Source organism: Rhinatrema bivittatum, chromosome 2 (assembly GCF_901001135.1).
Source record: "Rhinatrema bivittatum chromosome 2, aRhiBiv1.1, whole genome shotgun sequence".
Lineage (NCBI taxonomy): Eukaryota > Metazoa > Chordata > Amphibia > Gymnophiona > Rhinatrematidae > Rhinatrema > Rhinatrema bivittatum.
In genome coordinates, this window is record NC_042616.1 from 768,823,948 (window position 1) to 769,112,305 (window position 288,358).

The 288,358-nt window shown below is 46.8% G+C and overlaps 1 protein-coding gene and 1 long non-coding RNA gene across 3 annotated transcripts; both read left to right on the top strand.

Annotated features, from left to right (window-relative positions):
- The first annotated feature begins 17,768 nt into the window (after positions 1-17,768).
- Positions 17,769-22,576, top strand: MYC (MYC proto-oncogene, bHLH transcription factor). Of its 2 annotated transcripts, none has more exons than XM_029592021.1 (3): positions 17,769-17,988; positions 19,290-20,040; positions 20,958-22,576. In XM_029592021.1, the coding sequence occupies exons 1-3, from the start codon at positions 17,917-17,919 to the stop codon at positions 21,536-21,538; spliced, it is 1,404 nt and encodes a 467-aa protein (XP_029447881.1). In that variant the 5' UTR covers positions 17,769-17,916; the 3' UTR covers positions 21,539-22,576. The 2 variants fall into 2 exon arrangements, with proteins under 2 accessions (XP_029447881.1, XP_029447882.1); XM_029592022.1 differs by having other exon boundaries at positions 17,781-18,016.
- Positions 22,577-80,125: 57,549 nt separating this feature from the next.
- LOC115085708 lies at positions 80,126-231,761 on the top strand. The gene is made up of 3 exons (XR_003854933.1): positions 80,126-80,241; positions 182,087-182,421; positions 231,332-231,761. It is a non-coding gene; the product is annotated as an uncharacterized LOC115085708 (long non-coding RNA).
- Positions 231,762-288,358: the final 56,597 nt, after the last annotated feature.

The following is a 288,358-nucleotide window of genomic DNA, read 5'->3' on the forward strand; positions in this document are numbered from 1 at the left end:
AACTTGTCGGTTATCTGGTTAAATTCTGACTTTTCAATATTTTGAACATTTATTTGGCTACATTTTAGCCAGATAACTCATTAGATGTATTCTGGGGCAGAGTTAGCCAGATAAATTATTCTTCAGACTTGGCTGTATAACTTATTCAGTTAACTCTAGTTGTGCCATAGAACAGTTCTAAAGTTAGCCAGATAAGGTATTTGGCTAACTGCATTATTCAGAGTTAGTTGTATAACGTATCTAGCTAACTCTAGTTGTACCATAGAGCAGTCCTAAAGTTAGCTGGATAAATGTATCTAGCTATCTTTAAGATAGTTGGGTATATTCAGCAGTACCGCCGCACCACTGAATATCCCAACAAACGGGCCGATACAGTAAAAGTCGCGGGAGAGCAGGCGAGCGCACAGGCCACTCGCCTGTGCGCGCGATTCAGGGGGGAAGAATATGCTAATGAGGGCCCGCGGTAAAAAGAGGCGCTAGGGACCCTAGCGCCTCTTTTTTGACCAGAGCGGCAGCTGTCAGCGAGTTTGATAGCCAACGCTCAATTTTGCCGGCGTCAGTTCTCAAACCCGCTGAAAGCCACGGGTTCGGAAAACAGACGCCTGCATAATTGAACGTCCGTCTTTCGACCCGCAGGCTGATTTTAAATTTTTTTTTTTTTTTTTTTGGGGCCTCCGACTTACTATCACTATGATAGTAAGTTGGAGGGTGTACAGAAAAGCAGTTTTTTCTGCTTTTCTGTACACTTTCCCAGCACCGGCAGAAATTAACGCCAGCCTTTGGGTAGGCGTTAATTTTTGAAAAGTAAAATGTGCGACTTTGCTGCACATTTTGCTTTCTGGATCGCATGGGAATAACTAATAGGGCCATCAACATGCATTTGCATGTTGCGGGCGCTATTAGTTTTGGGAGGGGGTTGGACGTGCGTTTTCAACGTGCCATTACCCCTTACTGTATAAGGGGTAAAGCCACCGTGTCGAAAACGCGCGTCCAAACACGGGCTAACGGTGCGCTCCACCGGGGGGGTTTTTCCCCACAAATTTCGGTTCATGGATTGTTTGATTCGTTTCATTCGTGAGAAAAAAACAAATCAAACAATAAAAAATAAACCCAAATACTGCCAACAAATGAAAATAAGGGCATCCCGGGGCCTCCCACCCACCCACTTGAAAAAATACCAGTGCCAGGATCCCTTACCCGGTCCGATGGGATCTCCGGCAAAGCCTTGGCCTTGCTTGGGCTGAGCCATATGTTGCCGCAACTTTGGCTTATGCAAGGCCAACACAGTGGACTTAGCCAGAGACTGGACCGAGGCCTGATGCCGCAACCTAACCCAGAGGCCAAGTCCCAACACCTGGGCCTTAGTCTAGGCCGAAGCCTGTACCCAGGCCCGCTGCTGTGACCCAGCCCGGAAACTGGGTCCTGACACCAGAACTTCAGCCTGAACCCAGGTCCGACACTGCGACCCAACCTGGAGGCTGGAACCCAACACTTACGCCTTGGCTAGATTGGAGCCTGGACACAGGCCAGATGCCGCAACCTGCCTGGAAGCCGGGTTCTGACACAGGGACCCTCAGCTCAGACCGAGGCCAGATGTTGCAACCCGGCCCAAAGGCTGGGTCCCAACGCCAGGTCCTCAGCCTAGGCCCAGACCCGGACTCGGAGCCCAGGCCTCACAGTTGCTCCCTCGTCGTCCACTTCTTGTCTGACGCCATCCGCTGGGGTTGCACTGGAGTTGATTTACTCTGACGTATTCACCCAAGCAGATGGCGCCATTTTGACATAAGCAAATCCTATAAGGGCACCAGGGAGAGATGAGGCTGCCTACCGCAACTGCAAGGGCTTCTACTCCCTCAATATCCTAGCCCTTTATCACATTCTGTGATCTTCTTTAGTGAACTGAAGTATTTGTTCAATATTTCCGCCATTTCTTCATCTCTCTCCACACATTGATCCTAGTCACCTTTCAATTTCACTATACCACTTCGGACCTTTCTCTGATATATCTGAACAATGTTTTGTCACCTTGCTTTATCTCTTTGGCAATCCTTTCTTCTGCAGACTTTTTGCTTTCTTGATTACTTTCTTCGTCTCCCTAAGTTTTGCTAGATATTCTCCCCTGTATTCCTCATTTTAGGATCCTTTATAATTCTTGAATGCTGCTTTTATTTGCTTTTATGTCAGCCACCTCCTTTGAGGACCAGATCGGTTTCTTATTTCTCTTACTTTTGTTTAGTTTTCTAACATATAGATTTGTTCCACCTCTCCCATTTTCTTCCAGTCTTCTAGTTCTACTTCCAGGTATGTCCCCATTTCGACAAAGTAGGTTTTTTTGACTTCTCCAAATCCTGCTTGTGATGTCAAACCATACTGTTTGATGATCACTGGTGCTGAGGTGGGCACCTACCCGGACATTAGAGACATTAGCTCCATTAGTGAGCGCTAGGTCGAGTATAACTCCCTCCCTCGTGGATTCCCTTACCATTTGTTTGAAGAGAGCCCCTTGCAGGGCATCCACAATCTCTACTTCTGGTCGATTCCACGGAAGGGATTTTTCAGTCTGCATCCGGCAGATTAAAGTCTCCAACAATCAGCACTTCTCCCTTCTTTCCCACCCTTTGGATGTCTTCAACCAGATCTCTGTCTAGTTCTTCCGTTTGATTCGGCGGCCTCTAAACCACTCCAATAAAAATGGATGCATCACCATCTTTTTTTAGGATGGCCCATAATGCTTCTTCTCTACCCCACATTCAGTAGCTTGGATACTGTTTTCAACATAAAGATGCGTAAGCAGCACATGCACAAAAGCCCTTGAAATTTTATGCGCGTGCCTATACACAAAGGATACGCGCATATCCTTCCATTCATCTATGTGCGCATTTTTTAAAGTATGCGCATAATTTGTCGCGCTCTATAAAATTCCTGCCTTTGGCTATGTTTGCCCACATAAGCACACATGTATGTGCAAGCACGCTTGTTTTAAGATTCACATTTAATCTTGGGAGTTTCACTTCTGTTCAGCAACATGGTTCTGGATATTTATATCTTTGTCAATAGTGCAGTCCCATATAGGTTTTATTCATAACCCTGCTGAAGATTCATTTAAGTTTGAAAACCGATAAGTATGTTCTGTTTGTGTTTTACCGCTCTTTAGTGAGGTGATGAATCTTTTCATTTTATATTGCTGCTCAGGTACCCCTGAGCATTTCAGTGTTTTTGTGCTAGCTAGTTTGCTCAGGTGGACTATATTGATTTGGACTACATTTTATTTCTGAACTGAAATTTTGATTTTACACCACCAGTGATGCTTTTTTTTTTTAAGCAGGTTTTATGAAATTAAAAATGAGTTTGTTTTTGGCTTGTCCATCAAGCTATCCGTTTGAACGAGATATTGATGCAACAGCAGCACAGACACTCAAACCTCAAACTTAAATGATGGGAGGTCAAGATCATCACCGCAGTGGCTCTGGAAAGCCTATCGCACCGGGCCACTAGAGAGTGATGCAGAAGTGGCCCAAAAAAACTGCTGCAGAGAAGCCAAAATCGAAGAGGGAGATGAGGCTGAGGGAAGAGAGAGGGAGAAAGACAGGAGAATGAGAGGAAGAGGTACTGGGGGGAAGGAATAGATAGGATTGTCTCACACACACACCCCTGCCGCATGACCTTTGTCACACACGTCCCCCCCTCTATATCCCCCCTCTACACACAAACACTTTCTGCACCCCCTTCCTCAGCATACACACCATGGAATCGCAAAACTCACACTTCCAAGCTGCCATGCTAAATTAAATACTTTTAAACATGAAAAAGAAGGGGTTTTTTCTCTTCATCCACATGAATGGGATTTGTACAATACACATTCTGAGGTACGCTAAGGCAATAAAGATGACTAATAGTGCCAGCAACATGCAAATGCATATTGCGGGCACTATTAGTCATTCCCGTGCAATACAGTAAGTAAAATGTGCAGGCAAGCCGCACATTTTACTTTAAGAAATTAGTGCCTACATAAAAGGTATGCATTAATTTCTGCCTGCGCTAGGGAAGTGCACAGAAAAGCAGTAAAAACTCCGACTTAATATCATGGTGATAATAAGTTGGAGGTCCCAAAGTTAAAAAAAGTTTAAAAAAAAAAAAAAAATTTAAAATGGGCCCGCGGCTCGCAGGTTGAAAACCGGACGCTCAATTTTGCCAGCGTCCGGTTTCCGAACCCGTGGCTGTCAGCGGGTCCGAGAACCGACGCCAGCAAAATTGAGCGTCAGCTGTCAAACTCGCTGACAGCCGCTGCTCCTGTCCAAAAAGAGGCGCTAGGGCGCGCTAGTGTCCCTAGCGCTTTTTACCGCGGGCCCTAATTTAAATAAATTAACTTATTGAATCACGTGCACAGGAGAGTGGCCTGTGCGCTCGCCAGGACAGTGGACGCTCGCCCGCGATTTTTACTGTATCGGCCTGTATATTAGCTGCACAGATTTAGTTTCTTTACATCTCCATTCTATTTCTCTGGCATACCTCCTGGATAAAGAAGCAAGAAAGACACACACAGGAGGAAGATCTTGGCCAGTGGTGTGAGCAAAAATCCTAGTCATAGCAATGGTTTAAGAGGTCAGTAATCACTGAGTGATGTCACAAGCTCAGTGATCAAATAGTAAGGGGTTGGACGGGGGGGGGGGGAGCAGAGACAAACAAACAATTATTGTTCACATCTCACCTTGAGCATTTTAACAGGAAAAGCAGGTGAGAACTAAAACTGATGGCTTGAGTGACAATTGTCCCTGTAAAACTTACCTTTTGCACGGTGAATTGGCTGTCCAGTCACAAAAGGCGGAATAGGAAATCAAAAATGTAATTAAATCTCTGGGCAGTGACTGAGCAAACACACACACACAGGCCGATTCAGTAAAGTCCGCAGGAGAGCGGACGAACGCACACTCTCCCAGCGCACACCAGCCACTCGCAGGTGCGCGCAATTCAGTATTTAAATTAGGTGGTGCGGTAGAAACAGACAAAAGAAGGCGCTAGGGACACTAGCGCGTTCATAGCGCCTCCTTTTAGACCGGAGCAGTGACTGTCAGCGGGTTTGACAGCCAAGGCTCAATTTTGCCGGCGTCGGTTCTCGAGCCCACTGACAGCCATGGGCTCGGAAACCGGACGCCGGAAAAAATGAGCATACGGTTTTTGGCCTGACAGCCGCCGGCCCATTTTAAATTTTTTTTTTTTTTACCCTTCGGGACCTCCGACTTAATATCTCCATGATATTAAGTCGGAGGGTGCACAGAAAAGCAGTAAAAACTTTCCCGGTGCCGGCAGAAACTAGCACCTACCTTTGGGTAGGCGCTAATTTCTTAAAGTAAAATGTGCAGCTTGGCTGCACATTTTACTTTCTGTATCGCGCAGGAATACCTAATAGGGCCTTCAACATGCATTTGCATGTTGAGGGCGCTATTAGGTGCTGCGGGTTGGACGCGCGTTTTCCGCCCCTTACTGAATAAGGGGTAAGGGAAAACGCGTGTCCAAGAGCAGGTTAACTGTATCGGCCTGACACAAAGAAAAGCAAAGCTGACAACTAACCCTGTCTTTGGAATGAAACTTCTCATGGTTCCTGGGCTTTTTAACTTATTATTTATGTAAAATAATGCACTATCGGGCCGATTCAATAAAATGCGTGGGAGAGCCGGCTCTCTGAGGCGAGCGCCCGCTCTCCCAACATGCACCCAGGCCACTCTCCTGTGCGCGCGATTCAGTATGCAAATGAAGTCCCTAGCGCCTCCTTATTGGCAGAAGCAGCGGCTGTCAGCGGGTTTGACAGCCGACGCTTAATTTTACTGGTGTCGGTGGTCGAACCCGCTGACAGCCATGGGTTTGGAAAATGGACGCTGGCAAAATTGAGCATCCGTTTTCCAACCCATGGACAGATTTTTTTTATTTTTTATTTTTGGGGTCTCCGACTTAATATCGCTTTGATATTAAGTTGGAAGGTGTACAGAAAAGCATTTTTTTCTGCTTTCCTGTACACTTTCCCGGTGCTGGCTGAAATTAACGCCTGCCTTTGGGCAGGCGTTAATTTCTGAGAGTAAAACGGGTGGCTTGGCTGCACGTTTTCTTTCTGTATCGAGCGGAACTAACTAATAGGCTCATCAACATGCATTTGCATGTTGATGAGCCTATTAGTTTCGGGGGGGGGGGTTGGACGCGCATTTTCCACGCGCTATTACCCCTTACTGCATAAGGGGTAATAATAGCGCGTGCAAAACGCACGTCCAAATGGAGGCTAGTACAGTGCGCTCAGCCTGAGCGCACTGTACTGAATCGGCCTGTGTGGGATTTGTTCTCTTGCTTTTCACGCTTCGTATCAGCACTACAAGTACCAAGATGCATCAAGGTGTGGGTTGTTAAAAAAGGCCAAGCTTGGCCTAAGCTCTCTCTCCAGAAATAGGGTCGCTTTCCAACCGTGAAACTACCCCATCCCGGACGTTACTGTTGGAAACTTTTGGAGACGCCAAGTAACCTACTCCGAGGGGAGACTGTAGCCCAGTTCTGGATTTTTGTCCCCCCATCCTGATGTAATCCAGTACTTGCAGCACTGAAACCACAATGCACTGGACAGGCTCAAGGTCTCCCTCCTTGCACTAATTCGCTTGGCAGCTCTGAACTTGTGCAAACAGCATGGTGAGGGTTTGTATTTTTTACCTCTTCTCTACATTTAGCCAAGGGAATGGGGGGGGGGGGGGAGGAAGGGGGAAGTCCTACAGTGCTTTTTAGCAGAAGGGGGGGGGTTGAATAGTTTATTCTATGGAATATCCCCCCTCCTCCCCAGGACAAAAGATACGCAATTCAGAAATTGCTCAACACGGAGCCAGATTCAAGAATAAGGCCCTGTGTCTAATTCTTGAACCTGGCGCCTTAGTGCTGTTTAAAAAGCATTTGTTTCAGCCACCACAGAATCCAGGATTTCTTCCGAGTTCCATTTAATACCTTGGAATTTGCCCTGACTTCTTAATGTGGAGAGGCCAGTAAAAGTTACTATGAGTCTTATTATCAAATGGCAAGTGACCACAGTTTGCACCTTGAAAGAAAAGAAGGGTGAAGCTTTAAAAAAAAAAAAAAAAGGAGTGACTAGATTAAGGTGAGGCGATAATGACAGTGTAGCAGTTTAAGTTTCATTTGCAGGAATTTCTTAAAATGCATGAACCCGTATGCCCCGCAGCAGCTGCACTCACAGCCCCGGAGAAGGGAGGGAGGGAGGGCTGGAGCTCGCTGAGATGGAGGCAGCTAATGACGCACCCCATGAGGCAACAAGTAGGCTGCCCAGAAATAAAGCCTTGTAAATGTAAGGTGACGGGCACGGGGCCCCAGACTCCTGCACCAGTCAGGGGGGAAATTCTGCAGCAAAATTTCTGAAATTCAAAAACAAGGGGGAAGTTAAATAACAGAAGACTGGATGTGCAAGTCAAGTTTTTAATTTCGCTGGATTTACTGTGCAGATTCAGCTGTAGCACAGCTGTTAAGAACCATGAAGTTACACTTTAATAAAAAAATAACCCTAATTTAAAAAAAAAAAAAAGCCCTTTTCTGACATTTATCGTGCGTCCAGATAATTTATTTTGAACTTTTTTGAGGGGAAAGATCTTTGTGATTGCAATTGGGGAAAGGAGGAGGAGACAGTGAATAGAGGAGGGGTGCAGATAGGAAATGGGGGATGGAGGAGCGGAGGGAGAGTGGGATCTAGGAGGAAGGAGGTGGCAAAGGGATCTTAGGGATAGGGGCAGAGGAATAGGAGATTGAGGATTAGGGGGAGGGAGGGAGCAGATGGGGAGGGGGATAGAGGAGGATGGAAAAGATGAGAGATCCTGGACCACGGATGAGCATCCAAGATTAGGAAGGAGGACAGCTCCACTGTCTCATACCCGCCCCTCCCAATTTTTCTTCCTCACACCTCTTCAGCCTCCCCCTTTCTCTACACATATCCCACTCCCCTCACCCATCCCCACCCCCCATCCTCTCCATCACACACATACATTGAGCCTCTTACCCTCCCCTCTCCCCACCATCCAGCCTTAATCAGAGGTCAGCAGTAGCTGATGCAGGGCCTCGGTCTGCTCCTTCTTCTTGTGCTGCCCGGGGCCAGAGGCATCAAGCTTTCCACCGCACGGCACACCCGGGCAAGCACAGGAAAAGGGAGTGGCCCGAGATGCCACGTGGCCACTGCTGTACACCCCATCGAACCCGGATCAGTGCAGGGTGGGGTGGGGGAGAGGAGTGCGGGTGGCTGCTTCCATTTCCACTCCCCCCCCACCCCAGCGAAAGGGGAATTCCACAGAAAGAGCCAGATTTTGTGGTCCTTTCCGTGGCCACAGAACTGTGGAAGACCAGGGGCACCGATTATGGGGAAGTAACCCAGCAGACAAGGAGATGAGCCTTTAGGAAGCAAACTGTTGCAGTGATTATTATAGATGGCTTTTGCATGGGATGATGCATCTAACAGATGTGATGATTTAGGAAACAAAGCACGGATGCTACAGAAACAAAAGACTAAGACTGAAGATAAGGCCCATCCAGTCTGCCCAATTTCCTGGCTTCTGCAAGCGAAAGTGATCAGAGAGTGATAAAATGCAAAGGGCGAGAATATGGGGGGGGGGGGGGGGGAAGCAAAACTAAAAGCACAGCAAAGATTTAAGAAAGCAGATTTTAGGGAACTGCTTACAAAAATCCCCTAGGCAGCGAACCCACCACAGGAGATAGGAGTGCCTGCTTTTCCCGAAAGGAAGAACATGAGGAGCTTCCATCCCCTGAATAAGAAAAACAGGAAGTTTAAGACAAGACCAAGCAGGCTAAATCAAAGCCCTGAAACTCAAAACAGAAATCTTGAAAAAAAGAAAAAGAAAGAAAAAAGTGGAAAAACAAGCCAGATTACTGAAGTTGAGACCATCTGTTATAGGAAGGGAGGTCCCTGGAAACAGCCTGACGTTTTTGTGGAGGTGGCCCTTGAAGCCAAAACCTAATAAAGTACCTGCAAATGGGCTTGAGGCTTGCAGAGGATGGCAGATGAAGCGTTAATGTTGTTAGATTTCACCCTCTCTGCCAGCCATTGTGTGCCTTCCTTTATCTTCCACCCTGATGCACTTCACACCTCCTCCTCCTACTGTTCTGCCTGCCTGCCCTGCCTGCCTACAGCTGCCCATGGATCTCAAATCTCCTCAATGGTTTGTTTACCTTCAGACAATGCAGGCTATCAAAGAAATGCCCTAAGCAAGGGAAAAAAAGATGCACCAAGGAAAGCTTAGTAAGCAAGTTAAGAATATAAAATTCTGAAAAGGGTGGAGTAGCCTAGTGCGTAGAACAATGGCTTGAGAACGAGGGAGCATAGGGTTCAAATCCCTGCCTCGGGTACCCCCTTGGGGGAAGGGACTTACAGCATTGTGCCTGACAACTAATAATGCTGTAAACTGCCTGGAGCATCATTTGGAAAGGCAGACTACAAATGTAAACAAACACTGCAAATGCATTTTGTTTTACCATGTTTAGTGTGATGGCACAGGTGGACAACAATACAGGAGTGCTGTTATTAGGCTGCCAGCATTACAGATGTGATCTATTGCAGAATGAGCAATCCAGATGTGATGTTATCAGTAAAAGACATGTTTAAAAAAAACCACTGTGAACTAAATAAGGAACCCACAGATGTGGTGTTCTAGGTAACAGGTCGGATGTTTATGAGACAGATTGTGATAAAGTGGCACTAGAAGCAGAAACTTAGTGCCCCTGGCTATCCCTCTCTATTGCTAATCTTGTTTCAGAGTAGTCTGGGTTGAGAACCTGGGAAGCTCAGGGTTCAGATCCCACATCTGCCTTTGATGCTCCTTGTGACTTTGACCCAAGTCCCTGTGAGGCCTATTTACTAAAGGATCTTTCCATTGTGACTGTATGGGAAAAATGTTTAGTACTTATTTAGATTTAGCTCACGCCTTTTCATTGGTAACAAGTTACATTCAAATACAGTAGGTGCTTCCCTGTCCCCAGAGGGATCATAATCTAAGGGTCTGATTTACCAAGCATTTTACCCATAGACACAGAATGGGAGAAGAGCCCTAATAAATCAGGCCCTAAACCTGAACCAAAGGAGAGTGAAGTGACTTGCCCAAGGTTGCAAAGAGCGTCAGTGAGATTTGAGCCCTGTCTTCCCTGGTTCTCAGCCTGCTGCTCTAACCACTAGGCTACTCCTCCACTCTTAAGGGCCCTTGGTTTTTTTGTTGGGTTTGTTTTTTTTTTTTACATCTCCCATTGTCTTAGGGCCTGATTCATCAAGGTATTTTCCCATAGACACAGATTGGGAGAAAATCCTTAGTGAATCAGGCAGTGAGCTTGTAAGCTCTTTGGCCCAGGGACTTTTTTGCCTTGAATCTGGATAAGCATTATTTGGAAAGTCGAGTTAAAAAGTATTTTTCTGCATACATTGCATCCCTCTCTTTGATCAGTTGTAAGAAAGTAATCATTCTGCTGAAGAAAAGTCCGGTGTAGTCACCAAAACTCATCTAAGGGATTATATTTTTCCTGTTTGTCCAATAAAAAGGTTATTACCCCCTAAAAGGAGTCCGGTCTTCCTTGCGTTGCTCGGCCTTCACATCCCGATCAGTCAGCGCTTGTGACACCAATCCCAGCAGCAACTGCATACATTTCCGGGAGCACAGGCACAACGTGCAAAAGTCTGTCCGCCCAGAACAGGAAAAAAATTCAAGCACGTCGATTTACAGCAGGGGCTATCGGAAAACAGAGGCAAAAACAAAAGCTGGAGAAAAATCAGGAAGAAAAAAAAAAAGACATAGGGAACTCCAAAAAGTAATGGAGAACAATTCAGTAAAGTTACTGTGGAGAAGCCAGAGCCTCTTCAGGTTTGGCTCTTTAGAACTGAAATGATAGCTCTTCAAGATGTAAGTACTATTTTTTCAATTGCATGTTTCCTTTTGGAACACTGAATCAATTTTTCTTTTCTCTTTATAAAGACATGGACTGAGCAGGAAAACTACAGGAGAAAAGGCACAGATACAGACCCACACACACAGGGGCTGCGGATCCCCCTCCTTTATCTCTCTCCCTCTGTTCCCCTGTCCCCACCTACTCTCCTTCTTAATTTCTTCCCCCCCCCCCCTATCTCATATCCTGCCTGCTCACATGCCGCTCAGTGGCAGTGGGGGGAGGAGGAGGAGACATGGTGCATCAGGCCACGTCCTTCTGCTCTGCCACCTGATCCAGCTGCAGCTTTGAACTGTGCAGCTTTGCGCAGTCCCGTTAGGTCCAAAGCAACAGTCAGGCCCAGAACTGCAGAGAGGGGAAGACCCAGACCATGCACCCCTGCCTGACCCGGCCCCGCATCTCCTGCGGCAAATTAAGCGAGGGAAGGGCCAGATTTTGGTCAGGCTCTGGGCCCTGTGGTTAGAGCAGCAGGCTTTGAACCAGGAGACCAGCGTTCAAATCCCACTATCACTCCTCGTGACCTTGGGCAAGTCACTAACTCCAGTACCTCAGGTACAAATTTAAGATTATAAACTCTTTGAGGATAGGGAAATACCTACAGTACCTGAATGTAATCTGCTTTGAAGTGCTGCCAAAAGTGGAATGTAAAAAATCTAAATAAATAAAGTGCAATCTGTTGTGAGGTGTGTGCACACACTCACCCCCCTTAGGATTACCAGGTCAATGAAGGTGTTGATTTAGTCCTGCTTTTGCCCCGTTGAATGCATAGAGATACAGCAGGATTTGTCTTAAGAAAATCAGAATTCCAAATTGCATTATATGGAGCAGAACCAGGACTGGATAAGTAACATGGATGAAGTAAAAAACCCTACTCACATCTACCCTTCCTATTTTGGGTGAATGTGGAGGGAGGACCCCTCCCCTCCTTCACTGCATGCTCTCCACCTCTCCGTAAGCAACACCAGCAAACACCACCTAATTTGCCTGTGCTCAGGAGCAGGTTGCTCTCCTTGGCAGGAACGCCTGTTTAGGACAGAGAAGCAAAGGGGAACTATCCTGCCATGCTCCCCTTTTACCACAGGAGTATATTATAGATTATCTGTTCATTTTATTCGATATGTTCCATGTAAACCGCCTCCCCGGCGACAGTTATCTCTGTTATTTGTGAACCGGAGTGATATGTATTGTATACAGGAACTTCCGGTATATAAAAACCAAAAATAAATAAAATAAATAAATATAAATGAATGCAGCAGTGGCTTACTCTGGTCTGGAATCAACTCCTTTTTTATTTGGTTTTATTTTTTTAATATTAAAAACACCATTTTCCATTAATATTTCAACAACAACAACAAAAAAAACAGGTGAAAGAACTAAAACTAATTGAATGTCAAATATTAAGCTAAGTCCAGCTTTCACAGAGAGAGACTCCAGGGCACATTATCACATTGGGCAGGCAGACCCACCCCCATCACCTTAATGAGCTGCAAAAAATCCTTCTGTCTTCTGTGAAAGAGCTAGGCGATTAACAACATTAGTCTGCTTTTAAATGCTGCAAGGGATTGCAGATAAAAAGCAAATAGGATTTGGAATTAAGTGTGTTCAGCAGGAGTACTAAACCTCTAACAAAGAATGAACTTTCCAGATAAGTGCTGGGAAATAAGACATCCTAAGGAGGTATGCAAGCCCTGGAACACTTCAGCCAGGCTGAACATCTGCTGTTGTTGGGGATTTGCATTTAAATAGTATGTTAAGCAAAATAATAGAAAAATCGTCAAACCAGGGATTGGATGCAGGAGTGCAAATTAAGTGTGATTGTTTTTACCTATAAATAATTAAGTAGCAGTGATAACACAGTTTTTCAATAACTAATTAGTGGCAGCTCCTGCCCTTCCCAGTATTATAGTCAACTTTCCCAATTTAAAGGATAGTTACATTTGCAGCCATAATCTTATTCCAGAAGTGCAGATGAGTACAAAAGTTATGCACACAAAATTCTCTAGGCCTTGCTGCAGAATTCATAGACAAGCCACTGCAAAAACCTAATGGCTTAACTTCTGAATAGAGGGAACCATGGAGTGTCCCTCCAGTGACAAGTCAATGCATACAAATGAGGCATAGGGATTACCTAGGACTGCGCCGTGCTTTCCAGTTCAGACCTGCTTTCTTTTACATGGTCACCTGGGAGTAACCTGCATGGTTAAGAGCCAAAACTACAATGAGTATGGAAAGGACAGATTTATTTGTATCACAGCCTCACTAATATTGATGCTTGGGGGGAATTATTACAAAGCTTAGTAATAGGACATGGAAGCAAACCTGAGTGTTGGCTTACATATTGGGTCTGGTAAGGATGAAAGCTGAAGACAACAAAAGCAATTAAAGAAAATAAAGAAAAGCCTGAAATAGCCTGCCAGTGAATGGGATGGACCAAAGGACATTTAACAGAATTTTGGGCATGATTGGGACAGGTACAGAGGACAGCGGTAGGAGACGGGTTGAGAGGTCGGGTAAAAGACAAGATACGTGTGTGTGATGGATGTCAGGCTGCATATGGAAATGCATCTGCCCTAAAAGTAGATGAATCTGAACCGAGTAGAGTGGACTGGCCAATTTGGTCTATACCTGCCGTCATCCAACCATGTCGCTACATCACAGCCTTATGTTCACACACTTGCACTTATTACATGGTGGACCCGGAATGGATCGTTCAGCAGCGTGTGTCCTTCTGTGAGGAGCACCTTTACTATCCGACATCAGCATAGGAAGGATCACAACCTGACATTTGTTTCCCACAAACTGAGGAAGAAAATAACAAAGCAAACACTGTGATCAGCCTCACTTTTACCTGCAGACTTTTCTTCCCAGAGGGACACTTTTAAAGTACCAGTCCTGCGCAATACTGTGCATCCACAGCAAAGGCCTGGTCAGTAAGCAAAACTCAAAGTCAGTTGCTGGAGCTGACTCTTTGATGAATGATGAATCTTATATTTGAGAGAGGGGCACCCACCCTGGCTCTCTCTGAATCGTGGGCTCATTCCTATTTCCAGATATTAAGACCTGTGCTGGGGAATCATAAATAAAAGATAGCAGAAGCAGCAGCAAGAGGAAAAAACAAGCAGAAGTAGTAACATTCTGTCTGGCCTCGCTTTTAATCCCAGGCCAATTTTGTCCCCTCTCCCTTGACAGGAGGCCCATTTAATTCCAGGGCCGGCTAGGGATGGTGCAGTGGCAGCATTCACTAGATCCAGGTTTTCATGACAGGTTGATCCAGTCCTAGTTTTACCCCATTACATGCTGGGACTAATTCTGATTTCCCTATTGCAATCCCTAAGAAAAGCAAGAATATAAGTACCTGCATGTAGGTAAGTAAAACCAGGTCTGGATCTACCTGTCCTGAAAATCTGGAGTCAGTTGGCAACCCTATTCACAGCCCCCAGTGAGGAATCCCAGCTACGGCATAACCACAACATCTCCCATCTCGCCAAGGGACCGCTGCTGCTGCACTGGCTACAGGAGAGAGCTTAAACGTGAGAAAAACAAAAGCCTGGGTGTGCCCTCAAGGAAGCCCTATAAGGCTGGGCCAAAACAAAGAAAACAGCAAAAAAAAGAGATACAAAGCCACTTGCCAGAGTCAGCACTAAAAGATTTCTATTGTCATTTGAACACACAGTCCTATGGTGGTTAGGATGCCAACCGGTTCCAGATTTTCTGAACAGATTGATCCAATCCTGGTTTTACCCCCCTACATGCAAGTATTTATAGTCTTGCTTTTATTAGGCAATGCAATAAGGAAATTGGAATAAGTCCCAGCATGCAATGGGGTAAAACCAGGACTGAATCAACCTGTCCTGAAAATCTGGAGCCAGTTGGCAACCCTTGGCTGGTCCAGCAAGGAGGTAGGTAGTCTCTCCAATTATGTGCTGGTTATTACCAAGCCAAAAAACAAAATGCATAATCGCATGCCTCAGCTGGCTCATGTCCAGCAGCAGGCACAGTGCATGCCACAACCTGTTCTCAATTCTACTAACCAGGTGGACAGGTACAGCGGTCAGCCTAAGGCCTGGGCTCTTCATACCAATAAAAGAGATTCATCATTCATCATTTTATCAGGGAAACTGTCACCGGGATCCGTGCCAGGATAAGAACAGTCCTGCAATTCTCCATTGGCCATCAGTCAGAAGGGGGAGCCAGAACACAACTAAAGCATGGATGAACACAGAGGGGGGCACTTCAGGGTATCTGCTCAGACCTCAGTTTTATTCCCCCTCCTCAATGATAATAAGAAAATCGAGTCAGCAAGAAGCCCTTGAACCAACGTTTACTCTAATGATAAAGGAGTTTTTAGCTGTTTCTTGGGTTTACGTTTTTTAAAGTCTATTCACGCCGAGTTGGCTCAAGCCCTCTCCCTAATCTTTCTCACTTCCAGGCCCCCTAGAAAAGAACATGTTCTCGCACTCTTTCAGGGCAGATGCTGTTCAATAATAAAAGCTTTTCTATTCCACATCTGTGCAATCCGTCCCAGCCCAGAAATTCCTTCGCATGTATATAATGAAAACATTTATTTTCCCCAAATTCGAGCACGTTTTCCAGCAAATTTCGCCCCGCCTTGAATAGCTTCAGGGGAGCCATCCAGAGCTCTGGAAGCAGAGGAGGGAGGGCAGGCGCTGGGTGCGAATTAGGTTCCGAGAGAGCGCGGCCGCCGGGTCGTGTCCGTGCTGCCCCCCCCCCTCCCAGACCAGGGCCGTCCCCACGCAGCCTGCAGGGGGCGCCCAGGCCTCGCGCTAGTCGCAGCTCTCTGCAGCGGCGGGAAGCGGCGCGCGCACCCAGAACGAGGCGTGGCTGCAAAGTACAGGGGAAGGGGAGCAGGGCAGGTAGCAGCCGGCTGCTGGTGCCTGTAACCGACGCCTGTGCTCGTTGCCAGTATTTACAATCTATTGAGTCGAAAGCAAAGGACAAGGTTCTGTTTTTATTGTGTTACTATTTGACCGTTTATGTTTCTGCACACATGGTTTCCCCCTCAAAGAAACTGGAACCCTGCTTGCCCCACAAAAGGAGCTTCTGCGGCAGCTGCCGCTGTTCATCCCAGGTTGGGCGCGGGAGGGGGTCCCTAGCGAGGGTTCTTCGGCTTTCCACAAAGGCTTCCCCCTCCCCCGCTGTTAACAAGGGGGAGGGGGAATGTAACGGCAGCAGAAAGAACATCCGATGCCCACCGCTTTCCTCGTGCTTTCTATTGCTCTCCCACCCCCATACCAAATTAATTTGGGGGTAGGGGAGGAGAAATGGCAGAAAAGTCCATTCGGGGCAAAGCCCGAGGGCTATAATGAATGCAGTAGGGGAAAGGTTACGGAGCCTTGCTGAGCGGTAGGTCCCGGTCTGTGAAGTAAGCACTGAAGTGTAAAGGGGGCGGGGTAGAACTGATACTATTCCGGTGGAACCTTGGGACGAACAAACGAAAAGCGAGCGTGCAAAAAAAAAAAAAAAAAGCAATATCCATACGGTCTGCTCGCGCCCTCCATGCTGCAGCTTAATAAGATCGCCATCCTCTTCCAGCAGCGGGCGGGGGACAGGAACGCCGGCTCCTTCCTTCTCGGCGCCGTTCTCATACGCAGCGCACTACAAAGGAGCAGCGTTGCTATCACTCGAACCCCTGTGCTCTGAGCGTTCGAGTGGTTTTATATTAATAAATAGTTTACTATCTATGAATCCGATATTGCAGGCTCAGTTACATTTTGGTTTTGAAATATTTCTTTGATGGCTAAATTTAAGTATTGATTTTTTTTTATTTTTTTTTTGCAAGGAAGAAAGACTATGACCCTCAGTACTAGACAATTTAAATTAAAATAAGATACAATTTGATTTTTTTAAAACCAGTCAGTTGTATAAGTAGATGGTAAATAGTAAATGTTAACCACTGTATACTACTTGCCAATTTTCTGCAAACAATAAGGAACTAATGGATTTTTTCCCTTTCTAAAGTATATAGAGGTATAAATTTGGTCCTATAAAACGTATTAGCTGCAATTTGTTTGCTGATCTTTATTTCTCTATCTTTAAGTACATAAAACATTAATAGGAAAAAAAAGTGTTTAAGTCAAATGCTTCCAGTCCCTTCTTTTTTTTTTTAAGACATTTAAAAGGATTAAAAAAAAGTTTGTATAATTAGAGATCATCTGATGCTACCCCTTATTCATGACAAATAAAAAAAAAAATGAAAAACGAAAATAAATGGTGCGTCCACTCGCTTCTTGAATAATCTGTATGAAAAGGCTAGACACAGCCACTGCTGGCTTTCGGCCAGTCATTACATCTGCAGTGTTTTGCCGCAGAAGCCTCCGCACAGATGAGCACTATTACGGCAATGACTCCCGTGCAGGAGCGTGGAAACTGCTACTACCGCTGCAGAACCAGCAGTCGGAGGAGCGCGAAAATGCCTAACCCGCTCAGCTCAATAGTATTTTACTATGTTTACTTCCGTGCAGTGAAGGCATGAATGAGTTAAAATGCCCGCCCTTTTCCTCTTACTACATCCCCGCGCAAGCATACTAAAGTAATCCTCGACTTTTACACCTATTCCCCTGATTAAATAAAAGAACAGAAGGGGCGTGGAGATGTGAAGGGACACAAAGTAGGCGGTGGCTAGTTGCCCCTTTCCTTCTCCCCCTTTTCAAACTCGCCTACCTTATCTTCCCCGGCCGCTGCCCTCTCTGAACCAGCCCACCGAGGTGGACGGGGTAGAGGCGAGACGTCATTTCGCGCCAAAAAGGGCGGAAGGATTCGCTAAAGAAGCTATAAAAGGGGCTGCCGGGCCACCCTTCCCCCTTAAACCTTGAGACTATCTGCGGGTGGGAGCTGAGCACCGGGTTGGAGTACATGAACCTCAGTGATTGCGTCTGCGCGCGCCCGGAACCGAGCGCTGGATTTTACAATTAATCCGGGGCAGATTGAATGAAAGCTGTGAAAAGTAACAGCAGGCGCCGGGATTTACCGCTGTTCCTGCACAGAAGTGACGGAGCCCTGGTAAGCGACTGGAGAGCGACGTGACGCCGTGAGTTTCTGCTTATCGCCAGGGTTGAGGGTCGCTGGCAGCAGAGACTTCCACCCCCCGGGTGGGAGTTTGGTGCAGCCGGCTTCGTTGCAATGTGTGCTGTATATGGATGCTGCGCGTGTGGCGGCTGCGGCAGCTCCCGGAGTTCTTATGCTTTGGTTGTGTTGGAGCCGTGTCTAGAAGCGATTGTACCGAGTTTTTAAGGATTTTCTTAAGACCTTCTGGGAGGCTTTTTTTTTTTTTTCCCCTGCTCTTTTTGCTAACAGATGGGGAGGTGGCTATCCCCTCGCTCTTGCTGTCTCCGGTGGAGTTGATTTCTTTCTATTGCCCGCTGTCCCATTCGATGTATGAAAGTGGCAAGAAAGAAAATATGTTCGAGACAGAGAAGGATGGGGCTTTGGTTAAACCCGCAACTTTTCCTTGTCAGTGTTGTATTGAAGACTTTTTTTTCCCCCTACAAATAGATCTTGTGCTGTCAGTGTCTTGCCGGCTTTTCATTTAAATCTCCGGCATGGTAGCAGTGTAGCCTCACTGCAGTGTTTAAAGGTGGACCTGACACTCCCACTGCCACAATAAGTATTATACTCCCTCCGCCCCCGGGGGGAATACCCCTCCTTTGTAAAAAAAAAAAAAAAAACAATAAAAAATGTTTAACACTATTTCTCTATTTTATGGCTGCGAAACCCCTTTTAAGCTGATTCTGCTCTTCTGATGGCTTTGCTTGTTAACTTTTGTAGTGCTTTTTATTTTAAGCTTTAGGGAGAGTCATTTTGATGTGCTAATTGAAAGAAGGGGACTCTGAGATATGTAATTAGGTCTTGATTTGAGAGGCAGATTACAGACCAGAACTGGAGGGAGAGAGAGACCCTTGATTGGCAAGCGGGCGGAAAAGACAAATTACAGAAACGCCTGAGAATAGTTGAGAATCATAAGTGGCATACACAGGAGTTGGGGGCGATTGATACTGGTATATTGATCTGGGATTTCCTAGGGAGGGGAGAAATCCGCCTCCCCCGTATTTTCTCAGGGGGGGAGGTTGTTTAATACTGGTGTTTATGCTTATATTGCATAGATCATTTTCGTTGCGTTTCCATATGTGTATATTTTCGCTGTTGGGTTGGGATCTTGTTAAACTTCGTGCGTGCGGTTGGTGGGGTGTCTTTTTTTGGGGGGTTTATTTTTATTTTTTTTTTTTTTTTTTGCATCTTTACTGCTGTTCTTACACGCCGGTATCTTCTTTTTTTCTCTTCCCTTCTGGTTTTCCTTCTCGCAGGCAGCCGGCCCCGGTCCCGCCACCGTCATGCCGCAGAGCTGCAGCTATTTCCCGAGCAGGAACTACGATTACGACTATGACACGGTGCAGCCTTACTTCTACTTCGAGGAGGAGGAGAACTTCTACAGCGGGCAGCAGCAGAGCCACTTGCTGCAGCCGTCGGCGCCCAGCGAGGACATCTGGAAGAAGTTCGAGCTGCTGCCCACGCCGCCCCTCTCGCCCAGCCGCCGGGCCCAGGGAGGCGGGGGGAGCCCGCCCTCCATCGCCGACCAGCTGGAGATGGTCAGCGAGTTCCTGGGCGGCGACGCCGTGAACCAGAGCTTCATCTGCGAGCCGGGCGACGACGCGGCCGCCTTCGCCAAGTCCATCCTGCTGCAGGACTGCATGTGGAGCTGCTTCTCGGCCACCGCCAAGCTGGGCAAGCTGGCGTCCTTCCAGGCGGCGCGGCGAGAGAGCGGCGCCCAGCTGCAGCAGCACTGCCCCGGGGCAGGGGGCGGCGGTGGTGGAGGAGGCGGCGGCGGCAGCAGCAGCAGCCTGGGGATCCTCCCCGGCTCCAGCATGGCCAGCTACCTGCATGATCTCTGCAGCAACGGCAGCGGCGCGGCGGCCGCCGAGTGCATCGACCCGTCCGTAGTCTTCCCCTACCCGCTAAGCGAAGCTCTTCCCAGGACGGCCGCCCCCGCTTCCCCGGCCCATGGCGGGGACACGCCGCCCTCCAGCAGCAGTAGCAGCAGCAGTAGTAGTGACTCGGGTAAGAGCTGATGACTTCTCGCCGGAAATAATGGGCTGCTGGGGGGGGGGGGGGGGGTGTCGAGGAGGAAGATCAGGGGAATTTGGTATGTTTGCATTTTCATTTTTTTTTCTCAAAGTCCAGGTCTTAAGAGGCTTTGCTATCTTTTAACGCTCCCCAGTATAACCGAGCGCGCTCGTTGCAGGGTGCATTAAGAGCAGTCCCTTCCCTGTCTGGGGTGGGAGACTGACAGGTGTAGTAGAGGGCTGAGCTCGTTCTTGGCTCTGCCTTCTGGGCGGAGAAAGAGGCGTGTAGTGGTTTCGTATCTAGTACTGCCATCCCATCTTCTGTAGTCCCGGCCAAGGCGGAGAGAGCTACAGACCGAGGCCACTTCTAAAACCCCGGGCAATCTGAATCTGCTCGCCAGCTATGAGTATTTACTGGATGGCTCAATGTCAGGACAGTACATTACTCTGATGCTGTCTTAGCTTTAAGTCCATGACAGGCTCCCGCAGCACCAGAGCAATGTATTGAACTGAAATTGAGAGATCTGGCAAAACAGCCATGGTTTACCAGGATTGCCCAACTTAGGGACCAGAATGTTAGAAACTTGTGGAATGGGGGGAGGGATTTAAGTGTTAGGCTGAGTATTTTTGTCTTGTGCCCTTCTCTTCTAAATGGCAGCTGTGGGTGTTAAAGTTTTCCTAGCTGTGCCACTCCATATTTCAAGCACTCTTGTCTAGATGGTTTGAAAGCTATCTGGTGCAAATCAGCTGAGTCCATTTTAGTATGCCTTGAATAGCATTTGCCCAGGATTACAGATGCAAAGTGTTCTAACACCTCAAACAGCATCTTCCCTGGGTTAGGGGGTTTTTTGTAACTTTAACAGTTTTGCTGTTTCACAAACACTTCTTTCAATGTTTCTAAATTTGTTACAGAGGATGAGGAAGAGGAGGAGGAAGATCAAGAGGAGGAAGAGGAAGAAATTGATGTTGTCACAGTAGAAAAAAGACAACCTGGAGGGAAGAAACCTGAATCCAGCACCCACTCGAAGGCGTACAGGAAACCACACCACAGCCCGCTGGTTCTAAAAAGGTGTCATGTCCCCATCCATCAACACAATTATGCTGCTCCACCTTTGACCAAAACAGACTACCCACCTGCAAAAAGAGCAAAAGTGGACAGTGGCAGGGTCCTCAAACAGATTAATAACAACCGAAAATGCACAAGTCCCAGAACATCAGACAATGAGGAAAACGACAAGAGACGGACACACAATGTCTTGGAGCGCCAGAGGAGAAATGAACTCAAGTTGAGCTTCTTTGCCTTGCGCGACGAGATACCAGAGGTAGCCAGCAATGAGAGAGCCCCCAAAGTCGTCATTCTTAAAAAGGCCACAGAATACATTCTGTCTATTCAGGCAGATGAGCACAGACTGATTGCAGAGAGAGAACTCTTGATGAGGAAAAAAGAACAATTTAAACACAAACTTGAACAGCTACGGAACTCTTGTGTATAAACCAGAAAAAAGACAAACTTTTGTCTAGTCTGTTCAAAGTTCCTCCTGATTTTTTTTTCAACTCTGTAGAATGTGGACAGTGTTGCATGCTTTGCAAACAATTTAACTACACAACCTTGGCTGGATCTTGGACAGATTTGCCATAACCTCAAAACTGCCTCAAGACTTTGGGCATAAGGGATGATGGGACTTATTTTTCCATGCTTGCAGGGGGGGGATGGGAATTTGCAAATTCTTTGTTTTACAGATGTTTGTATTTAAAACATTTTATTTTTCTTAAAAACCCACAAATTTCTGATGAGAACCCCCCGCAAGAATGGTTGCAGATATCTTATTGCTGACTATGTATAATATCTTTAATAAAGTCTTTATAGAAAAATCTGTTAATATTCACTTCTAACAGTTCTGGCAAAAACAAGCAGGATATCCACTTGTTCTTAGCTTGTAGTTTTGTGCCATACTATTCAAACATTTTTGTGGTTTATTTAAATACATTTCTCAAATTCTTTGGTTAATATTTTTGTATTTTGGATATTGTCATCTTGAAAGACTGAATATACCTGAATAAATTTTTGGCTAAGATGTAATAAGTTAATGTGTATTGTACACATTTCTTGCACTGCTCTGTGGTCACTAGCTAGGTTGCTTTTTGTAGTGATTTATAAGGTTAGACCCATTGATACTTTGGCACACACCAAAGGGGGGGGGGGGGTATTGGAGCATTTATATATGATTTCATTTAATTTTGAAAATTGCCCACAATTGGGGAAAATGTACATGTAAGATTAGTAGGCTATGAAGGAGGCCAGTGATTTTTTAGATAAAGCAAGAGATTCAAAGCAGGGGTAAAATACTGCTTTAAAATTTGAACCCGATCACTTGAGAGAGTGATAGGGGACAGATCAGGCAATGTGATCTCAAAAGACCATAATTTGTTCTATTGCATAGATTCTGGGTGTGGGGAGAGATGGCACAGCCTAAGCAATCCTTTTTGAACACAAAGGGATCCTTCCCAAAAAAAAAAAATACAGGAGCTGGCCTGTAAAGGTTGCTCTGGCCTGGCTGTCTAAAACCCAGCTGAAAAAACTGTTATCTGATTTATTTTTTTTTCTCATCAGCAAATTAATAATTAGCAGTTGTGAGCTTCACAGATGGCAGGGCAAAGTGTGTGCCTGCTAAATTACTTAGTTTGCCTTTGAAAGAGGCATCACTGAGAGTAGGAATTGACCAGCTTGGGTCCTTGACACACAAGCTATCTGTTTTTTCATGATAGTATGCAAAATGTGCTGCTTGCATTTTTTTTTACTTGATATCTTAAGCCACTATAGTTTGTATGTCTTTTTAATAAAACCAAAAAAACACCTTTTGTAGCTCAGTTGGTCCATCCATGCTTTTAGTGTGTTCTCCCTTTGCAGTATACTTCATGTTTTGGATTTTTAGCTAGCCTTTCCAAATTTGTGGGGGGGAGGAGGAGGGATTTCAAGATCACTTGAATTCAGGTTCAATAAGTTCCTGCCTCAAAACAGCTCCTCTAAGTGGGTTAACTGAAACAATGGGAGAGTGACTTGCTGAGGATCTGGAGAAAATGAGATTTGAACTCTGTTTTCCCGGTACATTGTCCATCATTATAAACACTCTGCCACACCTTCATATTTGAGTTTAGCTCCGTTTAACTTTCAAAACTGATTCTTGGCTTAGGTCTTGCCAGACTGGCTGTTTAGACCAGAGCATTGTTTTTAAGGCTAAGCAAAGCTTGAGACAATACCTCTAGATAATTCTTTATAGTTAGGGCTTCTTCATGGAAACACAGCTTATCACACTAGATTCAGACTTCTCGCAAACTAAACCCAGATACTGTCAAAATCTTGCATCTCATATTGTAGCTTCTGTCCTGCAGAATGCATTGGCATGGATAGCAGCACTTCAGGGCCAGATTAACTCAAAGAAATATCCTGGTCACAGCCTTATCAAAGTAAGCCAATGTAATATCTAGTGTATGATAAAAGCTCTAACTAGAATGAAGGTGAGATGTTTTTATCAAAAACAGCAACATGGGAGATTACTAGAATGGATCGATCATATACTACACCACATATATAAAAATAATTAAAGTAGGGCATTGTTTTGTGTAGCACAGGGGAGAAGTAGGTAATAGTAAAGGTGGGTAATAAAGGTAATGCAGTAAAACAAGGTGACAAAACTGTTAGTGACGGGAGTAGGTGTATAAGTAGAATAAGACAGGAAAAAAAACCCTAAAATCCTTTTTTAGTGCAACTCAATGGGCCATATAAGGGTTATTAATGGGAGAGGTATAGATGCTACCCCATTTACAGAACAATATATGTGTGGGTAACAAACTACAAGCGGACATAGCTATGGAGCTAGATAAGATACAGTATTAAGGAAGCTCAGGTCATCTGCTGGTTCTTTGCAGTTAGAAGTGGATTTTTTTTTTTTAGACTAGAGAAGGGTAGATGTGATCCCTTTTTGTAACAGTGGTAGAAGGGAGGAGGCTATAAACTGCAAGCCAATTAAACTTATAAAATTCATGGCCACTCTTGCTAAAGGAAAGGATAGTAAAGAATCTTGAATTAAGCAAGATGAAGGATCCAAGGCATCACGGTTTTTCCAAAGGGAGATTTCTTTAGGTGGCCAGAGAATTAGGTCTGGAATTTGTTGGATGTGGATTTTAGCAAGCCTTTGATACTGCCTCACAAAGGGGGCTCAAAGCGAGCATCCCTGGGGGTGAGCTGGATTAGAAACTGGCTAAGTGACAGGATGGTAGTGAATGGAATGCGCTCAGCACAGAGTGATTAGTGGAGTGCCTCAGGGATCTGGTTCTGCGCAATGTCTTGGTGAGTAATATTGCAGAGGGGTTAGAAAGAAAAGCTGGCATATGATACTGTGATCTGCAACACAGTGGATACTCTAAGCTACTGGAATGAAAAGTGATCTAAGAAAGCTCAGAATAGTTGAGTAAAGATTCAAAGCAATATCAGTGCAGAATCATGCATGTTTGGTGCAGAAATAAAATAAGTAGTAGACGGTGGGGACCAACCAGACCCTCGGGGTGGTTATGTCTGATGTCAAGGCAGCAAACAGTGATGTAGCCAGAGGGCTGTTAGGGTGCCTAGGGAATGGTAGTCCCCGTAGGATAAAAATGTAGTGAGACTGCACCTAGAATATTATGTCCATTTCTGGAGACTGTATCTGTGAAAAGGCTGGAGGTGGTCCAGAGAGAGGCTACCAATATGGGCTACGATCTGTGCCAAAAGCCATATGAGGTACAACCTGAAGTCCTAAATATGTATGAAGAGGAAAGACATTGGATATGATAGACATTCAAATACCACAAAGATGTAAATCAAGCTCCGGAAGCAAACCTTTTTTTTTTTTTGTTAGGGGAAAGTGAGCTAGAGCAATAGGTCACAATGACATTTCAGGGGTGTAGTCCCCCAAGGAGCAACATCCTCAAATATTTCATCATAGAAGGGGTGGTGAATGAGATCAACATTGTAATGGAATTAAAGGAAGCCTAACACATTTGCAGAGAATCTATAGCTGTGAAGAAGGGACAGCCAGAGATCAAGTGAGGGCTATGGCATTACACCAGGAATGAGATTGGACAGAGTAGATGGCCATAGACTTTATCTGCCATCACATTCTGTTTCCACTGAAACATGCTTCCTGACCGTTTTTTTCTACCTGAGGTATTTGAATGTTTCTCGCATATCCCCCCATGTCTCTCCTCTTAAGATGCAGACTCCACACCTTCTCTGGGCTTCCTCTGCAACTTTCAGAACTGGACGTAATATTCCAGAAGATATCTCACTAATTTTTTTTCTCTTGGTTATACCTTTCTTTAAACATTTTAACTTTCCTTTGGCCCTCACTATTGCCTTATCACATTGCTGGTAACCTTTAGATTCCCACATACTGTATGATTACTCCCTGATCCCGCTCCTGTTTGTCCCTTTCCATGTTCATATTTTGTAAACAAAATACAGTGCCTTGTAAAGATCTTCAAACCCTTGTACATTTTTCACATTGCCTAGAAAAGGCAAATCAAAATGCAACATCGGAGTTTGTTTCGCTGACATACACAACATATTGTACATATGCAATGTGAAATTATCATATTGAAATATTCCAAAATCAAGAACATTAAAAAAAAAAAGTCTGCATTACATTAGCCTTCACACCCCTTAACTCTATACTTGGTGGAGACCCGATTTGCAGAATGAATCATTTAGGATAAGTGACTATGAACTTTGCACAGTGATGGTGCAGTTTTTGCCCATTCTTACTGACAGAAGAGCTCAATCTCTTTTAAGCTGTCTGGGATCATCTGTGGACTGCAGTCTTTAAATCTTTCCACAGATTCTCTATTGCATTCTGGTCTGGGTCACTTGAGATTCATTTTCTTCTTACCGAGATACTCCATTGTTGCTTTTGCTTTGTGTTTAGCATCATTCTCTCGCTGAAAGTGGAAAGCACAGAGTTGGGAATTTGTGGTGGAGAAGAACACAAATAAGAGTGATTTGATTTTGTCCTGGAAATTTATGGATTGTCTGTCATACTGATTGCAGCTCCGGGGTCTGCGCACCACCGCCTGCCGCACCAGAATTGCAGGGCTGACAGTGGCCTCTGGGAGCACGCACTCATGCTGTCTTTCCCCTTGACCAGAAGGAAGTGCAGGACTAACTGCAGACTCTACGGCAGAGGTGGGCAAACTACAGCCCATGGGTCAGATCAGGCCCGTAATTGATTTTTATCTGCCCCAACAAACTTTTTAAAATTAGCATTTGGTGCAGACCACAATGTTTGCTGAGTACCAGCGGTGGATGCACTAAGCGGCCATCTAGAGCAGCATGGGTCTGGGGGCCGCAACTGCACAGCCTTTTCTTTTTCTCACCTGGACGGCCCGGAAGAGGAAATGGTGGGTCCACATGGATGGGAAGAAGGAAAGTCCATGCAGTCGTGGCCCAAAGCAAGATGATCAGCGAGTGTCCTGGGCATCGCAGGAACAGGTAGCATCAGTGTTTGAGTGCATTTGGAGCAGCTACAATGCTGCCAGCCTCCCTCTCCCCATCACAGGTGCAGGAAGCCCCCGCTGCCTCAAGAAAAGTGAAGCTTCCTCCATCTGTCGCGGGGGCTAAAGGAGGAAGCTGCTGCTGTGCTTCTCTTGGGGAGTGGGGTAGAAAGTGAAAGTGTGTATCTATGTGCGTGTGAAAGCATGTCTGTGTGTGTGTATCTGACTGGGATAGTCTGTGTGTTAGAGCATGTCTGTGTGTCTGTTACAGCATGCCTGTGTCTTAGAACATGTCTGTCTTTGTGTGAGAGCATATCTATGTGTGTGTGTGTGTGTTTATCTATGAGAGCATTTCTGTGTAACTGAGAGCATGTCAGGGTAAGTATCCACTCCGGGTGCCAAATACTTTAGGTACCCACTGGCTGGACATGGGCCCAAGGGTAAGGGCTGTTTTATAGGAACCCTAAATATTGGAAGAAAAAAATCGGGGATATTGCCATATCTTCCCAGGTTCCAGCAATCTTGGGGTCCAATTCACCAAACCCCGGTAACTAGTGAGGTTTCCCAGGGGGAGAGTTCAGTCCCTCTCCCAATCGCCGGAAGAAGCAGCGGCTGCGCTCCTCCTGCTAGTCAGCAGCACCGTGGCTGGGGATCTGCTTTATCGCACATTCCTCAGGAGATTCGTTTCTCGGAAACGCTGAACTTCACTTGACCGCTGCCTCAGCTGCTTCCTTCACTCGATTGCTGGCCGGTGCTTTTTGGCTCTTCTGGGCTGGCAGAGCGCCCTGAGAGCTGTTTTACTTCACACGCCCTGCCGGGCAGCGGTAATTTTGCTTGTTTCCTGCGCGCGCGCGGGAGCAGCTTTTCCCGCCGAAAGGCTGTAGCGACCCATGACGTCACAGAGTCTCCGCTGCTCACTTTCTGGAGCTCCTCGCGTGCAGCGGGCAGCCAGCGTTCAGGATTTTCCCGGGCCACCTTCTTTCCGCGCGCGTGCATAGGTGGGTTAGAGGGAGGGCAGGATCGCGTGGGTTTCCCGTGCCACTTCAGTTCTCGGCCCACCCCTATCACGCTCCTTGCGTTGTAGGTATTCTCCCTTCCCCCTTTATTTACGCTTCTAGTCACTTTCTCTCCCACAGAAGTGTAAAATAATTGGAAGTCACCTAAGTTGGCAGTAAAAGTTTTGTGAAAAAGTTGTGAACTGGGCTTCTTTGACTGACTGACTGCATCTGGAAAAACCGTGGCCCGTCTGTGTGGCCAAGAGGGTTTTCCCCATTTTGGGAATTATTTTGTACTGGAAAAGAGGCAAATGACCACAAATTGAGTAATAGCAAAGGAAATGGTATGCATACAAAGAGGAAAATAAAAGGAAAACAGTGTACTAAATATAATAAGTAAATAAATACAGGCACATAAAATATGATCTAAAAAGTGTAATATTATAAGAAAATGGACATTTATATATACAAAAGGACCACTTTAGTTATTAAACCATGAGCTATTGATCCATTATACCATATGCTGATGCTTTTAAGACTGGCTTCTACCATTTTGCCCAGCACTGATGTCATGCTCATCAGGGCCAGTGCTAGCTTTTTTGCTGCCCTGTGCAAACAATTACTGTGCTTCCCCCCACCATACCCTGTCCCGGGCCTGTTAAATAAAGCCCATCTACCTCCTGCAATCCATATTTAAAAAAACTGACACGTCTACACTCACCCCAGATCCATGGATAGGGAAAGGTATTAGGTACCCTAGGCAAACCTTACAGCCTTGCACATACTCCACCCACCCATACACAGTCATACTCCCACACCCTTTACAGGGTGTGGGAGTATGACTGTGTATGGGAGCATGACTTCTTTGTCATGTAACAAATTTTACATGACAAAGAACATTCAAAAGTACAGTCTTCTGAGGCAAATATATCACTTGCAAGATTCATATTATATTTACATGCACTCCTGTGGTGCCGACCAGATAACTGGAAAAAAAAACACTTGGAACTCATGGACTTAGACTTTTTGTAATGTGTTGGGTGTGAGCTTGGCCCTCAGAAAGCAAAGAATAAACAGAATTACCATTACAATATAACATTACAAACAACCCTAAAAACAGCCTTATATATGAAAAGGCAACACTGCATATATTACACCAGGCCCTAGAACACTAATAAAACTCTTATTAGGAAATCAGGCTGCTATAGATCCAGACACAGAAATTATATGCCAGCAAAATACCTCACCTTGGTCACATATACAGAACACAGAGGGACCCTGACCAAATACAGAATAAAGAGATCAGAAAATATAAACAGAACATGCTGAAAAGAACTGAACTGGAACCCACAACAAGCCAGCCTCTATATGTAGAACAATGGAAAAGTAGAAACCTTACCGTTTGTCTTAAAACATTAAATAAAATGAATAAATATACATCATCATAATATTAAAATCATATTCATAAAAAGAATATTTCAAACCTGTTAATGAATAAAATATAAAAAATTTCCCAAATACCAATGCAATATTTCAAGACATCTGATGAATACAAATTCCAATAATTAAAAAATGTTCTATTCCTCTAAAAAAAATTAAATATTTCAAAACAGTAGAAACATCAAATTATACCCAATACTTAAAACTAATAAGGATTTAAAAAATCTCCTGCTCTCCATACTTGGCATCTTTTGATTTCTAGTCACCCTGAGATCGTTGTGGTTCGGGGGAGGTAGGGCCACAAACATTTTATCGTCTCTTTCACCCACACGCACAGTAACACATTCATTCTCTCACACACTCCCTCTCATATACACCGGCTCTCTCTCCCTCACACATTATGTGTGTGATTGTGCATGCCTGTGAGAGCCTATATGAGACACATACTCTCTCACAGGCACACAAACATAAACATGCACACAGGCACACAATACATACTCTCATAGACACACACACAGGCTCTCACAGACACAGGCTGTCACGCGCTCACACATGGCCTCCTGTTGTCTTCACCACGGCCCACTAGCTTTCCTGCTAGCAGGGGGTGGAGGAGTGGTAGCTGTGTGCGCCACAGGTAATTTTGTGCGCGGGGTGCGTGCATGCAAGGGAACACCAGCCTCTCATTTTAAGCCATTGAGCTGCCGGTAAGTTGACTTCCGTTCCGCCAGCGGTCTCTCCTTCGGCAGCTGGCGGGTTATGCTCCACCGGCGGCCCTGTGGTCTCCTGTTGTCGCTGGCCTGCCACCTCCCCCCTGGGTGTGCCACCCTGTGCAAATGCACAGTATGCATATCCGGTCACGCCAGGCCTGATGCTGACTGGTCTATAGTTTCTCCAGGGGTGATTTAAACGGGAGTTATGGCTGTGGGACTCAGCTCGGTTATGGCTGGGGCATTGTGTTTCATCTTTGTGTTTGTGAATTTGATTTATGAAGGAGGGATAGAGGAATGTGGGAGCAGGGCCTAGTGGTGGGCAGACCCAGGTTCCCCCCTTCCAAACCCAGGAGCCTGGCTCTGGGAAGAGGAACCTGTACTTATCCTGTTCTGCTGGCAAAGTTTTTTTTGGGAAACTGTGGGAGTGATACTGGACAGGGGGAGAGGAATTCAAGCAAGGGGTATCTGTTCCTTTTCTGCTGCTGGCTGGGGGAGGGGACAGGACTTGCTGATAAGGATGGGGAAGGGGTTCTTTTGGACAGGGGGACAGGTGAGACCTTGGGGACCTGTTGCAGGCCAGGATGGAAATCTAGGGTCGAGGGTAGACAGGCGTGAGACCTGCTGCTGGGCAGGGGAGAGGGAAAGAGGGAGTGGTAGGTAGGGGATTGTATTTTATTTATAGTAATTTCTCAGCATCCAGTCAGATGAATCCAGAGCAAGTGGGTTATGCACCTCTACCAGCAGATGGAGACAGAGTAAACTGATGTCACAGTTTATATACCCCTGCAGTGACATCAGCCTGCTAGTATTCTCCTTCTCCAGCAGATGGTAGTCATACATCTCCCTTCTAGGGATTGCTTCATTTTGAAAAAGGAGAATTGAGGTTATTTCATTCGCCCCACTCTCCTGTGATGATACCAAAAGGTCCCTCCCCCAGTTGAGAATTCCTGAGGTGATTTCCGTGGTCCCTCAGATGAGTGCCTTAGTCCGGTAGCTGGTTTTTCAGCCGGCATAGACTTAGCTGCTTAAGCGGCTGAAAGGCAGCGGGTGCAGGAAGTCGAGTGCAGCAGTGACAGCATATGCCCTCTCCCCTCAGCTGGAGACCGTCTCTGTGCTCAACCAGGTAAGGCTGAGCTCAGGTAAGTGTTTAAAAAAAAAATTTAAAAAAAAAAAATATATATATATTTACAGACATGTAAAAGGAGGCTTTTCTAGCGTAGGACATTCTCCTTCCGGTCTCCGTGCTCAGCTCACCGTTCCCACTCCGTGGGAGGTTGAGGGACGTGAGCAGCCTGGCAAGTTGACCAGCCTCTAGGCTAGGCCCGCTTTGAGGCTTTTTCGCTGCGTGCTGTGTGGTAGACCGCAATGGCGTTTTGCGCACTTTCTAAGGCTCTCCTCTACAGGCTTGTCAGTTCGGCATGTGCGTCTAGCTGTGCATCCAGGTTGTGCATCCAGTTTTTGGAAGCTTAGTTGGGCCTTGTATTCGATGTGTCTAAGTAAGGTGGCGCCTTAAGTGGCCGCAAGCTTATCTGTGCGCACAAGTTTTATTGTGCATTTAACTTATTACAGCGCTTATTTTGGGACTTAAGTTTTGGACATTTAGGTGTTGGACACCTGATTCTTGGGCGCCTAATTCTTGGATGTCTAATTTTTTGGACGTTAATTTCAAAGGGGGTCAGGTTTTGGAAGAACTGTACCCTCTGGATCCAGTGGCAAGAGAGCGTTCACATTTTCCAAAGGTAGCTGCACTTGTGTGTGCAGTCTCCAAGAGGACCACTTTTCCCGTGGAAGGAGGAGTGGCCTTGAAGGTGCATATGATAGAAGTATTGAGGCTATCCTTATGCAAGCATTTGATGCAGTGGCAATCACCTTGCGTGTAAATCAGCTGTGGGGCGAGAAAACGGACACTTGTATTGAGCACCTGTTTTCCTGATGTGCGCACATCCACAACTCCTGGGTACCCAATGCTTTTGAGTCCTAGGGACACACAAGTTCTACCTAGTGCGTGTTTTTTAATGTGGCTGCTCATTTAAATATGGCATCAGGAGCCCAGGAGAGATGGATGTGCGCACGTTAGGAAACCGGGTGCTTAATACAAGCGCCCATTTTACCGCGCATGATATTGCATTGGCCTGTGTGAGTGCATTCAAGCAAAGGTCAGGCGACAGAGCCAATGAGAGGAGAGGATGGTCTGGTGGGTGGGCTCTGGATATCACAGTATTTCAGAAGGACCAGAGGAATTTGAGAAATTAAGAACACGCTAATGAGCAACTATGCACACATTTTTGTGAACAGAACTTTTAACAAGGAGTTATGTGCACAAAATATGTACGTACAGCCATACGCTGGTCTTGTTTCATATTAAGAGGATTTCAGCCAGAACTGCCAGTCTGATTGCTGGGTGCCCCATGCTAATATCCCTAGCTTCAGGTGAACCTGATTGAATGTGACTTGTTTTGATTAACAGATTCCATGATTTCATATTGCAGAGTATTAAATGAAGCTGTTTTTAAGACATCCCAACAGGTCAATACTCCACCACCGAAACCTCAAATTGATGTTGCACATGGAATACAGCCAGATGACACCATCCTACTCCAAAAAACTCTCTCCAAGCGTACACTTGGGAACCACAGTGGGAGCCATTCTACCAAGTCTTGCTCACCATACTGTCAAGAGTGAAAGGAAAATAAGCCTGTGCTGCACCCAAAATCCTGCAATCTTGGCAAGGTCGAGAGGCAAACGACAACGGACCCGGAAGAGAGGTAGATGAGAACAACCAACCCGGGAGAGAAGCAGATGATGGCATAGACTAGGCCGAGAAGTGGATGAATAATTGAGTGAAGGAGTGACACCGGGAGTAGGCCCCCGAGTTTGAGTCAGGGCATAGTAATTCCCCCCTACTCCGCCGGTTGCCTTATACGGTGGTTTAGAGCCCCACCATGGCATTCCTCCATATTGGTTTTCTGATTCATGGATAGCATTCCCATACCTTAAAAATTCCCAAGGACCCAACTCCACCCCAAGAATGCTTTTTATCTCGTTATGTTAAAGTACATGTGTACTGGCACTACAGATGTATTTGTACATGTAGAGAAGGCTGGCAGTTTTCAGAGATCCCATTTCTGTACTTAAAACACTATTTAACCTGAGGAAATGCTTTTGAAAATTGTAGTCTTGAATAGCAGGCCTAAATTTAAGACCCTGAGTTACAGCTCTTTAATTTAGGTAGAATCTTCAGCTGAAAATGTAGACTCCTAAATTTGGCAGAATTTAAGGTCTTAACTTAGATATCTAAATTTAGGAAGTCAGCTTTATTTTTTTGTTTTGCTTTGAATATTGATCTCAAAGGACCCCGAGGAGCTCTTTTGCTTTAAAGAAGCAAGAGGTAGCATGTCCAGACTCCCGGTCCATGAGGTCCTGTTAGTTTGGGTCTGCTGCTGTGTGTATTGATCCATAGAATGGTTCAGTTGAAAGTAGGCCCAGGTCGTTTTTTTCTAGAGCCTGATGCAGTCCAGTGGTCCTGCTCCTGAGGAACCTAATCCTCAGGACTTCTAAAAGGGTGCTAGGATGCCAGAAAGTACTCCCAGCAATTTGAAGGCTCAGAGACTAACTTTGCTGACCTAGTAAGACTCCCCCTTTACCTAGACCTTGGTCTAAATTAAGCCTTGCTCCAAAAAATGTTTATAACTGCAACCCGAGTCATATATTCTGTATGCCTACAGTGTGTAAACCAGTTCATGATTATGTTTCAGCTTATATATAATTAAACCTAAGGGAGGAGCCTCTCATGGTGGTGCAGAAATGGAAACTTTACTGTATGTGTGACAGATGATGTCTATTAGCCAGCTCCCCTAGCCTGGCTGTTCTGTGTTGGTAGTGTGAGATCAAAAGTACCAACACCGAGAAATTGTGTGAAAGAGAAAGGTTACATAAGAAATGTTGGCCAATAAGGACATTTTGGACCACCCAATCTGCCTGTTTGCCCCCCCTATCTAAATTGCTTTAGCTAAAAATATTTACAGTGCTCTAGCTTTTGTTATCACTCTTCTTTGCCCTTAGTGCTTATGGTGCTAAGAGTATCTCCTAGCTGCTAGCCACACACGTTTGTTTCCTTGCAGGAGATCATGCTTTCATAGAAACACTGACGATTATATGCACACATATTTGACATATGGTAATTCAGCATCTTTTTGCGTCTCATAGAAACACAGAATATGATGGCAGATAAGTACCATAAGGCTCATCTAGTCTGTTCATGTTCGTGTCTGGAGCATTGCTATAAATCCCACTTGATCTCTGGCTTTTCCCTTGTTTCTTTGCAGCTAAGGATTTGCTATGCTTATCTCATGCTTTCTTGAATTACATTATCCATTTAGTCTCTTTAGGCTATTGCGTACATTCATCGCCCTTTTCAATATTACTCCTGAGCCTGCTTCCTTGGGGATCTCACACTGTATCCTCTAGTTCTACAGCAATTCTTTCCTTTTGTTCTTAGCTTGAATCTGTTGTCTGGTCAACTTACCTTCCATGGTAGGAAACTTGTCTCCTGTGAATTATATCTGAGAATGTACCAAACTTCTGCTGCTACTACTTGTTGATTGACTTAAATTGTCTTCTTGAAAGCTAGATGCAGCAGTATTACCGTTATGTATAAATTGGCTTTATCACCTCTCCTTTTTGGCCCTTAAGTCTTACAAGAAAAACGTTTAACAAGAGAGGAGTGGTTAGAGCAGTGGGCTGCGAACCAGGGAAGCCAGGATTCAAATCCTTCTGCCACTCTTTGTGACCTTGGGCAAGTCACATAGAAACACAGAAGTGATGGCAGAAAAGGACCTAATGGCCCATCCAGTCTGCCCAGCAAGCTCCCATAGTTATCAGTTTCTTCTCAGATCGCCAAGATCAGGGCCCTTGTTGGTTACAGTTTGAGTTTGAGTTCAATTTCCTTCCCCCCCCCCTGCAGTTGAAGCAGAGAGCAATATTGAAGTTGCACCAGAAGTGTAGTATCAGGTTTTTTTGTTTAGGGTAGTAACCGCCGCATCACGCAAGTTACCCCCATGCTTATTTGTTTTCCCCAACTGTACAGTTCAATGTCCATGTTGGTTGTTGTCTGAATCCAATTCCTCTTTTCCTCTTAGAAATATAGAAACATAGAAATGACGGCAGAAGAAGACCAAACTGTCCATCCAGTCTGCCCAGTAAGCTTTCACACTTATTTTTTTTCATACGTATCTGTTACTCTTGTCCCTTATAAATAACTTTTTGATTCTATTTCCCTTTCACCCCCGCCATCAATGTAGATAGCAGTGCTAGAGCTGCATCTAAGTGAAGTATCTAGCTAATTGGTTAGGGGTAGTAACCACCGTAATAAGCAAGCTACTCCCACTCTGGTTTACCCAGCCTGTGCAATTCAGGCCTTGTTGGTAGTAGTCTGAATATAATTGGTAATTGCTTCTTTTAGTTTGGTCCACTGTTGTTCCACATCTCTCTTGTTCTCCCAGCCTTTTAGTTCTTCCTCCAGGCCAAAGGATTCACCATTTCTACTAAGTGTTTATTCCTTACACTACTAGAGCGGTATCATACCGACTGCCACTCTGTGGGAGCCATCCCACATCAGATCGCTAACTCCGCCTACGGAGTATTACATATCGCTAGCTCCTCTCTTCTCGAGGAGTGATCTACAACAGATTGCTAACGCCTCCCCTTTGAAGGAGCTAAGCCATATGTATTGCTAACTTCGCCCTCATGGCGGGGTTATCCATAACAGATGCTAGCTCCTCCTTCTACAGGAGTATCCAGCAGCCAGATCAATACTAGATTGCTAGCTCCTCCCCGCTGGGGGAGCAGATCAATAACACTATCTTAATAGCCAGAAGCTCCTTATCTCCTATTCAGTAATTTTTCTCTGCAGGAGAGAAGCGGCAAGAGAAGAATGAGCAGGGTTGTGGAATCACCAGCCTGGCTTAATACGTCCCCTACGCCAACGTCTGAGGCATCGACCTCCATGATGAAGACTTGGAGGGATCTGGGTGTCAAAGACACGGCTTGCTTGAAAAGGCATCTTTTAGTTTCTGGAATGGGCTATGGCCTCTGGAGACCAATTAGCAACATTGGCACCTTTCTTCATCATAGCTGTAAGTGGCACTGTGAGTGAAGAGTAATTCTTGATAAAGATCCTGTAATAGTTGGTGAAACCTAAGAAGCGTCTGAGAGCTTTTAACCCAGTGGGTTGTGCCCATTTCTGGATACTCTCCAGCTTCTGTGGATCCATTTGAAAGCCTTGATTGGAGACGATGTAGCCTAAGAAAGGTACTTTGTGAAATTCACATTTGGATAACTTGGCGTAGAGATGGTTCTCACAGAGCCTCTGTAGTACTCTCTTAACATCCTCCAGATGAGTGGTCATGTCTTGAGAGAAAATCAAGATGTCATCCAAGTAAATAACAACACACTTATAGAGAAGATCCCGGAAAATGTCATTCATTAAATTTTGAAAGACAGCCGGGGCATTGCACAGGCCGAAGGGCATCACTAGATATTCAAAGTGGCTGCCCCGAGTGTTGAAGGCCGTCTTCCACTCATCGCCAGCTTGAATGCGAAGTAAATTGTAGGCTCCTTTCAGATCCAGTTTGGAAAAGATTTGAGCTCCTTGTAGTCTGTCAAATAGCTCTGATATCAGAGGCAGAGGGTAGCTATTGTTATTTCGTTGAGGCCTCTGTAATCTATACATGGACGAGGTGTACCATCCTTTTTGCCCACAAAGAAAAAGCCTGCGCCAGCAGGGGACTTATGAAGCCCTTTTGGAGGTTTTCCTGAATATATTCGGACATGGCTTTATTTTCTGCCACGGACAGGGGGTACACTCTACCCTTGGGTGGCTCCATATTAGGCTTCAGATTAATAGCACATTCATAAGGTTTGTGAGGCAGGAGTACATCTGCAGCTTCTTTTGAAAAGACATCTTGGAAAGATGTATATTGAGGTGGCAACCCCAGCATTACTGGGGTGGTAGGCATAAAGGGTAATGGAGCTACCTCCATTAGGCATTTATCATGGCAGTCTAGACTCCATCTTGAAAGTTCCAGTGTAGCCCAATTGCATTGAGGCATATGCTGCTGCAGCCAAGGTAATCCCAGAACTATAGGGTGCATGGCCTTCTCTAAAATAAAGAAGGAGATGGTCTCAGAATGGAGGGCACTGGTCCATAGACACACTGGTTCAGTGTAGCGTTACTTCACCCGGTAAGGGCTCTCCATGGATGGATGAAAGAAGTAGTGGAGGCTTCATAGTGGAAGTGGGGATCCGTAGGTGCTCCACTAATCGTTGTAGAATAAAATTGCCTCCTGCCCCGGAGTCCACTAGGACAAGAGTCTGGTACTCTAAAGGTCCGCAGATCAAAGATACAGGAAGAGAGAGTGGAGGAAAAGGAATGGTGAGACCTAAGAAGAGTCCTCCCGCAGGACTTAGGTCTGCTAGTTTCCCTGGACATATAGGGCAAGTTTGGACAGCATGACCAGCTTGTCCACAGTACATACACAGCCCTAATTTCTTCCGCGTTCTTTCTTTTGATGTCAGGTGGCTGCGGCCTAACTGCATAGATTGTTCTCCAATGGCTGCTGGGACCGAAGGAACAGGCCTGGGTGTGGACATGACTCGAACTTCACCCAGAAAGAGTCTCCTGGAAGTCTTGGTCTCTTGAACCTTATCACGAAGTCGGCGATCGATCTTTGTTGCCAATTTCACAAGTTCAGCCAAGGACTCAGGCATCTCACGAGCGGCGAGTTCGTCTTTCAGACGGGAGTTCAGTCCTTCAAAGAAGAGGGTCTTCAGGCATCTCAGGTCCCAGGACAATTCAGACGCCAGTGTCTTGAATTCTATAGCAAAGTCAGGTAGTGGTTTGTTCCCTTGTTTCAGGTGAACCAAAGAAGATCCTGCAATGGTATACTGGGCAGGATCATCGAAAACTGACTTTAAGAGTTTGAGAAATCCTTCAAGGTCATGAAGAATCAGATCCTCGTGCTCCCACAGCGAAGAGGCCCAAGACAATGCTCGTCCATCTAGGTATGACAGGATATAGGTGGTCTTGGCATAGGCTGTGAGAAAGTGGCCAGGTTGTAATGCAAAGTGCATGCAGCACTTGTTAATGAAGTCTCTGCATCTCCAGACTTCTCCCGAGAAGCAGGTGGGAGCTGCAAGAGGCACAGTAGTCTTGACCATCACCTCAGATGGTTTAGCTTTTTTACCTGAGGTGGAAGGCTTCATCTGTGTGTGCAGTAGATTAAATGCAGCGGTCAGTCCTTCCAGCGCAGTCTGCTGTTCGGAGATCCGCTGTGCCAGGCCTGGAATGGCCTGCAATGCAGTGAGCTCAGCCGGATCCATGGAGTTAGCAATCTGTTGTTATTATGTATGTTTGTGGATCCTTGGGTGCTGTGGAGATGACCATGCCCACAGGGAGGAGCCCCGTGAGGAGCCACAGCATTGGGCTAGACTCGAACTAAAAACACGAGTTCTTTTATTAAACAGCTTGAATAAGCCACCAGAGGTGGCAGAAGTGAGGCAGTCTTGTAGTTGCAGTCTCAGGGACCTCAGCAGAGGGAGCCCTTCTCTCCTAGATGACGTCAGGAGGTTCCGCAGCAGGTCTCCCAGCAAGGAGATACTGTGGATGAGATAGAGTATTCACTAAGGTGTTTGCTGTTGATATGCGATTCCACCAGGTCGTTGTAGAAGGTACAGGCACCGAGGCAGGGAGAGCAGGCCCTCGAGGAGTGAGTACCTGTTCCCTGAAAGGCACCTGAAATAAAGCAGAGAGCCCCCGAGGAGCAGGTACCCAGGTTAGCATATACCCCGAAGGGCAGAGAGAGAGAGAGCTTCCTGCAGCAGCACGGAAGTGGCAGAGTAGTGTAGACAAGAACAGATTTGAGTCCTTGCTAACTTGGGGAACTAGCAAATGAGTGAAGGTAATATACCCGGATGGCATGACGTCAGCATGAGGGAACGCCCTCGAGATTTGCTCCAAGGGTGGTACAAAGACGTGGCTTGCGCGCTCGTGGGCGCACCCTAGTAGGTCCCTGGGAGGAGCAATGGCGGGAGGCAGCACCATATCCGTTCCAGGGACACCAGAGAATTCGGCTTGTAGATGCGGCGGTAGCCATCTTGCCCAGGTAAGCAGGAGGAGCCATGAATAAGGTGAGGCAAACGGGGCGAAGCCGTCGAGGACCGACGGACGCAACACCCTATGAGGAAAGACTAAAGTGGTTAGGACTTTTCAGCTTGGAGAGGAGAGGCTGAGGGAGGATATGATAGAGGGTTTTATATCATGAGAGGTCTAGTACGGGTAGATGTGAATCGGTTATTTACTCTTTCAGATAATAGAAAGACTAGGGGGCACTCCATGAAGTTAGCATGTGGCACATTTAAAACTAATCGGAGAAAGTTCTTTTTCACCGCACAATTAAACTCTGGAATTTGTTGCCAGAGGATGTGGTTAGTGCAGTTAATATAGCTGTGTTTAGAAAAGGATTGCATAAATTCTTGGAGGAGAAGTCCATTACCTGCTATTAATTAAGTTGACTTAGAAAATTGCCACTGCTATTACTAGCTCCAAGGGTGGTACAAAGACATGGGTTGCGCGTGCGCGGGCGCACCCTAGTAGGTACCTGGGAGGAGCAATGGCGGGAGGCAGCACCATATCTGTTCCGGGGACGCCAGAGAAGTCGGCTTGTAAATCCGGCAGTAGCCATCTTGCCCAGGTAAGCGGGAGGAGCCGTGAATAAGGTGAGGCAAACGGCGCGAAGCCGTCGAGGATCGACGGACGCAACACCCTATGAGGAAAGACTAAAAGGTTAGGACTTTTCAGCTTGGAGAGGAGAGGCTGAGGGGAGATATGATAGAGGGTTTTATATCATGAGAGGTCTAGAACAGGTAGATGTGAATCGGTTATTTACTCTTTCAGATAATAGAAAGACTAGGGGGCACTCCATGAAGTTAGCATGTGGCACATTTAAAACTAATCGGAGAAAGTTCTTTTTCACCGCACAATTAAACTCTGGAATTTGTTGCCAGAGGATGTGGTTAGTGCAGTTAATATAGCTGTGTTTAGAAAAGGATTGGATAAGTTCTTGGAGGAGAAGTCCATTACCTGCTATTAATTAAGTTGACTTAGAAAATAGCCACTGCTATTACTAGCAACAGTAACATGGAATAGACTTAGTTTTTGGGTACCTGCCAGGTTCTTATGGCCTGGATTGGCCACTGTTGGAAACAGGATGCTGGGCTTGATGGACCCTTGGTCTGACCCAGTATGGCATGTTCTTATGTTCTAAAAGTAGAAAAAGGCCACCAGGGGTCTTAGTAGAACCTGGGGCCGCCATTTGAGGCAACCCCACAAAAAAAAGGTTAAGAATAGAAACATGTCCCTTCGTGGCGATGACCTGTCCTTTACCCCCAAATCTCCCCATGATGTAACCCCCCCCCCTCTCATTCCAAAACACTCCCACTCCAAATATCTGCTCTCCCCCTTTCCGATAATAAATACTCCTGGTAAGGACCCCCACCCCCAAACAGGCCTTATGGCCTACTGGTTCCTTCCTCCTCTAAGAAAAGATCTCGCTGATCTGTGTATTAAATATTACATTGTACAGAAGCCTCTGAAATGTTCTTAAGATACACTTTTGCATTAAGGTTTCCTGCTATTCCTCATGTCCTTCCCGATGGTGCCATGTCGGGGGACACACTGAATACACTTTGGGATTCCTTATTTTAATTAAGTAAAAGCTTTTTGGAATTGATGTAACTGATTCTGAGAGATTTTTAAAATAATTTTATCAGTGTCACAGACCTCACTTTGACGAGCTGCACACTGATGTTCTTTCATATTACTTTGGAATGTGCCACCTCTAATGCTCCGTGATTTTACCTGGCACTAAATGCATCTTCACCTATTTGTTTTACATTTTGCACATTTTCAGTCGTGGCTGTTCCTGAAGGTTATTGACTCTGTAAGCTTCCCGTTGAAGACTGGTTACAAACTATTTGCATATTTAATTGTTTCTTCATGTTTATTGTTTACTTTTTTCTAGAAACAGAACTTAATAGCAGATAGAGACCTCTGAGCTCAACCTGTCAGCCCATTTCCCTTATTTCACTTTTTCCCACTGTTGCTCAGACTCGACTTGACCTGTGCTGATACAGGGTTTTCTTGAATTCTGATGCTACTTTTTCACCTACCTTCTCCACTGGGAGTTGGTTCCATGCATCCCATCACTCTTTCTGTAGCAAAATGCCTCCTATTATATAACAAACATGTTTTCAGAGAGATATATATATCTATATATAGATATATATATAGATAGATAGATAGATAGATAGGTATTTTGTTTCGTTTTTATAGTTTTAAAATTTATGGTAGGATTTGTTTGGTGCCAATCTGTTTGTAAATCCCCACTAATTATGAGAACTGAGAGAGGAATTTTACAAGAAAGGCTCTTGTTAAATAAGGGCAATTGTCATTTCATTTGCATACTTTTCACGACCATGATGTTTTTCCAGGCTGCTAAACACACAGTTTTCCATTTTATGTCTATCTGCCTTGTAAAAGTATACATAGTGTAGTTATAACAGATCCTAGAACATAAAAGCAACCAGATGCAGAAGGAAGGCAGAAGATTCAATATACTTATGAAGGATGAACCCAAAGGTGCTTTCAACTTTTTTTTTATGTTGCTAATTGAAGCAGTGTCTAACAAATTAGGGTTTCCCAAATTGTGGGTTGGGACCCCAAAAGGGGGTCACAAAAATTTCAGCTGGGGTCTCAAGTGCCTCAAACAACAGCACTCTTCAGGTGCCAGCAGCAGCAGCAGCATTAGTAGTGAAGTCAGTGTGGGCCTTTTGAGCCAGCTCACATGTACTGCAGTCGCACTGCCATTGCATGAGTTTCTGTAGTAACAGGCAGCTGTACATGAGGAAGGATTGGGGCTGCTGCAGGATCTGTGAGCTTGCCCTGGCTTACAGGCCCTGTGCTGACATTCATTACTAATGCTACTGCTCCTTGCAGATCACCGTAGGGCTAGGGACCAGCCATGAAGGGAGGTCTGAGAGTGCAAGGGCTGGTGGGCATTGACGCTGCTCCTATATCCTCACCCACCACTGAACCTATCCAAGAGAAAAATCTTGCCCACGTCATTAGCCAGCCCCTGCTTCCCTCCAGTTATCCACCTTTGGCTCCCAATCAATGGAAAATGTTTACGCTATCCCTGGGCAGGAAGATTTTGGAGGAGGAGCTGTTTGAAAGATCAGAAGTAGGAAGGGTTTGAGGGTTTGGATAAGGTAGAGAGTGTTGCGCCAGAGGTGGACCCTTGGGCCGAAGTGGGGTTGACGCAACCCATAGGTAGGGACCTACGGGTCCCCACCGTCGGCAGGCGGAGTGGGCTGATGAACAGAGGCCAGCTGGAGCTTCACCAGTACCAGCCCTTGTTCCCCGCGGGTTGAGCCTTTGGGTGCTGGGGCTGGCTGGACTTAGGTGGGTCTCTGTATGTCATCGATGAGGAGATGGTAGTCAGCCCAGAGACAGCAGAAGGGAGATGCTACAGTCTTACATTGTATGAGGTAGTGTCCCGGAGACCCGGGCACCAAAGGAACGGAGGCAGACAGGGGGCGCCCGAGCAAGAGCAGACCGAAGCCTGAATAGACCAAGTCCAGGTAATAGGCTGAAGAGGCGTCAGAGCAGGCTTGAGTCAGGGCTGGCGGCAATCTGGAAGCAGTGGCAAGCAAGGCTGAGGTCTGAACACGGAGATAGTCTAGCGTAGTCAAACGATGCTGAGGTCTGGGTCTGGAGAGAGGCAATGCAGAGGTCTGGGTCTGGAGAGAAGCAACAATGTAGTCAGGCAATGCAAGGGTCTGGGTCTGGAGAGCGGCAACAACGTAGTCAGGCAATGCAAGGGTCTGGGTCTGGAGAGAGGCAATGGCGTGGTCAGGTGAAGTAAAGGTCCGGGCTTGGAGAGGGTCAACGGCGAGGTCAGTCGAAGTCTGTGTAGGCAATCCAAGGAAAGGTGAAGAGCAGGAACGTAGAGGCAAGGAGTCAGGAACCAGGAACAGCGAGGAACAGGAACACGGGAATGAGACAAAACTCTCAGGAGGCAACAAGTACTGAACCAGCGAGGAGTCCTGTTGGAAAGTAAAATTAGGGAGCGGAGCTCGGGCTTAAGTACCGGTGCTCCACTGACGTCATCATCCGGGGCCGCGGCTCAGTTCCCGCCGTGGGCCCTACTTAAGCATTGGTGGTGCACATGTGCGCACCTAGGGAGAGGCGTGGTGCCGTGTGGCAGCGTCTTTCTGCAGGCCACGCAGAGAGGCCCGATGTGAAGCAATGGAAGTGGTGACTGGACCGGGAATGCCAGGTACTGTAGCTGAGCCAGAGGCACCAGGGGAGGCCCGAGGACGGAGCTGGCAGCCTGCTGCCGCCAGAGACGAGGAACCAGGAGCTGGAGTTATTGCAGAGAGGTGAGAGGGCCATGCAGCGGGTCTGCAGCGGACGGCACACGTAACAGAGGAATTGGCTGTGGATGATGAGAGAAGGTGATAGTGGGGAATGAAAGAGTTGCTGGGAGTGAGACATTAGCTTAGGGGTATGTGAAAGAAGGATTGGAGGTGAGGCTGGGAGATGTGAGGGGATAGGGAAGAGTTTCTGCAAACCCCTCTGTCCTGTAAAAGGAGTGACATTCAATCCACTACTGTATGCACTTCTGCCACTGTTGTATCTAGACATTTTAACCTCCAGGGAAGGCAAGCATATTTGCACCCTCTCCAGCTCCTACCATGATCCCTGCTTCTTTCTCCCTCTATTTTGATTCCTAGTTCTCTTTCCAACAACCTCAGTGGTAGGACGAGAGCAGCACCCTTCCTGGCATTTCATTTGCTGCCAGCCCACACTCTTGCATTTCAATAATTTTTCTGTCTGCCCCTCCTCTGAGGGTAGGGCTGGATTTGAGATTGTGGCATCCACAGGCCAAGGAACAAGGTGGAGAAGGGGGTCCCCCTGGAGCGTGATGAGAAGGCCTCTTGAAGTTCAGAGAGCACTGGTGAGGGAGAAGGGTGCCTTCAGAATTGGCATCCTAGGCATGTGCCTACTGTATTGGCTATGCCTAAATACGTCCATGGCCAAGGGGCTTTCCACCCTGGGCAGCTGCTCCTTCTGCCCACCCCTACTTATGACCTCATCCGCCAAAGTGATAGAAAACCAGATAGAATGTCTTAATCTGGGCAGACTGGATAGACCAATTGCTCTTTATCTGCCTTCCTTTGCTTATGTCCTTCTATGCAGGAGCTGTACCCACGCTCTGGAACTCCTTGCCGCTGGACATCAGGCTTACCCCTGACTTTCAGGAAAAAACTGAGCACTTGTTTTTTTTGTAGAAGCTTTATGCCTATAACCAAGGCCCCTTTGTTTGCCTCCCTCAGCTTAGGCCACTGGTCTCTCAACACTAGAGCTTGGCAACCTTAATCTACCTCATTTTTTCGGATTGGCTTTGTGCATGCCTTGTATGCATCCCCTCCCAGATCACCTAACTGTGAACTTCAGCCTTGGATATTCTTTGCTGCTGTTCATTATGCCTATTCTAATAGACCAGTTTTTATGTTACTCCTGCTCTCCCTCCACATTGCAATCCCTCTCGTTTGTTTTGTTTGATAGTCTCTTGTACACCCCTCTACTACGTAGCATGCTCTGAGCGTGCCTGCTCGACGAGCATGACATGGTGAACATTGAGCAAAGGTATATGCTTGGTGTTTCTGATTTATCCTTGTTCCCCCTCTCAGGTTTACAGTCCTGCCTCTGCACACCCTCTTTTCAATCGACTTCTGAAAAAGAAAAGTCTTATCACTTTGCTTTACCGCCTTAGCTATCTTTTCTTCCGCTCTTACCTTTGCTATCTTGACTGCCTTTCCTGCTTCCCTCAGCTTTTACCAGATAGTCTTCCCTGTCCTCCTTTCTTCTGAGACCCCCTTGTAGCTTTTAAATGCTATTCTTTTTCCCCTGATTTTGTCAGCCACCTGTTTTGAAAACCACACCAGTCTTCCCTCTTGCTTTTATTTACTTTTGTAACATAAAGATTTGTTTTTCCTTTTAGATTAATCCACTGTACTTTTCCACCTTTATTCTTTCTTTCCTTTATTATTTTATCTACCACAAATGCCCCAGGAGGGCAAGATGACAGTAAAAAGAAGGCGGTCCATATTCAGTCATTCTCTAGATAGCAAAGGTAGCAGGATAAACTTAGCAGCTAATTTTAGAGGTATATTCAATATTGCAGCCACACTATTGAATATAGCTGGCTAGCTTAAAATTAGCTGGCTAAATTTATCAAGCTAACTTTAGGGCATCTCTTTGGCCCGAAATAACTTAGGAAGCTCTGAATATTGGAGTTAGCCAGATAACTTAGCCGGCTAATTCAGCTCCTCCCTATTACATCCCTAGAACGTCCCTAACTTAGCTGGCTAAATTGTAGCTTCCTAACTTATTAGCCATCTATAATTTAGACAGATAAGTGCCGAAATCTTCATTTAGACAAATCATTTTTAATTATTTGCTTTGGAATATGGACCTTAAGATATTTGGAATATGGACCTCAAGATGTTTTGTTGATCCTTCTTTGTGAGCTATCAGTTAACACAGACACAACATCTTTTGAATGGGAGATGTAAGGATCATTTAACTACAGACAAACATAATGACTATACATGTAATTTTACTTTGTGTCTGTTATTAAAATTTAAAACAAACATACCATTTAGACCACACATGAATACACACACCAATGTATTCAGAATTTTGGCATCCATACTAAATTTCCATGGGATGCCATGTGCATATTTCTTACAAACGTAAGTTGTTATCGTACCTCAAATTATTTCAGTTTTAATTTAAAGTTTTGATTAAAACAAAAATTACAGGGAGTTTATAAAATCAGTTTGCCCAAGAAAGTTGATCTATTTAAAACTACAAAATGCAACTTTATACAAATTTTATGTGCTGTGAATTTATGTGCAAACTAGTTTACAGAGCTAAATGCACTAATTAACCACAATTTTAGTTCCAGGTATTGATTTAACATAAAATCCAACCTTTTTAATTTAGTGCAAAGCAAAGGCAATTTATGATCATTCGTGTATTGAATTTCAGCTGCTAATTCCACCTAAAAATGTGATTGACAAACAGAGATCAAGGCAACTGTCAAAAATGTTACTGTATTTGTGGACAGACCTCCTCTGAACCTTTGACTCATGTCCCCAGCAAATACTACTCCCTAAACCCTTCCCTCCCATCCCCACCCACATCTATTCTGAGCTCTTCCCTCGCATCCCACCACCTCCTCTGAACCCTTTCACCTGACTTCCCCATACTTTCCCTTGTGTCCTTCACCCAACCACCCCATCTCCAAACTCTTCAGTCGCATTCCCTCTAAACCCTTCCTTCCTTAGCGTCTAGTCAGATGAATCCAGAACCAGTAGGTTATGCACCTCTACCAGCAGAGGGAAATGGAGCAAAGCTGACATCACAATGACATCTGCCTGCCAGGATTCACCATCTGCAACAGATGATGGACGTGCATCTCTCTACTGGGGATTGCGTCCACTCAGATGAATCCAGAACAAGTGGGTTATGCACCTTTTCCAGCAGATGGAGGCGGAGCAAACTGATGTCACAGTTCATATACCCCTGCAGTGACAACAGCCTGCCAGTATTCTCCATCTCCAGCAAATGGTGAATGTGCATCTGCCCACTGGGGATTGCTTCATTTAAAAAAAAAAAAAAAAAAAAGGAGAATTGAGGAAATAAATTTGCCCCGCTCGCCTGCGGATTTACCAAATGGTCCCTGCTACAGGTGAGAATTCCTGAGGTGATTTCCGTGGTCCCTCAGAGGAGTGCCTTGGTCCAGTAGCTTGTTTTTCAGCTGGTGTGGACTTAGTTGCTTAATCAGCTGAAAGGTAGCGGGTGCAGGTAGTCGAGCGCAGTGGTGACGGCAGCCGGGGACTGTCTCTGTACTCAGTTGAATAAGGTTGAGCTCCGGTAAGTAAAAAAAAAAAAGATAGATTGTACAGAGACTTAGAAGGAGGTTTTTTAATGTGTAGGGCTTCCTCCCCCCCCCCCCCCCAGTCTCTCTACTCGGCGCGCTGTTCCAATGTTCATCCCGCTCTGTGGGAGGTTGAGGGATATGGGCAGCTTGGCAGATTGAGCAGCCTCTTTAGGCTAGGACGCGCTCTGAGGCTTTTCATTGCATGCCATGTGGTAGGCCGCAATGGCATTTCTTGAACTATCTAAGGCTGCCTTCTACAGGATATTTGGTCTGGCGTGTGCGTCTAGTTGTGCAGCCAGGTTGTGCGCCTAGTTTTTGGATGCACAGTCTGGCCTTGTAATGTGTGTGTCCATGTTAAGTGCCACCATAGTTGCCACGTGTAACCTCTGCGTACAGTTTGTACTATGTGCTTAAGTTTTTTGTGACGCTTATTTTTTGAGCGTCTAGGTAGGCACCTAGATGTGTGACGCATAATTTTGTGCACCTAGGTTGAGTGCGCATATATAAAAAAAAAGAGCTAGATGCATGCCTCCGCCTGCTGCTCAGTGCTCTGTCGGCCATAATAGCGCCTGTGCCTCGGAAGACTTAGCATCCTTGCATTGCTTGTCATATTCAGGCATCTCAGCCAGGAGTGCCCGCTAATTTGTGCCAGCGCTGTTTAGAGGCTCAGGGAGATTGTCTTCCTCTGATTTCACTAAGCCTGGTTCTTCCCAGCTGGATGTGGGTCTGGGTAAAGGTGACTCAGATGGGGCACCTGATTTTGGAACTCCCCTAACTGGTTTCTCAGCAGGGGAAAGAAGCTCAGTGAGTACTCCTTAGGTACCTCCTGGTCTGGATACCTACTTTTTTATGGGTGGAAATTTTTCCAGGGGTTGCAATCCTTTGTTCAGGTGCAGTCCACAGCCCTGTCCAATGCTCCCACAGCAGAGGTGCAGGTAGGAACCTTGCCTGGACCTTCTGTTAAGCACTGGAGTACTCCTAGAATGGCAGCAAGACCTCCAGATCGAGATCTGAATGGCATGGATGATGACTCCAATCCTGGCTCTCTTCAGGATGGTGAAATTCCCCCTGGATCAGAAACGTACAGAACTATGTTACGGTTCTTTCATAGAGATGTACAGCCAGCTCTGATTTCCAAGACCTTGCAAATGCTTGGCATTCCTGGGGCAGATTTAGTGTCTGAGCCAAAGAGAAATCCATTCAAGAATCGATTAACCTTGAGTGGGGCGTCTCAGAGGTTAATTTCAAAGAGGGTCGGTCTTTGGAAGGCCTGTACCCTCTGGATCTAGTGGTAAGAGAGCGCTTATGTTTTCTGAAGGTAGATGCACTTGTGTGTGCAATCTCCAAGCGGACCACTATTCCTGTGGAAGGCTGAGCAGCCTTGAAGGATGCTCATAATAAAAAGATTGAGACTATCCTTCAGCAAGCATTTGAAGCAGTGGCAATGCCTTGCATATCACTTCATATGGTTCCTTGGTGGCTCGCTCATGTTTGCTTCTCTCCCAGGAGGCTGATTTCGGGGTAAATTCCAGGGAAGTTATGGAACCAGCTGCTGCCTTCTTGGCTGATGCGGGCTATTGATCTGGTCTGCACTTTAGCCAGTGGGGTGGCTTTGATGGTAGCAACCAGGTATCAGTTATAGTTGAGATATTAGTTGGCCAATACGACCTCCAAGGCTAGCCTTACCAAGTTGCCCTTTAACGGCTCACTTTTGTTTGGAGTGAGCTGGAAAAACTGGCCAGTGAGTGAGGTGAATCTCCGAATCTCTGGTTCCTGGTTTGTTGGGGGATAAGAAACAGGCACGACGCTCCTTTAACATGAGAGGTCATGCTAGTAGATCCAAACGTTTTCGACTCTATAGAAGAGCGATCTTTCAGAGGACTCGACCCTTTGGTAAGTCTCAGTCCTTTCATCCCCGGAAACCCAGAAGAGGTGCAGGCTCGGGTAGTGGAACCCCCCTGAGCCTCCCAATGAAGGTTTGCTGACCCACCCCCGGGAACAAAGGTGGGTTGAAATCACATTAGATCAATGGATCCTGGAGGAGATACGAGAAGGATATGTGATAGAGTTCTGTGTGTTCCTCAGGACATGTTTATGGAGTCTCCCTGCCATTCCCCACAGAAGACGCAGGCAGTGGAGGGTACATTGGCAAGGCTCCTCAGTCTGAGGGCTGTGGTCCCAGTGCCCAAGTCTCAAGGAAATTTGAGGTGATATTCCATTTATTTCATTGTGCCAAAGGAGGAGGGCTCTTTTTGTCCCATCCTGGACCTAAAGGCATCAACCGTTCTCTGTGAGTGAAGCATTTTCACATGGAAATTTTGTGCTTGGTGATAATGGCCGTGTGATGGCCATAGATCTTTGGATCTATCTCAGGCATATCTCCACAATCCCATCTGGCTAGAACACCGATGCTTCCTGTGCTTCACAGTTCTGGGATGCCACTCTCAGTTTTGGGCATTGCCCTTTGGTCTGGACACCGCTCCCTGAACCTTTTCCAAGGTAATGATAGTTGTTGCGGCAGAGTTAAGAAAAGAAGAAATCCTAGTATACCCGTATTTGGAAGTCTGGCTGATTCACGCCAAGTTACTAGAAGAGAGCTGCCTAGTGACTTGTGGGCTGCAATTTGGAATGCACATCAACCAGAGGGGTGGTTTCAGTGAGAGCAGTCAGGCGCCATAACTGACGCCTGACATGCCTTTTGGCATGAGAGGTTGTGCTAGGTGATCAAAGCGTTTTTGACCCTACAGAGCAGTGACCTTTCAGAGGGCTCCACCTTTTGGTAGGTCTCAGTCCTTTCGTCCCAGACAGCCCAGGCGGGGTGCAGGCTCAGGTAGCAGAACCTCCCGAACCTCCCAATGAAGGTTTGTCAACCCACCTCCGAGAACAGGAGATTGGGGGGGGGGGGGTGCCTCTCTTTTATTGGAGGTGGGTTGAAGTCACATCAGAGCAGTGGGTATTGGAGGTGATATGAGAGGGATGTGCGCTGGAGTTTCGCATTATTCCTTGGGACGTGTTCATAGTGTCTCCCTGCCACTCCCCACAGAAGAAGCAGGCAGTGGAGAGTATATTGTCAAGGCTTCTCAGTCTGAGGACTGAGTTTGCAGTGTCCACGTCTCAAGAAAATACATGTTGATATTCCATTTATTTCGTTGTGTCCAAGAAGAAGGGCTCCTTTCGTCCATCCTGGACCTCAAAGGGGTCAACCATCATTTGCGGGTGGCTCATATTCACATGGAAACATTATACTCAGTCAAATGGCTGTGCAGTCAGGGCAATTTCTGACCTTCTTGCATCTGTCCGAAGCATACTTGCACATTCCCATCCAACTAAAGCACCAACATTTTTTGCGCTTTTGGGATGCCATTATCAGTTTCGGGCGCTGCCTTTTGGTCTGGCCACCACACCCAGAACTTTTTCCAAGGTTATGGTGGTGGTGGCATCAGAGTTGAAAAAGGATGGGATCCTGGTACACCCATACTTGAATGACTGGCTGATACGGGCCAAGTCTCTGGAAGAGAGCCACCTGGTGACCTGCAAGGTGATCTCCCTCTTACAGGAGCTCAGTTAAGTGGTGAACCTGGCCAAGAGCAATCTTCAGCCACCTCAGTCGCTAGAGTATCTTGGTGTTCGGTTCGACCTGAAGCAGAGCAGGGTTTTCCTACTGGAAGCTTTTATTCATAAGTTGATGGTGCGGGTGCGTCTGTTGATATATGCCCAAAAGTGTGGTCCTAGCTGCAGATGGTTACATGGAATAGACTTAGTTTTTGGGTACTTGCCAGGTTCTTATGGCCTGGATTGGACACTGTTGGAAACAGGATGCTGGGCTTGATGGACCCTTGATCTGACCCAGTATGGCATTTTCTTATGTTCTTATACTCGACTTGATGGTGGCAACCCTGGAAGTAGCGCCATGGGCAAGGGCAAATATGCATTCTCTTCAGCGCTGCCTGCTGTCTCCTTGGAGCCCACAGTCTCAGGACTATTCAGTTAGGCTCCACCTGCCAATGGAGGTCTGCTCTCAAATACAGTGGGGGTTACAAGCGGATCATCTAAGAAAGGGAGTTTCCCTAAAATCACCAGACTAGTTAATACTCGTGATGGATGCGAGCCTCCAGGGTTGGGGAGCTCACTGTCAGGAACTGACAGCACAAGGGTGCTAGGGCATAAAAGAATCTCCTTGGAATATCAATCGGTTGGAGGCCTGGGCAATTCGGTTGGCATGCTTGAGTTCAGCGGAATGGGAAGTGGAATTGGAATGGGCAGAAGTGCATCTTCAGGAAATCTCAGCCTTGCACACTGCAGGAAAAGACAATGTGAGAGCAGACTTTCTTAACAGAGAGAGTCTGGACCCAGAATGAGTATTATCAGACGAGTTGAAAGTGGATTGCTGGGGCCTTCCGTTTCTAGATCTGCTGGCAACTACTCACAATGTGAAGGTTCCTCGATTCTTCAGTCGCAGGAGCAATCCGAAGTCCTTGGGTATCGATGCTCTCATGCAGGAATGGCCAGAGGACAAGCTGCTGTATACCTTTCCTCTGTGGCCCATTTTGGGCAGAATAATTTGGAGGGTCAAGGGTCACAGAGGGATGTAGCTTCTGGTGACCCAGGAGATCATGATATGCGGATCTGTATAGGCATCTTGTGGATTCCACCCTCCGGCACACAAGAATCTGTTGCAGTAGGGACATGATCTTCACAAAGATCCGACTCAGTTTTGTCTTACGGTATTGGCCCTTGCTGAAGTGAGGATATTCTACTGCAGTGATTGCCACCTTACTACAAGCGAGAAAGTTCTCCACTTCCTTAGCCTATGTGCAGGCTTGACAAGTGTTTGAGGTTTGGTGTGAAGATCAAGGTGTTCCCGCTCATTTGGGATTTTTTGCAGGATGGATTGAGTAAAGGGTTGGCCCTTAATTCCTTAAAAGTGCAAGTAGTGGCTCTTGCCTGTTTCAGGGGTCAGGTGAATGGAGGTCCCTTGTCAGCTCATCTGGATGTTGCGTGTTTCTTGAGAGGAATGAAACATCTTCGTCCTCCTTTGTAGTCACTGGTGCCCTTGTGGAGTCTTAATTTGGTTATGGATGTCATAGCGGGTCATACATTTACACCGATGCATAACCTTTCCTTGCAGTTACTAACCTTGAAAACGGTGTTTCTCATGGCAATTTGTTCTGCGCATAGAATTTCCGAGCTGCAGGCCTTGTCTTGCCAGGAGCCATTCCGCCGATTGACTCCAGAGTTGATACAGCTGCATACTGTTCCTTCCTTTTTGTCAAAAATGGTCTCAGATTTTCACTTGAATCAGTCCATTTCCCTGCCATTTCTGGATAGGGAAAGACATGTGAAGGAACATCACCTGTTGCAACCCTTGGATGTTTCTAAGCCTTTCCGGAAGACACATCGCCTATTTGTCCTCCACAGTGGTAGTAACAGGGTGAGCTGGTTTTACGGGCTACAATAGCTCACTGGATTAAGGAGGTGGTCATGGCTGTATATGTGGATGCTGAACAGCCATTGACTAGTCAGGCAAAAGTTAGATTGTCTCCTGTCGACATTTGCCTAGCTGCAACATGGTCCTCCTTATACACCGTCTGGATGTGCAGGCCTGAGAGGACATAACAATTGCACATGTGGTTTTGACTGGACCATGGGCAGCCTCCTGCCCTATTTGGGAGTAGCTTGGGTACATCCCACTGGTTCTGGATTCATCTGACTAGATGCTAAGAAATGAGAAATTTACTACTTAACTGATAATTTCCAGCTTCCCGCCCTTAGCTGCCTAATGATTGTGATATGGTCCTTCTGCATGGCTACGTGTCCCAGGGTTACTGGTAAGTCTTAGTCCAGTTCCTAGACTAGTGTTGAGGCATTCTATGAGCTCAGTGTTTCCTGTTGGCTGAGTACTGCAATGGTTATCTATTATTAATCAAGTTTTTTGCTAGTCTGTCCACAGTTGGCTTGAAGAGAATACTGGCAGGCTGATGTCACTGAGGAATATATATACTGTGATGTCAGCTTTACTCTCTCTCCATCTGCTGGTAGAGGTGCATAACCCACTGGTTCTAAATTCATCCGACTGTACCAGGGCTTCCCAAACCTGTACATTTGCATACTATTTGCAATTCGGATGAATTCAGAACCAGTGGGTTATGCATTGGTCCATCTGCAAATCCAGAGGATTGAGGTGATTACCCGGGTACCAGTCCCACATACAAAAGTGAAAGTGAGAACATTCCTAGGCCTTACTGAGTACTATGAAGGTTTAGTCCCAATTACTCAGAGAAGGCGGAGTCTCTCACAAGGATATTGTTGGAAAAAGCACCAGACAGACCACCAAACCCTTCATGGTGCAGACCAATGCCTCAAAAGTAGGCTTGGGATCAGTCTTAGTCCAGGGGAAGAATGACCAAGAATATCCTATGGCTTACATTAGCTGGAAGCTGATGTCACAGGAGAATCTTTACTCTACAGTTGAGAAGGAAGCCTTGGCAGACAAGTGGGTCTTAGAGGTCTTGCACTATTATCTGTTGGGACGGCAGTTCACACTTGAAATAGACCATCAACTGCTCCTATGAATGAATAGAAATAAGGAGTGATAAGATGTACCTGGCCCTGCAGCCCTTCAACTATAAAATAGGGTAGGCAGGGAAAACATCAGTGCAGATTGCCTGATTAGTACAGGCAGGCCCTCATCTCAACAAGGCTAAGCTGAAGGGGAGGGTATGTGAGGGAGTCTATAGGAAACTCCTTCAGACTATCTTAAGGGACTGAGCACATCTGTCTCACCCAGTCCTCCAAACTCGCAGGGAATTTTGAGTGAAGGGAGGACCCCTTCATCAGAGTAAAAGAACTCGGGGCCTAGAAGGGTTAAGGAGGCCCCTGGGAGAAGGAAGAGGCCCACAGTATGCAAAGATCTGTTACATTTAAGGACTGCTTGTTACCTGAAGTTAAGGTGAACTGCACTAATTGTTTTGATTTTGGTTTTTCCACCATAAATAAACTGCACCTAAGAAACAGCCAGAATCTGCCTCCTTGTTTCTCTGGTTGTTTCCAAGTCACTATCGCCCATGTTACCACAGTGGATTATATTTTTATTATATAAATTTTAAATCATCCCCTAATGATAAGCATTGGCTGTAGTACTGTACTTGTATATAGAAACATAAAGGCTCATATTTAGTAAGCCGGAGAGCAGACAAGTTATCTAAAGTTAGCTGCTTAACTTGTCCAAGATATTTAGAACCTTGCTGATTAAGTGCTTTGGTGAATATACCTGGGTAAAGTCCTCCTCCGCCAGATAAAAATATCCAGAAGTCCTTTTTTCTGGGTAGTGTTTTCTAATAAGGAACCTAGCCATTGTGTACCTGTAGTTGGGATTATTTTTCCCTATGTGCATTTCTTTGCACTTGTCTGCATTGACTTTCAGCTTCTATTTAAATGCTCAGCCTCCTAGTTTCTCAAGGTCCCTCTGCAGTTCCTCACAATCTGCTGCTGTTTTAAACAACTTTGAATAATTTTGTGTCATCTGCAAATCTGATCACCTCACTTGTTGCTCCCGTTTCCAGATCGTTAATGAATATGTTAAACAGCATAGGTTCCAGTCGAGGCCACTGGAGCCCTTCACTATTGACCTTTTTCTCCATTTGAAAACCTGACCATTTTGTCTTTCTCTGTTTCCTGTCTTTTAACCAGTTACCAGTCCAGCAGATATCCACAGTCTAAATCAAGTACATAGAAAAACACTCCCAAGGCTAATGCAGAGGGCAAAGATCAGAGCCAAATCTTTATTTGTATTTGTTTATGAAAGACAATGGTTTTACTGAAAAATAAATGGTGTATCACCAGCAGTTTCATCTAATCTTCATGGAGGAGGTGTTAATAATGCATCTCTTGAAAGCACTAGAGAAAGGGTAAATGGGATTTGTATTTACTTTAGTTTGAGCCACAGACCTCCAGTACTGGGAGAAGACCTGAATGAAGATTTAGTCATTCATCAGATTACTGTGAAAGGGGGAGGTGTTCCTGATGGGAGATTTCAGTCTGCCAGATGTTGATTAGAACAGCGTTTCTTAAACTGGTCCTGGAATTACACCACCCCCCCCCCCCAGCCAGTCTGGTTTTCAGGATATCCACAACAAATATGCATGAGATGGACTTGCATGCATTGCCTTCACGGCATGCAAATCCAGGGGGTGGGGGGTGGGAGGGGCCTTCCTCCGAAAGACTGAAAAACCGGGGAGAGTATTGTACCACCTGGTATGGCCCTGATATCTCTGCAAGGCTAAGCCACTGCAGTTTCTGGCCGCTGGAGCTATCAAGGGCAGAGCCTTCCCACTGATTCATTCTGTCCCTCCCCCACCCTCAAGAATGGCCCCAATTGAAGCATTTCTGCAACAGAAAAGGACTCCTCTAGTCACTAACAGCTCAATACAGTAAAGTGCGGCCGCGGTTACCCTGCTCCTAACTGGCTTTCTACTCACTTTTCGGTCGCGTTAGTCCAACCCGCGATACACTATCCCCTTTAATCCATCCTTACTGCCTCTTTAAATCCCCGGGTAACCCCTTCCGCACGCGGCATGTATATTAGATGTAAACCATCGAATTAGCTATCCCCTCCCATACAGTAACGCGCGCCCCGACTATCGCTATTTTACCCTGCCGTTTTGCCGCGCGTTTAACCTGCTCATTTACCGCCTACCCTTACCCCTGCGTTATTTATTTATTTATTTATTTTTTATTTTTATATACCGATGTTCCTGTAAAGAATACATATCGCACCGGTTTACAAGGAACTGAACAGACGCCTCCAGGGCGGAAATACATTAAAACAGTCGCCTCAAGGCAGAATACATTAACACAAGTATACAGGAAAACTATTAAAAGAGAACTTTCATAAACTCAATTAAATGTAACTGTGAACCATAAATCAGGAACATATGTACATATGCGTTAGAGGCAGGGGTAAGGGTAGACAGCAAACTTTCCCCCAAAAAGAAACCTAAAAACATAAAATCCCCTCCTCCCGAAGCAACTCGACATGTTATCAACTTACTTTTTGTTGCTTTCAGCCCCTTCAACCTTCTCTGCCGTGCTCCGGAGGGGGCAGCCAGCGGCGAAAGCGGCTTGCAGCTGTTATGAATGTGGGCCCTTATATCGCGGTAAGACTACCGTCGACGGGCAAGGCCTTGCTCACCTAGGACTCTTGCTAGAAGACTTCACCCTGGAAGCACGCGACCCCCCCAGGAGAGGCCCGTAGGGGTCCGGCCGCTGGGACTTAGGCGATTCCTCTGAGGACTGTAGAAGGTCTGGATGCAGGCGCCTCCTGCAGGTCGTGGGTTCCAGACGGCTGGCGCCTCCAGCAGGTCGTGACAGTCTTGAGGATGGAATTCAAGAGAAGACCAAGTCCGGTCCAAAGTTCAAAATACCAGCGAGATCCAAATCCAGTCCAAGTGAAAAGCAGGAGAAAGGTCCGCAGCCGTACCAGGGTCGAGGCAGGAGAAGGGTCCAAAGCCGTACCAGGGTCGAGACAGGAGAAGGGTCCAAAGCCGTACCAGGGTCGAGACAGGAGAAGGGTCCAAAGCCGTACCAAGGTCGAGCCAAGAATCAGTCCACGGAGCAGGAGAGGAGACGGGATGACGAACAGGAACCAGGAGCCAGGAACACACTCTAGGCAGGAACCTCAATACTAAGGCAAGGACTGGATGCACAGCCCTTGCCTTAAGTACAGGAAGCGGAAGGAGGAGCTGTGGAGGGAGCCATGACACTTCCTGTCATGGCCCCTATAAGAATAGCAATGCAGTCGCGCGCGCTGCCCTAAGGAGAGCAGGGGGAGGAGTCAGCTGGCCGCGGAGCCATGCTGCCGGCTCGGCACTGGCGGCGGTGAAGACGCGAACAGGCAGGGCAGGCTGTCCAGCAGATCCCCGGCGTCCACCTAAGTAATCCGGGTGAGTCCCCTGCTACTCCGGGTCCGTTCTTCGTCGCGGCCGACCGCGGCCGGCGGCCATGACACCCGGTCCCGGTCGTGGTCTTCCGCGGCCGATAGCGCTAACAGTACCCCCTCCCTTAGGCCGCCCCCGAGAAGGCCGGGGTTTACCGGGGTGTGCGGAATGAAAGTCAGCGAGCAAGGATTTATCCAAGATATTCTTCGCAGGTTCCCAGGAGTTCTCCTCCGGACCAAAACCCTCCCAGGCCAGGAGATACTCCCAAACGGAGCCCCGTTTCCGGACATCCAACACTTCCTGAACACGATAAACCGTTTCATCCAGTGCCTGAAGGGGTGCAGGCTCCGGCGGCTTCCGATGAGGCCATCTGAGGATCAATGGTTTAAGAAGAGACACATGGAAAGAATTGTGAATGCGCAAGGAAGCCGGCAACCGGAGCTGATAGGTCACAGGACCCAGTTGTCGCAACACCGGAAAGGGACCAATATAACGAGGAGCCAGTCTCATAGAAGGGACCCTCAGGCGGATATGCCGGGTGCTGAGCCATACTTTCTCCCCGGACTGGAACTGCGGAGCTGGACGTCGATGTGGATCCGTAAATCTCTTCGCGGAACAGGCCGCCTTCCGCAAGAGCAGTTGCGTATGGGACCAAAGACGTTTTAGTTGGGAAGCAGTCAACTGAGCAGCCGGAGAAGGCACAGGCAATGGTACAGGTAAAGGTGGGCGAGGTTGGCGACCGAAGACAATCTGGAAAGGAGATGCTCCCGTAGAGGTGCCCGCATGTGAATTATGGGAAAATTCCGCCCAGGAGAGAAGGGATGCCCAGTCATCTTGACGAGAGTTAACGTACAGCCGGAGGAACTGTTTGAGCGAACGGTTAGTACGTTCAGCCTGACCATTCGCCTGCGGATGAAACGCCGTGGTGAAATCCAAGGAAATCCGGAACTTTTTGCAGAGATGAAGCCAATAGCGAGCCGTGAACTGCGGTCCCCGATCCGAAGTGATATGAAGAGGCAGGCCATGGAGACGGAAGATGTGGAGCATGAACAATTGAGCCAGTCGTGGGGCAGACGGGAGGGAGGGAAGCGGAATAAAATGGGCCATTTTAGAAAAGCGATCCACCACCACCCATATCACAGTATTGCCCTCGGAAGCGGGAAGTTCAACTATAAAATCTGTGGAGATATGCGTCCAAGGGCTGGTGGGAACGGGCAAGGGTTGTAATAAGCCCCAAGGTTTCCCGGTGAGAACTTTATGTTGAGCGCAGACTGGACAAGAGTCCACATAAGCCCGTATATCCTTATGCATCTCGGGCCACCAATAATACTGTTGTAACAGCGCCTGCGTTCGCCGTCGTCCCGGGTGTCCCGCCAGTCTGGAGTCATGACCCCAAGCTAAAACTTTATTGCGTAGTCGTTGGGGCACCACCGTTTTCCCGGGTGGCACAGTGAAGGTAGCGGACAGGATGATACGGGCTGGATCAATGATATGTTGTTCTGAGTCCACAATATCTTCAGGGGAGAATGAACGGGATAAGGCGTCGGCTTTAACGTTCTTATCGGCAGGGCGATAACGTATTTCCATATTGAATCGAGTAAAAAAGAGAGCCCAACGGGCTTGACGTGGGTTTAATCGTTGAGCTTGTTGCAAATACGTTAAATTTTTGTGATCCGTAAAGATGGTGATGCGATGTTGGGCTCCTTCTAGCCACTGTCTCCACTCGTCCAGCGCCATCTTAATAGCCAGCAGCTCCCTGTCGCCAATGGAATAGTTACGTTCCGCTGCAGAAAATTTTTTAGAGAAATACGAACAAGGATGCGTAGCTCCGGATGTAGTAGTCTGACTCAGGATGGCCCCAACTCCTTCAGCGGAAGCATCGACTTCTATAAAAAATGGACGCTTGGGGTCGGGGTGCCGAAGACAGGGCTGCCGAAGGAAAGAGTCTTTAAGGGTTTGAAAAGCTTCCTCGGCCTCCACAGGCCAGATCTTGTTGTTAGCTCCTTTACGAGTCATGGCAGTCAAGGGTGCAGTAATTTTGGAGAAATTCTGAATAAAACTGCGGTAGTAATTAGCAAACCCTAAAAAACGTTGAAGTGCACGCAGTCCATTAGGCTGAGGCCATTCTTTGATACATTTTAGCTTAGCAGGGTCCATTTGAAATCCTCTGTTAGATATAATGTAGCCCAGGAAAGGTAGGGACTTTTTTTCAAAAATACACTTTTCAATCTTAGCGTACAATTTATTTTCTCTTAACCGCTGTAATACTTGAATGACGTGTAGTCTGTGAGCTTGTAAATTAGCCGAGAAGATCAAAATGTCATCCAAGTAGACCACAACACAGATATAAAGCAGATCTCGGAATATTTCATTAACGAAGTTTTGAAATACAGCAGGGGCATTAGTCAGTCCAAACGGCATCACCAGGTATTCATAATGTCCGTCTCTCGTGTTGAATGCCGTTTTCCATTCATCACCCTCGCGAATTCTGATAAGATTGTAGGCCCCTCTGAGATCCAATTTGGAAAATATTTGAGCCCCTTGTCAACGGTCAAAGAGTTCGGCAATCAAAGGTAATGGGTAGCGATCTTTAATGGTGATAGCATTGAGTCCACGGAAATCAATGCAGGGTCTCAGAGTTCCATCTTTTTTTCCCACGAAGAAAAACCCAGCTCCGGCCGGGGAGGTAGAACGTCGAATGAACCCTTTTTGTAAATTCTCCTGAATATAACTGGTCATAGCCTGAGTCTCTGAAGCGGATAGGGCATAGACCTTCCCTCGGGGAGGAGAGGCCCCAGGAACAAGGTTAATGGTACAGTCAAAATCTCGATGAGGCGGCAGGATCTCCGCAGCCTTTTTGAGAAGACATCCGCGAACTGGCTATAATGGGCAGGTAGCCCTTCGAGTCGTGTAATGCATAGGTAGCTGTCAGTAGGCATGGGTTCCTGAAGACAGGTCTCTTGACAAGCAGTTCCCCATCGCAGGAGTTTCAGGGTTGTCCAGTCAAACTGCGGATTGTGCTGTTGCAACCAAGGAATCCCCAATACTACGGGGTGTATGGCCCTCTGGATAACGTAAAATGACATTTGTTCGCAATGTTTGGGTCCAATGTGACACTCCAGAGGAACAGTCTGATGGGTTATCCTCCCCGGTAGCGGGTCTCCATGAATAGAGGATATAATCAATGGTGTAGGACAAGGCTGCAGAGGAATATGGAGTTTCTCCACGATCTCTTGAAGAATAAAACTCCCTCCGGCGCCCGAGTCTACTAGCGCCATGGTGGAGAAATGTAGGTCCTTAAGAGCCAGTGAAATCCGGAGAGTAAGTGGAGGAGCTGGAGAGGTACTGCCTAGGGTTACTCCTCCGCCAGAGCCTAGGCTTTGAAGTTTCCCGGACGAATCGGGCATCGGGCTATGAGGTGACCCGATCCTCCACAGTACATACATAGGCCTGACCGACGACGTCTCTGTCGCTCCTCAGGGGAAAGAGGACCACGTCCCAGTTGCATAGGTTCTTCAGTACTACCTCCAGAAGATGTGGAAGGTTGTGGGATGGTGGATACTGGACGAGGAGGGTTCCAGGAACTGGTTCGTTTGGAATTAGTTCCTTCACGGGCTCTTTCTTGCAGCCGCCGGTCTATCCGGTTCACTAAGTTGATGATAGCGTCTAAGGACTTCGGTAGTTCTCGAGCCGCCATCTCATCCTTAATTTTTGGCGACAACCCCTCTAAGTATATAGAACGTAAGCAGTTCTCTTCCCAATGCAGTTCTGAGGCCAAAGTTCTGAACTCGATAGTGTAGTCTGCGAGGGCACGATTACCCTGTCGTAATTGTAGTAATTTAGAACCGGCTACCACCTGTTGTCCTGGATCATCGAAAATTGTAACGAAAAGTTCCCAGAATTTTTTAAGGTTCTGCAGGATGGGGTCTGATCGTCGCCAATAAGGAGATGCCCAGGCCAGGGCCTTTCCTTCCAACAGTGACAAAATGTACGTGGTCTTAGTAAGATCGTCTGGAAACGAAGAGGCTTGAAGTTGAAAATGCATATTACATTGATCAATGAATCCCTGACACAAACGGGGATCTCCCGCGTAGCGTGGAGGTATAGGTAACGGAATTGTGGATCTGCCAGGGGTTGGCACCAACACTGGTACGGCAGCAGCGGCGGCCTGAGCAGCTGCCATGGCTTCCATACGTGCGTTCATTCGTTCTAATGATGATGCCATGGATTCCAGAATCCTTTGTTGTTCCATAACCTTCTGAGCCAACCCTGGAATGGCTTGGCGAGCCGAGGCCTCCGCCGGGTCCATGGCCTTAGTATTCTGTTATGAATGTGGGCCCTTATATCGCGGTAAGACTACCGTCGACGGGCAAGGCCTTGCTCACCTAGGACTCTTGCTAGAAGACTTCACCCTGGAAGCACGCGACCCCCCCAGGAGAGGCCCGTAGGGGTCCGGCCGCTGGGACTTAGGCGATTCCTCTGAGGACTGTAGAAGGTCTGGATGCAGGCGCCTCCTGCAGGTCGTGGGTTCCAGACGGCTGGCGCCTCCAGCAGGTCGTGACAGTCTTGAGGATGGAATTCAAGAGAAGACCAAGTCCGGTCCAAAGTTCAAAATACCAGCGAGATCCAAATCCAGTCCAAGTGAAAAGCAGGAGAAAGGTCCGCAGCCGTACCAGGGTCGAGGCAGGAGAAGGGTCCAAAGCCGTACCAGGGTCGAGACAGGAGAAGGGTCCAAAGCCGTACCAGGGTCGAGACAGGAGAAGGGTCCAAAGCCGTACCAAGGTCGAGCCAAGAATCAGTCCACGGAGCAGGAGAGGAGACGGGATGACGAACAGGAACCAGGAGCCAGGAACACACTCTAGGCAGGAACCTCAATACTAAGGCAAGGACTGGATGCACAGCCCTTGCCTTAAGTACAGGAAGCGGAAGGAGGAGCTGTGGAGGGAGCCATGACACTTCCTGTCATGGCCCCTATAAGAATAGCAATGCAGTCGCGCGCGCTGCCCTAAGGAGAGCAGGGGGAGGAGTCAGCTGGCCGCGGAGCCATGCTGCCGGCTCGGCACTGGCGGCGGTGAAGACGCGAACAGGCAGGGCAGGCTGTCCAGCAGATCCCCGGCGTCCACCTAAGTAATCCGGGTGAGTCCCCTGCTACTCCGGGTCCGTTCTTCGTCGCGGCCGACCGCGGCCGGCGGCCATGACACCCGGTCCCGGTCGTGGTCTTCCGCGGCCGATAGCGCTAACAGCAGCGGCACGGCCCCCGCCCAGGTCCCGGTCTCCCTGTGCTTTCATTGGCATGCGCGCCCAAATTGACGGGCGCTCATGCCAATGAAATCACAGGGAGGGGGGGGGGGGCAGCCAGTGGCGAAAGCGGCTTGCAGCGGTGTCCCCCCCGGTCCCGGTTCTCCTGGCTCTCGATGACAGCAGGCTGCCTCCAGCGCTCACGTCACCAGCGGCCAAGAAATTAAAAGAAGAGCGCGGGTGCAGCCAAGGGGGAAAAAAAAAAAAAACGTCATGCCCGCCCGTCCCTGTGCTTTCATTGGCTTGAGCGCCCAAATTGACGACACCGCTGCAAGCCGCTTTCGCCGCCAGCTGCCCCCCCCTCCGGAGGACGGCAGAGAGGTCGGCAGAGAAGGCTGAAAGGGCTGAAAACAACAAAAGGTAAGTTGGCACATGTCGAGCCGCTTCGGGAGGAGGGGATTTTAGGTTTTTAGGTTTTAGGGTTAAAGTTGGGATCCACTTCCTGGTACCTGTCATTTCAAATGTCATTTGAAATGACAGGTACCAGCACACCCAGGATACTGTATAGGCGCTGTATTAAGCGCCTATACAGTAAAATGGGTTGTGCGGGCCTAACGCTTCGCCTAATGCTTCTTGGACGCTGCTTACATTTGCATGAGATTAGAGTACAGGATCGAGCGGTAGGTGAGCCGGACTGTGCGTGCGGCAACCGCGGGTGCGCCCGGCACTAACGCAGCTCTTCCTACCTGCCCTTACTGGATCGACCTGAAACTAAATACACTAACAGATCGATACAGTAAGGCCGCGTTACAAAGAGTGCGGCAGTGCCCGGGGCACCCTTGTTTGTCCCACGCACTGTTCTGATCACATACCGCTCGATACTCTATTTAAATTGCTTGCAAATGCAAGCTGCGTCTGCGAAGCGTTAGGCGAAGCGTTAGGCCCGCGCAACTGTGGCTGGAGCGCCCAAATTGACGGGCGCTCCGGCCAATGAAAGCACATAGACGGGCGCGCATGACGTCACGGCGTGCGTCACACGCGCCCGTCTATGCACTTTCATTGGCCGGAGCGCCCAAATAGACGGGCCATCCGGCCAATGAAAGCGCATAGACGGGCGCGCGTGACGCATGCCGTGACGTCACGCGCGCCCGTCTATGTGCTTTCATTGGCCGGTGCGCCCAAATTGACGGGCGCTCCAGCCAATGAAAGCACGCCCGTCTATGTGCGTTTGGAGGGTATGTGTAGGGGAGGAAATAAACTGCGGGTCAGAAGTATGTTTGGATGATGGAGGTTGAATCGCAGGTGATGGTAGTGTTCGGCGTACTTTGGATAATGGGGACAGTGAGAATTGTTAGATTGGGGTACACTGGGCAGATTTCTAGGTGCTGTGTAGGGGGGGAGGGCTAGTAAGGTGGGTTTCCAGACTCGTGCTTGATAAATTTTATGGACGCTGTAAGGGGAGGGGAGGCAAGTTGGGTGCCATCTTTTGGCAAAGTCTGGGAGCTGTGCAGAGGTTAGGCTGGAGCGCCCAAATCGACGGGCCGATGGAGCCCTAGCTGTTGCCGAGCCAGGAGAACCGGGACCTGCGCGGGGGGGACCACTGCGAGCCGCTTTCGCTGCCGGCTGCCCCCTCCGGAGGGCGGAAGAGAAGGGAAGGGGCTGAAAAGCAACAAAAGGTAAGTTGCCACATGTAGAGCCGCTTCGGGAGGAGGGGATTTTTGGTTTCTTTTGGGGGAAAGTTTGCCGTCTACCATTACCCCTGCCTCTAACGCAGGGGTAAGGGTAGGCGGTAAGTTAGCAGGTTAAACGTGCGGCAAAACGGCAGGGTAAAATAGCGATAGTCGAGGCGCGCGTTACTGTATGGGAGGGAATAGCTAATTTGATCGTTTACATCTGATATACATGCCGCGTGCGGAAGGGGTTACCCGGGGATTTAAAGAGGTGGTAAGAATGGGTTAAAGGGGATAGTGTATCGCGGGTTGGACTAACGCAGCCGAAAAGTGAGTAGAAAGCGGGTTAGGAGCGGGGTAACCGCAGCCCCACTTTACTGTATCGAGCTGAAGGAAGTAATACTGAGCCTGGCATTTACAAATGGGCAAAGTGTTTCTAAAGTCACAGCAGATGGTCAGCAGGGATGCAGTGCTTACCAGACTACGGTGTTTTATAACCACAAAGGCAGAGATGGATCACACACACATTTAAGAGAAACAAAAGGAGGCAAGAAGGCTGAGAGAAGAAAAAATGAACAGTTGATACAAGAAGATAAAACTGACATATAATGCCTTTGCACTACCCCTAACACCCACGTAGGGTTAATCCTGTGGACACTTGGAGGGTCCTGCCAAACACTGCGCACATGTTCCTACACAGGCAGCCTCCCACCCAGCAACTGGGTTCCCACTTGCATCTGGCCAAGTATCCCTCCCACAATCTTTCAGTCTAGGGACTGAAACCCAACACAACTCACAGGTCACACAGTTCCTAGAAATGCACCTACAGACCAGATACAAAAGAAAAAAACACAGATCACTAATCAGTCACAGATTAGACCATGCTAACAAACTAAAGAGTTTATTAACAAATAGAACACTGAATGGAAAAAAAAAATGTAACTTGCAACTAACTAGACACTTTTCACTAAACTAGTGCCTGGGGAAGTCAGGAAAGTGATGTCCACACGAGCTATAACAGTTCTTGGTACACAGATCTGGTCTCTCTGTACTCCCAGCAAAAACTGAAGAGTTCTAACAACGAGGACTAGTTTTCTGTGGGCTGTGTTTGAAGGACCAGTCACACAAAGTAAGAGCACAAAGCATTCTAATAGTTTTTTCTCGCCCATGTCTCTGCAGGATGTTGCAGTTTTACAGCTCCTTAAGGATACTGGGCGATATGCTGTCCATGCCTGACTCTGAGGGGCCGATGCAATAAATTTGTGTAGAAAGTGGGCGCTGAACAGTCAGCACCCACTTTCTTAACACGCCCCAGGTGCCTCCAAGGGAGGCGCCATGCAATATTTAAATTAGGGTGTCGTGTTAGTAAGGAGGCGCTAGGGTTGCTTGCAGTTTTTTCTGCTTTTCTGTACTGGTTTAAGGAGTGCTCGCTCAGCAATTAACGCCTGCTCCAGGCAGGTGTTAATTGCTGAGCGCTAAATGTGCGTCCTAGATGCACATTTTTTTTTGTATCTGGAGTGAATGCTAATAACCTCAATCACATGCATTTGCATGTGATTAGCGCTATTAGACTCACTCAGCGTGGGACGTGCGTTGAATAGGCGCTAATCCCCTTATTGCATTAGGGGATTCATTAGCGCCTATTCAACCCGCTTCCGACTGCCAGTTATACAGTGCGCTCGGCTGAGCGCACTGTATTGCATCGGCCCCTGAACGAGCAAGCATCCCAAGCCTCAGTTTGACCTACAGCGTTGTAAAAATCAAAACACTACTTGCAGGAAAGGGAAAAACACGAGTCTCAGGGCAAAAGAAGGAATCACAGTGCACATAGAACCTTTCAGGCGAATTTTAAAAGTCCTGTGCGCGCCCAAAGCTGGGAGATACGCTGTCAAGTTGGCAGCCATGTACGCCTGTATCTCCTGTTACGTGCGCCAGACAAAAGTTCAGAAAAAGGGGCAGGGGCTTGGTCTGGTATGGGTGTGTCGGGGAAGGCCAAGGGACGCGCGCGTAAATACTTACATGCACAGGCACCTGCCGGGTAACTTTACAGCTGCTATGGATGGAGGGTAAGTACAAAAACAAAAGAAATCTAGGCTAGTGAGTGGGGTTTTAAGGGTTGAGGCTTACAGGGGGAAAGGGAGGCTAATAAATTAGGTGGGTTTGGAAATCCTATCCCTAGACTGGCAGCAAACGGGGAAAACTGGGTATGGCGTCAGCACGCGTCCCTTAAAAAATTCCCCCATTTACGCAATAGATGCAGCATTTGCACGCACATGCGCGCGTCCATTTAAAATTGTGCGCACATTGTACACGCGTTCGGCCTATTTTATAACGTGCGCCTATTTTATAAAACGGCCGCGTCTCTGGCATACGTGCGGTACATGCCAGCAAGATGGCAGCTGACAACTAAATGCATCCAGAGCTCCGCTGAAACTTTTGGTTAACAAAGTATGAGGGTCCTTTCTACATAACTGCGGCGATGGGCAAAAGAAAGCCACAACTAATGACCCACTTAGTGGTTCAGGGTAGGTTTTGGTGCCGGTTTTGTCTGCTGGACGGCAGAAGAGAGTGACAGGAGTGAAGCACTCGATCAGGCCCTCCTGAGCTTGACGCCTCTTTGAATTTTCAAGAAAGATCACCTCCTCCCACCCCCCCCTCCTCTTCAGCCGACTAATTTCAGATTCATAAAGTTGTTTTTTCAACTGGAGGTCACCAGATGGAGTTTCGAACTTGGCGAGGTTGTCGGGGGAAGAAATCATTGCTACTTCGACTGAAGACTGGTAGCCCCTCAGTGTATGTGGCAGCAGCAGAAGACCTGATGAAGCATTAGATAGGTTGGCTCATTGCAAGGGGCAGCTCTGCAGGTAGCATTCCAGGGCTTTAGTTGACCTTGTATGGATAGCTTGACCTTGTATGGATAGCTTCTCAAAGGAGATCTGGGCAATGAGTTATTTAGCCAGGTAGACTAAAGAAAGCTATTGTTATGCCAGGAAATGAGGAACAGGAAATAGGCCTACATTATGGGATCTGCTGAGTACAGGCGACCGGGACTGACCACTGTCGAAGACAGGATGCTGCGTTTCATGGACCTTGATCTAACCCAGCATGGCATTTCTTATGCTCTTATATTCTTACAAATTCCTGTATTGAGGCTACCTGAAAGGGGATGGTAACCAAACTATGTAAATTCTCCTTTGCTAAGTTTAGGCATCAAGATAAAACCTCTAGAGAAATATAGAGTCTGTTTGCAGGACTGTGAGATGAAAACTCTGTCCTTGGCTCCGCCATCATTAAAGACACCCTTATACTACACAAAAAAAACTGGAGGCTTTAGAAAATGTGGCTTGTAGCACAATTTTGTTTTGCGAATTTCCCAAAACCCTCAACTAACGTACCACTGGATATTGTTTAAAAAATATCAGAAATTCTTAATTCCTCCTGAAGCTATGCCACCCACCTGAAGGATTTATTATTTATTCCCTCCATAATGAAGATCTGATGAGGTGGAAGGAGTGCAAGGTAGTTTGATGTCATCAGACAGTTTTGAATATCTTGGAGCTGCTGGACACAATCCAGGAGGAAATAAGAACCTGTGCAATGCTCCTTTCTATGTACAGTACGTCCTGGAACCAGATAGGGTCAGAATATTAAAAGCCTTTTATCGAATTAAAGATCTCCTTTTATTATGGACCAAAAAAAATCAATGTTTTTTTTCAAGTTTTATGTAAAGTGTAACCCTGTCTCAGGGCTGTCCGCAAGAGAGAGAGACTCAGTACCAGGACTAAGTCCAGGACTCGTTCTCACATAACCCTCATGCAGCTCCTTCGTTGGAGGATAGTATAATCCTCCAAGGCCCTAGACATTATGTATATGCTGATCTTCTAAATGCCAGTATAGAAGCTAGACACTGTGATGGTGTTCAAGCATAAAAAAAAATTACTGACATATTTGTCAGGTTTTTCTGGTAATATCCATAAAACAATTGAAAACAGTAAATCTGTGGTCATCTAATCCAGCAGTTCTCAACCGGTGTGTAGCGACACACCAGTGTGTCGCCAAGAACACGCAGGTGTGTCGCCACACTTCCCGGTCCCCCGCTGACCCAGCTCCCCCTACCTAAGTGAAATAGGTCCTCCGCCCAGGCTTAAAATGCTGATACCATGGGCGGAATGCGGCAGGACAGCTAGCGGCACTGGCATTCTCTCTTCTTCCCGTCCCCTCCCCCCCGCGGTCCGGAAGAGGAAGTGGTGAGCAGCGGGTGCGTGAGCGGGAAGACGAGACCATGCTAGTGCGGGGAGCATCGGCCCGAAGAAGAGAGCTGAAAATGAAGGAGGTTGCTGCTGCCTTTAGTGTTAGAAGTGGAGGAGGCTGCTGCTGACGCTAGTTCAGGGGAGGGGGGGAGAGTGAGTGAATGAGTGAAGCATGTGTGTTTGAGATCCTATGTGTGTGTGTGAGTGAGATAGCATGTATGTGAATGATTGAGAGCCTGTACATGTGAAAGAGAGTATGTGTGTGATTGAGAGCTGGTTTAGGTGAGGGAGCATGTGAGTAAGTGATTGACAGCCTGTGTGCAAATGAGAGAGAGAGAGAGCATGTTTGTAAGCATGTGAATGAGATTCTGTGTGTGAGAGAAAAAGACAGCATGTATGTGATATACTAGTTCGAATGTCGGTATATAAAAATAAATAAATAAGTGTATGTGTGTGATTGAAAGCCTGTGTAAGCCTGAAAAGATAGACAGCATGTGTGTAAATGAGTAATTAAGAGCCTATATAAGTGAGAGAGAAAAAGCACATGTATATGTGAGCAATTGAGAGCCAGTGTGAGAGAGAGAGAGAGGAGAAAGTTGCAAGCAAACCATCCAAATCACGCCAAGAACAATGCCATTCAACTTTCAGAAAGAAATTGAAAACCTGGCTTTTCGCAGAAGCCTACCGCTGAAGGATCTCCTCAACCATCACTGACTCTCACTCCCCCACCCCTCCCCTATCCCTTCCCCCCACCCAACCTCACCCTTTCCTTCTCCCTCTGGACATACCAGGCTAATAACTGCCTAGGACAAACCTATGTTTTGTATCTTACAGTTTTTGTTGATTTATATATTTATCTCTCTCTAATTGTTTCTTAGTTTAAACTCTGCACTGTCTTCCATTGCCCAGGTTTTATGCTCCCTGTTTAATGTAACTTTACTTTCTACCTTGATGTTAATTGGTTTCCCCTCAGTTACATTGTAAACCGGTACGATAAGACCTAGTCTTGAGCATCGGTATAGGAAAAGAAATTAAATAAATAAAATAAATAAATAAATCCCTCCTCCTGCTAATTCAAAACAATCAGGGCACCTGAATATCAAAAATTCCCAGGTATGCAGAGCAAAAAAAAATTTGTATCCTTATTATTTTTCATTACTGGGTCTTTGTGTCTGCTATTTTGAAATATTTTATTTGTATCTAGACATTTTTGATATGAGTTTTTAATTATTGGATATTGCATTCATCAGCTGTTTTGAAATAATCTGGTTTTTTTTTTGTTAATATGGTTTTACTGCTATTGATTTTATATTTCTTGATTTGTTTTATAAGGATGGGTGATGTTTCTTTTTTTCCTTTGTTACACTGCATACATAGACTCTGGCTTGTTGTGGTTTCCAATTCAGTTTTGTCTGCATGCTTCTAATTATGCGTTTTGATCTCTTTATTCTTTGTTAGGTGAGGGTCAGCACATGTGATTCAGGTGAGGTTTTCTGCTGGCGTGTACTTTCTATGTCGGGCTCTATAGCAGCCTGACTTGGTCCGTTTTCCTAATAGGAGATGTATTGGTGTCTTAAGGCCTGGTGTAATATTTTCAGTGTTGCCTTTTCTAAGGTAAGGTGGTTACTGTTTAAGTGCTGGAAATTGCTGCTGTTTTGGTATGGGCTGTTTACTGTTTATGCAATTTCTGTTCAGACAGAATACATACCTTTCCTTTGTGTCATTCTTAACAATAAAAATAATACCGGGCCTTTATTTTTTATTTCCGCCGTGAATTGTAATGAGCAGTGTGTCGCACATGTGAGCTGGTCTGTCTGGTGTGTTACGATGGGAAAAAGGTTGAGAACCACTGATATAATCATTCCCTCAGAGTCCCTTCTTCTCCATGGATGAAATATGAAGCCGTCTTAGGGATTCTCTTGAAGTATCTGGATTTCACTGTTTGATCTTGAACGCTTCAGTTTTCTCCTCCCCTCTCTTGCAGGCACTTCTACAGTCTGTTTAGTTTAGGGGGGCATCAGCAAGAGGGCTCCAGCTTTTGGTACTAACTGGGTATCCACTCCTTCCTCCATGATATGCTGAATGAGCAACTGAGTCGATCTGGCTGAGAGACATAGCATTAACAGTAAAGGTTCCTAAAACCTCAGAGTCACTAAAATGAAATTCCTTTCTTCCAAAAATAAAATAAAAAAAACCCTCTGTTCCTAGAGGAACAGAGGCTTTCATCCAAAACTTGGGCAAACTCTCTCCTGGCCAGGAAGGGTAAATGCAACAAAAAAAAAAAATTAAAATTAAAACTCGATTCAGCCAAGGCTTTGAGCCTGTACTATGCAATCTTAAAGGAAATGAAAAAAAAAACAAAAAAAAACACCAAACAAACAAAAAAACCCTCCTACCCTGTCAACTCCAAACCAATAAATCCAGACTCTAGGGCAGTGGTTCCCAACCCTGTCCTGGGGACCCCCCAGCCTATCCACAATGAATATGCATGAGAGAAAATTTGCATGTTATGCAACCCAGGACAAGGTTGGGAACCACTGCTCTAGGGGGCCACTTACTGTTACCGAAGGAATAAACCATTGCAGCAGCCTCCAGTGGAGGTGCTGTGGCAAAGGTGGTACATCCTGCTAATCTACTCTACTCTATATGATCTTGCTACTGAGCCACACTCCTTAATAGGGATCCTAATGGGGCTCTACATATGTTTCTGGTTGTAAATGTACAGGCATTAGGAGCCAATTTTTTTTTCTTTTCTTTAGTTTTCTTCATGGAGCTAGGTTTCTTTTCTTTGATCCTGAACAACAGGGCTTTCTTAGAACACAGCAGGGCTGCTCCATCTGTAGCTTTTCCAGTTGAGAGAAGAAGTAACTCTGTCAACTGTATAATTATTAGATTTGTATGTTTCTTCTAATTTTTTTCCTTTGACTCCTCCCTAATATGTAGACTTGAAATAACGTGTCATGTATTTGATGAGATGATATGTGTAAGTCTCTGATGTTATGGTGGCCGGCCGCGGAACCTCAGTGTCGGCCATACTCACCTCCCAAGCCCTACACGCGGCTCCCCGGGCCACTGCTGTTGCCCTCCTCCAACGGCGGGGAGCTGATCCTGCCACCAGTGCGCCGCTGGCCCTAGCTTCTGCTAGGCGCACACGCGCGGCTCTCCCCCAGACTTATAGGGGCTGTGGCGGGAAAACCTCCTGCGGCCCCGGATGCTATCGTCAGCCCCAGCGCTACTTAAGGCAGCTCCTGCTGCCCAACCTTTGCCTCAGCAACAGGTCCTGCTCGCTAGAGTCGCTGGTTGCTCCGTGTGCTCCAGTTCCTGCCTCCGTATGTTCCCAGTTCCTTGGCCCTTCGGCTTGCTCTTCTGGTTTTGACTCGGCTCGTCCCTGGATTCTGCCTTGCCTGCTGCCTGCCCTGACCTCTGGCCCGTCTTTGGATCCTCCTGCCTGCCGCCGGCCCCGATCTCTGGCACGCTCGATTCTGCTTTCGCCTCCCGTCTTCAGGCTCGTCTTTGTCCGGAGACCTGCTCCTAAGTCCTGCTGGCCCCGGCACCCAAGGGCTCAACCTGCGGGGAACGCGGGCTGGTAAAGGTGAAGGTCCTGTTGGGTCTCCATCACCTGCATCCGCCTCCCGACGACAAGGACCTGTGGGAAGCCCTCCTATGGGAAGTGCCGACCCCGTCTCAGCCCAAGGGTCCACCCACCGCACAACATCTGACTTATTCTGTCTCATTGCCATGTCATGATTTTTGTTTTGGCATTTCTCAGGAGGGGTGGGAGTAATTCTGTAACATCACACATAAGTTATCCAGCAAATATGCTAAAAACGTCCACTAATTTTAAAAGTGAACTGGTGCGCTTAAGTCTGCTTTGAACTTTCATAATTCTCTCACCAAATCTACTTTGCACAGGTTAGAGCTGCTAAAATTCTGCACAAATTTTCTGTGAAACTTTGCACACATGCTTTTTAAAAATCCAAATGTATGCATTTAAGTTAAAGCCGCTTCCCCAACTCTGCCCCTAGGAACATCTTTGCTCATTCTAGGTAAACTTGTGCAGTAACATGACATAGAAACATAGACTATGATGGCAGAAAAGGATCAAAGGGTCCATCCAGTCTGCCCAGCAAGGCTATGGTAGCATCTGCCACGCCATACAGGTCATAGGTCACCTCCACCCTTAGTTTCCCAAACCTTCAAAGTCAGGGCCCTTTTTGGTTGCTCTTTGAGTCCGTTACTTCTTGCCGTTGAAGCTTAGAGCAATGTTGTAGTTGCATCAAAAGTATCTGGCTTATTGGGAAGTAACAGCTGCAGCAGCAAGTTACTTGTTTTCTTAGACTATAAAATTAAATGTCCTTGTGGGTTGCTGTCTGAATCTAATTCCCCTTTTCCTCTTTTGCCCCTGCCGTTAAAACAGAGAGCAATAATGGAGTTGCATCAACAGTATGAAGGCTTATTGGTTAAGGGAAGTAACCGCCACACCAGCAAGTTACCCGCATGCACATAAGAACATGCCATACTGGGTCAGACCAAGGGTCCATCAAGTCCAGCATCCTGTTTCCAACAGTGGCCAATCCAGGCCATAAAAACCTGGCAAGTACCCGAAAACTAAATCTATGCCATGTTACTGTTGCTAGTAATAGCAGTGGCTATTTTCTAAGTCAATTTAATTAATAGCAGGTAATGGACTTCTCCAAGAACTTATCCAATTCTTTTTTAAACACAGCTATACTAACTGCACTAACCACATCACCTGGCAACAAATTCCAGAGTTTAATTGTGCGTTGAGTGAAAAAGAACTTTCTCCGATTAGTTTTAAATGTGCCCCATGCTAACTTCATAGAGTGCCCCCTAGTCTTTCTATTATCCGAAAGAGTAAATAACCGATTTACATTTACCCATTCTAGACCTCTCATGATTTTAAACACCTCTATCATATCCCCCCTCAGCCGTCTCGTCTCCAAGCTGAACTGTCCTAACCTCTTCAGCCTTTCCTCATAGGGGAGCTGTTCCATCCCCTTTATCATTTTGGTTGCCCTTCTCTGTACCTTCACCATCGCAACTATATCTTTTTTGAGATGCGGCGACCAGAATTGTACACAGTATTCAAGGTGCGTCCTCACCATGGAGCGATACAGAGGCATTATGACATTTTCTGTTTTACTCACCATTCCCTTCCTAATAATTCTGTTGCATGCCCCGGCTGTGGCAGGCCCGTGACCGGGCCTACTCTCCTCCAGTCCCCAGACCTGGCCCGTCCTCACTGGCAGCTGCCAGTGGGCAGCCAGTGAGGACGGGCAGCTGCCTGCACTCCCGCACCCCCTCTGCCTCCTCGGGCACTCCCAGTCCCTCTGCGGACCTCTCCGGCTCCCGGTGGGTCTTCCCACATGTGCCACGGGGAGATGCTGCCATTCAGCATCTGGCCTCCTCCTAGGTGCCCGCGTGCACCTCTTCAGCCTTCAAAGGGGCCGCGGCAGGAAACTAACCCGTGGCCTCGGATGATGACATCATCAGGCCCTGCTATTTAAGGCAGGACCTGCTACTCATTCCTTTTCTTGACATCAGGTCTCCATGCTAGTTGTGTGCTTCGTTGCCTGTCCCTGTTCTTGACTTTGTTCCTGGTTCCTGACTCCGTTCCTGGGTCCTACCTAGCCTTAGACTGATTACTGGCTTTGACCCTTGCTTTGTTGGACATGCTCAGGACTGATTACTGGCTTTGACAGTTGCTTCATTGGACCACGCTAAGGACTGATTACTGGCTTTGACCCTTGCTTCATTGGACTATGCTCTGAACTGATTACTGGCCTTGACCCTTGCTCCGCTGTACTTTGCCTAGCTCTGCTGCCTGCCCCAACTCCAGCCTGCTCTCGACCTTGGCCTTGTTAGGCTTCGGCCTTCTACTGCCCAGGCATCACCTATCCTTGGTTCTGGCCCGTCCTTGCCACCCGGGTCTCTGGATCCCTGCCTTGGTCCCTCTGATACCTCTGCTGGTCCCTGGTTACCTGCTACAAATTCCACTGGGAGTCATCTGACGGAGACCCGCCTAAGACCAACTAGCCCCAGCACCCAAAGGCTCAACCTTAGGGAAAGAGGGCTGGTATTGGCGAAGCTCCAGTCGGCCTCTGTCTCCCAGACTGCTACGCCTCCCCTATGGGTTGCGTCAACCCCACCTTGGGCCAAAGGTCCACCACCAGCGCAACAAATTCCTAACAATCTGTTTGCTTTTTTGACTGCCGCAGCACACTGGTGGGGGGTATCCATCAAATGACTTATGAAGAGAGGATGAAGAGGGATGACGACTCAGAATCAACATCAGGAAATATTTCTTCATGGAGAGTGTGGTGGATGCCTGGAATGCCCTTCCAGATGAGGTGAAGACAACAACAGTGAAAGAATTCAAAGGGAATGGGATAAACACTGTGGATCCCTAAAGGCTAGAGAATGGAAAGGAAAAAAAAGTGCATGGGGGTAATTTGCTGGTGCAGCAGTTACTACCCTTAACCAATAAGCCTTCATACTGTTGAGGCAACTCCATCATTGCTCTCCCTTTCAACGGCAGGGAGAAAAGAGAAGGAGAATCGGATTCAGACAGCAACCAATAAGGACCCTGACTTTTACGGTCTGAGGAAACAAATAAGCATGGGGGTAACTTGCTGATGCAGCTGATACTACCCTTAACCAATAAACCTGATGCTTTTGATACAACTCCAACATTGCTCTCTGCATCAGTGGCGAGAGATAATGGGGAATTGGACTCAGACAGCAATAAACAAGGGTCCTGACTTTTACAGTCTGAGGATCTGATAGGTATGAGGGTGATTTGTACAGTGCGACGGGTGCTACCGTGGACTTGCTGGGCAGATTGGATGGAGCGTCTGGTCGTTTTCTGCCGTCATTTCTTTGTTTCTACATTTCTAAAATATTTCAGCTGCAAGAAAGGGAATTCATCCTTATCCGAGAGAAGAAACCTTTCTTGAAGTGTCAGAAAATTGACCAAACCAGCCTGCCCCCATAATTGCCCCCAACTGTGAAAGCCTCAAACCCTCCCAAAAAAAAGCTAAAGAATCAAGACCAGGCTGGAAATCCTTATTAATTCTTATAGGGGATTTATAAAAGAAGCTTCTATCTCCCACCAATATGCTCGTTCACTTATCCCAAGATCTAAAAGCAAGGGAGGTACAAAGGAGAAGGAAGCTAATGCTCTAAGAGGCACTACCCCTGTAATGCCTGCTCAGTTTGAATCCACTGTTTACAATCTTTTTCCTTATTTATATTCTGCTTTTCACACATTTTCAGCAGTGGATTCAAAGTGGATTGCATTTATGTACTTCTCTATCCCCAGAGGGTTTACAATCTAACAGGCCGATACACCGGAGCGCACTGTTAACCGGCATTTGGACGCGCGTTTTCGACGCGCTAGCTTTACCCCTTATTCAGTAAGGGATAATAGCATGTCGAAAACGTGCGTCCAACCCCCCTGAAACAAATAGCGCCCGCAACATGCAAATGCATGTTGATGGCCCTATTAGGTATTCCCGCACGATACAGTAAGTAAAATGTGCAGCCAAGCCGCACATTTTACTTTAAGAAATTAATGCCTACCCAAAGGTAGGCGATATTAAGTTGGAGGTCCCAAAAGTTAAAAAAAGTAAAAAGTAAAATTTAAAAATAAATTTTTAAATCAGCCCGCGGCTCCAAAACCGGATGCTCAATTTTGCCGGCAAAATTGAGCGTCGGCTGTCAAACCCGCTGACAGCTGCCGCTCCTGTCCAAAAAGAGGCGCTAGGGACGGCTAGTGTCCCTAGCATCTCTTTTTACCGCGGGCCCTAATTTAAATATTTTGGTTTACTGAATTGCGCGCACAGGACACTGGCCTGTGCGCTCGCCTGCTCTCCCGCGAACTTTACTGTATCGGCCTGTAAGTTTGTACCTTACACAATGGGGAGTAAAGTCATTTGCCCAAGATCACAAAGAGTGACAGGGGGACTTGAACGCTGGTCTTCCTGTTTGTAGCCTGCTGCTCTAACCACTAGGCTACTCCTCTACTCCCTTATGCCAATCAACCATTGATTTCAACTGAGAAGCTAAATAATAGTATTTAAAATTGGAAACTCCCAGCCTACCTGCCTTCCAGACAGAACTAAAAATCTGTTTTTGAAAGTTCTTCAAGATCTCGTTGAGGGAAAGTAAATCGAAAAGCCTCATTAATATCCAATCCAATGAAAACTCCTAGATATATCAATTTCTTTTTAATCCACTTGACAGAAAACTTGCCATATGGCTCAAGTTCCAATAGCAATACTGGCAGAGAGTCATCAGGTTCACTAAAAGTAAACAGGAGGCCATCAGCAAACAAAGACATTTTATAGTGACAGTTCTCAACCAAAATACCCCCTTGTCTGTATGTTCCCCCTAATCCTACCTGCTACCGGCTCCAGGCTCCATTGCCAGGGGAAAAAGTAACAGGGGAAAAGGGCATCCCTGCCCACCCAGAAATTAGCAGAGTACCCTTCATTTATCTTAATGCAAGCCAATGGACCTGAGTATAACCTGTGAACCCAACAAAGAAAATTATGTCCAATTCCCATTTTCTCCAAGACCTGTGGAATGCCTTCTTGGCATCAACAGTGAAGAGTAAAGCAGATAGACAATCACAATGGACTCTCATAACTTTCTCCAAAAATACTACATCCACTTGTAAATTGTCCCATTAACACTATGTAATTAATCTGAACACTATGTAATTAATTAATTTATTGTAATTGACTAAATTGTTCCAGCTACTCTTCTTCTCCAAGTTCTAATTTTCCCTTGTTTATTGTAACTTTCTTCGCTACATATCAACACCAGTTTTCGTTCAATGTTATCACTCCCGTTTTCTGTAAACCGGCATGATATGATTTTATCATGAATGCCGGTATAACAAAAGCTTTAAATAAATAAATAAATAAATATTGATTTGTGCTTGACCCACCAGATCAAACTGAGGACTCTCCATACACACATGCATGCCCCCCCTCTCTTACTCACAGGCTCTTTACACACATGCATATTCCCTTTCTCTCATATACAAAGGCTCTCACATACCTACATAGTCTCTCCTCTCACACCCATTCCCTCTCTCATACACACATTCTCATGCACATACACACAAGCTCCCTCTCGTGTACACATGCTGACACAAATGCTCCCTCTCTCATATACTCACAAGCTCACACACATATGCTATCACACACATGCACAAGCTCTCTCACATACACAGAAGCTCCCACTCTCTCATGTACATATGCTGACACACACATGCTCTCATATACACAGGCTCTCTCTCTCACACACACACACACAATCTGCCATGAACACATGCTGACACAAACGCTCCCACTCAGGCTCTCACACATATGCACAAGCTTTCACACACACACAAGCTCCCTTTTTCTCATATACTCACATTCCTTCTCACCCACGCCTTTCCATCGCTTTTTAATAAAGTCCAAGGGGGGTTTTTTTTGGGGGGGGGGGGGGTCTTGCGGCCGTCCCCTTGTTCAGTTGCCAGTTGGTTAGGGTGTGCCAGCGGCCACATGGCCTCCTCTTCACTCAGGCCACTGGCAGGTTACAGTGTGCTGGTGGCCCTGTGGCCTCTTCATATTGGCCGCTGGTGGGTTGAGGTGTGCCAGTGACCTGACGGACCTCTTCTTCAGCAGCCGCAAGATAGGGTCCATGGCGGCCTCAATAAGTCTCTCTTTTGCGGCCCAACAGCTGTCAAATGTCCCTGGTCTGCCTCCTTATAGCATACATTTCCCATCTACGGTCCTTCTGCAGAACCCAGATGACGTTTTATCTGGGCCTACTTCTGTAGCACGGCCCGGAGTTTTCAGTTATGCGCTGAAAAGTAAAATTAAAAAAAAAAGGCCTGGGACACCCCCTACAGCCTGGCCCCTGAAGGCCTCCTCCCACCCCCGCGACCCCCTCGGTACATCACTGCAACACTATCTAGCATGCTCCTTAGTTAAAGTGTCACCTAGGTAAGGCAGCTGCCCTCCAACTGTGAAAGCTGACCACTGGTTGCATTCCGTTCCATGAATGTTGCCTGGATGGGCATGGCAACTGCTGCTCCATGTACTGCATCACCTCCTTGCTTACCCTGGGCTGCCCTTGCAGCCTTGTGAGTTCACCCTTCGGTAGCTTGACCTGGGCCTTCTTTAGGCCTCCCAAGAGCACCTGTATAATGGGCTTGGGACCCATCTAGCTCACCTTTTCACAGGGCTGATAACACCTGACAACCGGCATCACCAGAACCAGGCACCCCCTCCAACTGGCACCTGGGCCTCCCCCCATCATTACCTGCCAACTACTGGCGGCACCACCAGACCCAGGTGCCCCTTTTTGGCACCTGGTCCCACCGACACCAGACTTGGGTACCCCCTTTTATTGGCACCTGGGCCCCCCATCATTACATGCCAACCAATAGCACCATCAGACCCAGGTGCCTTTTCTACTGGCACCTGGCATCAATGTTATGAATTTTTCCTCTTTTGCGCCGGTGAGAGCTCCCACTTTAGTTGTGAAAACCAAACCCCTGCTTAAAAACGTAATGGTCGTATTGTGTTGTGGGGTGGCAGGAGGGTTGATTTTTTGTTCTCCGTCTCCTCTCTGTTGGTACTATGCTCCCCTGCCCCTATTTAACTTCCCTTCAGGACTCCTGCTACCTGGTCTCTGGGATTGGAGGTTCATTGCCCTCCACCTCCCCTCCCCCGGGATTATTTTCAAATTTTCCCTTCCTGCTTGTTCCTTCCCTTTACCCGCCCTCTCCCCATGCTTGCTCCAAGATCCTTGCCCAGTTATGCAGCCCACACCCTGACTGGCTAGGCCTCCTTTATCCCAACACTGCCTGTCTCTCTCCCCCACTCTCAATCATTCCATTTCACTCCTCAAGTTCCCCATTGCCTCCAGTCTGACTCCCTCATTTCCAACTATCCCCTCTGATGCTCCCCAGTCATCTCCTTGTATAATCTTTCTTCCCCCTTCACCTCATCTGGCTCTCACACACCTATCTCACGCCCATCACCCATGTGTGTGTGTGTGTGTCTTTCTCTCAAAACTTTCCCCCATATCACCTATTTCTCTCTGTCATCCCTTCCACCGACCCTATCATTACCTCTGACTCTGTGTCACTCTTCTCACCTTTCCCACCTCTAGCTCTGTTACTCTCCAGTTCCCTTCATCATCCATGGCTCTCTCCCACATCTCTTCCATCACTACTTCTGTCCCAACTCAAAACCATCTCTTGGTCTCTTTCATCCCTCCAATCACCACTTCTGGCTTTCTTTCACATATCATCTCCTTTCTATTCTCTCTCTTACCACCTGGATCTATCATAGTCTTCTACCTTTTTTCCACCATCTCTCTTATACCCCATCAGCCCCTGCACTTCTCTAGCCACACGTTTCCCCCTTCCCACCAGGTTCTCATACAATGCCTACTCTGATGTGTTCTTATCCCCTCCACCCTCCTTCGGTCCTCTCACACCTGCTGCAGAACACCTGGCAGCGTAGACTTTGGATAGGAAAATGTCGCCAAGCAGCCCAGGTTTGAATCACTGACCTCCTCGTGCTCTCCCCAAAATTCAGCCCCTCCTCACCTCTCACCAGCATTCAACATGGTCCTCAGCTTCACATTAACACCCTTTTATACCAATTCCCAGGCATTTACCCCTCTTGTAACCCTCTCCCCCAAGCCATCCTTCTTACTCCCCTTTCAGCAGACATCTTCTTTCCGTACAAATCACTCATAGGAATCACTGATGAACTGGGGCTGTTTTTGCTTCTGCCCTTCCTCTCCTGTTCCCCTACCAACAAGCAGCCCTTACCTTGGTGGGGAAGGGGTGGTGGGCTAGGGCTAGACTTAGTAGGGCAAATAACCTTCCCCCTCCCCCTGCCGCTGAAGTACAGGGATTCCTCTTTGCAGTGTTTGCTCCGATCTCACCCCTCTCCCTCTGCCCCTAAGCGACAGGAAGGGAGGAGTTGGAGCTGGAGCAGCAGCAGCAACTCAGGCTGTTCTCTGCTGCCTCAGATGAGAGGAGCAGGGCCCAGTTCCCGCTCGCAGTGGGACTGCTGACAGAGCCCCAGTGTCAGCCTCCTCAGCACGGTAGCAGCTCCGTACGCGCAGGGGAGCGAGCGCGCGCGGGGGCCTGCTGACGTCACAGCAGAACGTTGGCTCAGCGGAGCGCGTGCTGCGAGCACATGGAAGCTGGGACAGCGACTCGCCATAGAGCAGGGCTCGGTGCTCTGCCGGACTTTTCCCTTTTTTTGCAGCGGAGGTGGATTTTCTGCTTCGGGAAACGCCGGAACAGGGCTGGCATCGCACCGTAAGTAAGGATCGGTGGGGATTGCGGTGCGTTGCTTTTACAATCGTGGGCTCGGGCATTTCGGGTAGTGATGATGGGGCGCCGAGGAGTTGAAGCAGAGAGACTGTTTTGCTTCTTAATTGCGTGGTGTTTGGGGAATCGCTCGTCGTGCACGTGCTGGGGGTTTTTCTCCGGTGCGAACGGCTGCCAAAAAAATCGCGATCAACTGTGCTAGATGCCCGTTGTGGAAGCTGTGCTAAAATATAAAATGTAAATAGACGCTAGAGATGAAGTTGTAAAGTGTGCAATATATGTGTAGTGGCAGTAAGCATGCTGCAAATGTGCCCCTAGATGTGATTTTAGCTTTATCTAAATGACAGTGCAGTTTTGCCCATCCCCCACTGCCGGACCTGGCCTTGTCGAAATTATTTTTCTGAACCCCGCAGCCTTGTAGAAGAGATCGATGCGCTTCTATCTTTTACCGACATTTTTTGCTAGTATGGATTTCAGTTTATATTTGTGATAGGGTGAAATTGGCTGACTGAGATTTGTTTTTGTTTAGCCTGTTGGTTCCAGCGTGGATTCCTATTTTTAAAGTAAAGAGTGTTTATACTATCCCTTGGATGATCGCACACAGAGCGTGCATTCGGAGAAGGCCGTCGCTAAGTATGTTTTTCTGAAAACAAGAATTCCAGTTTGAGTTTGCTGATGCAAGGCTGGCACGTTCTGCTTCTGCCTTGCTTCCTATGGGATCGGTGTACTTGGCCTGCAGCTGACATTCCTTCAGGCCTTACAAAGTACAGGACGCGATCAATAGTGGTCATCCAGGATAATAATAACGTGTGGGGAAGGCATATTTTGCAGATCCAGCAAAAAGCAAAGTTCTCTTATGCCTTCTGGAGTTTTAGAAAGTGCATTATCAATTCGGTTCCTCTGTGTTTGGGTACATTATGAGGGGTGACTAGATAGGCATTGTTTATCCGTGATGAGAGTGGCAGAGTGATAAAAGTCTTGGGTAACAGTCAAATACTGTATCTTCTGCAAGTCACTTTGCTCTTCTGCTTACTTAGTCGAGTGTTTTGTTTTTACAATTTCTCTCAGCTTGTTTTATGAAAGTAACCCCAAAACAGAAGATTATAGTTTATCCTGTTGGCCTGCACACCATCAACACTGCATGGTAAATAACTACTCCAATCAGAGATTTTTGCGGCAAGTGTACTTTTATGTCCACCGCTAATCTTTCTTCATTTTTCATATTCAGTGTTTTTTCATGTGCTAATTTGAGGACCACAAAAAGATGCTTGTATAGAAGTGGTGTAGTGATGTATTGTAGGTGATAGATGCAAAAGATTTATTGGCAAGGGTGACCAACTCCAGCCCTCAAGAGCCACAAACAGGCCATCTCTAATGAATATGCATTGCAGAGATCTGCTTGCACTGCCTCCATTGTGTGCAGAGCTATCTCATCCATTCATTATGGGGTATCCTGCAAGCTAGGTCTGTTTAAGCCCCTTGAGGACTGAGGGGATGATGGCATTTATTTTCAATGTTTATATTTCTCTGTCCCCAGAGGGCTCATAATCTAAGATTGTACCTGAGGGTAAAGTGACTTGCTCAAGGTCACACGGAGCAGTGGAAAGATTTGAACACTGTTCTCATGGTTCAGAGGCCACTGCCCTAACCACTAGGCTACACTCCACCATTTAGGGCTAAGTGGCAAAGCAGGTTAGATACATAGTAGTAACATGATATGTTGTATAAGGGCAGAAAGAGACCTACCAGCCCAGCCAGCCCGCCCAGTTCGTTTTCTGTCCACACTACTAAGGATTACATCCCAGCTGCCTTTCAGAGAGCATGACTGAAAAATATTGAGCCTGGCTGATATAATATGCCCAAGCAAATGAACAGGGAGAAACCTGCTAAGCAAAGCATTTGAAAGAGGAAGTACTGGGGGGAAAAAACTATTATTATCTTCAGTGGGGAAAAACAAGGCCCATGTGATTTTCACTTTTGTATATGTCCTACTTACCGTTCAGAAGCGTAAACGTTTTCATGACTCCAGCCATGGCATTAATGCTGAGTTAGGGGGAGTGGAGAGGCCTCACACCAGTTTCAATCCAGCACCGGAATCGGCACCAAAAAAAAATAAAAAATATATATATATATATTTTTTTTTAGAAAATTCAGTTTTAGTTAAAGAATATCATAAACATCCTCCCCTTTTTGTTGTGTGTGTTTTTTTTTTCTTTCATTTGTAAGGAGATATTAGCTTTTTCAGGTTTGTGAAAGCTCCTCGGGCACTTCCAGGGCTAGAAGTGGGGGTGTCAGAATCCATTGCAAGCCACACAGCTGCAGAATAGAGTTGAGGAGAGAGAGAGAGTTTTGTGTTTCGGACAGATGGCATCACAATAAAAGGGCACACATCATTTATTCCAAAAATATCTAAATAATGTAAGGATTAGAGCGTATTGTGTAGGAGTTTAAAAAAAAAAAAAAAAGGACAAAAACCAGAAAGAAGGCCTGGGAATGGTGCCAGAAATGGAAGCCGCAGAACTGAGAAGCCAGTGATATATTTTGAAGTCCAGCTCCAGCTTCCGCTCATTGAATATTTAACCCTTGTAAAGCCAAGAGTGCGGCCTGCATTGGTCGAGGCCTGAAACCAAGGCTGATTGACTCTAGTACACCCCCCCAAAAAATGTTTTAAGGAACTGGCATTGTCTTGGCACTATTCTGTAGCAGGCAGACTGCATTCGTTTTCTGGCCGTCGATTGCTATTTAATTTTAATGGACGTGATGCCGCGCCAGTGCTTTTGCTGGCCTGTTGTATGTGCAGTTAAATTAAGCCAGCTCTCTGGCATTCCGGTTTCAGGCAGCATCTGTTGGAAAATAAGGCTTGTGGTCTTCCCGCAGTACTTAATGTAGAGTGGATTAGTTTTGTGATATGTTTAATGGTTGGCGCTGCGATAAATTGAGTGCGCGATGGCTCTTCGCGCACACATCCCCCACCCTGTGTCTCTGGCAGAAACTCTCCTTAGGTAAAGAGTGTATTTAGCAATCGTTCTAAGCACCCACTGAGCCAAAAGGGTGACGGCGGAGGCGCTCCAGGGACAGGAATATTGCAAACTGGGATTTGTTGATGGGGGAAATGTGCAGCGGGGGTGGCTCGGAGAACAGGCTAGGATCCACATCCGTAGGGTTTCTCTTTTGTTCCCCATCAGGCCCTAGGTGCTAGTGCCAGGAGGATGGGAGTTGAAGCATCTTTAGCCCCCCAGTCAGTACCTGGGAGGTGAGGGGGGGAGGCAGGCACCTCTGATCCTGATCAAAACCCCCTGGGGAGTAGGCATTGTGATCCTGAGTGGAGAGTGAGAAGGAGGAGGGCCTCCGAGGCCTGGAGAGAGAATGTGTGAGGAAGAAGATTGCTCCTGAGGGGGCTGTGTGGGGAGTGTGGAGTGAAGTGCAGATGGAGGATAAGAGGGCTGCAGGTGATGGAAATGAGGGGATGGTGCAGAGGAGGAGAGAGAGAGCGAGGTTCTGTCTGTTTCTCTTCTCCTCTTCCAAGAGTGAAGATCCATTGATTGACACCGTGGGCTTCCGGCTGGTGTGGCGTCCTGCCCAGCTCCCTGCCTAGGACTCTTCCACGCTATCAACAGTTGCGTGGTTTCCCAGCCGTTAATTTATGAAGGTGATTTCTCTTTGGTGTTAACTGCTTCTTTTTTTTTTTTTTTTTTTGTCTTGAACACCAATACTTTTCTGGCTTTCAGGGAAAAAGGAGCACTGCTGTGATTACCCCAGGCTATATGAGACTCCTCCTAATTATCAGTTTCTGGTTTTTCTCCACCTGGGAGGGGGGGGGGGGGAAAGAGAGCTTCCTGCAGCCTTTGGCTGAAGGGTTGTCTGTGGCTCTGTTGCAATTCACAGTAAGCTCATTAGCTGCACTTTCGTTAAACTCCAGTCCAGGGCCATTCTTGGTGAAGCGGGTGGGGTTGTGAATCGGAGCAACTGCACTGAGCCACGTGCATTGGGGAGACCCTGCAAATACGGGGACGGGGGGGTGTTTCTGTCTGCCAGTTGCAGGAAACGGGGTGTGTTTGCCAACTCCGTGTCAGCCCAGTCAGAAGAAAAAGCAGCATCGCCAGCCACGCGTCTGCTCATGCGAAAGATGTCAGGGTGGCATCCAGTGCGCCTCGGCAGAGTCAGGTTGTGAGAGTCGTAGGCCCGTGGAAGCCCGTGAAGGAGAGGGCAGTATCACCAGGGCAAGAAGGTACAGGGAGCACTGAGCAGATGCCTGGGCGGGTTTGAGGCTGGGGAGTGCTTGCTGGGATTTTGGAGGGAAGGGAATGGGGAGAGTGCTTATTGGGTATGGGGGAGGAAAGAAGAAAAGGGGGAAGGTGGGTTGGAAAATGGAGAGAGAGAGAGCCGCTGCAGGCCCGTGTTAGATGGTCCGAGCAGGGCCCCCCCCTTCCCTAACTGCATCACTTTGCACTTGTCCACATTAAATTTCATTTGTTAAAAGGAGGTGGGGTGGCGCTTTATGTCCAGGATGGCATAGAGTCCAACGGGATAAACATCCTGCATGAGACTAAATACAAAATTGAATCTTTGTGGGTAGAAATCCCTTGTGTGTCGGGGAAGAGTATAGTGATAGGGGTATACTACCGTCCACCTGGTCAAGATGGTGAGACGGACAGTGAAATGCTAAGAGAAATTAGGGAAGCTAACCAAATTGGTAGTGCGGTAATAATGGGAGACTTCAATTACCCCAATATTGACTGGGTAAATGTATCATTGGGACACGCTAGAGAGATAAAGTTCCTGGATGGAATAAATTATAGCTTTATGGAGCAATTGGTTCAGGAACCGACGAGAGAGGGAACAATTTTAGATCTAATTCTCAGTGGAGCACAGGACTTGGTGAGAGAGGTAACGGTGGTGGGGCCGCTTGGCAATAGTGATCATAATATGATCAAATTTGATTTAATGACTGGAAAAGGAACAGTGTGCAAATCCACGGCACTCGTGCTAAACTTTCAAAAGGGAAACTGATAAAATGAAAAAAATTGTTAGAAAAAAACTGAAAGGATCAGCTACAAAAGTAAAAAATGTCCAAGAGGCATGGTCATTGTTAAAAAAAAATACCATTCTAGAAGCACAGTCCAGGGGTTAAAGGGGCACTTAGAGAAGATAAGGCCATCGCGGAAAGATTAAATGATTTCTTTGCTTCGGTGTTTACTGAAGAGGATGTTGGGGAGGTACCCGTAATGGAGAAGGTTTTCATGGGTAATGAGTCAGATGGACTGAATCAAATCACAGTGAACCTAGAAGATGTGGTAGGCCTGATTGACAAACTGAAGAATAGTAAATCACCTGGACCGGATGGTATACACCCCAGAGTTCTGAAGGAACTAAAAAATGAAATTTCAGACCTATTAGTAAAAATTTGTAACCTATCATTAAAATCATCCATTGTACCTGAAGACTGGAGGATAGCAAATGTAACCCCAATATTTAAATAGGGCTCCAGGGGCGATCCGGGAAACTACAGACCGGTTAGCCTGACTTCAGTGCCAGGAAAAATAGTGGAAAGTGTTCTAAACATCAAAATCACAGAACATTTAGAAAGACATGGTTTAATGGAACAAAGTCAGCATGACTTTACCCAGGGCAAGTCTTGCCTCACAAATCTGCTTCACTTTTTTGAAGGAGTTAATAAACATGTGGATTAAGGTGAACTGGTAGATATAGTATACTTGGATTTTCAGAAGGCTTTTGACAAAGTTCCTCATGAGAGGCTTCTAGGAAAAGTAAAAAGTCATGGGCTAGGTGGCGATGTCCTTTCGTGGATTGCAAACTGGCTAAAAGACAGGAAACAGAGAGTAGGATTAAATGGACAATTTTCTCAGTGGAAGAGAGTGGACAGTGGAGTGCCTCAGGGATCTGTATTGGGACCCTTACTTTTCAATACATTTATAAATGATTTGCAAAAGAAATACGACGAGTGAGATAATCAAATTTGCAGATGACACAAAATTGTTCAGAGTTGTTAAATCACAAGCAGATTGTGATAAATTGCAGGAAGACCTTGTGAGACTGGAAAATTGGGCATCCAAATGGCAGATGAAATTTAATGTGGATAAGTGCAAGGTGATGCATATAGGGAAAAATAACCCATGCTATAATTACACAATGTTGGGTTCCATATTAGGTGCTACAACCCAAGAAAGAGATCTAGGTGTCATAGTGGATAACACATTGAAATCGTCGGTTCAGTGTGCTGTGGCAGTCAAAAAACAGAATGTTGGGAATTATTAGAAAGGGAATGGTGAATAAAACGGAAAATGTCGTAATGCCTCTGTATCGCTCCATGGTGAGACTGCACCTTGAATACTGTGTACAATTCTGGTCGCCGCATCTTAAAAAAGATATAATTGCGATGGAGAAGGTACAGAGAAGGGCGACCAAAATGATAAGGGGAATGGAACAGCTCCCCTATGAGGAAAGACTATAGAGGTTAGGACTTTTCAGCTTAGAGAAGAGACGACTGAGGGGGATATGATAGAGATGTTTAAAATCATGAGAGGTATGGAACGGGTAGATGTGGGTCGGTTATTTACTCTTTCGGATAGTAGAAAGACTAGGGGGGCACTCCATGAAGTTAGCATGGGGCACATTTAAAACAAATCGGAGAAAGTTCTTTTTTACTCAACGCACAATTAAACTCTGGAATTTGTTACCAGAGGATGTGGTTAGTGCAGTTAGTATAGCTGTGTTTAAAAAAGGATTGGATAAGTTCTTGGAGGAGAAGTCCATTACCTGTTATTAAGTTCACTTAGAGATTAGCCATTGCCATTAGCAATGGTAACATGGAATAGTCTTAGTTTTTTGGTACTTGCCAGGTTCTTATGGCCTGGATTGGCCACTGTTGGAAACAGGATGCTGGGCTTGATGGACCTTTGGTCTGACCCAGTGTGGCATTTTCTTATGTTCTTATATGCGCATACAGGATAAAAACTATTTCTTACTGGTGTGAGCAGGAGTTGTTGATAGGAGACCCGATCCATACAGCAGTACTGCCCTGGCTGGATGAGCTGGAGAAAATGAGGAAGAGCTTGCTTTGCCTGACAGACCTTCACGGTGGTCTCTCAGGCCAGTTACTAACCATTAGGAGGATAAAAATGAGCCAGTGATTGTGCCCTTGCAAAATGCCCAGGAGTTCACTCCGTTTGGTCATCAGGTGGGTCATACAGATTGGAAGGAAGACCTGTCAATATAAAAAATCCAGGTCCATCCTAGTTAGCTTACTTAAGCATTAATAAATGTTCCCTGTACGTCCTAGGATCAGTCCAGACGGTGGGTTATGTCCCCCGTCCAGCAGATGGAGTCAGAGCAAACTTCTGAGGGTGCTGGCATATAAGCTGGTGCAACCCTCCTAGCCCTCAGTATCTCTCTGACTCCAGCAGATGTGAGGAGGGGAACCGTTGCTTCCCCTAGCTAGTGGCTCCGTTCCACACTTTCTTTCTTATATTTCTTTCTTAGGTTGGATCAAGCAAAAAAAAAGAAAGAAATTTTTTATTTCTATCAGGAGAGTTTATTTTTAGTAGTGAGGAGGCTTGGGCTTGCCGCCCTAACTCTTGTGATCTGGACTGCCTCTTCTTTAATTTTCCTCTCCTCTATCGCTCTTTTCTCTTTCTCTTGCTTTCCCTTCACGTCGACAGTCGTTTGGGGGGAAAGTTGGTAAGTTTTTGTGAATTTTTATTTACAGCATTGCAAGCTGTTCGGAGGTGGATGCTGGTGGGGCCAGCCTCTCCCCTACCCTGAACCGCGGTCCCCTTCCCCCCTCTTGCCGCCCCGCGACGCGCCAATTCCCTGGGGCAGCAGGGAGGTCTTTCCCCTGCCGCTCCTGAGGGGAGGATTAAGAGTAGAGCGAGGGCGAGGCAGGCCTGCTCCTCCCGCGGCACGACTTTCGTCGGCACTACAGCACCTCGTTTCCCGCCCGGGCCCGACACGATGCAGCGTGCTCGCTGCCCGTCCTGCGGCGGCCCGGGACAGGGCGGCTCGCGGGAAGGTCCGTGCGGCAGGTGTCTCCCCGGGGGGGAGACAAGCGCCGCTCCCCCGGCGATTTCGCCGCCACGCTCAGAGCGCCACGCTCCAAGGGTAGGTGCCCCGCCCCCCTCCTTTGGCGGGAGCGGCGGCCATCTTGGAGCTGGAGAGCAGCGTGGGATCCGATCCCGAGGAGACTCAAGAGGACTTCGTGTTGCTGGCGCCGCCGATCCCGGACCCGGGCCCGCTCCCCTCCACCAGCAGACTCTCCAGGGACACTCCTACCTCCCCTCCCCCGGGGCCTCCAGGATTTTCGGCTGATTTTGTGGTGCTCATGCACCAGGCTTATCTTCAAAGACTACAGCCTACCGGGGGGGGGGGGGGGGGTCAGCGGCAGTTCCTCCACCGGCCAAGTCCCCAAAGTTCTCAGGTACTGCGGCTGCGGTACCGGGGGGCGCGAGGGGTCCCGGGGTGCCTCTGGGTCTTCCGTTGTCCCTGGGAGGGACGTCTCTTCTGCCGGACCCAGGGGGGGACCCAGCATCCCAGGGGGATGATGATGAAACGTCTTTGGCAGTCCACCTGGAATGTGATGACCCTCGGGTGCTTCGCATCTTTCGTAAGGAGGAATTGGCGGAGCTCATTCCCCATGTTCTTCAGGAGTTGGACCTGGACCCCCCTGTTGAGCCCCCGGCTCCTCCAGCTCCCTCCGTAGCTTCCGCCACAAAGAAGGGGGATCCAGTGCTGGCGGGCCTGCGTCCTCTGGCTAGGACCTTTCCTATTCATGATTCGTTTCTACAGCTGCTAGTGAGAGAATGGGATACCCTGGAGGCGTCCCTCCGGGTTGGCAGGGCTATGGACAAGCTCTATCCTCTCCCCGGGGACTTTCTGGATCTCCTTAAGGTTCCTAAGGTTGACTCAGCGGTGTCCGCCGTCACGAAGAGAACCACGATCCCGGTCACAGGGGGTACAGCTCTTCGAGACCTACAGGATAGGAAACTGGAGGTCGCCCTCAAGAAGATCTTTGAGGTCTCGGCACTGGGGGTCCAAGCCACTATCTGTGGTTCCCTGACTCAGAGAGCCGGTCTTCGGTGGGTCCAACAGCTCCTCACCTCGCAGCAGTTGCCGCCGGAGGAGGCGGCGCAGGCGGACCGCCTGGAGGCGGTCTTAGCCTATGGAGCGGATGCCTTACACGACTTATTGAGGGTCCTTGCGAGGACCATGGTGTCAGCGGTCTCCGCCAGACGACTTCTGTGGCTGCGAAACTGGGCAGCGGATCCTTCCTCCAAATCTAGTCTGGGGGCACTACCTTTCAAGGGTAGGTTTCTTTTCGGCGAGGACCTCGATCAGATTATCAAATCTCTAGGTGAAAATTCGGTCCATCGGTTGCCAGAAGACCGTCAGAGGTCCTATCGTCCATCTCCATCGGGCTCCAGGAATCGCACACGCCCACAGCGGCGTTATAGGGGTCCTCGGCAACAAGGACCCAGGACGCCCTCTGGGAGGTCTCAGTCTTGGACCCGGCCCTTTCGGGGTCGCAGACCCGCCAGGGACTCCTCGGCTCAGGGAGCCTCTGGTAAGCCTTCACAATGATGCCAGGCCAGTCCACTCCTCGCTACCCCGGATTGGAGGTCGCATCGCTCTGTTCTACGAGGAGTGGACCAATATCACCACGGACCAGTGGGTCCTGGACATTTTAAGACACGGCTACGCATTGGAATTTGTCCGGCTTCCCAGGGACCGGTTCATCTTCTCTCCCTGCGGGTCAAGCTCCAAGCGCCTGGGAATCCAGCGCACGCTGGACAAGCTTCTGGACTTGGGGGCCATCTCGCCTGTCCCCGCCGGAGAGGTGGGCTCGGGGCATTATTCCATTTACTTCGTGGTCCCCAAGAAGGACGGCTCCTTCCGTCCCATCCTAGATCTCAAGGAGGTCAACAAGATGCTCCGGGTCTCCAGGTTCCGCATGGAAACACTCCACTCGGTTATCGCGGCGGTGCATCAGGGAGAGTTCCTCGCCTCTCTCGATCTAACAGAGGCCTATCTGCATATTCCGATCCAGCCGGCCCATTGGCGGTTTCTTCGCTTCAAGATTTTAAGTCAACATTTTCAGTTCCAGGCCCTACCCTTCGGATTGGCGACCGCGCCCAGGACTTTCACCAAGGTTATGGTAGTGGTGGCAGCCGCGCTCAGGAGGGAAGGCATCTTGGTTCATCCTTACCTGGATGATTGGCTCATCCGAGCGAAGACTCTTCCGCAGGGTCGGTCGGCGGTCGACAGAGTGGTGACCTTCCTCCAGTCTCTCGGCTGGGTGGTGAACTTCAGCAAGAGCAGCCTGCTGCCTTCCCAGCAATTGGATTTTCTGGGGGCACGCTTCGACACAGTTCAGGGCAAAGTCTTCCTTCGGCCAGACAAGGCGCAATCCTTGCGGGACCAGATCGTTCAATTTGCCTCTCTTCCGGTGCACACGGCTCGGGACTACCTCCAAATTCTGGGCTCAATGGCATTTACGATAAATCTCGTGCCCTGGTCCTTTGCGCACCTGCGACCCCTGCAAATGTCTCTGCTATCGAGGTGGAAGCCAGTGTCTCGGGATTATCAGGCGATCATCCCTCTCCAACCGCCAGGCACAGCTTGAGGTGGTGGTTGGACCCCAAACACTTGGCCCAGGGTTGTCCTCTGGAGGCTCCGGACTGGATAGTAGTCACTACCGATGCCAGCCTGTCCGGTTGGGGAGCAGTCTGCCTCAAGAGCTCGGCTCAGGGTCAGTGGACAAAGGAACAGTCGACCTGGCCGATCAACCGCCTGGAGACCAGAGCGGTACGTCTGGCGCTCATGCATTTCCTGCCCTTAATCAGGGGTCGGTCGGTTCGCGTCCTCTCGGACAATGCGACTACGGTGGCTTACATCAATCGGCAAGGGGGCACCAGGAGTCGTCAGGTGGCCCTCGAAGCCGCTCGTCTGATGTCTTGGGCGGAACGGTTCCTCGGCCATCTGGCGGCTTCGCACATTGCCGGGGTGGACAACATCCAAGTGGACTACCTGAGTCGTCAGGCCCTGGATCCCGGAGAGTGGGCTCTCTCTGAAGATGCGATGGCCCTCATCGTGCGGCGCTGGGGGACACCTTCAATGGATCTCATGGCAACCGCCTCCAACGCCAAGGCTCCAAGGTTCTTCAGCCGCAGAAGGGAGCGGGGCGCGGAAGGGGTGGACGCCCTAGTTCTCCCTTGGCCGTCCCGTCTTCTCCTCTATGTCTTTCCCCCTTGGCACTTGGTGGGTAAGGTGCTAGGAAGGATAGAGTTGCATCACGGATCAGTAATCCTAGTGGCTCCAGAATGGCCGCGCCGGCCGTTGTTCGCAGATTTACTCAACATTGCGATGGACGGTCCGCTTCGGCTATCACACCTGCCTCGTCTTCTTCACCAGGGTCCGGTATTTTCGGATCAGGCGGAACACTTCTGTCTTGTGGTCTGGCTTTTGAAAGGAGGAGTCTCCTGCGTGAGGGCTAGGCAGTCTCCGTGGTAGACACTCGCCTCAGAGCGCGAAAGACCTCGACCTCGGTCGCTTATGTACGGGTGTGGAAGGTCTTCGAAGTCTGGTGCTCCGCACGGGGTGCTCCCGCGACAGCGGCCTCGCGACAGCAGATCCTGGCGTTCCTTCAAGAGGGGCTGGAGAAGGGTCTCTCCTACAATTCCCTGCGAGTGCAGGTTTCTGCGCTGGCCTCCTTGGCTCGCTCCTCGGGAAGGCCTGATCCTTCGTCTCATCCGGATATCTCACGGTTCCTAAAGGGAGTCAAGCATCTGCGGCCGCCGGTGCGTCCACTTTGTCCTTCCTGGAATCTCAATCTAGTGTTGCGGGCTCTCGCAGAACCTCCTTTCGAGCCCCTGCATCAGTCCTCTCTCAAGGATATCACTCTGAAGACGATTTTCTTGGTAGCTATTGCCTCGGCAAGGCGCATCTCGGAACTCCAAGCTCTCTCATGTAGAGAACCTTTTCTTCGGTTCTCGGACTCGGGAGTCTTCATCCGGACAGTTCCTTCGTTCCTGCCCAAGGTGGTCTCGGCGTTTCACTTGAACCAGGTGGTGGAACTTCCGTCCTTCCCACCGGACGCCCCTAAATCTCTCAGGCGCCTAGACGTGAAGCGGGTTCTCTTACGTTATTTGGAAGTGACGAATGAATTTCGTGTCTCCGATCATCTTTTTGTTCTCTGGTTGGGGAGCAGAAAGGGCCAACAAGCGACGAAGACCACCATTGCGCGCTGGCTCAAGGAAGCGGTGGCTTCGGCGTACATCGGCTCCGGAAAGACTCCTCCGATAGGTATCAGGGCTCATTCTCTGAGAGCTCAGGCCACTTCCTATGCGGAGTCGCAGCACGTCTCCGTTCAGGAAATGTGTAGGGCAGCGACCTGGAAATCTTTGCACACGTTTTCCAGACACTACCGGCTCCATTTGCCGGTGGCGGAATCAGGCTCTTTTGGGGACAGGGTTATTCGAGCAGGGTTCTCAGGGACCCACCCGGTTTAGGGAAGCTTTGGGACATCCCACCGTCTGGACTGATCCTAGGACGTACAGGGAAAAGAAAATTATTTCTTACCTGCTAATTTTCGTTCCTGTAGTACTAGGATCAGTCCAGACGCCCGCCCTGGTCGTGATTTGATCTGGGGGTATACCTGCTCGAAGTCGTTTTCTCCTGTCCTTTACTTAGCCTTCTCTTTGGCGCTTATTGTCTGAGTGTATTTATTTCGGTTGTCAGTTCTCTTGGCAAGTTGTTCTAGTTCACAGTTTTACAGTTTTCTACAGTTTGACTTGGGGATATGCTTGATCCATCCTCCTCGGTCTGTCCAGTTTTCTAACTTGGCTTTGATATTCTCGATACTGAGGGCTAGGAGGGTTGCACCAGCTTATATGCCAGCACCCTCAGAAGTTTGCTCTGACTCCATCTGCTGGACGGGGGACATAACCCACCGTCTGGACTGATCCTAGTACTACAGGAACGAAAATTAGCAGGTAAGAAATAATTTTCTTTTCTTGTGCCTGTGTGTTTGTGGGTGGACATGTTTTTCCCTGTCTCCCTATCCTTCTGATGCTAGGTTGCTCAGTATTCTGCTATCAGTACGTGCTGCTTTTGGATGGATTTAGTGGAGAGTACTTTGTGGTAGTGGAAAGCTGAAATACATTGTCGAAAATTTAAAGGTCTCTTATAAGATCATTTAAAAAAAAAAAAAAAAAGATCAGTAAATCTTTAAGCAAGGGAGAAATTCAAGCAGACTGGAAGAGCTATTAAGAAGGACTTTCATTTATCTTCTGATTTGGCTAATTATTGTCCAGTTTCAAACTTGCCAACGTTAGTAAAAGTTTTGTAAAAGATAGTTTTAGAGCAGCTGGAAGGTTTTTGTAAATGACATTTCGATATTGAGCCCGCGACAGTTTTTTTTTTTTTTTTTTTGTAAGCACCAAAATACGGAATATTTGCTGTTAAGCTTTATGGATACTCTGCTGATTAGTTTGGATCAAGGTCGAACAGGTATTCTGGTCCAGCTTGATCTGTCTGCATCATTTGATATGGTGCATCATGCGCTCTTGATTAGGTACCTTGTCGCGAAAGGCATGGGGGGTTCAGTGTTTCGTTGGTTTGTCGTATTTCACAAATCGGAGGCAGAGTGTCCAAATGGGTGCCCATAATTCAACATGGCATAATATTCAGTGGGGCATGCCATAGGGAACAGCACTTCACTCCTTTTTAATCTATATCTTTCTCCCTTGAGCTCCTTGCTACATTCTCTAGACGTAAAATATTTTATGTACTCTGATGATCATTCTTTTTTTTTTTTTTGCCATGCGCTCTCACTGGTGAACTCCCAGAAGGTAGATTGAAAGTTATTACTAAATAGGTGTAGGGGTGGCTGATTGATCATCATTTAGTTTTAAATGTGAATAAAACTAAGCTTCTTTGGATGGGCAAGGAAAGCGTGCACTGGAAGTCTTATTGACAGAGGATTCATCTGTTCCCATTCAAACGGAGCCTTTTGGACTCCCAGTTGTCTGTGAAATAGCAGATTTGCCACATATCAAAGGTCGCCTTTTTTTAAGCTTCACTGGAGGGTAAGATTCAGGCTGCTGATTATTGTTTAAGCTTTTTGAAAAATATATCTCCATGCATTCTGAGAGATCTTATTGAGTGGTGTATCACAAAGCGGGCTCTAATAGAGATCAGAGGGTACTTGCTTGTTGGCTATTCCCTCAGCTAATAAGTATAAACAGACTAGAACGAGGGATCGTGGAACAATCTGCCAGTAGGACTCCGTGAACAACAGGATGTAAAATAATTCAGGGAGGGGTGATGATTGGACTGTAATTTTTGAAGAAGTTTTTGAATGAGCCGCTGTTTTTTTGAACTGGTTCTGTTTTATTTTCTTATGTAATATATTTTATTGTTGCATTGTGATGCTTTTGTGAATGTAACATTGTAATCCGCTTTGGGATGATTTAAGGCAGTTGTGGAATAGAAGTTTTTTTTTAATGCATACATAGAATATTGTCCTTGAAGAGCAATGGTTTTCCATGTGCAGTGCTGCTGGAACGGGATTTGGGGGTGCACCAAAATATGCAGATTGGTTTAAGAGAGTCCTCCCCCACTTCTACACACCTTATCTTGTGGTAACAGGCTGCAAGTAGGCTCCTAGAAGTGATTTTAGCTTTATCTAAATGACAGTTTTTAGCATTCTGCTGAATGGTTATTACCTTCTGTTTATGACATTGATTTAACACCAGTAATTAAATATTTCCTGTTTTTTTCTTTTGCCTTTTACCCCCATTAATTTCTTTGAAGTTGGACAGCATATTTAAATAAGGCAATGTGGCATTAGAAACACACACAAAATATTTAAAAAAATTATTATTTTTTTTGCCTTTTGCCCATATTTCAAGCTGCCATCATAGCTGTAGCATGCTCGGTATGAATTCTCTGCCTGGCTCTAGTTGCTGGTGATATTGGGAGAGCAACTGCATATTGAGGGGAAAATGTTGCTGAGGGTGAAATGTATTGAATCGAGGCTGATAATGCATTGTGCTATTCCAAGGGGGTTTAGACTTTTACAAGGTCTCTCTGCTTTGCTTTTCCTAACATAGCATCTGCTTATTTTTATTGGTCAAAATAGCTTTCTGTGGTAAATTTTTTCAAGTTTTTTTTTTTTTTTTGGTAAATCAAATCCCTAGATGTGAAAGGCCGTACACAGATCATCAATATATAACACGTACTTTTAGTGTCGACCTGTTTGTGGCGGTCCTGTGAGCTTTTCACCCAGTTGCAGCAGTAATCTGTTCACCTCAAAACCGGCCGGATGTTAATGAAGGTTCTGTTGCACATAAATTGATCTTACTCAGGAAAAGAAATGCAGTGGGAAACCAGGCGGTATTGATCAACCGGACCAAAATTAGTCTCGGCATTAAAAGCCATGAAGATGAATGAAATGTGTAGAGCTGGCTGATTCCTGTAACTTTCAGTTTGGAGGAAGTGTCTTTGACAGTGGGTTACTTTGCCCCATACACTTCATCCTCACAGGTATAATGATACAAGGAGTGAAAAAATATTTGGAAAACCTTAGGTGCCAACCAAAAATTTTAAAGTCGGGAATGTTTTCCTTATTTTTTTTCCTCTTTGCTTTTTCTTTTTCTATTTTTTTTTTTCTTTATCCTTAAATTTTAAAAAATATTTTTGCTCTTCTTTGCTCCCTGCTCCTGTGAGCTTTTAGCATAAGACAAAAAAAGGTATGTTTCATAGTCGTCTTGCACTTCAAACTCTGGTTCCATTAACTCAAATTTTTAAAGCCCTACACAGCCCCACCTTGTATTTCGACTGCAGTCCATACCTACCAACCAAGGCTTCTGCTTTGCTTATCAATCCAGTGTCTCCCTTAGAGGCCAGGTTAACCGAATCTAGAAATCGGACGTTCAAAATTGCGGGCCCTACCTCGTGGAACACTCGACCTGAAGAAATTAGGGCAGGGAAGGATCTGCTATGCTTTAGTAATATGGGTAGCCAGGACAGACGCTTCTGCCTACGCCTGTCCCTTTACAACCAATAAATAGACTCAACACAGATTGGGATCAACAAGGCCGCAGCTTTTATTACAACATCCCGGTGCCCGAGCCAGTTCACCATAACAACCAGTTACCCCTCCCCGCCCATCCGCCACGATCCAGCAAGATGGGCAGCCCGAGGCTATCCCAGCCTGCATGCAGTCACATCATGAATACTCCCCCATGACTCCCGCCACCGCCCAGCAAGGGGCCGACCACTTCAACCCCCGCCACCGCCCAAGCAAGGAGTCGTACCATCAACATCTGCCCCCAGTTGTTCAGTTAGGAACCACTGACCTGACACCTGTCAAGTCAGACACTTTTAACCACTGCATAATCCCCCAATCGGCTCGGGCTACCCGCCACAGGCGCAGGTAAATTACCTGCGGCCCCCAAAGGTGCGGCCAGGATCCCCACCCAGTACATATTCCAAGGCCTCCTGCAGCGTGTTCAAAAACAAGTCCAAACACAAGAAGGATAAATGGACCCCGCCTCCAGGTCCCAAACCCAGTCGTGGCGGATATGAAAACCCTTTCAACAATATACCGAATAACCCTGTCTCCTCCTGAAACAAGAACTATATGAATGACAAGGTCCCTATTTTTTGCTCACCCAATAACTCAGTGCTCATCTAGTACTAGTAATTTTCTTTCTATTTATTTCATCCTTTTATTTTATAAACTGTATAAATACATTTTAAATCGACATCATTCATATTTTAAAAACACACAACCAACCATTCATCCATCTAACTTCATACTCATCCACATACAAACCATACAACCAACAACCCAAAGTAAACCCCTTTACTTGTTTTAAATAAAACTATTTGTTACCAGGGCAAAATGCCCTTACTCAAATGATCCTCTAATTAGTCACGAATATAATCCCTTTTGCTTTAACACTGTAGCTGTATCACCATATCGATTTGGCATAATCATATTAGAGTCATTGTCTCTTCCAATCACAATGTCCATTAAACACCACTGGAGTTCAGTGCTTTGTTACCATGAGACCTTCAGGACCCACTGTGACCTCTTTTCAGAAGTTGAAAATCACCATCAGTGCTTTGGCTCCACCCGTATCACCTGTGTACCAGCAATGCAATCCTTTCTTGTGAGGTGTACATCCACCTTAGCTTTAATAAACATGAACCATCCTCGACGCCATGGCGTTTTGGCGGCTGTCTTGCCACCTGCATCAGGGGAAACTTGTATATCAAATTTATGTTCAGACCAGCTCACAGGACCATTAATTAATGTTGCAATTCTTAAGCACCCCTCGGCTGAATATTACTCTCCATCTTGTGGATGCTGTTTCTTGTATCAATCTAGAAATAGAAAGTACTCCAATAACCTCTGTTTAAAATACCCCATTCCCTCCCTGCGACCCGACATTTTGTCCCAGTCGTTCCCACCCAGGTGAATGATTAAGATATTCGGCGGGTTGAGATGGCGGAGCTCCTCTTGCAGACAAGGCAGCAACTCCATCAGCGCATTTCCCGTCACCCCAGCCAGCAAACGTTCACCCCCCCCCCCCCCCCCCGTCCCTCCAAGTCCAAATGTGGCTCGTACGGGCGTCCACAAGTGTGGGAATGTGCCCAGGCAATGTAAGAATGTCCCACAATCCACACCACCATCCCCCGTTGTACTGCACCTGCAAAGAGAAAGGAATTAATATCTGGGACGACTTAATTATTACCAGGCCGTACATACCCAGTGAAAGCATCTGACTTCCACCTACCGATCCTCTGAATCCACCCCCCCCACAAGCCTGCGTTCGCCGCGGACGTCGCTGCCCCAATCCGGAAGGAATGAGTCCCGAACCGCGAGGTATCCAACCCCAGAACAGTCAAACACGTCCGCAGAACCGCCTCGAACTGAAACTTCGTCAGAGGCTGCAGGTCGCGGTGCACAAGCAAATGAACCCCATCCCTGGTTGAACTCTCTTAAAAGCCAGTGCGTTCGCCACAGGACAGGTCTGCAACCTGTCCTGTGGCGAACTGGATGAAGCACCACCATCGACCCCTTACCTGCTTGATCAGTTTTGGACCTGTGAATAACGAAGGTCACCGAATCCTCCCGTATACTCACGTTCCTAAGTAATAGGCTGGAAGCAAAAAGGCAAACACAAATGCGAGCCGAAACAGACATCACTCCTATTTGCTATTACAAATAGTGAGCAGTGTCTCCCACAGTCTACCCAAAATCGCATGAGTAATCGGGAGCCGTTTATCTGGAACCACTACTGACCCTCGGGCCCATTCCAGCATCAACCGACGAACCAGGAATCTCCCTACAGGAAAGCCCCAGCCATGAGCCCTCATAAAGAAGAAGAATCCGGACAACTGCCTACCCACCGATGCCCTGGAAGCCACGCTCTCCCTGGCACGTTCAATAAACTGTACCATGCGTTCGTCCGATACAGGACTCCCCTGCCAACCCATTCCTGCCAGGAAGGAAACCGCCTTGTTTGCAGATGCCACATAACTACTCCAGGTGGACGAAGCTAGGGATGCCTGGAGCAGCTTCCATGCTTCCGGGAACCGAAACTCCAAAGGAAATGCGGCTCTGATGCTCCTGTTGATCCGCTTCCAGTACGAGCTCCTGAAACAAGGACCACTTGCAACGAGAAAGAGAATCAGCAATGGCATTAGAAACATCAGGAACAAGCCTAGCCCATACAGTGATATTTAATCCCATACAGCGCAGCACGAACTCACGCAGCAGATCGGAGACCAATATACACTTCGCAGACACCCACCACTCCCTGATTGTCACACCAAAACCCTACTCTCCTGTCTTGAAAATGCGATCCCCATAGGAACACCACTACCACAGTGGGGAACAATTCAAGGAACGTAATGTTCTTGGTAACCCCCGTCTCTTTCCAATCCTCCGGCCAAGATGCTGCACACCAGGCACCCTGAAAATAGGCGCCGAAGCCGACAGACCGAGCTGCATCTGACACTGAATCATCTTGCCACAATAACGAACCATTGAAATCCGACAGGACACAATCCCAAATCCGCAGATCTTCCTTCAACTGCTCCGTAACACGAATACAGTGGCCACTCTTCCGCAAGCCCGCCATACTAGAACTCAGCCTTCTCAAAAATACCCTAGCCATAGGCATCATGCGGCAAGCAAAATTCAAGCTACCCACCAGGGATTGCATCTGATGCAGTGTCATTTTCCTGGCCTGCAACGCCCTAGACACCACTTTATCTGTCGGCAAGCGAGAGATCATCGCGACAAGAGTCCAACTCGATGCCCAAGAAGTCAATGCGAGTACAAGGACCTTCCATCTTGTCCTCTGCTAACGGGATGCCGAATTCCATTGCAGTGCCCTGGAAACAACTCAACAGATGCGAATAAGTCGACGAAGATGAGTCCCCCACAAAAAGGAAATCATCCAAGTAATGCATGATGTTAGCCACTCCGGCCCGCTCTGCCACCACCCAATGCACAAAGGAACTAAATGTTTCAAAATAGGTACAGGTGATGGAGCACCCTATAGGCAGGCATTTGTCAAAGTAGAAAGATTCCTGGAACCGGAAGCCCAGCAACGGAAATGATTCAGGATGAATTGGCAGCAATCGGAAGGCAGACTCGATATCCACCTTCTCCATCAGGGCCTCCACGCCACAGCGCCGAACCATCAACACTGCCGACTGAAAAGAAGCGTATCTCCCCGTGCACAGATCCCTGGGAATGTAATCGTTGACCGAGTTACTCTCAGGGAACGACAGATTGTGGATCAAACGAAACTTACCTGGCTCCTTTTTGGGCACCACAGACAGTGGGGATAGGACCAAGTCCTCAAAGGGAGGAACCTGAAAAGGACTCGCAATCCTGCCCAAGTCTATCTCCAGTTGCACTTTAGAGGCTACCACATGGGCCAGCTTGTGAACCGACGGACAATTCTGACCCTCCACCCCAATCGGCCCCTCGAAGGGGACATGGAAACCATACGCAAAACCCTGAAACAAAAGTAACGCAGCCTCCACCTTGGGATACCTACCCAGCCATACTGTCATAGCTACTAGACGGACAGGGGTAGGAGCCAACCCCAATACCTCAATTCTGGGGGCCTTTAACAACAGACCCGTTGCCACTCCCGACATTGGATCGTTTAGAACACTTGGTGGCGGGGTGTCCCAACCCACAATTGGAGCAAGCATGCTTGAACTTGCAATCGGGGAAGTTACATGTCGACCGGTTGAACTTCCAACACACATCTGGAAAACTGGCCCGACTCGAGCAGGTCCCGTCCGAAATGGCCACCCTCCTGGTGCTCCAGGCATTCCGCTATCTTCCCCACCGCCCAACGACCCTACTTTGGCACACATCTGCGTCAACCACAACCCGACATCCCTTCTGCCCCAAACCATAAATTTGTTCTCCTCCATCTGGTCTCTAAAGTGCTCATCATAATTGAGCCACGACCAGCCCTCGTACACCCGGCTGGCCGCCAGAATAGCATCTGCATACGCCAGCATGGGACCAAATTGAGTCGGGTCACGATGGCCCATAACACTAGCCAAACGGAGGAATGAGCGGGTCCAGTTGAGCACATTGCGAGCCACCCTCCGTTGCGTATTCTGAAATCTATCCACACCCCTCTTTTTTTCCTCTTCTCCCTATGCTTACCCCTACGACCCTCCAATAGCTGGAAAATATCAATGTACCTGCGCTGCCTGATTTTCCTGCGCAGCGACTTGGGCACATCCTCCCACAACTCAGAGAGACTAACATAGGCGCCCTCCTTGACTGACCCTGCTCCCCCACCTGGCTTGTCTTGCCCGCACCTACCAGAGAGGGACCAGACGAGGTAGACGAAGAGGAGGAAGAAGAGTCCGAGGAGCTGGACCGAAGGCGTTTTTTCTTGCGCCGCAATTTCTCGCGTTTCTTAGGGACCGAGGGAGCCGGAGGCTCCGCAACCTCTCCCTGCAATACCACCACCGGTTTGGTCGAACCAGGGACCCCTAGCCCTGAGGGAACATGAACCCCACTCTGCAACGGACCTGCCCCCCCCCCCCCCACTTCGACCTCATACCAGGTTGTCTACTGTCTGCATGTGTCCCGGCGATATTCAATCCTCGGGCACCGCCATCATTACCCATCGCACAGGGGGTTGATATCTGGGAGCCGCTGGCTGGACCTGCCTCACCGGGGTTCGTGGCTTGGAGCCTGTTGGTGGGATCTATCTCTCTGGAGGCCGGGCCCCGGAAGCCGGAATTGAACGCCGCAGCTGCGACTGGATCAGCACGCCAGCCCTCTTGCTGCGAAGAACCAGGACCATCATCTGACTTGCCGATGGGATAAATCTGTGAAAAAGAAGGAGCAGCATCAACCGATGACCTGGAAGACGCTGATGCTGCTGGACCGCCAGGCGGACCCCCAGAGCAGTAGGGGCAACGACATGTACCCATGTCATAAGGCGGTGGCACCTGAGCCCCTCTCCAAGAGCCAGATGTGTTCCCCCAACTGGACATGGAAGGGGTCGGCCTCACACTGAACCTCCCCTGCGGGCCCCTGTACCAGGCCGGGGTAGGGCCCTCGCCCCACGGCAGAGTCAAAAGACCCCAGTTGTCACCGGAACCCCAAACATATTCAGGAGGACCAACTGGGCCCTGCCAGTCACTTCCCGACTCAGAGCTCAGATAGGGACCAGGATTGTACCTCCCCGAGGAACCATCCCTCTAATGCCCCGAAAGGGCCCACCAAGGAGGCCTGCCGAAACCTGCCCGATCCCCCGAGTCCTCCAACCCCCTTTGAAAATGCAGAGAAACATTGCCTTGTGCAGCCCTCCTTACAACTGCAGGACCGGACATCTCTGAGCCCGGAGCTGAAGCCGGCACAGCAGCTGAGGCAGACAGAGAAGCTTGGTGAGGAACGGGAATGCAGGAACTCTCATCCATTGCAGGAGTAGGAGGGGGAGGGCCGCAGACAGGCAGCGTGGCCGAGCCCAGAGCAGAAGCTGGCTTCCCCGACTTTCCCCGGCATGCAGCGGCCTTAACGCTGCGAGTTCTGGAGCTTGAAGCCCGCCCTTTGCCACCCTGAGCCTCGTGGTCTGCTCCCCTGAGACGGCCACTGCGGCCCGCGGCACGGCCAAGCCGGACCCGATCTCTGCGTCAGCGCGAGGCTCACCCGGAGCCGTTGCGGAAGCTTCATCCCCCCGGCATCGCTGCTTCCTCTGACTTCACACTGACGGAGCAGGCCCAAAAATGGAAAAAGCAGGAGCGGGACCCTCACAGCGACCAGACGCCACGGCAGGAAAAATTTGAATGCCTGCCGGATCCCAGGACCCTCCCCACGACTCCTCCCATTCCCATCTGCCCTGCTGGGAGGGAACCAATAGGATCCCAGGAAAACAAGAGGTTTAAAAATAAACCTCCAACTCCCCCTCCCCTGCCTTGTCTCGCAGCAAAAGCCTGGATACCGGCCGCTGCATCTCTTCTCCCCCCCCCCCCCCCCCCCCACATTTAACCCCCGGAGTGCCAGGTAGAAGGCTGGCACCATATTACAGTGGCCAGGCAGGTACGGGACCTGCCTCACCTTACAAAAAATTCTTAAAGCATATTTCTTTTCACTGGCATTTCCCCCTTAAATTTTCAAGGTTGAGTGATTTAACTGTTGCCTCAGTGGCCTGGCAGGGTGCTATGTTATGTCTCTTTGAGCACTGAATTTGAGCTCTGTTTAATTTTATTAACTAACTTCTATGGTTGGTAGTAGGTGCTTCTATCTTTTTGTTTATGATTATGTCTGTATTGTTGTTATCTGCCAAGATTTGTGGATTGTTGGAATGTAAATCTCTTTAAATAAATAAATAAATTCAGGGAGGGCCCTGCTCTCCTGGCACATCTCCTGGGGGTCTTTTCTTGGATGCCTTTTGTCAGGAGTGTTGGAGTGTCTTACTGAGGCTGGCTGAGCAAATTTCAGCCAAGTGTCTCCAGGGGAAGACCTGAGATCCGTGCACATGGACAGACGAATAGACATGATGACAGCAATAGGTGCTTTGCATGTGCCTAAAATAAATCCATCAAATCAAGTGGGCAGCAGCATTTTGAATAGGTCAGAGTTAGAGAAGATCCTAGGAAGGAATATTGTAAAGAAGAGCAATCGGGATAAAATACATGAGAAATGATGGCGCCTTGGGCTGATAGTTGAAGGTGTAGGGTGAATTATATTTTCCTCTGCATTCTGGCAGGTCAGCCCCACCAGTGGATTATGCACCTCTGCCAGCAGATGGAGATAGAGCAAAAGCTGATGTCATGGCTATATAGTCCCGCCCTGACATCAGTCTGCCAGTATTCTCCGTCTCCAACAGATGGTGGACATGCATTTCCCTACAGGGGGATTGCCTGTGATAAAAAAAAGAAATAAGGAGATGTCTATGTAGCTCCGTTTGCCTCCTGAGGTGATACTGTACGGTCCCTCCCTCAGTAAAGTGCCTCAGTCAGATAGCCTTGACTAGTGTAGACCTAAATTCCACTTAGCAGTTGCAGGCCAAGAAAAGCACATCCTGTGTTTCCAAATTAGGTGTCCTTCCTTCTGGACGTATAACTTGTGTGCCTAGCTTGGGCGTTCTTTGAGTGTGTGTACCTGGATGCACATTGTTTGTGCATCCATTTTGGGCGCGATTCTTACGCGCAGGTAACCGGACGCAGTTTTTGTGCATCTAGCTGGGTGTGTGCCTATACCTGTCTGAGTGCATTTCAACCATGGCGCTGGTGGCAAAGAAGTTTAAGCGCTTATTTATTTGTGCTGCATGCCACTGCAGGGCGATACAGCCGGAACTTTCTATAAGCCTGTGTCAGTGCTGCCTGGATCCTCACGGGGATTTGCCTCTTTCTGAATTTGCCGATGATGGTTCATATCCTCAGTGGAAATGGGACCGAGGGTGACATGAGGCAGGTGTCCTCCTTCTATTGATCCACTAGCTGAGTCGTCAGGGGAGATTTGTTCCCTAGATGTCAGGTTCTTGCCTCTGGGGCCTGGAATGGACCTGTCCTCCTTTTCCTGTGTGGAATTCGTCCAGGGATTACAGACATTTCTACAGGGGGGGTTGTCTGTGTACAATACCTACTAATTTAGGACTGTGCGCTCTGAGTTCTCCAGTGCCTGCCACCATGGACAAGTGTTGACTGTTGCAGAAGGGGAGATTCTCCCGGATTTGGAGCCATATGGAACTCTTCTCCGTTTCTTTCTTTGAGATGAGTGGCCGAGCTTGATCGCTCAGACCATGCACACCCTCGGCGTGGCTGGGGCTGACTCCTCAGGGGGTGCAGAAGAAGGACTCCATTTTGGTTAACCTGTGCGAGGCCTCATGTTTCTTCCCCCTCCTGGATGCAATTCAGGAGTTGCTTGATCTGGAATGGGATGCGCCAGAGGCATCCTTTTAAAAGGGGGGGGGGGGGTGCACCTCGGCAGGTTATATCCCTTGGATTCACAGGCCAGAGAAAATTTGTGTTTCCCTATGGTGGATGCGTTCGTGTGTTCGGTGCAGTTCTTAAGGATGTTCAAGAGAACTGAGGCTATTCTAAAGCACACCTTGAGGTGGTGGCGATGAACTTAAAAAAAAAAAAAAAAAAAAAAGGTTTCTTGTTGTGCCCTGGTAGCTTGAGCTACCTTGCGTCTTTCTCAAGAATCTGGCAGTACCGCTTCAGACAACAGGCCTATGGTGGATCTGGGATCTTAGCCGATGCGGGCTGTGAGCTGGTTCACACAGCCGCCAGAGAAGCTGCTTCTGTTATTGTGACCAGGCGACAGCTGTGGCTGCGCAACCGGTCGCAGATACCATTTTGAACTCTGATCTTACCATGCTGTCCTTTCAGGGTTCGATTTGGTAGTGGATTGTAGAAAATGGCACATATGCTGGGGGGTGGGGTCCCTCGCTTGGTGGGTTCCAGGACTTTTCGGGCAAGTGGCCACTCTCGAGACTGCAGCCATTTTCGTCCTGTATAGGGGAAGTTTTTCCCCATAAGAGTCCGTCCCTTCCGCAAGTCTCCCTCCTGTCGCCCCCGAGGTCCTCGAAAGGGCGTGGGCTTCGGAAGCGGAGCTTCTCGTTCTTCTCAATGAGGATTTGTGGGCTCACCTGTCGGTGCAGTAGATAGATGCCCTGAACTCAAGGAGATGCATCCCCAGTCTCATGCTCAGCCTCCTTCCTCTTTCTTTCCTTCCCTTAATCTCATTTAGTCTACAGTCTCTAAAATGTGCATTAGCAATACTGGTTGTGTTTTTTTTTTTTTTAATCATGGCAAATATTCAGCCAGTCTTCTGAGTCTTTCTAACCTTCCACACCGGAGCTGATCTTTGTATATCACTGTTCTGTGTATAACACTGGGCTGTAAGCTGTTATACGGCATCCTAGTGAGGTCCCTTCTGAAGAAGAAACTCCAGTGCTTAAAAATTCAGTAACCGACACAGGGATGATATCAGCATGAAACTAATAAAGATATTATTTTGAATTTGACATTTGGATCTCTCATGATTGTATCGTATCATCAAAAAGACTGGGATCTAAATTATTTCCTGACATTTCTTTGCTTACATTTTAACTTTGCTATGTGAGGTTTCTCCACGCCTGCTATTAAAACATCCAGCAACACGGGGATCTGCTGTGTGGTTGGATTGACTTTGATCTGGGCTGAAAGATGCAACAGCAAGTTAGAACTTTGGAAGATGCGTTTCCTACGCGCGCTTGTTTCCGGTGAATCCTCTTAATGCTCTGGTTAATACGGCCTTTGCTTAGAACCCCTCACAATCCTCTGGTTCCAGAGAATGAGAGAGAGAGTTAAAATCGAGCATGGCCGAAGCTAAATGGCATAGCTGCACCTGAAAAGCAATGCGCTGGAAGCCTGAAGCAATATGTGATACGTTTTTATGTTTATACGGAGGGAGAAAGTCACGGCCAGCTTTGGAGCACAGAGATTGGACGCCTGGGAGACCTGCTGGGGGACCCGTGTTCACGTTATCACTCCCCACTGCTCATCATGTGGCTCAGGCAGGCCTACAGACCTGGCAGCCCTGAGAGGCAGAGACCTTCTCTCCGCCATGTTTATCTTGTGCCCGCTGATATTGCCATAGATAAAAACCAAAACATTGCTATTGTTTTTAATACTTTGGAAGACGGATGAACTTCAGAGCCAAGGTTTGCCTTAACCGCTCACTAACCGTCCTTCCACGGGATTTTTGAGAACTCAGAAGCGTCCAGGGCTGAGCATCAGATGCTGTTGGAAGAGATAGCGTGTAATAAAATCACTGCTATCTACACCTGTCCTGACACATTTCCGAGTGACCCTCTCTTCCTACCCCTCTTAAATGCAACAGTAGAGAGGCAAACTGTTCTGTTAGTATTGTTAATGCAAGCCTGATTGTGGATTGATTTAATAAGTAGTCTGTTGTTGCCCATTCTTCCTTGGAGGGCTCATGAGTCATCACTTGACTATACTTGGTATGCACTGTATCAGATCCTGAACTTAAATGCAGGGTTAGTTACTGCTGTCAGGTGGGTCAGAGTCCCGGGGAAACATTACATAGTGAGGTGTATTCTGTGCTTCTCTTTTCTCTACATGGTTGTGGAGTATCACTATCTTCCCTGGTCTGATACTGCTGGATTGGGTGGTGCTGGGCAGGGGGGTCCCCATTAGCATGGACGAAGTGAGAACTGGAGTGGCAGATTGGTAATTTTCTGAGAAAACGAAAAAAAAATAAATCTGATACATTTCCAGGCAATCCGGGGTACTTTTTTAGTGGCAGGTGTCTGCCAGTTGCTCACACGCAGTTATTTAGGCAGCTGTGGGAACACTGTTCAGATGTAATAAAGCCATGATTGCCAGTTGCCCATGTGAATAACTTTGCAACAGTCCCGTCATGTAGCTGGTGCTGCCGCTCCGCAGACTCCGTGTCTGTGTCATGCGGCGCCGTAGAAACAGAAAGGGGTAATGGGCAGACAGGATGGGGCTTGGTGGTCTTTATCTGCTCTCTGTTTGTGTGTGTGTGTTTTTTGCATATTCTGGTTTCTAAAAGCAGGACTTTTGTTTTGCAGACACAGCATCTTTGCTCTAGGACCACAGTGCTGCCCAGTCTCAGATTAATACCGCTTGCAGTTTCCTGACCAGTTCTAGGATTCTGTAGTGCAGGGGCAGCTCCTTAGCATTCACACCCGCTACATACAGGCCGTACTTCCGCCGCTACATACAGGCCGTACTTCCGCCGCTACATACAGGCCGTACATTCACACCCGCTACATACAGGCCGTACTTCCGCCGCTACATACAGGCCGTACATTCACACCCGCTACATACAGGCCGTACTTCCGCCGCTACATACAGGCCGTACATTCACACCCGCTACATACAGGCCGTACTTCCGCCGCTACATACAGGCCGTACATTCACACCCGCTACATACAGGCCGTACTTCCGCCAGCGACACACTGCTTTCTTCAAATAGATCTGATGTGTAAGAAGTGGGAAGCCCGTTGGTCTGTTCTGTTGTAGAACTTAAACTTCTGCAATTGTGGAACTCTTGCAACACACACAACAGTGTGCGGTGTCAGCAAGGCCAAGTTCATGCCACTGTGAACACACGGGTCGTAAGGTCGCAGGCTAAAGTATCGGAGCATTAGAGCAGTGCATGGTGCTGCAGCTCAAATGACACTGCTAAGATTTTGTCCGCTGAGGGAACGCCATGGTTATTTATTCACTTATTTTTAGCTGGATGGCCCAAGTGTTTGTCCTATGCTGGACAGATTTATCCTTTCACCTAGTATTCAAGTGCATAGCTCGGGAGTCATCTTGGGTGCCTCTTTGATGGAGATGTAGCTTTCTTCTGTCTCAAAGAGCATTTTTTCTCCTGCACCCCCTAATTATGACGGGTTTTCCAGCTCAGTCTTTTTTTTTCTAGGTAACTGTGCTCTAGCTGTTGTGATTCATGCCCCAATTTCATCCTGGTTGGGTTACCGCAATTCCTTGTATCTCTTGTCTACCGCAGAATAGCACGAGGAAACTCCAGGTAATCCAAACGTTCCCCGTGACAGCGTTTCTCCCATTTTTAAAGAATTACAGCTCCGGTTTAACCAATTTAATTCTTACTTTTGAGGCTTCAAATGGTTGGAGCCCTTTAAATGAAAGAAGCGTTCGATGAGAGAGAATCCAATCCATCCTTTACGTTCTGCTAACGATCCCCCCTTGCAGTTATACTTCCATTATCTGTTGCAAAATTAACTTGCACAGGGGGAGAGCTTGCCCTAAACTAAATATAAAAGATTTATTGGTTTTCCTATCTTAGACTTCCTCTCCTTCTGGTATCAATCCAGCCTTAATCAGAGCCAGCCCCAGCGCCACATACTAGTGGGGTTTAGGGCTGTTCTAGCTTTTCCTTTGATCAGTTTTTTTTTTTCCCTTTTCCTAGATGAAACAAGCGAGTTCTGTAGAAACATCACTTGTGCCCCAGGGGACGTTCACCTGTGGCCGGCTTCCAAACATGACAGCACACTCCGGCAGCTGAGAGGGCAGAATTGCAGCTCTTTCTCGGGAGCTGGGTGACTGCCACGCCCTCTGCCAGCAGAGGAGCCTATGGGGCGGTCAGTATGCGGCATCCCTCCCTCGCCCTGGGGTGGGCTCGGCCCCTCACATGCCCCACAGTCCCCTGCCGGTTTCGTTTTTGTAAGTGCTCTCTTTATCAGGCACAGACGGCTTAGTAAGGGTCGCTGACACGGTGACTGCTTTCCTTGGGGGCCCCCTAGCTGGGCTTCGGATTTTCAACACTTTGTGGGTGGTTGTGTCTGCAGGCTGCTGGCTTGTCTTAGCAGCCTTCCTGCTGCTGTGCGGCCTCTGCCCGCACCCCCCCCGCCCCGAAAGAAAGCTTACCTGAGCAAGCAAATAACATACCATGGGAGGTTCAGTTATTTTCCTCATTGCTAAAGCCGACTTGCAGGAAAATTCCAGAAGGGTAATTATTTTTGCTGAAGCTCTTAAGGCTTGTGAGTTTTTTCAAATTCCCATGTTGTGTCTATTTAAAGAGCCTTTTTTTTTTTTTTTTTTAATACTGTGCTCGCTTGCTTGAGCTTGAGTGAGATTATTGTTTTTGCTGGTGAGAGTCCCCTGAAAGGGCGCCGTTCAGCAGTCAGGGCACAGAGACCGTAGTGTGTGAGAGCGTTCCACGCTGCCGGGATGCCTGCCCTCCAGAACCTGGACGTGGAAAAAAAAAAGGTTCAGAGGCCGTGCTGCCGCCCGCTATCTGAGGGAAAAGCAAACATCCATGCCCCCGGCCTGCTGTCGGCCTCGCGGAGCTGCGTGTTCAGTCTGTGCCAGACAGCAGGGAACAGAGAGAGCAAAAGCCCTCCCTGTTTCCAGGAATCCTCCGCACTTGGGGCCTCGGCTTCCCCTGTCCCAGCTGGCGCTGCATCCAGCCCCCGCCTCTGCAGTTGGCAGCTCGCTTTGGAATGTTTTTGGCACGGCCGGCTCCAGCTCAGCCTCGGTCTGCGGATCATCGCATGGGTCATTTAAGTCCACGCCAGACCTCACAGTCCCTCAAACAGAAACCTTTTTTTTATTTCGCTGCCAGTCGCTTCCCACAGAGCGCGCGCTGATGCAGCAGGGCTCGCTTTAAAGAGGGGACGGGGACTCATGCCCTGCTCCCCCCCCGGCAGTGCGTTTCCGGCTGCGTGCCGTGCCGGAGGTTGTCAGATCAGCTGGCGCTAGACACATTTTTAAATAAAGTATAGAGTCTAATTTTAAGGTTCTTGTGCTGGTTTGCAGTCAATTTAATGAGCAAAATGTGGGATTTTATAATCGCAACATGACCAGGGCAGAGATTTTTACAGCGCTCTTAGCTTTGCCCATCACAGGTACATTGGATCAAAATGTGAGGTATCTGTAAATACTGGATTGTGGCTATTGATAGCCTTGTTGTGCCCCTTTCAGTCTCATTTCCCCTGGCTTCTTTGTTAATTTAATATGCTAAGTGATAGAGATGGTTGGAAACTCACAGAATATTGAACTGCACAGATTAAACTGAGAAATGCAAATATGCTGACATATACATTTTCAGCCAAACATCTTTTGCTTGGAGATTTTTTTTGTTTTGCGGCGAGTTTAACTCAAAATAGAAAACCAAACTATCTGATTTTGCTTATTAACGTAATTATATGTACTGTGGTTAGCCACTGCCTTATGGCACAACCCTTAAAGTCCTATGTCTCCTGCCCTGTGGTGCTGTACTTGCTGCCCAGCCAAATACAACAGCTTAAATCAGATGCATAGAGTACCCATTGATTAGAAAAATGCTTCTTTCTTGACGTTTGCACTTTAGTCCATTTTTATTTTGTGAAATGGTGTGTATTTTTCCTAAATATATGCACTGGTGCTTTCCAGGAGAAGATTATTCAGTGTTAACTTAAACCCGCATTTGGGAATATTGTATGCACATCTAGAAAAAGAGGATGACACTCAACTAGGTGGACTGGATAGGCCATTTTGCTCGTTACTTGCCGTCATTTACTATGTGTTTTCTTTACTTTAACCTTCCTCATCATTACTTCTTCAGCTTGTTATCCAAGCTGATGGAAGTCCTTCAGCGTTTTGCCGTCATTAGTGGCCAGGTTAGTTGTGATCTTTTTCCGTTGATAAGCGGGCTGGATTAATCATGACGTGTGGGTGATGTCATCTGGCGGCACTGAATGGACTTCTTTCTCCAAGCTAGTAGAACTTTTGCTGTACTGAGCATGGGAGGGAATTTCCTCTTGGGCATTGCCTGATGAGCCTCCCTTGGTCTTATTTCATCTGAGCACCGGCATGGTCATGAACTACTATCTCTTTATTTTTTTTCTTGTTGTAACGTTTTTTTATTTTGTCTAAAAAGTTACCTGGCTGCTTCGGCAATCCCCAGAACAGCACTTCCCAATGCCTCCTTTCAAAACAGAAAAAAAGCCGAGGAAGATTTTTTCCTCACGTTGTCAGGAAAATAGAAAGCCACAGTAAGCAGGTTTAAAGATGACATGACATGAGTTTTGCTACCTTTGTCTGGGTACTTACCATGACCAGGATCATTGTTACAATTTTGGATGGATATCTTTGTGTACGTAGAAAGCAAGAGCCTACAAAATGGATGAACTGTGTAGGGCTCGCAGAAACCAAAGTCTGTCCTCATCCCGAAGTACAGCCTTGTCTGCTTCATTAGGAAGGGAGCTCCTGCAGAATATCTCTCCCATCAGCAGAGCAGGCTGAATCCTCGATATTGACTAAATAGCTGGCGTTGCATCAAAGAAGAGATACCTCTCCACGGAACACTCAAAATATAAAATATAGAGGCTCGAGTGTATCAGTGCTGTCAACGCAAAAGTTGACGCAAACGTCTTCCATGCACTGAGCTTTGGAACATTGTTCCTCAATGTCTTTGCCTTCAAAAGCATCAACATCATGCTTCACATCTTCCACACAATTGTACGTAGGCCAAACCAGTCTGTTAACTGGAGCAGAAGGGGATATGTTTCCTCTGCCTCCACCAGAAAAATCTCATCAAAAAAAGTATAGGGCCAAGGACTACAACTTGAAAGAAAAGATCCCATTTGCTCTCTGGTGCCTTTCATTTCTAACCATCTTCCAACTCAAATGTTACAGGGTCCAGGTGATGATATACAGGTCCTAGATTATGAAGAGGATATTCCATCACCTACACCAGGTGAGAGGGCATGTCAGACACTTGACCAAGTAGCGGCGTTAGTGAAGGATATCTTTACCTCTTTTTGTGGATAAGGACAACCTCTCCTTTTCAGAATATCAAAGTTACTCCCGAGGAGTCCCATTATCTCCAGTTCATATGGGTAGGGTACACCGTCAGAAACTCCATGAGAGTTCGAGCCCATGGCTTTCCCTTGCAGTGAATTCTAGCCATTCAGAGGAAGCCCACCAGGAATACACTCCTCTGACATGAACGAGGGCCACTTCTCAATCACCATCGTCATCACTGGAGTTCTGAATTAGTGTTCCTTCACTTTTGGGTTCCAAAGAGGGTTCAACGGGGATACCCTCCAATCCCCCTCCAGAACTTCCAGAACCCTTGTCTCCTCCAGAAGACCTCTCCTATTCCAGACCTTCAGATACATGAAAGGTTTTACTAATGCACAAACTTCAAGTCTTTTCCGATGGAAAGGAAACTAGAACTAGGGATCATGAAATCAAACTCCAGAGTGGATGACCCAGATCCAACATCACAAAATATTTCTTCACAGAGAGGGTAGTGGATACCTGGAATGCCCTCCTGAGTAGAGGTGGTGAGGTTGAAAACAGTAAATGAAATCAGAAGATCATGGGCTAGAGGTTGGAAATGAAGAAAAAGGGTGTATGGGGTTAATCTGCATGAAGCATTAGTTACAACCATAAGAAGCTTGCTGGGTATACAGGATGGACCATTTGGACTTTTTCTGCCGTCATTACTATGTTACTATATTAGGTTTCTGGACAAGTTGGGAAAAGCCCTTGGAGTACATGTCCATCAGGAAAAAGACCCTCACACAAATGTTTTGGGTCTCTTCCAAATTCTGGAAACATCAACGGAGCCAGCAGCTCTTCTGGTTCATCAAATTGTGCAAGAGTTACAAATGAGAATGTGGGAAAATATTGTTACTGGTATCCCAGTAGTAAGGAAACTTGACCTTTAAATTCAGGGTGCAAAAATCTCCAGGGTTTGGAATTTGTACAGCTACTCCAGAATCTGCTTTAAAGAAAAAAGAAGAAAACAAGGATATACTCAAAATCTGCCTCTAGGAAAGGATCCCAGGCTTCTAGACAATTTTGGCAAAAATATATTTCAAAGCTCATTACTAAATGCAAGTATTTTTACTCCTCATTTCTAACTGGTCCAGATTCTTACATGATTGTATACTTTTTCTTCTGACTGGAGAAACTGGAATCACATAGCCTCAACCACTTTTGGATGCTGAAGAATATATACACAATCTTATTCATTTCATTTACGACGTATTTCATACCATCGCTCGTTCCTCCTCAACCCCTATCGGAGTGTGCCTTATGGCCTGGGTGAGAGTCACTAGCCGTCATGATGACGCCCACAAAATGTTGGCGGATGTCCCCTGCCTTGGTGAAACTGGTGCATATTAAAGAACAGAATGTAGCGGCCCATTCGTTCATGGCGGGAGCAGAATAACAGCCTTCCATTAATGTGTCCTTACTATGCTTTTAAAAGACCGTATTTCCAGAGATGCCCTTTCCGGCTGTTCCACTAATACCAGATACATCTATTTCCGCAAAACTAGCAACTTCTCTCTCTTCCCAGACAGCGTGAACATCATCAGCCCAAAGCCATGCAAAGCAAGTGCAGCTAAAACCTTAGTCCTGGGGAAATTCTGTGCTACTGTGGCGCACAGAATTTGCGCAGAATTCCCCCCCCCATGCAGAATTGCCCTTTTCTGCACAGAATTTGGCAAAAATGGAGGAGGCCCCAGCTTTTCACGATCAGAGCTCGTTCCACTTGTGGCGAAGATGAAGGCCCCAATGAGAGTGAATGTGTGTAGAGGCTTGGAAGGGAGGGCTGGGGGGGGGGGGGGGGGGGGAGTGTGTGTGAGGGTGCCTGAGTATGGGTGCCAGAGAGAGAGGGAGCCTATGTGAGGAGATTGTGAAGAAGTGTGTATATGTGTGAGAGATTGGGAGCTGGTTTGTGTACCCAGGAAGCTCAAACAACCAGGGAGTGCTTCAAACACTGAAAAAACTCAAACCCCTCCTCCAAACGCACGATTTCCGAACAGTCCTTCAATCAATTATATTCGCAAAACTCGACTACTGCAACTCCCTTCTCCTCGGCCTACCAGAAATCCACATCAAACCCCTCCATGTTCTACAAAATGCCGCCGCCAGAATCATCACCAACAACAAAAAATCCTCCCACATCACACCCACTCTCAAAGAACTCCACTGGCTACCCGTCACACAAAGAATCCAATATAAAACCCTCACCCTCATGCACAAAAAAATAAACAACAAAATGAACTGGCTAAACAATGCAATACATCCATACCCCACACAAAGAACTCTCAGATCCACCAACACTGGCCTACTAGCCGTCCCCAATCTCAAATCTGCACACCTCAACGCTACCCGCAAACGAACCATAACTATAGCAGGCCCCACCCTATGGAACTCTCTCCCCACATGTCTCAGAAATGAACCTTCATTACAAGTCTTTAAAAAACACCTCAAAACATGGCTGTTTTTAAAAGCCTTCCCACCTGACCATTAACCTGCCCGAACACATCATACCACACCCCTACTCAGACACTTCTCCCCCCCCCTCACCCCCCCTGACACTCCCTCACACTCACCCATCCCTTTCCTCCCTCCTCCAACCCTCCCCTCACCCTTCCCTTCTACCCCTATTCCTAAATTATTTTCATCAACAAGCCACTTATGTACATATGTTATTTACTATAATCTATTGTTCATATATTGCTATCATAATCTGTTATAATTGTTTTAATTGTTACCATGTTATAATGTTATAATGTAAAATTGGGCTGATCTCGCCCTATCCCTTTTAGTTATCTGGAAACCGATGTGATATCTCGATCGAATGTCGGTATATAAAAGATATAAATAAATAAAAATAAAATTATGTATGTGAGGGTGCTTGTTTGTTTGTGAGAGAGGTAGCCTGTGTGAGGGGGTGTGTGAGAGAGAGAAAGGGAGCCTGTGTGAGTGTGTATGCAAGAGAGAGAGGGATCCTGTATGAGGGGATGTGCGTGTGCGAGAGAAAGAGAGAAGGACCCTGTATGAGAGGATGTGTGTGTGCAAGAGAGAGAGATCCTGTATGAGAGGATGTGTGTGTGCGAGAGAGAGAGGGATCCTGTATCAGAGGATGTGCGTGTGCGAAAGAGGGACCCTGTATGACAGGATGTGCGTGTGCGAAAGAGGGACCCTGTATGACAGGATGTGCGTGTTGGAGAGAGAGAGGCCTTGCATAAGAGGATGTGCATGTGCGAGAGAGTGACCCTGTATGAGGGGATTTGTGTGCGCGAGAGAGAGGGACCCTGTATGAGGGGATTTGTGTGTGTGAGAGAGGGACCCTGTATGAGGAAATGTATGCGCGCGTGAGAGAGTGATGGACAGAGGGAGCCTGTGTGAGAATAGTACTGAGAGGGGGTCAAACTCTGGGAGTGGAGATAGAGTGGAAGAGGTTGAGCCTAGAGGAGGAGGGGAGAGATACTGGCAGGTGGAGGAGTTGGGGCCTGAGAGGGCAAAGTGGCCAGGGGAATAGGGAGAGAGAGTGGAAGGGTCACTCCTCAGTGAACTTCGAGGGAAATTCTGCTCAAAATATTTAAAATTCTGCATCTTTAAGTAATAACTTTTTTCTGTATTGTATTTTAAATTAATTACTTAAAGACTGTCATGTATATTGTGTTATTTTGACCAATATAAAGAACGCAGAAGTTTGCAGAATTTAAAGTTTTTGTGCACAGAATTTTAAATTTTTGTGTGCAGAATTCCCCCAGGGGTAAAACCTGGACAAAGGTTTTGAATACCTTCCAAATCTAGCAACCAACCTCTCCTGTAGGAGGGAGAACCAGCACTACTTGGAGGAGTGGTGCAAGATCATAAATGATTGCTGGGTTCTCAAAATCATGTAGTCTGGATACCGCTTGCATTTCTTCTGGCTTCCCTCACTCCCTCATCGTTCAGCCTTCAATCTGGAACCGTTTCACTCGATGCAACTCCGCCTGGAGGTGTAGTTGCTGTTTGATCAGCGAGCAGTAGAGTCAATTCCTTCCCATCTATATGGCCAAGGGTTCTACTCCTGCCACTTTCTTGTCCCCAAAAAATCGGGAGGGGGTGTATGAGACTCATCCCAGACTTAAGCCTAAACAAACACATACTCTGGGAGAAATTCAAAATGGATTCCCTCCACACAATCCTTCCCTTCATCCAGAGGGGTGGAGTGGATGTACGCTCTGGATCTCAAAGATGCATGTTCATATTCCCATCCATGCCTTCCAAAGGCAGTACCTGTGCTTTATAGTTACTCCTCCCACTGTCAATTCAAAGTGCTCCCCTGTTACGGCTGTGGCTGCTGTGCTACCGCCTCACCACCAGGGGTCCCTCTAGTGCTGGCTTTCCTGACAGGCCCAGTCCATCTCCTATGTCCACTCTATGCTCTGGGTGTGCCCTCTTAACCCTGCCTGACAGTTGCCTCGGTGCTTCGGCATCGAGCTCACCTGGGCTCCCTGCTCTAGCCTGCCTTGCGTGGCCTTCGGGCCTATCCTTGCCTTGCCTTGCCTTGCGCGGCCTTCGGGCCTATCCTTGCCTTGCCTTGCGTGGCCTTCGGGCCTATCCTTGCCTTGCCTTGCCTTGCGCGGCCTTCGGGCCTATCCTTGCCTTGCCTTGCCTTGCGTGGCCTTCGGGCCTTTCCTTTCTTTGCCTTGCCTTGTGCGGCCTTTGGCCTTCTTCCTTGATTTCCATACCTGGCCTACGGGCCTTCCGTGTGTGTGTGTGTGGCCTACGGGCCTTCTGACCTGCCTTGCCCCGCTATTGGTGTGTGGCCTACGGGCCTTCCATGTGTGTGTGTGTGGCCTACGGGCCTTCTGACCTGCCTTGCCCCGCTATTGGTGTGTGGCCTACGGGCCTTCCGTGTGTGTGTGTGTGGCCTACGGGCCTTCTGACCTGCCTTGCCCCGCTATTGGTGTGTGGCCTACGGGCCTTCCATGTGTGTGTGTGTGGCCTACGGGCCTTCTGACCTGCCTTGCCCCGCTATTGGTGTGTGGCCTACGGGCCTTCCGTGTGTGTGTGTGTGGCCTACGGGCCTTCTGACCTGCCTTGCCCCGCTATTGGTGTGTGGCCTACGGGCCTTCCGTGTGGGTGTGTGTGGCCTACGGGCCTTCTGACCTGCCTTGCCCCGCTATTGGTGTGTGGCCTACGGGCCTTCCGTGTGTGTGTGTGTGTGGCCTACGGGCCTTCTGACCTGCCCTGCCCTGCTTACTGTGCCCTGACCCAGCCTGGACCCAGACACTGCTGACTGCCGCCTGCCCTGACCCAGCCTGTACTTGACACTGCCACTTGCCGCCTGCCCTGACCCAGCCTGTACTTAGACTCTGATTCTTGCTGCCTGCCCTGACCCAGCCTGGTACCTGACTCTGTTCGAGCTTCCTGTCTCTCTCCACCTGGAGCCACCCTGCTGGGTGGTGTGCACGACTCCTGTCCGGAGCCCAAGCGTAACAGTATGCCGAAGCCATCACATTTTCCAGGGGAAGAGATAGGTCTGTGTCCTGCCGGTGAGTCAACTTTTCACTAATTCAAGATGCCTCCTTCTTTAAAGTTTTATACCTGCAATTCCTGTCAAACTTTGAATTATCCTAGCTATCAGAACTGTCTAGCCTGTGAACTTGTTGGTCAGGAACACTGGTCATGCAATAACTGCAACAAGAAAAATGTCTCTGTCTATCAGGAGTGTTTGAACTGTCTGGCTCCTAAACCAGGGTGGTGGAAATGCTCCTGTCTCCCGTGTTTGTTACCTCCAGGCAAACCCTGCCCCTGTTGTTCTGCTCTAGGACCAGCTGTGCAATTAGAAAAAGCTATCAGCTCTCCTAACCAGTATTCTGTTTCTGGCTCAACTAAAACAGACATTTTTGCTGGCAGTTTGTGGGTAGAAAAACCCAGGACTTACCTGGCCAAGAAGGCTTCTGTGAGACCAGTGCTAGAGCCTCGGGAACAGGTTTCTCTACAACGGAGAGAGCTGATTAACTCTAGCAGGGCTCAGCTTCCCACAGCTGCCAAGTGGACACTAACGAGCACCTTCCCTAGACGTCCTAGAACTGCCTGTGCCTTCTCTAAACTGCTCCTCCAGAAACAAAATCAGGAGCATCAGACTTTGGCTCGAGGTATCAAGCCCACGGCAGTACAATCTGTGTCTTCCATGCACACTACCTTTAACCATGCTACTCTGCCATCTGAACCTGCTGCACTAACCCGAGAAGAGCCTGAGTCTGCTGAACCGGCCCTGCTGCCGTCCTCGGAGGGGTCCGCACCAGCCCTGCTGACAGACTTTCTAACTCTGCCATCTGAGCCTGCCGAACCGGCCCTGCTGCCGTCTTCAGAGGGGTCCGAACCAGTCCTACTGACAGACTTCCTGAGTCAGCCATCGGAGTCTGCTGAACTGGTCCTGCTGCCACCCCGGGAGGGGTCCATACCGGTCCTGCTGCCACCCCTGGAGGGGTCCATACCGGTCCTGCTGACGCCCCGAGAGGGGTCCGAGCCTGCTTCATCGCCCCGAGAGGGGTCCGAGCCTGCTACAACGCCCCGAGAGGGGTCCGAGCCTGCTACAATGCCCCGAGAGGGGTCCGAGCCTGCTTCATCGCCCCGAGAGGGGTCCGAGCCTGCTTCATCGCCCCAAGAGGGGTCCGAGCCCGCTACAACGCCCCGAGAGGGGTTCGAGCCTGCTTCATCGCTCCAAGAGGGGTCCGAGCCTGCTACAATGCCCCGAGAGGGGTCCGAGCCTGCTTCATCGCCCCGAGAGGGGTCCGAGCCTGCTACAACGCCCCGAGAGGGGTCCGAGCCTGCTACAATGCCCCGAGAAGGGTCCGAGCCTGCTTCATCGCCCCGAGAGGGGTCCGAGCCTGCTACAACGCCCCGAGAGGGGTCCGAGCCTGCTACAATGCCCCGAGAGGGGTCCGAGCCTGCTTCATCGCCCCGAGAGGGGTTCGAGCCTGCTTCATCGCCCCGAGAGGGGTCCGAGCCTGCTACAACGCCCCGAGAGGGGTCCGAGCCTGCTTCATCGCCCCGAGAGGGGTCCGAGCCTGCTACAACGCCCCGAGAGGGGTCCGAGCCTGCTACAACGCCCCGAGAGGGGTCCGAGCCTGCTTCATCGCCCCGAGAGGGGTCCGAGCCTGCTACAACGCCCCGAGAGGGGTCCGAGCCTGCTACAACGCCCCGAGAGGGGTCCGAGCCTGCTTCATCGCCCCGAGAGGGGTCCGAGCCTGCTACAACGCCCCGAGAGGGGTCCGAGCCTGCTACAACGCCCCGAGAGGGGTCCGAGCCTGCTTCATCGCCCCGAGAGGGGTCCGAGCCTGCTACACCGCCCCGAGAGGGGTCCGAGCCTGCTACAACGCCCCGAGAGGGGTCCGAGCCTGCTTCATCGCCCCGAGAGGGGTCCGAGCCTGCTACAACGCCCCGAGAGGGGTCCGAGCCTGCTACTATTGCCCGAGTAGGATCCGAGCCTGCTGTACTGGCCCAGCTGCCGCCCCTGGAGGGGCCTGTACCGGTCTTAATGCCGACCTTGGAAGGGTCCGGACCGGTCCTACTATCGCCTCAAGAAGGGTTACGGACTATTTCTCTGCCCCAGGTGGGGTTTGTGTTCCCCTTGTCACCCCAGGAGGGGTTATGGAAATCTGCACCGCCTCTGCTACCCCAGGAGGGGTCTAACCCTGCCGCCTTGTCCCAGGAGGGGTTATGGACTATTTTTCTGCCCCAGGTTGGGGTTGTGTCTGCCTTATCACCCCAGGTGGGGTTATGGACTGCCTTATTTCCTCGGGAAGGAGTTGACCCTGCCGCATCACCCCCGGAGTGGTCTCCCGTTATTCTTGATTACCTCCTGCACAGATGGGATCCAGGAGGAGGGGGAGGCCTTGAGGGGGGGGGTACTGTTACGGCTGTGGCTGCTGTGCTACCGCCTCACCACCAGGGGTCCCTCTAGTGCTGGCTTTCCTGACAGGCCCAGTCCATCTCCTATGTCCACTCTATGCTCTGGGTGTGCCCTCTTAACCCTGCCTGACAGTTGCCTCGGTGCTTCGGCATCGAGCTCACCTGGGCTCCCTGCTCTAGCCTGCCTTGCGTGGCCTTCGGGCCTATCCTTGCCTTGCCTTGCCTTGCGCGGCCTTCGGGCCTATCCATGCCTTGCCTTGCCTTGCGTGGCCTTCGGGCCTATCCTTGCCTTGCCTTGCCTTGCGCGGCCTTCGGGCCTATCCTTGCCTTGCCTTGCCTTGCGTGGCCTTCGGGCCTTTCCTTTCTTTGCCTTGCCTTGTGCGGCCTTTTGGCCTTCTTCCTTGATTTCCATACCTGGCCTACGGGCCTTCCGTGTGTGTGTGTGTGGCCTACGGGCCTTCTGACCTGCCTTGCCCCGCTATTGGTGTGTGGCCTACGGGCCTTCCATGTGTGTGTGTGTGGCCTACGGGCCTTCTGACCTGCCTTGCCCCGCTATTGGTGTGTGGCCTACGGGCCTTCCGTGTGTGTGTGTGTGGCCTACGGGCCTTCTGACCTGCCTTGCCCCGCTATTGGTGTGTGGCCTACGGGCCTTCCATGTGTGTGTGTGTGGCCTACGGGCCTTCTGACCTGCCTTGCCCCGCTATTGGTGTGTGGCCTACGGGCCTTCCGTGTGTGTGTGTGTGTGGCCTACGGGCCTTCTGACCTGCCTTGCCCCGCTATTGGTGTGTGGCCTACGGGCCTTCCGTGTGGGTGTGTGTGGCCTACGGGCCTTCTGACCTGCCTTGCCCCGCTATTGGTGTGTGGCCTACGGGCCTTCCGTGTGTGTGTGTGTGTGGCCTACGGGCCTTCTGACCTGCCCTGCCCTGCTTACTGTGCCCTGACCCAGCCTGGACCCAGACACTGCTGACTGCCGCCTGCCCTGACCCAGCCTGTACTTGACACTGCCACTTGCCGCCTGCCCTGACCCAGCCTGTACTTAGACTCTGATTCTTGCTGCCTGCCCTGACCCAGCCTGGTACCTGACTCTGTTCGAGCTTCCTGTCTCTCTCCACCTGGAGCCACCCTGCTGGGTGGTGTGCACGACTCCTGTCCGGAGCCCAAGCGTAACATCCCCTTTGACCTGCCATCATCACGGAGAGCTCATGAAGTGCCTAGCTGTAGTAGCAGCACATCTATGATGACGTGGCATTCAAGTCTTTCCTGACATGGACGACTGGCAGGAAGGTGTACTAACCTCCTTACAAATGTTGATTCATCTCCTGTAGTCCTTGGAATTCCTAATACATTTCAAAGAATCAACTCTAATTCCCTCTCTGAGGATCAAATTCATTGGAGCATGACTAGATTCTCTGGAGGAAAGAGCGCTCCTTCCTTCCAATTGAGCGACTACTCTCGGGTCACTTGTATACAAACTGCTATACACACATATCACTCCACAGCCAGAAGTGTGTTGGTTGTTCTGAACCACATGGTGGTGGCAATCCATTTAGTTCTTTAACCAGTCTTCATATATGACGTCTCTAGTGGGGTCTTTGTTCTCAGCGGGATCCGTCAACTCAACCCTTGCTACAAAAGTACAGATTTCGATAGACATGAAATGGGATCTATGCTGGTGACTACACCCTTCCATTCTTCATTATTGCGTTTTAATGCTTACCAAGTAAGGTTGGCAACGGATGCATCCACACGAGGCTGGGGAGCCCACATAGCTTCTCAGTTTAGCTCTCAAATCAACTTACGGGGCTTAGGAGGCAATGCCCAAGTGGGAACTCCCTCACATGCTCAGTAGAGCAAAGGTTCTGCTAGCTTACAAAAAGAAGCCCGTTTGGTGCCCCTAGATGAAGTCACCCACATGTTATGGCTAATTCATCCTATGTAATGGAAAACACCGAGGTCATTTATTGGACAACTTATTTGGCTAAGGTTAGCTTGATAACTTGACCTGGATATGCAGTGGGACAAATGTCCCACTGAATATGTCCTATTAAACTTATCTGGCTGGATAACTTTAAATATAATCAGCTAATCTTTTGAATATCACCGGTTATGTATAAAGTTATTCGACTATGGTTTGCCTGATAACTTTACACTTAACCGGCGATATTCAAAAGAATATTGCTAGTTAAATAGTATTTGATAAAAAAACAAAAAAACATACACACATCGTGGGCCTGCAGGGCCAAATTTGCCGCCCCACTCCCGAAAGCGCTCCATTTCACAGATTAAAAAAATATATTTGGAATGGGAGGCACTGCCATGTATTCTACCCTCCCCCACCTCTGGCTTCCCAGTTTTTTGTATCCTAACGTTGTGTCCCGACAACCCCCCCCCCCCCCAAGCCTTTCCATTCTACCCCTCACTCCGTACCTTATTTTGAAGTATTTCTTCGCTTGGATTGTGGTAGCCTCCTACCCGGCGTGTCTGCCATTGCTAGGCTACCAAGTAGTGCTGCTTGTGAAGGGCAGAGGGGAGCTGCATTAGGGCATTGGGGAAGGAAAGATTAGGGATACTCCTGCCCTATTAGGATCTGGGGGCTCATGAGGTAGACTTGGAAGAAAGCCACAGCTTATCCCTGGGAGAGGGCAACAAGAAATGGATCTATGCTTTGGGATCTGCCAGGAGCGCCCTGTGGTTCTGGATTGGCCACTGTCAGAGACAGAGTGCAGGACTGGAAGGACCCGCTAGTCTGATCCAGCATGGCATATCTTGTGCTCTTAAACTCAGTTTGTGTGAATGATTTGACCAGGTGATGTTTGCTATTTTTTGCCTCTATATTAAGGCTGACCTTGATGCGATGTCCTGAAAAATGTAGTCAGATCTGGAATAAACATCAGGTGAGGGCATGAATATAAAGTGTCATCCCTTTCCTTAGGATGCCGTTCACTCCAGATGTCAAGGTGGGGCTAGATCTTAAATTCACGTCTCTGTTTACATAATCCCCCTTTCTCTTTGAAAGATCCAAAGAGGATTGGAAGATTACATTAAACCCTCCCACCCCCCCTAAGAGAATGGGGCCTGTGCAAATGCTGTTAAGTCTTATCTTCTCAATGAAATAAGATTGATCTGCATTAGGTACATAAACACATGCAAAGGGAACAGGATGGACCACCAGACAGTGCATCATCACGCGTAATATCAAAGACCTCTGTCTTCAGATTATAAGGCAGTATACCCTCCATTTTTTTCCCTCTGATTTGTCAAATGTCAGGAAATCCTGGTTACAGTTTTTTGTCACATAACTTTTTTTCTTTTTCTTTTTTTTTTTGCTCCAGCGTGTTTCTTGGATGAATCAAGAGCTCCTCCTTGAAAAATAATTCTCTCTCTGGTGGAGAACTTATCCCCATAACATGCAAGGAGACAAACTCTTCTCATCTCAGCCACATGATCTAAATCTCAGAACTGAAATCCCTGTTTTATGGCGATGAGCTAAGCCATATGACACCTGACTGAGTACACAAGAAATACAATTAGCAGCAGAGTCTGAATGAAGCTTTCTAATACCTACTTTGAGTGAGAGATGAATCACCATAGCGCACCCTTAGAAGAACTCAGCAAACCTCATAAAAAAAAAAAAAAGTGATTACTAATATTGTTTATCACATGACCATAAAATATACTTTTACCCCCCTCGTTAGGGCTACTAGAAAAAAGAGAAACCCACAGCAGCATGAATTAGTTTCGTGCTGTGTGAACTTCCTGCCCTCCATCCAGTCTTACCCCGAGGAATAGATTCCCTTGGAAGTACGTCTGCTCCATAATTAGAGCTCGTTAGTTCACGAGAGCAGTGGGTCTCAACCAGTGTGTCACCAATAATTTAACATAGCAAGCCTGTGCTTTCTATAACAGCCTGTTGCTGCTTTTCCTTCAACCCTGGCAATCACTGCCACCACCAACCCAAGCCCGAAATGTTGCAGGCTTGCTGTATCCTGCTCCGCCATCCCGACGCACCTCGCTCTCCCCCTCGCTTCTTGGAGTTTGTTTTTCTCTGAATGCTTATTTATAATTTATGGTCTTTTATTAGATAAGAGTCCATCTGCATTCTGCATGTTTGACAGAGGTGAGGGATTCTGCTAACTAGGAATCTAGAGCAGTCTGGCTTGCTCTGTTTCTCCAATAGTAAGTGTACTGTGTTCTATATTTGCAGTCTTGCTTTTTCATAGGTAAGGTTGTTGCCTCTCAAGTCCTGGGTGTTAGTTCTCTTATGGTATGGCTGGTATGCTGGATAATTTCTAAATGTCTTTTTAGCAGGGTTTCATGTTATTTCACAAAGTGGCTGGCAGGGAAGGGATTTTGAAGTACTATTATTGAGGGGATATCGGAATCTGAATATATTTTTTGTATGGTGAGTTGCAAGGGGAAATTTTCTAACTCTGCTCTGTATAAACTCCAGAAGGGGTCAGAATTTTTTGAGGTTGACAGTGAAATGCAAGAGAATTTGTCTGTATCCAAAAACTCTGTGCTGCACATGCACATCAGTCCTAGATTTCTCACTAATGCGGTAAGCAAAGATTACAATTTTTGTGAAAAAAAAATGTAATATTTTATAAGCAGTTATTGAAATTAAAGAATGTTATCTTTCTCCTGCATCGTTTTCAACAATAAGATATCTATGATTATTTTTATTTTTTAATATAGCTGTTGAATGTAGTGTGCAATGTGTCATTCATATGAATATCATCTGGCAGGTGTGTTATGATGGAAAAAAGGCTGAGAACCACTGTACTAGAGGACTGATGCGATAAGCCCTGCTATAAGACTGAGCAGTGAATTCAGCGCAGTTTCTTAATGCGGACACTAAAAGAATAATTTTATGTGCAGTAAACAATGCCTTGTGCGTGCAAAGCACGGTTTGTGCCCTTAAATCCGGATGACAGGTTCCAGCCCCGGAACTCCTGCTTCTGCCCATAGACGGACGCTGGTGCTGGAAACTTTAGTCCACCTCTGAGCAGAAGTAAAATTTCCAGCGCTAAGAAAACCTGAGATAAGCCAGCATTGGGGGAGTTATTGGTTAATGCCATCATTAGCATGGGATTTCCATGTGAGAACACTAAGCACTAGGTACAATTTTACGTGCACAAAACTATGTGCTCTGCCGAGTGCATCTTATCACATCGGTCCCTAGAGTGGTAATCCGCATGTTTGAATACTTCACTGTAAGTAAAATCTTAATATTTTTATGTTCAATTTAATCTTCACACCTCTTACCCTCTTCAGTTACCATTTATCCAATTCTTCTCCTTTTTTGCGGGGGGTAGGAGACGGGCATTGGTAGTTTCTCATGCGACTTTTTGCTTTCAGCTCACTTGAAAGTGGTTTTGGGATCCTAGCAGCATGAATATTTATTCACATCTGCCCACAGATTTTTTTTTCCCCTCTTTTACAATAGACCCTCCCTGCCTTCTCCTAGTCTGGTCATTGCAGCAATGGTCATTAGGCCAGGAGCCTCGCACCCATGTCATGGGCTTTAAATCTGGACACCAGGGGTCACCTTTAACAAATGTCCCTCGCTCCGTATGGCTGTGAACGCTGACCTGGGATATGGAAGATCGAACCAGGAATCTCCTGCATGGTGGTGTGCAGCGGTGCTACTGAGCTATTTATTTTTTATATTCTGCCTTTTGTGACTCGTTGGCCCCTTCCAAGTGGATTACTTTCAGGTATTTTCCGAAGGCTTACAAACTAAGGGGCTCATTTACTGCGCCTTGTTGGGACTTTACTACACAGTGAGCAGCCTAACGCAGAGACAGCACACGGTTCTGAGATGAGTGACCCTCAACCCTGCGTTACAGTTTGTAAGCTTTGTTCTAGAGGAAGGGTTTTTTTAGGTGAGCATCATAGGACAATTAAATCCTGCTTCTTCAACTTTTGAATTGCTTACCCAAACTGGAATTGGGATGTGAGACATTAAAAAAAAATTTGTATTGTAGTCCGGCGACTCAGACCCTTGTCCCTTGCCCCTATTCCTGGGAGAAACTGGACACGAAAAGTGAGAGGGCACAGAAATATTAATTTTCTTAGGAGGAGTAGTCTCAAAAGGGGGTTTGAATTAGCATAAGCTTTGAAACTTGTGAACTGGATTACCAGTTGTCCAGCCTTCAAGCCTATATACTGTCTATTCACATATCTTTCATACACAGTTGTGCTCTTAAGTTTACATACTTGTAAAATGTGGAGCATTTTAAGAAAACAGTGATCAGACAAAACACATATCTGTTATTTTTAATGTGCTTCAAATTAAACTACTATGCATCACAGAATAGCACAATCATTAAACAAACTATAGCAATAAAGGAAATAATAAAATGGGCCTGTTCAAAAGTTTGCACACCCTTGAAGGTTTGGGCTGATAATATACACTCAAGTTGACACACACAGGTTGAGACGGCAATGAAGGGTAGGTATCCACACCTGTGCCTTGTTTGATTGTAATTGGTGTCTGTATGTAAATAGTCAATTAGTTTCTTAGCGCTTGAGAAACACTTGTGCATTTCATCCAGGGCTGCACTGACTTTGGTGGTTACTGAAGCAAGGGGAAAGCAAAAGATCTGTCAAAGGATCTGCGAGCAAAAGTATTTGAACTTTATAAATCAGGAAAAGGATATAAAAAGATATCCGAAGATTTGAAAAATGTCAATCAGTATTGTTCAAACTTTTCTCAAGAAGTGGAAAATTATGGATTCTTTTAATACCAGCCATGGTCAGGTAGATCAAGAAAGATTTCAGACACAGCTGCCAGGAAAATTGGTCAGGATGCAGAGAAAAACATACAAGCAACTTCTACTGAAATGCAGGCTTCTTTGAAACAAAGTGGTGTGGGTGTTTCAGCATGCACGATAAGGAGAGGTACTTGAACAAAAATGGGCTGCATGGTGAGTTGCCAGAAAAAAGCCATTGCTGCACCAGTGCCACAAAACAACCCACCTACAATTTGCCAGACAGCATCTAGAGAAGCCTCAAAACTTCTGGAACAAAATCTTCTGGAATGATGAGAACAAAATTGAACTTTATGGTCACAACCATAAATGCTGTGTTTGGAGAGGAGTCAACAAGGCCACTGGAAATGGTGGTGGTGGATGGAGATGGATCTCTGCTGTTTTGGGGGGCGTATGAGCTACGGTGGCACAGGGAATTTAATCAAAATTGATGGCAGTATCTTATCAGAAAATGCTGGAGGAGAATTTGCATTCATCAGCCAGGAAGCTGCACGTGGGGCGCACTTGGACTTTTATCTGAAACATAAGGCCAAGTCGATCCATCAGTGACTGCAGCAGAAGAAAGTGAAGGCTCTGGAGTGGCCATCAGAGCTTCCTGACCTCAAACATCATTGAGCCACTTTGGGGAGGACTCAAACATGCAGCTCATGCTAGACAACCAAAGAATTTACAGGATCTGGAGGCTTTTTGCCAAGAGAAATGGGCAGCTTTACCCCGTGAGAAAATAAAGGGTCTCATTCACAACTATCACAAAAGACTGCAAGCCACAACTGATGCAAAAAGGAGCAATACACGATATTAAGAACTAAGAGTATTCAAACTTTTGAACAGAATCATTTTATTATTTCCTTTACATAAGAAAATGCCATCCTGGGTCAGACCAAGGGTCCATCAAGCCCAGCATCCTGTTTCCAACAGTGGCCAATCCAGGCCATAAGAACCTGGCAAGTACCCAAAAATTAAGTCTATTTCATATTACTGTTTATATTAATAGCAGTGGCTATGGTTTGTTTAATGATCGTGTCATTCCGCGTTTAATTGGAAACACATTACAAATAACAGACGTGTTTTGTCTGATCACTCCCATGTTTTCTTAAAATGCTATCTTATAAATTCTGCCAGAGGTATGTCAACTTATGAGCGCAACTATGTGTGTTCACTATTCTTCATTCATAATGGGCCGGATTTTAAAAAGGTTACGCGCGCCGGGCCTATTTTAAAAAAGGCTCGGCGACGCGCATGTAAGTCCCGGGCTTTACAAAAGGGGCGGACCCGGGGGCGGGGCCAGAGGCCTCCAACAGAGCGGCCATTGCCGCTGTGTCGGAGGATCACGTGCCGGCAGCGTGCTGGCGGGCTCAAAAGGTAAGACAAAGGACAGGGTGGGTTAGAGTAGGGCTGGGGGGGGGGAAGGTTAGGGGAAGGGGTGGGAAGGTCAGGTTAGGGGGAAGGGAACGGGGGAAGGCAGCTCGGCACGTGCAAGGTGCACAATTGTGCATCCCCTTGCGCGCGCTGACCCCGATTTTATAACTTGCGCGCAAGTTATAAAATCGGGTGTACATGTGCGCGTGCCGGTTAGCGCGCGCACCTTTTTAAAATCTACCCCAATGTAATTTATGTGTAAAAAAAAAAAAAAAAAACAACCCAAAAATCCCTTTAAAGTGAGAGTACATCTTGAATTCCCTCACCCTTTGCCTGGATCAGAAAGGGTTGGGCATTCTGGTTGCCCCCTCTTAATGACTTTCCGTAGGAAATTTAAATATCAATGAGGAGACAGGTTTGTAGGTGGGATGTGATTGAGTAGGGAGGATAGGAGAGAAGCACATTTAAAAAAAACATTATAGCTGGGATGCTGACTTGGGGATAGAACCTAGTTTTAAGAAAAAATTCTCCACTTGGCAGGGGAAATATCAATATTGCAAAGTTCAATTACCTGCCACCTCCAATTTTAAACAACCGGGAAAATACTGCTGCTGGGTGCTGCTGAATATCCAGTTCGTTAGCTTGATACATTTATCTGGATAACTTGCCCAGTTTGCTGAATGTGGACCTCTTAGCAAATCAGGCCCTAAGCCTTGGACTTTCTACTTCTGTCACATACCTATACATACATAACCTATGCATTTACTGCTCCCCTTCTTTCATGATAGACATCTTGGCCTTGGATGTGCTCCCTTGTATCAGCTCAGCTCTCTAACCGTGGTGAGGTGGGGGCACATGGATTTAAACTCTGCCCCAAAACATTGAGAAATACATATGTGGGGTCCAAATTCCAAGCAAAGGCAAGGGTTCTTGATCCAGCTGTATTTTGCATGCCGTTACACTCCATTTCCCGTTTGTGTGCCTGTCTCTTTTGTCAGATTTGTTTGTCATGATGGTCAGCTGGGCCTAATGGCCATATTTTAAATGTATTTATTTATTTAAAGACTTTTATATACCGGTATTAGTGGGGACATCATACTGGTTTACATTTGAACAGCAGATAGAAATTACATGTTAACAGGGAGTTACAACTGGGAAGGGGAGTCACACAAGTGCAGAGTAGAAAAGTAACTTAACAACGAGTAAACAAAGGAGTCCTTAACAGCAAGGAACAAAGGGAGTCCTTAATATAAGGAAAGGATAGGATTGCCTCTGCGGGGGTTAGAAAGTGCAATCATTATAGAGGGGGGAAAGGGACGCCCTCTATAATGAATTTGTGAGATTTTCACTGAGTAGAGCATTGTAGTTTTCTGTTGATAAGCAGACTGAATTAGACTTGACACCTAGGTGATTTCAGCTGGCGACATTGAACGGATCCATCTTTCCTAGCTAGTAGAGCTTTGAGCTGTACTCTGCATGCGCAGGAGTTACCTCAGGAGTCTCTTCAGTCATTTTTGTCTGGGCCCTGCACGAATGATTACTCTTGTCTCTCCTAAAATCCATTTTTTCATCAATTTTCCATTGCCTTGCTTCCTCTGCGCCGCCCGTAACCGCACTTTTCAGTGTTAACTCACCCCCCTCCCCCCTCAAAAAACAAAACAAAACAAAACTGAGGAAAGACATAAGTTTGCTCTCTTCAGCCTAGCATGTCTGGTAAAAAGAAGGGAACCATGACTGGCTTTTTCAAAAAGCATTTATAACATGATAAATAAGTTAGAATTAGGTGTTAATTCTTTTTATCTCTCTTTTTATTTCTCCTCTGTTTTATTATTTTCTGTTTTACTTTCTATTACAATGTAACCTCTCTAATTTTTGTTATATGTAAACCGATGTGATGACTTTAGTTGAATGTCGGTATATAAAAAAACAAACAAATAAATAAATGTCACTCACGCATGGGCAGGAGTTCTGTCAAATCTGCCTCAGCCCAGAACAAAGCAGTGGCAGCTGCAGTTCCTCTTTGAGATCCAAATGATGCTTTTGTGACCTGACAGGTAGAATCTGTGGCTTCGGGCATGGCCTCATTGGAAAACATCATGGCAGGACAGAGCCAGAGCCTTCGCTATAGGCGGTTATCCTTTCGCCTGAAGTTAGGTCTCTTCCAAGTGCCCCAATGGAAAGAAGGGGTTCTAGTCTCTTGACACGGAGTGATGACATCCTCGGATCTGCACTATCAGAGGGAGTTGGAGCTGAGGCAGTGCTGGCACATTGGAAGCCAGTGAGGCAGCAAGTTCAAAAGGAACAACTTTTCAGCAGTTGGAGCCTTCAAGACTGGGCTGAGAGAATGGACACTCTGATCCAGATAAGGTTCGTGTTGCTTTTTTTCAATGTGAGCAAATGTCTCAAGAAGAATTATGAAACAACTAGAAACTTTCAATTTCAAAATTCTGTGGGAAGCTATAGCAACTATGTAATTATTTTTATCTGTTCAAATTAAAGGTCAATCCAGTAAGTTAGAAAAGGTGACTGTAGAATTTGCTGAGGTTAAAGATTTCTACCATCTTAGAACAGAAATTGGAAGCCTTGGAAACTTGGGTTAAGTAATTATAAGTCAATGACCAGGAGCCACCATATCAAGAAGATGTGAAAGACCTTCTGAAGCTGTAGTTACTCCTTGGCCCACAGTGAAGCCTCGTCTGCTTGCTCGGTCAAAGAATGGAACTGGAGCTCATCCAAGACTGAAGCTGCAGGGTTGAGCAATGGGGGCAATCTGTGTTGAAGAGGAAGAAGTGCCATCATTCTGTGGAGCCTTCATTGCCAGAGAAACACAAACCATGCATCGATGCACCGTCCTCCACTGTGTCCAAACACAGTCCACTGGTTCGCTTCAACAAAATCTTCTTCCCAGCCATCTAGGCATTTGACTCATGGGGATTCTGTATCATTTGCCTAAACATCAAGCACAGTTGCATGCAGGTCGAGCCCTGCCAGGTCCCAGGGGAGATGTCCTGCCACTTTCCCTTCTGTGGACGTATGGGGGTACATTATGTCATAGATCACGCATAAACAATATTGCAAAGGCAAAACTTAGTTTACTAAATTTTGTAAATATATGGTATAAAAATAGCAAAGAGAAACAATATCATAATGATTATCAGTATAAGCACACAACACCAAAGTAGACATTACATAGATTAATCAAGTAAATAAGACTGCAATCATAAGAATAAAGAAAAGGTCTTCTACAAAGAATACTCTCCTCATAGGTCCTTCCTGCTTTGGAAGTGTGCATTCTCAAAACGAAGGACTATATGATGCCAGGAAAGCCACTTAAAGAAGCTATTCGCTCTCTTGCTCGTGGCTTATTCAACAATTCACTGTTGCACACAGCTTTATATATCTTATTCTCTCTGACTTTAGTCCTGTCTGCAAGTTAGGTGTTTCAATTTGCACTTTAATAGAAGATTTACAACTAGCTTGTTAGGAAGGTATTTTAGTACTAGTCTCTGATCTTGCCAGTTGTTAAGAGACACCAGATGTCTTTTGAGGTTATCTAGACTCGTTATTAGCTCATTGGTGCCAGGGAGTCTCCAGGAATGAAGGAGAAACAAAGATAGTGTCATGCTTTTACAATCCTTGTACTTAAATTATAAGTCATTTATATATATTATATTTGGCGCCTATTCTGATTCATAGGTCTCTTTGCGTCACATAGTCTTCCAGGGATCTAGCTAAGCTGCCTAAAAATGGTGATCTTACACCTTTCTAGGGCCGAGCTTCTCTTATGTAGACTTTTGGCTGAAGGGTACTGGCTGGAGATGCCTTACCCTATTTGTTTTATTTTACCACTCCCTTCCACAAGATCTTCACATCTTGAATAGGAAATTATTCTGATCCTCCTTCTCCGAGCCAGGGACCCCATCAGTCTCTTTGGTACGGTCCATTTTTGTCTCACTTACCACGGATCCTCAAGACGCTTTTTGATAGTTACTCTCCAACATGGTGTCAGCATCAAGGAGTCCCAGCTTTACCCATCAGAACACACACTCCTGTGGAACTGCCTTTAATGATTTCTTCCTCTTCTTGCTTTCAGCAGAGTCTAGTCGCTTGGAGGTGGCAGACTGGGGACCTTCTCCCCAGGAACAGCCTCACCAACCTCCTAACTTGCCTTTGTCATCATGGTACTCTTGGAGGAGTGTGCCTATGCCATTGGAATACAATGGGGACTCCATAGGGATCCCCTCCACCTGTTACCAGAGCCTATGTCCTTGCCGGAAGACCTGACTTACTCAAGGTTTGTGTAGAAGGTGGAATCGGACTTTGAGGTGCAGTTCACAAAGAATAAGGGCCCAAGAACAGAAGTCCTGAGGTTTCTCCATATTCTGGATCCACCGACCGACCCAATGTCTCCGACATTCCACAAGATTCTGGACAACCTGGAAATGAAAATGTGGGAGACCCCCAATACCTGTCTCCCTTCAACGAGGAAGATAGACCTTAAGTTCAAGATTTAGAAGCACTGTGGCTTTAGCATTGTCGAGCTCCCACAACATTCGGTCGTCCTAGAGTCTGCATTGAAGAAAACAAAAAATTCATGCACTTACTGAAATTCATCCCCAAGGAAGAAGTCTCAGTTCCTGGATGCTTTTCGGAAGAAGGCTTTTTCAGAGCTTTATGTTGATTGCTCACAACACCAATCATCAGTTCTAATTTATGAAAATACCTGCACAACAACCTACAACAATACAAGCCTTCCACCTCTTGCAGCCCAGTACCAAAAGCAGCCTTCGCATAGGCCCCTGGCAAAATCTAGGCAAAGTTTTTGATTGCCCCGATCCCCTACCAGCTGGAGACATTAGTGGAGAGAAGAATCCAGGCCTTCACAAAGGAGTGGCATCTCAACACACAGGATCCAGTGGGTCCTCACATAATACGTTTTCCCCAGATACCGTTGCTCTTTCACCTTCCATTTCTCCGGCCGGAGCCCATGCATCTGCTACAGCTTCGCTTAGACGTCCAGTCTCTTCTCTATCAGCTAGCAATAGAACAGGTCCTGGCCTCCTGGTTTTATTCTTCCTGAAGAAGATGGGAAGAATAAAACCAGTTTTGGACCTGAGATGTCTAAGCAGGCACCTTCTCTGAGGAAAAATTCAAAATATATCCTCTCAGCCCTATTCTTAAGAACAGGGAGAGTAGATGTGTTTCCTGGTCCTGAAGGACGTGCATGTGCATGTCCCGATTCACCCCTATCATTGGCGGTACTTGCATTTTCAAGGATGACTCTCTCCACGTTTTTATTACGAGAAATATAATAATAATAAAATCAGCAAGAATTGTAAGTAAATTATAATCCCCATGGGGTAAATATTCAGCCACTGAGCAGCTAGTTAAATTAACCAGATACACATATCCGGCTAACTTAACCAGGATATGAAGCGACGCAGCCATATGACACGTCTAGAGTTAGCCGCTCCTTCCTGAAATGCCTACCTCCCGCCCCAGGATCGTCTCCGATTTACCCGGATAAATGGATAACTTTCCATTAATCTGTCTAAATGGCTTTTGTACCCCCATATGTTTATTCATTTGCCATTTTGTTTGGTTCAGTCCCTTCACAATGCCATTTGAACATGGAATGGATTTTCCAGTGCGCATTGCTACATGATTTATAAAGGTAAAAGATTTCAGAAGTTGCTGTTCTTTTCTGATGTCAGTTGAGTGAAACCATTCTGCAAACCAGGTACAATTAAAGAGGTGTGCCTGGACGCCAATAGGCTGGAGTGAATACATCCAAGCACCAAGGTCCTTTAATAAACATTTTCAGTATGGGAGCTACTGCTGTAGCACTCCCTGGCCTGCTGGACTCGTGCCACCCCTCCACCCCCTTGGTCTACCCCACTTAATCCTTGGACTTCTACCTATCTCCCCGGCTGGCAGGAGGTGATTGGAGTGCCAGTTGTACTGCAGCTGCTCAAAGATCCATGGTTTGAACAGCACACACCTCGCGGATCAGCCTGTGGGGTTAGAGCATTAGCCAGTGAGGCACTGGGACACAGAGTCCTTTGGGTTTTTTTGGGTGCTGCACCCTACGGTTTTGGTTCCCTTAAGCTGGCAGGGGTGCATGCTCTATTTGTGCTCTCTCTGTCAGGCCGATGCAATAAAGTGCGCTCAGCCTAGCATACAGGTTAACCCGCGGTTGATGCATGTTTTGGATGTGCTAGAATAATACCTGATGCAATATGCTTTCAAAATGCACGTCCAAACAAATGCGTAGCTAATAGTGCTCATCACATGTAAATTTATTTATTTATTTAGATTTACATTCCGCTTTTTGCACTTTTTTTTTCAGCGCTTCAAAGTGGATTACATTCAGGTACTTGTAGGTATTTGTACCCCATGTAGATGAGGCTATTACCCCCTCACTGCAAAAAATTGTTGTGCGCCCTTCACGCACTTTTTAACATGGCAAATTTGCCAGGCCTGGATCTGGTGTAAAGTCTTGTCGCGTGTCAAGGGCGCAACTAAACAACAAAAATATACCGCTTTTCTGTGGTTCTTCCTACTTCATATCGTTGCAATACTAAGATCTACTGCTTGCGATGACTAAAAATTAAAAAATGAAAGGCTTGATGAAAAAAAATTTTGGGAGCGTTGTGTGTACATTGTCCCGGTAAATTATCTGCGGCGGGATAAATCGGACACTCGTATTGAGCATCCATTTTTCTAACCCGTGCAGAGCCATGTCTCCTGGATGCCTGATGCTTTTGAGCGCTAGGGATGCACAATATATCCCTAGTGCGTCCTTTTAGTGTGGCAGCTCATTCGAGTATTGCTTCGCGCGCATTTGAAAAAAAATGGGCGCCTAGTTTGGCTGCAAGTTTTTACACTTGTGATAGTGCATCGGCCCCTCTATGCCTGTTGCGGTGTTCTAATCCAATTGCAGTTTATCACTGCAATGAACAGATACTGAGACCAGTTATCTTGCATCAAGGCTTGTGTCAATCCAATGGGTTAATCGTAAGAGAAGGCAGAGGCTTAGCTGAAATCAATAAATAGCTTTTGTTGCTATGTCAAGAACAAGAAAGAGGTGTTGCTCTTGGAAGCAAAACAAAGGCAACTGTGATTTAACAAAAGAAAAAAAATGTTTTCTTTATTCGGTAATCACCAGTTATTAATCTGCGTGGCTTCCTGGCAGTGAAGAGCAGTGTGCCAGCTCACTGACTTATCTAATAGTCCCTTGCAGAGGAGAGACTTACTCATTGTGTATCTAATAGGGGTGTGTGTGAAATGTTAGGATGAAGAGGATGTCTTATGCCAACTCCATCACCCGTTAATGTTTCTCCCATTGCACTGGCTCCCTGTCTTTCCCCTCTTAAACCCTGCAGAATCAGCCAGGAGAGGCGGAAGATAGGACAAGGTGGAGGGTGTCGCTTGGCTTGCAAGCCATTCTTGAATTCTGGCTTAAAAGTGAGATTCAGATTTCCTAAGAGACCGGCAGAAAGCTGTGTGATAAGGGTGCAGTAGGGAGGGAAGTTGGAGTAGCCTTGCAATACTGTGGACCCTTGAATGGGGCTATGAGAGCTAGCAAAGAGGCAACTGGCAAGCAGGGGGGGGGGGGCCTGATTTGTCGAGGCTGAAAGGAATTTTAAAGAGCTGCTGGGGGGGGGGGGGGGGGGGGGAGGCCATTGCTCTTGGTCCTGTTACCTGCAATCCCACTGTGTAGTAGGGATTTGCCGCTCTGTTCAGTGCAGCAAAGCAGTCTAGATTCTCGTCGGAAGCCTGCACGGGCAGCACGCCGCTGCATGGAAAACTTGCAGATAGCATAAATCAGGGCTTCCCAAACTTGTCATGGGGAACCCCACAGACAGTCGGGTTTTCAAGATATCCACAATGAGTATGCTTGAGATAAATTTGCATATACTGAGTCTCCATGGCATACAAATGTATCTCGGGCATATTGTGGATATCCTGAAAACCCGACTTGCTGTGGGATCCCCAGGACAGGTTTGGGAAACCCTGGCATAAACAATGACTTTGGGAAAAGTAATTAATTCAAACTACAGCAGAGAATGTTGCCATAATAAATCTGCTTGCTTCTCAAAATGTAAAAAAAAATAAAAAAAATAAAATATATATATATAAACCTTCAATGTTCTTCCAGGTTTGTCAAATTCAGTGGCGTAGCTAAAGTATTTGCCACCTGGAGCAGATACTTCTTTTGGCACCCCCGCCCCCCCCCCCCCCCCCCCCAGTATATAATTTTAAAATTTCCTAAATATGGATAAAATATTTCAAAACAGCAGACATCAAATAACGCCCAATAATTAAAACTAATAAGGATTTTAAAAATCTCCCGCTCTCCATATCTTGTCATCCTAAGATTGCTGTAGACTGGAGGCACACATGCACGCACACACACATATATATACAGTATGCTCCCTCTCTCTCATACACTCACGTACATGCTTGGTGAAAGACAGAGGGAGCATGTGTGTGTTAGAGAGACACACACACACACACACACACATACACACACACTTCCTCTCTCACACACACAAACATGTTTCCTCCATCTCTCAGCCACACATGCTTACAAAACACACACACACACACTTCCTCTGTTTCTCTCTTTCACACACTAACAGACACACACTTCTTCTGTTTTTCTCTTTCTCTCTCACCACACACATGCAGACAAAAAATTGGAAACCACAAGCCAGATTCTGTATGCAGTGCAACAAAGGAAAAGCAGAAAATCACTGTTCCTGAAAATAATTATATATATATATAGTTTCTGTATTTACGTTTTAACTGAAATGCTGGAAAGATACACAATGATTATGCATGGTATGGTTCAGGTCACCCAAACTCATTCCTCATCTGCACAGGTTTTGAACAGCTGCTGGGCCTTCGCTGCTGGCTCCGTTCCTACGGCTGATACAGTACAGTGCGCTCCGCGAAGCCCCACATTTTACTTTCAAAAATTAACGCCTGCCCAAAGGCTGGTGTTAATTTCTGCCGGTGCTGGGGAAGTGTACAGAAAAGCAGAAAAAAACTGCTTTTCTGTACACCCTCCGACTTAATATCATAGTGATATTAAGTCTGAGGCCCCAAAAATGAAAAAAATCAAACATTTAAAAAAAAAATAAATTTAAAATCTGCCGCGGGTCGGAAGACAGGCGCTCAGTGATGCCAGCGTCCGTTTTCCGAACCTGTGGCTGTCAGCCGGTTTGAGAACAGACACCGGCAAAATGGAGCGTGGGCTGTCAAACTCGCTGACAGCCGCTGCTCCTGTCAAAAAAAGAGGCACTAGGGACGCGCTAATGTCCCTAGCACCTTTTACCGCAGGCCCTCATTTGCATACTAAATTGCGCACACAGGAGAGCGGGCGCTTGCCTCAGAGCACCAGCTCTTCCACGGGTTTTACTGTTTCGGCCTGCCAGTGAACAGCAGAGTTGTTGGTAAGAGGGCCAGAATGAGTAAGGATGGAGAGAAAGTTGAGCACAGGCTGGTGGGAAGAGGGAATGTTAATCTGGGGATTATTTGGGCAGGTGGGAGTGGATGTGAGTATTTTGTTTGTAGCGGCACATTTGTGTTATAGAAGGGTATGAATTTGATTTAGCCAGAAAACAAAAACAAAAAAATATATCTGTATCTGTACACTCTGAAAATAAAGATGTCCTGAATTATGGGTCCCCAAACTTAGTTCTGGAGGACTGTAATCCAGTTAGGTTTTCAGGATTTCTGCAATGAATATGCATGAGATCTGTTTGGAGGCAGTGCATGCAAATACATCTCATCCATATTCGTTGTGACAGGATCCCTTCTTCTTTTCCTGGCACATCTTTAAAGAATTGTATTGATTTATTTTCCCTTTAATTGCCTTTATGCTTTTACAGTCCTGAGGTACTCGGAGTCTGAAAAACAAAAAAACAACTGCAGGGCTGGTTTGCTAAGTAAGATATGTGCTTCTGTACTGGCCATTTGTTTTTCGTCCATCGGTGACCCCCTCTTCCCCGGCTCCCAGAAGTGTGTGAAAAAGGTTTCTGCAGAGGGAACAAAAAATCCAGAGGGGAGGAGTACCAGGTACCAGGGTTTCTCTGGCTTGGTGCCTATTTACGTAGCCGCTTCGCCCCGCCCCGCCCATTTATAAGGTTCGAGGCTTCGGCAATAGGCGTGGGACCTGCCCACATACTTTTTTTTTTTTGCAGAGCAGAAAGCAACGTGCAGAAGAAACTTGCGGTGGAGGACACAGTTTCCTGAAAGTGTGCAGCGCTTGCGCTTTTCAGGAAATTATGTCCCCAGCACCCCGGCTTGCCAAAATTAATTGCTGTTTACTGAAGCAAGGAGAATGAGAGAGCTAGGCAGGCTGCCAAAAATCCACAGATGTCCCTCTCCGGCTGCATTGTTGTTGTTGGGGTTTTTTATTTTTATTTTTTTAAAACATCATTCGGCAGCGGTGGAGGTCTGAAGGTAGAGGGGCGCGACGCCAACTTGTTCTCCGAATCAGTAGGTCTGCAGGGGCCATGGCGCGCGCGCGCGCTCCGTCCAGTCGGCGGGAGATGCGGGTGGTAGTGTCAGAAGTCACTTGCGTCTCGGCGGCCTAAAAGAAAAAAAAATGTCAGAACTGAGTTTGTATTTTTTTTTTGTTTTTTATTCTTAAAACTCCATTTTCCGCTAGTGATTTGAGATCTGCCCACCAGCACAATCGCCCCGCCTTCTCAGTCTACACAGCTGGCAGACAAATCCTGCCGAGCCCCCCCCCGGTATTTCTGCGCGCGCCCGGCCCCTGGCGGTGCCTGCTGGGGAAAGCCCTGATTCTTGCAGGTGATTCTGCTGGGAAGGGATCGCTTCGAGCACGTGTTGCCGGGACCGGACGGGGCAGCAGAGCGAACCGTCCCTCACGTTCCGCTTTCCGATGGCCGGAGAGAGAGAAACGTTTGCAGTTTTCATCGATTAAACAAAAAGGGTCGCTGTTTGGTTAGCGTGAGTCAATAAAGGGCACGAGAAGTAAACCAGCATGTGCTCGTTGGTAAGGCGGATGACGCAGAAGTTGTGTTGTTTTTTTTTGTCCGGGTTTTCTGCCCCGAGGTTAAGCCTGAGCCCTCAAAGAATGGCAGCAGTGACTCAGGGTTAATCACCGGTCGGCCCCGTGCCAGTAGCTATCCCCTGCCATCGCTTACTTGAGACAAATGTGTTGCAGGGCTGGGAGATGTGTGAACGGTCCAGAGTCGAACTCGGAATGAGACCTAGGATTTCACCATGCTCCCAGTTTGTTGGGAGTTAAAAAATGGTTCCCTGACTCGATGCACTTTTACCAGCAGTTTTGGGTAAAATCCGAAAAAAATCGATGTGGATTTTTAGAGAATTAGCAAAACAGAGCGGGGTTCTGAAGAATCATGTTTTTGAATTCTTCAGATCTGCTGCCGATCTCCTCAGAAGAGTTTGCTGATAAACATTCAATGTGCTTCCAGGTTTGTCAAATTCAGTGGCGTACCTAAAGTATTTGCCACCTGGAGCAGGTACTTCTTTTGGCACCTCCCTCCCCCCAGTATATAATTTTAAAATTTCCTAAATATGGATAAAATATTTCAAAAACAGCAGACATCAAATAACGCCCAATAATTAAAACTAATAAGGATTTTAAAAATCTCCCGCTCTCCATATCTGTCATCCTAAGATTGTTGTAGACTGGAGGCACACATGCACACACACACACACATATATATATATATATATATATATGTGTGTGTGTGTGCATGTGTATATACACAGTATGCTCCCTCTCTCTCATACACACACATACATGCTTGGTGAAAGACAGAGGGAGCATGTGTGTGTTAGAGAGACACACACACACACTTCCTCTTGCTCACACACACAAACATGTTTCCTCCATCTCTCAGCCACACATGCTTGCACACACACACACACACACCCTCTGTGTCTCTCTTTCACACACTAACAGACACACACACATGCTTCTTCTGTTTTTCTCTTTCTCTCTCACCACACACATGCAGACAAAAAATAATGATAAAACTGAATGGCTAAATGCCTCTCTTCATCTTTACATCCTGCAGCGAAATCTGAGATCAGCAAGCAAACGTCTGTTGAACCTTCCTTCAGTAAGATCTGCGCACTTGAGTGACTTTTGGGAAAGAGCAGTATTTATTTATTTATTTATTTATTTATTTTTGGTTTTTATATACCGGAAGTTCCTGTATACAATACATATCACTCCGGTTCACATTTAACAGAGATAACTATCGCCGGGGAGGCGGTTTACATGGAACATATCGAATATAATGAACGGATAATAATCAAAGTACAATCTATTATGAAACAACTAAGATCAACTTAGAAAACAACTTGAAACATATAACTGACACAATATGAACATTACAGTATTGCTGTAAGACAAGGCTGGATGTTTGTTCTTCTTGCTTTTAGCTCTCTGGGAAAGCTTGATGGAAAAGCCAAGTCTTGAGTTTCACTTTGAAAGTAGTATGGCACGGTTCAAGGCGGAGGTCCGGTGGTAGTGAGTTCCAGAGAGACGGGCCCACTGTGGATAGAGCGCGTTTCCTCAGGGTAGATTTTGCAGGTTGGGTGATCATTCTGTTCTGGTATGCCCTTCTGGTTGGTTTGTTAGAAGAGTGTAGTTGAAGCTGGAAAGTTAAGTTGAGTGGGGAGATGTTATGTAGTGCCTTGTGAATCATCATGCAAGTCTTGAACTGAATCCTATATTTGATGGGAAGCCAGTGGAGATGCTGGAGGATTGGGGTGATATGGTCCCTTTTTTTGGCATTGGTAAGGATCCTTGCAGTAGCATTCAGAACCATCTGGAGTGGTTTGGTAGTGTATGCTGGAAGGCCCTGCAGGAGTGAATTACAGTAATCTAATTTAGTAAGAATGATGGCTTGGAGTACTGTGCAGAAATCCCTGTAGAGTAGAAGGGGCTTTAGTTTCTTTAGCACTTGTAATTTAAAGAAGCATGCTTTTGTAGTGTTATTTATGAATTTATTGAGGCTGAGTCTGTTGTCTAGTAGTACTCCCAGATCTCTGACTTGAGGTGCGGTGGAATATCCTGAGGTGTCTGGAGAGTTGCTGGATGTTGGCGGGGTAGATTGATCCGGTGCTATTATGAGAATTTCCGTTTTTTTGGTGTTTAGCACCAGGTTGAGGCTGGTTAGAAGATCGTTGATGGATGAGAGGCATTTTTTCCAGTAGGCCATGGTTTTGTGTATGGTCTCCGTGATAGGGATGAGAATTTGAATGTCATCCGCGTATAAGAAATGGGTGAGCTTGAGGTTAGTAAGTAGATGACAGAGTGGGAGAAGGTAAATGTTGAAGAGGGTGGGGGAGAGTGATGATCCTTGTGGTACCCCCATCTTGACTTGGATGGGGTGAGATTCCTTGTTGTTTATCTTAACTTTGTGTGTTCTGTTCTCTAGGAAGGACTTAAACCAGTTGAGAGCTGCTCCAGTGATGCCGATGTCTGTTAGTTGTTGTAGTAGGCTAGGGTGGTTCACGGTGTCGAACGCTGAGGAAAGATCCAGCAGCGCGAGGAGACAAGGTTGGCCTTTTTCGAGATTGAAGATAATGGTGTCCGTTAGTGTGGCTAATAAGGATTCGGTGCTCTTTTTCTTTCGGAATCCATATTGGTTATTGGTGAGGATATTGTTGTCGTCAAGGAATTCAGAAAGTTGTCTGTTGACAATTTTCTCCATAATTTTAGCTAGCATAGGGAGGTTAGCTATGGGTCTATAGTTAGCCAGATCTGTAGTAGGAAGGTTGGGTTTTTTGAGGAGAGGTTTGAGCAATGCTAACTTGAGTTGGTCAGGAACTTGGCCTTGGGTGAGGGAGCAGTTAATGATATCGGCAACTGGCTTGGCAATGATGTCATGGATTGAACTCAGCAGGTTTGATGGTATATGGTCTAAGGGGTGAGAGGACGGTTTTATCTTCTTAATGATATTTGCTATTTCTAAGGTGGACGTGGGTTCAAGAGATTAGAGCACTGCTGTGTGTGTGTTGGGTTGAGAAGCGGTTGCTGTATGATTGCTGGCTGTGGTTGCTTGAGAAGCTTGCGTGCGGCGTTGGCCCTTTGAGGGGGGCTACGAGGGCTGTGATTTTGTTGTCGAAAAAGTCGGCAAGTTCACTGGCTTTTTTTAGAGCTTGGTCATCTGGGATGTTTGGTCCGGGAGGTTTAGTGAGGGCTGAGACATAAGAGAAGAGTGCTCTTGAATCAAATGAGAAGTGGTGTATCTTTTTGGAGAAAAATTCTCTTTTTGTTTTGTTGATTTCGTTTCTGTAGGTGTTGAGGCATGATTTGTAGTTGAGTAGGGTTGTTGTAGATGGGCTTTTACGCCATTGGTTTTCCTTGCTTCTAAGCTCGTGTTTACGAGACTTTAGTTCTGTGGTGAACCAAGGTTTCCTGTTGTCTTTGTCCGGGTTGATAGACTTTGTTGTCAAGGGACAACAAAGTCTATCCTCTGCAGTATCCATTGCGGACCAAAAGTTTGGAACACTTTGTCCACTGAATTAAGATTGAAAAGAGACTTTGCGACTTTAAAAAAAAAAAAAGATTTAAAAACTTGGTTATTTAAACAGGCGCACGAGAGTTCAGTGGTAACATAATCGGTTTGTTGCATTTTCCGAAGGAAATTTTAATGCATCGCGAGACATACAACTGTTAGAGGCCTGTCTGCTCTCTTCTTACTCTGTTTTTTGTTCTTTTCCTTTATTATTTTATTTTTATGTAATCCTGATCCTTATATATTGTAAACTATTTTTATCATTAATTTGTTTTAATTGATTGTTTTATTACTAATTTTATTGTAAACCGTTGTGATTGGCTAACAGTACAATGGTATATAAACCTAATAAATTGACTACATAAATAAATGTGATAGCAGCACTCTAGTAGCAGTCTTGCCTGGGTAATCTCGTGACATAAAACTAGAAAACTGAACTAAGACTGCAGTTAATAGCAGCTTCCTAAGGTGCATTTGACACAATGAAGAGCTGAAATACATGTTTGATAGGGAGCCAGGAAGGCAGAATACAGGTGAGAGACATTTCAGGGGAGAGTTTCCTACTTAATCCCATTTTGTTCAGCCCCCCTACCCCATTCCTTTTGCCTTGGTAACTGGTATTTGCTTGTGTGTTCCCTGTGTGTCGTTTACCAGGCAGAACTGAACTTATTCCACGTCTGGGGGTAAGATTTAAGGATCCGGCAGAAGTGCAGGGAGCTCTTCCTTTGGCCAGTTTTGAAATAGCACGTTTCCTCCCAAGCCCCAGAATTTAATTTCTGCAACTCGGAGAAGGGGAAAAAAGTTAATTATTGCTGTCGGTAAACATTTTGTATATGTTACTTGTAATCCGCTGAGATTTGTGGATCAGCGGAATATAAATTGTTTACATAAACAAATTACCAGAGCCAGTGTTTTGGAATGAAGTGTGTGCACCTATGTGGATCTGAATTTAAAAAAAAAAAAAAAATACTCGTGTCCCACTCCTCTTGGCTCTCATGACCTCGCCTGAAAATTTTGTGTGGGGCAGATGTAAAACCCCATAGGTTATCGGGCGACATAATTGTCTGCTTAAATTCATGGAATATATTTATTTCCCACTAAAACATCTCTCATGATCCTTATAGATCCCACGGCATCTAGAAAATTGTGTGTGGATCGGATGCAAAACCAAAAAGGTTATTAGGGGTTGTAATTGCCAAAAATGTTAGATGGTGTAATTACCCATGTGAATTTGTGGAATATATGGCCTTCCTCATGGTCCTCTTGGCATGTGGTAAAGATTTAGTACGGATCGGATGCAAAAGCACAAAGTTAATAGGGGACAACAGTTGTGGGCTTACATTTGCAAAATATGTGGATCTGGAAAAAAGTTACCCATGTCCGATTCCTCTTGGCTCCCTGGAAAATTTGGTATCAATAGAACGTCAAATAGGAAAAATATGAATGGAGGATAGACAGACACACTTCCTGGTCTGGTTTTCAGGATAACCACAGTGAATATGCCTCGGCTATATTTGTATGCACTGCCTCCGTTGTAGACAAATATTATCTCATGCATATTCATTGTGGATGCCCAGAAAACCCAGACCTGTTTGTGACCTTCCAGGATCGGAGCTGCCTACCCCCTGTCCTATTTGTTTCATCCCTTATTCATTTCTGTGGGCCAGTGAAGTCTATGGGCCATAGGTCTCAACGGAGAACAGGTGCATAAGCCACCCTCCCTTTGACAGCAAGCTAAAAATTGTGCTTACAAACTGATCTGCAGGTTATTTTGCACTCTTTGAACAATTTTTACACAGTGCTTAAATGTGAGCCCAAGTTATGGCATGGTCTCGGCGTTCCTGGGTTTGGATTTTCAGTGCGGATAAAGCAGAAGACAGCCCAGGCACCTGCTGCAAAGAACTTTTCCCCCCTTTGGCAGCATTTCAGTATTGGCCCTGCCTGTGTGCATGATCATGGGCACGCAGCCTTGTCGGAGTACACGGTGGCTATCGTGCTCTTCAGAGGGAAAAGTTCTTTGCGTGATACAGGGCGTTTTCTCATGCCTTCCGGGCAGCGCACCCCCGTGCTTGACTATTGGCCTGCCATCTGGACTTCATTGGTGAACAACTCCATACAAGGGGGCTCAACAACGGGACCCTGCACAGCCCCGAGGGAGAGCAAAATCAGTTTCCTGTGCCACTTCAGTTTTCAAAGTGAACTTGCATATGTAAATTCACTTTAAAAATGACCCTACCAAAACTATGGACATACATTTACACCTGCATTTTATGCGCACGTATACTTTTTGGCCAATTTTATGCATGCAATGTTTGAAAATGCAAAAGTACGCACATAAGTGCCAACCCCCTCCTCAGCTCTGTCCCCCGGGAATGGCTCTGCCCAGTCCAGGCTGACCAACAGGGCATACCTATGTAAATTTACATGCCTATTGGGCCAGCAATTTCATAACCAGGCAAAGCATTTCCCTGCAAGTAATGGCCTAGGCCGCAATAAACGGGCTTTTTAAAAATCGTGGTGTTTCACGCCAAGTAATACATCTTGAGAAACTTCTATCAAAACTGATTAGCAGACGGCATGAGCAGCAGGTTCACCCCTTCTGCTTCTCAAATCTTTCTGAAGTCGGAAAACATTAAGAGGTCCATGTTCAAAAGCATTTAGCCGGCTAACTTGGAAGTTAGCAACCGGCTGAATTGAGGGCGTAACCGGGAGGAGTTGAATTTATCTGGCTAACTGATATTCAGAGGTAGCCGAATAACTTAGCCAGCTATGTCTGGATCCGACCAAAGATCTGTCTTAAAGTTGGCCAGCTATAGTTAACCATCTAACTTGAAGATAGCTGGCTATATTCAGTAGTGCAGCTGTGCTATTGACTATACTTCCAAAATTAGCTGGATAAGCTGCCTTGGAAGACGCAGGGGGTTAGGTAGTTGTAATGGCTGAATCCGGCCAAGTGGATTTTCAGCGGCCTAAAACTCCGTACGTCCTTTCGCCAATGTGCGTGCTTTTATCCGCCTTGCAAAGAGGCGCCCCTGGTAGCATTTCGGAGGTGCGATTGAAAACCGAGCATGTACATTGAATTAAATTTCAGGCATGCGAGATGAGATAAAGCATGGGTGAACGTTTTATCCGCCTAAGAACCCGTTTTACGAACACAAGCTGTGTGGGTCGTTTATGTTTGAAGATCAGGATTGATTTGTGCGGGCTGAAAAGTGTATGCTGTCTGTTTGTTAGGTGCGTTATTGAAAATTAAAAGGCACCTTAAGTGTGGTTTCATAAGTATAGGAGGAGGATGGGCTATGAGTTGGGGTCTGAGCTTCCATAACACTACTTTCTATCAGAGTCAGAAATAGTCACCATAATTCGCACGATTATAAATTTTGATATTTGACTGCTGCAGCTTGCTTTGAGCACATCTTTGTGAAGGAATCAAGAAATAAATCAATATAAATGAAATCTTATCACTGTTTGAAAAAAAAGGGTAAGAATCCCCATTGTATACATAGACCAGATGTCACGAAATCAGTCTTAAACCCTTGGCTTGGTGTGAATTTTTCCAGACTGTCAACGTTATGGCAAGCTGGTGAGCTAGAAGGAAAAGCATGGAAATTATTATTTAAGTGTAGCGTTACTTTCTTCTTGGGAGAGTGTGTGTGGATGGAAGATGAAGGGAGGGGAGCCTGGTGAGGAAGAGCCTCTTGAAAGCACACACGGGCCGATACAGTACAGTGTGCTCTGACGGGGGATTGGACGCGCGTTTTCGACGCGCTAGCGTTACCCCTTATTCAGTAAGGGGCCGAAAACGCGCGTCCAATTCCCCGAACCTAATAGCGCCCGCAACATGCAAATACATGTTGATGGCCCTATTAGTTATTCCCGCGCGATTCAGAAAGGAAAATGTGCAGCCAAGCCATCACTTTACTTTCAGAAATTAGCACCTACCCAAAGTTAGCTCTAATTTCTTCGGGCACCGGGAAAGTGCACAGAAAAGCAGTAAAAACTGCTTTTCTGTGCACTCTCCAACTTAATATCTTGGCAATATTAAATCGGAGGTCCCGAAAGTTACCAAAAGTAAAATAAATAAATAAATAAATAAATTTGAAGTCGGCCCGTGGGTCGAAAACCGGACGCTCAATTTGGCCGGTTTCAGAACCCGTGGCTGTCAGCGGGCTCGAGAACCGATGCTGGCAAAATTGAGCGTCGGCTGTCAAACCCGCTGACAGCCGCCGCTCTGGTCCAAAAGGAGGCGCTAGGGACACACTAGTGTCCCTAGCGCAAAAGAGGAGCAGTGGCGGGCTAGCCTACCTAGGCCAGAAAAGAGATGGAAGAGTCAGCATTGGGAAGCAATGAGCTTGCAGCCTGGGCCTCGGCCTGAACAAAGGAGGGAACAGTGGGAATCCAGCGGAGGCTGAGCGAGAAAAGTAGAGAGCAATCTTAGGGGATGGTAGGAGTGAGCTGCAGGTCTTGCTAAAAGGGGGGTGGGGGGCCTAGGTGTAGTTTGCAAGGGATTGGGAGGCCATACTGGTGCCGGGGGGGGGGGGGGGGGGGGGGGGGGGGCGGGAAGGGAGTTGATTTAGCAGCAACATCCAGATCATTTGGTGAGGGGACATTGCTTCCCTCAAGCTTCACTTATGGATGGGGGATTGCACACACAGAAAACTAGTGAGTCTCACTAAAGCAGGGATGGGTGGGGGGGAGGACAGACAGGGAGAAAGCTAGGGGCCTTTTTCGGATGAGGGAATGTAGAGAGAGCTGGGGAAGGAGGTCAAAGCCTGGAAGGAGAGAGAAAAACTGGGAGTCTTACTGGGGGGGAAGAGTCTGAGCATGGCTGAGGGACAGAGAACGAGCTGAGGGTCGTTTTTGGGGAGTGGAGGAAGAGAGCCCAATGGGGGAGGGGGGTGGCTTGAGCCTGGTGGGGCAGAGAGAGAAAGCTGGTGGGGATAAAGGGATGTGAGAGAAAGTAGTAGTGAACAGACTGCATTGACTCAGGGGGAAGGAGAGATCTAGCAAGGGGAAGGGGTTCAAACCATAAAGGGGAGAGAACTGGGGAGGGTCATGGAAGTCTGGTGGAGGGCAGGAGCAATCTGGATGGGCCAGGCCTTATGGGAAAATTCTGCATAAAATAATTAAATAAACTGCATTACTGAGTAACAACTTTTTTTTCTGTATTGCATTATATATTATTCAGAGACAGTGATTTTATCTGAACAGATAAAGTTTGCTGAATTTTAAAACAGTGTGCGCAGAACTTGTATTATTTTATGCAGAACTCCTCCAGGAGTAACACACTCACTTTTCCTTTTCTCTCTTTCTCTCTCTCTCTCTCTCTCTCTCTGTAGTGCACAAACAGGACCTCTGACAGGATATGGGTTGCTTTAAGGCTGCGGTCACATTTCTGCAGAGAAAACATGCTTTACCCAGAGGCTGCCGTCTTCTTTTTAAGTGTTAAGCGCATTAGGCTTTGTGTGTCTGGGTGGGGTGGGAAGACGCTCTTGACCCTGTTCTCAAACACAGTCAGAAAAGCTTGTGTAAACTTCCATGCAGCATATATGCAGCGTCACACTTTGCTTGTTTACCTCTTATCCCCCTGCACTGGAATGAACTGAGGGAGGGGAGGGACTGAGTGGGAGAGGCAGGTTCCCCCCCAACACACACTTCTCAGCTGCCCCGGGTGGCTGCCGGGTGAGGCCTGTGGGCCACACCTGCCAATTATTTCAACTTTCCCTTCTCACTTCCAGCTTGGAAAGCTGCCAGTTTGAGGTAATGCTAGAGAGGTAGGAGCACACAGAAAGCAAACAAAATAAGACAATTTGTTGACTGTTTGCCTTCTCAACCTGGCACGCTTTCAGGCCCCTGCCCCTCGATGGATCGAAATCTTCAGAATGGAGATCTGAAAGGGTTTATTTGGGCAGGCAGGGGCAGAACACACCGTGCCATTTATTCTTTGATGATATGCGCGGGGAGGCTTTCTTGCCTTTTGGGTAGGTGTATCTCCGGCAAGTGGGACTCTGTTTGTTTGGGGAGTTCTTCGCAGGGTTACCTGGTGACACCGAGTCACCTAGGGACGGGCTAAATTGCTCACGGTTTAGCTTTGCTGCCTGTATGGAGGATATGACGGTTCTGATTTTCCCCAGTGTGGTGCGGTGGTGGGTTGGGGTAGGGGGGCTACAACCTTGCCAAGAAGATGCACAGTCTGCATCCAGTGGGCACGGGGACGAGGAGGTACACGTGACGCCAAGGCCGGGGCCTGCTGTACGACTCTCTGAGCAGCCCCCCACGGAGTGAGGTTTCTGTGTTGGGAAGATTAACACCTGCGGCGCTCTGTCCAGATGATTTCCGGGGAGGGAAGGAATCGAATATTGACTTGTGCAGATTACACTCGTGTAGCAGGAATAACTAAAAATAAAAGTAAGCTAGCATGTAGAGATGCAAAATTATAAGACTGGTGAGACTTCACATTGTAGGAATTGCACAGTGCTTAAGATTATATCTGCGGCATCTGAAAAAAAAATGTATTTGCTGAAAGCATCACCTGGCATTTTTAAAGTGTGCTGTCTTCAGTGTTTTGAGAAGGTCAGGTTATGCACCTCTGCCAGCAGATGGAGACGGAGCAAAAGGTGATGTTGCTGCTATATAGTTCCGCCCCAGCATCAGCTCGCCAGTATTCTCTGTCTCCAGCAGATTTTGGACATGCATTTCCCTTCGGGGGATTGCCTGTGAGTTAAAAAAAAAAATAATAAAAGAAGAAAGAAGTTGGAAAGGAGATGTCGATATAGCACTGCTTGCCTCCTGAGGTGATATTGTGCAGTCCCTCCCTCAATAGAAATTCCACTTAGCAGTTGCAGGCTCAGAGAGGCTCAACAGTGAAGGCTTTAGCCCTCCGTCCATAGCCGGATCCTGTTCCTGTCAGCGACAGGAAGACAGCAGGAGAAGGGTCTGGTTCCTCGGTGTTAGCTTACGTCTCTGGGGAGTTCTGTGAGGTGACGAGAGAGTGCAGGCACAGCGGTTTGAGCAGCCGTTTGGCTAGGCTCCGCTTCGAGGCTTCTCCAATTTTGGCGCGGTAGAACCGGGGGCCCCCTTCTTGGCTGATGCGGGCTGTGATTTGGTACGCACAGCCGCCAGAGGAGCTGCTTTAGGTATTGCGGCCAGGCGACAGCTGTGGCTGCGAAACTGGTCTGCAGATACTATTTCAAAGTCCAGTCTGTTTTAGCTCGCTCTTGCTTGGCAGTGAATTGGAAAAAAAGACAAATGGGGAGAGATCCAGGTCCTGCGTTTGCTGGAGGATAAGCCAGTTTCCTGGACTTTTTGGGCGAGTAGCCGCTCTCGAGACTACCGGTGAATTGGAAAAAAAGACAAATGGGGAGAGATCCAGGTCCTGTGTTTGCCGGAGGATAAGCCAGTTTCCTGGACTTTTCGGGCGAGTAGCCGCTCTCGAGACTACCGGTGTTTTTGGCCTTATAGGGGAAGTTCTTCCCAGAGATTCTATCCCTTTCACAGATCTCAGTCCTTTTGCCCCCAAGCTCTTTAAAAGGATATGGGCTCTGGGGGCAGAGTCCCTCGGTCTTCCCAATGTAGGTTTGCAAGCTCACCTGGTGGTGCAGGAGATAGGTGGTCGTCTATCCAGTTTTATCACAGGTGGGCCCAGATTACTTTGGATCAATGAGTTCTCAAAGTAGTTTGGAACTGCTATGTGTTAGAATTTCTTTGCATTCCTCCAGATGCCTTCATGGTCTCTCCATGCAGCTTTCCTTAGAAGAGGGTAGAAGTGGGAAGCTACATTACAAAGCTGTTGATTCTGAAAGCGGCGACTCCTGTACCCAAATCGCAGCGAAATATGGACAATATTCCATTAATTTTGTCATGTCCAAGAAGGAAGTTTCGTTTCAGCCCATACTGGATCTCAAGACTGGATCTCAAGGGTGTCAACTAACATCTACGAGTCATGCATTTCAGAATGGAAACTGTGCGCTCTGTCATAATGGCGGTTCAAGCAGGGGAGTACCTCACATCTCTGGATCTGTTGGATCGAATCTGCATATTCCCATCCAGCAGGAGCATCAGCGGTTCCTCTGATTTGCTATCCTGGATCATCATTACCAGTTTCAGGCCTCGCCTTTTGGACTAGCCACAGCGCCCAGGATCTTTTCGAAGGTCATGGTAGTGGTAGCAGCGGTTCTTCACAAGGAGGGCATTCTAGTTCACCCCATCTGGACAACTGGAAGAATTTGCATTTCCCACAGTGTGGTTTCCTTACAGGAACTAGGCTGGGTAGTGAATCTAGCCAAGAACAATTTGCAGCCATCAGACCCTGGAGTATCTCTGGGTTCAATTCGATACAAGGCAGAGCGGAGTGTATCTGCTGGAGTCTCAGATCCACTCGTTGATGCTGCAAGTCCGATTCCTGCAGAACTCTGTTTGTCCTGGGGTTGATGGCTGCCACATTGAAGTGGTTCCCTGAATGAGGGTACGTATGCTCCCTCTTCAGCGTGCCTTGCTCTTCTGATGGAATCCGCAGTTTCAGAATTATTCGGTGAGGCTGCCTCTTCAGTTAGAAGTGAAATACCAGTTGAACTGGTGGTTACACATGTACTATCTCAGGAAGGGAATTTCCCTGATGATGCCAGATTGGTTGGTACTCAAGACAGATGTGAGCCTTCAGGGCTGGTGGTGCAAGTCCACTGGAATGCAGTGGAGTGACAGTGGAACATCAACAGATTAGAGGCACGAGCAATTCAGTTGGCGTGCTTGTGGTTTGCCGAGTGGCTAGAGGCTCGGGTGGTCCGGATAATGTCCAGCAATGTGACTATGGTGGCTTACATTAATCATCAGGGTGGAACCAAGAGTCGACAAGTGTTGGAGGAGATAGATGCACTCATGGTATGGGCGGAGCAGCATCTCCTAAGCATATATGCCTCTCACATTGCCGGAAAGGACAATATCAGAGCCGATTTCCTCAGCAGGAGAAGCTTGGACCCAGAAGACTAGGAGCTGGTGGATGAGGCCTTTCAGTTTCTGGTGGACCGCTAGGGCCTACTGGATCTAGATCTGTTAGCAAACTTCAACAATGCAAAAGTTTCATGCTTCTTCAGTCACAGGCGGGACCCAAAAGTGTTGGGCATAGATGTTTTCGTTCAGGAGTGGCCACATGGCACCCTGCTGTATGCGTTCCCACCTTGACCTTTGATAGGCAGGCTGGTACAGAAGATTGCAAGTCAAACCAACACCGTCCTTTTAGTGGCTCCAGATTGGGCAGGAAGGCCTGTTACATTCTGCACGAGGATCCCAGTTGGTTCTGTCTTACAGTTTGGCCATTGAAAGGCCTTGGCTGTTGAAGCACGGTTATTCACCTTCTGTAATTTCTACTCTTCGGGTCTGGAAATTTTCTACTTCTCCAACTTGGAGGGTCTTTGAGGACAGGTGTTCTGAGCGAGGAACTCAAACGCTCAAAGTGGATATTCTTTTGATTTTGGAATTTTTACAGGGGGGTTTGTTTAAGGGTTTGGCCCTTGATACTTTGAAAGTTCAAGTTGTAGCACTGGCTTGTTAAAGGAGAAGAGTCAATGGTGGGCCTTTGTCTTCCCATCCAGACGTGTCCCGTTTCTTGTGGGGAGTTAAACATCTTTATCTTCCGTTGCAGCTTCTTGTGCCTTTGTGGGATCTTAACTTGGTCCCTGAGTTATTGGCAGGTCCAACTTTTTGACCACTGTGTACTCTTTCCTTGTGGCTGCTTTCTTTGAAAACAGTTTTTCTGGTATGTTTGTTCGGCTCGTTGGGTCTATGAGCTGCAGGCTCTTTCCTGCCGTGAGCCTTTTGTCCATATGACACCAGGTGTGGTTCAGCTTTGGGCTGTGCCTTCTTTTTTGCCCAAAGTGGTTTCGGACTTTCATTTGAATCAATCCATTTCTCTGCCTGCCTTGGACAGGGACAGAGATGAAGCTGAGTACGGCATTTTGCGTTCCTTGGATGTCAAGTATCATTTACTGCACTACTTGGAGGTAACTAAGACTGTTCGGAAGTCTGATTGCTTGTTTGTGCTCCATAGTGGAGATAAGCAGGGAGCACCAGCGACCCAGGCAACGATTGCCTGCTGGGTCATGGAGGTCATTACAGCAGCCTATGTGGCTGCTGAGGTTGCCTTACCGAAGCAGATTAGACCACGGTATTGTTGGTGGAACTTCGTTTGTTGTCACATGCTGAAATTTGCCAAGGGTGATATGGTCATCTTTGCACACCTTCTCCAAGCATTACCACTTGGATGTTAGGGCTGAGGAGGACGCTGCTTTTGTGTGGCCGTTTTGGCTGGGCTGCTGGCAGCCTCCCGCCCTTTTCGGGATTAGCTTTTGTACATCCCACTCTTTGGGATTGACCTACCTAAATGCTAAGGAAGGAGAAATTGCTACTTACCTGATACATTTCCTTTCCTTTAGTGAAGAGTAGGTCAAATCCAGATCTGCCCTCGGCTGCTGGATTTGGATTTTGTGGTTAGCCTTCTTAGGATGAACGATGCAGAGTATAATTCCTGCTCTTCTTTGATAACTGGTAAGTGGCTTCTCTAGCCTTTAGTTTGCTAGATATGTTTCTTCTTTTGACTGAACTCGGTGTTCCTGTTGGTTGAGAAACATGGTCGCCTGTTGCTAATAGTACAGTTTGGCTTTTACAGAGAATACTGGCAGGCTGATGTCAGGTGGGACTATATAGCCATGACGTCAGTTTTTACTCCGTCTCCATCTGCTGACCTATCCTTCACTAAAGGAAAGGAAATGATCAGATATGTAGTAATTTCTCCTTCTCCAGCTCTCATACACATCCTGAGTGATTGTGTTTGGGGAGAGGCCTCTGCTAGAATTTAGACCTTTGTGGATTCTAGATGTGAGGAATACAGTGGGGAGTGTGTGGCAGGTGTAGGAATGTGTGAAGAGACAGCATATCGAGACTTCCGTACGCATCCAGCTTGCCCATGTTCCCTACCCATTACAGCACCAGATACCATACTTAATGCCCCCTCTCCCGTACAGTAGTTTGATCTGTAAATCATGCCTCATAGAGCTTGTGATGCAGACTCTGCACCACTTTGATAGCCTTCCTCTGGACATCCTCTATTCCAGCTCTATTCTAGAGAGGTGGCCTCTGAAATTGGACCCCAGTGCTCCAAGATCTCAAAGATGATTTGCACAGAGGTATTACCACTTCCTTTCTTGACTGGTTATACTACTCCTTGTGACTCTATTGGCTTTCCATTCATTATCATTTCTGCCTTGACCCTTATGGCTGTCGGCATCTAACCTCCCCATCATGTGCTGCTCCCATGCGTGTCTGTCCCCAAAGCATTGACTGTCATTTTATTTATATTGAATCTTAGTCACCCTCTTAACTAGTGCTCAGATTTCATTAAATCTGATATTTGTTTTAATTTCCTCTGGGCTATCAGCCATGTTGTAGATCTTAAGTGTCATCTATAAAAGGCTCACCAATTAACCCCTCTTTAATATCGCTTTTGAATGATATCGATTGAAGGTAGCCCCAAGGCCAGATCCCACTCTCCTTTCCTTTGGAGTGAATTGTGTTTGCCAGCCAGCCTCTGGTGTCCATCTCTTAGTTTTTAACCGATTTTTTTTTTTAGGCTAAGGACCCATCCCCAGGCTGCTCAGTGTATTTCTGTCGCCCCTGTGTGGAGTACAGTCAAAAGCTTCACTGAAATGTTAAGCAGACCCCATCCAGCGCTGTCCTCTTGTTTAGTTTTGGGGTCCCCTAGTCAGATCACTCCCTGCTGCCTGGCATCTTGTAATCTGCGAAATGTGAGGAAGAGCACAGTGCTTCCGGCTAGTGAAACAGCACCCTCCCTCCCATTGCCTCCCTTCGCTGTAAACTGGTGCTCTCTCGCCTTTCCTCCCTCCAAGCTCAGTCCCCCCCCCGCTCCCTTTTGATGTTAATGTCTGAAGGGCTCCCCACATGGCTGTACGGCATGGCGCGCATGTCCAGTGGGGCAAAGGTCCGGGCTCTTGTGTGATGTCACCCGCTTGCGAGTGCTGACATCATGCTGCCCTCAGAGAACACCCGTTAACAGGTTAGGAACTCTGCTTGTTCCTGTGCCAAAATGACCCCGAAAAGCTCCTCCCCTGCAAAACCTCACCAGTTCAGATGATCCCGACACACCAGCGGAGGTTTTGCCTAGCGATAACAGAGGTGCGAGCAAGGGCTTTGTCTCATTTAAACTAGCGCAGGACTAAGGGTGGATAATTACCCAAAACCAGGCCAAACGAACTTGTGCTAGCAGAGACTCTGCACAATGGGTTTAAGGTGCAGCCGTCTGTTTTCTAATTCGCCCTCCCACTGAAGTGCTCAAGGCGTGGTGCAACAAGTAACATAACAATTAAATCATAATGCACTAGATTAAAACAAATATTTAAAATCAAACTAACCATAACATGCAAGACCACCCAGACCATGTGTCTTTGTTGTTGTTTTTTCATCTGTTGTTTTTTTTTTTTTTTTTTCAGTTCTAGCAGCTAGGTTTTCCCCAAGTTGTGGTAACTTTTCGTGCATGCTATCTCCAGAGCTGCTGGAGCGCATGGGACTTTCGAGACCACATTGGGCATTTCATTTGATGAATGGATTGTTCAAACAATAACTTATCCTGCAGTGTTACTGTTCATGTTGCTGTTATTCCCCTGGCTCCCTTTACCAATGGGATCTCTAGGGCCTGGTCCTTGCCGAGAAACAGTCAATTTGCGGCAAGTATGAGGAACCCCCGGGGGCAGTTTCCTTCAAGGAAAAAAAGGGGTTGTTGGCCCGGTCTTAACAGAACTGGTTCTGTAAAAGGAAAATTTGCCTGTCCTCCGTCACATGTGGCGTTCCTGGCCGAGCACCACTCTCCGTCTGTCGGGGGGGGAAGAAGTGATAAAGAGTTCTGTAGTGACCAGAAGTCCTAGCCACTGCTATTAATTGCACCAGTAGCATGGGATCTTCTTAGTGTTGCCAGATGCTGGGCTTGATGGACCCTTGGTCTGACCCAGCATGGCAATTTCTTATGTTCTTATGTAGCCGGGTGGGTCTGGCAGTCTACGCAAGGGGACCTAGGAGGCTGGCTGTCCCGGGCAATGACCATACCAGTATTTGCTGGCTGTTTACAGAGCCTCGAGGGAGATGGGGCAGGGGGTAGCAGGAGACAACAAAGTGGGGATCCTGAATATCCTTATTCCCCCGCCCCCCACTGGGGGAGTATGACACTATTATATTTGAAATCTGTTATTGTTATGCAATTAGCCATGTTGTACCTGTTAATTCATGACTCATATGCTATTTATTTGTTCTCTCCTATTGTCCTTAATTTAATGACACCCTCCTAAATGACTCCTATTGTACCTGATACCTGTGGGTTATGTCTGCGAATAAGTACTGTCTATGTTTGACCTCCTGCTATGCTTTAAACTGCTGAACTATGCACCCATTTGATACGCAACCTGCCATCTAGCCAATGAAATCCTAAACTATTGCAGTGTGCTTTGAACACTTTATTTATAATCACATTTTTTCACCAAATGATGGAGGATAAGGCAAGAACTTACAGGTAGGTGGTCACGCTTTGTGGCTGGCAGTGTGTTTAGTAGAGTGGACAGGATAACTGGCAGAGTGCAGGGGCCGGATGGTCTCTTTCTGTCGTCATTTACCATTTACTGTAAAAGAAATCCACATAAAATATGCCACTGTGCCGCCAGATCCAGTTGCCTGTTCATGGCGTTCCTTGTTTTCTGACATCTGCCTCTTTCCCCAGAATCCATTCATCTCTTCTTGGTGTCTTTTTCGTAACATTTTCTCTTTCGTCCTGTCGCCTTCCCCGAGAGCTCTCTTTTCTCCTCCTCTTCCGCCTGCAGGGCCAGCCGCTGACCTGCAGGATGTGATCTGCTCTCTGACTTGACTGGTCATACAGGAGTCTTCTTGCATTTGTTGCCTCCCATAGGGGTGGATAGCAGTATCCTCGTCTTCATCAAGTGACGTTCTCTGTACGAAGGCTGGCAGCTGCGGTGCACCAGTTCTGTACCCGTTCAGCGTTCCTCACTGCGTTGCTCGTGTTTCCAGATCCTGACCAGGCTTTTAATGTCATTACCACCCCAGACTTGGTCTAGTTTGCCTTCCAGTACTACATTAGCTAATTTGCTAGCGGAGCCTCCAAGCAGAAGACCAGCAAAGCTCATGTTCATTAGGCCAGGTCTTCTGCTGGGTTTCTTCCACCTCCCGAGAAAGCAAAGGTTTTTAGCACAGGTAGTGGGGTGACGGCTGCCGGGAGGCTCCCCCTTCTTCCGTACATGTCCCACTCCACCTCTCCCCCTCCCCCCTGTTCACAGGAAGGGGAGCTGGCCAGAGTGGCATTTCTGGTTGAACGCCACAGCTGCTGAATAAAGCCCACACGTTCCCATATTGGGCGCCGCTGGCATTTTTTTTTTTTAAGGAGGGTCTCAACTCTCCCCTCAGCCCCCAAAATGCCTCACCCTGAAAGTCAAAGAACTAAATGCGGCAGTGGCAGCCCTTTTCCTTCTGTCTTCCAGCTCCCAACAGTGACAGGCAACTTCCCCGTTCGGAATTCAAAATGGCTTTTACTGGCCAGTTTGGTAACGGTGCTCCCATGCAGAGACTTAAATATTAGGTCTAAGTGGGCCTGACCTGTTGGGTAAGTTGCTGGTGCGGCGGTTACCACCCTTAGCAGAAGGCGTGGAGATTACTGCCCTTAACCCGTAAGCCACGCTGCTTTACCTGCAACTTCAACATCGCTCCCCACTTCCAACGGCAGGGGAAGAGGCAAACTGGATTCAGACAACAACCAAAAGGGCCCCGACTTCTACGGTCTGAGGTACTGATACGCAGACGTTAAGGGAAAAAGGCGCAGGACTGCTTCTACGGCCAAGTCCATACATACGCAAAGCACCTCAAGCAAAACTATGAATTTTCAGGAAAGCTCATCACCCAGTTAAAAAAAAAAAAATGTTGCTGGCTGAAAGTTTTATGGGAATGATAAGGTTTGGGGATAACTGCACAGAGGGACAGTTACTACCCTGAAGAGAAACATGGGAGTAACCTGCAGAGAGTGGCAGTTACTACCTTAAGCTTGCTAGGCAGACTGGATGGACCATTTGGTCCTTTTCTGCTGTCACACCGTGTTGCTGTGATTCCCTGTGGCTGCAGCTATCAGCAGCAGAGCACTTGGTACTGTCTCACTCTCTTCCCATACTGGGATGTAAGACCTCGCTTTCCTACTGTTGCTTCTGTCGCCCAGAATGGATGCTCCCAGGGCTTACCAGGAGCGTTTCTTCAAGATCAGCAAGCTCACGACCTGCTTTGGTTGTGCAACAAGCTATTGCAAATTTAAAGCATCCGAATTCTCCTTTGCGTGTGTTTGAGTGCCTGGCATGTAGACTGCCATCCGGGAAAGGCCCGGTAACGCTCTCCCGCTGGCCTTCTCTGTGAGACTGCGCCGGTTGCTCTCTCTCTCTCCCTCCCTCTCTCCTTCCCCATACCTGAAATTGGGCAATACAAATAACATTGCTTCTTGTCCCCTCTGGAAACGTATGGCGCTCAGGCATCAGAACTGGTGGCCAAACGCGGCTGTGTCTGTGCGTAATGGTTTGTTTTTTTTCTGAACCATTCATTAGTAAAGTGCTTTGGCTTCTAGCAGGGGCAGCGGTCCCTCTGTAAATCCAGATTGCTTTTACCGTAAGCCCTCACGTCAGCAGGAAGACGTCTGAGAAGTCGCTAGGTGCTTCACCCGAGCTGGTTTGGAAGCCTGTTACTGTCTGGCCCGGGTGCATCTGCACTGATCCCTGATGCCCTCAGGTGGTGCTGAGGTTCCCGGAGACTCCTCACTGCAGGGAGTGTGGATGAGGGAGCCCGGTCCCCCCCCCCCCCTCCCCGTTTTCTTCTAACATCATCGCAGGTGGGTGACAGCGTGATGTTTTAAAGGGGGGACACACGCTTCCCCATGCTGTGCCAGGGGGAGCGCTAGAGACTGCTATTAGGCCGCATTTGCCAACGGCGTAAACCCATCCTGAGCCTGCTTTGGATCTTTGCTGATGCAAGAATGACCACATGGGCCCATTTCTTCCGCTGAGGGATGGTGGGCCTCCTGCATCTGTCCGGAGGAAGAGAGAGCGGCACTTGTGGCACAGGCGCCGAACAAGAGACTTCCCTCTCTGATAGCAGTTGGAGGTGACAGAGGGCTCTGTGCCTGCATGGCACCACATTTGTGCACTCACGTTTCGTTCTGTACGTTTTCTATCAATTATATGTTTGTCATCTATCTTTCCTAAAAAAGCCCAAAGTGAGGTACAACAGAAATAAAACAATATCAGAACAATCCCAATAAAAGCGAACCTCAAAATATTAAAAACATAAAAATAACAATAAAAGCCAAAATGCATTGAAATGGTTAAAAAAAAAAAAAAAAAAAAGATATTTAAAAGCCAAGTTTTAATCAAGTTTCTACAAACCAATAAGTTATCGGAGAAGCAAGGTGCACTAGAAGGGAAAGCTCTCTCCACACCTGGGCTACCTTTGCAACAGATAAAAGAAGTGTAACCGAAAAGGCCTCATTGAATGTTGAATAAAGCGGCCATGGTTGCTGTGTTAGCTCACTTCGATGGGCGGGAAGTGGGGTGTCAGCAAGCAAGCTGTAAGCGAAGCCTTTTTCTTGGACTAACTTCTTACATTTGTGGCCAGTTTTCCACAGCTTTATGGAAGGAGCCCAGTTCTGGAAAGCTAGCCCAGCATGAGCTGGCTATCTGTGATAATCACCTAGCACAAGTCATCTTGCATTGTGCTTCAGGTGAAAGGAGGAGCCGCCCAGCCTGTTGCTACATGTCAGGCAATGCTAAAACATTTGACCATGAGCTAATGCCTTGTTATGCAACTTTTCCTCCTTATGGTTTAGGGTTTAGACAAAGCTTTTGTACATAACTCCTCCTGAGAAATTTAGTCTGTTTCTTTTGCTGCTTTTGTGCTGTTAGGATTGGAAAGAACAAGGTACCTTATTTAATGTGAAAAAAAAAAATACTACTAATTTGCATGTGCAGAGTTCATTTGATTGAAGTAGAACCCAAATATGCTTTGCAGTACGATGATATTTAAGCTGCTAGCATGCAGCCACTGCAAGAGTGGATAGTCTGAACTGCAATGTTAATTTCCAAAAGAAAGAAAGGGGCAAAAGATTATTGTTCTTTCTGGCCAGCTACAGTTAAGCAAACTTAGGGGCTCATTCACCAAGCCATGGTATTTTTTCCCAAAGGGAAATGTGGGACCGCTATCGCTTATAAGGGCTGCTCGGCTCTAAGGAATCAGGACCCCCCCTCCTCAAAAAAAAAAAAAAAAAAAAAGTTAAACAAAATCCCTAGGGGTTTTCATAGACCCCCTATTCCTCACTTCGCCACCCCTGCTACCCCTGGAGGCAGCCGTTGTTAAAAAATAAATTTAAAACATTTATAAACCCTGGGCAAGGCCCTGCCCCAACACCTCCCCTTAAAAGTACAAATTTTGGCTCCCGAGGCCAGTCTTCCAATCCTAACCCACCCTCTGGAAACCATAGCACTAACCCTTGAAGCCTTGAGGTGGTCTAGTGGCAGTCTGGAGTGCCTCCTAGGCTCTAGGCCCGATGGCGGCCATTTCCTAAAATGGCACTGCCCGCCCCTAATACATGATAGGGGCAAAGGCTGGGCCCAGCCAGCACCATTTTGAAATTGGAAATTAACATATTGAAGTTCAGAACATCCACCCTCGCCTGGGTTTTATACATTTTTAAATTTAATTTTTAAACAATGGCCACCTCCAGGGGCAGTGGGGTGGAGGTGGGACAGGAGGTCTATGAGTCCTCCGGCAGGTTTGCTTAATTTACAGAGGGGGGAGAGGTTACTCGGAGAAACCATGTCCCCAGGAGCATTGGGATGTGTGTGAACGTCCCGATGCTCCGAGGGGAAGTTAGAGTTGTAGCTAATTTCATGTCAAATAATGCGGTTTGTGATTTTTTGCTGCCAGCCACGTTACTTGATTTGCATGGTTTTGAGTACGTAATGAGTTGGCTAGCATGCAAATAAAGGGGTGCTGTTGGCACAATAAGGCGAAGTATTTCAAATACCTTGCATTATCCCTGCATTAGGCCATTTATTGCACAGAAAACGGCCTAATGCAACTCTGCGAATGAGTCCCTTAGGAAGATGAAGATTAAAACGACTTGCCTTTAGGTCTTGCGGAAAGTTGCTGGCAAAGCAGAGATTTGAGCTGATGAGCGGCTTGCTCTCTGGGCTCACATACTAGCTGGATGGTGTTTTCTTCTCAAGCAACTAGAAAAGCATTATGTGCCGCCTTCATCAAAAATCTCATCCTAGTTATAATTCCATTCAGAATTTAGGAAGGAATGCTGGTTGGTTCTGAATTTCTGCTTGGTCGCCGGCCTGGAACCTTTCAGAACTCCTGCGGATTGTCTCACTTTTCCCACACTGCAGCATGAGTGGAAAGTGGAGACTGCCACTATCTCTGATCTGGTGCCTTGGTTTTTTGTTTTTCTGGTTTGTTTTTTTTTAAATGGGAAAAGCATTCTTAGTGCCGTTCTGGTAACTCGTATTGATCCTGAGAAAACTGGAGTCTGGTGAGCAGTGATTCCTTTTCACCAAGAATAATGATGATGTATATAGTCCATGAGCTTTTAAGGTTCTTTCCTTAAGTTGGCACTACTGCCACTTAAACTACCTTTTGTTTTTTGGGTGAAAAAAAGTTTCCATGTTTCTGCTGTATATACCGTCGAGACTTGATGCGAGGGAAAAAAAAAAAAAGAAAGACATTGGGAAGATTTATTTTACCTGAATCACTAATAGTCCTGGATGCTCTGAAGTTTGAGCATTATTTTGAAAGATGGGATCCAAATCCAAATTATAATTATTGTTGTTATTGCCTGCCTGCACTCTCCATAAGCGCTCGTGCTCTATTCGGTAAGCAAAAGTGCACCCCACCCTTGCAAGAACAGCCTCCCGGGCAGGCCTACAATTTCAGCATTATATAATGCAAACATAATTAGTATGTAATGAAGCATACCATGCACAGTGAGTGTGCGTATCTGAATATGTGTGTGTGTGTGTGTGTGTGTGTGTGAATGTGTCACTATTGAGAAAGCGAAAATATTCTATGAGGGAGAATCTTGAAGGGTGGAGTGCTGGAAATCCACCAGAATCCATTCTGTCCTCTCTTAGCCTGGCTCATGAGTCAGGGTTTTACCTTCTCAGGGGAGCAATTCTGCTGAGAGTGTTCTTTTCTGTGTGTGCTAAGCAGGCCAGAGGAAGCACTGAACTCCCACGAGGCAATCCGCCTGCACAGATCTGAAGCATTGCATCCTTGAACCACAGATTTAATTTCCTGCAGCGTCTGGAAGGGATGAAAAAAAAATGTGCATGTGAGAATATGTGCAAACTACGCTGTGAGATTTTTTTTTTTTTGCCTATTTCTTAAATGTAATCCTCTGGGTATAAAGTGCCTCAGCTTTGCATGCACTTAATTTTTCTGTGGAATTTGTTCCTTTCCAGAAAAATATGCTATTTCAAAATTGTGGAAGCAAAAATTGAATTGTAGGCTTATTGCACTTTTTTTTTTATGCCTGATCCTTAAAATTTGTCCATGTGTTTAGCTCGCTTTCCTAATCAATGCTGTTGCTTTCCTGCCCTGGGCTGCCGCAAGTTCTGATGCAGGGCCCCATTCATTAATATCTGGCAATAAGGATCAGTTGGCTATTGGAGTGTCGATGGGGCAGAGGCTTGGCTTGAACAAGGATTCATGCCTCCTTTCACTTTTTCAAATAGAGTGCTTGGTTTTGATTTTCTTACTTCATTCCAGACAATTTAACCCTGTTGCGTGGACTACAGGAAAGACTTGTGTATTATTGTTTCTCCAAGGACAAGTAGGGTGGTGGTCCTCACATGTGGGTGACATCATTGGATGGAGCCCGGCCTGGAAAACCTATGTCAAAATGTCTAGAATTTTGATTGTGCCTCACTGAGAATGCTCACATTATGCCACATATCTCTGCGGGGGCCCCCTCACTCTTTCTTTTTCAGTGGAGCCCACAGGTGGTGGTTTTTTGCTTCATTCTTCCTGCTTCTAGGCCGTTGGTTTTTTTTCTGACAGCAGGATTGTTCATTGCAGGGCTTCGCGGGCATCTATCTGGTAGTTCCCTAGACAGATTTTTTTGAGAATACCCCCGTGAAGTGGTCCTGTGGTGAGAAGAGCTTATCCTTCCAGAAATTCTAGGAGCGACTGCCTCCAGATGTCCTGGTGTCAGCCATCAATACTCCTCTTGGTTCCATAGAGGACATGGCCACCCCTCCTGCTTCCAGTCAGTGTTGACATCAACTATCTTTCAGCAGGAGTTGGAAAAGGAGATCTAACAGGCCTGGAAGAAGGCCCAGTAGGCTTTGAAGGGGATAGGAACTGTCAATCTTCCATCTACTATTCAATTTTCTTTAGCTGCCAGGGAAGAGGCACTGGCACTAATGCCGATTCACAAAGGGGAATTGGGGTCGATGCCCGCTTCCCCGTTGTTGATCTCTGGCTCCTCAGGGGAGGAAACTTCCCTGGATCATGGAGGTTTTTCAGGATCCAGTCCAAATACCCAAGGGCATCTCTCATGGGGACTTTGGATGAGGATCTGGTGCCTCAGGAGTCCTTGCCTCTGGCAAACCACAGGGAATCTGACTGAATATTTATGGGGGTATGGCTATAAATCCAGTGATTCTTCTGAAGAAGTTTTGTCGATGGACCTCCTTTCTCCTCTCCTCCATCAGAAAGAAGGAAGTCTCCTACGGAGGACCTCTCTTTAACAGGGTTTGTCAGAAGAATTATAGAGTCTATTCTATTCATTTTATGGATTGAGTATGAGACCAGAAACAAGATGCAGGACATTCTTCAGTTTGTGGAGTTGCTTAAGGAGGTTGTGGCAGTCCCAGTCCCTGAAGTCCTTCAGGAGATGCAGATGAGAATGTGCAAGAACCCCCTCTTTGTCTCTTCCATCAACAGAAAGGCGGATGCAATTTATCTCATCCAGAAGGCTCCCAGATTCAACAAGAGACAGCTGCCGCACCAATCTGTAGTAGTTGAATTTGCTCTCAAGAAGGCCAAAAGGAATAGGACTCATTCTTTGGTGCCCCTGGGTAGAAGTCCAGTACCCTGGACACACTTGGGAAGAAGGTTTTACAGGGAGCTTTACGCCGTGCCAACATAGCCTTCTGCCAGCTCTTCATGGGCCAATACATGTAGAACCTACGGAAGCAGATGCAGGGAGTGACTGAGCAGGTTAAGAACATAAGAACATAAGAAAATGCCATACTGGGTCAGACCAAGGGTCCATCAAGCCCAGCATCCTGTTTCCAACAGTGGCCAATCCAGGCCATAAGACCCTGGCAAGTACCCAAAAACTAAGTCTATTCCATGTAACCATTACTAATGGCAGTGGCTATTCTCTAAGTGAACTTAATAGCAGGTAATGTACTTCTTCTCCAAGAACTTATCCAATCCTTTTTTAAACACAGCTAAACTAACTGCACTAACCACATTCTCTGGCAACAAATTCCAGAGTTTAATTGTGCGTTGAGTAAAAAAGAACTTTCTCCGATTAGTTTTAAATGTGCCCCATGCTAACTTCATGGAGTGCCCCCTAGTCTTTCTACTATCCGAAAGAGTAAATAACCGATTCACATCTACTCGTTCTAGACCTCTCATGATTTTAAACACCTCTATCATATCCCCCCTCAGTCGTCTCTTCTCCAAGTGAAAAGTCCTAACCTCTTTAGTCTTTCCTCATAGGGGAGTTGTTCCATTCCCCTTATCAGGTTCTTCAAAAGCAGCAGGCTACCCTCCAGTTTCTGGTGGACCAGGGCCTGGAGTGCGGAAAACACATGGTCCGCTCAATCGTCAATATTTTCGAGACAGCATCGAGAATCTCTGCTGTGGCAGTTGGTGTCCACAGATCTACATAGCTATGGGCCTCCGATCTCTGACTAGAAGTCCAGGAACAACTCATTGACGTTCCATGTACAGGAGAGAATCTCTTCAGCAGTATGGTGAAAGAGATGATTGCACAGATTCGTGAACGCTGCAGTGCTCTGACAGCTCTCTGCTGGCACTACATGTATTAGCCCATGAAGAGCTGGCAGAAGGCTATGCTGGCATGGAGTTGGGGGTCACAGCCCTCATCAGGAATTGCTATAAAAGCTCTCCTTACAGGCCAATGTGGTCGAGCTTGTTCCACCAAGGGAAAGGGGGCTGCGATTCTATTCCAAATACTTCCTGATTTCAAAGAAAATAGGAGTATTCTATCCCATCCTAGACTTAAGGGTCTTGAACAAGTTTATCAAAAGAGAAAAGTTCAAGATGGTGTCCCTGGACACCTTAATCCCCTTTCTTCAAAAGGGTGACTGGCTTTGCTCCTATGATCTCAAGGATGCTTAAGCCACATAGAGAGCTCAGATTCATCATAGGAGGCTCTCACTTTCAATATTACTTGCTGCCTTTTGGCCTTCTGTCTGCACCATGTGTCTTAACCAAATGCCATGCCTGAGCAAGCTAGGGGTGCATGTATATCCCTATCTGAATGACTGCAAGAGCCCATCTCAGTCGGGAGCAGCAGAATAGATGCGCATGACCATTGGGATGTTGACAATTACTAGCCTGTCATCTCGATTAAAGTTTCAAAGCTGTGCTAGACCCGACTCCAGGCAAAAGCCTTCCTTCTGTAACAAAGGGCTATCACTCTGATGTCTGCTATGGAAGGGATTGAGATGAGTCAGCAGATGTGAGCAGATGTGAGCATGGGACATTTTGCGACTGTTGAGCCTCCTGGCATCAACTGTACATATCATTCCCATGGCATGCCTCCTTGTGATACGAGCCCACTATAACTTCAGTTCACAATGGTTATAGGCCACTCAGGACCTATGGGACAGCATCCATGTCATACAACTGCTCAAGGACTCTCTGTCCTGGTGCCAAGACAGTTCCAGTCTGATCAGGGGCATCTCCTTCTAAAATTCTAAAATTCTCCGATCCAAATTGTTCTTACAACAGATTAGTCGAACCTGGGTTGGGAAGCTCATGTAGAGGTATTCTGCACCTCTGCACCCAGGATTTTTGGTTTGCTCAGTAGAAGTTCTATTAGATAAATTTTCTAGAGCTAAGAACTATCTGGAACATTCTAAAGCAGAGATGGAGAACTCGAGTCCTTGAGTGCCACAAACAGGCAGGTTCTCAAGGATATCTACAATGAATATGCATCAGAAAGATTTGCATGCATTGCCTCTATTGTATGCTTATGAGATCTCTGTTTGTGTGTCCCCCTAAATAACATTTGTGTTTAATGTCCTATCTACAACTGGCTGTTGTCTCATCTGCCCTCCTTGGTGGTCATCTTTCCCTTCTTCCTTCCTGGACTGTGGATCTGTTGAAGAGGGAGGTCAGGGGATGGGGGTCCACTCAACCACCGGGGCTATGTTTGTGTGTAAAGAGAGGGGCTGGGGAGCTAATGTGGCCAGATTTCTTTTGATTGAAGGGGGCGAGATTGGGGATGGGCCTGAACCAACTGTTGAAATTGATTTATTTTTTTCATTTGGCAACAATGGCTGCCTCCAGGATGGGGGCAGGGGGGGTCTATGCAGACCCCTGGGGTTTTTGACTACATTTGTAGGGGGGAGGGGACTTACTTGGAGCCATTGGCCCCCTTAAACAGTGGTGGCCCCACAGCCCTGGGGACTGCCATCGCTCATTGATACTGGGCCATTTACTGCCATGATATATTTCCTTGTGACATTTTACTGAGAGGAATAATACCGCAGGAGTCACAAAGTGGCAGGGTCATTTCACTACTGCTTTGTGGCTGCCCTTGGGGTAGAGGTGGTGGTGGTGAAGAAATATTGCAGTTTAGTGATTGAGCCCCGTGGATTGTAATTTCAAGAATCAGGATTTTTCCTATAGGCCCCATGTGACGATTCTTCTTTTGAGCGAGTAGTGTAGGGAATATCTGCTTTGAAGTTCTTTAGGTTTAGGCAAATATCTAATAGATGATATGATATGACACTATCTCAACATGCTCACATGAGAAGATTTATTTTTATCCAAAAAAGTAAGATCTCTATATAATTTGCTAAAAGCAGCACGCATTTAAAAATATATACATATCTCTATATAATATGTGGGAGACTGTCATCTGGAGTAAGTCATAAGGCACTCACTAAAAAGGCTGTGCCTACAACTGCATAATCGTGTAATGCTGCGTAAAACTAGGCTTTGAAACTGTGCAAAAAGGGCTTTCGGTTTTTTTTTTTTTTTTTTTTGGATACCTCTCTTTGATCAGGAGTTATTTTTAGTCTGAGTTCTCTATCATGGGTGAATGAATTTCATAGGCAAAGCCAGCCCAGCTCTTACTTTTTTTTTTTTTTTTTTTTTGAGATACAGCTTGAGGCGTTTATCTCAGGCTCTTGTAACCAAGTGCTTGGAAGTAAACTGCCTGCTTAAACTAGCGAGCCTGGCTAATGCAGACTCCCCTAACAGCCTTTTTTTAAAGCACCATTAGCTGGAAAAGGGCACGGAGCCCAGCCTTGATGCACTGTCACGTTCTGCACAGTGCGTGTCCCCGGTTGCTCTCATCTGGGCTGCCAGGACTCGGGGGGGGGGGGGGGGGGGGAATTCCTTTGCTGTCACAGTAAAACTGACATGAAAAATGGAGCATAAGTGAACACTCCACAATAAACATTTAGTCTTCCTCCTCTTTTCATGTTCAAACTTTTTTTTTTCTTTCTATGGCGCGGCTTGCTTCCAGCCCAGCTATAACCTGCCCTGATACTGCTGGTTTATCATGGGGGGGGTCTGATACTAAAATGCCGGGGGGAGGGGCGTGTCTTCATTCATAGCCACCAGGGTTAGGGGGGTTTTCTCCCCCACCAATTAGGTCCCATCCTCTTCCCTCTGTATCCCAGCCATTACGTCGACAGTCCTTACGGGAAGTTCCCGCCTGAATCCCACACACAGGTGTCGCTGTCATGTTGGCTCGATGAGCAGAAACAGTCTCTCCAAACTATGTTTTCGTTGTTACCGATGTTCCTGTCCTTTCTTTGCATGCTATATTTTAGGTTTTTTTTTTTTTTTGGATCCAGCAGCTTCTTTATGAAATGGAGGGTTTTCTTACAGTTGGATGTGTAAGACTAGAGCCTGATGCATTAAGGAGATTAGCGCGTCCAAAACGCGCCCCCTACCAGATACGTACCTGATAGCACCCATCATCACGTGTAAATTCCATGTAGATGAGGACATTAGCTATAACCACCTGCTGCAGGAAAGCACATCAAAGGCCGGGTACCCATGCCCCTTATTTTAACTCGAGGAATTTGACGCCAGCTCCAGAGGTGGAGTAAAGTTAACTTGCAGGCAAGGGTTCATGAGGAACATTAAAAAATATAGTTCTCCGTGTTGCAATAAATGTGTCCTCCTGCATCTTCCTGACTCCTGAATTTACTGCTTGCAGTGGAGAAAAAAAAATACATTGATTTGATCAAAAAGGAGCGCACTTTTCTTATGTCTTGCACAAATTTAGAAGCCCGTAGCAAGGGGCGCCTGATATAATAAACTTCAGCATTGAAATCTGTACCGCAGCCCACTAACCACAAAGAAGCGCGCTCAAAACGGAGGCGCGCATTGAGTGCCCGTGCAGTAAACTCCTTTGGGCGCCAGAAACGCACAATTTTTTTTATTTACGCCGCTCCGATTTCCCTCTCATTTGAGTACTGCATTGGGCGCACAGGGCATGTGGCTGAGTGCGCGTTTGGAAAACGGGCGCTCGTCTTAACTTCATCGGGCCCTAGTGCATAAAATAAACCCAAATGCAGGAAAAACTCTAGAGCAGGGGTCGGGAACCCATGGCTCGCGAGCCAGATATGGCTCTTTTGAGGGCTGCATCTGGCTCGCAGACAAGTGTCGCCATACTTCGCGGTTCCCCGCTGACCCAGCTGCTCCCCGGTCCTCCGCCGCCCGGGCTTAAAATGCTGTCAGCCCGGGCGGAACGCGGCAGGACAGCTGGAGTCAGCGGCACCGGCGTGCTCTCTTCTCTCCCCCCCCCCCCCGCGGCCCGGAGGAGGAAGTGGAGAGCGTCGGGTGCCTGCGCGGGAAGAAGAGACCACACTAGGTGGTCTCTTCTTCCGCGCAGGCACCCGATGCTCACCACTTCCTCTTCCGGGCCGCGGGGGGGAGGAGAAGAGAGCACGCCGACTGGAGTCATCCGGGTGCCTGCGCGGGAGTCATCGGGTGCCAGCGCTGGAGTCATCGGGTGCCTGCGCGGGTCTTCCCGCGCAGGCACCCGATGCTCTCCACTTCCTCTTCCGGGCCGCGGGAAGAAGAGAGCACACCGGTGCTCTCTTCTTCCCGCGGCCCGGAAGAGGAAGTGGAGAGCATCGGGTGCCTGCGCGGGAAGACCCGCGCAGGCACGCTAGTGTCCGACGGGAAGAAGACTGCAGCGCGGCTCGGAGGAAAATGAAAATCTTCAACCGCGGCCGATGGGACTCCGCCTTCGCCTCCGCGAGGGCTGAAAATGAAGGAGGTTAGCGTTGGGAGGTGGCTGCTGCTGCCGCGAGTTCCCGGGGGGGGAAGGGGGAGAGAGAGAGTGAATGAATGAGCGAGCAAGCATGTGTGTTTGAGATCCTGTGTGTGTGAGTGAGAGATTGCATGTATGTGAATGATTGAGAGCCTGTATATGTGAAAGAGAGTATGTCTGTGATTGAGATCCTGCCTGTGAGAGAGAGAGCATGAATGTAAGTTTACCATTGGGAACCTGTTTGTGTAAGTTTGTGATTGAAAATCAGTTTGTGTGAAAGAGTATGTGTGTATGATTGAGATCCTTTGTGTGTGAGAGAGATCATGTGTATGTATGATTGAGAACCTGTGTGTATAAGTAAGAGAGAGATCATGTGTGTCTGTGTGTGATTTGAGAGCTGATTTAGGTGATGGAGCATGTGAGTATGTGATTGAGAGCCTGTGTGTAAATGAGAGAAAGAGAGAGCATGAATGTAAGTTTACCATTGGGAACCTGTATGTGTAAGTTTGTAATTGAAAACCTGTTTGTTTGAAAGAGTATGTGTGTATGATTGAGATCCTTTGTGTGTGAGAGAGATCATGTGTATGTATGATTAAGAGCCTGTGTGTATAAGTAAGAGAGAGATCATGTGTGTCTGTGTGATTGAGAGCTGGTTTAGGTGATGGAGCATGTGAGTATGTGATTGAGAGCCTGTGTTTAAATGAGAGAGAGAGACCATGTGTGTCTGTGTGATTGAGAGCTGATTTAGGTGAGGGAGCATGTGAGTATGTGATTGAGAGCCTGTGTTTAAATGAGAGAGAGAGACCATGTGTGTATGTGTGTGATTGAGAGCTGATTTAGGTGAGGGAGCATGTGAGTATGTGATTGAGAGCCTGTGTGTAAATGAGAGAAAGAGAGGACATGTTTGTAAGCATGTGAATGAGAGTCTGTGTGTGAGAGAAAAAGACAGCATGTATTTATGTGATTGAAAGCCTGTGTGTGTGTAAGCGTGAAAAGATAGACAGCATGTGTGTAAATGTGTAATTAAGAGCCTATATAAGTGAGAGAGAAAAAACATTTGTATATGTGAGTGACTGAGAGCATGTGTGTATAGGTGTGTCATTGAGAGCCAGTGTGAGAGAGAGCGCTGGTATGTGACTGAGAGAGGAGAAAGTTCCAAGCAAACCACCCCACCTCCTGCTAATTCAGAACAATCTCAGGACACCTGGATATCAAACGTTCCCAGGTATGCAGAGCAAAAAAATTTTTGTATCCTTATTATTTTTCATTACTGGATCTTTGTGTCTGCTATTTTGAAATATTTTGTTGGTATCTGGAAATGTTTTATATGAGTTTTTAATTATTGGATATTCCACTCATCAGCTGTTTCGAAATATGTTCTTTTTGTTAGTACAGTTTTACTGCTGATGATTTTATATTTCTTGATTTGTTTTATAAGGATGTGTGATGTTTCTTTTTTCCTTTGTTACACTGCATACAGAGACTCTGGCTTGTTGCAGTTTCCAATTCAGTTTTTGTCTGCATGCTTCTTGTTATGCGTTTTGGTCTCTTTATTCTATGTTAGGTGAGGGACAGCACGTGATTCAGGTGAGGTTTTCTGCTGGCGTGTAGTTTCTGTGTAGGACTCTATAGCAGCCTGACTTGGTCCGTTTTCCTAATGGGAGATGTATTGGTGTCTTAAGGCCTGGTGTAATATTTTCAGAGACTTATTGTACTTTAAAAGTGTGATCTTACATAAAATGCACACATTTACTTGTATTTAGTTTTAAACATATTGTATGGCTCTCATGGAATTACATTTTAAAATATGTGGCGTTTATGGCTCTCTCAGCCAAAAAGGTTCCTGACCCCTGCTCTAGAGGGAATGGATTTGCCCTTCTTCGCTCTTAATCTGTGGTCGGCTTTCAGAGCAGTTTTCCGTGGGTAGAAAGCGTTTTTGTTTGTTTTTCTAAAACTCTCCCCTCCAGCCATGCTCGTTCTTCCACAGCACACATGATTTTAGCCGCACCGAGAGGAGGCATTGCCGGGGTGGAGGTGGGTCGGGGGCAATGCGTTTAGATTCGGGTTGGGGAGGGAGAAAAGGCTCTGTGCATAGATAGCATTTTCCAATCTTTGCACATACGTTTTTCCAGCACGATCCTACCCGGGAGGAAAGCGGGTTCTGGTGACTGGAAAGCCCGTGGGCATTGAGTAGGCACGGCCTTTATTCCCAGCGCGGGCAGTTTGAGAAATTCTGCACTCGGATAAGAGAAGTTGTGTCTGGGCGATGTCCCATCTGGGTCTGCCCCAGAATGACAGCCTCCTCACCCTCCCACCCTAGTCCTAGGGGCCTAGCTGGTGCTTCTTCCTCGGGGGGGGGGGGGGGGGGGGGGTGTTCTAGTTCAGTGCTTCAGGTTGCACACGGTTGTTTTGTTTTTAATTAAAAAAAAAAATGTATACCCCGCATGATCTTGTATCCTCGATGGCTGACCAAAAAATAGTGCATAAAATATAATAAACCAGATTTCTTCTGCAGCAGTGCAGATTTCAGGAGCGCCTGTATGAACCAGCAGAGGAAACCCACAAAGGAAGTGTAACTATTGTACAATAATGGCACCTCAACCCATCCTCACACAATGAAATTCCTCAGTTTTTCCATTGGTTTCAGCAGGAAAGGCCACACCATTATTTTTCCCCCTCATATTCTGACCTTATAGCTGTTTCCCTTATTGGGGCACTCGCACTCTGGAATTATATATTCGCAGCCTGTTTTTATTTAAATTCCCTTTATTCCATCTTTATCTATCCCCATCCCCTCATCCAGATGCCAAAGCTGAGCCTCTGAAGTACCCTTGCCAACCGTGAGGACCGGAGGGAAATCTTCGGGGGAAAACAGCCTTCAGTGGGGTCTGCCGCAGTCGAAGCAGCAGCAGCTGTTGTTGTCCCTGCCTCCTTCCCTGTGTCTCTGTGTGGCATTGCTCCAGCCCTGCCCCCCTCCCCCCCCCAGGCTTGAGTGTGGTGCTGGCTCAGTATGTAGCCCCTTTAGTCATCCAGTTATCCCTGTTTGATCTTGTCCTGGAAGCTGTGGTTCACTGCAGCTAGGGTCATCGGGTGTGAAAGAGTGAGAGAGTACAGGCAGGCACAATCTGTTTAATGAGTGATGTGGTAGTAGGTGGGGGGGGGGGGGCTACAGACAACTTAACTGGCTCTTCATCCTTTTATAGCTCAGACTGCACTGGGGGTGGGGTGGGGGAATGGTACCCCCTCATTTGCATGCATTTTAGATCCTCCTCTCCCTGTGCTGTCCAATCACAGCATGGGAAAGGAGGCAGGGATACAACACAGCTCTCCTCCGATAGGCTCCGACCTGCCTTTCTCTTCCTCTAACTAAGGGGCTGTGGGGAAAAAGGAGGATCCGCCTGCAAAACCAGACATTTAGCATCTGGTCAGTACTTCTGACTGGATACTGTACCGAATGCCTGAAAACCTGGCTGTCCGGTCGAAAACTGGACAGTTGGCAACCCTTGACTCCACTGATTTTAAAAGGGAATCAGAGAGAGTTAGGGCCTGATGCTTTTTTCCCCCCGTATAGATACAGAACGGGGGGAGGACACAAAACTCTTAGTAAATAGGGTTCTCTTTAAGTCAAATGATGTAGGCAGGTTTAACGAGCAGATCGCATCAGACAGGTCCTCTTGGCCTCTGTCGGTGGTGGTCTGGTTGAATTACAATGCTCTTCTGGTTTGGGCAATAGTACCCGAGCTTGCTCACAGACTGTTTTGGTTTTCAGTTTTGGAAGGAGCGTGGGCAAGCCCTTGTTTAACTCTTAAATCTGCCCTCATGGTGTTTACTACTGTCGGACTGAATGATCTTAATGAAAGGGTCTGCCGCCGAGAATCTGTTTAAAGAGGAGTGGAATCAGAAATAAGGAGAGATCTAGGAGCAGTCTTCTTGGGGTTGAAGAAAATGGACAGCCCATTTCTGCAACACGAGGGTGCTCAAGAACAGAATGCACAGTTGTCCTGGTTTTTTTTGTTTTGTTTTCAATCGGGCCATACACGGAAAAAGAAATGCAGCTGAATTTTGTACATAATGTACGTGGGCAGATTTTAAAAGGAGAGGTTCAGGTGTGGTGCCTCTCTCACCTCCATATTCTCCCCCCCTTCTCGCTCTCATCTTCCCTTATTCTCTTTTCCCCCTCTTCTCTTCCCTTCTGTTTCTTCCAGGTTCCTCTCCGTTTCTACCCCACAGAGTCCTCTCCTCCTGCCCACTCCCATTTGTCTCCTCCCCCCTTCCAGGTGTTTTTCTGTCTCCCCCTCCTCTCCCTTAGGGCTTTCTCCATCAACCATCCACCTCCTGCCTCAAGTTCCTTTCCCTCTCCTCCCCACGTGCACGCAGGTTCATTCATCTCCTTTCCTCTCCCTCTCTCTCTCTTTCCCCTTCTTTTCTTTCTATACTTCTCCATCTTCCACATTTCCCCAGGTTTCTTCCAGCTTCCCCTTCTTCCTCAGCTTCTTCTCCATCTCCCTCATCCGCAGGCTCTTCACCATCCGGCCTACTCTCAGCTTGCTGTACATTTCGTTCCACTGCTGGGTTCCTCTCCATCTCCTCCTGCTTTCCTTCAGATTCCTCCGTTCCGTAGAGTACAGGCCAGTAGTGTGGGGACATGGAGAGTGTTCTGCTCTCTCTCCTTGGCCGCCCTTCTCCCACTGCTTGTGCGTCCTTTGTAATCAGGAAGCGTAAAAGGCGGAGCAGTTGCATAGATTGGAAGCGCGTGCTTCATGTACCGCTGATCTAACTACCTGGAAAAAGAGGCTGGCAGAGGAAGGTCACCCTTTTAAATATAATATTTGGGGCAGCTTTCTCTAAGGGGGATGTCCTGTCGTTTGGAGGGTGTCTATCGCCACCCTCTGCAAAGTGCATATTTATTTTACATGAAGAAAAACTTGGGCAGATGGAGCTAGCGGTGTCTTAGTGCAGCCCAGGGGGTTTACATGGGTAGAGGCAGCTTGATCAGGGCTTAAATTGTGGGGGAACGACAAAGTAGCAGGGGTGCTCTGCTCCAGCCCTTCCTTTCCAGGCAGCTGGCAGGGAAGAGAAGAGGGAGGGGCTGAGCCTGAAGCCCACAGAGAAGAAAACAGCCACTCTGCTCCCTAATCCAGCCCCTCCTCTCTTGTTCCCCCTTCCCCCATCTCTCCTCCTGAATTGCAGGGAACAGAAGGGAAAGGGGTGATATTGAAGCAGACACTGCAGAGTAAAGAACAGACACACAAAAAAGGTTTTAATTAGCACAAGTTTGAAAGTTGTGAGCAGTAATGCCATTTGTCAAGGCTTCAGTCCTGTCTTGTTGAATGACACTACTGCTCATCATTTTCAAATGTATGCTAAGTCAACCCCTTTTTGTGTCCAATATTGAGGGCTTAATCTCTGGTAGAACAACCCAGAACAGTGTTTTGCCACCTTTTTTCTGGGACCAGCGAATGCGAGGCAGAGCTGGCAGTGTATATCAATTCTGGCTCACTGAGGAAACAACAGAGTCAGTAGTTGGATAGATCATTATTGGTCCCCTAGATCTTGGAGGAAGCAGAGAAGAACAGAGAGTGTTGGAGCTGTTTCTCCGAGGACAAACAGGATGTTAGTCCTCACACATGGGTGACATCAGATGGAGCCCTGATGTGGAAAACTTATTTCAAAGCTTTTTAAAATTTGACTAGGCACACTGAGCATGCCCAGCATGCCCTATACCACGCATCCACGCAGAGTCCCTCTCCAGTCTTCCTTTTTCTGTGGACTTGTAAGCCTCATGGTGTGAGCGAGCTCACTTTTGGCTGTTTTTGGCCATGTGGAAAACTTTTCTTGCGGTTTTTGCGAGAAAACAAAACTTTTTTTTGTGTTATTCCATCACCGAGTCCTTCCCAGTGCCTTCCTGTAGTGTTCCTAGTCAGGGTTTTTAGCAATTCTGGTAAGTTTTCCTTTTGTGGTTGATTCCCCGTGGCAGCAGTGCCTGGGTGCCCACTGGCCATCACTGCCACTGCCGTTGTTTTCGGCTTGTGCCCCTATTGTTTCGTCCGACATGGCCATGTCCAGTTTTCGGCTATGCACCATGGCCATCACTGATTCGCATGAGATGTGTGTCCTTGGCTTGGAGGTCATCACATGACATCCGGGGTTCCCATTTATGCACCTAGATGACCCCGAAGGGACGTCGGCTTTGACTTGACAAGATGGAACAACTCTTCGGGCCGAAGAAGTCCGAGCCATCGGCATCAAAGGACCAAGGAGCCTTACTGATGAACCCCAAGCCATCAAGATCGGCAGAACCATCGGTGCCATTGGCGGATAGGAGCGCCGGAGACTGACCACTGTTGATCTCCTCCAGGCCAAGTTCGTCAGGTTCCTTGTCATTGGCCTCGTCACCAGGATAGGACCGGCCTGAGCATCGAGGGAAGCCGAAGAAGCATCACCACAATCCCAGTGAATGCACAGTGCCGGGCACGGGGATGTACCAGCTCAGCCCATATGCCACTGAAGCAACCCTGCGATGAGGATTGCCATTCCTCCATCAGTGCTGGGGGTCCAGGATGGTCTCCTGATGCCAGTCACCCATCCAGCTTGCAGTTCCAAAAAAGATCTGGCTATCCCTCCTTCCTGTGGGTCATTGTTGGCATCGGCAATGTTTGAGGAGGAGCTGGAGTGTCGAGTCCAGCTAGCGGTGGAGCGGGCGCTGTAGGGCTTCGGTCATCAATGGCACTGGGCTCAATGTGCTCATTGGTATGTTACTGACCTAGCTGGCATTGGTTTCTGGGACAGCATCAATGTCCGGCGGGGCACTGAGGCCTCTTCCTACCAATACAGTGGTCTTTGCTGGTTCCGAGGAGGAGGAAGCTCCACTGGGGCCGGCAGAGACGCTGAAGCCTGCAGTCCCCTGTCCAGCTTTACTGCTGTCTGCACCTCTGGACGAAGGCCGAGCACCTAGTGCCCCATCTCCTGTAACTTATAGTGAGGATGAGGGCCCCATGACTCCTGGGGGGATGATGCTTCGGAGTCCTCCTTGAGGGCTTTGAGGGTCTTATATCAGACCCTTCTCCTCCAGAGGACTTGACCTTTACATGTTTTGTGAGGATGATGGCAGAAACCATCCCGTTTCAGTTATTAAAAGAGGAGGATGCCAGGCATAAAATGCTTGAGATCCTCCAGTTCGTGGAAACTCCTAAGGAGATCGAGGCGGTCCCAGTGCATGAGATCCTTATAGAGAGCTGCTGCTGAGGATATGGGAATATGCCCTCACAGTGCCTCTTGTTAATAAGGAGGCGGACGGGGTCTACCTCATCCAGAATGCTGCTGGATTTGATAAGGGTCAGCTGCCCCACCAGTCTGTGGTGGCTGAATCCGCCCTGGAAAGGACCAAGCATTCTCAAACTCATTCCTAGGGGTCCCCGGGGAATGACCACAGAGCGGTGGAGGCTCTAGGGGGGAATGTGTTTCAAGGCTCCATGCTCATTGCCTGCATTGTTGGCTACCTACCTACATGAGCCAGTACTCGCAGGACATCTGGAAGCAGGTGCAGGAGGTGGCTGAGCAGCTGCCTCAGTAGCAGCAGGACATCCTCATGTTGCTGGTGCAAAAGGGCCTGGAGTGCGGAAAACACAAGGTCGGCAAGACCTACAGTGGTTTCAAGACAGCATGGAGAGTCTCTGCAGCGGGAATCGGTACCCACAGAATTGCATGGCTGCGGGCCTCGGATCTCTGAGCAGAGGTACAGGAATGATTCACCGCATGACGTGACTGGGGAGAATCTCTTCAGAGATAGGATGACTGACTCCATGGCACAATTTGGGAACACCATGAAACCCTCCAACAATTCTCTGTCAGCACTCCGGACCTATCCTTCTCTTCTAGGAGGCCAGCAAGACAGGGACCAAGGAAGTCTTTCATTCACCAAAGGAATTACTACACTCCTCCCCCTCACTCCTGTCAACACCATCAGGGCTCCTGCGGCCGACCCAGACAACAGAGAGCCTCCACGCCCCAGCTGGCACCTCAGTCAACTCCAGGGATGGGGTTTTGACTGGGTCATAGGGAGCATAGGCCAGTTGCCCGCTCCTGGGATGTTGGACTCTCCGATCGGGGGCAGGCTGCAGTTCTTTGTGACCCAGTAGCCTATTATAACCTCGGACTAGTGGTTTCTTTCCATTGTCCATCAAGGGTATCAATTGAACATATTGGGTGCCCTGCCGAAATGCCCTCTTTGCCTGTTTTGCATCAGGAGGTACTGCTAGCGGAGCTCTCCTCTCTCTTAACGGCCAGCATGGTCGAGCCTGTATCACCAGGACAAAGAGGGAGGGATTCTACTCCAGGTACTTCCTGATTCCAAAGAAAACTGGAGAACTCCATCCCATCCTTGACCTTTGAACAAGTTTCTAAAAAAAAAAAAGTTCAAGATAGTTTCCCTGGACTGGCTATGCTCCCTCGATCTAAAGGACATCTCAGGCAGGGGCCGCCAGGTCCTTGTGCTTGACCATCTGGGTGGTGGAGTCACTAAGGTTTGTTCTCATCTATCCAAAATCCCATTTCAGCCCATCACTTCATTTGGGCTTCATAGGAGCCATGCTAGAAATGGCTCAGGCCAAGGCCTTCCTGTCTCGTCAGAGGGCCAACACCTTGACGACCATTGTGGAAGAGATTCAGCAGAGACAGTTGATGTCAGGCTGGTTCATGTTGCAGCTGTTGGACCATATGGCTGCAACCATTCATGTCACTCCCTTGGCACATTTACACATGCACAGACCTAATGGACCCTGAGGTTGCAGTGGCGCCAGGCCACTCAGAGCCTCCAGGATTGCATCCGAGTCACCCCGTCTCCCTGGGACTCATTGTCCTGGTGCATTGTATTTTCAAATCTGGAATGGGGGATCTCGTTTCATAGTCTCCCTACCCAAATTGTCCCAACCACAGATTTGTCCACCCTGGGGTAGGGAGCTCATATAGATGGGCTCAGCACCCAGAGTCTTGTCTGCTCAGGAACGCTCCTGTCAAATCCACTTCCCGGAGCTTTGGGCAATCAGGTTTGCACTATGGGCTTTCAGAGATCGGCTGTCCAACAAAGTTGGCCTGATCCAAAGCGACAACCTGGTAGCCATGTGGTATGTCAGCAAGCAGGGAGGCATGGGATCATACCTCCTGTGTCAGGAAACGGTCCAGAGCTGGTTGTGGACCCTGTCCCATGGGATGGTGATTAGGGCCATATACCCAGCAAGGATGGAGATCATGCTACCATCTCTTTAGCAGGACCCGTCTCTTTAGCATCTCTTTACCATCTCTTTACCATCTCTTTATCATCTTTACCATCTCTTTATCATCTTTATCATCTTTACCATCTTATCTTTATCATCTTTACCATCTTTTTCTTTATCATCTTTACCATCTCTTTATCATCTTTACCATCTTTTATCTTTTTTTACCATATTTTATCTTTATCATCTTTACCATCTCTTTAGCAGGACCCGTCCAATGGAACATGCTCCCGCCAGACATCCGCCTTGAGATCTGCTTCGCTTCCTTCAAAAAGAAAATTAAAACCTGGCTCTTTAGCCAAGCTTTTCCAGAACTTTGATTATTTTTTACCTCCAGCTATCAAGATTTTCTCACCATCACAATCCCTTCTGCAGATCACATTTATCTTAGACAATTACGCCTTATTTTATGATTTGGTTTCTCAAAGAGACTATACAATTTTCTCAATGTTATTTTTCGAACCTGTTTTCCATGTTTTCCAAGTTCTATAACCTTGTTATATGTACCGCCTCTTGGCGTAATTTTTATGTTTCAATGTAAACCGATGTGATCTGTATTTTAATACAGGAACACCGGTATATAAAAATCTAAAAATAAATAAATAAATAAAATAAATGCTAGTGGACAGGCAGAGTTGAACCTTCAGACCCCATGAGTGGTCCCTGGATCAGGGGTAGCGAATCAGATATTCCACCTCTGGGGGAGTCTGGACGTAGATCTGTTTGCATCGCCTTGCAACAGGAAGGTGCCTTGGTTCTGCTCCCTGTATAGGTCAGACAGCAAACCAGCCCTGGACGCCCTTGCCCGTCACTGGGGCAAGGGTCTTCTGTACGCGTATCCTCCAATTCCCTTAGTGGCAAAGACTCTCTTTAAGTTTTGCGAGGACAAAGTGACCATAGCCCCTCATTGGCCTAGAAGGTCTGGTTTCCATTCTTATGGGAATTGTTCATCCGGAGACCGATCAGTCTGGCGACTCACCCTGGATCTCATCACACAAGATCAAGGCAGGTTGCAGCATTCCAACCTCCAGGCCCTGTTGCTCACAGCCTGGATGTTGAGAGGTTAATCCTGTAGCCACTTGATCTCTCAGAGGATGTGCCTCGGGTCCTGGTGACTTCTAGAAAGCCTTCCACTAGAAAGTCCTATGGACAGAAGAGGAGGTTTTCCTTTTGGTGCGAGCAGAAGGCCCTAGATTCATTCTCTTGCCCCATACAAAAACTGCTTGATTACTTTCTACACCTATAGGAAGCTAGCTTAAAAACCAACTCTGTTAAAGTTCATCTCAGAGTAGTTTCTACGCCCATCTCTGTTCAGCCTATAAATTGTACGATTCATGCGGGGCCTGCTTCAACTGCCTCCCGCTGTGTCCTGGGACTTCAACGTGTTGTTAGCTCAGCTGATAAAAGCTCTTTTTGAGCCACTGCACACCTGTGACCTGAAGTTGATTGTCCTACCCACATTCTTTCCCAGGTCCCATTCACACCAAGCCGAACGAGCACCACACAGTTTGGACTTCAAGCGAGCTATAGCCTTTAATCTGGAGCGGACAGAAGCCACCCAACTTTTTACTTCTTTTGATAGGAATAGGTTAGGCGTTGCCATTGCCAAACAGACACTATCCAGTTGGCTAGCAGCTTGCACCTCCTTCTGTTATGCCCAGGCGGGACTGCATCTTGGGGGCCATGTCAAGGCTCTTTCTGTCAGAACTATGGCGGCGTCAGTGGCCCACTTGTGAGCAGTTTCCCTGGAGGAGATTTGTAAGGCTGCTTCTTTCCACACGTTTATATCTCACTCAGGCCGATACAGAAAGAAACACGGGAGAGCGGGCGAGCGCCCGCTCTCCCGGTGCTCACACAGGCCAGTGTCCTGTGTGCGCGATACAGTAAATAAAATTATGCTAATTAGGGCCCGCGGTAAAAGGAGGCACTAGGGACACTAGCGCGTCCCTAGTGCCTCCTTTTTGACAGGAGCGGTGGCTGTCAGCGGGTTTGACAGCCGACGCTCAATTTTGCCGGCGTCGGTTCTCGGACCCGCTGACAGCCATGGGTTTGGAAACTGGACGCCGGCAAAATTAAGCATCCGGTTTTCAACCCGCGAGCCGCAGGCTGATTTTAAATTTTTAATTATTTTTTACTTTTGGGACCTCCGACTTAATATCACCATGATATTAAGTTGGAGACTGTACAGAACAGAAAAGCAGTTTTTACTGCTTTTCTGTACAGTTTCCCGGATCCGAGAGAAATTAATGCCTACCTTTGGGTAGGCGCTAATTTCTGAAATCACGCGGGAATAACTAATAGGGCATTTGCATGTTGTGGGCGCTATTAGTTTCGGGGAGGTTGGATGCGCGTTTTTGATGAATAAGGGGCAAAGCTAGCCCGTCAAACACTCGTCCAACCGCGGGTTAACAGTGCGCTCCCTGGATAGGGATAGCTGACATGACAGTAGGCTCAGTCAGTCTGTCCTTCGGAACCTGTTTTGAGGTGTAGAACTCACCTTTCCTCGCCTAGGGCCTGTCGTTTGGGTTCAGGCTCTCTTCCCCCTCTGTTGTTGTTGTGCCTGTTGGCACCTAGTTAGGTGTCTGTTGGTCCCCTTTTGTGTTGGGGAGCAGCCTATAGCTTGGTATTCACCCATGTGTGAGGACTTCCATCCTGCTATTCCTAGGAGAAAGCAGAGTTGCTTACCTGTAACAGGTGTTCGAGGACAGCAGGATGTTAGTCCTCACGAAACCCACCCACCACCCCACAGAGTTGGGTTTCTCCTATTTTTTGTTTTAATTATAATTCTGTGTTATGAGACTGGAGAGGGTCCCCATGTGGACATGGGGTATAGAGCATGCTGGGCATGCACAGTGTATCTAGTCAAAGTTCTAGAAACTGCCATAAGTTTTCCGCATCAGGGCTCCATCTGATGATGTCACCCATGTGTGAGAACTAACATCCTGCTGTTCTCGGAGAACACCTGTTACAGGTAAGCAGCTCAGCTTTACCTTGAGACAAGGGCAGCCACATGATTTTGATTCAGGTATGTGAGAGAGAGAAAGAGAAATCACGCTTGGTCCCTGGTCCTGCCCCTTTGCACAAGTCAAACTTGGCCTTGGCCTCTCCCAACTCACCCCCTCCACAGTTCCACTCCCTTTCTGCCTACAAACTAAGCCCTGGGCATGAGCTCATGCTGCTGGCCAACCAGGCCAGCAGACCTGCCAGCAAATAGATGTGTGGAAGTTTCAGGTTTGCTTCCTTTGTTTTTCCTGTTTGTTTGTCTGATTAGAGTTTATTGTTGTTAAGCTAAGCAAACATTTGAAACCAGTGGTCACCATGAGCAATCAGGTTTTCAGCTGCCGGTTTGAAGAAGTAGTTGTGCTGTTTTAGCCTATTGCAGGAACCAATAGAAAAGGAATCGACAGGACAGAATTCTTGTTCTTTAATAAAAAAAAAAAAAATTAAAATAAAAAGTGCTAATTAAAAATTTTAGATGCTATAAATAATAACGTGATAAAATAAGACCACCTGCTTCCTTCTCCAGTTTTGTACTGTTCCTTATGGCCTTCTGCTTCTTGTTTTTCTCAGGGTTGCAGGCCTGCTGTCGTGCCTGGCGAGGAGGACTTGTGGAAATGGACTGCTGTGTAGCCTCTTCTGTTGGGAACGTTAATGGATTTTTGAAGAACACTGCAAGCCGAGGAGGTGACCTCCTTGAGAAATAAACATGGCTGCTCTTGCCTATACGATGTTGTTGGGAGAAATGCTTCAGTTGCGTGAGGGTGGCATAGCACCCCTACCTTTTCTGCCAGGATGCCTTCTGCCGACGTACGCTGCAGTGCTTGAACAGGAGAAGGCCTTGTTAAGTCTCCATTCCCGGAGAGGTTGTCGATGCTTTTTCTGTCTGGTGCCTGCTTCATCAGAAGGTATGATTGCAGTATTCTTGGTACTCTGTGAGATAGAGATCTTGGTGTAAAATTAACCAAAACTTACAAAACAAACCCTAGTATTTGGTGTTTGCAGTCTTCTGCCATGTTGGTCAGCCTTCAGTGCTTTCAGCGCATATGAGGTCAATATTGCAAGCCTTTGTAGGGGTAGCTTTTGAGTTACACACACACTAACAGAGCTTTGGGCATTTCCTCCATTCGACTGCATACATTTTGTGCTCACAGAATTTATTTGAATAAAGATGGGCAGCAATGTAGGCGATCTGGGTGCAGGACTGAACTTTTTCTGGTGAGTGCACAAGTTGAGTGCTCTCTGGCTAAGGTTACACGTATAAGCCCGATCTGGAGAAATCACAGGCCTGAACTTAAGCGAGTGGGAGGACCTGTACAACAATGCATCCAGCTGAACATCCAGGAAACGTTATATGTGTAACTTTCCCCAGAAACTTGGCAGCTCACTCGCTCTCTCTGTATGTTGACTTCATGTGTTTGACAACATCTTTAGGCCACAAGCTTTTCATTATTAAAGGGAAAATATATCAAAGGTATCTCATTTTCATTGCTTTGGGAATAATATTTTCAGTGTGTGCTGCACTTGTTTTGCATTGTTTGCTAACACTTTTACAATCAAATCTTTCACGAACATTGACCCACTTTTCAATCAGCTCTTTTCATATTGTACTTTCTCTGCGTACTGTGATAGCAGAACCTGTTTTCTTCACAACTAGGGTGGTGGATTATGGAACCACTTCCTGGTGGACGTGGTGGAGGCAAAACCAGTAATGAAATTGATGGAAGCCTGGGATAGGCACAGAGGATTTCCGGTTTTAAAGAAGCTAAGGGAAAGCAAAAGGTGAACTTGGGGTACAATACTGTGAGAAATCTTGGGGCTGGCTAGAGAACAGATTTAGCCTGGACTCTGGCTGTTACCTTGTAAAACTTCTTTATTAATGACAAAAAAACAAAACAGAAGCAGCTGTGCTTAGCTTTGCAGTTCATAAAATAAAGACAGTAATATTACTCACAGTTCAGCAGTATTAGCCTTCCCTAGGCTTCCTTCTCTTCCCTGGGGGCTCCCTTGTTCTCGCTTCTTATTCCCTTCTAAAGAGAGCAGAACTTCCTTCCTGTCTGTGGCTTAAGGTGGACCAGGCTAAATGCCTGGTCCTGGGCTTCTAAGGAGGGTCTAACCTACACACTTTCACGTGGGGGTCTATGGGATTACATCTGCTGTCGTATTCTGTGTCTGAGAGTTACCTCGAGGTAATATTACTTTGGATGTTAGCGGTGTTCGTCGCAGAGTTTTTCTGAAAGTTGACTGTGTATTTAGCGCTAGTTGAAGATGACTTGCTGAGCAAGTACAGCAGTAGTTTCTCCAAGGCGACAGTCGGTACGGGAGACATGACAACATTTGGGAAGCTAAGGACAACTCTAGGATTTTCTATCATTGTCGGGGCGGAGGGTTGTATATGCGCTGTGTTTTGGTTTGTTTTTTTTTTTCTTTTAAATTTTTGTGAGAGAGAGAATGATAGTTGGATAGGGTCTTTCTAATAACAGTGGTTCCCTCTTATGAGCACACCATTGAAAACAGATTAAAAAAAAGAAAAGAAAAGGTTTCTGAACAGCGTATTCCTGTAACAGGATACGTCCACAGCGAGGAACGCAAGGAGCCTTGGAAAAGGTGTTCCTTACAGAAGGGTCCTTCAGGGTGCAATACACTGTACTACTGTAGTGATTACATTTCTCTGCCAGTGTTTACTTTACAGTTTACAGTAATTCCCATTTTGCTTCTATGGAAAATTCCTCGCATTCTGTATTTATTTTTGAACAAGTCTGTGCCGGGACTCTCTGAGCTTGCCAGATTAGATAGCGTTGCTTCTGCTGTGTCTCTGTGAGGTAGGACATTTTTTTGCTAGATGGTTTTTCTTTTTGTTAAAAAAAAAAAAAAAACTTTGAAAAAATAGATTATCATCTTAGGGCGAAATCTACCAGGAGAGCAGTGGTGAGCTCGGCCTAGTAGGGCTGTGAGGAGAAAACCCTTTCCACAGAAGTTGGCAAACAGTTGCCAGGAGAGCCCGACGATTATGTCACACATCAGTATTTATTTATTTATTTGAAGAGTTTTATATACCGTCATTCGGAAACGTTAAAATAACGCCATCATAACGGTTTACAAAATAGGTTATAGGGAAATGGGGGGTTAACAATGGTTGTAAAGTACAAACTGTTATTAGGCTTAGGAAATAACATAAGTAATGATTAAGTTCAGTTTAGGAGTTCTTTCTTATTTAAGAAAAGCATAGATGTGATGAATTTCAATTAGTCATGAGGTTGTATTGGAGGACGGTGATGTTTAGATGATCCTTTGGGTGGATTGATATGCTTTGTTGAACAACCAAGTTTTTAATTCTTTTTTAAAGGTTTTTAGGTTTTCAGTAGCTCTTAATTAAGTATGGGTGGGCGCCCTGTTGGGTTGACTGTTAATAAGTTACAACAAGAAAGACCACGTCCTGTGGAGACTGTTTTAAGCAGGACCTTTGAGGGGTTCCCAGAGGCGTTGCGCGCGGAGACCTGGAGATGGCCAGGGTTTCGTTTTTCTCTCGCCTTTTCTGCTACAGTAAAGAAATGAAGGGAAAAAGGAGAGCAGCCATCCCGCGCGCCAGATTGAAAAAAACCCCCACAATTTTATTTTATATTTTTAAAATAATTTGGGCGCTCGGGTGAAAATCAGGAAAAAGTAGAAATCCGGTCCCGAAGGGAAGGCGACCTGAGCACCCCCGGTAACAAACCCAGTCTGTCATGTTAGTAGGAAAATGATGTTGAGCTGCGAACGCCGTTGTACAGCACCCGCCGTTGTCGTAGGGATGTGATCAAGGCGTGGAATAAAAGCGAGGATCTTGTTGGTTTGTCGAAATGTAGTAGTTTTCCCAAAAAAGTCACCCTTGTTTGGAAACACCCCACCCCCCGACAAAAAAATGGAGTAATCGCAGCGGCTGCTGGCTATCAGTTGGGCAGCAACAGGCATACACGTGTGTGGGCATGAACATTGTAAGAATTGTACACAGTACAACTAGCCAACATAGGTATCAAAGGTTCAGCTCTCAGATGGTTTCAGTCCTTCCTAAGCAACAGATTCTATAAAGTCAGGATAAACAACAAGGAATCTCTTCCAGTCCTTTCAGATCAAGGAGTCCCTCAAGGATCTTCACTTTCACCCACCCTCTTCAATATCTACCTCCTCCCTCTCTGCCACCTGCTCTCAAACCTCAAGCTTACCCATTACGTCTATGCAGATGACATTCAAATCCTTCTCCCGATTTCAGAATCCCTTCAAAAAACGATCAGCTACTGGAATGACTGTCTCCAGCCAATTAAAGACTTACTCTCAAGCCTCAACTTAGTATTGAATGCCAACAAAACCGAAATGCTCATTATCTCCCATGATCCCCTCACCATCTCATCAAGCTCCTCTCAACCAAACTCAATTAGCAAGTTCTCACCTGACGTCAGGGATCTTGGAGCCTGGCTAGACAACCATCTAAACCTAAAAATGTTTGTAAACACTACCACAAAGGACTGCTTTTACAAACTGCAAGTCCTCAGAAAGCTAAAACCCCTCCTTCACTTCACTGACTTCCAGCTAGTACTTCAATCCATCATACTTTCTAAGCTCGATTATTGCAACTCCCTCCTTCTCGGTCTTCCCACAAATACCATCAAACCCTTACAAATGGTACAGAACGCCGCCGCCAGAATACTCACAAACTCTAATAAAAGAGATCATATCACTCCAATCCTTCGTAACCTACACTGGCTTCCTATTAATCACAGGATCCTCTATAAAGTTCTCACAATCATTCACAAAGCAACATACAATCTTGCTCCGATCATGTTAAGCACCCAACTTCAACCTCATACATCTTCCAGACCAATTAGAAGCGCATACAAAGGCACACTGCAAGCCCCACAGGTAAAATCATCACTGAGCAAACGAGCACTATCTTCAGGAGACCCCCACCAATGGAACGCGCTCCCCCCAGATCTAAGACTAGAACCAGGTCATCAGGAGTTCAAAAAAAAGCTAAAAACCTGGCTTTTCCGCCAAGCCTTCCCAGACATTTAATGCTACCTAGTCAAGATTATAAACCCAAATTATGGGATACCTCACTGTTTTTTACTATTACGATTTTTTCAACTGCACTATGATTTTGAGCTCATACATTTCTTGTATTTATACTGTATTTACACTATATGATAATATTACTATGTTTAATTGGTTATCTTGTTCTATTGTTCTATGTAAAGCCCCTGCTCTTTTTGGGCATTTCAAAGTTGTATGTAAACCGGAGTGATTTGTAGTTCCTACAAGAACTTCGGTCTATAAAAATCAAAAATAAATAAATAAAATAAACAGTATTCAAGGTGCGGTCTCACCATGGAGCGATACAGAGGCATTATGACATTTTCCGTTTTATTCACCATTCCCTTCCTAATAATTCCCAACATTCTAGTCAAAAAAGCAAATAGAATGTTAGGAATTATTAGGAAGGGAATGGTTAATGAACGGAAAATGTCATAATGCCTCTGTATTGCTCCATGGTGAGAGCGCACCTTGAATACTGTGTACAATTCTGGTCGCCGCATCTCAAAAAAGATATAGTTGTGATGAAGAAGGTACAGAGAAGGGCTACCAAAATGATAAAGGGGATGGAACAGCTCCCCTATGAGGAAAGGCTGAAGAGGTTAGGGCTGTTCATCTTGGAGAAGAGATGGCCGAGGGGGGATATGATAGAGGTCTTTAAGATCATGAGAGGTCTTGAATGAGAAGATGTGACTCGGTTATTTTCACTTTCGAATAATAGAAGGACTAGGGGGCATTCCATGAAGTTAGCAAGTAACACATTTAAGACTAATCGGAGAAAGTTCACTCAACGCATAATAAAGCTCTTGAATTTGTTGCCAGAGGAGGTGGTTAGTGCAGTTAGTGTAGCTGGGTTCAAAAAAGGTTTGGATAAGTTCTTGGAGGAGAAGTCCATTAATGGCTATTAATCAATTATACTTAGGGAATAGCCACTGTTATTAATTGCCTCAGTAGCATGGGTTCTTCTTAGTGTTTGGGTAATTGCCAGGTTCTTGTGGCCTGGTTTTGGCCTCTGTTGGAAACAGGATGCTGGGCATGATGGACCCTTGGTCTGACCCCAGCATGGCAATTTCTTATGAACTACTGAACCGAAACAATTTCATTTAATCTTGCGGATTTCTAAAAGTGAAGTGAAGTTGTTTGGATACGGTTTGTGGCAGGCAGGCAGGACATGCTGCCTGTGCAGCCGCCACTACCGGTCCTTTCACCCGGTGCATTTCCTGTCTTAAGGAAGCTCGTGCTCAAGAGAGGAGGAGCAGCTTAAGGGCCTGGGGAGCGCATGGATCATGCTGGGCCCCCCTGCTCTGCCATCTGTATCTGTGGTAACCTCCACAGCCCAGGGGGGCGGAGTGCTGAGGGGCATCTGAGCAGGAAGAGCTGGGAGGATTGATTGGAGGCCATTTTGACTTGGGGGGGGGGGGGAGAATAGATGTGACTGAAGTTATGGAGGAGGAGGGGGACATGAAGGGCGCCGCTGGAGGAAGGCAATTACTAGGAGGAGTAGGAGGATACTAAGTGAGTCGCAGAGGAGCAGATTTAGGAAGAAGGGGAGGGAAGGGGATCTGAGGAGTGGTGAAATTCTGTCGGTTGGGGTGGGGCAAGGGAGGAGGCGGGTAGGTAGGCTAAAGGGGTGCCAAGCTTTCTTGCACCAGAAGATAAGGAATCGTAATGCACAGTACCAAAAAGCCTCAAATATGGGGAAGGAGAGAGGCCCAATGGGGACCCCCACCAGTATCTTTCTCGCAGTCCTCCCACCCTGTGCCCATCACCTGCAAGAACAATGGGGGCTTGGCGGCCCCAACATAACACCTCCCACCCCACGCCTTGTTGCTTTGCTCCCTCTCTCCTCACCCTCTGCCCAGCATTAATATCCCATGACACCCATCCCCCTTCTCCTCCCCTCCCCTCCCCCTGTCCAGTACCCAGCACCTCTCTGCCCCCAACCTCTCGCCCATCTTTTTCTATGGTTCTCTTATAACCCTCCCTCATCAATCACCACTTCTGGCTCTCATGCATGCCCACACAATAACCCGTCCACTCCCCGTGTGATTTTCATACTCTTCCCCCTGCTAATCGCCATTTCTGTCTCTCTCTCATTCCTCCACCCTGTCACACTGCAGGCTCTCATCCCCCACTTATCAAATCTGACTCTGTCACTCTCCCTCCCTCTTCATTATCTCTGGCTTTCTCCCACCCAAATATTCCCTTCTTCCATGGCTCTTATGCAACCCTGTATCCTGACCCTCTCTCCTTCCCTCTACTCCCCCCTCTCCCCCTTCACTGGTCCCACCCTCACTCCAGCTGCAGAACACTGGCAGTTCAATTTGCATTGCTGATTTCAGGGAGATGGGGGGGGGGGGGGGTTTGACATTCACCCCCTGCCCTTACCTCCCCCACACCAGCTCTTGCTTGTGCTGTCCCCTAGCATTCACCATTTCAGCTCTTCCAACATTCACCCTTTTTTGTGCCATTCACACCCTTTTTGCCCCGCCCCATTCACCCCTTCACTTCCACCAAGCGTTTAGACCCCCCTCACCTCCCCCAGCATTCTCTAGGGAGGGAGGGACAGGATGGGGAGGGGGTCAGCTGTAGCACTGGCCCCTCCCCTTTCTCCAGTGTTACTGGTTGCAGACAGGAGGAAGAGCAGAGAAAGGCCTCTGCTCCTGACCCCAGCCCCTCCTCCTCCTCCTGTTTGTGCTGCAGTGAGCAGTACTGGGAGGACAGGAGGGGCGGGGCTGGAGGCGGGAGACTTTTCTGCCTGGCTGTGTGTGTGCCAGTCCTGTTCCAGCTCTCCTCCTCCTCCTGTCTGGTGCAGTGGTGCTCCGTTGCCATGGGGACAAGGCTGGCCACCCCTGAGGTAGAGGCTAATCCAGCCCTGCCATTGGTTTCTGTCCCAAACACAATTGTGCTTGGTTTTCGCCAGACCAAGCTAACCTTAATGGGGAGTTTTGTGGGTTTCTGCTGGCTGAGGTGCGTTTCGTTCCATGATAGGAAGGTATCGCTGGAGAGTAAATGGCTTGCTTCTCCTTCCTTGCTTGGTAGGCACCATTGCAGCAGAGTACCCTGTAAATCCAGGATTAGAAAGAAAATATGAGTAAATTAGGGAATGTCTGAAGATCTGTGCACTGAAACCCATGGTAGAAAGGCTCTTAACAGGGGATGCACAAAATAATTTTGTGTACCCGCTGGAAAAGTGCTTCTGTAGCGAGTGAGCGCGCATTCTTCCCCAAAAAGTGTACCGTTGCATCTCAAAATCTCTCATGCTGAGCAATTCAAAATGTAAGGGTCTCCCCGCTCCTCAAAAGCTGATCATACCCCCATCCCCCCCTTCTCCCCACATCCTTAAAAGCCGATCATCATGCCCCCCCCCCTTGCAGAAACCAAAGTCAAAGCCTGCATGTACTAGAATCTAGGTCAAATGTGGTAGCAATATTGCTTGAAAATACAGCTTGTAAATATTGAGGGGATTTTCAACAATGTGACGTATTAATAGGCTTTGAAAAGCATTACGCCTTTAATCAGGCCCTTGGAGGAGCAGACTGCGTAATTAGATATTCTGACAGCTTTGGGCAGCTTGAACAACAACAACAAAAAAAAAGCGTGTGTCCCAGACTAGCTTCTCAGCATCTGAGGCCATATGCACCCTTTGGGAGAATGTAGAAAATGTCAAAAGAAGAATCTTTTGACACCCTTCTGAGTGATTTATAATTCCAGCTTAAAATCAATAACTTCTTTTTTTTTTTTTTTTTTAAACATTAAATCCAGAGCATAAAATTTGCAATTGACATTCTATTTATTTGACATTTCCAAAGTGAAGTGAAGTGAAATAGCAGTGCCAAAAATTGTATTTTAACTGTTTCTGTCTTTCCAAACAGAAAAGGTGAGATTTCTGTAGAGTTCATGCTGTCTCTGTGAGCTGGGAGAATTTGCAGGCCGGCGCTGATCCAGGGCTCTCCGTGGAAGCCGGGTTTTGGGTGTGGATGCACGGGGGTATTTTGCCATGGCTGATTCTGCACTGGAATAGAAGAACCCCCCTTGGACGTGTTTTTAAGGTCATTCAGGGTCTCAGGAAGGAAGAGCTTTCTTTCCTCCTGTAACGGTATTGCTGCTTGACAGCGATACGGATCGCGCTTTACATCGCTTGCTCTTGCTTTTGAGGCCAGGTTTAAATCTTCAGACCTCAGATTGTCATCTCAATTCCGCTTTAAAAAAAAAAAAAAAAAAGAATTGCCTGCATTTGGCGTGGACAATAAATAAGTTAAGTCTGTACCATATTTCTCTCCCTTTCCGTGTGTGTTTACCTGCCTTCTTTCCTTGCTAGAGCTGATGTGTCTTGCCTCATAACAGCACAAGTGGAAAGGGGCCATGCAACTCTAGTCCTCTGTAGGGCAGAGCTAAGACGGGACTCGTCACTGCTACTTCAACACCTACAGCATTGGGGCTACCTGCAACAGTTCCCTGTTGATCTCATGGGGTGTTTTTCTCAAGAGCTCTGCTCCAGCCCCTAGAGGGCTATTTTCATTGATAAATCGGGGAGAAAAGTTTTTTTCATTAGCATCTAATTTCATTAATTTGTTTCGAGCGCAAACATCAACCTTAACCTGACTCGTTTTCCCAAGTGGAGGTGCTTAAAATCCTAAACCCCCGGTGCGATGACAGTAGGATGGCAGCATCCTTAAGAATCACAGTCTCTCCCCCTTCCCCCCCCCCCCGCCTCCCATCGCCCATCACCCTCCCCTCCAAGCAGTGTCAGGCTGCTGTTGGCCGGACAGTCTTCTTTCTCCAGCTTGGCTTCCTGTGCTGAAGGCTCTGGCATAGAGATCTGACGTGGAGTAAATCCGAAGAACAAGAGCCTCGGTCGATATCAGCGGTTACCGTAACTTCGTTTAACCACATGGGGTTAATTTTGTATCAACCCGCATAGAATTCAAGGCAATTTCATGCATACTTTACACCAGATTTCAAAGGGAAAGTGCATGCATTATTTTCCCTTTGAAAATTATCCCACCAAAAACTGCCCGTGCACAACTACACCTGCTACTCTGTGTGCATAGATTTTTGGGGGGAAAATTACGTGCATATGTTTGAAGATACAAAAGCCTTGTATGTAAGTGCAAACCCCTCCCCACATCCGCTGTAATGAGATACATTTTGGTGCATTCAGGACGAACGTGCACAAGTTTACCCACATATCGGACGAAGAGTTTAACAACCGGCCATTTCTGCTGGTTTTACTGGCTAAGATGCCCTTAAATATTAATCTCCCTATGCTTCTTTCTGTGTGTTTCCTCTTTAAAAGAGTTTTGTTGTTCAACTCTCTCCTGGAGGCGGGATGTCCATCTTTGTAGATTATGGGAAAACGTTATGCTTTGAGATTATTTTTTTGCATTGTTACTGGATGCACTGCAGGTCGTTTCACACATTGTAGAAAGTTCATCTAGATGTTGGAGAAATGGAAAGAATACCTAGAGCAAGGACCATCCCTTTAACAAAAGTGTTAGAGGTCTTAACTCGTGAGGAGAGGCTGCCTCAACTGGGGCTGTTCTCCTAAAACCAACACTCTTGGGGCACTCTCCTCACAATATTTAAAGAGATAGGGGCCCCCCCCCCCCACTTCCGTCACCTAAATTGATAAACCAAAATATGGGTCCTTTTGGCCCCTCCCTGAGTATCTGTGAAGCCCCAGCCAAGGTAGAAAACATTTGGGAACCCTCCTAGGCTCCTTAGATCCCCTCATACTCCTGCCTACCTGATGTGAAGTCTTGGTTTTCAGAGACCGGATCGTTCCGGCCCCCTCGGCATCCAAATTCAAAATTGCGCTGGCTGACCCGTGACTCCATTTTGTCCTGCACGTGAAGGGCAAAAGTAGCTGTGGGTCAGCTGGCGCCATTTTGAATTTTGGCACCAGCGGACAACCAGCAGCTGGGCATCACTCCTACGCCCGGAAGAGCAGGACTTCAGATCTGGTAAGAGGGGACGGAATAGAGGGAGGAAGGTGCTGAGGGAGCTCAGTTTTTTCCTGCCTTGTGGGGGTGCAGGCTTTTCCAGTTAACTCTCTTGGGAGGGCTCAGGGAGGTTTGCTAGGGGTGAGTGGGGAGGGCCACAAGGGTTCAGATTTGCCTCTGCACCACATGGGGATGCAATCGGACATTACCACATGTGATTTCCCAGCCTCTGCGATGCACGTTCGTGGGTTCGGAGTTTACTAAACTGCAGTACTGCAACTTAAGCGGAAATAATATCCGGTAAATTGGTGTGGGAATGTGCTGCTTTACCAAGTAAGATCCTAAGATAGGTTCCTAGATATTTTGAATATCGGCCTAAAAGCGAATGAGTACAGTACGGGCATTGGCTGGCCCTATAAATTTCTTGCAACCGTTAAGTGTTTGGGGATGGAGAAGAGGAACTACGTGAGTTGTCTTTTCTTGATTATTGTGTCCAGTTGTGGAGGTTGTACCTCAAAAGGAATACGGTAACAGATAAAGATGGCAGATAAAGACCAAAATGTCCAAATCCAGTTTGCTCAGATGAGATTCGTTTCCTTTAGTTAGAAGGGTTGCCAAAAAATGATTCACCTGAATCCTTATGAGGAGAGGCGTAAGGACCTAAATATACTTACATCTCACCGAGAAGAGAAGAGTTGGAGGGGGGTGGCGTATATGATAGACCCATTCAAAGGTTTAAATAATGCACAAGAAGGAAACACATTTCGGTGGATAGGAAGTTTTTCAACTGGTGCTCTAATGGGATAGACTGGAGAATAAAAGCAGACAATATTCCTTCGCAGAAAGCGTGGTAGATACATGGAATGGCCTCCCAGAGAAAGCCGAGGCAGTGAAAACAGAACTAAATAGAGCAGGAGCCAAGCACAGAGAACCGGCCATGCAAAAGGGAAGGAAAAGCTGGAGATCACCCTGGGGGTCTCTAGCAGTGCATCAGCAATGGAACCGAGCAGGCTTCCTTACGCTCCTCGCCTGCCGTCAGATTCTCCCGTTTCTGTATTTCTGTGGCTGCACGCTGAAGATTTGTTGGCAGTGACAGCTGCAAGAAAATGCTGAATCAGGACTGCAGCAGCATTTGGCTTCTTACAGTGCTAAATGAAGGAAAATTAATTTATTGAGCAAAGCTGATTGACGGTGAGTGGGAATGTGACTTCGGTGGGTGCATTACCATTACCCTCACCTATCGAGCTTCTCCCCCGCCCACCCCTGATGTAGGATCATATCAGGTCTGAGATGTGTAATGGGCTCTGCACATTTTAGTGCAGTAGGCAAGGAAAAAGGATTTTATTTGAAAATAACTGCACACAAACAGTTTTCTTCACTGCTTCTGTTTTCTGACAGTGGAACCTTCAACTCCTGGTGATAAGTTTGGACTTTCTGGGAAAAAAAACACTTGAAACAAAAACATTTTCTTGGAGGGTTAAATTATTTCTAGCCATTTATATTGTTTGCTAGTTTTAAGGTTAGTATTTGCTAGTGTTAGAATTGTTTATGGGGTGGGAAAATAAACTTTGATTCTCTAAGCTAGTAAAAGAGTTTTTGTTTGCCAGTGTTAGAATTATGAATTTGCAAAGGTCACTTTCTTGATCTGATAAGGTGAGTTACAAGTTTGAGTCAAAACCAGCGCTACTTATCTGGCTATGTGATTTAGCTGGATAAATAGTGTTTCTTAGACTTATCCACCCATCTGACTTAGCCAGATAAGTGGCATTTTATGACTTATCCTGTTAAGTTACAGCTTTGGGTGTCATGTTTGACTCAGACCTTTCCATGAAAAATCATATCTCTGCATTTGTAAAATCTCTCTTTTTAAAACTTCGCTTATTAAAGCAAATGAAGCCATTGTTAAAAAAGCGATTTTTGTTCAGTTTTGCAATCTTTAGCCTTGAATCATCTGGATTCTCCGAGGACAAGTTTTCCACATCGGGGCTCCATCTGATGTCACCTCGCACACGGGTGACATCAGATGGAGCCCCGATGTGGAAAACTTATGTCAAAGTTTCTAGAACGTTTACTAGGCACACTGAGCATGCCTAGTATGCCCTATACCATGCATCCATGAGGGAACCCTCTTCAGACTCTTCTTTTTTGTGGAACTGTAAGCCTTGCGATGTGATTGAGCTCACGTTGGCTGATTTTGCCTTGTGGAAAACCGTTTGCTCTTCACGTTTTTTAGTGATTTTTCTTTCAATCCATCGCCAGGTCCCTCTTGGTGCCTTTCCATAGGCCTTGTCAGGGTTTTCGGCGGTTTCTGGTAATTTTCCTTTCATGGTCAATTCCCTCTGTGGTGGTGGTGCCCGCTGGCCATTATTGTCCACCACTATTGCTTTTGACTTAGCAGCCCTTTTGTTTTGCCCCGTCAAGGCCACATTCGGTTTTCGCCCAGTGCCCAGTGCCCAAAGACCATTTCTGTCATTGATCCTCATAAGGTGTGTATCCTCTACCTGGGGGCATCACATGACGTCTGGGTTGCCACTTGTGTGCCCAGTTCATCCCGAAGGGTCGTTGCCTTCGACTCAATAAGATGGATCAGGTCTTTGGGTTGAGGAAGTCCAAGCCATCAGCATCGAAGGACCTTGGAGCTGCACCGATGGACACCACACCATTGACATCGGTGGGACCGTTGATGCCACTGTTGGATGGGGCGCCAGAGACTGACCATTGTCTATCTCCTCCGGGTCGGGAAACTGGGTTTGTCGTCTTTGACCTTGGCACCGGGGAAAGACTGAGCCGAGCATCGAAGGAAAACTAAGTATCGGCACCGGTCCCCCATCGATGCATGGTGCCATGCGCAGGGATGCACCGGCTTTTGCCACGATGCCTCTGAAGCGACTCCGTAGTGCTCAATCGATGCCAGTGGACTGCAACGGTCTCCACCGGTCCTGGTGTCAGTTGTCGATCCCTCTCGCGGGTCCGAAGAAGATATGCTATTCCTCTCTTTGAGCAGCCCAGCATTCTTCTGGCTTTAGCTATTGCCTTGTCACATTGCTTCACCAACTTTAGATCTCCAGACACTATTAGCCCAAGATCCCTCTCTTGGTCTATACACATTTGTCTTTCATCCCCCTTCTCTACACCCTAGATGCATGAGTCTGCACTTCTTGGCATTGAATCCCAGAAGACAAGTCTTTGACTACTCTTCAAGCTTTTTGAAATCATTTTTCATTCTCTCTGCTCCTTCAGGCATGCTCCCTTTATTGCAGATCTTAATACCATCCGCAAATTGACAAATTTTATCTGCTATCCCTTCTGCAATGTCGCTCACAAAGATATTCAACAGAACTGGTCCCAATACTGAACCTTGTGGCACACCACATAACATTGTTTTCTCTTCAGAGTACATTCCCCCATGCATATTTATTATTAAGTTACTAATTCTTGTTCTGTGTAAAACGCCTCCAAGCATATGATCTCTGTTATACTGTAAACCGAGGTGATATTTCTGATGAACATCGGTATATAAAATCTATAAATAAATAAATAAAATAAATTCCATTTACCACATGTATGATTATCTACCTTTGGTGAGAGGTTGTACGTTTGCAACTGGTGCAAAGAGCTTCTGGATCTCAGAGAATGAATCTGATCTCTGTAGACCTGAGTGGCAGACCTGGAGGTATATAGAGGAGACCTTCAGGAACATAGTAGAGCGATCCCAACTCTAGTAGCCCATGTGCTGCTTTCGAGGCGCAAGGTCACATGATAGGAAACCATCACCTTGGTGTAGCAGGAAGTGATCCTGTAGCTAGGACCTACCCCCCAGGTGACTCTTTATCCTCTCTCACCAAGGATGTGTCTCCAGGCATCATTGCCCAGGAGAGAAGGGCTAGGATGCCTGATGTGAGTGATTTGCTCAATAGAAAAGTAGTTAACCGGGTAGCTGGTGGGCGTGAGGATTGCTTGGTAACTTGTCTGACTGGTACAAAGATAGCAGACCTCACCACCTAGATAAGATTTTAGGGAGTACTGGGGAGGATCCAGTACCAGTGACATAGGAAGGTGCAGGAGGGAGGTTCTGGAGACTAAATTTAGGCTCTTGAAATCTAGAACGTCAGGGCCACATTCTTAGACATGTTTGGTTTTCCACACGCACAACCCCAGAGGCAGGCCGAGCTCCAGTCTCAATGTGTGGATGAGATAGTGCAGGGAACTGAGTTTTCGATATGTTATGAAGGAGGAGTCTATTGTGATGATATAGGCTCCACCTTAACCTGAGTGGAAAAGGCTGCTAGTGCTAAATTTTAAAAACGATATAGAGCAGTTTTTAAAATAGAACATTGGTGAAAGCCAACAGTCGCTCAGCAGCACATGATTCAAGGGGAGGTATCATCAAAGGATACTGGCAAACTAAGTGTCCCAATAAGTGAAAGCTAACACCCTCCTCCCAGAATTATTTAAATACAGAGCACGCATATAATCAACTTGTGGGTATACATAAAAATAGAAATAAAACTACTTTAAAATATCTGCAAATGCCAGTAGTCTGAAAAATAAAATTGGAGAGTTAGAATACATAGTGCTAAAGGAAAAATATAGACATCATAGACATCTCAGAGACCTGGTGGAAGGAGGATAACCAGTGGGACATTGTGATACCAGGGTACAAATTGTATAGACATGATAGGGTAGATAAAATTGGTGAAAGGATGGCACTCTGTGAAGAGTCAAGCAAGGTAAAAGTTTTGCAGGAAACAAATTGCACTCTAGAATCCTTATGGATAGAAATTCTAAGAGTAAAAGAGAAGAATATAGTAGTTGGGGGGGGGGGGGGGGATATATTACAGCCTCCCTGACTAGGATGAGGAAACAGACTGCAAAATGCCAACATAGATTAGACTGGCTAGTAAAATGGGCAACACAATAATAATGGAAATGTTCAGTTTTCCAAGTATTGATTGGGTAAATGTCACATCAGCACGTGCCAGAGAGATAAAGATCCTAGATGCCATCAATTATTGCTTCAAGTAGCAGTAGGTCTTGCAACCACCAAGAGGGGAACCATATTAGATCTAGTTCCCAGTGGCACAAGAGATAAAGATGGTGGATCTGCTTGGCAGTAATGATATAATCATTGGAGGGCGAGCAGTAAGGAAAACTACTGCAGTAGCATTTAACTATAAAAAAAAAAGGGAGACTATGATTAAATGGTGAAATTTGTTAGAAAAAGACTGAAAGTAGCAATCTACAAGGTTAAGAACTTGCAGGTGGACGCTGTTTAAAATTACCATCCTTTGAAGCCCAGTCAGAATGAATTTTGTGTATTAAATAAGATCAAAGGAAACCTATACGACTGCAGGTATGGTTTAATAATGAGGTAAAGCCAAAAGGGCAGCATTCAAAAAATAGAAAACAGGTTCAAATGAGGAAGATAGAGAAGAGCATAAGCACTGGCAAGTTAGATGTAAAAATGTATTTGAGAAGACTGAGAGAATTTGAAAAGAAGCTTGCCATAAAGGTAAAAAACACATAGTAAAAACATTTTCAAGTATATTTGAAGCAAAGAGCTGTGAGGGAGTCAGCTGGGCTGCTAGATGACCGAGGGTAAAAGAGGTGGTCAGGGAGGACAAGGAGATAGCGGAAGAATTAAATTAATTCTTTGCCTCTGTCTTCACTGAGGATGTTGGGGTCATGTCCACACCGGAAACATTTTTTTGATGGAGATAACTCAGAGCGACTAGATGGAATCATTGTGAAACTGGAAGACGCAATAACTCATTAAATCACCGGGACCAGATGGGATTCACAAAAATGAAATTGCAGACCTGTTTCTGGTAATTTGTAACCTATCATTTAAATCAGCCAGAAGATTGGAGGGTGGCCGTTGTGACGCCAATTTTTAAAAAAAGGCTCTGGGATGATCTGGGAAACTATAGATCCATGAGCCTGACGTTGTTATGACCGCCGGCCGCGGCAGTCCGCGACCGGGGTCGACTGTCATGGCTGCCGGCTGCGGCGGTCCGCGGCCGGGACCTAACACTTACCCGCAGCGTGGGGTCTCTGCAGAGGCTCCTGCTAGTGCAGGGAGCCTCCGACGGCGTTCTCCGCGTGTCCTGGGCCGCTGCTTGGCCGGCCGCGGAACTCTGATCCATGCTGTGACTCCGCCCCCTTCTCAGCTGCACTAGGGCTGCACGCGCGGCTGAAGACAGGATTTAAAGGGGCCACGACAGGAAGTGTCGTGGCTCCCTTCTGTAGCACTTCCTCCAGGGTTTTGTATTTAAAGGCAAGGTCTGCTCCTCAGACCTTGCCTTGGTATTGAGGTCTGTGCTCTGTTCCAGTGTTTGGTGTTCCTGGTTCCATGCTTCGTCCCGCTTCTGCTTCTCCCGGTTGGATTGACTCTTGGACCCCTGACTTCGGACTGGTGGTGGTGTATTCTGGTATCGACTTGGACTGGCTCTGGACCCTTCTCCTTCTCAGCTCCTGGATCGGCTTCAGACCATTCTCCCGCCTGCTTCTGGACTGGCTTTCAACCCTTCTCTGGACTTTGACCCTTGGACTGGATTAGGACTACTCTTCTGCTATACTCCGGACTTCTCACGACCTGCTGGAGGCGCCAGCTGTCTGGAACCCATGACCTGCAGGAGGCGCCTGCATCCAGACCATCTTCATTCTTCTGGGAGTCGCCTAAGTCCCAGCGGCTGTGTCCCTACGGGCTCCTCCTGGGGAGATCACGAGCTTCCAGGGTGAAGTCGTCCTCTCAACATCTTCAGCAGGCCTCGCCATCTGACGGTGGAGACCGACGAGGGTTTTCTTCCTTCTCGGCAGTGCAGACTCTACCTCAGAACAAGGGTCCACTCTCCGGTTCCTAACAGATGTCAGTTTCAGGCAAAGTGGTTGAAACTATTCTTAAAAACAGAATTACTGACCACATAAATAGACATGGTTTATTGGGGGAGAGTCAACATAGTTTTAGCAAAAGGAAGTCTTGCCTTACCAATTTACTAGATTCTTTTGAGGGTATAAATAAACACGCGAACAAGATGAGCCATTTGATATAGTATATTTAGATTTTCAGAAGGCATTTGACAGAGTCCCGCATGGGAGACTCCTCAGGAAATTGGGGGGTGATGCAATCGGAGGCAGTGTCCTGTTATGGATATGTAACTGGATAAAAGACAGGAAACGGAGGGCAGGATTAAATGGTCAGTTTTCTGAATGGAGAAAGGTCATTAGTGGAGTGACCCAGGTGTCTGTACTGTGACCTGTGCTATTTATATTTAGCACAGTCATAAATGATCTGCAGAAAGGAACGATAAGTGAAGTGACCAAATTAGCAAACGACACAAAATTGTTTCCAATTGTTAAAACAGCAGCGGATTGTGCAGAACTGCAGAAGGACCTTGAGCGACTAGGAGACTGTGCTTCTAAATGGCAGATGTAGTTTAATGTGCAAATTAATGCACATGGGGAAAAAAATAAACCCAACTATAGGTACATGATGTTGAATTCCATGTTAGGAGTCACACCTAGGAAAAGGACCGCCTAGCTCTTGTGGACAATATCTTTAAATCTTTGGCTCAGGGCATGGCAGCGGTCAAGAAGGCAAATAGAATATTAGGACTTATTTAGAAAGAAATAGAGAACAAAACTGAGAATATCATAATACCTTTGTACAGATTTCATGGTGCAACCGCATCTTGACTTTTGTGTGTAGTTCTGGTCACCCCATCTAAAAAAAAATCAAACATAGCGGAGATAGAAAAGATACGCAGAAGGGCAATAAACGGGATAGAAAAGCTAACAGATTAGGGCTGTTAGCTTGAAAAGAGACGAAAGATGGGACATGATTGAAATTTATAAAATCATGAATGGGGTGAAATGGGTAAATAGGGAACGGTTATTTACCCTTCCAAGCAACACTAGGACTAGGGGACGCTCCATGAAAGTAGCAACCTGCAGATTTAAAACAAACCATAAGAAGTAGTTTTTCATTCGGCACACAATCAAGCTATGGAATCGTTTGCAGAGGATGATGTGGTCAAGGCTATTAACATAGTGGGGTTGAAAAGAAGATTGGCTCAGTTATTAGCCAGCTAGACTTGGGAATGCCAGCGCTTATCCCTGGGAGTGAGATCCAAGAATTGGATCAACTATTGGGGGATCTGGTGGGTACTTGTGACCTGACCATTGTCGGGGAGAGGATTTAAAAGGATGGACCCTGAGCAACAGTTGTCCGTTTCCGTATGTGAAGCTGAGGCCCTGTGAAGTAGAAATGTTTAAGGAAGATTTTGAACTGTGTTACCAGACAGGGGGTAAAAATAAGTTGGGGAATACCACTATAGCTGTTGATTGCACCCAGTCATGGATATTACTGCAGTAAACAGGAGTTCGTTATGAGAGTGCTGCTCTGTATTTTATTAGTTTCAAGTTAGACCCAACTCGCTGTCTAGAGGGGAGTGGGAGGGGGATGATTTTTCTGCTAGCAGATACCTTTTTTTTTTATTCTATAGCTGGTTTTTGGAGCTACCAAATTTTGAGTTTGCTAGTTGTATTTATTCATATTTTACATTTATGTTTATGTTAATAATTTAACTTTTATTAATGTTATTTAGCTTTTTGCTTTGTTTAAAATTATTTCATTATTGACGTTTAAATGTATTAGACTAAGGAATTTTACTTCCTGCTCATTCTGTTTCATTGTAAACCGGTTTGATATGCATTTTATGCAGGAAAATCGGTATAAAAAAAACTTAAAATAAATAAATAAATACATTTAAAAAGAGAGAGGTTGGGAAGAACAAGGCAGTATGGCCCTGTGCAACTGAGCTGGTGTTCCTTCCGCTTTTTTAATGAAAAGTACAAGTTCAGTGTGATTTCCTGTTTTGGGGTGTGTGTGTTGTGGGGGGTGGTTTCAGACATGCAGTTGATTTGTGGATTACAGTGACAATACCAGAGGCCCCTATACCACATTGCCTGAAAGTGAAAAAAACAGCAAAGTTGGCACATTGTAGTCGCATAACTGTGGTGATTAGTGGCTTGGTGTCAAAAGGAAATTAATCCTTTACTGCTCCACACAGACAGACATTGAAAGAGCAGGCTGGCTGAGCTTGCATGAATTCCTTAGTTAGCAAAAAAAACCGAACAGCATTGTATTAAGATGCGGATGTGTTTCTGAAACGTGCTGAACTCAGCGAATGACTCTGTAAATTATGCATTTTTGTTATATTTGGGCCTTATTTGGAGGGAGAAGGGTGTTAGGGGGTGGGCATGATATGTTTTTTGCCATCGAGATGTCTGGCATGCTGCGACCTGGGTTAATTAATTAGCCAAGAATTGGCAGAGATGAGGAGAAAAGCAAAGTCTGATGGACCATTTTGCTGTCAGGGATGCAAAGTTGCTGGTCGCATTGGTAGTGCAGAAAACTGGATGCTTTGCAGTTTGTGATGCTTTTTATTGATCCAGACATAAGAAGTAGCCAAGATGTTGCTGCCAGTGATGATGCAGATGTTGCTGAGCCCAGAATCACCAGCCACCAGTCCTCCATTCTGTAGGACTCGCTCTGAGCATGTAAGGGAAGGGAGAGAGAACAGAGGAGCTCTATAATTATTGGAGATGCTCATTAGATCCTTGGTAGAAATCAAGAGCGAATTCTAGGATCACACACAGACTAACAGACATATTCTGTTAACCCTCAATCTAGTGGATACGTCCTGCCCTGTGTCATATTTTCTTGATCAGCCTCATTTTGTTAATGCATGTTTTTCTAACGAAAGAGTTCATAGCTAGAATCTATAGTAACATATAAACATAACAGGGGCGAGTGGCACCTTATAGACTAACCAGTTTTTTGAGGCATGAGCTTTCAAGGACCACAGACTGGGTAGTCTATAAGGTGCCACCTGTCTCAGTCATTTTTGCTACACCAGACTAAGACAGCTACTCCACTGAAGATTATGACAAGATATATTTCATATCTCGGTTTTATTTCCAATCTAAAATATCACAGAGCCGGACCAGTAAATTTGATGTTAAAAAATGAATGGTGTCAGCAGTGGGATGTAACATGATGATAGTCACAGTCCCTGACTGTTGCCATTCGTATCTCCTCCTTGACACAGCATGTACTGGAGAACTTAGCTTGTTCTCACAGAGAAGGGATTGTGCCATGATAGATATTTTGAAAAGACAAGAGCTCTGCTTCTTAAGTAGAACACAGCTCCATTTCAGTTCTTTTATTTAATGCAAGGGATATGCATAGGCTCAGTTAGTCCCCCTTTATCAGAGGGACTAACTGCGCCAGTCCTGATTTTATCGCATTGCATACGTAGAGATTTCTTCATTGAGTTCCCTTAGAAAAGGAGGTCTACATCTCCATGCATGCAATGGGGTAAACCCAGAACTGGTTCAGCTTGTCCCTCTGGACGTTGAGTTTCTTTCGGAGTAATGTTGCCAAATGGGTTTATTGTGCATCTTCCATGGCAGGAGGTGAACCTTATTCTAAGCCACGGTATGTTGGGAATGACCTCAATCTCTCAAATTTACTGCTAGTACCAAAGGGAGCTTCCTTCTGGAGCTTATAGGGTGTAATATGTACAGGCAACATATACGGTGTGCTTTGAGGTTCTAGGTCAGCCTCGATGTGGACTTCAAACAGCTGCTGATACTTTGATAGGCAATGAGTGAAAGATAGGAGTATGTACATGACCACAAATAAGGTGCTATAGAAGAAGTTAAAGGACCCTTGTCCATGTGACACCCATACTGTATCGACAAGCAGACATGAATTAACCATGACACATGGGTGATGTCATTTTATGTTTATATCCACCACCTCGGCAGCCTTTCAAACAGAACTTTTAGGTTCTAAAGGGTATGGAAAAGCTCAAAGCCAAGAAGCTTGCAATCAGTAGCTTCAGGACTTGCATGAGTGGGTGCCAGATGTTTATCACAGATATACACTGTCTCTGCTATCACTACTTGGGCCTGGCCCATGACTCCTTCATCTGCTACAGCTGCAGTTGAATGTCCCCTAGGGTGCAGCAACACCATGCCTGGAAGATGGAGGCCCTAAGAAAGGCACCATCGGTAAGAGCCTGAAGTCTCGATGCGAGGCTGAGCAGTGGAGCTGCTCCTTGTCCAGGAATGAGGCATCATCAGACACTTTGCATAAGAAATAGAGACTGAAATTCTTCCCCTCTCGTTTTTTCAAGCGCAGTAAAGGACCCCCCCCCCCCCATCATCACATGTTGCTGGTTCCTGGAAGTCAGGGATTGAGTGTGGCGCGGAGAAGCATGCCTAAATAATGCAAGGGACCCACTTCAAGGCATCCCACTCAGAGCACAGGATTCTGCCACAGCGGGTCTTTTCTTGACACTGAGGTGGGAGATTTCCTCATCAGCACAGGTCCCCATCATCATTTAAGGCACAGAAGATCACCATGATGCTGAGTCATTTACTTTATCTAGACTTAGGGGCTGACCAGGCTGTCATCTGTGTCGACAGCGTGGAACTGGTGCAGTCATCACACTTGATACAGCATGCTAAGGTGACATCAATTATGTCAAAGTGGTATGCTTTGGTGCATAAGCCCAAGAGTCTTGCTGTGGCACGAAAGGAGATGCCACTATTATCTATGGATCAAGATGCAGTTCAAGGGGAGTTGTTGATGTTACCAGCACAGATTACCTTAGAGCTGGTCACTGCTATAGTAGATGCAGCTGCTATGGTGCTGAGTTCTAACACAGATGGACTGATCTGGATTTCTGAAAAGGAAATCTCTTCTCCAGCTCTGGCACACAGGGTCCACTAGCCAGTGGGAGCTCAGCTATCGGAGCTAGCAAAGAATTTCTTTGCCTCCTTAAGCCCTGAAAACTGGAAAGGGAGATTAAATAAAATCTCTCCTATACAAGATAGAGGAAACTTTCCCACATAGTGGGGCTGCCCAAAGTCCCAACCGGTGCATACCTCTCCTCAAAAGCTTCTAGCATTGAGAGTAGGTTCTCACCATGAAATGGTGGATACTTCTTCTCCAAGGGAGTGTCTTCATGAATCGGAAAGGGAAGAACTGGGATCAATTCACTCTGTGTCCCTTTCTAACTAGCGGAGCTCTACTCCTTGGTCACTCTCATCATAGGGGTCATGGCTTAGTATTTCCTTGTGGTCGGGAGAATAGGAAGATTCCACGTGGATTCCTTCAGATCTTCTACCCGACTTGCTCCAGCCTACCTCACCTCCGGAGGATCTCCGCTACTCAGAGCTTTTGGATAAGTTGGTAAAGACACTGTCCATCACTGCCAGGAGGGAAAAGGACCCGAGAACAGATGTTTTGCAGCTTCTTCAATTCTTTCGACCTCCAGTGGACTCTGTGGCTATTCCTGTTCACAAATTCCTTAAGGACCTACAGATGAAGATGTTGCAGCCTTCCATTGTGCCTTCCAGTGACCCAGAAACTGGATCTAAAATACAGGGTCCATACCTCCTCAGGGTTTGGGGTGGTTTAGCTGCTGCACCACTCCATGGTGGTGGAATCAGTGTTGAAATGTGCTAAACACCCTTGTGTTCACTCTAATATATCTCCAGGAAATGACCCAAAAGCATGGCATGTGTTTGGGAAACGTTTATTCAGGGTTGCATTCTGAGTGTCTGGAATGCAGCCCACAAGCTTTGTGTGTTGTACTGTTTGCATGAATGTGTGCAAAAGCCAAAGCTTATCACAAACTCGTCAGACCTAGAGCAGGTGGAATTCCATTGAGCAGTGGAAAATATGGAAGAATGTGAGAAGCATCTTATCCATTCCACTTACAAAGCTTCTGAATCCATGGCCAGGACTTTGGCTTGTGTAGTTGCAACAGAGTGGCCTCTGAGAGGACATGCATTGTTGTTTTGCAGAAGTACTCTGTACAGGGGACAACTTAATGATAAAATTCAAGCGATGGTATCTCTGATTAAGGAACTTTTAATCCACATTACAGTCGTTATTGGCTATGGCAGGAGACCAACTGGCTCCTGCCCAACACCTGTATTTTTCCTACAAATGTCCATTCTTCCAAAAACATCCCTTCTGTTCTTTTCAGTGTCATCAAGAGCCTCCCACTCTAAAGCAGATCTCAAGCTGCCCGTTCAAACTCATCAGAGGGAAAGATGTCAGCCAAAAGCTTGGGCTTCCCAAACTTTTAGCTAATGTGTACCCATTATAGCACTTGAAAATTCCCACGACCCCAGAGGACAACCAAACCTAATTAGCGGAGGTGTAGTTCACCTCCAGCAATCCCTCCACTCACCATTCCTGCACTCCAGCTGATCCCCTATATCCACCTCCATCCCCCTCCAGAGGGCCTTTCAACCTCTGCTCCTTTCCCCTTCCTAGCCTAGCTGCTCGCTCACCCACTCCAGCTTTTTACATCCTCCCCACTGAACCTCTCTCACCTCCAAGCCATTTTTGTAACCCCAATTGATCATCTGTCATCCCCTTCCTCTCTCTTTTCTCACATACCCCCCTCAATTGATACTCTCACCCCTAGCTCCTCTCTTGCATATCCCCCCTCTCACCTTCCACAGCCGATCCCTCCCTTCAATTAGCCCCCATCTAAACATCCCCTTGACTAGGATCAGCAGCAACATTTTCCTTTGGGCCTCATGATAAGTGGATGACAACTAGTGGGAGGAGAGGGCAGGCTGATGATAGGGGCAACATTTTTCTCTTAGGTAAGTACAGTGATGGGAAAGGATAGAGCGGAAGTGACAATCTGCACAGACCTGTGCACACTCTGCCCACTCTTCCCCCAATGGCTGGTCCAATGCCTGATGTTGATCTGCAACTGGCAGCAGCACTAGTAATGAAAGTCAGCAGAGGATCTGTGAGCCAGTAAAAGCTCACAGGCTCTGCAATGGCCCCAGTGCCTCACACATGGCTTCCTGTTAACGTGGAAACTCAAGCGAGGGCGGGACCATTGCAGGACCTGAAAGAGCACGCTAGCTCAAAGATCCCATGCTGATTTCCACTATTTCTGCTGCTGGTGATGCCTGGAGAGGACTGCCCTTTGAGGCATTTGTGACCCACAGTTTGGGAAGATCTGGCTTAGCAGCAGATACAGCCTAAGACAGAAACTGATTATTTGTGACTTTGAGACCCACCTTCCTACCTCCTCCAGTGGGGGGGGAAGAGTTTGAGCCTTTCTCCCTGGACTGGCTTTGTGTCAACAATGACTGGTGGGTTTTGAAAATTGTGGAGTATGGCTACTGCTTGCATTTCTCTTGCCTTCTCCAACCCAATGGATTTCAGTCTTCAGCTCCAACCCTTCTCAGTCTGTCTAATTGCGCTTGGAATGGAGTCGCTCCTTCAACAGAAGGCAGTCAAGTATGCCCCTTCCCAAGAGTGTGGCCAGGGATTCTCTTCTTGGTACTTCCTAATCCCCAGGAAGTCAGGGAAACTGAGACTTGTACTGGTCTTGCGGAGGCAAAATAAGTTTCTGATTAGGGAGCTGTTCAAGATGAGCTCCCGCCAGACAATTCTTTCGTTTATTCAGCTATGTTCTCTGGATTTGAAAGATGCTTATGCACACATTGTCATTTACCTCATTCATCGAACGTTTCTCAGGTTCATGGTGAAAGTGGCACACAAGGTACTTCCCGTTGTCTCCTTGGTTAGCTCCGAGGTGACATGGTGTTCACAAAATGCCAGTATAGCTTTGTCGGCAGAGAGTCCACATGTTCCCGTAGCTATAGGATTGGTGGTGGTCGGACCATCTCCATTGGGAGTTCTGGAATTTAGGCCATATGGCTTCTCCAGGCCCTGGGGATGCTGGTTAACTTTGCCAAGCCATAGCTGGTTCAGTCTCAAAGAATTCAGTTTATTCGAGTCTGGATAGACTCGCTTCATGAAAAAATGTTTCGCTCTGTCAAGAGTTGCATTGCAGATGGGTCTAGTAAGGTATTTTCCTTCATCAGGACCGAACAGTAGCAAGGTTGGTCCTGGTCTTTCTCAGAGTGGGTAGCTGCTGCAGTGCATATGGGTCTTCTAACTCAGCTGTGCTGCTGAATAACCCATGTAAGTTTGCCGGATAACTTACATAAATATTCAACTTTGTCCGGGTAACTTTAAGCACCTTTGCATATTGATCTCAATGTTGTAATAAAGGACTGTGATATTTTTTTCTTTTTTTAAATTCTTTTTTGTCAATATTTGTCATATTTTTCTCTTTATGTGGCTTTTTTTTTTTTTTTTTTTTACATATATAAATAAATGCAAGCAAGGGATAAAGTTGTCATCTGCAATCTTTGAAGGCCTTCACTGGGGTACACGTTCGTAATATAGGGTTCATTTTGGTCTTCTGCCCTCCCAAGGGATAGCCAAGAGTTGGAGACTGTACGGAAGGGATGTGAGGGCTTCTGTAAGCTGCGGGCCGGTTTAGTTTGGGGTTACTTTACTTTGAGAAGAGTCAATAGAGGAGGATTTCTACAGGGTGAAAGGGTTCCCCACGGGGAATCTTGTGGGAAATTTTTCAGAAGAATAACAGCAGCAACAAAATGGAAAGAAAGAAAAGAACTTTCACGTTTCAAGATTACACCTCGCACTGTGGAAAAGGTAAAAATAATAATAATAAAGAAAGGAAACCTGATGCGAAGCATGGTCTTGGTTTGTAAACTTTTTCCTTGGAAAAAAAATTTGGCAAAAAAAAAAAAAAAAAAAAGGCAAATAAACTCGCTTGGCTAAAGTCCAGCTTGCTTAACCTTCTATGAGTAGTTGCGATGTGTGTTTTCGATGACTCAGAAGGGAGATTCCGTTGTGGTGATGAGATGGCTCTCAGTGCATTGGAATCTGTAGCTGAATCAGTGCTGATTTTTCGGAACTTATGGCTCACAGGCTATAGACAGGCTTTGTAGCTGGAATAGATTGAAATTCAGCTGGCTTGAAATTGTTTTTTCTTTGGCTTTTTTTTTTAAACCCTTAATGTTTCTTGCTATGGACAGTCGGAAGGCTGCTTTTGGAAAAAGGCCCATCCATTGCATGCAGGATGCTTTGCATTTCTGTGTTATTACAGTGAAATCACTGATTTCCCGGCTCCTGCGGAATGCACGGTGTGGGTGGGCAGAGGAAGGATACAAGATTGAGTGTTTGGGAGGGCAGGGGAACTATTGATGTTACTGGGTGAGAGAGCAAATGACTGCTTGGGCTTCCTTTCTAAACCCTGTAAGATGATCCCTTCCTGTAAACCAGCACCTTTGAAAATGAATCTTTTCACCTGCCACAGGCCTGTTAACATTTTTTGTGTTAAGAACGGCAGGTTGTGGTCAATTCTGCTTCTGTGGGATTAATCTAATTTACCAGGACTTGTTTTGTTATGCTGCTAAAGGGGTGGTTGTCTTGCACTAATTAGCTGAGAGTATAATTGTGTTTGCTCCTGCAAGTGAGAGAGGGCCAAACTGTGGAGAGATGGGGATGAGGTGGACGATAAGAGACATTTGGATATCTGAAACATATCAGCGATGTGCAAGAAGCAGACATTTCTCATTGGAAAGGAGGTTCTAGAACAAGAGACTATGGTGCAAGGCTCCGGGGGCATTGGGGGGTTGGAGACTGGAATAACTTCACTAAATATTTTGTTATGGAAAGGGTGAGGCGGTTGGTGGTGGAAGCCAGGATAATAACAGAATTTGAGAGAGCCTGGGACAGGCACAGATAATACTTGATTGTGAGTGAGTTCTACGGTTTTCCAACAGGAAAACAAATTGTCCTTACCTGCCCTCATGGTCTGAGTTTCTGTGTTAATGCAAGATAATGACTTTTGTTTTCCAATTCTGTTTAGAAGTTTATAGCTAATTTTATAATCTGTGTGTAACTATGTATATATTTTCAAAAGTGGCATCCCCTTATGAAAGGAAAACAAAACTGAAATCCATGTTGAAACATTTTTGAAAATCATTACAAAAAAAACAACCAGGCTTATCTAAAACACAACTTAACTGTTTAGCTAAGGTGGGCTCCGGGACATCATCAGATGCTTAGCACATAGACACCGACTCAGGAAAGCGAGTCCCTAGGGTTAGGTTTTCAGGATATCCACAGTGAATATGCATGAGAGAGATTTGCATGCACTACTTGCATTGCATGCAAATATATCTCATGTGTAATCATTGAGGGTGTCCTGAAAAACTGAACTTTTATGCACGTTTGGCCATTTTAGGAGGAGACATTCCCAATATTTAAAAAGGGCTCCAGGGGCGATCCGAGAAACTACAGACCGGTTAGCCTGACTTCAGTGCCAGGAAAAATAGTGAAAAGTGTTCTAAACATCAAAATCACAGAACATATAAAAAGACATGGTTTAATGGAGCAAAGTCAGCATGGCTTTACCCAAGGCAAGTCTTGCCTCACAAATCTGCTTCACTTTTTTGAAGGAGTTAATAAATACGTGGATAAAGGTGAACCGGTAGATGTAGTATACTTGGATTTTCAGAAGGCGTTTGACAAAGTTCCTCATGAGAGGCTTCTAGGAAAAGTAAAAAGTCATGGGATAGGTGGCGATGTCCTTTCATGGATTGCAAACTGGCCAAAAGACAAGAAACAGAGAGTAGGATTAAATGGACAATTTTCTCAGTGGAAGAGAGTGGACAGTGGAGTGCCTCAGGGATCTGTAATGGGACCCTTACTTTTCAATATATTTATAAATGATCTGGAAAGAAATACGACGAGTGAGATAATCAAATTTGCAGATGACACAAAATTGTTCAGAGTAGTTAAATCACAAGCAGATTGTGATAAATTGCAGGAAGACCTTGTGAGACTGGAAAATTGGGCATCCAAATGGCAGATGAAATTTAATGTGGATAAGTGCAAGGTGATGCATATAGGGAAAAATAACCCATGCTATAATTACACAATGTTGGGTTCCACATTAGGTGCTACAACCCAAGAAAGAGATCTAGGTGTCATAGTGGATAACACATTGAAATCGTCGGTTCAGTGTGCGGCGGCAGTCAAAAAAGCAAACAGAATGTTGGGAATTATTAGAAAGGGAATGGTGAATAAAACGGAAAATGTCATAATGCCTCTGTATCGCTCCATGGTGAGACCGCATCTTGAATACTGTGTGCAGTTCTGGTTGCCGCATCTCAAAAAAGATATAATTGCGATGGAGAAGGTACAGAGAAGGGCTACCAAAATGATAAGGGGAATGGAACAGCCTCCCTATGAGGAAAGACTAAAGAGGTTAGGACTTTTCAGCTTGGAGAAGAGACGGCTGAGGGGGGATATGATAGAGGTGTTTAAAATTATGAGAGGTCTAGAACGGGTACATGTGAATCGGTTATTTACTCTTTCGGATAATAGAAAGACTAGGTGCACTCTATGAAGTTAGCATGGGGCACATTTAAAACTAATCGGAGAAAGTTCTTTTTTACTCAACGCACAATTAAACTCTGGAATTTGTTGCCAGAGGATGTGGTTAGTGCAGTTAGTATAGCGGTGTTTAAAAAAGGATTGGATAAGTTCTTGGAGGAGAAGTCTATTACCTGCTATTAAGTTCACTTAGAGAATAACCACTGCCATTAGCAATGGTAACATGGAATAGACTTAGTTTTTGGGTACTTGCCAGGTTCTTATGGCCTGGATTGGCCACTGTTGGAAACAGGATGCTGGGCTTGATGGACCCTTGGTCTGACCCAGTACAGCATTTTCTTATGTTCTTATGGTAGAAGGGTTCCGTTTAGTCGGTAGAAGAAAGCGAGATGCATACATTTCATTTTCCAGTGCATGTGCATCATTTTCTATTTTAAAAAAATATACCCATGGGGGGGGGGGAGAATCAGGTGTGGGTACTCCCCCCTCCCCACCCCCGGGACGATTTTCAAAGGGAAAGTATGTGCGTGCTCTCCCTCTGAGAGTTGGCACAAAGCCAACAGGTGAAAAAAAAACGGTACCCGTGAACTTTTGTTGTTGATGCTGGCAAATTGAAATTGCTCCTGCTGCTTCGGTCCCTAATGTGCATTTTACAGTTCAAAAAGTGCACGCATGCAATGTGGCAGCAAACAGGAAAAGAAGTCTGCAGAGCGTCAACAGTGGCATCGTTCCAAAGCGAATTAGGCCCAAGGTCAGAACAGGGTACTAGTTTCACCTTTACGTAGCACTGTTAAAAAAAAAAAAAAAAAAAGATGTCGCCTGGTTGGCAAACAAAACTAGGGGCAGATTTTCAAAGGGTTACGATCGCTGGGCCTATTTTCAAAAGGCCAGGCGGTGCGCATAAAGCCCCGGGACGCATGCAAGTCCCGGAGCTTGAAAAAATGGGCATGGTGGGGGGCGTAGCCAGAGGCCTCTGCAAGGCCGCTGGGCCAGGAGATCGCGCACCGGCAGTTGGCTGGCGCGCGCAAGTTATAACGTGAAATAAAGGTATGGGGGTTGTTTTTTTTCGGGCTGGTGGGTGGGACAGGTAGGGGAAGGTGGGGGAAACGGGGAAAGCCAGCTGATCTCCCCAAGGGCTTGGCGCGCTCAAGGTGCACTAGTGTGCACCCCCTTGCACGCGCGCCGACCCCTGATTTTATAACATGCGCGCGCATGTTTTAGAATTGCGCTTACATTTGTGCGCGCCGGGTTGCACAGATGTATGCCGCGCGCGTATGTTTTAAAATCTGCCCCCTAATGTGTTTGCCAGTGCCAGTCTGGGTAACCTTTACTGCTGGAGTTTAAAAGCTCTGTGCACACCAAAGCCGGGAGAAACACGTGTGACTTGGTCCGTTGCATGCTGCGCGGGGTCCCCTACCGCCTAACTTTACTTCTGCTATGCACGGAGTGTAAGCCCAGCCGGGTTTTAAGGCTGGGGGCTAGTAGGGTAAAAGGGAAGCAAGTTAGCTAGGGGGTTTAGGAAATCCTCTCCTTTACTGGGGTGAACTGGGAATGAACTGGCAAAAGAGGTAATCACGTTGGCATGTGTATCTACTAAAATCCCGCCCCCCCACATGCAATAGAGGCGGGATTTGTGCGCACATGCGCGCGCCAATATAAAGTCGTGTGGACACGCAGGCGCATATAGCCGATTTTATAACAGGCACGTGTATACGCGCATACGTTATAAAATCACTGCATCCATGTGTGTGAGCTGGCAAAAGAGCGCATATGTGCGCCTTAAAATTCACCTCTTAAAGTGGCCAAATTCTGTAATTAACAAACTGCTTCACAAAAATGTTTTAAAACATCCAGCCACTGCGAACGAAGAAGCACTGCGGGCATTCCCAGCTCAATCGTGCTTGAAAGCTTTAAGGTGGCTCTTTAAGGGAGATCCATCAGAATGGTCCTCTTATCTCAACAGTCTACAAAACAGCTTCTCAGAGTGGACTTGGCATCTCTACATGGCTTGTCCACAGCGAGGAGAGGATGAAGAAATGGTGTGAGGGAAATTGACTGCTTGTATTAACAATTAAGTTGTCTAAAAGACAGAAGATGCCAATCACATACACACGATTAATTAAAAAAAACAAAACAAAACACCAGTTCAATCATGCAGACAGTATGCCAGCACTCTTAGTCCACTGTTAGTCATGTGATTGACGTGATCCAATCAGCTTTCATCCTTTGCTTGTGGAAGAAATCAAAGGTGACTCCAGTGTTGCCAGATGGGCGGTTTTCCCGCCCAGTTGGGCTACTGTTTTTGAGCGTGTGTGGGAAATTTTTTCCTTTTCTTGCCTGTGTCATTTTGGACTATTTTTTTTTGTTGTGTGTGGTTTTTTGGGAGTCTTATCGGAAGGGGAGCAGAATGGGCAGGGCATATGGCCTTAAAGCCACAGGCACCTGTTTGGTCACAAAACATCTTATTTCCTTGTGGTGTTGCCTTATAAAATTGTGAGATAGTCTCTATGAATGCTTTATCCAATCTAGTAAGTTAATTTGGCTTATCCGTTGCCTATGAAGTTTGGTAGTTTTTGTAGCTACATAGATTTGGGTTGAATCAGGCTATTTGTACAGCCATGTATCACCCACAGAGGTTTGATCCAGACACTTTGCGTTTTATAAATATGTTGGCAGTGTCGTCTTTGTGCATTTTACTGTTAAAGATGTGAGTGGGGGATATTAAAAACGTGCATTGATAATACAACCTACTCTTCTTTATGTTCGTCGGGGCTCCTCTCCCCACTCTGTAGCTGCAGCCATTGAAGATAATGTCACAGCAGAGCAAGTGGAGCCGGGTCGGACCTGGCCTACAGTACAGAATCTCTCAGGTGGGATAGAGATACACGCAGGGTGGAGGGGCTGGGGCTTGTGGTGTGCAGATACAGGGGTCTGCACTGGGGCTCTTTAGTTTTTCTAATGCTGGGGGAGAGGTGACATTCTCTCCTGGCAAAAAAAAAAAGTTTGTATATGCTTCTTTAGTCAAATGTCTTGTACATTATGTATGACGTTAACAATATTATGAAAATGCCGTGTCCCGTCTTATATTGTTATATAGCTGTCACATCAGTCAATATTTACACAAGACAGTACACCCTTTCAAGGCATGGAACCAAAAAAACCCCTGGGGGATGGGAGTCGGGTCCCCACCAGGACTTGCTGCTGATACACCTTGAATGGCGCAGCTCTTGCACAGCTCTCAGATGAACCTTATGTTACGGCAACACCGAACATGACAGCCTTGGTTTTTAGACCTTCCCAACAATATTTTTCAACTTTTTTATATAGGTTGGTAATTTTGTAAACTTGTCTGCATGCAGTGCAGGAATTTGTGTACAATCGTACCCAATAAAAATTGTCTTTGCAACGGTTGAGTTTTGGGCTAGATTTGGTGATTGATTGGGCTCCAAAAACTTTTGGCGTCTGGCAACCCAGGGTGACTCATCAACAAGCGTACATTCACAAACAATGATTCTAATAATCTCATAATAAGCCTTATTTAATCAGAATGGTTATGTAAGTGGTACATTCCAGTAACCCCTCTGGAATGCTTTTGATTTGATCTCTGCCAGTAGGTGGGCAGAGAGTTGTGAAGGTGGAGGGAGAGAAGAGCATGTCTGGAGATGCGAAAGGTACTAAAACTCATTTGTGGTGGGAGCTCAGTAGACGCCTAACTCATCCCAACACATGACGAGGGCCGTAAGCTCCTTCTGAGGGAGGAGTATGCTCCAAGTGAACCCTGTTCTAATAATGTTATAAGATGGAAGAAAAGTGTTTGCCAGTGGGGGTAGGAGAATGCCAGTCTTACTAGAAGTAACCTCGCTGGTGGAGAATCGCTGGAGAGATCTTTTTGTTTGACTGATACTTGCTGTTCCACATAAGAACTTTTTTTTTTTAAATTTATATTTTATTGAATTTCAAAATATTTAGACAGTAGTACACTTGTTACTGAAATAAATCATAGGTAATAAAAGAAAAGCTATACCATCAAAATCAGAGAAGGAAAATGAACATAATTACCCTAGACCCCGGTACCCGGTAATGTGGGAGATCCAAGGCTCTATAGAGCATATTAATTTACAGGCAAAGGTAAAAAGCAAAACTAAGAGGAAAGAAAAAACCAGAAGACTATTCCTCAATAATACGGTAACTCCGTCAGGAAGCAGCATCTGCAGACACATGAGAATCTAAGAATGCTCTCAGTTGTGAAGGTTCCAAAAATACATATCTTGTGTTATTAAATTTCAAGATACATTTACAGGGATAGCGTATTGTCATCCGTGCCCCTATTTTCCTGATTCAAGGCTAAACGTTTTTTCCTGCGTTGTTGAGTAGATCTAGCAATGTCCGGATACATCCAAATCTTTTGGCCGAAATACAAAAAGTCTCTGTTATGGAGAAATAATCTACGAATCATATTACAGATCAGAAGGAAGAATAAAACTAACTAATAAAGTTCCCCGGTCAATGATCCGGTCGTCACCGGAAGACTCCAGAAAAGCAGAGATATCTGAAGGCACTATAGTAAGGGCTTGATTACCCTGACCAACATCATCTTTCTTCTCAGTGGAGGTAAAATAAATCTTAGAACTAGGACATAAATCTTCAGAAGTAATTTTCAAAACATCTATAAGGTATTTTTTAAACTGATCTCGCGGAGAAATCAGATTAATTCTTGGAAATTCTCCAAATTTTCCAGTTTTTTAGATTTAACAATTTCTCCTTGAATCAGATGTAACTGTTTCGTCTTTTGATCCAAATCTTCTAATTTGGAATTATGAGACGAGACCAAAGGGTCTAGAACCGGTGTGCGAAGATGTGTGGGGGGTATCGGTAATGTTGGACAGGGATACGGGCATGTGAAGGGATGATTGAGTATTTGGGAGAAGTGATGGGGGCAGGGAGGGGAGTGACTGGGTACAAGGGCCACACTACTTCAGTTTTGAGAATACGCATTTCTTCTCTCTTTCAACTTTGCTTAGTGTAGGAGGAAATATACTTTTTGTTTCTAGTCTCAAGTTTTGCACTGCATGCAAAAGGTGGTCTTGGGGTTTCCATTCCAGGTTTTATTTCCACATTTGTAATTTGTGGTCTTTTATTCTATATTTGATGAAGGCAGGTCTGTCTGTGTTCTGTGTGTACACGACTGAGATGAGGCATTTTACTAGAGGTTTGTATCAGCCTTATTTGTTGTATTTTCTCCATATTACATTGCACTGGTGGTGAACTGCTGCCTTTTCATGGGTAGGGCTATTGCTGTTTCATTTCTTGGAGTTAGTGCTGCTGAGGTATGGCAGGTTTGATAGACTTGTACAGAATGGGGTTTGTTTGTATTATTTTACAATTTACCTGGGAGTAGAGGGAGTTTGTGATGCTGTTATTAAGATGACACCAGAATCAGAATATCTTTTTTGTATGGTGAGTTGTACTGGGAAAGGTCTTAGTTCTGCTTGCATGCACTGTTAGGAAGCGGGGGGGGGGGGGGGGTCTCCTGTGGATGCAGAACATGTATGTAGTCCCATGATGGTCATGTGTTCAGTATGTCAGGCATGTGAACATCATCTCTCAGGTTTGGCCTGATAGCAAAAGGTTTGTCCACCTGATCTGGAACATTGGTTATCACATCAAGGATACCAAAGCTGATTACCAATATGTCAAACAACTGAACTGACAAGAACTGGCTGCAGAATGCACTAGCAATAAATAGAAAAAGGAAAATAGAAAATCTTCTTAATCAAATATATTTTTGTGATATGTATAACTCTGTCTTGAGAGATAAATATGTCCAGTGTACTGCTAGAAATGTGAAGATCAGAAGTTTTAAAAAACATTTCTATGATGTGAGATGAGGAAGTCCATGGTATTCACTTGTGGCTATTCTTTGAATTTCTGTGACTCACATGGGCCTGGATATTTATTAAATGACTCCTTTGCCTTTGTTTGCTCATCCAAGGCAAGGACTGCCGTGGCTGTAGATGGATAGTTTTGTTTGTTTATGATTATTGTTCTCCCACCACCGAGGGATGCACTACATTATTCGTTCGGTTTTCTGAACCAACCTGATTGTTCAGATCTCTGGCAGTAACAGACAGTGCCTTTCATGTAATCTTCGTGATTGCATTTTACATCACGATTGTAATTTTACATTGCATTTTTAAAGATGGCGCCGGCCATCCAGTACTCCCTCCATGTGACAGGGGCCGGCCAATGGCACGGATACCCTGACACATAGTAAGGGCAAAGGGCCATCGGCGCCATTTTGATTAGTGGCAGCCGACGGCCCGGGAGCGGGAGATCGCTCCCGGGACCCCCACTGGACCACCAGGTACCTGTAAAAAGTTTTTTGGGGGTTCGGGAGGGTGGGAGAAGCTAAGGGATTAGTTTTAAAGGGTCGGGGTGGGTTTAGGGGTTATTTTTGTGTGCCGTTTTTCCCGCCCTCCCCCAAAACGATAAGAGAACCCCCACGAACAATTTCATGGGGTTTTCCTATCGTTTTGGGGGAGCCCCCGATTTCTGACGATTTTTTTGTTAATATACGATATTTTCAATTGTCCGAAGCCCGTTTCAATCCCTAGTTCCTATTGATAAAAGTGGAGGTGAGGAAGCGGTTGGGAACTACAGGCCAGTTAGTCTGACCTCTGTGGTGAGCCAAATAATGGAATCGCTGCTAAAACAGAGGATAGTGCAGATTTTGGAATCCAATGGATTGCAAGATCTGAGGCAGCATGGTTTTACCAGAGATAAATCTTGTCAGACAATTCTGATCAATATCTTTGATTGAGTGACCAAGGGAGAACACTAGAAGTAATGTACTTTGATTTCAGCAAGGTTTTGGACATGGTTCCACACAGAAGACTTATAAATAAATTGTGCACCCTTGGTATGGATCTTGGAGTGACTGACTGGGTTATAAACTGGCTAAGAAGGAGGCACAAAGGGCAGTGGTAAATGGAGTTTTCTCTGAGGAGAGGATTGTTACTAGTGGTGGGCCTCAGGGATTGGTCCTTGGACCGGTTCTTTTCAACATTTTTGTGAGCGACATAATGGAAGGGTTGTCGGGAAAGGTTTGTCTTTTTGCCGATGAAACTCTGTAACAAGGTGCACAGCCAGGAAGGAGTGGAAAACATGAGGAGGTATCTAATGAAGCTTGAGGAATGGTCTAAGGTCTCGCAGCTAAGATTTAATGCTAAAAAAAAATGCAGAGTAATGCATTTAGGATGCAAAAACCAAAGGAAAGTATTGGAGCTGAAATTCTTCTAAGTACAAGGGAAGAGCGGGATCTGGGGGTAATTGTTTCTGGTGATATTAAGGTGGCCAGACAGGTAGATAAAGTGATGGCAAAAGCCAGAAAGTTGCTTGGCTGCATAGGGAGAAGAATGGTCAGCAGAAAATGTGAGGTGATATTGCTCCTGGTGAGAGCTCACTTGGAATACTGTGTACAATTCTGGAGACTGCACCTTCAAAAGGATATAAACAGGATGGAGTCAGTCCAGTGCGTGGCTACTGAAATGTTCAGTGGGATGGACTTAAATATCTAGACGTATACCCCAGAGGAAAGGCGAAATAGGGGAGATATGATAGAGACATTCAAATATCTCAAAGGAGCTGAGCCTTTTTCAATGGAAAGGAGGTTCTAGAACAAAGGGGTCATGAGATGAGGTTGATAGGGGGTAGACTCAGGAGTAATCAGGAAATATTTCTTTAAAGAGAGGGTGGTGTATGTGTGGAACAGTCTTCCAGTGGAAGTAGTGGGGACAAAAACATCTGAATTCAAGAAAGCATGGAATAAATACAGGGGATCTCTAAGGAAGTGATGAGAATTATAATAAAGTAATTGGACAGATGGGCAGACTGAATAGGCCATACCAGTCTTTTTCTCCTGTCAATTTTCTGTGTTTCTATGATGCATACAGTCTCAAGTGCTCACATGAATCTCTGATAATTAATCTGTCAAGTTTTACTTCCTCCCTGAGTTATGTGGCTTATTTGGCTAAGTGACTTACACAGCTACATGGCAACCACTGAACGTAGCCGGATATTCAATGGCTGCAGCTTAGCTGATAAATCTTACTTATTCTGTTAAGTAGTATTTAAATATTGACCTCATGCTATTCTGCATGCATGATAAACTGCCTCGGCATGCACGTTCAACTTTAGTGCACTGGCCCTGTAGTATGTTACAGGGTATCTCACTGGGATTTGTATAAAGAATATCATGTGACTGGTACCTTTAGTTATACTCTGCCTAGGATATCTAAATACATACACTCTTCTCCAGGTCAGCCAATAATGTCAAGTAATGATTATCTCTTGAAAACTTTGCCTGTCTTTTCTGATGTTTCACTTAAACTGTTTTGGGTTCCAACTATGATGCATTTAGGGAATTTGCACATTGTTTTAGTAGATCACAGGTGATGAAAAACTCTGGCAGACATTGCTTTCTTGTTACTTTACACACAGAGTCACTACAGTGTACCCCAGAGCGATGGAATCTGATAAATGCACTAGGCATTCAGGCAAAAGGGTGAAACAACCCAGTCATATCATAGCAACAAATAGAGCCCAATGAGCAGAGGACAAGGGCCTATAAATAAAGTTAATGAAGAGAGAAGAAAGAAGAATAGGAAAAAAAAGGTGTTTTGGAAGAGGGAGAACCAAAAAAAAAGGGAGGGTGCTGGATTAGAATGATAGGCCAGGAGGAAGCAGTGTCTGAAGATACAGAGGAAATTTCTCCATCAGAGTTCTCAGCCCACTGATATGTCCACTCATGATGTTCAGCTCAGGCAATCTCGAGAAGAGCTACCAAAATGATGCAGTGTCTACACCATAAGCCCTATTAAGTGGGAATTAAGGACCTAAAGATAAAAACCCTGAATGAGAGGAGGGAGATGAATGGGTAAAGTAGAGCTTTAGAAAATGGCCCCACCAATAAATGTGTAAAATTACACGTACACACGCTGTATGCATGCACTTTTATGCGCAACGGGAAAGAGGCATTCTAGGGGCTGGAGTCTGGATGGGGTTGGGACGTTTTGATTTTAAAAAGTATGGTGTGAATTTTCAAAACATTCTGCATGTAAAAGCTCGCATATACATTTGTGATCATAAGTTCACAAATGCCAGACAGAATTTGTAAGATGTGTAGCATTTTAAGAAACATGAGTAATCAGACAAAAAACATCTGTTGTTTTTAATGTTTTAAATTAAACTATTATGCATCACAGAATAGCACAATCTTTAAAAAAAAAAAAAAAAAGCAACAAAGGAAGTAATAAAATGGTCCTGTTCAAAAGTTTGCATACCCTTGAATGTTTGGGCTGATCATATACACTGAAGGTGACACACACATGTTGAGATGACAATGAAGGGTAGGTAATTAGTGTCTGTGTATACATAGTCAGTGAGTTTCTTAGCTCTTAAGGAAACCCTTGTGCATTTCGTCCAGGGTTGCACTGACTTTGGTAGCAAGAGGGAAAGCAAAAGAACTGTCAAAGGATCTGCGAGCAAAATTAGTTCAACTTTATAAATCAGGAAAAGGATATAAAAAGATATCCAAAGATTTGAAAATGTCAGTCAGTACTATTCAAACTCTGATCAAGAAGTGGAAAATTATGGGTTCTGTTAATACCAAGCCAGGTCAGGAAGATCAAGAAAGATTTCATACACAGCTGTCAGGAAATTTTGTTGGGATGCAAAGAAAAATCCACAAGCAACTTCTACTTGAACAAAAATGGGCTGTATGATAGAGTTGGCAGATAAAAGCCATTGCTGTACTAACTCCACAAAACAGCCCGCTTACAATATGCCAAACAGGATCTAGAGAAGCCTCAAAACTTCTGGAACAAATTAATTTGCAATGTTGAGACCAAAATTGAACTTTATGGTCAGAACCATAAATGCTATGTTTGGAAAGGAGTCAACAAGGCCTATGAAGAGAAGCACACCATTCTTACCATGAAGCATGGAGGTGGATCTCTGCTGTTTTGAGGGTGTGTGAGCTACAGCGACACAGGGGATTTAGTCAAAATTCCCTGTCGCAGGATGAATGCAGCATCTTTTCAGAAAATATTAGAGGAGAGTTTGCATTCATCAGCCAGAAAGCTGCACGTGGGGCACAATTGGACTATCCAGCATGACAATGATCATAAGGCCAAGTCGATCCATCAGTGACTGCAGCAGAAGAAAATGAAGGCTCTGGAGTGGCCATCACAGTGTCCTGACCTCAGACATCATTGAGCCACTTTGGGGAGAACTCAGACATGCAGGTCATGCTAGACAACCAAAGAATTTACAGGATCTGGAGGCTTTTTGCCAAGAGAAATGGGCAGCTTTACCCCGTGAGAAAATAAAGGGCCTCATTTACAACTGTCATAAAAGACTGCAAGCCGTCATTGATGCAAAACGATATTAAGAACTAAGGGTATGCAAAATTTGAACAGGACCATTTTATTATTTCTTTTATTGCTATGGTTTGTTTAATGATTGTGCTATTCTGTGATGCATAATAGTTTAATTTTAAACACATTAAAAATAAAAGACGTGTTTTGTTTTATCTATCATGTTTTCTTAAAATGCTATACATCTTACAAATTCTGCCAGTCGTGCCACTTCTAGAGAAGCTCAGTGGGCTCATTGGTGTGTTACCGACCCAGATGGCGCCGGTTTCTGGGATGGCTTCGGTGCCCGGCAAGACACTGAGGCCTCCCCCTACCGATAACTGTGATCATTGCCAGTTCCTTCTCTGAGGAAGCTCCACTGAGGCCGGCAGAGATGCTGGGGCCTGCTGCCTCCCCCCCCCCTAGTTGTGCTGGTGCCTGCGCCTTTGGATGAAGGCCAAGCACCTAGGGACCCATCCCCTGTGGCTTACAGTGAGGATGAAGAACCATATGACCCTTGGGAGGAAGACGCTTCATAGTCCTCCTTCGAAGGCTCCGCGGGTCTCCTTTCAGAATAATTTCTTCTAGAGAAGCAACGGAAGTCTGTGCCTGAGGACTTAATCTTCGCAGGTTTTGTAAGGGTGATGGTGGAAGCCATCCTGTTTCAGGTACTGACAGAGGAAGATGCCAGGCACAAAATGCTGAGGTCCTCCAGTTCGCGGTCCTGGTACTCAGGCACCAGCACAACTAGGGGGGGGGGGGAGGCAGCAGGCCACAGCGTCTCTGCCAGCCTCAGTGGAGCTTCCTCAGAGAAGGAACTGGCAATGATCACAGTTATCAAGATCCTTAAGGAGTTGCTGCTGAGGATGTAGGACCAACCCCTCACAGTGCCTCCTGTTAATAAGAAGGCAGACGAGGTCTACCTCTTCCAGAAGGTTACCGGATTCGATAAGTATTGAAACTGCTCTTAAAGAGGGCCAAACATTCTCAGACTCATTCCTCGGGTGTTCTCCAAGGACAGCAGGATGTTAGCTCTCATGAAACCCACCCGCCACCCCGACTGGAAGCGTGGTATAGGGCATCCTGGGCATGCTCAGTGTGCCTAGTCAAAGTTCTAGAAACCTTGACATAAGTTTTCTGCATCGCGGCTCCATCTCATGATGTCACCCATGTGTGAGGACAAACATCCTGCTGCCCTCGGAGGACACCTGTTATAGGTAAGCAACTCTGCTTTCCCAAGCAATAAGGAGTTTTCTGAAGCGGTCTGCTTTTAGGGACTCAAGGGAACAGGATCTGTTATGGGTTCTTTTAATTCCCCTAGAGGCCTTCTGGTATTCCTAATGCCAGGTTTCTCCTCATGGAGTCCTAGGAAGAAGTACGACCACTGCCATTTATAAGACGCAATTTTCCAATCTGGGATAATTCTCAACTCAATGGACTCAATGCTAATTGGTGAGTAATGCCTGTTGTTATCAGGAGAGACAGACTGGATGACTTCTTTGTTTCTTGTAGCTAACTTTAAACTCTGATGCTTTGCTGCTAAGGAGTAGAGTTATTGTTGAGTTGCATGGCTAAGTGGGCTATTATCTCTACCATGAAAGCTCCTGACAAATATTGTATGTATTTTACTGCTCTTTTCTCAGAAGAGTAAATAAATGGTTTGCAAGTTGGAGTTGCCAAACCTATGAGTGGGCTGGAGTTATTTGATCCCAGAGTTTGGGTTTGAGTTTCTGAGTCTGACTAGAAGAGTGTGGCCAGATTTTTCTTGGGAGAGGGGGCTGAGGGTAGCATTTGGATCACAGAGGGGAGTCAGGTCTTGTTTTTCCAGTTTCCCTGTCCAGTATGCGACCCTCTGCCCATTTCACCAGCTGCTTTGTCATCTTTTGAACCCACAGCCCCAGCTGCTGGGAGTTACGTTTAAATTTCAATATTTAAAATGGTGAGGGGTGGATTTTAAAAGGCCTGCGCATGTAAATCCCGGGCCTTGTGGAGCACCGTGCGAATTTTCAAAGGGGCCCGGCCACGCGCGTAAACCCCGGAACACGCACAAGCGCCGGGCCTCTTCAAAGGGGGAGGGGGGATGACGGAGGCCGGGACAGCGCGCAAATTACTTCTGCTCCCGAGGAGTAGCAAGTAATAAAATAAAAAAATTCAGGCCAGGTAGGAGGAGAGGGGAAGGGGAAGGGAAGGTTAGGCAGGGGGTGAGGGAACTGGGGAAGGCCCGATTGCGTCACCGCGCGGACTTTGCATTAATTCACCCGCTCTTGAGCGCGCCACCCGCACATGCGCGCGGCCAACGGATTTTTATAACATGCGCACATCCATGTTACAAAATCTACCCCTGACTTTTATATTTACAACTCTAGTGGCCAACCTACAAGGTTTGTTTGTTTTTTTAAAAACACATCCTTTTATATGATTCATTTTTTGGTATGGGCCAAATATATTAAAAAAATATTTATTTGAAGAGGACTGGATGATTGTATGGCTGCCATTGTGATTATTGTAATTGTTATGATTGGAATTTAAGATTTGCTGTGACCATAAATCTATATGAGGTCACATTTTTGGATGTTTGTCTTTTTCAATAAATGATCACTGACCACTGACTTTTTGAGAGAAAACTTACTTAAATAGCATTTTTTTTAACTTCCTTCTAAATGAGAGATTTCTATTTTTCTTTTGTTTTTCCCCTGTTGATTGCTCTGGAGTTGGGCAGTGCAGGTGTTCTTGTGGTGTTTCATGTGGGGGCGCTCTCTTTTTATTTTTTTGTCCTTCTTCTTGCTCTTCGTCTGAGCTGACACCACAACACGAGCATCCTCAGCTTTGTGCTTCTGGCCAATTCCAGATGTTGGCAATGTAAGGAGAGTCATGCTGCATGTCCCAGAAGGAGTAACAAGGCTCATGAAACTGCTAATTCACTGCATCCCGTCCAAGCAGGAACCTTTACTCTTTTCTTCTTCTTTTCTTTGTTTTTTGCTGCCCTCCCCTTCCCTATCCCTTTCTTTTTTGCTCTCTTCTCCTCTCCTCCCTTCCTCCTTTGTACTCTCTCTTTAATCCCTTTATTCTTCCTTCCTTTAACTCTCTTCTCTCTCTTCTCTCTCTTCCCTCTTTCTCTCCTTTCCTTCCCCCCCTTTGCTGTCTTTTCCACCTCCCCTCCCTTCCGCCCTCTCTTTATTATTGTTCCCTCCCCCTATTGTCTCAATAGCGCCCCTGCCTTGCTGTTGGTAGAGAGATGGTGGATGCAGGGGGTGGGGCACAGGAAGCTCCTTCTGGCTTGGCCTTCTACCCCCTTCCCCCCCCCCCCCATTTCTCTACTCCCCCCCCCCCCCTCCCCCCATCTGTCTGTATGATCCAAATCATTTTTCTGTTCTACGGTGGGCAGAGAGCGCAAAGCTGTGAACCCTCTGTGGGGTCCTGTTTTTTTGCTGCCTGGTCGGCAGCTCTGCTTTTCAGCAGGCCCACAATGCATCTTCCTTCACTCGCGGAACATTTGGTTCCAGACCAGTCTGCGGGGCCATTTGTAAGGAGCGCTCAGTGTGAGTGTCCGTTTTCATCCTTCCTTTTTTTTTTTTTTTTGTAAAACACTTCAGCAACCTCAGCAAAATATTAGGCGCCCCTTGCTATGGACATCTAAATTGTGTGGTTAAAAGAAAAATGGGTTTCTTTTAATCAAGTCAAAATATACATTTATTTTTCTCCACCACAAGAGGTAAATTAAAGGAGGGAGGAGGACACATTTATCGCAGCACAGAGAACCCTATTTTTTTTATTTTTTTCATGAGCCCTCGACAGCGAATCCGAGGCTGGTTAAATTAGCTTCGTTAAAAAGTGTGCATTGGGCACCCAGCACTTTCCTGCATAGCTGGGTAATAGCTAATGCCCTCATCTTCATGGAATTTAAAACTGACGGGCGCTATCGGGCATGCATTTATTTGGGGGGGACGCACGTTCGGGACACGCTCATCTCCTTACTGCATCGGGTGCCTGTCCAGTGCAGCCAAAATGCGAACAAACCCGTGAGCTAGGCCGGGTGCATTTTTATTGCGTCGGCCCGTGTGTTCGGCCTTTTGTCGAGCCAGCGGTACCCGCACATTGTGCAGTAGAAAGTACGTGGAGATGCCGGTTTGCACGAATGGTGCTGCATAAAATCACTTTGAAATGCTGGTGCCGCCCTTGGAGCGCCAGGGCCGGAAAGCACCTTAAAAATAAATGAGCGACTGATTGCTTGAGACTTATTTCCTTCCTCAGCGGGCAGTAGTTCACCAGAGTTTTAGAGCTGCCTTAAAGTGAGGCGATATAGTAGTAAAAAAAAAGGAATTTTCTTTAGCTCAGTACCTGCCTTTATTTTCCCCCAGGAGTTGTACATTAAATAAATAGATGGTGCACCCCCTTCCCCAACACACAAACACTCACACACACACACTCACACACACACTCACACTCTCACACACACTTACACACACTCACACTCTCACACACACTCTCACACACACACACTCACATTCACACTCACACACAAACGTTGCCTCCTGCCCCCAGCAGCGGCATCCATCCACTCCTCCGGAGAGGCACTCGGCTCTTCGGCATGCAGAGTTAAAGAGCAACGTGGGATGGAGCCGAAGGAAATTGACTGTGGTTTTTCGGAGCCTGCCAACAGTTTATTGGGTCGCAGGCTAGAGCTGCAGCCCCAGACGGAGTTGAAAAGCGGCAGCCGTCAGCCCAGCTTGGTGGGCCCAGGCTGGAATTCGCCCTCATATCCTGTTACTCAGCATTCTGCAGCAGATGGGGGCCTTGGGCACACAATTATGGGGTGGGGTTTTTTTTTCCCCCTCCCTCCCCCTCCCTGTAAGAAGCCAGGCATGTGTTTCCGACAGCTGATCTCTCCCTGGAGAGCAGAGCAAAAAAAAAAAAAAGGAAGCATTTGAAAGCTGTGCTGGTTTCTCTTGTTTCTGTGGAAGGAGGATTCCAGTAAAGGCATCTCTGTAATAAGCAGCTTTGCTTGCTGCGCTGGAGATGATGGGCTGTCTCTGTGCAGGAGGTAATTTTGGGTTTTACTGATCAAAGCCCTCTCCATCATTCCCAGCCTCCTACACGCTTTAGCATTCTCTTTAATCTTGTATATCAAAGTCTGTTATGCGTGTGCCCCTCTAGATATATGTATAGATCTATCTATTTTATCTATATATATCTATGTGCAGTTGACTTTCTAAGTAATTGGGTTATTCAGGAGCAGGCTGATGGCAGAAGGAACCCTTGGATTTAAAGACCTAATGGGTGATTTATCTCCTCCTCCTCTAATTGTCAGCTGTACCAACCAGAGTGGCTCCTGAAGCAGGGATAAGATTCCTGTCCTCCCTGCAGGCGTTCCTGCTCCCTGATCGCAGACGACAGGAGGCAGAGGGGAACTTGTTCTTATGCAGCTCTCCCTCTGTGATGCTGGGCCGTGGCGGTGCTGCGAGTCCTCTTACCGAGAAAGTAGCAAATACAAGAGGAACCGGAGGGAGGGGGGGGGAAAAAAGTCCAACTCGGCATCTCCCCCATCAGCTGCCGGTTTCCCCTCCCTCACCTGCGGTCTTGATTGCGGGTCGAGGATTGACCTTGTGTCACCTCAGCACGAGTACATTTAGTGTAAGGGGGGACTCCATCATCGTAGTTCAGGCCTGCTGGGGGGCAGAGACACAGAGCTGTAGTTAGGGGGAGGGTGGAAAATGATCAGGTGTGTAGAGTCTGTGGTGACGCAGTGGGTAGAGGCAACTGGGCAGACTAGGCGGGCAGGCGGTCCTTGACAGGCGGCAGCTACTGTGTCACTATGTTCTGTGGCTGGGTATTTAGTTTGAATTGCTGGTCATTATGCCGTCGTTTTCACCCAGGAGGGCATGAACCTCGTTCCCTCAGCAAAGAAAAGTTTCCGCGCACTCCTGTGCCATCACATCATCCCTCGTTAAAGTACAGGCAAGCAATAGTTTGTCCGGCTAGGATTGGAGTTAGCCAGATAAACTGCGTCTTCACTCATGGGTTACCGACTTCCCTCTTCCTCCCGGCTGGTGCCTCAGTAGGGTGACGCCGTACGTTTTCCTCCTTCCTCGCTGTCGAATCGCGGTACCGTCGCTCAGCGGTGGCTGCCGGTCATCGACCGCTCGCTGGCTATTTTTTATTGCACCTTCTGGTTTTTTTACCGATACCCCCAGTGCCTGTGGACCATGTTTATCCCGGATCCGTATGAGGTCTGTATCCTCTGCCTGGGGGCATCGCACGAAGTCCGAGGGGTGTCTTTTTTGCGATCAAATGACCCCTCCCCAAAGGCCGTCGTGCCCGTTTGGCAAGATGGAGAAACTTTTCGGGTCCAGAAAATCTGATCCATCGACTCTGGCGTTGGGATGTCGACGTCGAAGGGTGATGGGGAACCTCTCCCCCCACCGGGGCCCTCTCGAGGGAGAGAGAAGCCAGGGATAGGCCCTCGTCGGTGACGTCGCACTCCAGGACATCAGGATCATCTCCTCCTTTCTCAACTCTGGGGAAAGACCGGGAAATCCCAAAAGCATCACCACCAGTCGCCGTCGTCGTCGCATGGCACCGGGCTCGGGTCAGCACCAGCGGCCTCTGTGATGCCCCCGAAGCGACCCCCACGGAGAGGAGACATTGACCTCCATAGAACCCGGGAGTCCCAGACGTTCCCCACCGATACTGGTGCTGGGCCCCGATCTCCCTCGGGGCTTCCCTCCCTCTATTCGTTCTGTCTTTGGCGAATTTTCAAGAGGAGCTGGACCGCAGAGTGCAGCTGGCGGTGATCCGCGCCGCCCTACTGAGGCACCGACCAGGAGGAAGAGGGACCCCCAGCGCAGGAAGTCGGTAATCCAGGCGTGAGGACTAACATCCTGCTGTCCTAGGAGAACACCTGTTACAGGTAAGCAACTCTGCTTTATCTGGCTAAGTCCAGGTGAGTCTGGTCATGCAGGAGAGCTGTCTGTGCAATTAAAGTTCTCCTTGTAATTTTATTGGGATAACTTATCTGCTCTCTGCGTTAACTCTGCTTTATCTACTTTACCTTAAGCTTGATAGAACATTTTATGGTAAAAAGGTTAATATTTTCTTTAGCTAAAAAAAAAAAAAAAAGTATCTTCACTTAGCAATGCAATGAAGTTGTCTGTCTTCAACATCACGTATCTATTGTATGCCTTGCAATAATAATCTTAGGAGATGCAGACAGTGTCCTGAAGGGCAAAGTTAGGAGAGGACCAGAGATCAAGGGGAGTCTTTCTGTCTGTGACAAATGATTGGCTGAGGGGGCAGCTCTAGGACAAAATCTGCTTTCCCCATCGGCTCTTCGTTTTCTTTGGCGCTAATGGGCGATGCTGGCAGCGCAAGGTGCCCCGAGCACTAGCTTGGCTGTATGAGCAGGCAAATCACTTAGCCATGCTTGCAGTACATTTTATTGAATTTGTTCTATGTTAGCATAGGCTGCTGTGATTCGTAGGGTGGATTTTCGGTTTTGTTTGTAATTAATGGACTTTGCTTTCATGATTTACGATGCACTTGATTGCTGACATTTTTTTTTCCATGACTCACTTTGCTAACGCTTTTTGAAAAGTCTAAATAGAAATAGAAAAGCAGGCAGGAGACACTGGGCAGACTGGGTGGGCCTAGAGGGCCTACTCTTCCGATAATTAGTAAGTTACTCTGTTTTCTGTCAGTTCAGGTCCGTTTTCATAGCCAGTGGCCAAAATTAAAATGCAGTGGGAATTTGGAGTTTGGGAGGGCTTAGCTCTCCTGCATGCATGCATCCTCCCGGCACTAGAAAAACCGTTCGGGGGTGGGGAGGCAACGATAGTATTTCCCCAAAACTTAGAGAGCCCCCCTTAAAAAAAAACCCAGCAAAACACCAGAACTTGGAGAGCAGCATTAAGCCAGAGAAGTAAAGTTAATCAAGGGACGAGCAGCAGTTAGTTATGTATCAGTGATATCTGTGCAGAACTGTCAGTCGTTCAGAGCTGCAGATATTCAGGATTACCGAGGCCTTTCTCAGGCTGTGTCCTTGGTGTGTGATGCTCAAGAGAGGAGTGAGCTAGTGACCCCTAATGCTAGATCTTCAGGCATCGACCTGCCCATGATTTATGCATCCTGAATACTATGCAGTGATGTATGTGTACGTATGTGTGTATCTGTAGATGTGTCGTGTTGTGCGTTGCAATAACATTTATAACACGTGAAGAATTTCTACATAGAAAGCTGTAAGCTGGGTTTGAAACAGCCACTCATCTGGGGCGAGTGGATTATTTTTGCGGGCAGGGCGTCTTCGGCCCTGATCGAAGCCTGGCAGGAGGGGGAGAGTCTAGGCCTTCCGCAGAGTAGAGAAGTGAGAGGGCGGGGGAGGAGGAGTGCAGAGGAGAGGAGCGAGATGGCTGGGCCTGGGGCTGGTAGGGACAGGCGTGGATAGGGAGAATGGTGGGGGAGGAGAGAGGAGGAGATTGAGGGGTTGGGGATTGGAGGAAGGAGGGAGTGGGGAGTGGGGGCTGCCTGGAAGTGCGGTGAGGGCGGTGCACTGCTCTGGCTGCATTTTGGCCCTGACAGGTAAGTTCTGAAGAAAATTTTCAGCCCTGACTGTAAGTCCAACTTAGCATTTAGCTGAACTGATTTATTTATAATCAGTATTTATATGGCGCTGCCTAACAAAATTAGGTACACTGAATCCCTTCCCCAAAGAGCTTATTATCTAACTTTTGATAAGAACATAAGAAATTGCCATGCTGGGTCAGACCAAGGGTCCATCAAGCCCAGTATCCTGTTTCCAACAGAGGCCAAAACAGACCACAAGAACCTGGCAATTACCCAAACACCAAGAAGATCCCATGCTACTGATGCAATTAATAGCAGTGGCTATTTCCTAAGTAAAATTGATTAATAGCCATTAATGGACTTCTCCTCCAAGAACTTATCCAAACCTTTTTTGAACCCAGCTACACTAACTGCACTAACCACATCCTCTGGCAACAAATTCCAGAGCTTTATTGTGCGTTGAGTGAAAAAGAATTTTCTCCGATTAGTCTTAAATGTGCTACTTGCTAACTTCATGGATTGCCCCCTAGTCCTTCTATTATTCGAAAGCAGTTACAGCAGAAAGAGGGTTTAATCTCATATCTTTGGGTTCTCATTTCCTTTCCTTGGGGGCCGATGTAATAAAACTCACGCTAAAGTCGAATGTATTATTTCAGCGTGGGTTTTACCTCACTGTGGCGTTAAAAGCCCGCGGGATGCAGGAAGCTAATGACATGCAACTAGACCGGGAGTACAAAAGAAGAGCATGCTAAATTAAAGAAAAAACCAAGCTTGCTGTTTGCATAGCCACTGATGGGTCCCTGCACTGTCGGCTATCAGGGAAAGGACCCAGTCCCCTCTCTCTGAACGCAGCCGCCCCAGTTGGGGATTTTGAGGGCTGGTCACTGTTTTACCTTTACTAAACTTTTGGCGGGAGGCAGAGGAGGTTCAGCCTGCGGCCTTGCTAGTGGTGTTTTTTTAAACGTGGTCTGGCTGATTTGTAGGGTGGGTGGGTGGGAGTGAGTGAGGAGGATCTGCCCCATTTGTCTGTTTACCACAAGAGTTTTAGCTCCTGCTGTGTCCCGGGAGTTAAATTTCCTGGGGGTGGGGAAGCCACCCTAGGCCGTCCCCGCACTAAACGCGCCTCTCTACATTGTAAGGTAACAGCATGAAGGCTCACTAATCCTAGCGTGGGCTTTGTCCTGGCGTTTAGCTTGGACCTTTTCAACGCTAAAGCCCCTGTTTACATGCAGGGGTTAGGATAGTGCAGAAACTTCCACACTAAAACAAGAGGTAATGGCCCCAGCAGTGTAAACGCTACTTTAGTACATCGGCCTTCAAAGCTCTGTTTAAATAGACGACCGATGCAGTGAAAAAGGTAAATGGCAGCGCCGCGTGGGGCTTGGAGGCCTGCGTCGCCAGTAACGGAAAGGAGAGCGGGCCTGCTTGCTCGTTCCTGAGACCCCAGGAGTTTGAGTTTTAAAGAAAAAATAATAATAATTCCATCTCTCTGCTTCTCTTGCAGGCATCGTGGTGAAGGCAGCTGTCCACGGCCTTTGACTGATGGGCAGGCGACGTCGGCTGCAGAGCCCTGCGGGAACATCGGACGCCAAGGGAAAATCCCAAGCCTGGTAACACAAAAAAGGTCCATCGAGCCCCCCCCCGCAACCTGCTTCCAGCAGCGGATGCTCTTAGCAGCAGGGAGTCGGCGCCGCTCAGGAGCAGATCTCTCCCGGGTCCCGCTTGGATTAACGTCTTTGGGAAGAAGAATTTCTTTTCTTTTCTTTCGCCATCATGGTCACGTGGAGCTTTGGGATTACAGAGCAGAGATGGGCTTTAAAAAAAAAATATAAAAACAAACAACCCAGCAAGATATTGCTCTTAGAAGACCTCTCTGGGCTGGTCGTACACCCCCACCCACCATTACATTACTGCTCCCCCCCCCCCCCCCCCGGGTTTTGGATGGTGTCTGTTCCGCTGGCAAGGAGCCACTTCAAACCAGTGGGCTATAGCTGGTCCGTGGCTCCAGAGTTGAGCCGAAGTCCACCGGGCCGGTAAGAATGCCCCCAGCTGCCCTTCTCCGTGAGAATGGGGATCACTCGGTGAGATGGACGCAGCTCCCCCCGCGGTGACCGTGCCGTACAAGATGCGGGCTGTTACTCTTCCAGGAGGCGCGGCGTTCCGGGAGTCCTGCGGGCCCCCACAGGAAACTGGACTTGTGGTAAGTTGAGAATCGGCAAAAGATGTAGTGTGCAAGATTTCAAGACCGCCCAAGACCCTTCTTGACGTGTTGCTAAGTCATGTAAGAAAGGTCCCTGCGAGGTGTCCAGAGCACACGCACTGCAGCGCCTTTTGGTTATTCTTATTCTCCTACCTTCAAGGCCTGTGGTTAAATAACCCAGCCGGCTCTTCTCCTTCTCGCATTTTAAGGATTGCTAGAAAAATGTGAGACTATTTTTTTTTGGGAGGGGGGGGGGGGGGGGGGGGAATCCAATTTAAATAATGCTGCCAACGCAATTTTTTTTTTCTAGTTTTTCAGTTTGCAGCCATTTTTTTTTTTGCCTTGTGCATTATGGGGCAGATTTTTAAAAATACGCGAGCTCGTACTTTTGTTCGCGCACCAGGCGCGAACAAAAGTACGCTGGATTTTATAAGATACGCGCGTAGCCGCGCGTATCTTATAAAATCCGGGGTCGGCGCGCGCAAGGGGGTGCACATTTGTGCAACCTGCACGCGCCGAGCCCAGCGCGAGCTGCATGTTCCCTCCGAGGCCGCTCCGATTTCGGAGCGGCCTCGGAGGGAACTTTTTTTCGCCCTCCCCCACCTTCCTTTCCCTTCCCCTACCTAACCCACCCCCCCCCCCCCCCGGCCCTGTCTAAACCCCCCCTTACCTTTGTCGGCAAAGTTACGCCTGCTGAAAGCAGGCGTAACTTTGTGCGCGTCGCCGGCAGCCCCGCTCCGTCCTCCGGTCCCGGGGGCTGGTCCGGAGGCCTCGACCATGCCCCCGGGCCGGCGCCACGCCCCCGGGCCCGCCCCTGAAACGCGGGGGCCCGCCCCCGAAACGCCGCGTCGTTTCGGGAACACCCCCGGACACCTCCCCTCCTTCCCCTTTTCGAAAGCCCTGGGACTTACGCGCGTCCCGGGGCTTTACGCGTGCCGGCGGCCTATGCAAAATAGGCGCGCGTGGCCCTTTTAAAATCCGCCCCTATGGGAGTACATTTTCCCATTAGCTAAAGGGCAAAGATGAGAGGTAAAAGAAAACAAAATAGCGTGCAGGGCTATCGCTCATGTCCTGGGCAGAGAAAGAATGATGGAAAGGCAAGGAAGCCTGTCCAGGCCAAGAGTCGCGGGCTGGCCTTATGCAGGAGCATGGGGGCCGCGTCACTGCAGGCCTGACCTGAGCTCGCACCCCCTTCCCCTTCCCCTTCCCAGGGCCCCTCTGTGTCTGTCTCAGGAGGCAGAGCTCGGACGGGGCCAGACTGGGTCTCCCCGTGCAGCAGGACCCAAATCTCTCTAGGCGTTTTCAGCCGCCGTGACCCAGCCGCTCCTCCTTGCCCAGAGGCTGAGATCCCCGCCGGGGGTAGTGCTGGCGGCCTTCTCCCACCCCCATTCGCCCTCCTGAAGATCCTTCAGCCACAAATCCTGTTTCAAAGCCCTTCCTTTCCACCCAGCCCCAAAATTGGATGAGCAGTCCGCAAGCAGCCTTTGATAAATGGCGTTTTTCTTTTTTTTTTTGGTTTGTTTTGTTTTATTGTACTTTGGCCGGGAATAAGAGACTAAACATACGAAGCCTTCTCCTCAGCCGAGGTAAAATTAAAAATGAAGTCCAGATTAAAGGTCTGCAAGCTGTCAGGGGCTTGGTGTCCCTGCTGTTCCGTCAGGGCTCTGTGCTCGGGGTTTGTCAGGCTCCTTGTTTCTGTCTGCCGGACTTCACAAGTTCAGAGTGAAAAATTAAACAAGCACTGACTGCTGAATAAATATTTTGCTCCCACTGTTTATGGACTGTTAGCGGCAGGAGACAAAATAAATGAGAGAGTTTGCCACTACTTGGGAGAGCGGTTGCACGTGTGAGCCCGCTGCTCTCTGGAAGCCGTGGCCGTCGGCTCTTTGAGGCGCGTCCCTGGGCCTCAGCAGAGCCCCCTGCGATGCTCCACAGGAGAAAGCCACAAGTGTTCAGCGGGCCTGGACCTGCAGGGGTCTTTCCACACGTGTTTGTGTGTGTGTGTGTGTGTGTGTGTGTGTGTGTGTGTGTGATCTACCTCATCCCCACACAAATGCAATCCTCACTGTGGGGGATACCCTCCTCCCTTCCTGGAAAGGAGGGGACTGGCTCATTCTGAGCAGGGCCGGCCTGGCATCGTCCGTTCCCGGTCGTGGATTTTCCTCTGCCCTCCTTTCCATGCCGGGAGCCTACACGGCCAGGTCATCCTTTAGAAAGCCGAGCAAGCAAGCGGCAGCCTGGCTGACGGCTGGAGCGGGGCCTCAGTCAGTTGCATGCACCCTCCCGCATCCCTGTTCTTCTCCCCCCCCCCCCCCCAAACCCGGTTCTGCCACACGTAGACGCCATTCCTCAGGTATCCCAGGGATGGGAAAAAAACCTGGAGCAGCAAACTGAGCTGACCTTAACATGTCTCTGGGACAGCAGCGTCTTTAAAAAAAACCCCCAAAAATATCCATGTACTCATGGTCCTTTTTGAAAAGAGGCTACCTTTCTTTAATAACCATCATTACGTGACTAGGATTATTAAAATTATAATAATAATTTGGATTTTTAGCCCAAATAATACTCAAAGTGGCTGACAGCATCATTAGTATTCAGGTGCAATAAGTCCCTTCTCCATAAGTAGGTGCCTGAGGCAGTGAAGGTAAAATGATTTCACTGCCCAAGGTCACAAGGACTATCTGCAGGGGAAATGGGATCCGAGCCTTCGTTTCCCTGATTCTCAGGCAGCAGTGCAAACCACTGGGCCGGGGGTGGCCAATCTGTCACATACCAAGAGCCAAGAAACCAGAATGCACCGTAGCAGAGAGCTTCACTTAGGAGGAGAGGGATGGGGGCGACTTCCCCCTGTCCCCCCACTACATAAAGGCCTAGCTCTCTCATCTCCAGCCACCCCAGCTTGCCCCCTCCACCATTCTCTCTTACTTGCTCTCAAACCCCCCCCCCATCTTCCCCCCCCATCTTTCTCACTGCCCCCCCCCCCCCCCCCCCCCCCCCCCCACCACCACCAGTTCTGGTCCCATCAATCTCCCGCTCTTTCTCATTCAGCCCCTGCTACTCGGGCCCAACCAGTTTCTCTCAGACAAGCCCCCTTGTCCCCAGCAGTCTCTCTCAACCAACCTCCTCCTCCCCCCAACTCTGGCTGTGCCTCTTACTCTGTGTTCACCAATAAGCAGCAGCGGCTTTTATTCCTCCTGTGGGCCAAGCACACCGCCGTCTCCTTCCTTTGCCCGCTGCTCCTCTTTCTCGTCCCTTCGGCCATGCGCCCCTGCCTTCATTCAGGACACGTGGGCCCCTTTGGGCCTGCAGGCTGCTGACACGTCTCCTCCTCGTCCTCTTCCTGTTGGGTTGCGTGGTTGAGGACACTGCCACCTCCTTCTCCCATGGGCCGCACGGGTCATGACTCTGTTTTAGCTGCTGCTGCTGGCAGCGGGGATAAAAGCCATGTTTTCCTATTGTAGGAGCCACATGCGGCTCGCGAGACACCCGTTGACAATCCCTGCACTATTCTGATTCAGCCATTTGTTAGCAAGGGAGTATCATGTTAAGCTCATAAAGAAAATATGTGGCTAGAGATGATAGCTTTTTATTATGCCAGCCTTTGAGGCTATTGTACCTCTTTATGTGGTACAATTTGAGGATGAAAGAATGCATTTTATCCTTAGTACCATGTCGCTCTGAATCTTTGCCTCCCTTGCTGCCTGTTATTTTTTGTATGGAATTACTGTGCTGTTTGTCATTTTTTTTTTCTCTGTAGGGCACCCTCATCTCCTTCAGATCTGAGCCTGTTCAGGGCCATGAGATCTGAAAATTAGGCGTTGTGAGGAGAGGGCAGAGCATGAGACCTTGGAGTAGGTAGCAGTCCCTTGCAGTGCCGCATATCAAAGATCAGTCGTCATCTGTCGGGCCCGTTTTATGCAGTTTTGTTTTTTAATAGCACGTCATGTTAAAGGCTACGTGCGGTAGCTTTTGCACATTCACTGACTCCTGTGTGAGGCCGTTATAATTCCCAGACAGGGAAGGATTAGGCACCCCCCGCTGCTGCAGCGGCTCCCAAACTGAAACACACTAAGAAAATTCCCATAAACGTCAGGCTTATGGTATTGTATAACTGCCTAGTGAAGGAGAAGAGCCAGGAGGGGGCAGTTCTGCCACAGACCTGTCTAGAGCAGAATAGAGAGAGTCTCTGTTATTTTCCGCCCATTTCTAGTTTCTCAGAATATCCCTGATCTTTTATCAGTACGGGGCCGATTTTAAAACGAGCGCCCGCGGCGTGCACACAGGCGCGCATCGGCTCGGATGTTTAATCATGCGCACATTTACGGGCCTGTGTTCTAACACGCACCAACCGTGCCTAAGCATGCCCCTACTTTTTAGAGGTTACTTGAGCACAGCTAGCCCGTGCCTGTCTTGAACAGGACCGTGTCTGCGTTTACGTGTACATAACCACGAATTTTAAAACATGCGCGCGCGAGGCACATTCCCAGTTTTTCCAGTTCACCCCCTTTGTCCAGTTGATAGCGAGATCTTGCGGACCCCTCTGGTTCCTCATCCTGCACGCTGCCCAGTCGACCCCAGAACCCCTCACCCTGTCCTATAAAGCTGCACATCAGGAACAGCTGTCAAGTTACGTGGAGATATCGCGTATGCGCGCGCCGCGGGTTTCGTTTTTTAAACTTCGGAGCCACACGCACAAGTCCATTTCCCTGATCCCCTTTTCCGCCTCCTCATTCCTCATGTGCGCACGGGTACGTACGACCGTATTTTGCTGCTTTTTAAAGTCCGCGTTGCTCGTGCAAGGCCCACGTACGCGCATATGTGGGCATTTCTGCTTGAGTTATGCTTTTAAAATTGACCTGGATTGTTCCAGGCGGTGAATCCTGAATATTCTGCATAATTCTCCCGTTTTTATTTTGGCGAACATAACTAAACTGTTACCTGCTTCCAAGTTTTGCTGTGACTCTCTGCGGTATAGCATCCAGCAGAGCGGTCAGCTGCTGGCTGTCTCCTTTACTAGCGATGTTGTGCATCGTGGTTTGCTTTAGCCTAAGGCCATTCTCTCTGTCGCTCGTCGTGGCGTGAGGAGGGCAGCAGCGCTCATAAATTCATTGGAGACACTTCTGGGGTGGGCCCCCTCCCACCCAAATCTGGACTCACATCTGGGCTGGGTTTGAACTGATGGCCTGGAGGTGAAAGGCTGCGTGAGGCTGTGGCCATTCCCCTGGGACATCAGAAAAAAGAAAACACAGCACCTTGCTTCTCATTGTGTGGCGTGCTCTTCCTCGACTCCGTAGGTGTGTCATGGACAATCAAACAGTAGTAAAAGGGTAAGTGAATGGCTAGTGTGCTGACCTGAGGTGCGATCTGTCTTTAAGCCACGTCACAGTTTAACAGAAAGGCTCTCCCCATGCTAAAGCCACCAGGTGAAAATTTCAAAGCACGCGGGATCATTTCAAATGTGATAGCTCGTCCCGTGCCTTTTCTGCAGCGCACAAGATCGCAGCCCTGAAGGCTTTTCGAACGCCTCTCCCCTCCCAGCCCGGCAGTCGCACTCCCGGCTCGACCCAAGGGGTTTTTCCATTTTTAAAAGCTATCGATTAATACTCCTTCCACCATCCTCTTCATCCTGTCACACCATAAATGGAATCGGCCGAACGCCCTGAGGACAAAGAATATTAAAAAAAAAAAAAAAAAAAATCCCCTAAATAAACGCACTGCCGACCTTATGTTAAAGCAAAGCAAATAAAAGCTGGCCACCTTTAAAGGGAGAAGAATTTACATTAAGCCCGTTTTTTTATTTTTTTTTAGCTGCGCTGCAAGGTTCTTTGTGTAAACAGAGCCGAAATGTGGGCCAGCTGCCAGAGGCACTCAGGCTGTGGCGGGGCGGCTAAGTCTGCAGCAGAACGCAGTAAAAAAAATACAATGACGGCACTGCTCTGCAATGTGAGTTATTGCTGTGAACGCCGGGCCTCTTGTGTTTTGTTCAACCAAACCTTCTGAGTCACAGTTATTGAACAATAGGACTATAAGGAAGGGGGAGAGCTCAAGAGGTCAGCTGTAGCCCGTCCATCCCCTTGCTTTCCCGGCGGGATCCACTGCACCTAAAACAGCCCAGACAGATATTTAACTGGTCTGCCAGCTGAATACGGTGTATATTGTTAATCTTTAATTTTACATACCTTTATCTTCCATACCCATATGCGCTCTTCCCCCTCCCCCCCACTATTTTATAACCCTTCCCTACCCACTTAGCCCCAGTAATTGTAGTGACAATCCTTGGTTAGAGGCCATGCATCAGGTCTCCGTTTTGAAGGTGGCAATCATAGGCACTAAATCCGGCCACTAGATGTCACTGTTGCAAGACAACAGTGACTCCCTCTCCCCCCCCCCCCCCCCCCCCCCCCCCCCGGGCTGTGAATGCTGCCCCTACAGCCTGGGCAGAGGAAGACGTGACTTGACCTGAACCAAGATCCTCTGCGTGCAGCCGTGGGCTAGCCCCGGAAAGTTCTTCCTAATATCTAACCTTTGAATCCACTCAGGAGCGTAATATTCGAAAGATTTACCTTGGCTAAAATCCAACCAGCTAAGAGTCTGTCCCCTCTAACTGGCTGAATTTATGTGCGTAAAGCCACAAGCCCTACAGATTTAGCCAGGCAAAAAAAGGCAGCACGATATCCCGTGCCAGCTGGCTAAAGTTTTTCTGCACAAGTCCAGCCAAACAAAAGGGCTGGCCTAAATCTGCCCACTTAAATTTTGAGCCAGATAGCCGCAAAATTAAAAATGTAACTGAATGTCTGAACTAAAGAGAACCGGGTAACTTAATCGGCTCAGCAGGCTTGAATATCCATCCCTTAGTTTCTCTTGAATGAGCCGGCCAAAGTTTTGTTTTTGGCAAATGTTTTCTTTAGTTGACCCATTTTTTTTCTTTCCTAACATCCAGTCCACAAGAAGTAGTTCTAACATGATCAGCAAAGAGCCTAGGCTAGGGGTGACGGTGGTCACTTCTAGTAGTCTAGGCAGGGACGGACGGTGGACATGTGAAGTCACATAGTTTAGGCAAAGCTCAGGTGTGGTCCCTGTTACATCTGAGTGCCATGAAGCTGCCAGAATAGAACTCCAGCCTTGGATGGCCCTAAGCTTTTTCTTTGCACACTGTTGAAAAGCATCCTGCCGTTATTCAAGTATTAACCACCAGCCGATTAGATCATTGGCACTCACTACTGAATGCTGTCTCTCAGAACAGTTTGAAATGTTCAAGATCAGCTTGGGCAAAAGCACTGTGGCCAGAATCAGCGGACCAGCTAAGGCCCATCCTGTACAAACTGCCCGGCCTCCCAGTAGAAACCAGGATAAAATTGAAAATCCTTTGCTTCGTCTCCAAGTATGTGAGCAAACAGCGCCTTCTCCTGGCCTCTCTGGTCCTCCCAGAGGGCCCTTCTTTCCCCCCTGCTCTTGACTGCTGGTGCAGACCTTCAAAAAGGAGATCGAGCAGTCTTCAAACTAGAACATGGGGGAAAGCCGACATTCGCTCGGCAGCGCATGGTTTGGAGGGAGGTATCTTCAAAGGATACTAAAGGAGCAGAGGAGTTCGGGCACCCCGATAGAGAGGTTTCAATAAAAACAATGGTAGCCCACGCACCTATAAGGAAAGTTAAAAGATTCCAAAATACCCCCGTCAAGTGATAAGCAGATCAGTACCAAATGTCTGCATGCTATTGCCAACTATGTAAAAAGTAAGATGGGAGAGTTAGAGCATATAGCAGGGAATGATGACATAGACATAATTGGCATCTCAGAGACCCGGTGGAAGGAGGACAACCAATGGGACAGTGCGGTACCAGGGTACAAATTATATCACAATGATAGGTTGGCTCAATCTGGTGGGGACGGGGTGCTTTATGTTAGGGGTGGCATAGAGATCACGTAGGAGATTAAATGCACAGTATTATTCTTATGGGTGCAGATTCCATGCGTGAAGGGGAAGATTGTAAGCGTCCACCTGGCCAAAATGAGCGGATGGACAATGAAATGTTAACAGAGATTAGGGAAGTTAATAAATTTGGCAGTGCAGTAATAATGGGAGATTTCAGTTACCCCCAATATTGACTGGGTAAATGTAACATCAGGGCACGTTGGGGAGATAAAGTTTCTAGATGAAATAAATGTCTGCTACGTGGAGCAGTTGGTCTGTTAACCGACAAGAGGGGGAGCCATTATAGACCTAATTCTTAGTGGAACGCAGGATTTGGTTCAAGGGATAACGGTGGTAGGGGCCACTCGGCAACAACGATCATAGTGCGATCTACAGTTCTAGCATTAAACTTTCAAAAGGAAAACTTTGATAAAATGAAGCAAATAGAAAAAAAAAAACCCCTGAAAGGTGCAGCTACAGAGGCAAAGAGTTTACATCAGGTGTGGTCATTGTTTAAAAATAACCATCTTAGAAGCCCAGTCCAGATGTATACCACGCATGGTTAAAAGATGAGATGAAATAGGCTATTTTAACCAAAAGAACTCTTTTTAAAAATTGGAAAAAGATCTCTGAAGATAATAGGAAAAAGCAGAAGCATTGGCGAGTTAAATACAGAACGTTGATAAGACGGGCTAAAAGAGAATTTGAAACGAAGCTGGCCATAGAGGCAAAAATTTATAATAAAAACTTTTAGATATATATTTGAAGCAAGAAGCCTGTGAGGGAGTCAATTGGACTGCTAGACAATAGAGGGGTTAAAGGGGGCACTTAAGGAAGGTAAGCCCAACACGGAAAGACTGAATGAGTTATTTGTTTTGGTATTTACTGAAGAGGATGTTGGGGAGATACCTGTATGTACGTGAAAAAAACCACACCTGTGTCTCTTATAAGTACACCATTAGTGATATCATTACTTTTTTTTTTTTTTTTAATAAATATTCAACAATTTTGTATACATTAATTTTTTATTATTTTTATATTTTTTATATTATATTTTTAGGAGGAAAAGACTTCAGATGCCAGGATGGCTAACCAAATGGTCTTCTTGGTGATGTTCAGTCATTAGTCTCAAAAACCTCCTTAGACTTAATGGATTTTAAATTTTTGCATGAAAATAAATTTTCTATGCACATTAATTATTTCTTGTTTCTAAAATCAGTAATTGTTACTTATTCCATGAACAATAAGAAGTGAAGTTGTAGTGTGCTCAGTTCAAATTCAATGTCCATTGTTTTAACGCATCATTGTTGTTTTTTTAACCACAATAAACTCTTCATTATTTATCCTAAGCTTCAGTGCTTCATAGCAATGCTTTATTTGAAACATTACTTATCTTATAATGATGCTGCTTGAAATGGTGAGCTGCTTAAAATTTAAATCTCCAAAATACTGTTTGATGTCTCCGACAAAGTTGTTGAATATTTATAAAAAAATAATGATATCATTAATGGTGTACACTTATAAGAGACACAGGTGTGGCTTTTTCACATATTGACTTCAAACACACTTTATTAACCCTATTGAATATTGGGGAGATACCTGTGCCAGAAACTATGTTCAATGGTGATGATTCAGAAGAACTGATACAAATCTCTGTGAAGCTGGAAGATGTAATAAGGCAGATTGACAAATTAAAAGAGTAGCAAATTGCTCAGCCCCAGAGTTTTGAAAGACCTAAAAAATGAAATTGCAGATCTGTTACTGGTAATTTTTAACTTATCGTTGGGATCATCCGTCATACCTGAAGACTGGAGGGTAGCCAGTGTAATCCTGATCTTTAAAAAGGGCTCCAGGGTGAACCGGGAAACTCTAGACTGGTGAGACTTCACCTCAGTGCCAGGAAACATCGTGGAAACTATTCTAAATAACAAAATCACAGAGCATATAGAAATGGTTTAATGGGACACAGCCAGCATGGATTTACCCAAGGGAAATCTTGTCTCACCAATCCGCTACATTTTTTTGAAGGGGTTAATAAACGTGGATAATGGTGAGCTGGTGGATGTAGTAGATTTGGCTTTTTAGAAGGCATTTGACAAAGTTCACCATGAGAGATTCCTGAGAAAATTGAAAAGTCATGGGATGGGAGGCAGTGTCCTGTGGATTGCAAACTGGTTAAAAGGTACCATTTAAAGGATTAAATGGTCAGTTTTCTCAGTGAAGAAGAGTAGACTGTGAAGTGCTTCAGGGATCTGTTCTGAGGTAGGTGTTTTTTTAAATATTAATAAATGATCTGGGAAAGGCAACAACGAATGAAGTGATCAAATTTGCAGACCATACAAATTTATTCTGAGTTGTTAAATCACAAGTGGATTGTGAAAAATTGCAGGAGGATCTTGCGAGATTGGAAGACATTATTTAAATGGCAGATGAAATTTAATGTGGACAAGTGCAAAGTGATGCACATGGGGAAAAGTAACCCACACTGTAGTTACATAATGTTAGGTTCCATATTAGGAGTTATCACCCAGGGAAAGGACTTGGGCATCATAGTGGACGATACTTTGAAATTTTCGGTTCAGTGTGTCATGGTGGTCAAAAAAGCAAGCAGAATGTTAGGAGCTGTTAGGAAAGGAATGGAGAATAAAACATTGAAAGTCACAATGGTTCTGTATCACTCCATGGTGAGGCCACTCTTAGGGGTAGATTTTTTTAAAAAGCGTGATCCAGCGTACAAAAGTACGCTGGATTTTATAAGATACGCTGGATTTTATACGATACGGTCGGATGATGGCTATGCGCGTATCTTATAAAATCCAGCGTACAAAAGTACGCTGGATTTTATAAGATACGCTGGATTTTATACGATACGGTCGGATGATGGCTATGCGCGTATCTTATAAAATCCAGCGTACAAAAGTACGCTGGATTTTATAAGATACGCTGGATTTTATACGATACGGTCGGATGATGGCTATGCGCGTATCTTATAAAATCCAGCGTACAAAAGTACGCTGGATTTTATAAGATACGCGCATAGCCGTATCTTATAAAACCCCCTCGTTACCTTTGTCCCTAGATTTATGCCCGCGAGAAGCAGACGTAAATCTACGCGCGCCAGCGGACTGCTGGCGCGCCATCATCCGACCCGGGGGCTGGTCCGGAGGCCTCGACCACGCCCCTGGGCCGGCGCCACACCCCCGGTCCCGCCCCCAAAACGCAGTGTCGTTCGGCCCCGCCCCCGACACGCCCTCTTAAAAAAACCCCGGGACTTACGCGCGTCCCGGGGCTCTGCGTGTGCTGGCGGCCTATGCAAAATAGGCGTGCCGGCACACGAGGGCCCTGCTCGCGTAAATTCGGGCGGATTTACGCGAGCAGGGCTTTTAAAATCCGCCCGTTAGGGAACTGTGTGCAGTCCTGATCACCACATCTCAAAAAGACATAGTTGTATTGTAAAAGATGCAAAGAAGGGCATGGAACGGCTCCCCTGTGGTGGAAAGGCTAGAGAGGTTGGGTCTGTTCATCTTGGAGATGAGATGTGAGGGGGGAATATGATAGATGTCTATAAAATCATGAGTGGAATAGAACGGGTAAATATAGATCGGTTATTTACTCTTTCAAAAAATACAAAGATTAGGGGCACTCCATGAAGTTAGTAAGTAGCACATTCAAAACAAATTGGAGAAAATTATTTTTCACAACGCACAATTAAGCTTTGGAATAAATTACTGGAGGATATGGTTAAGACAGTATAGCTGGGTTTAAAAAAGGTTTGGAGTTGGACATATTTCTGGAGGACAAGTCAGTAAACTGTTATCAACCCAGTAGACTTAAGAAATAGCCATTGTGTGATAGAAGCATGGGATCTATGTACTGTTTGGGATCAAGCCAGGTACTAGTGACCTGGATTGGGCTTGATGGACCTTCAGTCTGACCTAGTATGCCACGTTCTTATGACTTCCTCAAACTGACCTATTCAAAACTGAGGGCCTTCATTTGCTGGGTTCCCAAAAATTGGAACAAGGTTCCACCACCCTTTTGCCTTGAACCGTGCTGCTTCATTTTTTTGAAGAAAAAAAAAAAAAAAAAAAAAAGCAAAGGCATGACTGTTCAACCAGGCCTTCCCCTAGTCTATTCCTTAGTAAAGAATTTAATTCCGCTATCCGCAGACATTGTGCTGCTGTTACTACACACGATACTATGTCTAATGTATCTGCTAATGTACTTCCTGATCTATGAAAATTGATTGTAATCCGCTTTGAGACCATTCCTGGAAAAAAGTGGAATATCAAATGTTTGTAAATAAATATTAGCACATGTTAACTTTTATAAATGAGGACCTAGCTTGATAAATTGGAGAACCATATAGATCTCTGGCCTACCTTTTGCTCAGTCTCTGGTTGTCATCTGATTCTCCATGCAGAAAGAATAGGTATAATTGTCTAAAAGGTGGAATATAAATAAAAAATAATAAAATATGTTTGTTGATTTCAAATTTAGTCTCCAGACTAACCCGCAGTACCCGTGGCTTTTCTAAACAGGAGTATTTTGTGGGTGGGAGTCACAGGTGGAAAGTCGGTATGGAGGGGAGCAAACCAGTTCTCACATTCACCTCCTCCACACACACACACACACACACACACACACACACACCAGATACCCCCCCCACACACACAATTCTCACATTGCACCCCCCCCAAACACACACATGCACACTTTAAATGGGCTATAAAAAACCTTCTATGCAGTAGAACATCATTCAACCAATTCTTCTCTATGGGAGTGAAGGCCCGGAGTCTGTACAGAATACGACAGAACTCGAATATAAACCCTGCTCTGTAAGCAGACCCTTCATTCAAAGACACATCCCTCCCCCACCCCAACAGCAGGTGCAGTAGAATTAGGACTTTCCCTCCTACAACTCACCACACCAAAAGAAATATTCAAATTCTGTTGTCATCTCATTAACAGCAACACAAACTCCCTTCGCTGTCTGCCTACACAAGACCCTGCCAAAAAGACACACACCACCTATGTCGCAGACGTGCCGACGCCTGACAACGCTAATTTCCACTGCCCGGCGCTCGCCAGTACTTACGGGACTGCACCATGGAGTGGAGGAGCGGCCTAGCGGTCGGAGCAGCAGCAGCAGGCCGAGAACCCGGCTTCAACATTTTCATCTCCCACCTGCTTGTGACCTCCAGCAAATCAGTTTCTCCTTCCAGCGCACCCAAGTTCCAACCTAAATTGCAGAAGCCTTCTTTCGGGCAGGGACCTATTGACCGTACCTGAACTGTAACACGCCTTGAGCGAGGTTTGGGAAAGGCGAGGAATGACGATCCAAGCCCCCACGCTTGCCAGGCTCAGAAAGGATCAGCGAGCGAGTTCCTGCCGGGTTAAGGAATGGCTGCTGGCAGTTTCTGTTGCAGAAAGATCCGTTGGCTTCTTTGGCTGAGCCGGGGTTTGGCTGTATCTCTGACTTTTTGCCTGTTTGCCCTGCTTCTTACAAAGCGTTTGATTATACAGACTCCTGCAGCAGACTGGGTTTACTGGTTTACCAATGTTGATCTTGCATGAGGTTTTACCCAGACGACATCCACGCTGTCAGACAAGTCTTGCCTCATGGTAAGGAAAAAAAAAAAGTCATACATCTGCACACATGTTAGACTGGGCGCGCTTTAATTACACACAGTAACTCCTTCCACCTTCATTACACTTTGGCACACCAATAGACAGATCCTTATTGTAAATATGAACTGAACTTGGCATTCAAGGGCCTGCTAATTCCTGGAACTGTAGTTTTGATTTTATTTTTTTATTTTTTAGTGGAACCCATTTCATGGGTTGAAGTTTTTTCAGATTGCTTTCTATTGAATATCATATGGGGCAACTTTGAGACTGCCCAGACTTGAGTTTCTCTTGGAAAATTCAGATTGGAGGAGGAACGTGATCACTTTGTAGTAGGTACAGAGTACCTGCCTGACCTCACGCATGGGAGTTCAGAAAGGAAAGACTAAAGAGGTTTGGGCTGTTCAGCTTGGAGAAGAGACGGCTGAGGGGGGATATGATAGAGGTCTTTAAGATCATGAGAGGTCTTGAACGAGTAGATGTGACTCGGTTATTTACACTTTCAGATAATAGGAGGACTAGGGGGCACTCCATGAAGTTAGCAAATAGCACACTTAAGACTAATTGGAGAAAATTATTTTTCTCTTAACGCACAGTTAAGCTCTGGAATTTGTTGCCAGAGGATGTTGATAGTGCAATCAGTGTAGCTGGGTTCAAAAAAGGTTTGGATAAGTTCTTGAAGGAGAAGTCCATTAACTGCTATTAATCAAGATGACTTAGGGAATGGCCTTTGGTATTACTAGCATCAGTAGCATGGGATAGACTTAGTTTTTTGGTACTTTTGCCAGGTTCTTGTGGCCTGGTTTGGCCACTGTTGGAAACAGGATGCTGGGCTTGATGGACCCAGCATGGCAGTTTCTTATGTTCTTAAAGGAAGGGGCCTCTGTATTCTATGGAGATGGCCCTGCCAAAGTCTCTCCCGATCTCCTCTTGGCCAAGATTTATTGGCCTCTGCTTGATCCCTCATCCTCTTTGACCCATTTTCTGCTTTTGGCATCGCTCCTTGAAACTCTGTCCTCCTTTCTTGGATCTCCTTCCACCTCTCCTTGCACTTGAAATGTGGCTTCTCTTTCACCGCTCTCATTATCGTTTGGTGTGCTCTCTTCTGGCCCCCTCTTCCCTTCTCTCTGCTTGTTTCCTTGGTGCTCTGATCTCCTCAATTCCCAGATCTGCCTCTTTGCCTGACAACTTTCACCCAGAGCCAAATTGCACCCCAGGGAATTATGCACAGAAAAAAAAATTATTACAATTCTGCAGATCTGTGCATAATTGCTCAATTCCCTGAGGACTAACTCAGGGGTAGGCTAAGGCGGAAGGAAAGGGTGAATGTGTGGAGAGAGGAGGATTGCGGACAGACCATGCTTCACCTTCCGTCTCCCGCTGCCAGGCCTTCCAGTAACAGGTTATTGACGGCACCTAAGTCCCTCTCCATAGGCTGCGCCTTCATCTCTGGCCATGTCTCCCTGTCCTGAGCACACTCATAATATATATATACAAGGGCTTCTGATATCGAGGTTTGAAAAATGGAAATTTTGATGTTTCAAAGATGCTTAAAATTGGTGTTTGTTGGTGTTCTTTCATGGTTATCACACTTACCTGGGATGCTTTGTGATTCTTTCAAATTAGCAATTTTATGAACTTTTGATTTCAGAAGCTCTTCTTACAATGTTTTTCTCCCACCTCATCCTCAGCACTCTGCTCCCCAACGGCATTTTGTTTATTTATTTATTTTACAGATTTAATACAAATTTTACAGATTTAATGCAAATAATACAAATTTATTTGTATTATATGTTTTATATGTTTTCTATCATACATGGAATTTTTTGGATACTTGTTTTGTTCTATGATCTTTAGAATGTAAAGCCTGTTGCTGAATTATTGTTTATTGTAAACCGAGGTGATGTTCTTAACGTGCCGCGGTATATAAAAATTTCTAAAATAAATAAATACAGTCTCTTCTAAGCCGCCTCTAAAGAGGACCTCATGCTAGGCGGTGTACAATACAAGCATAATAAATGCAATGCATAACATAAAACACAATTCATAAAATGTAAAAAAAAAATATCAACTAAAATAAATGGGTTTTGAGCTGTTTATGAAATGTTTTATAATCCTCAATTGACTGCAGCTCCACTGGCACGGGTCTGAGCTAATAAAAAAGAAAAAGCACCCTGTCCCTAGTGGCCTGTGAACGGTATTCTTTAATAGAAGGTACACTCAACAGTGAACATAAACGAAGGGGCAAAACCATGCAAGGGCTTATAGCTGATCAGCGATACCTTGGATTTTTATTTGTTGTTCCATCGGCAGTCAGTGTAATAGCACTGGAGAGGTGTGATCACGTAAAGCCCAAGAGGACACCAATCGAGCAGCTGCATTCTGTAGGGCCTGCAAAGCTTGGGGAAGCCAGGGTTCATTGAATTTGCATAGTCTAGTGTGGTCAAAACCAAAGCATGGTCTACTACAGCCCCAGCTGTCTCCCGCCCACCCGACACACAGCACATCCCAGCATTCTTCTCGCCCTCCCTTAGTTCAGTCCTTCCAAGATCTCCCCCCCCCCCCTTCCCCCATTGACTGCTGGGTCCTGCTCCTCCAGCACTCGGTGTCCTGATAGCCACAGAGCCACCCTGACAGTTGGCCTTCTCCACCTCACTCCTTCCCATCCTGCTCCCAGCCACGTTTGTCTGGGCCCTCCACCTCTCCTCTTGCAGCAGGGTGAAAAAAATGGATGCTGGTGGCCCTGTTTGTGCCCAGCCCCTCTGCTCATTCTGCTCCCCGCTGAACGTCACCTGGGCGCCTTCCCTTGCCAATCAAATAAGAGCTCAGAGTGCAGGGCACAGAGGCCGCACATGAGGAATTATGCAAATCAGTGTCCTTATTTGCTCCGTCGTTTGCAAGACTAAGTAGATGCCCAATTGTATAATTCCCTGGGGTGTACTTAATCTCACTCTGCTTGTCCCGCATCACCGTCTCGGTATTTCACCCCCCCCCCCCACCTTAAATGTTTAACATCACCAAGCCAGAACTTCTCATGCTTCCTCCCAAACCCACGTTCTCCCCTTTCCTTCTTTTCCTATCTCCATCTTTCTAATTCCTTCAGCCCTGGGGCTATCTTTTAACATCACCAAGCCAGAACTTCTCATGCTTCCTCCCAAACCCACGTTCCCCTTTCCTCCTTTTCCTATCTCCATCTTTCTAGTTCCTTCAGCCCTGGGGCTATCTTTGACCTCTCTCTCTCCTTCTCAACAAACATCCAAAGCTCTCTGCTAAAACACTTGTGAGTTGTTGGTTTGAATGGATAGTATTAAATATTCCCCTTTCGTAGCCGGATAAGAAAGGGGCGTTCTGGGGAAGGGTGTAGGGATTAGGACTTAGCTGGGATAAGTATTTAGCCTAAATCTAGCTGTGCCCGAGAGCATGCCTTCCCGGATAACTCGAGACCTAACCGGCTGCATTCAAAACGATAGCGCTGCTTGCTTGGAGAGATGAGACTTGACGTCGTAACGCGTTTTTGACTGATCCTTCTAAATAGCTTTTTACCAAGGTTTGCTTTTCAGCTTCTGAATGGATGAGGCTACTTTAATGTCTGTAAAGCTTTCTTCTAAAAATAAATAAATAAATAAATAAATATAGAGATACATCTATCTTCGGTCTTCAGTGTATATATAGAGATGTGTTGACTGTATTGCCTTATTTTGTGGGTTTGAGAGCGAGTATCCCTTTGTAGTTTTTAAAACAGAGCTCAGACACTCGCTTGTGTGTGCCGGTGGAGTGCCCCCGAGGAAGAAGAGCCACAGACCTTTGAAAGTGATCTGGCTTTCCTCCGGTCCTCTGCTCTCAGGTTGTGAGCGGTAAAAGCCCTCGCTTTGGTGTAGCCGAGCAGCACCAAGGAAGGAAAATGCTGAAAAGGTCGCCCTGTCAGCTCCCCGAGTGGCAGGCCAAATGAATTCATTCTTTTTGAGTTTCCCCATCTGCCTCTTCCTTCCCTTTACTCTCCTCACAAAAAAAAAAAGCTTATCCCCGCCCCCTGCTGAAGGCAGAGCCTGTGCAGGGTGTGGAAAGCTATTCCAGTTTCACCTACCGTTTGGCTATGTGGCAGCTGGCTTTTCAAAGGGGGCCTCCCAGTTTGTGCCAAATGGGATATCCTCTGATGCAGGGCTTAAACGGTGATGAGCACAGGGCCCTGCCTTTGCTATAGTGCTCGCCAGGTTCCCTTAGGAGCAGAGCAAGGGCTCAGACCCTTTTGGCCCAGTGGGTTGCATACCTGGCTCTGCCACAGGCAGCACGGCGCATTCTGCTAAGCGTGTGAGTGCTCGTTTGAATTTAGGCGTTGTCCCATGTGCAAATGGTAACTCGGGGGCCAAATTGCTCAAGTGTTTGCTTTGGAAAGCCGAACCCTAAACATTTTGAACATATGGAGCGGGCCTCCCGTTGAAGGTTTTGGGGGGGGGAGGTCTAGAAGAAAGAACGGGGTGTGTTTACAGTGGGGAGGAGCGGGAGGTAAAGCTGGAGAATCAAGCATGGTCGGGGGGGGGGGGGGGGGGGGAATTTGTGGTAGGTAGGGAAAATGGCTTTTTTGTGGGCCTCGTCTGCCGGGGCTGTCACCACTCTCTGAGCCACCTTCACAAAGATGCATACTTAGCACAGGTAATCCCCAGCCTGGTCTCCTTTATAGCTGCAGTAATGCGTGTGGCCTGCTAACAGAACTGCGTTCTTGGCTCTGTAAGTCTTCCCCGAGCCTCCCTTCCGTTGTGTTCCTAGTTTCTGTGTATCTGGGTGATGTGCACAGGTTTTACTTGGAGTGGTTCGGTATAAGGCTCATCTGAAAGATTTTTTTTCTAGTGCTGTAAATTAGCCCTGAAATTATATTTCACACTTTAGCTGACCCCTTTGCCTGGCACCTCTGAAGCCCTATGATCATTGTGCTGTTTTTGGTTTTGGGCTGCTCTGGGCAGTCCTGGAAGCCTGAAAGGGCAGGATGTAAGTTCAGAATTAGATTAGTGTAGAGTTGGAAAGCCATCTCCAGTGTATGTGTTAGTGCATGCTCGGTGTTGTCCAGGTGTCTTTTGGCAGATTGAGATGACCGCAGTAAGCCCAGTTGGGTTTCGTCGTTTTCATTTTGCAGCATGGGGCTTTGCTGCATCTTTGGCGGTGGAGCTGAGGATTCACAAGTCAGAGAAGGAGCTGGTATGCCCTGTAGAGGTGGTGACGGCGCTGTGTACTCGCACCTTTTATCAAAGCTCCTTTTTTTGTTTCTAACAGCCACCAGAAGAAAGGTCACAATAAACACTGCATTTTTTTTTAATCTGAGTGGTATTTTTCTTATTTGAAACAGTTCAGTAATAAGTAGCTGTGTTCTTGGCCTTCCAGGTTACAGTGACACAGCTGGGAGAGTGCATCGTGCTTAGAATGAAAGGCACAAGTGCTTATTTTGACAACCCAGAAAATGTCTTGATTTTGTCAGATGCATTCCCTCGTCAGCCAGCTCTCTAGTCTTGTATATTTTTCAGTAACATTGAAGCACAGAGTATCCCTAGCGGTGAAGAAGGGAAGAGAAAGTCAGAGATCAGTCGGGGTTTGTGGCACTGCAGCAGGAATGAAATTGGGCTGTTTTCCATCCTACTCTATATTTGCATGAGTTGTGTTAATGTCTACCCCTGTGTGAGGACCCTGGCTGCAGTGCAGCCCTCCTGTCTGCAGGTGCTCTCAGTGGGCCTCAGTCTGTGCTGCATAGGCCTGCCAGACCGGCTTCTCCCTGCTTCATCTTGGAGACTCCCGTGTTACCAGTTGTGGCCTCTGCTTGATGCCAGGACTTGAATGCTGGAAAAAGGGGTAACCCGCCAGGACAGGAGCGGCTTGGCAGGCTGGAGCGCAGGGACAGGACAGGAAGGAGTCTTCCACCTCCCCCTCTGGTTGAGCCCTTGGGTGCTGGTGGATGGCAGGACTTGGATGATCCAAAGGCAGGGACCTAAGGGCATCCACGAGAGCAGAGCTAACTGCAGGAACGCATACAACAAGATGCCTACAAGAGACAGACAGACAATGCAAACAGAAAAGCCAAGTCAGGGAGACACAGGCCAAACAAATAAGCAAAAGAAACCAGAAGGCCAAAACTAAGGCCACAAACAACAGAAACAAACAAGACAGGAACAAGTAACAGGAATACACAGAACAAGAAAGCCTCCTAACTGAGAAGGCCAAAATCCAAGACCGGAGCAATTGGGGGGGTCGGAACAAGGAGCATGGAGACTCTAAAGCAGAGGCAATGGAGGTGAGCTTTTAAGGGTGTGGCCAACCTGCTTTAGGGAGCCCGCAAGGCTGTTTAGACTGCGGCCCACTGAGGGCCCCTGCTGGAAGGAGGACTGCACAGCAGCCAGGATCCTCACACTCTTGAGTACCACAACTTGCAAATCCAGCAGTAGATTCTCATGCCCACTCCAAAAGAAATGTTACATTTTGCTTAGGCTAGGAGGTGGTAGTCGGGGCTGGGGGTCGAAGGGGGAGGAGGAAGGCTGAAAATATTTCTCTTGGCTTTCCTTTTTAACAGAGGAACATTAAAGTTAAGAACAGTAGTTAAGCAGTTAACTGGGTTCTGTTATTAAAGGCAGGCAGAAGTCTAGGGCATCTCCTGTTTCTTCCAACTCCCGCTGTACCTAAAAATGTGAAGTCATCAGTAAAATGCTTTTGGATGTAGCTTCCCATTGGAGCCTGGCTTCTTGCAAGTTCCTCAGGAAGAGTTGACAAGAGATCAGGACAAGCTGCACCCACTGTCCAGCAAGTCCTCAAAGTCTGGCTAACCTCTCAGCTTCCCACGCGCTAAAAACAAAAAAAAAAAAACCAACAACCCCCAATAAAAGCTGACACTGTATGACCGTAAGAGGGATACTGTACACTGACGGGTAATGATCATAACTAAGAGGAGCTTCCTCCCACATCCCAATGGAAGGAGAGCAATTCATCACCCCTGAAAATATGAGCAGGTTCTTATTTCTAGCTGACCCTCCCGTTTTAATGTAATATAATGCACGGCTGTACTCTGTTTTAGAAAAGATTCAGAAATTGTGATGGGAAGATCCGGGAAGACTCCCCAGTTTGCTGCTTGAGCCTAAAGTGAGGGAGATGCCATGTCAGCGCAGTATATACAGCCTGCCCTCAGAACGTTGCTTGGTTTTGCGTCGAAGTGTGCATGCAGCAGAAACAGTTTGGGTAGGGCCAGTCGTATGGCTAAAGCCTTGGCATGCGGCAGCAGAGCAGCGACCAACGCTTTTTTTTTTTTTTGGAGCGGACCTCTGTGAAGTCCAGCCGAGATCGTCTCGCAAAATAGATCTGCCGGCGCGAGGACCCATATCAATGAGGCCCCCTTCTTTCCCGGCGAAGGTAGGCTGGGGTCTTAATTCTGCTGGGCAATTACCGAGGGGTAAAACAAGTGGGCAGATCACTAAATGAAACAATGGAGAGCGATGTTATCTCATGTGTTGGGGAGAGGTAATGACGTCTGTAATAAGCAGGTAACCCCCCTGCTGCTGGCCGTGCTACGCTGACATCATGGGCCCTAAATCCCACCTCTAGGTGTCACTGTTGCACGATGACTGGCATTTCCCTCTTTCTGCCCTTTCCCCCCTCCCACCACCAGGAGCTTGGAACACTGCCCCCTGCAGCGTCCCCGACCCAGCTGACTCGGCAGGCAGAGCACCAGACCGGGATTGCTCACTACATAAGAAGGAGCAGCAGTGCAGAGCTGGGCCCTCTGGCAGCTTTAGTTCCTCATTGGCCGGGGGGGTGGGCGATGACACTACGGTAAAGTCATGGACCCCAGGATGCCACAGAATTAGCTCATTAGAAATCTGAGCCCGTGCCAGGCTCTGTGCCATCTAGAACTGCGTTTGGCGAGTATAAATAGACCTCAGACAATGCTCAATAATCCGTTTCCTGAGCTCTGTGATTTATCGCTTAATAATAAGTTACTCACTCACTTCCTTTGGAAAACTTTGGAAGTGTTGTTCCCTTTTTTTTTTTTTTTTAATTTATTTCCTCTGGTACCTTTAGGACTGTTAGTCTTTACCAGCGATTCAGCTCTGCAGTGGAAAATGCAGATGGCAAAAGCTCACAAACAGGCGCTTTGATGGAACTCTGTTTTCGCTTTGTTCTTCTTTTTTTTTTTTTTTTTTAACCCATTGGGAACTTCCAGTCATGGTTTGCTGAATCCCAACAACATGCAAGCAAACGTGAAGAAATGAGGAAATCCCGAGGCTCAGGAGGTGCCTACTGTCTGCCCCTGTGGGGAAGCGCAGCCCTTTAAACGCAGGTATCCGGAAACAAAGAATATGAGGGCAGAGATGGGACTCCAGTGCTGCAGATCCCAAGTGACCTCTGACGTTCTCTGTCATTTCTTAACACCGAGGGATCCAGCTTTCTTGAATTCCATTACTGTTTTGATCTCCACCTCTTTCATGCATCCACTGCCCTTTCTTTCTGGAGGAGAGTTTGAAGGTTCCAGTCCTGCCCCTGGCTTCTGCTCCTGGGGCAGCAGGGGCTGGAGATGTGGTGGAGGGAGGAGAGGATTTCCGTAGACGTCTTGTCAGCTTTTCCTATATGTTAAACCGAAATGGTGGGAGATTTGTTTAGTCGCTTTCATTGCTTTGGGGGTCTGTCTGCACCAGAGGAATTAAAAAGGAGCTCTCTCCTCTCACAACCAGATTAAAAACAGAGCACTGCTCCTTAAAAATCTGATTTGGAATAATAACGGACCTCCCTACTCTTTTTCTTTCCACTCCATACGCTTCCAAGCACACCCAAAATCTGTTGCTTTGAGGGCCTGCAGCATCTCTGCTAGAGGGCCCCTTTCCACGTTAAAATTGGGAAGCAAAATAAAACAAAAAATCATTATTGCTGGCTCTGTCATGTGTTAACAGTAGAGCAGGGGATGAGGAGAAGGAACCGCTAATGACAGATAACAGCCTGCTGCTGGCAGTGCTCCCCTGGAATCACGGGCTCATGCTCATTAAGGTTTGGGTGTATCCATGCCCCCCCCCCCCCCCCCCCGGCCGTCCTGGAAGCCCAGTCCATGTTATACCACAGCTGCTTAGGATTGTAACTGCTGGTCCAGGCAGGTGGTCTGTACGCCTTCTAGGGAGCACAAAGCATTGGCCGTGCTGCCCCCTGCAGTTTACCCCCGGTGCATTCTGGGAGGCACAGTGTTGTCCTGGGTGGTGCCTGCTTCTTCATGCAGGTCACCCAGGGCTTCCTTTCCGGGGTCTCTGTGTACACCCCAGACATTGTTTGAATTCTCTTTACTGCTTTAGTCTCACTATATAGAAACTCGGGGAGTAACTAGTCTCTAATTAAACCGTGACAATGACAAACATACAAACTCAACAAAAGTTTAAGTACTAATGAAACATCGAGAGAGATTTTTTTTTAAGTAAAATAAGTAAAAAGAGGATAATAGACCAGTGACTGTACTGACTGGCTAAGTAGTCTCTGTCAAATATCAGATTCTATGTCTTATCCTTCCACATAAAAAAGTTGTTTGTACAAAGATGTTGTTATAAAAATGTATACGACTAAAAATGAGAAAATAGTTTTAATTACACAATAATAAAGGTTACAAAAAATGTTACCTAAATATCACAACTTCAATTGTTATCAGGATTCAGTTTTTGTGTCAACCTTTGGCTGTACTGCTTTAGTCTCTACAGCCTCCTCCCGGAGGGCGTTTCTGGCTTCCACCACTCTTTCCATGAAACGCTGCTCCTGAGCCTGCCTCCTTAGATCCTCATACTGTATTTAAATATCTGGATCATGTCGTCTCTCCCCCCCCCCCCCCCCCCCCCCCCCGCCAAGTCTTTTCTCTTGTCTAAGGCAGCGGTTCTCAACCGGTGTGTCACCATCCTCCGCTGGCAGGATCCTGCGCTTCCCAGGCTCCTGTTGGCCTGACTGCTCTTTCCTCCCCCTCCTCCATCCCAGCAAGATGTGGAGAGAACCCTTCCTCTGCCCAGGCTTGAAAATGCCAGTAGCCGAATCGGAATGGAGGCAGAGGTAGTGGTAGTAACAGCGTGGCCTCTCCTCCTTTACCCGTGTCCTCCCCCCCCCACGGGCCAGAAGAGGAAGTGGGTCCGCGCACATGCAGGCCGAAGGAGAGACCGTGCTGTAGGCAGAAGTACCAGCAGCATTGGCCTTGCGCAGCAAGAGGAGCGGTGTGACCCAGAGCACGAGTAGCAGGCAGAGTAGAGTTAACCCCTATGGTCGATGATCTTCTTTCTTAGGTCTGTGGAAGCTGCAGGGGGAGGCTGCTAGTGCTGCTGCCACTTGTGCTTTGGGAGGGCTGTTGAGTGAGTGAGAGAGAGAGCTGGTGTATATGTATGTGATTGAAAGTAAGTGTGTGTAAGTGAGAACATATGTGTATGTGCTTTAAAGCATGTGTGTAAGAGAGCATTTGTTTGTGATTGAGAGCATATGTGAAAATGAGAGAGCATTATGTAGGAGCAAGAGAATATGTGTGTGCATGTGTATATCAGTGGGAGAGAGCATGTAAGTATGAGAAAGAGAGAGGTGAAAGTTTGTGAGCAAACCCCACCCATACCCTTCCTGATTATTCAGACAATCTCAGGTCACCTGGAAGTCAAAAGTTCCTGGATATGGAGAGCAAAGGATTTTTTTTAGCCTTATGTTGATGTTTCTATTTTTCCATGGTTGCACTGCATGCAGAGTCTGGCTTGTTGCTGTTTCCAGTTCAGTTTTTGTTTGCACATTTCTATTTATACTTTATGGTCTCTTTATTCTGTGTTAGGTGAGAATTTGACTGTATTTTGCACATGTGATTGAGGTGAGGAATGCTGCTAACATGTAAGAACATAAGAAAATGCCATACTGGGTCAGACCAAGGGTCCATCAAGCCCAGCATCCTGTTTCCAACAGTGGCCAATCCAGGCCATAAGAACCTGGCAATTACCCAAAAACTAAGTCTATTCCATGTTACCATTGCTAATGGCAGCAGCTATTCTCTAAGTGAACTTTATAGCAGGTAATGGTCTTCTCCTCCAAGAACTTATCCAATCCTTTTTTTAAACACAGCTATACTAACTGCACTAACCACATCCTCTGGCAACAAATTCCAGAGTTTAATTGTGCATTGAGTAAAAAAGAACTTTCTCCGATTAGTTTTAAATGTGCCACATGTTAACTTCATGGAGTGCCCCCTAGTCTTTCTATTATCTGAAAGAGTAAATAACCGATTCACATCTACCCGTTCTAGACCTCTCATGATTTTAAACACCTCTATCATATCCCCCCTCAGTCGTCTCTTCTCCAAGCTGAAAAGTCCTAACCTCTTTAGTCTTTCCTCATAGGGGTGTTGTTCCATTCCCCTTATCATCTTGGCAGCCCCTCTCTGCACCCTCTCCATCGCAATTATATCTTTTTTGAGACGCGGTGACCAGAATTGTACACAGCATTCAAGGTGCGGTCTCACCATGGAGCGATACAGAGGCATTATGACATTTTCCGTTTTATTCACCATTCCCTTCCTAATAATTCCCAACATTCTGTTTGCTTTTTTGACTGCTGCAGCACACTGCACCGACGATTTCAATGTGTTATCCACTATGACACCTAGATCTCTTTCTTGGGTTGTAGCACCTAATATGGAACCTAACATCGTGTAACTATAGCATGGGTTATCTTTCCCTATATGCATCACCTTGCACTTATCCACAATAAATTTCATCTGCCATTTGGATGCCCAATCTTCCAGTCTCACAAGGTCTTCCTGCAATTTATCACAATCTGCTTGTGATTTAACTACTCTGAACAATTTTGTGTCATCTGCAAATTTGATTATCTCGCTCGTCGTATTTCTTTCCAGATCATTTATACATATATTGAAAAGTAAGGGTCCCAATACAGATCCCTGAGGCACTCCACTGTCCACTCTCTTCCACTGAGAAAATTGCCCCCAAATTGTAGGTTTTGTGTGGGGATCTCTAGCAACTTGGCTTTATCTGTTTTCCTAACAGGAGGTATATTGGTGTTTTAGGGCCTGGTGTAATATTTGCACTGTTGCCTTTTCATAGGTAGGGTTGTTAATGTTTGAATGCTGGCACAGTGCTGTTCAGGTATGGAAGGTTTATTATTTGTGTAATTTCTGTTCAGAGAGAGTGCTCTTATCTTTCCCTTTGTGTAATTCTTAACAATAAAAGTAATACTTAGGATTTTTTTAAATTTCCTCTGTGGATTATAATGAGCAGTGTGTCACACATGTGAGTGTTGGCTGTCAGATGTGTCACGATGGGAAAAAGGTTGACCCACTGGTCTAGGATATATATATTTAGGTCCCTAAATCTCATCTCATATGGCTTTGCTGCAGACCCCTCACCATTTTGATTGTTTTTCTCAGTATAGTCTGCCGCCTCTGTTATATCCTTTCTGAGATACGGCCTCCAGACCTGAACACAGTATTCTAGGTGAGGCCTCAACAGTGACCTTCTTTTCCTATGCACCCTAGCATCTCTCTGGCCTTGTCCATTGTCTCACCATACTGCTTTGCTGCTTCATTTCTTTATTTGCATTTAATTTTCTGCCTTTCGATCTAACATCAAAGCAGCGTATAATCAAAACACCATTGCTATAAATTTTACAACATCCACATAACATAATAATAATATTGTACACAAAGATGATGAACAGAACCGGTCCAAGGACTGCTCCCTCAGGTACTCCACTAACCGCCTTTCTCTGTTCAAAGTGAATTCTGTTTACCACTATCCTCTGTCGTCTATCACCCAACCAGTTTCTGATTCAGTCCATCACCTTGGAACCCATCCCCTGGCTGCTTTGCCTCTCATTGGGACAGTATCTAAAGCTTTGCTGAATGCCACGTAAACCTTATCTAGTGCACATTTTTCATCTAGTTCTTCAGTTATCCAGTCAAGGAAATCAGTTAGATTCAATTGGCGCAGTCTTTGTTTGGTAACTATCATGCTGCCTTGGATCTTGCACCTGCTGTGTTGATACTTCACTGTCCTTGTCTTCAGTAGAGTTTCCATTAATTTTCCCATTGCTGAAGTAAGGCTAACCGATCTGTAGTTTCCAGCCTCTCCTCTGCTACCAGAGGCCACATCCATTGCCAATCTGCGTTGCTCCCATAACCACCGCTCTGCTAACATTAGGATCTGAGCACAGAGCAGCTACAAAACCATGCAATAGAAGTTTCACTCCTGCTTCTGTCATCATGAAGTATTTCAAGATTCCTATCCTGTGCTATTTTTTTTTTTCGTGCCTTGGTTACTCTGAGCTTGATTAAGCAGACCTCTTTTAGCTTATAGCCCTATTTTGAATTGGCCTATGTTGGGCTCCAGTGCCAGAGTCTCGATTTGCAACTACCTTGGGTTTCCCGTCATCTCGCTTTAGCCTAACCAGTGCAGCAGCAGAGCCCTGAGTCGGCCTCCACTTGCCGTTGCCCTTGAATGTATATCTGTTAGTTTGTAAGGCCGCACCAGCCTCTGCATTGTGGTCACTCTGCGACAGGGTTAGGGAAGCCTACCTGCTGTTTCATGTTGGTGAAACGGAGGCTGTTACCAAGGGCTCAGGCCCGTGGTCCTCCACTTTAGATTTGACCAGTGGTAACTGACAATTGTAAGGGGATCTCTCAGATGGGGCAATACTACTTCTATCAGGGATCTTTTTCAATTTATATTCTTTTTCAGTGTTCCTGGGATATTTCAGCAACCCATGAACATTATCTTGGCTGGATCATTTGTTAGATGACAAGCTTTCCCAATAGGTTTGTCTTAGTTAGGAGAGGTCTTGTCCAGAATTAAGAATTTGAATCTGAATATCTGACCCCAGTGTAAGGGCACAGCCTACATGGGAACGTTACTGAAATAAGAAGCTTTTAGGAGTGGCTTTGCCTGTGAGAATGCTTATTCAGCAGTTCTCTGGGATAGCAGAACCTTTACACAGACTGCTAGTTGAATGGACTGATCAATGGCAGAAAACTTGGGAGGAACTTAAAACTAGGCCAGTTTCTTCTCACATTTTGGCTAGCCCTATGCTAGAGGAATCATTATGATCAGGGGTTTTGGCATTTTATTATTTTGGGTGGTGGATAGCAAGGAGAGGGTAACACTTAACGCTAGGTAAAGGCTTTGTCTTCAGCTGAAAGAAGATAATGCAATCAGTAATAAGGAACTTCTGGCCATGGCAGTTTGTGAAACATTGTAAACATTATCTCTTGGGTAAGAAGTTCATTATTAGAACTGATCATGGGTTCCTATGGTGGTTGCATAATTTCCAACATCTGGAAGGACAGTTTAGCCCTGCTGGCTGGAGCAACTGAGCCTGTTTTTTTTTTAATTATTATTATTTCAACTTTTAGGATGCTTTGAGACTCTCTTTCCCAGATAGTTTACAGTCTAACTAGGCACCTGAGGCTATGGGAAATAGAATGACTTTGCCTGAGGTTATGGCACGTGTCAGTGCAAGAAGCAGGTTTAGAACTCAGATCTTCTGGTTAGCAGACTTACGCTAACCACTAGGCCACCCACACATGCTCTCTGAGCATGTTCATAGGTCAAGTACTGTGCTCCAAAATGCAGATATCCTGACTAGGAAAATAAGAATAGATGCTTCCGAAATGTGTAATCACTGACAAAAACCCCCCCAAAAAAACTGTGTCAGTTAGTGGTCTCAGTTCCTCCTACTGCCTTGCAGGAGGCTCGGCAGAAAAGATCTGTTGGTTAGTCATCTCCTTAACCAAACTCTTCAGGATACCCTGAAATCTCTACAAAGTGTGTGGAACAATTCCACAGTGTTACCATACACAGAGTTTGGGATTCTTTATAGATAAAGGATGTTATTATTATTAATAAGGAAATTTGTTTGTGATCCACCTGAAAACGTAAGATATAAAACAGAATGGCTTGTCTTATCCATGTACTGATGATCACTTTCCATGATGAGAGCTGGCAGATTGTATTACTGGTTGGCTGCAAAAATTCTCTTAAGAGAGTGATGCCATTTTTGCTTGGTGTATGCCACCAGAAAGGTGAGAGGTTGGCTCAGTTTTGTCAGCTTTCGTCCCTTCCAAGTAGGGAAGACATCGGGACTGCATTGCCCTATGTATTATTAGGCCCTCTACTGTGCATTTGCTAGGGAAACAGTGAGAAACTGCTTCCTCTCCCAGACAAGTATATGTCTAGGAGAGGAAGCAGTTCAATTGGTCTCCGGCAATTGCAAAGATATTGGTGAAGAAGATAATCTACCACGTTGGAATACCCAGCATTGTTTCATATTTTTTTCTGTGCAGCTTAGTGACTGCACAAAACCTGAGGCGCTGCTCATCACCTTCAGTCAGATGGGTTAGTAGAGTGGTTGAATCAAACCTTACTTGGTGTTTTGTGAACTCTACCCAGACACATTGGAAAAAGTTGTTAAATTCTATGAGGGCAGCAGCCTGGAACAGTGTTCAGTCCTTCATTGGCTGCAGTTCCATTGACATTCTGGCTACTTTCGGAAGGCTAATAACCGTATCTGTGGACATGGTCTTCGATAGACTACTGGGAAAATCCTCTATTTCTGTGAGGGCTAATGCCTCACAAATGGGAGGGATAGTTAAGAACTGTGCAAAATGCATTGTGCGGCATCCCCGTCATGCAGAGTGCCACCTCCTACTTATCAGGTGGAGGAACTGATCTCACTTTGCAAGGAAAATATCCCAGGCTGCAGCCAAATTTTAGGGCTTCTCGTCAGGTGCTTCCAAATGTGGGTGAAGCTGTATAGAAATTGGAATGTCTTGCTGTGAGGGTCCAACGAATAGTGTATTACAGAGAGACTCCCAGCTGTTAATGGGAATAGGAGTCTGGATTCTCAACCAAGGCCAGTTGAGATTTAGGCAGGGGGTGGTCAGAGGCCTAAACCAGTATGATAAATAGCAGTAGTAGTAGCAGCAGGTATTGAACAAGTAAACAGAGAATGGTTCAAACAGTACTAGGTCTAGGGGATATGCCATAAAGCTATTAACTGATTTCAAATACATTTTAAGAGATTTTATTCAATTTGCTGCCAGAGAATATGGTCAAGTCTAGTGATACAGCTGAGTTTAAAGGTTTTGGCACGTTTCTGGGGGAGAGGTCCATCTTTGATTATTAGCCAGACAGATTTGAGGGTCTCCAACTCTTTTAACCTAGAATTGGCTTTCCTATTAGGATCTGCTGGGTACTTCCAAATGATCCAGATTAGTCACTGTCGGAGAGAGAATGCGGGACTCAATGGACCAATGGTCTGCGCCAGCATTGGTGCTCCTTGTGGAAGAATCTAAAAGAGCACAGGGGAGGAAGGGAAAGAGAAGGAAAAAGAGGAAAGGGAGAAATTGCTGGGGCACCTGATGCACTGTGATTGGATGGAGAAGTCCTAGGCCTGCGCCGGGCCTGCAGATGAGTGATAGACAGTGCCAGTGCGGGAAAGAGATATTGGGACCCTGCGTCAGAGGAGAGAGGACGAGGCAGACAAGCAGAACTGAATAGGATAAGAGAAAGCCACATAGGGAAAATGGAAGATGTGAGGAGGAGAAATCTAGAACTAAAGAGAAAACCAGAGTTTTACATAGGGAGGGGAGAAGAAAGACAAATTCTACTATTAGGGGGCCTTTTATTTCTCAAAAATTTTCAGAGGGGCCCTTACAAACTCGCCTATGCCACTGTTTTTAACCTAAATTGTAAGCATGTGCTGTAGTTTGTTTTGTGATATTCCAGCGCACAGATAGGCCTAAGCCCTGGTGTCTCTTTCTCAAAGCAGCTGGGTTTCACGAGTGCTGGTGCCGCCTTGAGGCTGGGTCCCGCCATGGCTAGGGTGGCCAACTTTGTCCAGTTACGGTTGAGGACAGGGTGAGGGGACATGGGATTACTGTCATATGTCGATCCGCTCATCACTTGGCTTTCAAGTACCAGCTCCTTATACTTTGTTTTATAAAATGTAATTTAATTGTTTCAGCCATTCTCATACATACTCCCAAACACACAGCTTCCTCTCTTAAGACTGACGCATGCACATCCAGCATGTTGCTATTTCCACCACCCTGGCTTTTTTCTCCCTCTGCCTTCCAGATCTCCCCTTCACAGACAGCCTAAGGTTGGATTATAGATTTCTGGGAGACAGGGTTGGGGGCAAGGTGGGGAAGAAGCAGTCTCCTAGGACAAACAGAATGGTAGTCTTTGCACATGGGTGACATCATCGGATGGAGCCCGGCACGGAACTTTGATTTCAGACAGGCTGATACAGTACTGTGCACTCAGCCAAGCACATGTTTAGCACCCGTTTGGACATGCGTTTTGGATGTGCTCCTATTACCCCTTATACTGTATTCGTTATTCGCCCTGAACACCTAAAGTAAAATGTGCAGCCAAGCCATTCCTGATGCGGTTTTGAGGGCCCCCCTCTCTAAGCATTATCAGGTACCGGAGGGGGCGACGCTATAGACCGCTACCCTCCACCATGCGGATTGCCATCGTCACACTGTTCTTCACTCCACTGGGAGTTACCGCAGCATGCGCAGTCGGGAAAGGCTAGGCATCTACTCTGAGTGCCTTGAACAATGGCGGGTGGCATTCTCCCTGTCTGTGCAGTCCTCAGCCATGCCAGGGTTCTGCCATCGTCCCGTCATGGTCTCAGTCTCCTCGTTAGTTCTGCACTGCATAGTGTTGAGGAGCACTGGCGGGGGAGGCGTCATCACACACTCTGTGCTTTGTCGTGGGTCAGCGTGTAGCCACCGACTCTGGCATGTGGTGCTCTGTCTTCGCTGTGGCGTGGGATTCTACCCACAGGCATGACGCATGGGATCATAGGTGTGCAGCCACCCATAGGATGGGATACCACTGCATGAGTACCGCTCAGCGTGCTTTTACAGCAGAGGGCTTGTTCCTCCGGTTGTCCTCTGCCATTTGGGTCTCTCTCTTTATGTGTTTTTCCCTCAGGGTGGACTCAACAGGTTGTGTTCCACAACCACAGGACTGACCTAGGACTGCGTTCCTGGTCAGACCCTGAGGGGAGAAGACATCGGTTCAGTACTCTCCTCTCTCAGCAGAGGAATTTCAACCTCTCCCATGTCCAAAACCCCTTTTTGTGTGGAAGCCCCTGAGACTTTGTCCTTGGCAGGTTTTTCTCTGAACCACGGCCTCGATTCTTTCAATCGATTCGTCTCCTTGGAGGCCAGGGAATGGCAGGGCCCCTCCATGGATTACGGTGGCGACCTCCCCCGTTCAAGGCTGACTGCCTGTGGTGGGATGGTCGCTTCAGGACCTCAGCGATCACTGATTGTGCCTGAACTCTCCTATGGGGAGTTGAAAGGTCTTTCAGGATCGGGAGGCCCTGATCCCTTTGCTTCCCTCTCCCCTCTGAAACAGGATAGATGAACCTGTTCTTGACAGGTGCTTTTGGGTGAGTTTTAGGCCTATCTCATTTTCTTGCTCGGGAGTATTGAGCTATAGGTCTGATTCGGGGATTGCCCTTCATCCCCTGAAACCCTTGATTGATGCTGTCTGCACGGTCAGCTAGGTCCCAGGCCCTGCTGTAGTTTGCTGCTTGTTCTTCCAAGCATTGTTTGGGTTTCTTCTGCCTATTATGCCTACCAACCAAACCTGGGCACTTTTCCGCAGAGACATTTGGTCCTTCGGATGTCAGTGGACGGCAGTTTCTCTCTGGGGGGTTCTTGGGCCACAGTTTGTTTTTAGGTTATCTTTTAACACCAACGGAAACTGTGTGATCTTTGTTCAAGAGTCTTCTCTTGTCTACATCTCTGGGTTCTTTCTGTATCCTGGAAGTTCTATACCTACTGTTGTCAGGGTTTACTTATCAGGAACCCTGCTTGTACAGTTTTCTGTGATGCGGAGTTTGCTTCTGTTTGCACTCGCATCACTCCTCTGCCTTAGGCACCTCTGCTTCGCAGGATGGTTTGTGTCTCAGTATTTTCTATTGTTTTCTTTCTAGAACCCAACTCTTCTCCAGCTTGGATCCCTGGTGGGTCGGCTGCCTCACAGGCAAAGGAGAGAGGGAGTGCTTCAGCACTGTGCAGTTTCTCGCTTTGTCCTGCTCAGACAGCCTATAGCTAGGGATTCACCCATGAGTGAGGACTTCCATCCTGCTTGTCCTAGGAGAAAGCAGAGTTGTTTACCTGTAACAGGTGTTCTCCTAGGACAGCAGGATGTTAGTCCTCACGAACTTCACCTGCCTCCCCTGGGAGTTGGTTTCTCCATGTATTAGCTATATCATGGACTGAGGGTCTCTGCCTAGGGGGCAGGGTGATGACTAAAGCTGCACATGCTCAGTAGGGCATGTTTGAGAGTTCTAGAATCTTTGAGATCAAAGTTCCTTGCTGGGCTCCATCTGATGATGTCACTCGTTTGAGGACTAACATCCTGCTGTCCTGTTACAGGTAAGCAACTCTGCTAATGTTAGTGTGCACAACCTCTGCTGTTAAATGACTGGACATAAAGCTAAAAAGAATAGACCACTGCTGTGTCATGTATTGGATATTAAAGCTAGAATTAAAAAAAATCCGTAGTCCAGTCAGTTCTTCTGAGCATACACTGCACAGCACGTCTGAAAATCTGGCTGGCCAGTCCAAAGTCTTGGCCCTGAATTTGTGGGCTGTGATGCTGCTCTTTCAGCTGGATTTCCAGTCCTGAGACAGCAGACAGCAGCTGTTAGGTTTTGGCTTTCATGGTTTGAAAGTCCCAATTATGATACTGCGACCAAGGAAGTTGTCAGAACAATGAGTCAGTGTGCGTGCTGCATGGGGTGAAACATATGTTCTGCGATAGCTGGAGGCTTTATCACATTTCAGAGTATGGAGAAATCCATGGGGTGGGGGAGAAGCAACACTTCAGCTGGGGGAAGATAGAAGAGACTCCCTTAATTCCAGGCATGGGCATAGTGAGAGGGTGCTAGGAGGCTTTTCTTTTTTTTTTTTTTTATTTCTGCCTTTCGTGACACAAGAGTGGATTACATTCAGATACTGTAGGTATTTCCCTATCGCAGGAAGGGATATTTACTAAAGGTTTTCTCTCCTCCTTGTATGGAAAAAATGCTTAGTAAATAACCTCCCTTAAAGTTTGTACCTGAAGCAATGAAGGGAAAAGATCACAAGTTGTATCAGTGGGATTTGACCCCTGGCTTCCCTGGTGTGCAGCTGGTTGTTCTAACCACTAGGATGTTTCTCCTTAGCCCAACAAACACAGTGCACAACTATTTTTTACGAGGGATATAAATACCACGAAAATGTAAACGCGATATCACCTCTAGTAAATCCTCTATTAATTTTCCTGAACACTTTTCAAAAGGAGGAAATCCCTCAACATTGAAAAACAATCTACAAAATCCAAATTTTCATCCAAAAGAAGGAAGAAATTTTTAGGGGAAGGTTTCATACAATTTCATATCATCGCATCCAGCAATGTATGGCAATTTTTAATCATAAACCAACCTCCTCCAACCCGTGAATACTTTTTCTGTTTTTTAACGTGATTGAATTTTTAAAAACGTTTTCTTGAGATTGTATCTACCCACGAATGGGCTTTTTTAAACTTCTTCAAACTTCTTCACAAAGCACCAAACAGTTCTCAATAATGCCGACACACGATTTTCTCATATACAATCTTACTGCAGGGAACTTCCCTATCACTTATCTGTGCACATTCTCGATCTCAAATCCATGTCCATATCCCAACAAGGCCTTGTTTCGAATCGTTGATTCTTCGTCAGGGGACAGTTGTTCTAGTCCGGGATCTGGACATGGATTTGAGATCGAGAATGTGCACAGATAAGTGATAGGGAAGTTCCCTGCAGTAAGATTGTATATGAGAAAATCGTGTGTCGGCATTATTGAGAACTGTTTGGTGCTTTGTGAAGAAGTTTGAAGAAGTTTAAAAAAAGCCCATTCGTGGGTAGATACAATCTCAAGAAAAAGTTTTAAGTCACTATTCACTTAAAAAATTCAATCACGTTAAAAAAACAGAAAAAGTATTCACGGGTTGGAGGAGGTTGGTTTATGATTAAAAATTGCTGGATGCGATGATATGAAATTGTATGAAACCTTCCTCTTCTTCCCCTAAAAATTTCTTCCTTCTTTTGGATGAAAATTTGGATTTTGTAGGTTGTTTTTCAATGTTGAGGGATTTTCTCCTTTTGAAAAGTGTTCAGGAAAATTAATAGAGGATTTACTAGAGGTGATATCGTGTTTACATTCTCCTTAGCCCAAGGCATTGGTCCCACCAGGGAATGGGGACATCACTGCTGGCCGGAATAAAAGGAACCAGAGATGCTGTTTAAAAATGCATTGAACTTTGGCTTTGTTACTCCTATTAGGTCACCCTGGGCCTGCCACTTTCTGTTTCTTTGAAGGGAAAAAGGAAGCCCTTGTAGATTGGGAACCAAACTTTAAAGTGTACCTAATGTGTATGAGAGAGAATTTCACTACATGGGATGGTGGGGGCAAGGAATTTCAGGATAAGTACAAAGGAAAATTCATCAGATACACTTGGTCTAAGAACATAGTTAACTGGAATAGTTTGGTCATCCTGAAAGATAGATGTGTTTGCCTCTCTCCGGGATTGGCTGCCAGTGCAACTGCACTGTCCGTACCTTAGGGAGACCCCAAAGCCATGTACCTATGGCATAATTCACAACTGATTGTGAAGATGCCATCATGGACCAGAAGTGTTATATTGAGAATCCTGGCTCTTTATTCTTCGGTCAGGTTGTTTTGTGCCGGGGACGGCTTCGTTTTTACAAAGCGTAGGATAAAGGATCAGAGATTCCAAAATCAGATGATTTATTGCCCAGTGCCCATCCCTGTGAATATAACTAAATGATGAAATTCAAAGGAGAAGGCCATCAATAGCAGACTTGATCAGAGAGCCTGGGGAAAGCACGAGCACTGTCCATGGGAGTGTAGGATCAAGGCCACCCTAGGGGGAGGTGGAAACCGGGATGGTTGCCCCAGGATCTGTGCTTTCGTGGGCTCCATGCGGTTGTTGCACCTCCCACGTGGACCAGGACTGTTGCTGCTGCTGACACACCCCTCTGTTTTAACCCATGCTCATGGCATTCTCATCTGTGGCTCAGCCAGTACGGGAATGAAGTTGTGGGTCCAAGGCTTCTAACCCAGTCCTCCTGTTGCTGGCTCTGCTCCTTCCCCCACTGGTCAAACTACTGATTTATCTGGAGTGGAAGGGAGAGGCGTAGCAGTAGTGAGAACCGTTAGAAGTGGTCAAACCCCTGGCTGTGCTCTCCTGGCTAGGTGGGAGGAGGGTGAGGAGAAGGTCCCCAGGAAGTGGAGGAGCAACCTTTAAGCTGGGCTTTGCTGTTACTGGGCTGCGGCAAAGGAGATGAAGAGTACCTGGATTGGGAGGGGAGAGTAGGCCGATGGGATTAGGGAGACTGGTTTTTAAGCAAGAGAAGGAGGGAGGAGAGTGCCTGGAAGGGAGAGAAAGGGAGAGCAAAGGAAACAAAAAAAGAGACAAAAATACATTTAAAAAAAAGCAAAGCAGCCAGAAAGACAAAAAAAGTGAAATTAATTTTTAGGAGCAAGAAAGTTTTGTTTTGTTTTTTTGCCAGTTGTCTAAAAGGTCGATATTCAGTGGACCAGTGAGCAAGAAAAATACCCAAATAACTTTGCCTGTACATTCAGTGGAATATACCTGAATATACCTAGACAAAGTTATCTAAGTAACTAGGACCAGCCTTACCTGCCTAACTATAGCTCTGTAGCGCTGATTGTCAGCGCTCGCTGGCTAAATTCTAACCACACCCCCGGGATGCTCCCATCACCGCCTTTGCTTATCTAGCTAAATAGGCTGGTAATGAACCACCCACACAAAATTCAGCAGGACAGCCGGGGTGGGGGTTGCAGGCAATATTCAGATCTCAGGTTTTTATCCAGATAAGATATTCCAAGCTTAGTTGGCCAGAGTTCCATCGAGCCCCGCATCGAAGAGTTACCTGGACAAACCTTCCAAGCGTTGACCTCTTCGGTGTTTATTTTCTTATTTTAAAGTAGTTTTCAACTCCTGCATCCGCCTGTGTGTTTAAGCAGCCGCGCTAGAAACCCCCAGCTGGTTCCCTTTTCCTTCTGCCCTCTTCCTCCTTCCTTGCCTGGTGCCCACTTGTGAAAGCTGGCGACAGCGCTAGCTGGGAACAGACCCTCCCTGCCCCGTGGATACGCAGCAGCGTGGCTCCTGCCACTCTCCCTCTGTACTTGGCTTGGATTCCACAATAACAAGGGAAGTGATCCAGCTCTGTTTCTCCTGACAGGAGGCTTGGAGACAGCTGTTTTATCAGCACTTCTTCTTATTGCCACCACTTGCCGTTCTTATCGCCTTGAACAAGTCTTTATTCTTGGTGGGCTAGATGTCATGATTACCATATGGCGCAATCACCGTTTTCTTGCCCTTATTTTCTCTTTCTTTTGTTTTGTTGTTTTTGGTTTTTTTTTTTCCTCCGGTTTTGTATTATTTTTTTTTTCTTCTCCTGACTCGGTTTAATCGTCTTTGGCTGTGTTCCCAGAACAGCTTATGAACACACGCAAACCTGAAAGACTAAACTAACGCTTTTAAATACTTAAAATAAACAGAAAACTGTCTCCCTTTAAATGATACGCATGAGTGAGTTCATTAACGTTCTTCCTTTTCAGACACTTCAGGCTTTCTCTTTCTGACCCCCGTGTTGGGGTTTTTTTTTTTGGCTAGTTCTCACTTTAGAGCGTTTTCTCATTTTGTAAGTCCTGAGTGAGCCGAGAAGGCTGGGCGGCTTCTCAGCTTGTTAAGCGCTTACAGTAAAAATGCAGTCATCCTGAATCCATTCCAGGTATTTGCCCTTCTTCCCGCCAAGACGCGGCTGCATCATTGATGTCCTCTCGCGCTCTCTCTCTCTCTTATTTTTTTTTGTTCCTTTGTTTTAATTAAATTTAACCTCATTGGTTACAAGGAAAAATAGTGATTAACTCTGTTAACTCCTTTGCTTCCAAAAGGAGATTCTGGCAACACGACAAGCCTGATGAAACGGCTTGTCGTGTTGCCAAAGTAGTCACACGGTTTTTATCATGTTAGTAAAGGCCTGCTGCTGAAGTGGCTGCGTCCCAGCGCTGTCCCGGTTACGTGACGGGCTTGTAATTCCTTCAGGCCTAAAACAAAAAAATCAGTTTGTTACCACAGCGCTGTACTAGTAACTCTTTCACCACTGAAGTGATTAGAAGGCCTGGCCTATCTTGCACACAGTAGTTCTCAGTATTAAAAAGGCGAAGGTGCCCCTGGGCCCAGCCCCCCTGCCCTCTCTGGAGAGGCTTCGGCTCTTGGCTTCAGAGCGAAGCCCCATGGCCAGATTGGATTGAGCTCCCGCCGGGCTTGAGGGGTCACCATGGCGATGGCTGGACCGAGTGTGTCGTCGGGGAGAGGAGAGCGAGTATAAAACTGGGGCTAAAGACCCCAGAGAGTTGTGAACGATGTTTCATGGCACCGTATCCCAGCTCGGCTCTGATTGAGCTGGAAGTATAAAGGGGTAGGAGGAAATTATGTGCCCTGCCAAAAAAATAAAACAATTAAAAAAAAAAATAAAAAATGGCAGCACCATAGACCCATTGACCTTTCACTGACCAAAGCTTATATAACTACAAGTGACTGTGGAGTTGCACTTCTTCCGGTAACCCGGGTATTCCACAGGATAGTAACCCTGCCCTTTCTCTGAAGCCATTAAATGTAAGACTTAGAGAAGCAGACAAATCGGATTTCCCCACAGTGATTTCCTTGCAAGTAAAGAGGAGGTCTGTCTCGCTTCTCTTGGCTTTTCCTTTCATTCCTGAAATCACGGGGTGACCTGGATGGCAACCGGGATATAAATAACATGGGATGTCTTGGCCAGGCTTGCTGAACCATGGTTTAAGCAGTGATTTCCAAAGGAGAATTCATTACTGAGTTAAAAAACAAAAAAAGAGTTTATGCCTTAATGCACTTCTCTGTGCGGCTGCAGTCTGATTGGTCACCTTCCTTTCATCCTCTGTCAGTGACTTCCTTCCTGCTGAGGCTCTTTCATTCCTTGAGGCTTGCCTGCCTCCTGGGTGCTTTGTGGCAGATGTTTTAGCCTTAATGGCAGTGTTCATGGCAGGGACTGGAAACCGGGAGGCTCTCCTGCTGGGTTTTTTTTTTGTGGGAACTTGGTGTAATCTCTTAATCTCCCTGTGCCCTAGTGTACCTCATTGAAAACGGGACCTAAGAACCTCATTCCTTCCTGTCTTTGCTCACGCTGGAGGCTGTTGTATTTCTTCCAAGCAGTGCGGTTAATTGACAGGTTTCACCCCATCATCAGCTGCCGGTGCGATTGTGATGCACCGCGACTGGAAGCAACTTTGAGAATGCGTTAGGCTGCCTGACGTTAAGTTTGTAGGCTTTGTATTACTGCTTTCCAGGTTAGTCTTACCAGGATGGAATTTCCAGTATTATTTTTTGGTCCTGAAAAGAGGGCGCAAGCAGGACACAAAGTTATGTAGTTCTTCATAGGAAGAGGTGCTGAGCGCATAGAAAAGTCTCCCGGCAGAGGAGGTTGATTACAGAAACATTATGGGACTCTTTATGGTGAGAAATGAGAATAAAGCAGGTAGGCATACCTGGGAACTTTCGTTTTCAAGTCATCCTGAGATTGACGTGGATTAACGAGTGGGGAGGTGGGATGGGTATGCGTAAAAACTTTCTCTCATATACACACGTTCTAACATGCTCACATGTTCACTTTCTCATATATAAGCTTACCCCACTCATTCTCTCTCACACACACTATTCTCACACATTCTCACTTACACCCTCATTCCTCCCATTCTCCTGTATACACACACATGCACACACATGTTCACTCAACTCTCCCTCTTCCACACTCACATGGCCACTCACACCTATGTTCCCTCACAGACTCGTTTCTCTCCATCTTCCACATACTTTCTCATTCTTGCACTCATGCTCACTTATTCTCTTTCTTCTCTTCCCAAACCCACCAGCGACAGCAGCCACCTCCTTTGGGCCTGTGCAACAGATGCTCCTCCTCCTGCCGTGCAGGCCAATGCTCCTCCTCTTCCTACCGGCCACTTGGGCCAGTGCTGCCTCCGTTTCTTCTACTGTGTGGGCCGAAGCTGCTCCTCCTTCCAGTCGCGACTCTCCTCCTCCTTTTCAACTGTTCATTTAGAATTCCAGAGTCTCTGGGCCAAATCCAGAGTGTTGCCAGGTATGCGGGTAGGGAAAACAGGCAGACTGGATGGGCCTTGCAGTTTTTATCTGCTTTTAGTATATGTTTGTGTTGCGATAAACTGAGTATCCCTCTTTCCCCTTCACTCCCCCTCCCTACACCAAAATGATTAAATGTGGCCTAGTGGCAGTGTGAAGAGCCCTAGGACTCCCAATTTCTGCTCATCAGTGGCCCGATATAACAAAATGAGAACTAAATTTGAGTTCACCTTTTCTTTACTCAACTGGTAAAAGTTGAGTTAATCCTTGATGCAGTAAGTTAATAGGATGTTGATGTAACGTGAGTTTAAAAAAAAAACCAAAACACTGTCCCGGAAATCTGCATGCATGAAATATAATTTATGCCCATAAGAGAGAAAAGATGTTTTGTGTTCTCAAATAATGTCTTCTACGGATAAAACAAGATGTCTACGAGGACTGAAGTGGAGGACGTTTTCTATGTGGTCCTATGTGGTTCTGTGTGGTCCTTTCTCCTGCCCCACACAAAAACTGCTTGATTACCTTCTACACCTGTCGGAGGTTGGCTTGAAAACCAACTCCATTAAAGTTCATCTGAGTGCAATCGGCGCCATACCATCATGGTGTAGATGGTGCACCCATCTCTATACAGCCAATAATTGTACATTTCATGCGGTGCCTGCTTCCCATAAGGGCTCCATCTGTGTTGAGGAACCTCATCATGGTGTTAGCTCAGCTGATGAAAGCTCCTTTTGAGCTGCTCCGCACCTGTGACGTGAAGTACCTACCTGGAAGGTCATATTTTTGGTAGCGGTCATTTCAGTGCTCTTAGCAAGCTCCAGGCCTTAGTGACTTATCCACCTTATACTAAAGTTTATTACAACAGGGTGGTCTTGCATACACACCCTAAGTTCCTGCCTATGGTGGTGACAGATTTCCATCTTAACCAGTCAGTCATCCTGCCAATATTCTTTCCCAGGCTCCATTCGTACTAAGGTGAACGAGCACTGCAAATACTGTCTTGTATGGACTGCAAACAAGCCTTTGCCTTCTATCTGGAGCGGACAGAAGCCCATAAACAGTCCACCTCACTTTTTGTTTCTTTTGATAAGAATAGTTGGGCGTTGTTATTGCTAAATAGGCTATATCCAGTTGGCTAGCAGATTGCGTCTCCTTCTCTTATGTCGAGGCGGGACTGCATATTGGGGGTCATGTCAAGGCTCATTCTGTAAGAGTCACGGCAGCGCCACGTGAGCAGTTCCCATGGAGGAGATCTGCAAGGCTGTGATGTGGAATTTTCTGCACACATTCACATCCCATTACTGTCTGGATAGGGATGGCCGACGCAACAGTAGGTTCGGCCAATCTGTCCTTCGGAACTTGTTTGAGGTGTAGAACCCAACTCTCCCAACCTAGGACCCGTTGTTTGAGTTCGGGCTGTCTTCCCCTCTGTTACCAACAGCACTGGTGGTATTGTGCCCTTTGGCACCTGGTTTAGGAGTCTGTTGGGCCTCTTTGTGTGAGGGAGCAATCTATAGCTATTTATTCACCCATGTGTGAGGACAATGATCCTGCTTGTCCTTAGAGAAAGTAGAATTGCTTACCTGTAACAGGTGTTCTCCGAGGACAGTAGGATGTTAGCCCTTTCAAAACTGCCGCCACCCCATGGAGTAGGGTTTCTCCTGTTTGCTATTTTTAATCGTAATTCTGCCTTACAAGACTAAAGAGGAACCCCAACTGGATGTGAATTATAGGGCATGCTGGGCATGCTCGGTGGACCTAGTCCTTGAAACTTTGACATGCGTTTTCCTCATTAGGACTCCATCTGATGACGTCACCCATGTGTGAGGACTAACATCCTGCGTCCTCGGAGAACACCTGTTACGGGTAAGCAACTCTGCTTTATGCATGCAAAACTCAATTTGTATGCATAAATAAAATCTGTAGACAAGGTATATTTTCCATAGATAAAATATGCTCTGTGTGCAGAAGATTTGTGTGCAGGATCCGCACCCCACGAACTTCGTTTGGCCCCCAGAGACTGCCATTAACCCGAGGAAGTTTACTCCAGCATTACGACACCATGAATTAAACCAGTGCGCCGCTGCATCGGGAAGTAATTGCTAATGCCTTCATTAGCACGGGAGTTAAACGGAGGCGTGCTGGTTTGCGTGCACGGTATTTTTTTTTTTTTTCTGTATGTGTGTGCCCAAAACTCCTTGCTGCACGGAGAATAAAGCCTGAGCAGGAAAAAAGTGCATGCATTGACTCTGCGCACAGCCCAGCGCACTTTATTACACTGGGGACACTGGGTCAGCAGCTGCACAGTCTCCAGAGAGGGGAATCGGCCATGGCACTGCAGCGAGACATGCAGGTGAGGTTCAGCGTGCACGCGACATGCTTCTGTGGGGGAGGGGATGGGTTGTGAAACACCCCCCCCCCCAGGACCATGGCTACAACAGCTGTGAGAAAATCAGCGGCACATGATTCCTAGTTTGGGACAGATTTCAGTTGTGCTGGAAGCTCAGTAGGTGAACAAAGCAATGCTGTCAGCTATGTTAAAAAAAAAAAAAAAAAAGTTAGATTGACTAGAAAATCGTTGTTTTCTTAGAACACGCATATTTTAATAAACTGATAGGCAGTCGTCTCTCCCCGTGATCTCCCTTTACGCTAATAGTGGCGGCGCCTGCTTGTAATTATTTGAGTCACATATGCACATCTGCAACAGATTCAGATTATTAGATAAACTAATTATATTCCACGCTTTCTTCCTGCTGTGGGGACTGGTTCGTTTTTATTTTCCAGTGACTCGAGCTGAAGGATGACTGAGAAAATGTGACAGCTTCTTAGGTGTTCCTCCTCCTCCCAGGGCAGGAGGGGCAGTGGCTGGGCGATTTACCTGCCTTACTGTCAGATTTAGGCAGACCAAATCTGCAGACTGTGTGTTAAAGCATTTTCTTTCTTTTCTCCCGATCAGGAGAAATCTCAGATTGGACTGCACTGGGGGGGGGGGGTGTATATCTGGTGGTGTGCTTACATAGCACAATGATAATCCACCCCAGACAGGAGAGACGCACTGGGGGAGTCCCTTCTATAATGAGGCTCCTCCTGCACCACAGATTCTAGGAATAAGCACAGAATGGGTGAATTGTTAACAGGACAGTATTTGCTCCAGGCATTGCCTGGTAGAGAGGGCATATTTCCACTCTGCTATTAAGCGTCTGTCGGGGCAGATTTGAAGACTGTCAGGTAAAGTCTGTCAGGGAAAGTCCTCCAATGGTTCGAGTCTTTCTTATCTCATTTACTGCACAAGTCAGTATTGGTCCTTATCACTCAAATTGGTTTTATACTGACTCTGGAGTGCCTCAAGGCTCGGCACTATCTGCCATCTTATTTAACATATGCTTACTACCTTTGTCTCATCTCCTATCTGGTCTTAACATTAATTTTCAAATTTACACTGATGACATTCAGTTTATCTTGCCAGACAGCACATCTTGGAACAATACTTTATCCCTAGCCACTCTCTACTTAAAAACAATAAACACGTGGTTATCACACAACCATCTTACAGGTAATGATGCAAAAAACCGAAATAATCCACCGATCAACTATTCCAGACTCCCCCTTCAGAACTTAAGATGGAAAACTGCTCCATTCTTATAGCCAGGCAAACTCGTAATTTAGGCGTCATTCTAGATTCCAAGCTAACCATGACAAACAATATTTCATCCATTACCAAAACTTCTTTTTGCAAAATTCGCTATTAAGAAAATTAAACCCCCTTCTCTTTCCACATGACTTCCACTCTGTATTTCAAGCTCTAATATTAACCAGTTTCGACTGTTGAAACTCAGTTTACCTAGGCCTCTCAGACTGTACCTTATGTCCTCTTCAGTTAATTAAAAACTGTGCGGCTTGATTAATTACTAATACGCACCGCAGAGAATATATCACCTCAGTTCTGAAAAAATTACACTGGCTCCCTATCCAACAGCGTATCCAATACAAACCTTTAACCATTATCCACAACTTTATAAATACACAGTGCATCATCTATCTGGTTGTGCTCATCCTTACGCCACTATCAACCCCCATGTCACTTACACTCAATCGACAAAAATTATTTACATGTGCCAAATATCAAAACTGCCCGATTCAACCTGACATGGAAACGTGCCTTTTCTGTGGCAGGTCCCAAAACTCTCTGCCCAATTTCATTCAACAGCTTGCCACAAAAAAAGGACTTTAAAAAAGCTCTTAAAACCTCAATAGCCTTTCCTGGCTCCCAGACAGAAAACTTCACCTGCTTCTCCTATGCAGTCTCTCATTTTTCTCTCTTCAATCTGTTTAGAATAATGTATTTTAATTTCATGTTTTAATGTTTTTATGGACTGTGTATTTTATTTTGGTAAACCGCTTAGATCGGCTACAGCTTGTATAGGCGGTATACAAAAAGAGACAGATTTTAAAAGCTCTACGCGCGTAAAGCCAGCTGGATTTACGCGCGCCGAGCCTATTTTGCATAGGCCTGTCAACGTGCGTATGTCCCGGGGCTTGAAAAAGGGGCGTGGGCGGAGCGGGGGCGTGGTCAGAGGCCTTCATAGGGCCGTTAAGCCGAGGGATCGCGTGCCGGCACTTGGCCGGTGCGCACAACCTACGCCTACCCAGAGGCAGGTGCAACTTGTAAAACAAAGGTATGGGGGGGGTTTTAGCTAGGGCTGGGGGGCGGGTTAGGTTGGGGGGGGGGACGGAAGGAAAGTTCCTTCCGAGGCCGCTCCAATTTCGGAACGGCCTCGGAGGGAACGGGGAAAGCCATTGGGGCTTCCCTAGGGCTCGGCGCGCACAAGGTGCATAAGTGTGCACCCCCTTGTGCGCGCAGACCCTGGATTTTATAAAATGCGCGCGGCATGTTATAAAATAGGCGTACCTCTTAAAATCTGGCCCAAAGCTTTTAAATAAATAAAGGCTGCTGTGCCAGGGGTGTCTTAACTGTGAAATTTACCTATTTCAATGTGACCATTCTAGCTGTCCTCCACACCTGCACAGGTAAGAAGCCCTTAACCTTCGTATGTGAAAGTCAGATAAATCTAGTTAAGCTCACAGAAAAAGCCAGAGTATCTCAGGCTAAAGATTTCTCCCTAATGAAGGTCCAGCTCACACGTGTTCTTGCTGTTGTGCACCACGGCTCCATGACATCCTGCCCAGGCACTTTTGCCTGCGGCAATAAATGATTCACGGATCATCATCTTCGGAAGGAGGAGGTCCCTGCCAGGATCATACTCTGTTACATAAACACAGCCTTGCACACATTGTGTAACCTGAATGTCAGTGTGTGTGCTTAGCTGACATCACTGCTGCTGAGCTGGCAAGTCACCCACTTTCTGGAGGCAGAATTTAGCCTGGCCTTGCTTCTTCATTTCAGATCAGCAAGGCTAATACCAAACCCAACAGGGTTGGAAGGAGGGGAGGGTGTTGGAGAAGGGGAAAGAAGGTCCGAAGGGAAAGGTGGAGGAGGAATGTCAGGTGAGTGGACTGGGCAGAGGCGGTGGAAGGAATGAGTGTCAGGTGGAGGAAGAGGTGTTGGGAGAGAGGAAGATAGGAGGAAAGGAGAACTTATTTTGATTTGAAGAGAGAGAGAGGGAGGAGTGAAGGACACAGAAGGAAAGACAGAGATACAGGAGGCAAAGTAGGCATGAGGGAAGGAGGTGGGTGAGGGTGAGAGGGGCATGGGAAAATAGGAAAAGGACTGATGGGCCTGAGAAGGGAGGGGGAAAAGGATATAGGGCACGGGAGAAGGACACAAAGGCATGAGAGAGCAAAGGGGGAAAACAGGATTGAGAAGGGAGTATATGGGAGGGAGATTAGCGGGAGAGGGGTACAACAAAAGGAGGAGCTAAGGACAGATGTTAATAGGAAGGGGGTGGAGAAGGATAGAGGAGCAGACTGGATCAGCTAATTGGGAGAGTGTACAGAGATTGGAGGAGAGTCATAGGAAGTGAGGAAAATTCAGGCCCCGCAGAGAGGATGAGGACAAGCAGATCTGAGTGTAAGCACTGTTAGGGTAGGGTCATTGACGCAAGTTCCTGGAGTCCTCTGTGGTCTGTGCTTCATCAGATGATGAATCGGACCTGGGGCAAAACAGTCACTGGATAAGACTGACCCAAACCTCTGTCTCTGGATTCCTACAGACCTGGATTAATTTCAGGCAGCTATTTTTTTTAGGCTTCCAACTAATTTGTTTTTATTTATAGAGGAAGAGTATTTACACTGTGTAGTGCACAGGAAATCTCACCATAAATGCAAACTACATTGTCGCAGCAGTAGCAACAGTGCTTCACAAGGATAATACTTTCTGGGTGGAAGCTCTGCCAGTTTAAGATTCAGGCTCTCAGGTAGCTCAGGGATAACTGCAACAGTGGGCGGAGTCTCTGCCTCAGTCACCTGACTAGCTGGCTCAGTGGGCGGAGTCTCTGCCTCAGTCACCTGACTAGCAGGCTCAGTGGGCGGAGTCTCTGCCTCAGTCACCTGACTAGCTGGCTCAGATTACTTGGGCCTCCCGGAAACGTTAAGACGCTCCTTATCAAGGGGCCAAGTCTCAGTACCCATTATATGGCAAAGATGTTTGTTTGTTTGTTTATTTATTTATTTATTTAGGGTTTTTCTATACCGGTATTCATGATAAAAATCACATCATACTGGTTTACAATTAACAGGGGGTGTAAATGAACTTGAACCTGGAACTAGTGCAGAGACAAATCATGAAGTTACAATAAAACAAGGTAGTTCCAACTGGGGGAAGAAGAGGAAGCTAGAGAAATTTAACTGAACGAGGAACAATTATATACAATGATTTGAAGTGTCTGACTGTAGTTATTGTTGTATTTGTTCCCAGTCTGACTGTAGTTATTGTTGTATTTGTTCCCAGTCTTCAGATTCTGATACTGGAAGGGACTCTTTGAAGGGGAAGATTTTGCTGGTCATATGCTATTGGCTTTCTAGTGGTACTGAGCAAGCCCAGACTAATTTCATAGCTGTCAGAGAGGGAATCTTATGCACAAGGAAGGCGTATAACTTGAAAGACCATCATAATTATAATGAGCCTTTGTTACTTCATGTTATGCAGGAAGACGCTGGATAGCAATGTGGCTGCATGAATGGCAGGCCTCTAAAAACTCAGTAACAACAAATGGAAATTTTGAACAAGATTAAGTGAACATTTACTCATTGGGCTGAGGACAGCACGCTTTTGCTGGATCAAAATGGCCTTTTTAAGATCTTGTTTGTAATCCCCACTATGCCTGGTGGTATTCTAACTGTTACTATGAAGATGCTTGACTAGGTTTATGAAACGGGCCTTTCTGTTGAAAGGTTTAACGACCACCGTTGGAGACAAACTGAGGACAACATTCACCACATTTACATTTGAACACAGGACTGGTTAAAAGAGGGCTTTGACCTATTTAGAAGTTGTTTTTGAAAACACTATATGAGAGAGATCACATTAAGGATCCCATGCATTTTCTCAAAATTCCTGATGATGTTTAAACTGCTTGATTATTGTATTCACATTTCAGATTTTAATAATTTTTGTTTCAATAAAGTTTGTTAGTGCCACTGTCTTTTCATCATTTTTTATGCAGATATCCAGTCAGCTTTTGCTAAGTGTATGCTGTGGTGTTTCTTCTTTTTTTATTTTATCTACAGATAATTAACACCCTTTGGTCTTTTTTGATCTTTAATAATTTTCTACATCATGGCTACCCCTACCAGGTCATAAAATGCCCTTTCAAACACACACTTTGTCAGTCATGACTTGCTTTTTCTGAATATCCCAGTGGAATCAGATACCATCACGTGCATGAAGTATGTAACATTACCCATCGTGATTGGGCCTATTTATATCTGGTACCTATTTTTCAGAAGCACCTTTTCTTCACGTTTCATTGTGGACGTAATCTCTGTGACCTCCTTACCTCACTAACTTTTCTACTGTTTTCTACTGTTCTTGTTTTCCATTGTTATCTATTGTTCTATGTACAGCCCATGAGCAAAGTTCTATGTATAGCCCATGAGCAAAGTTACCATTCACTGTAAACTGAGGTGATCTGTATCCCACACAGGAATCCCGGTATATGAAACCCAATAAATAAATAACTACCAACCACCAGCTGCTTACCTCATGTCATACTCTGCACATACATCATGCAGTCCCTGTAGGGCCTGTGCACTCTCTCTCACTTTGTCTCTATTCACACATCCAAGTCCAAGTCATTCATACCCTTTGCAGTTCTCGTCTGATTCTTCTATGAAGATCATTTATGTGATTCACTGTCCTGGTTTACTGGTCTAAGTCAGGAAAATGTCCCGCATGATCTGTACCCGGATATACAAACACAGCTCCTGTTTTTGGTTTGCAAGAGAGAATGCACCTCTAGTTTCAGACTTGGCCAGAGCCCAGCACACTCCTGGTGACCTCCATTTCTTTATCGAGTTCTCCTCCCCATGCTTGTAGCGGTGATTATTCATATTACCTATTACAAGCATGAGCAAAGGGGGATATATTCCGTCTGAATACAGTGTCTCTTCATAGATTGAATTTGGAAATTGACTGGTCTGTCTTCTTTTGAAATCATAATGTTTCAATTGGTTCTTTTATCAGCCAAATTGTTTATGTAAAGTAAATCCCCCCTTTTCCCATTCCTCATTTCTCCCCCTCCCCCATCCCTGTTGATGGCTTATGTCCTCCTTTTGATACTCTACTTACAATGTCTTGATACTGTATTACCCATGCTTGTTGATTTGACTCCGTATCCCCATTAACGTAAGCTGATGATGTCATTACTTTTGTCGCCTGCTGTCCGATCATGTGATCTCTGAATTGGCGCACTTTTTGAAAACTGCTATTTAATTCTGGTTGTTGAACATTACATTCTTAGGGGCCGATGCAGTAAAAAACGCGAAGACATTGCGTTCATTAGGAACGCACATGGTTTTTACACGCGCATATTTTTTCACCAGCACCGCCGATGCAATATTTAAATAAAGCTGAAATAAAAATTGCACGAGTTGCTCGAAACACAGCGTCTATAGCGCTATTTTTTTTTATTGCATTGGACATTCAATATTGCATTGCTGGAGCAATATACATGAAAACGTCTGCGTATAACTGTCAAAAAGGTTTGGCAAATGTAGTTCAATTGTTGAAGTACAAATAAATCGATATTGAAAAGGAATAATGCATATTTGATATCGACTTGGTTCCCACTTTGTGCCTGTGACGTCAGCAAGCGCGTCATAATCCTATTACGAGCAGGGTATATCAATAGCTACAACCAGGTAACCTTCCCCTTTGTGTCGAGTTCCATTGGACCTGTACTGGCTACAGACTGGTCCCTTGAAGTCACACGACTTGAGCTTCATCTCTTCATTTCCTTTCTTTTGCAAAGGTAAGCCCTGGTAGCTTTCTACTTAAATAAACAATTTTTATATTATATATATATATTTTTTTTTATTGAATAAATTGTAAATGTGCGACTTTTAATACAGCGTTTGAGGATAGAGTGTGTTAAAGAGAAATGTCCGAAAATAGGGCGTCGCAAAATCAAAGGGTCCGCTGGTATTGGAAACTTGTGTACAGGGGTGCAAATTTTTTTTATAAGGTAAGCATTCCTGAAAATTTTTCTCGGCATTTTTTGTTGGTGTCCTATTCCTGTTTGGCTTTTTTTTTTTTTTTTTTAATGTGGTAGCCAGTAAAGAACGTCTCTTAGCTTATGGACGCTCGATCCGTGTAACTTTTATTTCGACGCCAGAAAAGCCTGCCTTTTTTTTTTTTTTTAATTTGTGGTAGCAATCTGGGAGGCCTTTCTCCAAGTCTCTGTCCTTGCTCTGAGGGGCTCTGTTTCTGTTTTGTCCTTCCTGGAGTTTTACTATTGAAATGCCATGCTTTCTGGCCCCCTAGAAATCCATTTTGCGACGCCAGTAAAGAATGTCTCTTAGCTTTAGGACGCTCGATCGATGTAAGCTGGTGATTTTTTTGGCGGGGCCTTTGTCTCTTTATTTTTCTGATGGTCCATGCTCTCTGGGGTGGCTGTGTCTCTTTACTTTTCTGGCTGTCTAGGATCTCTAGGGGGGGGCCTGTGTCTCTTTATTTTTCTATCTGTCCATGCTCTCTGGGGTGGCTGTGTCTCTTTATTTTTCTGTCTGTCCATGCTCTCTGGGGTGGCTGTGTCTCTTTATTTTTCTGTCTGTCCATGCTCTCTGGGGTGACTGTGTCTCTTTATTTTTGTATCTGTCCATGCTCTCTCAAAGGCCTTTTTCACTCTGTACACTTTCTCTGTACCTGTCCAATGTGTTTTCTCATGTATCATAGCTGTTCTTTAAATTGCCACTAACTGGAGTACTATACTTTTCTTTCCTGTCTCTGTTTCGGCAGCAAGTAACTGACATGGAGAGCATCGGTGGAAATGCCAGTGGTCATGACGGTCATTAGAATGCCAATGGAAGAAAACGAAGCTTGGATGAAAAGCAGGCGAGCCCTAGTGGTGTCCAACCACCTCCACAGAAACGTGTGCATGATGTGCACTTCTCTGATGCGGAGAAGGAGCAGCTCTGCCGGAGTGTGTGCGACAACAACCGGACCCTCTTCAAATCCAAGTGCTCACTTGTCCACCAGATAGCAAATCTTGGAGCGGATTGCTCAAGAGGTCAGTCTCTAGGGGGTCAAGACCAGAGATGTGAAGCAGGTCCAGCACCGGTGGCGTAACACTCGCATGGCGGTGAAGGAGAAAGCTGCCAAAATTGCGGCTTCGCGTAAACGGACAGGTGGTGGGCCTGCTTGCACTCTGCAGTTGACCCCCCCTGGAGGAGCTGGTCCTCTCAATACTGCGCCCAGAGGCGCTTGACGGAGTGACTGCACCTGACGGCTGTGACTCAGGTCGACCAGAAGGTAAAATTTTCAAAATGACTACCTTGTTTGCATTTGTTTTTTTCTATGTGCTTGGGCGAGCGACCAAACTAGTTTTTGAATATTTTGTCTATTCCTGCAGCTGCTGTGTCAGACGTGACAAGAAACAATGTGGATGAGGGTAAGCAAGGCGATTCAGACGCTCCTTCCATACCTGAATTCATATTCCCAGACATCACCGATGAGAACCCTCCCACTGAGACCCAAGTGGTCGAGGATCTGCAGCCCAAACAACTTTGGACGCTGACCCTGCAGGAGGACACCGCTCAAGAAAGACGTCCCTGAAACACAGCCGGCAGAGACTGCAGGGGCTCCGGAAGAGTAGCAAGTGGAGGAGGTTGGCATGCCCATTATCTGCCTAGATGAGCTTGCCAACAACATGGTGACCAACCTCATAGAACATCAGCAAGGTCACAACTCTGCTGTTGTGGAGGGGTAGAGCAGAGTACAAAGGGTTCTCCAGCAGATGCAGCGGGAGAACCGAGACTTCCAGAACAACATCACGAAACTGGTGGGAAGACTGGTTCTGGCTGCGGAGGCCTTAAGCCAAGTCTTCCCATCAGCAACACCACAGTGACAGTTTTATTTATGTCTTATCAATAAATTAGTTCCCTGTTTTTCCAAGGCTGCAATGTCTCTCATTTTTCCAGTTTTTTCGAGATGTCTATTTTTTTACCTTCTTATGCTTTATTAGAGTATGATTAAAGGTGGGAAGCCTGCTAATAAAAACACAGGAGATAGTGGCACAACTCACCTCTTCCCAAACCCTAGACATCACCATTGATACCCCTTGCCTGGTATCTTCATGTACCCTCTCCCTGTTTCATGAAATTACCCTTGTCATCATCCTCTCCTGTAACCTATTCCCACTCTGTCATACTTAAGAACATAAGAAATTGCCATGCTGGGTCAGACCAAGGGTCCATCAAGCCCAGCATCCTGTTTCCAACAGAGGCCAAACCAGGCCACAAGAACCTGGCAATTACCCAAACACTAAAAAGATCCCAAGCTACTGATGCAATTAATAGCAGTGGCTATTCCCTAAGTAAACTTGATTAATAGCCGTTAATGAACTTTTCCAAGAACTTATCCAAACCTTTTTTGAACCCAGCTACACTAACTGCACTAACTACATTCTCTGGCAACAAATTCCAGAGCTTTATTGTGTGTTGAGTGAAAAAGAATTTTCTCCGATTAGTCTTAAATGTGCTACTTGCTAACTTCATGGAATGACCCCTAGTCCTTCTATTATTGGAAAGTGTAAATAACTGAGTCACATCTACTCGTTCAAGACCTCTCATGATCTTAAAGACCCTTATCATATCCCCCCTCAGCCGTCTCTTCTCCAAGCTGAACAGCCCTAACCTCTTCAGCCTTTCCTCATAGGGGAGCTGTTACATCCCCTTTATCATTTTGGTCACCCTTTTCTGTATCTTCTCCATCGCAACTATATCTATCATACTTGTACCAGCTCTGCCAAATTGGCCCCCCACATACACCAAGAGCCCTTGAAGTGCATCCATTCTGCGGTCCAGCCGACCAAGCAGTGACACGATCCAGGTGTGCCTCGATTGAAGAAGGCCTTGCTTCCTCATCAGGCACATCCTCGGATACTGCCTCTTGCTCCTGCTGGTCCCTGGCCGCCGATGAAGCATCAGTGGAGGGCTCCTCGTCGTCAATGACGATTACATCCTCGTCCCTCCGGGACAGGGGGCGGGAAATGGGCAGATGGGGCAGGGAATTGGGGGGGGGGGTGGTGTTGGGGGTGGGGGCCAGAAATCGGGTGGGGTTGGGGGTGGCGGTGTTGAAGGTGGGGGCCAGAAATCGGGTGGGGTTGGGGGTGGGCCTTCCGGCTCCTCCTCCTCCACCATCAAAGACATCTCTTCCTCTTCCTCTTCCTCCTCCTGCTCCTCCTCAGAACAACTCGGTAATAGCAAAAAATGTTGGGGGAAAAAGAAAGATGGAAGGAAAGATATATGGATAATGCACAACACATATAATAAACCTTATTATCTGCACTCAAAATTATTGTAATGATGGGAACCTCTATATTATCAATTTAGGCGGTGTAATAATAGTCTGTAACTCCTAATATACTCATCATCCAGCTGCACACATCTGGTGTGGAGAACCAGGAGCCACTCCTTTTCCTCCCGCCGCAGACGCCTGGCCCTCTTTTTCACCGCCTCCACCTGGTGACAGAAATAAAAAAAAATACAAACATTACTGTATACACTACAGTATTTAATGCTGGGCCTGCCTGCCCCTGCCACCCATCCTACAATTCAAGCTACAATTCAAGCCCTTAGCCATTCTCACCTCCCTCGGGTAGGACGCTTGGGCGTTGAATCTCGCCCTGAGCACCAGTCAGGCAGCATCTGCCCTCTCCTGATTGCGCCGGCGCCCAGGGTGAAAAAACAGATGCCTCTCATCGTCGACGATTAACATAGCCAGAAGCCGCACATTCACCTCCGAGAAATTTGGCAGGCGACCTTTCCCTTGGGGCATTGCTGTGGCTGCTGGCGTTAACACGCACAAAATGGACGTTTTAGGCGTGGCCGCGGGGAATGAACGTCGTTAGACATGCGGCCCCTTGTGGATTTTGGACTATGCTGTCCCTTAAAGGCGTCAAACAGGTTTCCAAACGACATCGGCGTTCCAAGTCAGGCGTCTTTAAGAAATACCCATGGCGATATGCGTCCATTCCTATGGCCTGATCCCCCATGGACTCCATGCCTCCCGTAAAAGGGTCGATTTGGGGATGGCCTTTCCTGTGGCCCTCATGGACGTCTATAACCTCAGTTTCCTTTGGCGATTGCTCAAAGAACACCTTGGCCTTGGGCCTTAAACGTCCAAGTTTGGATTAAAGCAGGGCTTCCCAAACCTTTAGCCAATGTGATCCCATTTTAGCACTTTTTAAATTCACATGACCCCCAGAGGACAACCAAACCTAATTGGCCCCTGTTATGGACGCCAGGGCGGGAACCTCAGGGGCGTCTCCCCGTGATGACATCAGTAACCCTGGAATCTTAAGCTTCATCGGGGCCTAGCATAATTGACTTGGCAACAAGTTCCTTCCTTGCTGAATCCTTCGGATCTGTCTACTGACATCTGTTCCTGGTTCCGGTTCTTCCTGGCATGAGACACTCTCGGGTACCTGCTCCTCGGGGGCCCTGCTCCTGTCTCCTGACTGTGTCATGCCCCCCCACCCCCCCCACCACTCCTCGGGGCAGCACGTTGTGTACTGTGTGACGCGCTTCCCTGCTCCTTGGGGCAGCGCTCTCTCTCTCTCTCTCTCCATCACTGCCAGAGACCCCCTGGGCTTCCCCGCTCCTCGAGTAAGCCTATGTCCTTCCTTTGTGCGGACGCTCTCCGTGGCTTCACCCCTGGGGACACTTTCTTGGCACTCCTCCTCACTCAGCCTGCATCCTCGTGCCTTGGGGCCTGCCCGGCTCCTCACCGCTAATGGGATGTACTCTGGCCATTGTATCTACATTCCCTTCTCTACATTCTCTGGGCTCTGTCACCTGCAGCTGCTGACCTTGCCTCCCAACAGTGAGGCCCCACGGGGCACCTCCCCGTGGGTGGTACCATCTCTCACTGCGGGCCAAGGGTCCACTAACCCACGAGTTCTAACACAGTTGATCTATCATCCCCTTCCTCTCTCTTTTCTCATATCCCTCCCCAGTTGATACTCTTACCCCTACTCCTCTCTTGCATCCCCTTTTCTCACCTTCCACAGCCAATCACTCCCACTGAGCCAACCCCCAAACCCTTCCTGTATCTGATCCTTCCCTGCAAACAGCTCCCATCCAAACATCCCCTTGACTAGGACCAGCATCAACATTTTCCTTTGGGCCTCAGATGATAAGTGGATGACAGCTAGTGGGAAGAGAGGGCAGGCTGATGACCGGGGCAACACTTTTCTCTTAGGTAAGCTCATGGGACATGATGGGAGAGGATAGAGAACAAGTGACAACCTGCACAGACCTGTGCACACTCTGCCAACTCTTCCCCAATGGCTGGTCCAATGCCTGATGTTGATCTGCAACTGGCAGTAGCATTAGTAATGAAAATCAATTCAGGATCGGATCTTTGAGCCATTAAAAGCTCACAGGCTCTGCAGTGGCCCCAGTGCCTCACACATGGCTTCCTGTTAACATAGAAACTCAAGCGACAGCGGGACTATTGCAGGACCTGAGAGTGCATGCTAGCTCAAAGATCCCATGCTGATTTCCACTACTTCTGCTGCTGGTGATGTCTGGAGAGGGCTGCCCTTTGAGGCATTTGTACCCCAGATGGAGGTTTTGTGACCCCATTTGGGGTCCCGACCCACAGTTTAGAAAGCTCTGGATTAAAGGAATTACATTAAACCACAGAAACACCCAGCTGCAGAAACGTTATTTAGTAACCATAAAGATGTAAGAAAAGCAAGATGATAACAATAAAATAATTGAAGATCCTTCAGAGCTTCTCAGACTCCAATAACAACCCCAACTATCTTAGGAGAGGGGTTATTTGTAAGACTTCATGCAAAATACTCCTCGATGACCCTTCTGCTAACCTCTGAGCCTCGCGCTGTGTTGCCAGTTTTTCAGGTGGATCTGGGGGCAAGTTTCCTGGGACCTCCACTTCCAGGCCAAAGCGCAAGGCGAGGTTATGTAGCATGCAGCAGGCCATAATAATGCATGCAACCCTTTCAGCACTATACTAGAGGGCACCACCAGACCGATCCAAACATCTGAATCGCCCTTTCAGCACGCCAAATGTCAGTTCAATACAGATCGAGTGCTTGTATATGCGTCATTGTATCATTTTTCCGTCGTGGTGTGCGGGGCCTGGAGCGGAATCGGCAACCACAGTTTACAGGTGTACCCAGCATCACCTATAACAGAGGTAATAAATATTGCATCTTTGTCACTGACAAAACAAACACCAGGAAACACATATCTACACAATACAGTGTACCCTCCAGTTATAACCTGCTTGACATACAAACAACTTGAGATACAACCCAAATTTTAGTTTTGAGTTACAGCCAAAAACGTCCTGAGTTACAACCTGAATGCCGGCCAAGGCCATGTGTATCCAGCTTGGTGGGTGGGACTTCTGCTCTGCTGTTGCAGTGATTGGCTGCTAGTGCTGCCGATGAGGCCTGTCCACCTGAGGTTCACCCAGAGCTGGAAATGTTCACAGGAGCACATAGGCAGACCCGGCAAGGCATTGCAGCAAGCAACAGCATCACTGGTGACTAAAGGAAGCTTCTGCGCAGCAGCAGAAAGGGAGTGTAGCACTCAGCTGGCTACAGCAGGGTATCAGGAGGGGTGGAATAAGTATGCTGAGAGGGGGAAATGAATGGGGGCCAGAGATGTGCTCTAAGGGGGTGGGGGAGGGGGGAATCCTCCCCCACCTCCCTTCCTGCAAGCCAAAGATGTCAACTAGAATAGTGAGTACAGTATGAAATTGTTGTTTCTGGTAGGCTAGGGACATTTTTAACTTTTTGGTGAGTACACTATGAAAATTATAGGTGTTTCTGGTAATTATGCACATTATACAACCCTTTTTTAATATGTTAGGTAAGGGGTGCTTTG

Coding starts and splice junctions, on each gene's coding strand:
- MYC (XM_029592021.1), top strand. CDS start 17,917: ATGAAAGCTGTGAAAAGTAACAGCAGGCGCCGGGATTTACCGCTGTTC. Junction 17,989..19,289: donor ACAGAAGTGACGGAGCCCTG/GTAAGCGACTGG, acceptor TCCTTCTCGCAG/GCAGCCGGCCCCGGTCCCGC. Junction 20,041..20,957: donor CAGCAGTAGTAGTGACTCGG/GTAAGAGCTGAT, acceptor AATTTGTTACAG/AGGATGAGGAAGAGGAGGAG.